Consider the following 288,358-nt stretch of genomic DNA (forward strand, 5'->3'; position numbering starts at 1 on the left):
TGCCTTTAGTGAAGCCATACTGGCTGTCACCAATCACCTCCTTATTTTCCATGTGTGTTAGCACAGTTTCCAGGAGGATCAGCTCCATTATCTTGCCAGGAGAGATTGACTGTCCTGTAGTTCCCTGGTCTTCCTTTTTTCCCCTTTTTAAAGGATTTGGTTTATGTGGCTAGTGCTTTTGCTGATAATGACTGAGGCAAGAAACTCATTGAGTACCTCAGCCTTCTCCTCTGTAGCCCAGGTAACCAGGTCTCCTATTCCCTTATGGAGAGGGCCCACAACTTCTCTAGTTTTCCTTTTATCACTGATGGACCTATAGAAGCCTTTCTCTAGAAGTTATTAATTTCAACTTTTATATTGCAAGACCATAGTTTCATATGAAATTAAGATTTATAAACTCTGAAAATAAAAGGAAGAAAAGCATTATATCCTTATCTGGACAGGAACCTGCTTTCAATAACCACAGCTTTTGATGCTAATTTACTGTTTTAAGGTATTCACAAAACCATCAAGATAAACCAGGGCAATCCTTTCCACTTGACTTTCACATCTACCTTCATTTAGGATACAAGAAGTATTTCTGCCAGAATTCTGTGCTTAGTAAGTAATGTTACTGGCTCAGGCATACAAAATGCTTACCCTGAAAAGTCTACAGTATAATTAGAAATAACAAGGTAGGTAGATAGACAGACAAACAGACAGACAGACACTTATATACACATGTATATATATGAATAATCACAGAATTATTTTTTATGCATTATATTTGGGAAAGGGAAGAGACATAGAAGGACTTAAGGTTTTAAAAAGGAATTAAAGACTTTAAATCTGAAAGTAAGAAACATTTAAAATCTGTAGGATATAGATTTTAGATATTTTAGTAATTTTTAAGTACGCTAAGTATACAGAATTACCCTGGTAGCTTTGCAGCAATTTAGCACCTGTATTAAACCCCAGTCCATGTTAGCATTTTTAAGGTTGGCTTACTCCTTTTATTTTCTGAAATAACTGGTCCAGCAGGTGCGTTTTAAAGATGGGTGTTTCTTGCCCACAAGAACATTAAAAAAAAAAAAAAGGCAAATTTTGTTGTTATTGACCCATGAAGGGGAAAATACTTGTTTTGGTTGCTCTTGGATTGTTCTTTTAAGAGCGGGGTCATAAAGATCCTTTTGTGTAAGGAGATTATTTGCTGTGAAGCAAGCAAAAGGCTCCAGACCGCAAGGTATAGCAGGCAGGCATATGAAGCAGCGAATGTCACAGCAACAAGTGGAAGCCTGAAAGATAAGAAAATCTGAGGAGAGATTAGGAGGAGGCAATAAGCACAAAGTGAAATACAGGATATTCCATTATTTATTTATTTAGGGAAAAGAAGAAAAAAAAAAAAAACAGTGTAAGTTTAGTCAAACAGGCTGCTCAGAGAGGCTGTGTAATCTCCATCCCTGAAGGGATTGAAAACACCACAGGATGTGGCCCTGGGCAACTTGATGTGCATGGCCCTGCATTAGCAGGGGGAATTGGACAAGATGATTTCCAGAGGTCCCTGCCAACCTCAGCCATTCTGTGATCCTGTGATCTGAGGTCCTACTTTTTGTTACAGCACAGCAAGAATCGCGCCAGGGAGAGGGGAGCTGTGGAGGCAGGGAGTGCCTGAGAGTGGCAGGGCAAGGCTTTGCAGCCAGGACTCATCCCACCCTGGCAGGGAAGTTGCAGGCAGCCCCTGCTTCAGCCCTGAGCATTGGACATCTTCCTGGGAATAAGCTGAGGCCAAGACATCTTGCTGGGGATACGCTGAGGCCAAGCCTGGTTGTCAGCCCACAGGTGGTTGTGGCTCAGGTGGGTCCATGGTCAAGCACATGGCTGCAGGGCAGCATAATCTGTAGATCATGCAGGGCCTCAGCTGAAAGCAAGCCCCTGAGGTTGGGGGTCAGCCAAGGCTATGACTGCCCCACAGTTTCTGGGAGCCTGTCCCCAGCATCACCATATGGAAGGGGCTGCTCACAGCTGTGCTGACTCTGAGCTGGCCCCAAGTCCAAATGACACCTCCATATGTGAGATAATGGAAGTCTCCTAGTGTACCCTGGGTTAGTATTCCAACAAATAATATATACTTGCATTTTCCCAACAGCTAAGAGCCATTAACTCTGGTATAATGCTCCTGAGTGCCCATCTCTGCAGTGTCTGAAATACCACAGATCTCAGCCAAGTCGAGTAGTGGAAATTCACAAGCAATACAACTGTGCTGTGGAAATGAGAAAAAAAAAAAAAAAAAAGAGAGAGAGATGGGCTGAAAGAGGGTGAGAGACAGTTCAAGGATATTATTTTACTGGACCAGGCAGGCTGAGACAGAGGAGTCCCTTAAGTAAAGAAACAAAACCTAAAATGTTTCCTTGCAATGATAAAGGGCATTTGAATGAATTGCTTGGAAAAGTTGAGTGGGTCTGCCCGTATACACTTTGGGAAAGGGTAACTGCTGTGAAATGAATTCAAATCACTAGGCTTTGAACCCAAAGGTCATATAAGTCAGTGCCACAACTTGGAGTGGGACTCCAGTTTCTGACCAGAGAAATAATTTCAACATGGAGCATACTCAGCTTCAAAGTGCACCTACATAATGTCAAACGTCAACTTGATATATATAATGTCAAACGGTAGCAGTGGACTAGACCTACCCATTCCAGGCCTACATTTTTTGCTTTTTGCTTTGAAGTAAGCTGGCTCCAAAAATAAGCAAACAGCAGCACTATCAGCTTTATGCACATTTGGAAGAGGTTGCATAGCAACAACTTCGTAGCTGTCTTCCTTCCACTTGGAAATTTATTAATGTCAGGGTGATGGCTGGGATTAATTACCTGGTTTGCTATCTTTTGTTGCTCATATACTTCGGAATTCATATCTGGAAAAAATGGGATTTTTCCAAAAATATTTTGCCCTACTCTAAAAATAGAAATAGACTGGTATCACACAAAATACAAAGTAAAATGTGTCTTAGATGCAGACACTACAGACATCAGTCTTCACTGATGATTGTAACAGTCTCCTGGAACACACAAGACTTAGCTCAAGTCCCTGTTTCAGGCCTCAAGTGTGACTTTTCTAAATCACACATTCATGCATTCTGTGGACTACTGAATAAGGAAAAGGTGGTAAATGGAAAATTTTTCACTGAAAAATTCTTGCCACTTATTACTGAAGATTCATTCCCAGACTATTCATAGGTAAACAGAGTTTACATGTGCCTAGCATGGAAGATAAAGAATGTACTTCTTATTTTCTGGATTGGAACACCAAACAAATGAATTCACTTTTCTGTTGCACTCTGATCATTCTGTTGCAACAACTGTTGGAGAATACTTATCACTGGAGTTTGGGGATTTCAGATGTCTGTTCATATGCTGTTCATGTTCAGCCACCAGTTGAAAATATCTTCTTTTCAGCTACATAACTGAGAGATATTGATCATGATATTAACTGAGATATTGATACATGGACTACTAATTGGGCTACTAAATACAATGGACAGCTAAGACAAAGAATATTCTTAGGAATATTCTTTCTGAGGAAGACTCAACATCATCCTCAGGCACTGAGACTTTTGAAAAACTTTGTTGTACAGTGCAGAGATTCCTGAGTTAGGCTAGGACTAAAATGATAAGTTTCTCTAGGAACTATTCTTCATGCCTTAGAAACCCTTGTGCACTGTGGACAGCAATCAGTTCACAGATAATATGACCTTTGGTGCTACACACAAATGGTTTATTCACTTTTTTTTTTGAAATTTTAAAGTACAACAGACATACGAATAAATTTTTAATCTTCATTATCTTTGTGTTCAATTATTATTTTAAAAGATTGGAAGAAATCCAATCATTATATGATACATTATATGGTAAACTATTTTTTAAAGACAGACTCACATGTAAAGAAAAGCAAAATAAAAAATGAAGGCTTAAACCTTGTTTATTAAAACATAGCATTTCAGCTCTACCCAAGTAATTTTTTGTTAGAATATTATTTTTTGTGTTCTTGCTTAAAAAAAGAGAACTTTATATGCACAGTTTGGCATGGTCCCATGAAAGTAAAATATTTCTCATGTAAAGAAACAAGAGACACTGTTAGTCTCTTGGTACTGTATTTTATGTTTTCTGCTACATGCTGTGGGTTGCTAAGTTATGAAAGACAAACCATTCTGTGTGATTTACCTGGAATAATTCTTCCTACTTTTGTAGGATCAACAACATCATCTATCCATGTCCTGGCTGGTCAGCCTCTTGATCTTTTGCCTTTTTGTCAAAAGTATATCATTTGTCTGAATCTTCTTGCTTTCCACATTTTTCAACCCAAGCTTTAACACATAGGTTTGCCTTAACAAGGTTTTCAATGTCATTTCTTACCCAAGTGTTATCTTACTGCAGACTCCATTCAATACATCTTCCAGGATATTATTCTCATCTTAAAAAGTTCCTCCCGCAGTTGCTTCACAGTTATTTTTTAGATTATTTCAGCTAAATAGTACTTTGCTCTAAATACAGCTGTGATCTATGTCCCTAAATGCACAGAAGGTAGATCCAAAACACAAATTCAGTAGATATTTTTCTAATATTTTCTAAAAAGAAAAAAAAAAAGATGAAAAGTCTTAAGTAATTCAGGAAGAACTGAAAGATCACTGAAGTATCAGAAAGATACTACATGTATCTGCAAAGAGCAGTCCACGTAAAATGGGCAAAGATAGAATAATGTTATATTCAGTTGTAAAAGTTACCATAACAAACTGATAAGACACAAATCTCTTTGAAATGGTGTCAAAAGAATGCTGACATCTTCAGAAACTAAAGTTAGATTTACAAATTCTAAATTGGTTTGCATAAAACACATTTTGTTACCCTTACATCTTATGGCTATTTGTCCTATTCTTGCAGGTCTGCAAGTTTATACAAGTTAAATAAATTGCATTCCTCTCCACAACAGCACAGAACACAGATAGGCAATGCCAAATGTAAATGCAATGACTTGCATTTATAAATTTCGGATGTGACCAATCTTTCTCAAGCATTTAGCATGTCAATGCTCAGTCTGGTGTTTTTCCTCAAACTAAAGTTTCAGAATGGAATTAGCTCTGTCATCTGCACATTCTGATAAAAAAGCTAAACAAACACTCTGTACTGTCACAACCACCCAGAAAAATGTTATTAAAAAACAAACTAGCAACAACAAAATTCCCACTAAAAATGGTCAAGTACAATAGGAACAGTTAGTGGTCAAGGAGTAAAAGGGATGACTAACTCTGAGTCTTTCAAATCTTACAGGTTTAAGTATGGACAAACTTTTTGCAGGATTGAAGTCTAAAATAATTATTTTCAAATGAGACCTTGAACTGTTCACTTTGCATTGTTTTGTTTGTTTTTGTTCGTTTGTCTTGTACTCAGAATGACCTGTGAGTTCAGGTCAATTCAGAGTTTCCTGAGAATGCAGGAAAACTTGTTAACCAAAAGACTAACTAAGCAGTAAGATACTGTGAGACATTTTAAGAAATGGGGTTCATAAATTACAACCAGATGCTTTTATCACCATTAGATCGTTCAGTTTCTACGATTTTTAATGACAATTAAGCATGACTTTGGTTAAAATAACGGATAGTTGTGACTTCAAGATCTTTTTAATGAGCATTGCAAATTTTCTCTGAATTTCAGTGGACTTTATTTTTCCTTTCCTGAAGTGTTTCCTTTTAACTCTTATTTTACAGAAATTTTTAACAATTTCTTGTTGTTTGATTTACAATCTGTTTCAAGCATTATTGTCATTGTTAAGTACTTTCATCTGAGCAGTGGTGTCTCCATCTTTCTACAACTACATGTATTTGGATGTATAATATTTAGGCTCAACCGTTAGGTGGTCAACCAGTATGAGCCACATCTACACATGGTTGTTTAGACCACATCAGATTGACATATATTGTGAATCTTATTTCTTGAGTGTGACTGTGAGTTCCATCCCAAGTTTCCTTGCAGAGCTTTCCAGCTATTAGTCTACAAAATACTTCTCTGTCTCTCCCTCCTGCTGATAGACAGGAGAAAGAAAAAGTGAGGCACAAAGGGATACTACTCAAAACAGACAAATCTGTGCTAACCAATTTTCTTTTGCTTAAAGAATATGCTCCACATAATTTCCAGCCTCCTTGGAGAGGGAAGGCTAGGGAGTAAGCAGTGAGAAGCCAGGCTTATATGCAAGAGTTCAGCAAAGCCTGCAGGCTCTGAGAAAACCGTCACTAGAGATTATGGTCAAAGTTTTAAAAGTTATACTTGAAGACAAGCCTTGTACTAAACATGATTTGTACATCCCATTGGGGGTGCATTCACAGCACTGTTTGTATAGTATTTGTTAAGAATATAGATGTAGACAAGGGTGAATCAAATCCACTAAACTGCATAGGAGGGGATCTGCACAAAACTGGTCATGTTGAAGAGGAAGACGAATATCAAGTGGATCAAGCAGTTACCAGGGAGATTACCAATAGATTTTTGGGAAAAAATAAAATAAAATAAACAAACAAAAACCAAGCAAATGCAAAACAATGGAGTCAGCTTGAAAAGAGGCTTAAAGAAATGTGAAGATTTATCAGGGGGAAGAGACCCCGGGAAGCAAACTTCAGCAGTGCGGGTCACACAGCCAGGGCCTGTGCACTGGCAGTGGCTGTGCACTGGCACCAACACTGGGCAGCAGGTGCGGGGATGGCAGGGGCAGCCCTGGAGCTGGAGCTGGAGCACCAGCACTGCCCGCAGGAGGGCAATGGTTTTCACGATCGCTGTTGTCAAAAGCATGTAACTTGCATGTAAGCATGGATGCTTGACATTTTTCGTTGATGATGAAGCACTGCTAACACAACCATAGGTTTCTTATTTGTGTCATCCCATACACAAAATGTAGAAAAGTAATTATAAACAGTTAATTCTTGGTAGTTTAAACTGTTTAAAAATATACTAGGACAGAACTCGTATTCCAAATTTATGTCAGCTGAGATCTTGCTTGACTTCATAAGGATGTGTGTCTTGCTGGATTAAGCCCAGCTAGGTACATAAAAAGGGGTTTCCTTTGGGATATTTAATTAGGTTGCATACAACTTGAATTACAATAAAAACTCAAAAAGAATGAATTTGTTTCTACTGCTCTCAGGATTCCATTCTAATCTATGGGGTCTTCATTGAAATACTCTAGGGTTTGGGACTTCTGTGTACAGATTCACTAAATTATAGGTAGAACTGTGTGTTTGAATTCATATAACACACAGCTTGCTAGAAAAAAGTTATTTCTGAAACTGTCTTTATAAACCTTGGAAGGACTCATGAGGACTATTCAGCTGCTTCAAGACAACAGCTATTTAGAATGTTTCTCTATAGCTGGAAATTTATGCACAAGCTTCAGTAAAAATGACAAGAGACACCCCTGGGATATTCTTTGGAATAGATTTTAATAGCACAGTTAAATCAAGCTTTGCATTTAGAACAACATAATATCAGAATGATTATTAAACAAGGCATTTTTCATGCATGCAACATAGCAAATCCTTTTTAGATTGAGTCATGAAAGCTAAATTTATTGATCTAAAAACTTTGGTGTTACAGTCCTGAATAAATTACATTTTCTTGTATTATTTCCTGTTATAGAGTGAAGATAAAGAAGAACTGCTTTGAATAAAAGTGATAGAGTATAAATGAAGCAAGGTTTACATTTAGGCAATAGCTATTTTGATTACACAGAAGTAAGATGTGAAATATTTCACATAATGCACAATAGATGTGACAAGCCTCTTGGAAGCTTTTCCCTCCCAAGCAGACAGGGTGGATTTGTATTAGTCAGGGGGATTTTATCCATTCACCTTATTTTAAATGCATAGGTCTGTAAAAAGCGAGTATCTACAAGTCTTCTGAGGAAAATTCCTGGAGCTTTTGTTGCCTCCTCATTCTTTAATTCTTGTGCAGCTTAAGTGAGAGGAGGGATGCTCTTATGTAAATTTCATCTAATTATATTGCAGTCTTTTAACTCTCTTTGATCATATTCAATTTGTCCAAAGAATTGATAGCCATCACCAAAAGGGGCAGGACATAATAATAGGTGTTATTTATTTGAATTGTGAAGCTGCAGTTAGTGCCTCAATTGTGCAATTGTGAGGTCTTATAATAATTTGTACGTGCACAGAAACACACAAAACATATATATATACACATATATAGCACTCAAGATTTCCCCAAACACTACGATTTCCAGTCAAATAAACAAACAAAAAATAATAAAATAAATAAAAATAAAATAAAAATAAAAACAGTCATTAGTGGCTGTTTTAAATAAATGTTCAATTATGTACTTGATATGCCTAATACATGAATACCTCACTTTGTGTAAATTACCATTTACATAAGATTCTATGAATAAAACTGTTGCTGTCATGGTATTTTCTGAAGTATTACCTCAGGCAAACGTATTTGGTAAGAAAGTGGCCCTTGTTTTCTCTTCTCATCTTCGGTTTCTTCAGTGAGATGCTATTTTCCAAACATAAATTGATGACAAGAAAAATAAACCTGTTACAGTCATTCAGGTAGTTTTCCTTGCAGTTTGATGCAAAGCTTGAAGCAATTAAAACAAAGCATTAATCTTGCTAATTATAGTGTGCAGTACACACCATGAGCTACCAGATAAATGCTTTGCCTCACATCAAAGCAGTACTCATTTTCAGATAAAAAGTAGGATAGTCTTACAGGTGCACAGACATCTTAATTCCAGTTAATCACTTTGCCCACAGTCTTACTCACTGTTAAATTACAACGTATTATACAAGATTTTTAACAGTTACATTTTGAATCCTGGTAGCTCTCCAAGTAAATGAATTTCTCTGTCAACATATCTTAATGAAGGGTGTGACTAGACTTTACATAAAATTATCAACGTTGTATTAAATACTGATCTCCTAGTGTGTTGGAGCAGATCATGTGCTCATTTAATCAATTATTAAATTAGCTCTTAATTTTAGGATTAATATTTTAGACCACTTGAATATAAACTTCAATGTAACTAAGCCATTTGCAACTTTATTTTTAAATGGAAGATCGGGCAGCAGTATTCTGTCATTAGAGTCCTAAACTATAAAACTGTTCTTTCTGTATGTTTTCACATCTGTATATTCTCAGAAGCTTACAGTACGATGATTCAAAAGTGTGACATAATACTTTGGGAAATGATTGAAGGATCCTGTGCTTAAGAATCAGGTCTAGATTCATGACAAAACCTTGCTAAGCACATTGAATGTTTGAGGAAGAAATAGAAATCATTTCCAGAAGTTTATTGACACAGTGATCAGGAAAAATACAGCCATCAGTGGTACTGTTCTTCACTGTACACATGTACTTTTCTCAATTCTTCTCAAAGAGTTATTTTTGTTTACCACTCAGGGAGGAAGAAATAAAATGGCCAGCTAAAGGCTTAAAACCATTCTGATATGGTATTGTAGCTGTAGATTTAAAGCATCTAATTGGACATCTTCTAGAAGAATGTATTAAACCAGCATTTCAGAAGCCAAAGAGCTTTACCATTTCTTATATCTTCCTGACAGTGACCTTAAAGAAAGAATGGGAATCAATGGACTCAGGGAACTAATAGACCTGCCAGTTCCCTCAACACCTCTAAGAACAATGATCTAGACAAGTGACCAAAGATAATGAAAAGAGTGAAAAACAAAGGTACAAGAGAGAAGAGCCCGAAATCACTTCTGGTATATTTAAGCATTTTTTTTCATTTCTCCTTGTCTACCGTGTTGTTTATCTGCCTTTGTCTCAACCATTTGTTGCAATTCCAGCCATTTACCACACTTAACAAAGGTTACGCTAATTAAATTGTGACAGGATCATGTATTTGTGTTTTACAAGCTCTTGCACTCAATAAGAGAACTGCATTTTTAAGTTAAAGTGCATTGTGATTAAAGTATTTGTTGTGCTTTAACCCCAGTAGGCAGCTAAGGAACACAGAGCCAATCACTCAGTTTCCTCCAGTGGGATGGGTGAAAGAATCAGAAAGGCAAAAGATTTCAAGGGTAAATTAAAGTGGTGGCTAAACCCTGATTCTTTGGTAGTATCTCCCTTTTTGAACAGCTGGTCGACTGATCAAAAAGGGAGATATTACCAAAGAAACAGATCTCTTTCATAACAGTGTGAAGAATGAGCAGAGAATAAGCTTCTTTAATCCTATGCTCCGAGATTAATTACTATCTTTGTGACACATGGAAAAATTCTGAATCCCTCTGAACATAAAATTTTTATTTAGCAGCCAGGTGACTCCAGCACTTAGGAGTGTTAGAGAGGGGAGATCTGGGTGGTAGATCCTCTTTTGCTTGAACATACAGATGTTACACAGTCTGACTGAACAAACTGGCTGTGGGATTTTCAACGGAAATGCTCTCTATCTCTTCTGTTGTAGCTAGGCCATTGTATGTCCAGCTGAAAGACTCATGGGGATAAATTGGAAGCATGCAGGAAGAACTTGACTTTTTAATTGAGAAATTCGGGGACCCAGTTGAAAGCATGAATGTCACTGGTCTGATCCTCCTCCTAGAACTGTGTATGCTTTATGTTTAGCAATGACTATATAAAAAGGAAATCAGTTCTAGAGTTGGGGTCTGCAGCCTCTGGGCTCTTCATTCAGTTTGGATGTACTCACCAAAATCTTGAGATTTGAGTATGAGGTGTAGCATTAGTCTCTGGATTGCAGTTTCATTGAGTTCTCTAAATGCTTTTGAGAGAAAGGCAAGAAGCTCAGAGTAGGTTGGGTGATATGCTCTTATAATCATATGTTGTCTCATGTTCAAGAGAATTTAGATGTCACATTCTCACAGCAGGAGAATAAGAATTTCTTAGTATGCTAAGCTGAGCATCATTATGCCTCAGCTCCTTTGCTGAATGCTAGCCTAACAATTTCTCAGTATATGTAAGTGAGATGGCACCATAACCACTCATCACCAGCCTCCACCTGGACATAGAGCTGTTGACCACAACTCTCTGGGTGTGGCCTTCAAGCTAATTCCTTATCCACTGAATGGTCCACCCTTGAAATCCATATTCCATAGTCAAATCCATATTCCATATTCAAATCAATTCTCTACAATTTAGAGATAAGAATGTTATGTGAGACCATGTCAAAGGCCTTCCAGAAGTCCAGGTAGATGACATTGGTTGGTCTTCCCTCATCACCAGATGCAGTCACTCCATCATAGAAGACCACCAGGTGGGTCTGCATGATTTGCCCTTGGAAGAAGCCATGCTAGCTGCCTCACCTCCTTGTCCTGTATGTGCCTTAGCATTGCTTCCAGGGGGCTCTGTTCCATGATCTTCCCAGGCAGAGAGGTGAGGTTTATCAGTCAGTAGTTCTCTGTGTCTTTCTTTCTACCCTTTTTAAAAATGGGAGTGATGTTTCCCTTTTTCTAGACACCAGGTACTTTACCTGACTGCCACGACTTTTCAAGTATGATGGAAAGTGGCTTCTGTCTACAGAGACATAAAAGCATGCTTGTGTTCACTTTATCTATTCACACTAGCCAGATGAAAGATCCAATGATTGCCTTAGAATTAACAAAGAAACTATAAGAAGGAAGCTTTTTGCATGAGATCTGCAGCTTATACCTTTCTGTAGATAGATGATGCAACTTTCATCACTGCCAGATCTTTTTTGCTTGTCCTAGCAAATGTTTTAGTGATGGAATTTTACCAATTGTCTTCTGTGAAAATCATTCCTTAAAGTGTACTGTACTTCAGGAGAAAAAAAAATAAAAAAATAAAAAATTCTGCACTCCAGAAAGCTGCTGAAAAAATAAAGGAACTTAAACCACAAACAGATGACTTCTATCTCAGGAAAAACAAATCAGAAAAGTAAGACCTATCCTTCCAAGATATGGAAATGCACTCTTTGTTCTTTCTTTCTTTCTTCAGTAAAGAGCCTGTCACTACAAATCTTCCTTTTTCTCTCACTTTCATTTTGATCTCCACTGTAATTATCCAATAATTATCAATGAAGTGCATCTGAGACATGTTCTTGACTAGATTTAGAAGCTGGTCTCCCAGTATTAGATCTGTTTAACACTCCATTAAGTACCAGGACACAAAGAGATCACTGTTTTTACCAGTCTGATACTCTGTATATCTTGGCATTTTTGAAAGAAAACTTCTTGTCTGTATCAGAAAGAGATCTAATCTGAGATAGACTCAAACAAAACCTCATTTCATTTAAATAACCGATCATATAATTTGACTGCATAAAACAATGTTTGAGGGCAAGAAGCATTATATTTAAAAAGTCAAACTTTGTGCACCTCTTTGCTTTAGTTGGTTTTCTTTTTGCATATCTCAGCTTTTTTAATGATGCCAGGATAATTGGATGATTTGCTTCCTTGCATCATTCAAACTCTGCCCGTACTTTAATTCCAGGATCCAGTCTATACTGCTGCACAGAACAGAGCACTGCATTTTGATCATCTCTGAATGTCTCAGCATTGCTGTCTGAATGTTTTGACTTCACTACACATATAACAGAATCCAACCAGACAGAAGATGATAGCATCAAGATTTTATTCTTACTGATAGTTGATCTGTACCTAGAGATTGCATTGATCACAAGCTAGATGAAATATTGAGAGATTAATAGTAAGGGAACTGGAAAATAGGAAGTGAACAGATGCATACAGAGCACATGTAACTGAAAGCAGGAAACTGAAATATTTTCATCCTTTCTAAAAAGGATCTGTGGCAAAACAAAACTAAGAGAAATGGAGGCAAGATATTAAATAGACTTGTCACACTAGACAGAAGCTTCACACATAGGAGAAGAGATTAGAAATAAAAAGGGAAAATATAATCACAGCACTGGCAAAGAGAGGAAGGGGAAAAAGATGGATAGAGATAAAAAGAGAACACTGTGAATAAAGGGCTAAAGAGAAGGAATAAATAGAGATCAGACTGCAGTATGCAAAAAGCAAGACCAAAAGGTGATTGGAAAATATGGGTGAAACTAAAAAGAAAATAGTGGGTAAGTAAGATTTAGTATGAAGAGTATGTTTTGGAGGACAGTTGGATAAAAACATAACAGTTTGGAAGGAAAAGTCAGAGAAGGACAGGAAAAAATAAAATATTTTTAACAAAGTGAGGTGCTAAATATTCCATGCGCTGTCCAGCTACTTTCACAACCTAATGCTGCAATACTCAGACAACAATATTTTGGGTCAAAGCAGGAGACAATCAGAGATGAACATTGATAAAAATGGTGATGAACATGAATACCCATCTTAGGAATGCAGCTCCTGGCAATTTCCTTTCCACCTCTGTCAGGCACTGATTCAATGATAGTGAATGGAAGGAAAGGGGAAACGAGTTACAGTAGTAGCTAGAAAGATATTCTTATTTCTCTTCATATATACAATTGACAGCTCTTGAGACTCCAGGGGAATTGAAAATTTTCCTTTTCATACAGACTTGGGTTATAGCAATGCATTCCATGTACAGGGCATCTGCCAGCCAAAGTCCTTTCATCTTGAGGGAAATCTGAGAATGTAGCAGTTACCCTATAGGCAGAGGGAAGACAGTGGACCAGTGCCATACCAATTATACCATTTCTCAGAGGGATCCACTACAAGCACTTAAACTCCTTCAATTTTGCTTCATAAAGACAAAGTGTCAAAGGCTGAAAGCTTCTAGTTGAATTCTGAGCTGCAGATCTTCACTCTCATGGATCTGGAGGAGCAGAATATGACTGACGCCTCCCATAGTGATGAATAACCTTCTTTGAAATGTTAACCATCATGCTGCATGTCCCATATTTCTCTCTTTGTGCACAATTCATATGTAGCTAATGATGGAAAAAATATACATGGACAAACAGCTATAGCAATGTTTTCACTTTTTTTTTTTCACAAAAAAGATAAAAGAGCAAAGTCAATGAAAAAGGTTTTTTTTATAGTTCAGTTTGGATTTAATTTGCTTTTCTGTTTTTTTTCCCTCCCTGGGTTGTGTTCATTAATAATGATGACAATCTGCTGCAAATTATATCTTAATAGCCTTTCATACACCTCCATGGCTGAACTCTTGCCAAGGTGCAATGGGGAACTTTTTTTAGGATAATATCTAGTTCCCAGAATGAGGGAGGAAGAATTTACTCTGAGGTAGGTAGCAGAGCTGCTATTTTGTCCTTAAATAATAAAATAGGAAAAGAGGTAGAATGGCCACACCAAACAGAATAATTTAGGCTGGAGGAGACCTCTGGAGGTCAGCTCATCCTTCAGCTTCAAAGTTCCATCAGGTTGCTAAGTGCTTTGTCAAGTTAATCTCTGGATATACCTAGAGACAGAGATTCCATAGCCTTGAGCAGCCTGTTCCACAGCTTAACCTTCCTTTTTGTGTATATTCTTTTTATTCATTGAGTGGGATTTTCTCATGTGATGGATTGTGTCCACTGTCTCTTGTCTTTTTACTGCACATCTCTGAGTCTGAAGCTCAGAACTGGAAACAGAACTCCAGATGTGGCGTCAACAATGCCGAATAAATGGGTGATCATTCTGTATAGTCTCTGACTACCTGCCTCACTCGCATATGAACTCTACATTTGGGTAAGAAGATCTAGATATGCACTTTTTTCCCTGCAGAAAGTTGAAAATAACAATACTAATAAAACAGAACAGTGATAATAAAACAGAACTTTGCATTAGCAAAGGAAAACATAGAGGATGACCTTCCCTAATATTTAGGCCCAGGGCCATAAAACAGGGCAAAGACCAGATCACCTCCTTTATGATTCATGGACTGTTTTTCTAGAAGTTACCTTCAAGAAAGGTTAATTTAGTGTTACCGGATATTTCCAAAACTCAACAAATTTCAAACAATGAGGAAAAAAAAAGACTATTTTCTACACAAAACAAGCATTTTAATAAGACTCATAATTACCTTCACCATTTCTCAAAATTCATAGCAGGATATATTATGCCCTTCTGATAAAGGTTTGGTCCTGAATTTGAAGTCCATATTTTAAAAAAAGGATAGAGGGAATGCAAGAGCTAAAACAGGAGAGAGCAGGGATGTCTTTGGGAGGAACGCGAGAAACTAAACGCAGAGGTGGTGAGATAGTAAGTATCACGAGGAGCTGAGGGTGATAAAACTGGTGTGTGGGGCTCAACAGGGGCAGATGAATTGTTTAGCTAAGCATCTAAGGAAGATACATCAGAATATCTTTCAGGACTAAAGGTCCAGCAGAAGATTTTCAAATATATAACTCTCACAGCAGACTACTATCATTTCTTCCCTATTTTATGATTCTTTCAAATTCTTCTGTGCAGAATGTGTTGCATTTTAAGGAAATTTTGTTTACCAGCTCAACTAAGAAAAGGCGATGAGTGGTAGTAGTAGGCAACTCTCTTCTGAGAGGTACAAAGGTGCCCATTTACCAATGCCAACCTGACCCACTCTGTACAGAGGTGTGTTGCTTACTCAGGGTTTGTGTCAGGGATGTCACCAAAAGACTACCACGCCTAGTTTAGTCCATTTGCTATTACCCGCTGCTGTTGTTTCACACGGACTCCAGTGATACAGCCAGGAGCAGCCTAAGGAGTATCAAGAGGGATTAGAGAGCCCTGGGAGCAGAAGTAAGGCACTCATGAGCAGAGGTAGGTTTTTTTGTCAGTCTTTCTGGTCAAAAGGAAGGGGGTTGAAAGAGCCAGTTGAATCTGGCAAATCAAAACTGGTTATAGAGCTGGTGCCACAGCCAGTGGTTTGGGTACTTAGACCATGGGACTCTAAGAAACCTGGTCTGCTGGGAGCTGATGGGGTTCACCTGTCAGAGAAGGGGAAGAGTATCTTCAGTAGCAGGCTAGCAAAGCTGGTGAAGAGGGCTTTAAAATAGGAAAGGTGGGAAAAGGGGAGAGCTACAGAGACCACCCAGGCAACAAAACAAGGCTCAAGTGGGAATACCTCAATCAAAAGTATGCAGTCAAGTGTCTACCAGATATGACTACAGGGGGTCCTCTTAAAATCATAGAATGGTTTGGGTTGCAAGGGACCTTACAGATCATCTAGTTCCAACCCTCGTGACATGGGCAAAAACATCTTCCACTAGACCAAGTTCCTTGAAGACCCATCCAAGCTGGACTGGAACACTTACAGGGATGGGACATTCACAACTTCTCTGGGCAACCTGTTCCAGTGCTTCACCACCCTATGAGTAAAGAATTTCCTCCTTATATCGAGTCTAAATCTACCGTCTTTTAGTTTAAAACCCTTGTTCTAGCACTACACTCTCTGATAAAGAATCCCTCTCAAGCTTTCTTGTAGGCCCCCTTTAGGTACTGGAAGGCTGCTATCAGGTCTCCCTGGAGCTTTCTCTTCTCCAGGCTGAACAACCCCAACTCCCTCTGCCTGTCTTCATAGGAGAGGTGCTTCAGCCCTTTGATCATCTTTGGGGCCCTCCTCTGGAGTCATTCAAATACTTCCATGTCCTTCTTGCGTTGGGGACCCCAGAACTGAACATTCTCTCCAGGTGGAGTCTCATCAGAGTAGAGTAGACAGGGACATTCACCTCTCTTTACCTGCTGGCCATGACTCTTTTGATGCAGCTGAGGATACAGTTGGCTTTCTGGACTGTAAGTGCACATTGCTGACTCATGTCCAGCTTCTCATCAGCCAACACCCCCACATCTTTCTCATCAGGGCTGCTCTCAATCCATTCTCCTCTCAACTTGTATTTGTGCTTGGGTTTGCCCCAGCCCAGATGCAGGACCTTGCTCTTGTTGCACTTCATGAGGTTCACCCAGGCCCACCTCTCAAGCCTCTCCAGGCCCCTCTGGATGGCATCCCTTCCCTCCAGCATGTTGACCATACCACACAACTTGGTGTCACTGGAAAACTTCTTGAGGGTGCTCTCGATCCCATTGTCCATGTCACCAATAAAGATGCTGAACAGCGCTGGTCCCAATATTAACCCCTGAGGAACACCACTTGTCACTGATCTCCACCTGGACATTGAGCTGTTGACCACGACTCTTTGACTGTGACCATCCAGCTAATTCCTTACCCACTGAATGGTCCATCCATGTCTCTCCAATTTAGAGACAAGGATATCATGTGGGACAGCGTCAAACACTTTGCACAAGTCCAGGTAGATGGTAAAGTTGCTCGGCAATATTAATAATAATAATACAAGTATACAGCAAGAGTGGAAAGACACGTAACATTCTTTTTATTCTTTTATTTATGGGGCCTGATGACATACTTCCCAGATCCTGAGGGAATTGCCTAATGTAGTAGCCAAGCCACTCTCCATCACATTTGATAAAACATGGCAGTCATGTGAAGTCCTCTGTGACTGGAAAAAAGGAATCACTCCCATTTTTAAAAAGGGCAGAAAGAGACACAGGGATCTACAAACCAGTGATCCTCATCTCTCTGTCTGGGAAGACCATGGAACAGAGCCTCCGGGAGGCAATGCTAAGGCACATACAGGACAAGGAGGTGAACTGAGACAGCTAGCATGGTTTCTTCACCAAGGGAAAATCATGCCTGAGCAATCTGGTGGCCTTCTATGGAGTGACTATGGAGTGATGGAGTGACTTCATCAGCTGACAAGGGAAAACCAACCAGTGTCATCTACCTGGACTTCTGGAAGACTTTTGACATGGTCCCACTTGACATTCTAATCGCTAAATAGGAAAAATAATGGATTTGAAGGGTGGACCATCTGGTGGATAAGGAATTGGCTTGAAGGCTGCACCCAGAAAGTAGTGGTCAACAACAGCTCTATGTCCAGGTAGAGGCTGGTGAGGAGCAGTGTCCCTTGGGGTCTGTCTTGTGACCAGCGCTTTTCAAAATCTTCATCAATGACTTAGACAATGGGATCAAGTGCACACTCAGCAGGCTTGCAGATTACACTAAGCTGAGTGGGGCAGTTGATATCAAAGAAGGAAGGGATGACATTCAGAGGGACCTGGACAGGATGGAGAAGTGGGCCCATGTGAACCGCATGAGGTTCAACAAGTCCAAGTGCAAGGTGCTACACCTGGGTCAGGGCAATCCCAGACATGTACAGACTGGGAGAAGAACTTGTTGAGATCAGCCCCATGGAGAGAGACTTGGGGGTTCTGGGGGATGAAAGGCTTGATATGAGCCAGCAGTGTGTGCTTGCAGGCCAGAAGACCAACTGCATCCTGGGCTGCATCAAAAGAGGAGTGGCCAGCAGGTCGAGGGAGGGGATTGTCCCTCTCTACTCTGCCCTTGTGAGGCCCCACCTGGAGTGCTACATCCAGGCCTGGGGCTTCCAGCACAAAGGATGTGGACCTGTTAGAGTGAGTCCAGACGAGGGCTACAAAGATGATCAGAAGGCTGGAGCACCTCTCCTATGAAGAAAGGCTGAGAGAGCGGGGCATGTTCAGCCTGGAGAAGAGATGGCTCTGGGGAGACCTCACTGCAGCCTTTCTGTCCTTAAAGGGGTCTTATAAAAAGGATGGAGAAGGACTCTTGGTTAGATAAAGCTAGGACAAGAGGGAATACTCTTAAACTAAACAAGGATAGATTCAGATTAGACATTAGGAAGAAATTCTCCACTGTAAGAGTAGTGAGGCACTGGTTGCTCAGAGAAGTTGTGGATGCCCCATCCCTGGAGGTGTTCAAGGCCAGATTGGATGAGGCCTTGGCCAACCTGATCTAGCGGGTGGCATCCCTGCCTATGGCAGGGGGATTGGAACTAGATGATCTTCTGGGTCCCTTGCAGCACCGGCCATTCTATGATTCTGTGATTCAGTCCTCATCTCAGTGACATTGTTGTCTGTGCCTAAGACACAAAGCACTGTATTCCAAAAGAATATAACTTCTTAAGGTACCATCTCATACTAACTCAAATTCTCTCAAGATCCTTGCCATTATGTTCCCTTTCTAAGAGCTACCACTGCTCAGCTGCTGTTAAACTGTGTTGTTGCCTTGAGCCTGTCAACACAGCAATGTGAAAGTCCATAAAAATCAGACATTCCTCTCTCTCCACTCAAATTTAGCTTGTGCTCACTGTGGCACCTATCCATTTTTTTCCCTTACTGTGAGACAGTTGCCTATATCAGTACATTTCTTCACTAATTACAAATGTAGATTAATGCCAAGTAATAAAATTATTTACCAGGAAAACCTGTGGGGAACTCTCCATTTTTTATGTTGTGTTTGTATTTAATGCCAGAAAGGATGGGGCCTGGTAACAGGGAAAAGAAATCAAAGAGTACCTGAGGCATCACTAAATTGAATGCAAATTGATAGAATAAGAATTAAGAGGATGCAGTCATACAAATACTAAAACAAAGCAGCATTCCTTAATCTATAAGGAACTATATTCTAAGGTGTTGCAGTTCTTATCAGATCTATGTAATTTATTAACTCTGAGCAACATAATCAATAATAATAATAATGACGACAACAGCAGCAGCAGCAGCAACAACAACAGCAACAACAACAGCAACAACAATTGTACCTCTGTTACACACAGAGAGTACTGAGTAAGGCTGCCTGGAAGAAAAATAGTTTTATTACACCACACCCACAGGAGGACAGCTTATTTTCAACTCTTTTTTTTTTTTTAAACCAACCACTGTTTAAAATTATTCTTGAGATGATTTGTTTACTTCTCTTATTCATCCAAAAACCCCAGAGGTTTACTTATCAAAAACAGTTTTCACTAAACAATTGATAACAATCACAATTAAATTTAACCTGTAATTTGAAGTAACTCAAATTATGCCCCAAAGCTCTGTGGCATGTTCACTGCTGCTCTATCAAGTCTCATTCCTCATCAAGGCTTAAAGTTTTATATTCCCTTTGGATTTTACTTTCTACCTTTTAATGCTATGAACATTTTCAACAGTACAGAAGTAAATAGTTTGCTCATTAATCAGTTTCCTCTGAATATCAACATTATTTCTTTTGTAACTTGCCAATACAGGATTTTTATTGTCTTTTCTAAAATGCATTTACCTTGCAAACATTCAAAACCAGTTTTGTTTTTGCATTTTCTTGACTCGTTGTGACATGGAGGTACTTCTTGTTGAATAATATGAATGCAATTTCCATAATGAAAATATAAAGGCAAATTAGGTGTAATTTGTTAAACATATGCAATATGGCAGCATCCTGCTGATACCACTGCACAGATGTGGAAGTAATTTAATTATCAAGGTGTTGGCTCCCTGTAAAATACTGAGAGCTGCTAAGAAGCAAGACATACAAAACACTTGAGGTTAGTTCTTTCCTATTTTGCCTTCATCAACATCACATGCCTTTAAAGATAATGAACATGGGACACACACAAAACAAGCTTACTCAATCCTTTGCTAGTATCACTCTATTCAGTCATGGTGTTAAATTTATATACTTAAAGTTTTAATGGTGTTCACACACATTATGTGAAAAATCAATCCTCTACTTTGATTCAATAGTTATAATCTGATCAAAAATTCATTCTTTTCCATGAAAGAGCACACATGAAGTTTAGCAATGATGGTCCTGTCAAAGCAATAACACATTTGTACATTAATGAAGATGGACTTTAAAGATGAGATACTAAAGATCAGATCAGAAGCCACACTTTTTCTGGCCTGTGAGTATCTTAAACTTTATGAAAAGTAGGAGGAAAGGGATGCAAAGAGGGATACCACCAAATTATTTTCACTCAGAGAGGTTTTTAATCTAACACTCACAAGTATAAAGTGTATAATAAAAAATATAAGAAAAAGATACAAGGAAATGATGTCTTATAGTACACCAAGTGTGTTTTTAGGAAAAAGACAATGTTCCTAGTTACATGATCTAACTACATGACCAGCTCCTCCAGGGAAACAACTTTTACATGACTCTGTGAGGCTAGTTTAAAACAGATTTTGCATTCCTACTCTTCTCAAAGTCCTGGGGCTAGTGACACAATCTCTACGTCATAACAAGGTACTCATAAAGTACTAGGGAGCTCTACTGATTCACTACAACCCCCTGCTCAATTCCCATTGACCTTCACTGCAAGTTAAAGCTGGCTTCTTACTGTCTGCAAAATGAGATTAATTGGAGTAATATGAATGGTGGATTAGGAATAGGAGAAATTTACTTTTTATGCATTTCAATTCCAATTTGGTTTGGTTGTACAGTAGCTACAATTAGAAGAAGATGCCACCCTCTTTCCTCAATTCCTACACAATACAACAAATGGAAAAGCAAGCAGAAAAGTGTCTGAGAAAGGCATTTCTGAGGAAGAGACTTGTAACAGCTCTACAGATTTGTGTACATTAGCTGAAGTGTTACAGAGGCAGACCTTCAGCTGGCATTTCAGCTCCATTAACTTTCAATAGCACTAGAACAAATTACACCAGCTGACGATGTGCCCCATGATGTTTAATATCTGACGACTAGAGAAAAGTGGATTAAAACAAGATCAAAGGCATACAGGCTCCTAACTCTCTCTATTTATCAGTGTGAATTTAAGTCTGAATTTCTTTGTGGGTTTCATCCTTCGCTTATTTTAGACATCATATTCAAAGCCAGGGAAACATCGTTTAGCTGAGACTGGGAATCAGTATGATCATCCAGTTATACACAGTTCATTAAATAGTTTTCTACTTGCTTTTCAAAAAAGAACTCTGTATTTGTTCAAAAACTAAAATGTTTTGTGTGTTAGTTTGTCATACTATTTATACAACACTTAGCATGTTTAGATGATATTTGAGGTCCTTTTTTTTCCCACTTGAGAATTATAGATATAAAACTTCAACTATCAATTCCATAAGCTCCTGTATATTTTTATAACAATTTCTGATGCAATATTGATCCTTGTAATGATAAGTTATACATAAAATTTGAACTACAAAATTTCACATATAGGAAAACAAACATACAGATTCACAAAAACACAGTAGAAATTTACACAGTGGAGGAAAGCAGTTACAAAGCAAACAAACCATTTTTAAAATTGGAATAATGCCTTCCATTTCAAAGTCCTTACAGAATACCAAAAACAGTATTTGGCACTGGTAAACATATCCTGATCACAGACTGAAATTATGTCCACCTTTATCTAAGATTTTTTCTACTAGGCTATTTCAGATATATATAATTTTTTTAAGTTTCTATTTGATATCAAGCAGTTTCCAGCATACTTTTATTCAAACTGTAATACAGTTGTAATATGTCTCAGCCTTCTGGAAGCCTTTTTGATGAATTTGACTACATTTTGGAAACTATATTCTTGCATATTTTCTACTCAGTAAATTGCATATAAATAAAACAAGACTTCCCTAAAATGGGCTAAAGCCTAGAGTGAGAGATTTGTTAACCAAGCTACCAAGCTATATATTAGAAGTATGGTGTACTCTTCTCATACAGTTGTCATGGACAAAGTCTGTTCATAAAACTTCTGTTTTTCAGGTCATTACTTGGAAACAGGTGTCTGAAAATTTTAATTTGCTTGAAAATGAAATACTTGAAAAAGAATTGAGATGCCTCAATGCAAATCCTTTGCTGACAGTAATTCAGTGTGCTACAGAGATTGTGTAGGTTTGTCACACTGCAAGTTTATCCTGGATTCTTCAAAATATATTAAGTAATTTTCCTTTTTTTTTCTATCCCATCTACTCTTTCCTCTGCATCAGCACATATAGCAGTCATTTACTGCTCTTCTCAGGAACAACCACTAACACAAGGAGATGGACTGTGTGTGGATAAACACTGAGCTCCTCACATTTAGGAACAAAGTCAGTGATATGAACAATGAGAAAAAATATATATTACTACATTAAATGACAAAGCTGCTGTGAAGTCATCTCATTGCTACCAACTGATAACAAAATGAAGGCCAAACAGTTTAGTAGCTCACTTACATGAAATAAGATCCTTTAAATCTATATTTCTTCAAGTACCTTCATTCTGTTTGCAACACATTAGTTACCATGTATTCTAGTTATCCAAAAGCAATTTAGAATAATGTCCTGGGACATTTTTCACTGTAGAGAAGATAACTCCTATTTTGTTTGTTTGTTTGTTTTTAGGTTTAAAAACCATTAATGTATTTCTGCTTTCCTATGCAAGTACTAGTAATACTTGTAATCACTGTTCCATGTTACACAAAGTCTGGTGGGAGAGGCTGGACCAAGGTCAAAACATAAGAACCACTGTATAGGGAAGTGCTGGAGCGCTAGCCACAGAGTAAAGAAAATGTTGGTGGCCAAAAAGAGTCAAAAATTGGTTCTAGTTTCTCCTTCTAGATTGTTCCCTCACAAAATTAGTCTTTCTCTAAACTATGCCAGCCGAAGAAATAAAAGAAAGCCAAAATGAAACTTTAGAAATGTTCATTATAAATATTTGATCAAGAAAATTCACAGAAAAGTATTCATAATCCCACAATTATAATACTACTTAATCCCATCAAGGAAAACAGGTAAATTGATTGAAACATAAAATGCAAAATTGGACCTAATTCAACCACTGTGAAGTGTGATTCTACATTCATCAAGCTGGAGAGAGGTAGAGAAACAAAAAAATGGTTGAAATATTGTTTTTCTAATTACATCTGGAATAAACTGGATTTGAATAATCTGCTTATTACAGATTTTTGAAAAGATTCCTCACTATGTGATGTTGCTAATAGTTTAAAACAGAAAGGATTAAACTCAACATCTTTCTAGGAAGCATATAGTAAAATTGAAGAAAATCAGGATTAGATGATATCAGCAAGCAGAGGGATTAGCTACAGTCGCACCATGAGAAAACATTAGTAGCTGCTTATATTTAAGAAAAAGGTGAGGGTCATTTGCCTGAAAAATGAAACTATGGCACATAATTATTTAGCAAGTCAAAACTACACATTAATCATATTTTCACTCCCTTATGAATTAAGTTACTGTGTTAATGAGGCTAGAATAATAGTTTTCAAATATATTCTGTATATATCAGCTGTACTCAACTTTCATTTGAAATGAATGCAAATTGTCCTCCATTTGAATCCTTATTTTTCAAATAAACCTGCAACAGAATTGCACACCAGTCTAAACTGTTCAGATTCATATAACCTATTATTAGCACAAAGTGTTCTACAGTATAATTCATATGTTTATATTGTGGTCAGAAAATCACTTATTGGTACATACTTTATATCAGAATGTGGCAGTTTAGTTGAAAACAGTTAAGAAAAACTATTTTCTCTTGCATAGTGCCAATAATTAAATGGAAAATGTATTGGTCTTTTCTCTTTTCCAGTTTTATTTTGGCTAATGTTTTAAGAAGCTCTGAAAATACAGTCTTTTTATTTAGATGACTTACATTTCTGCAACTATGCTTAGTGAAACTGATGGGAATGTCCTTGGCCTATTTTTTTTGGTGGTGGCGGTGGTGTTTTGCATTGTTTTTCTTTTCAACAAAAAAAAAAAAAAGGAAGCTTAATATTTCAATATATATCCCAAAAGTGTCTTTGGGAAACTGATAATTTTGATAAGTAACAAAAGAAGATTCATATGCCTTTATGCTGGAAAGTCCATTACTTAAAAATATGTAATTCAAAAAGGGCACCACTTTGTTTACAGGCTTCATCCCTACTGGATTTTTATAGGACACATGCGGTATCATAAACTAAATCTCTTTTCAACAAGATCACTTTGCACAAATGGAGACATTCAAAGATAATTGCACTTTACAAATGTATTTTAAAATACATTCTGTAATTTGATAATACATCACCCTATTTCTGAACTTCAACGAGACAGATTATGAAATGTTTGGCAACATTTTTTTGTAAAGAAATTTCTGTGCTTACAAAATTCTACCAGCTGGAAAATCAAGAACGCAAGACAGCTAACTTTTCAGACCATGTACAGTTACTACTAATGAGAAAAGTAAGTAAGACTTACATTTATTTCAGTATTTACAATGCTTTAAGCTTTGGGATAATTTGGACCTACATGTAGCTCCAGTGCACATTTCCCACTGCTGAACCTTCCTTGAAGTCCTAGTGCTGGGATTTATGCAGGAAAACCCAGAGGTACCTACCAGGGAGTCTCTCTTGTGCCACTTCCATTCCACCTTGCTGGGTGACAAAATAACTAGTAAAATTCTGAATTGTATATGCACAATCTGTGAAGGTAAAGCCAATTATATTATTTGTATTACCTAGATAGTGAAATCAGGGTCATACTGAAGTTAATCAGTGTGTGCCATCAACTTCAATTAAATACGATTCCATCCTAGCAGACAGTGTGGCCTCCAGTGAGATTAAAACATATTTCTGTACAAGCACCAGGGCAATTTATTGGCCACCCAAAAAAGATGTGGATGTTCATTTCATTTTCTGCCCTTGAACAACTCTACAAAACTTCAGGGTAGATGGTGGGGGTGGTAACCCTGTTTATGAAGTTAAGTACGTGTGCTTGCAGAATTTGTGTCCACATGCTTCACGTATTTGGCCTCTTCAAATGGTCACATCATTTAAACATTTTGCTGTTATTCAGAATAATCAAGAATAAATAATAATCATAATAAACTTACGATTTGAATAATTTCAGGGGGAGTGTTAAATATCTTCTAAAGCATAAAATGCATCTTACAAACCATTCTTGGCTCTCTCAAAATTCTGTAACTTAAATATGGCTAATTCAAAATGTTGTCCAAAACCTGTCATCTGGACTGAGAATATGAATGCCAGGTTTAAACCCAATGAGGATTAAAATGAGATTTAAAAATGGAAACACTGTCAGATCTTTAACTATAGCAGAGCTTCCAGGCACAGCAATAATACTAGCAACAGTTGTTTGCAGATGTTCTTGTCATTTTAATCATCCAGTTAACAGAATTAGCAATGATCCACAGTTGTCTTTAGTATTCTGTTTGCAAACTATTACATTGTGAAAAGATGAGGGGAGTCATGACAGTTTAATAGAAAAACATTAGTTCTTTTTAAAATTTATTACTTATGGTATTTAAATGTGAAGTGCTGGTGAAACTATCATAACTTTTTTCTCAGGAGCATTTCCTTTATATTTTTAGTGTAATTTTTATCTAAAGCAAAGTTAGACTATTTGCCTTCTGTCACTGTTACTGCCAGATAATTTTGCACTGCGATGCCCCATGTAGCACATAATATCGGGTTACATATTACATGCATTGAAGCCACTGACTTTAGTATTATCAATTATGTATCAAGCATATCTTTAAATTCCTATTGAAATATAATTTAGGAATGAAATTAGCCTCCACAGAGTTAAAGAACTGGTGAAAATATATTCTTGTAAACCCAGATTTTGTTTCTTTGGTATTTCTGCCTATTCTGCAGCTTTGTCTGCATTTATTCTACCTAGTTTTGCTCTAGATAGAATCAAGTACTAAAGGATTCAGCTGCAATAGCTATGAAAGGCACATGTAAGGTGCCAGCTGAGAGTAGAAAGCCCCAATTATCATGACTAAATTGCTGTCTGTCCCTAGGCAAGCTAGTTTTAAAACAGTGTTGGCATGTTTACACGTGGTGCAGTCAAGCCACTAGACTGAAACACAAACACATTAAGATTGTGCTGTAAGTGAACAAGAGAGATCATATAGCCTGAGAATTATAGCCATACTTTCATGCCTCAAGACTTCATGCCTAAATACTTATTATCATTAAAATAGTGCCTGTAGTCCAGCCAAGAATCAAGATTCCCTGTTGTGTTAAGCAGTGTAACCGCAGAAGAGGACTGCATGCTCCTTGAGGCAGGATTTGACAAAATCTCTGAGTCTGCAGATGCTACTAAGCTCATTTTTGTCAGATAGCAGTAAAAAGGCACTACAGAAGGAAATCACAAAAGTGAGTGGGCAACAGTGATATCAGGTGATCCTCAGTGTAGATGAACAAAAGATAATAAATACATCTAGGGAAAAGTTATCTAAACCATACCTACACAATGCTGACCTCAGAAGTGGCAGCTGCAGTTCCAGAAAGAGGAGTTGGTTTCATCAACAGTTCCCTCAAATCACCAGTTCTGTATGCAATGGCAGCCAAAAAAGCCAACAAGTTACCAGGAAGAATATTGAGAACAAGACAGCTAGTATCATATTGGTGTCATATAAAGCTGAGAAGTGCCCATATCCTGAATACTGTGCTGTTGCTCTGCATGTCAAGAAAGACATAGTAATGTTTGAGATCAGATGAAATGGTAAGCCAATAAAGCAGCTGCCTCCCAAGAAGAGACTAAAAAGGCTGGGACTCTTCAATCTGGAGAGGAGAGAGATAAGAGATACGATTAAAGTTTACAAAATTCAGGGTGGCAGCGGCTAAGACAAATACTGAACTAAACTCACTAAATTCCTCAGTACAAGAACAGGGAGTGCTTGATAAAAATAGCAGGAGATCAATTTCAAACAGATAAAAGAATGTTTCGTTACGCAGTGTGGAGTGAATTTCTGGAATATGCTGCCACAGGAAAGCAGACAGCATCAGCAGGTTCAGAAAGGGATTAAAACAATTCATAGGCCCCAAATCCATAAACAAATACTAGAAAGGAGTAGTAAAGGATATATCCTTTGCCATCTCTAACATTACAGCAGTGGGTATCAAAATGCCTACATGAAGAACAGACCACAGAAAGTGGTGAGGCTCATGTGTTCTTCCTAAACAGCTAGTCATGTTGTCACTACTATTTTTCCCCATTTCTGGAAGCACATTAATCAACAGCAGCTAATACACAGAGTATACTGAGCTAGCTCCCAGTCCATATCCCAGCCCTCCAAATCTGTCTAATATATAGGTCCCTAACCAAGGCCTATCAGATATTAAACTGGTAAGAGCTGATTGAAAACTAGATGGATCATTTTTAGTGTTCTTAAACAAGGTTGAAGCCACAGGTTCTTAATGCCTCTTAAATAAACCATTCTTGGGCTTCCAGTCTTCAGTACCATATGACATTAGAGTGCAATCATATTTTTCAGAGTATCCTTTCACCGATATACTTAGGACCTCATTCCATATTCCTTGAACCACAGTGTTGAAACTAAGGTCTTGGGAAGTTGTACCCAGACCCTTTTGTAATGGTCTTGGCTACTTTTCTTTGTAGAAAATTATCCATCATTGGTAATTGGTAATTTCTAATTCCAATAGAAATTGTGATAAAGCACCATTTTTAAATAGCTCCTGTGATGTAACATTTCATTTACTTAACATTTGTGAGTATCAATACTTCTTTGAGGGAAAAAAGGTGTAGGCTTGATCCTCAGGTGTGTATAAGTCAAGACACTGAGCTGAGAGAGATTATCCCAGTGGATAATGGTGTCCAGGAGGAGGTGTTCTGGTTTTGTTGTTTTAGTTGTTGCAGAGCAGTACTTACACTAAGTCAAGGACTTTTCAGCTTCTCATACCGCCCTGCCAGTGAGGAGGCTGGGGGTGCGCAAGGACACAGCCAGGACAGCTGGCCCAGACTGGCCAAAGGGATATTCCATACCATACAATGCCATGCTCAGCAATAAAGCTGGGGTGAAGGAGGAGGAAGGGGATCCAAAGATCCAATCTAAAGATCAATATTAGTCAGCTCCTTTTACTCCAGAAGTAACTAGCTATTTTTTACCCAGGCAGAAAGGGTATAGCATCAAAAACAAAGAAACAAAAAGTTGTGGTTTTTTTTTAAGGATTTGTGTTTAGCTTTAGAATAGAATAGAACAGCAGAACAGAAAGGAATAGTTCAGTTGGAAGGGACCTTCAAAAATCATCCAGTCCACCTGCCTGACCACTTCAGTGCCTTGAAGCCTCCCCTTCTCCAGACTGGACAACCTAGGTGTCCTCGGCCTCCCTTCACAGAACTTGCCTTCCAGCCTTTTTTCCAGATTTTTTACCTTCCTATGGACACTTTCAAGGACCTTAACATCCTTTTGTTGTGGTTTAACCCGGCTGGCAGCTAAACACCACACAGCCGTTCGCTCACCCTCCCCCCTCCCTCTCTGGGATGGGGGAGAGAAACGGGAAAGTGAAGCCTGTGAGTTGAGATAAAGACAGTTTATTAAGACAGGAAAATAATAATAACAATAATAATAATAATAGTGATAATGGTAATAGTATTAACAATAATAATGTGTAAGAAAACAAGTGATGCACAATGCAATTGCTCACCACCCGCTGACCGATGCCCAGCCTATCCCCGAGCAGCCGGCCCCCCACCCCGGCCAGCCACCCCTGTATATTGTTTAGCATGACGTCAGATGGTATGGAATACCCCTTTGGCCAGTTTGGGTCAGCTGTCCTGGGTCTGTCCCCTCCCAGCTCCTGCTGCACCCCCAGCCTGCCCGCTGGCAGGACAGAGCGAGAAGCCGAAAAGTCCTTGGCCTGGTGTAAACACTGCTTTGCAACAATTAAAACATCAGCATGTTATCAGCGCTCTTCTCATCCTAATCCAAAACATAGCACCCTACCAGCTACTATGAGCTACTTAACTCTGTCCTAACTGGAACCAGGACACCTTTTTATGTTGTGGAGCTCAGAACTGCACACAGTATTCAAGGCGAGGCCGCAACAATACTATATATAGCAGGAAGTAAGATCAAAAGTCAGACAACTCCACTCTTCCTGGTGAAACCATCCTATTCCTACTAACTTCCCTGTATAGCTAATTCAGGACCATCATCCAGAATGACAACAGTCCCTTCATTTACGGCTCCACTCCCTTTAAACTACAGCCTTATACAACAACTTTTTTTCTCAGGAAGAAATTCAACAGCAGCCACTGGAGAAGATTAGGCTTTTCATTTCCAAAATTCTCTCAGTTAACTTAATTTAGGTGATCCAAGTGGAATGTTTCAAAAAAAACCATTCATACCCCAAACTCTATTGGGAATTTAAAGGAAGCTGCAGCCATACACAAACTCAAGGTGACACAGGTATTTTGCGGAGTCTTATAAGGTCTTGCTTCCACGGTGTCCAGCAGATTCAGTGGAGCAGGCTAGCTTTGGATTTGTCTTTTACAGACCAAACAAATCCAGCTCAATAGAAATTTCCAGTAGAAACTTGAACTGGCTAATTAAGCAATATCCTGCTTATATGAAAACTAATAGATCTTAATACCTGCTGGTTGGAGACTTCACAGTAGCATTGCGCAGGGATATATTGTCCCTCCATAAAACAGTGGTGTCTAGCTTCTCACCAGATGGGGTAATAATGCTTATTTCAGGTACTGCCTGTCACTAGACTGTGTTAAAATTATCCTAGTATACATTGTTAATTGTGGAAATAAGAGTTTCATAAGTGCCTGTTTCAAATTTGTGAGGCTGCTATATTTAAATTCTGACTACACATCTTCAGTTTACCACTGGATTGCAGCTTAAGCCCTACATGGTTAAAATGTTTGACTAGATGCAGTTGCAGCTGTATAGATAAACTCTGACTTCACTGGGAGTTCTTGTGTGCTTAAAACTTTTTTTTTTTTTAAAGTGAATCTTTAGCCTATTAGAAAAGCCAACTATATGAAGCATTGAACTTTAGAAAAAAAACTCCATAATCTCTTTATGTTGTTACACACTTGATCTGATAGAGGGTTTACAAAAGAAGAGTGTAGATCCTCCATTACACCAGAACAAAAACCTGTGTTTTTTGCAATCCACCCCCAACCAAAAAGCACAGCAAGAAGAAGGACTTTCTGCAACACCTTCATGCCCTACGAGGAGAGCTACAGGCATGTGCTAAATTAGCCTGGATGAAGGCAGAAGTTGAATTACATAGACTCACTGATACACACATACTTGGACAATTATCAGAAGTACATTATGTACTCACACAAAATGTTTTTATCTCCTTTTTTTTTTCCTGTGTTACAGCATCTCAGGCAGTCTACCACTAGTCTATTACTTAAAATATATATTCTGAAGGTCACTGTGACCATCTGTTGAAACAAAACTCCAGAAGGAGAGGCATGTATTGAGAGTAATCATTAGTTTATTTATATATTAGTTAGCTTATATATGCACAATGCTAGTAGCACATTTCCTAGGCACATATAAAGATAGAGCACTGTCATGTCTTTGACAGTCCATCTGTAGCACAAAGATAACGGGCTCCTCATCAGTCAGTGTTCTTAGCATCCAGGAAATTAAGACGTGCTGAAAGAATGACCCCTGTATGGCACTAATGTTAGCCAGCACCTAACACGGGATGTAGATATACTCTTACTTCCTCAAGGAAGCTAGCATCCTATATTCTTTTCCTTCAACTTCTACGTTTTGGGCAAACACATATACAGCATATAGAGTTCTCTAAGTAGAACACTTTCATGCCTCAAAGTGGCATAAAATGTCATTGCTGCTTTTATTTCTCTCATCTGGGCAGTGTCCTCCATTCCTGAGTGCAAGTGAGCACAGAGGAGTTCTGTGGAGTGCGAGGATGCCAAAAGTTCACTACAACTGGATTTCTTCCTGAGATCTTCTTTAATTGCATTAAAAAAAAAAAAGCATAAGAAATCACTTTCTCTTATACATAAACTTTTTACTTCCTCTTGGCATACCTATAAACAATTTCACACCAACTACTTCTGGCTCTCTCTTTGCAGTTTCAGAAATGCCAATATCCTTGTTACCATTGCTGTAGCAATGCCAATACTAAGCATACTAAGAAATCAGACAATTTTTTATTATTTATTATATTCAAGGGATTTTATTTTCCGAGACTGTGCAGTTTATTATATTTTCTGAGTCCTTAGGATATACTTGAATAACATTTCCACACAGTTCTGTGGATACACAAAACTGTATTGGGGTGAGAATTTCCAGTACATTAGAAGTCACAGAAAAAACATTGAGCAACAGTAATACTGGCTCTTCTCAGTCTTCCAATGGAAAAGCACAAAAAGTCATTTCCCTTTAGGACTCGAAAACTATACTCTATAGTAAAGGTATATTGGTAATTTTGTTTCAATTCCTAGGATTCTTTGCTGTCCTAACTTCCTGAGCTGAAGCTAGTAGCACGCACTATAGATATCAGTAGTTTATTTGAAGACTAGTTTCCCTCCCAGTGACAGTATTGTTACAGTAGATCCTCTAATACTCCACTGAGATCTCAAATGTGCATTGCTGTATATATGTTTATCCTTAAGCCAAAACAATTACAATTTGAATAGACAAAAAAAAAAAAAAAACTTAAAAAATGGAAAAAGAGAATATTATGTTGAACATGAGAGGGAGCACAAGGCAATTATCAGTAAGCCAGGCTCTCACTATGACCAAAGCAGTTCATGAGAAATACCTCCATTCCATGGAGGAAATACCTCCATTCAATGGAGGAGAAATACTCCCCCATTCCACTGTAGTAAGCCCGAACCACAAATCCATCCTAAACCTTAGTTTACAGATCAAGTAGAAAGACACTACCATACAGATTATTTCTGCGTACACCAATTTACCTTATATTTGTTCCAATTCATGTAACAGCATGGATCCCTAGCTAGTTCACAGAAAAATTTACTTCAGTTCTACTACAAAAATAGACTCATGAATAGTGAGTCTCAGAGAGGTTGTCGAGTTTCCCTCCTTGAAGATCTTCAGAAGCTGCCTGGACATGGTCCTGAGAAACCTGCTCTGGGTGGCCCTGCTTGAGCAGGGTGTTGGACCAGATGGGCTCCACAGGTCCCTGCCAACCTCAACAATTCTGCAATTCTGTGAATGTTTTTACTATTATCAAAAACTTGGGTAGAATAAATCAAAAAAAAACTTTTAGCTGTAAGGAAGGTGCTTCTCTGGAAAAAAAGTGTAATTAGGTAAGGAAATGTTCAATAGTCAGTAACTGAAGCTGAAATTTTATGTACATTGAAGCTTACTACCAATGGGATATTACATTTGATTTAGCTTTTCAAAGATGTTGTATATTGATATATTACAATAATAAAGAAATTACTCTTCTCAAAAACAAAAAAAAAGTTCTAAGACATGCAGTAACTTTATTTTTAAGAGACTACATTCCCAGTGATATCTTATTTTACAGTGATCCAGAGTAACTTTCAAAAGATTTTTCAGCACTAAAAAAATACAAAGCAACAATGCTATCATTCATCAGTTATAGACAAGAAGGAAATCTTAATGGCTCAGGAGTGGTCTGTCCCCACGTGCCCAAAGACGAGTTGGCACGGAAGAAGACCGGCCTGGCTGAACAGAGAGTAGTGGCTTGAGCTTAAGAGAAAAAAGAGGGTTTATAATCTTTGGAAAAGAGGGTGGGCCACTCACGAGGACTATAAGGATGTTGCGAGGCTGTGCAGGGACAAAATTAGAAAGGCCAAAGCTCATCTGAAGCTCAATCTGGCTACTGCCGTTAAAGATAACAAAAAACATTTTTACAAATACATCAACACAAAAAGGAGGACTAAGGAGAATCTCCATCCTTTACTGGATGAGGGGGGAAACTTAGTTAAAAGGGATGAGGAAAAAGCTGAGGTGCTTAATGCCTTCTTTGCCTCAGTCTTTAGCGGCAAAAACACTTGTTCTCTGGATACCCAGTACCCTGAGCTGGTGGAAGGGGATGGGGAGCAGAATGTGGCCCTCACAATCCACGAGGAAATGGCTGGCGACCTGCTACAGCACTTGGATGTACACAAGTCGATGGGGCCGGATGGGATCCACCCAAGGGTACTGAGAGAACTGGCGGAGCAGTTGGCCAAGCAGCTGGCCAAGCCGCTTTCCATCATTTATCGACAGTCCTGGCTATCAGGGGAGGTCCCAGTCAACTGGCGGCTAGCAAACGTGATGCCCATCTACAAGAAGGGTCGGAGGGTAGACCCGGGGAACTATAGGCCTGTTAGTTTGACCTCAGTGCCAGGGAAGTTCATGGAGCAGATTATCTTGAGGGTCATCACGCGGCACTTGCAGGGCAACCAGGCGATCAGGCCCAGTCAGCATGGGTTTATGAACGGCAGGTCCTGCTTGACGAAACTGATCTCCTTCTATGACAAAGTGACGCGCTTGGTGGATGAGGGAAAGGCTGTGGATGTGGTCTACCTTGATTTCAGTAAGGCTATTGACACCATTTCCCACAACATTCTCCTCAAAAAACTGGCTGCTCGTGGCTTGGACTGGCGTACGCTTCGTTGGGTTAAAAACTGGCTGGATAGCCGGGCCCAAAGAGTTGTGGTGAATGGAGTCAAATCCAGTTGGAGGCCGGTCGCTAGTGGCGTCCCCCAGGGCTCAGTAGTGGGGCCAGTCCTCTTCAATATCTTTATCGATGATCTGGGTGAGGGGATCGAGTGCACTCTCAGTAAGTTTGCAGACGACACCAAGTTAGGTGCGTGTGTCGATCTGCTCGAGGGAAGGAAGGCTCTGCAGGAGGATCTGGATAGGCTGGACCGATGGGCTGAGGCCGACTGTATGAAGTTCAACAAGGCCAAGTGCCGGGTCCTGCACCTGGGGCAAAACAACCCCAAGCAGCGCTACAGGCTGGGAGATGAGTGGTTGGAAAGCTGCCTGGCAGAGAAGGACCTGGGAGTACTGGTTGATAGTCGGCTGAATATGAGCCAGCAGTGTGCTCAGGTGGCCAAGAAGGCCAACAGCATCCTGGCTTGCATAAGAAGCAGCATGGCCAGCAGGGCTAGGGAAGTGATTGTCCCCCTGTACTAGGCTCTGGTGAGGCCGCACCTCGAGTACTGTGTTCAGTTTTGGGCCCCTTGCTACAAGAAGGACATGGAGTTGCTCGAGAGAGTCCAGAGAAGGGCAACGAAGCTGGTGAGGGGTCTGGAGAACAAGTCTTATGAGGAGCGGCTGAGGGAGCTGGGGTTGTTTATCCTGGGGAAGAGGAGGCTCAGGGGCGACCTTATCACTCTCTATAGGTACCTTAAAGGAGGCTGTAGCGAGGTGGGGGTTGGTCTATTCTCCCACATGCCTGGTGACAGGACAAGGGGGAACAAGGCTAAAGGGGGAACAAGGCTAAAGTTGCGCCAGGGGAGGTTTAGATTGGATATTAGGAAGAACTTCTTTACGGAAAGGGTTGTTAGGCATTGGAATGGGCTGCCCAGTGAAGTGGTTGAGTCACCATCCCTGGAGGTCTTTAAGAGATGTTTAGATGTTGAGCTTAGTGATATGGTTTAGTGAAGGACTTGTTAGTGTTAGGTCAGAGGTTGGACTAGGTGATCTTGGAGGTCTCTTCCAACCTAGACGATTCTGTGATTCTGTATTCTCTAAAGTTGAAAATCCCTCGTGTTCCAAATGTAAGGATCAACAGCTGTGACCATTGTGTCCTTTTTTGGTGCATCAACCATCCATACATGGACTAATTCTTCTTCAGTGTCCTAACCACTAGGCTAAAGTAAAGATTTTGTTTATCTCTTCTTTTTCTGCTCTGTAATTTACACTTAGGGCTACACAGTACCCCTTCGTAATAGCTGTGGTGGGATGGGTTCTCCTAAACTTACTTGGCAACAGAGCTCATGGTAAAAGAGAAACAGTCAAGAAAACAGTCATATACCTAGAAGAAACACTCTGGAGCATACACAAATGACTAATGTCTAGTCAGTTTGATGCCTACTGAGTCAGACAAGTAGATTGGAGAGCTGCCTAGACTTAAAGCATTTTTAGTTGCTTATGATCAAATTTTGGCAGGATTTAGGTAGACTGGATCCCACCTGCCAAGTATTTGCTCTGAGAGTCACAACATGACTCCTACAACTTCAAGGCAAACCAAGTCACACACTAAAAACACATAAAAAACATTGTGACATTAGAATACTTCATTAGTTAACTATAAATTATAGGTAACTGAAGAGCATTTCTGTGAGGAAAGAAGATGTTCTCTTGTCACAGATGTGGGGATGAAGCACAGATAAATACAGTTGTTTGGCCATGTTCCAAAAAAATACAGTTTAATAGATGGATTAAGCAGAGCACTGATATGAGGTATAGGCTTAATTTTAAACATATAGGTATTGGCATTTAATTATTAGGGAGACTTTATTTTACCAGATAACCTTTATGTAGAATAAGATCTCCCAGGGCCTTGCCTTATATGGAAATAAAAAAAATATGCTTTCCACTCTGATTCAAATACCATCTATGGCTTACAAAACATATCACTGTTTAACAATGAATAACGTGATGGAAAAGATAAAATAGTGTTTCTTCTCTAACCAATACTAGTGAATTAGCAGATAAGGAAGCAGAGATATATGAATCCTCCTTAATCTTATAGAAAACTACAGCTTGCTAGAAAAGGATTACATGACAGAAACACATTATCAGACATTTACTGGTTTATCATAAAATATTTGTTCCTATTATACAGTAAGAGTTGAACCAATATGCTAAACAAGAAAGGAGGAAATGAAAATAGTTCCTTTACTTTCGTATTCAGCACAGACATCAAAAAGTACATCACTTAAATGGTTTAATTTAAACTTACTAGGGCATTATTACATGTTGCTCTATTAAGGATTACATTGCCCATCAACAGAGGTATAAAGTACACCCAAAATCTTTAATGGAACTTACTGAGTTTCACAGATGTAAAAGAGTAAATCAATCAAATAATTTTTAATACACTATAATACTACAGAAGACCATTACTTAAGAAAAATAAAAAATAAAAATTATATTTCAGATACCTACTCTAGGTAAGTGTTGTATCCCTCACCTTTCATTTGTAAAGATAGCTTTTCCAGGTTGATAAAAAATTATATCGCATACTTTCAATGCACTTGAACCCTGTGTAGTTTAGAATTGCTCTCTACCTTCCCCTGCTAAAGGTTTTTATAACAACTATAGTTAAAGATTCTGTTATTCTCATTATTCTGCTTGCTAGTATGAATAAGAAAATTTGGATAACGTCGCATGTAAGACAATACCTTGTTAGGTTTAATCCCCATCTTAGAACGGATGACTCCCATTCTTAGATTTAACCATTACATCCAATAACCTCATAGGGAATCAAGAAGAAAGAAATGCCTGCCCATGAGGACAAGTGTACTTTTGAATTGCCAAAAATGTCTAAACTGAGGAACACTGCACAAGCATTGTGGGAAATTACAGGAAATAAAACTACTACTTTGTGTAATTTATCAATATGTCCAAGAGAATGCTGAAGAAAGCCTCTACACTCATGCTGTCTCCATCAGGTGATTGTTTAAGTTGTGCAAAGTTGTGAATATCTACTGTTTCCAATATGGCAGCAAATAATTCACCTATAAATTGAGACAGTTTATTTTAAGAGTTCTTTTTTGAAACTATTAGCCAGATTTATAGGTAGTCAGATAACACTGATGGAGAATTTGTTCATTGATGACAACAATTCTTGCATTTTAAATCCTGTTTATTTATTTGCCCACCTTTGAACAGTTGTGCTTTTCCACAATATTTATAACTGTTGCTATTATTACTCAGACAAGCAAACACAAAGATAAAATTAAAATGTGGCATTGTGTCACTTCTAATTTGAACACATTGAAAATACATCATGGACTTAATACTGTTTCCATATTAATAAATGGATGGCAGAACTCCTGTTGATTACAGTCAACAGAATTAGACTGAAAAGCTTTAAATAGTAGATTTTTTTTTTTTTTTATGGTGGGTGAGACTTCATTCCTCCAGTCCCTGCCCTGAGATTTTGTGACTTGGGAGGTATGGTCAGAGCAATCACTGGTGAAGACTGAGGCAAAAAAATCCGACAGCATTTAATGCAACTACACAGACTGTGATTCTCTTGAATAGTAACTGGGGTTCCACTTTGAATGTGACAGCTAGTTCACAAACATGGCTTTCAGAGGAAGAATCGCAAATGACTGACACATGCTATCACAAAATGCCATCTTCCCCAAACAGGTCAGAATGCAGCCCACTGGCCCTAAAACCCTGAGCCTTTATCTGGATAACATTCAGGAGGCTCAATTAGAATAAGTGTGACTGCCTGATTCACACATATTATCAATCAAGTTAAACAAAAAGGAATATGAAATCAGACTATAAAATCAGCCCCAAGGAGTTAGACTAGAGAGGTTCCTAAAAAATGACACTTATAAAGAGATAATGGTATTGAAGATCAAAAAAACATTTGCAGTGTGTATTCATGTAAGTATGTTTATCCTTTTTTTACTACATTTTTCTGCTTTGAGCATAGAATAGTGAAATATTCACTTTTTGAACGCTTACTAGGTGCCAATATCCTTATTCACCCATGAGATACAAACCTATGTTCTAAAAGAGTTCTCATCAGCACTGAGATTTGTGGAAATAGGCCTGACTCTAGATAACTGTGGGTATCAAAATATGGTCTGCAACTTTCCTTAACGTCTTTATTTTTTCTTTTCTAATTTCCCATATAAGAGAAAAATCCATAGGCACATCCTTAATTCTAGTTATGCAAAAAGTAGCATGCTACCTCTGAAAGAGGGAGATGGGGGAGTTAAAATGGTTCCATACTGAGGAGCTTAATCAAAACAGAATTCTAAAAATCTCTTCCCAGAATAGCAAATTTAAGTAATCTTTATTTATATCATTCTGTATGAAAAAATGTATGTATCAAATTGCTTGGTGCTATGAGCTTCTTATGTGAAAATGATCAGGATGGACATCATAAGACAAAAGAAATACAGGCAGATGGGGAAGAATCTTTTTTAATAATTTTTCTCTAATGCTGATACATAGTGGACTTTAACAAGCAGCAGGTGTTTTCTTATCTTTCCAGGATAATCAGTAAATAGCTTGCATCGTGTATCCGTCAGCTTTTCCATAACTCTTTCATTGTCTGTTGCTATTTTATACGTGCCAGTTTTTAGTGTAGTTCAGTCTCCTGACAGGTATTACATCCTCTTTTCATCACCTTTACTTTAGCAGTTTTCAAAAATATGGAAGTCAGACTTTTTATTTGAACATGTTTCCCTTTAGGAGATTTATATTTTTTCTTAGGAAGATTAGAAATTTTACTGAAAAAGTCTAGTGTATCATTTGGGGATTTTTTTTTTCTTTTTTGCTATTGCAAAACTGTTGTGACATTCTAATCAAAGGTGTTAATTTCTTCTAAAAGAAGAAATGACGCAAGGCTAGGAGCATAACAATGTTCATGTGTTGGGATGTTGAAGGGTTAGGGAAGAATAACATTCCCTCACAGTGGTGAAAAGACTTCCATGTACGTTTCTATCTTTGCCACACAACAGGTTCAGGTTAGAAGTGCCCATATTCGATGCTTCCTGACCAACTTGAGCTCTGAGCAGCTTTATCTAACAAAGGCCCTTCACACTTCCCAGCCTACAGCCACATTCTTCATTCTCTTTCAGACCAAAGTATCTCTAATACTAGCATTAGCTCTTTCATTTTTACCAGACTTGGCTATTCACTTTGTGCCAAAACCCTCCCAAATCTCATACTTTCCCAAATTCAATTTTCAAGTAATTCCTTAAAACTTCAATTTAATTTTGTATTCTTCAAATTCAAAAAGGAGGTGGACCATAAAAATAAGTGTGTGTGTGTGTGTGTTCAAGGGGAAATCATGGCTTTTTTTTCTGGATGCAGAAAAAAGAAGACATCAATCAGCCTTCCTATGAGAAATGACCGACTCAGGTTTTACACAGGCCACAGTAATTATTTGCTACCCGATAACACCACTAGTAACATCAAAATAAAACCTGGGTATGCAAAGCTTTGGAAAGGAAAGAATATTTTACTATAAAACAAGGATCAGCTGACTTATAAATTGATGACAGGAGCTTGGACTGTTGCAGAGCCACTTTCTCCTACAAAGTATTCTGTGGGCTTCAATAGGATTACAAAAGAAAAAAAAAAAAAGAAAAAAAAAAGGTTTAATGAGAAATTAAGCAAATGTATGTAAGCAGTTCAATCATGTATGCATTTCCTTTTTTTGCAACAAATCTCATTATACAACTGTGGGGTTTTTTTGAAAAGTCATAAGTACCTTAAAAAGGAAAAGGTAACAGGGTTTGAAGTGTGAGGGTTCAGCAAATGTATTCTTCTAAATTTTGAATTCTGAGATAAGACATTATGCAATAGATTTTCTTTGTGTATTCCAAATTGAAACATTGTTTATTGAAAAGATATGCTATGAGGTTAATTACGATGAGATGACCGGCGTTTTCATTGAGAAAAAAATCTTGCAACATGTTTTTCCCTATTATCTTTTCCTTTCTTTTTTCACAGGAAAAAAAATAAATCGCCCATTCAGAAGACTACTTATGTTTTTTGTAAGGCATCTTTTTTTCTAAGAATTATTAAAAAATCCTACTTCTAATGACCAAGTGGTTTTATTAGACCTAGACGGTGGGCAGAATTATTAACTATTCATAACTTTTTTTTTTTTATAAAATGACTTGCCATATCATAGTGAACCAATGCAGAAAAGGAGAAATATTTCCGCAAAGCCTATCCCCTTTAAAAAATATTAATGTACAACTTTCTAGTACCTCTTTCTATTGCTTCAAATTATATCATAAGCAGAAATCTTCTAATCAACATCTAAATAACTCTGCTGTAATAAACTGAAGCACATGGGTGGCAAAGTTAGACTGAACATCCAGCTAAACATTGTTTATGATAATCATTCATCCCTATAACAGATTCTTTCTAATATTAAAGGCTACATTGTTCATGTGTGTGATTTACAGGATCTGCAGGAGCAAATGGCTGAGTGCGTATTGCTTGAGTAACCGAAGGGTTATAGCTGTTACAGCTTCTGTCAGTTTCAGCTGAAGCCATAATGTGTGCTATTAAATTAATCAATGACAAAACCTTAAAATTAAAAATAGAGGGATTATATATACATGACATCTTATTATTGTGTTACATTTTCTGGCTACAGAATATTTATGGCCATTACAAGGAAGAAGTAATAAAAGCAGCCTGCAAGAAACTAGGGAGATCTCTGTAGACATGCAGAGCTGTTCTGAAACAGGGAGAAAGCTGCAAGCTGCAATTTCAGTCCTCTTTGTTCTTTTTTTTTTTTTTTTTTTGTCAGTAGTAACAAATATCCAACAAAGCCAAGTACTATAGCTATTAAAATAGGAGACTTGCATTTTCAATCACAAGATCTGCATCTGCCTGGACATTTCACACAGTGATAGACAACACAGAGTAGGTTGCAAGGTGATAATTTCTTTTTAAAAGTGAGCACATACTCTGATAAGAATAAATGAATAACTGCTCAAGTGGAAGAAAAACAGATTTTTCTGTTCCTCCTCCAGTGCATTTTGATTTCCATCTTCTTTTTAGCTTTCACAATGAAATCCCCTTATTTCCTTTCAGCCTATCAGCTGAAAGGTACATTTTTATTTTTCAGTTGTGAACACCATTCTGACTCCACCTCCTCTTGCCACAAGGTCTGAGATGTATGCCAGCAGAACAGGTCTCTACCACTTTTGCTGCAGGAAACAGAGCAAGAATGGTTCAGTTAACAAGATATTAGCCTGTTCTACCACATGTTCTCTAAAGCTGTGTCAAGATAACAGCACAAGTACGCTCTTCTTACTGCTCTGTCATGCTGGTAGGGTGGATACCCAGATAGAAGGAGCTGTTGGAGCATATCACTCCACGCTTCCAGCCTGTATGCTGGCTTTACCTTCATATGTGGGTCAGCAGGATAAAAGAGCAATAAAATCATGGAATATGCACCTGCACCCAGGGTGCTCATAAGGGGCATTCACCATGGAAAGACACTTCTCTCTAGGTTTCTGCAGATCCTCAAACATAGACTGGGTTTTGTTCCCGACTAACCTTGAAATGCATGTTTTATTTCTAAAAGAAGAATCCCCTGGACCTTCAGTGTGAAAGGACTCTTTAAAACGTATAGAAGTGAGTTTGATTTTGTGTGTTATTCAATTTAGGTTCAGTAAGTGTGTTCTCATTCCCAACTTCAACCTTTGCAAAAGCATGTATTACTTACACAAATGATTTTCATTCACTTAATAAATTAAGATTAATTAATAAATTGAGATGGATTAACGATCAAAGTAATTTTAAAAGTATCTTCATATAATTTGGGTGAATTCTTATGAGAAAAAGATACGAGGCATTAACATGTTAGTGTATAATTCTTGTTGATAATTTATCAGAACACAATTTGAAACTAGTAACTTATTTCTATTTCTGATTCCTAAATAAATAATCAGCAAAGATATTTTTTAGATATACAGAACTTTTCATTCAAATGGCTTACCATCTTTAAAAAAAAAATGATTCTTGCATTTCATATTTTTCAAGGGGAGCATCTTCTGCAAAGCAGGAATGCACAGGATTTTCAAAGTTTTTCATCATCCTATGACATGAATCTTCTTAATAGCTCTACAGACAGCCTTTAGTATTTTTCTTAAGTAAATAAACAACACCAAGTTGGGGGGAAGTGTCGGAAGTGTAGGAAGGCCCTGCAAAGGGACCTGGACAGGTTTGGTCAATGGGCAGAGGCCAATGGGATGAGATTCAACATGGCTAAGTGCTGGGTCCTGCACTTTGGTCACAACAACCCCACACAGCTCTACAGGGGCAGACTGGCTCAAAAGCTGTGCAGAGGAAAAGGATCTGGGGTTGCTGACCGATGCTCACTTGAACATGAGCCTGCAGTGTGCCCAGGTGGCCAAGAAGGCCAACAGCATCCTGGCTTGTATCAGGAATAGTGTAGCCAGCAGGACCAGGGAGGTGATCATCCCCTTGTATTCTGCTCTGGTGAGGCTGCACCTCAAGTCCTGTGTTCAGTTTTGGGCCCCTCAGTACAAGAAGGACATCGAGGCCCTGGAGCATGTCCAGAGAAGGGCTACAAAGCTGGTGAAGGGCCTGGAACACAAGTCCTGTGAGGAGCGGCTGAGGGAACTGGGGTTGTTTAGTCTGGAGAAGAGGAGGCTCAGGGGAGACTTTACTGCTCTCTACAGCTACCTGAAAGGAAGGTGTGGGGAGCTGGGGGTCAGCCTCTTCTCGCACATAACCAGTGATAGGACTAAAGGCAATGGCCTCAAGTTGTGCCAGGGGAGGTTTAGGTTAGAAATTAGGAGACATTTCTTCTCAGAAAGAGTAGACAGGCATTGGAAAGGGATGCCCAGGGAGGTGGTGGCGTCACCGTCCCTGGGAGTGTTTAAGGAAAGGTTGGACATGGTGCTTAGGGACATGGTTTTAGTGGGTGACATTGTTAGTAGGGTTATGGTTGGACCAGATGATCTTGGAGGTCTTTTCCAACCCTAACGATTCTATGATTTTATAAAGGGACTCATTAAAGCATGCAGAGGGCTCAAATCATGGAAATATATTTCTTTGTACTTATTTCTAATTTGTGGTTCTAATAGTTCCACTGTGTTTCTCACTGAGACACTTTATAGTTTTGTGTGTCCTCAACATAGCAAAGATTTTCCTGCCACTATCAGACTTCACCAGCTTTTCAAATCTCAATCCTCATTTATGATAGAAGTTGTTTTTTTCACTAAATTCAATATGCAACAGGATAGAGACATTGTAGTCATTGTAGACATGTACTAGCATGTCAGCATTCTCTATTTTGTTTCACTAATTTAAACAAAAATTTGCACTACTACTTCAGTAAAGTTCTAAACAGAATTTTTTACACTGAAACATTTTTCACAATCTCCTGTAAATCATTTGAATATCTGACATGAGCTACTGGAAAGCTCCCTCTTCAGAAATATAAGACAGAGACATCCCAGGCTCTTGTCTGCTTTCAGGGAAATGATCAAGCGTTTCTAAGATAATAAGCAGAGATATCAATGGAAAGTAATTACAATTCACATCTTTAAAGTTATTAAAATATTTTAAACCTTATTTAAAATACCAGGTAATTATTTTTGTTTCTAAGGCAATTTTTCTTTTTCTCTTTTGCTGAAACAAAAGCTAGTTGGATCTACAATGGTCCTGTAATTTATAACCACGGCTGGATCATTAGGCAAAAAGACTGCCTTGATGAATTCTTACAGGCAGTGAAGTAGTCCCCAATTACTCCTAGAATCTGTTTTATTCCACCTAAATGAGCAGATTTTTTAAAAATGTCTACAAGTACTTTTTTTTTTTTTTTTCCCTGAACATTAAGCATCTGGTTATGGAAGCAGTTGAGACTTCAGTATGTTGCAAATGGCACAACTGGTCACCTAGAACATGTTTAGGTGAGAAGTATCTATTATATATGCTTGTGGAGGTTAAAATCTTTGTCTACAAAGGTCCAGAGTCTGCAGTTATTTTAATTACACACTTGAAGCTTGAAGACACAAATAACAGCATTTCTTAATCATAAATTGTGTATACTTTTTAAAGTTATAAAATGTTCAAACAACCAAACTAACAACCAATACTTTTTGTTTTCTTTTGTTTTTAACACAATTAATTTTGAATTAAGCTGGTCTACTAAGAAGTTATATTGAGGTGTTATACCATATGCAGTGTACATTCCCCTAATAATAATAGTTTTATTCTACTAGACACTAATTTTCAAGTGAAAAATGTGTCCAGAAACAAAAGAAGCAAAAGTCATCAGCAAAATTGTTTTTTTCATTTCATCAAAGATTCAAACCCTCCAATATAATCTGATTTTTGTTATATCATATGATACTTTTAGAGTATTGTTCTCTTGGAACAGAGTTGTTGAATTAGGTGCAGTCCATTTGTATTCTTGCAATAGCCTACTTACTGACTTTGTGCAGACATGAAATTATAAAGCCTCATAAGACATGAATAATAGGTGTGTTTTATATTTGTACACATACTTTTAGCTGAAGAAAAATTTACTTCCCTATGTGACTTGACTCAATGCAAATAAATTTTACTCTGCACTGAGCATGTGCAGTCCTGATGATTTACTCCTGCACCTGACTAACATCTTTTTTAATTTCTAATGTCTATTAAAATAACCATGACTTAATTCATTCCCACAAGAACACTATATAACAGGATGTACAGACCAGAAATAGAAAAGCCTTGGCAAGAGAAGATGGTATCTGTCTTAATTCTCCAGCTACCAATGCTGAGAACTGTAAATACATGAGAATGTGCATGGGATCAAAAAACAAATGGGCAGGCCAGGAGGTAGCCTTCAGGCATAGCAAGACTTCTTGCATCTCATTACCTATCTTACTTGGAAATAATAGTGCTTTCTTCCCATTTACACTTTAATCTCTTTTTAAACACAATTGAGACTCAGGATCTTGGATCCAGCTGCCGTCACCAAGCAAGAATAGTACTGCTGAAAATCTTCTGACAGACAGCAAAAGATGCTTAGTAGACAGAGAAAAGTGAAGGCAGAGGATCATCACAGGGATGCCCTGGCCTCCTGACAGCTTTCAGGGATCTTGGAGGCAGTCCCTGTAATGTTCTCCACCAGAACAGACCTTTTGCTTTTTGAAGGAACAAAATGGAGAACAGTTTCCCATGAGAAAATTTGCAGGGAATGTTCCCACTTCGTGTTGTTCTCTCCACTTTTTCTTCACAATAGGGAAGATCCGTTCCTATATTTCCCAAATAAAACAATCCTGAAAGAAGATAATCACTAATAATAATCATTGCCAGGTTGTTTCTCCATTATCATAATGGAGAATTCTAGCAGTGGATGGTACATTTCAAGCTATACACCTATAGCAGCAACTTTGCCTTTTGAAGCCTATTACCTCCTCCAAAGTGTTGCTTAGCTCTTCTAAGGGGAATGAGTGCATTTGGTAATTTTAGGAGCAGTAATTATGATTTGAAATCACAGAAATTGCACAATTACAGTCAATTCTATACAAGGGAAAAAAATATATTTTATAATGCTATATATATAGCTGCTTACAGAAGTCTTCTACTGTGGTGCTAATTCACTGAAATGCTGAGAAGAATGGGTATAAATGACATGGCACAGATGGAATTAATATTGCAAAACAGATGTTCAACAAGTCTCTGTCTAGCTTTGTTTTTTGCTGTAACAATTAAGAATTCACAACTGGTATGCAGATTTTTCTATAACAGAATACCACTTGTGCATAAAAATAACTCTTTAATGTACTTTTTACTTAGCAACATTGTAATATATACAAGGATAAATAAGTCATCTCACTGTTGCTCATTGTTTGGCATCAATTGTTTGGTTATAATCCAAGTCATATGTTAGATAATATATCAAGAAAATTCTCATTTTAATATTCCTGAAAAAGTTGCATTAAAAATCTAATGGATTTACCTGGGCTAGTTCCAACAACTCTTTTGGATTTGTCTGATCTTAAACTACAGCACAAGCTGGACAAGTTACTCTTTAATTTGCTTCAGATAATCACAGTCAATTCATCTGTAAATACAGGCAATTTCACAGGTGGTTTCGTAATTCTTAAGACCTCAAAGAAAGGGATAAATGGAATATAAAAGGTGCATGTAACACAACATGGAATGCTCTAGCTTATGATAAAGGAAGAAAGAATCAGAATTCTCTCTCCTACCTGCTTTAAACAAAAAATACTTTAATGTGAAGTAAGGAACATTTATACCTTGGTATATCCCCCGTAAGTCTTAATCCAACCATCAGGAGCAAATAGAAGGGAGAGAAATACAGCCCAACAACCAGACTGGTACTTTGACTCCCACTGCTGAAAAAATACAGGCTAAAATACGTGTGTTTCTATCAAGCTCTCTAAAGCAACAGTTCTTTAGCAAGTAATAATATCCTTCTGAAAACTAGCAATGTAGGATTCAGTCTCAAGATGGTTTATCAGCAATCCAACAGTGCCATCTATCCGATTTCAGTAGAATTATATTGCATATTCAGTAGAATTATAATGCAACACAAACATAAGTCATTCTCTAATGCTAAACATTAGCAAGATTTGAACTACAGCAAGTATACAAACGAGCAGTGATCACTCGTATATTAAATTGATGCAGGCAGAGTTCCAGCTAATCATAAATGTACCATACATTTTACATCCAAGACAGTGAAAAAGATATTGTTGTCTGTTCTATCAAGCAGGAAAAAAAAAAAAAAGAGGCAAGAGTAGCTTTGCTTTTAAAAAATGTTACATCTACTTATTAGAGAACATCAGTTAAATTCTTTTTCAGTAAGTGGCTTATCATCTCTTTGCATGTGATTGCCAAGTGATTGTCTGGAGTTAAACATTTGAAATCCTCTCTGAAATTTACAATCTATCAATATTACAAAATAAAGTCTGTGTCATTTAAAATAATGAAGAAAGAGCTCCTTAAAATTATATTTAAACTTAATATCTGAAAGATTCCAATTAGCAAAAAAAACCTCTTTTCTTGCCCTGCAGAGCTTAAGTCAGCAGACAGACTAAATGAAAAGTTATCTTACCATAAGACTCAGAAAACTAAGATGGAATGCAATCAGGATTTTAGAAGTAAGAGGCACCCACATCATGCTTGACTTTCAATTTAACATGTAAGTTTTAGTTTCCTTTTCCTTAAATAGAAAAAAAAAAAAAAAAACTACACTGTAAAATTAACATGATTTAAATGAAAGGAGCAGGTGATTCAGAGGACAGGCAATACTCCCACTATATAAGACTCAGTTACTGAGAAGTAAGATGTCACGTGTACACTTCAACAACAACAAAAAAGATTCTTCTTAAAATACATCAGGGAATGTTCAATGCTACTTTTTAGAAGCCAAGTGGAACTACTTTCTATTACCTGCCCCAGTGTCACTGTACAGTAGAAAGCACAAAAGAGGGTAAAAATCACCTGTTTAATGAAGGACAGAAGTTCTATGGTGCTCAAGGGAAAAGTCGGTAGATTTCACTCCTCCTGTATCTATACAAACTTGCAAGTACTGTATAAAGGCAGTCCTATCTGCAAACCAGTAAACAATATAGATCTATCACAAATAGGTATGATAGGTCTTTCTATGATAAGTGGGACCAAAAGATTAGATGTTCCTGGTTTGGGGACAAGTTTTATTCCAGCCCATAGCTATCAGTGAGCAAATCAGATTAAACACTGCTTCACAAGTTCTGTGGAATTCATTGCATAAATTATGCAGTAATACTTTTCTTTCTTTTGCCAAATTTATAGAGATGGTAGAACAATTAGTAAATTATTCAGAGATAGATGAATCTCTCTTACAGTTCATTGGCACTAAAGCACTCTATATTGTATGCAGAATATTATATTCATTAGCAAAATATCCAAAGTTATTTGTAAATTTAGCTGACATCTGAAAATTTTGACAAATCGCATGTATGCTTACATTGGCAGTATTATAAAGCAGATCCCTACAACTCAAAATGTCAGAAATATTGAAACACAAATCTTTTTTTACCATGAATAAGAAAATTAATTCTGTCATTATATCTTATATAATTAATTGCTTTTCTGTTCTTTGCTGGATGACCTTAGTAGGAAGATCTGTCTTGAATAATCCACTGTCTGGCCTTAACTTGAACACCTAATTTTTAGACCTCTAATACTGCGTGAGATGAATTTCATCAGATACTTTGGAAATTACACAAATTCATAGTTTAATCAATAGTCTTCATTATGAATAATCCAACAGCATCTTAAAAACTGATATAAAGTGAGATTTTCAGAAGCCTACAGTTTTGGCCTATCTCTGCCCCCATTAAAGTCAACGGGAGTTTCATCACAGACTTACAGGAGCAGTAAAGAAGCATAAAGGGGATGGATGATTTCAAAGCATCTTAAGTGGTAAACTTGGCAACACCAGCTCAGGACTGAGTACTTTAAAAAGCCTTACCCTTTATCATAAATCCTCTAGCTTAAATACATTCTTAGCTCTTTCTGCGTATTTCCAAGGTATGAAAGTGAGTTGCATAGGTAAAGCTACTTTGGATCCGTATATTTACTATGAATAGTTTTACAGACCTATAAGCAAAATAAGAAAGCAGAGGTTTCTGTCTGCCCCCCTACCTCCCCATCAATATTCAAGTAATTAATTTTGTTAGAACATGTCTTAAAATTTCCCTCATTGTTATATTTTGCTATTTTAACTGATATGTGACTTCAGACCTTGTATACTAAATTCAGGCTACGCAGGTATGCATTAACTTTGGTTTAACATGACTGCTAGCCTGTATTTAGAGCAAAGAAGACTATACGAATTGCCTCCTATGCAGTTTACTCCTACCAGGGCAAGACTAATGTATTTGAGATGACAGACAATGAGGTCACAGAAATTATTATTAAACTCAAACATTTTGATCAGAAACATTTTCTGCTAAAGACGGAAAAAATCATTAATTCTACCATATATTTTTGTCATTTCTATCGTATTCTATTATATGATACATTCCATAATAATAAGTATGAATTCTGTTATCTTTGGGGAAACTACAACACAGGTCATTCAAACTCTACCCTTACAATTCCTTTATTCAAACTTAGCATAATAGACATGTATCCAACTACAATATATGACCAGAGATTGACCTTCTGTGTTAGCCCATCTTCAGCAAGAAAAACTGTTCAGCTGCAGTTGATAAAGAGAGTACTCTTTTAAATGATCTAAAGGAAAAAAGTCTCTGTAAATGCAAATACAGATATGCAACTACAGTTCTAGCTCAGTGCAGCAGTCCTTTGTTTATAACCAAACACATTGACATTCAATAAACAGTGCTGCATAAAATTTCATCTCCCTGTAGGGAAAAATTTAAACTTACTTTATTATTCCTCTGGAATATTTTAAATGAGAAAAAAATGAAGATAAACTGCGGTTGACCCTAGGCATTATAAATGCCATTAAGGCTCTCGCTCTGTTAGGCCCATCTGTTGCTTTTCAGGCCAGCTATTCATTAACCTTATTAGCACTAGCCCCTATAGCCTTCAGTTGACATTTCCCTGGTTAATATGGAAAGCCCATTTCCTAGCACACATGAAGAGGCTAATTAAAGAATTTGTATGAATTGTCTAATAGATGCAGCAGGATACAGCAATAACTGGTCTGTGTTTTTCGAGATCCAACGTGAAATTCCTTTCTATGGGCTTCTACTGGACTATAGTGCTCTTATATATATGAATATGTAGCTTTGCACAGCTACTCTCCTAATCAAATCAGCAGAAAATCAGTCTTCTTGGCATCAGTAATAATCTCTGTCTGTTGCAGCAATATAAATCCAACTGGTATACTATCGGATTTGTACTAGATTTACTGATGAGCCGAAAAAACAACAGCAAATGTATTCACTCAGCAGATATACCCAGCAGCTTAAAATGATGTGAATACATAAACTGTTTATCACATTTAACCCATTGATATGAAGTCACAGGAAGGTGAATGGTTTGGTATTTAATCCCAGTCCTTCTTCATGCTGGGGATTCATGCAATTTTTTACTCCCACAAAGAATATTGTGAGCAGTTTAATTTGCAGAATGAGTTTAGAATGAAATGTTTTTTCTCTCTCCATTTTAGATTAGGTACTGCAAGCATAAACAAAATTCCATATATTTCTAAACCTGCACACAATAAACCAAATGTGTCAGAAAGCAAACAAAATGAAATCCTTCCATGTCATAGATTGGGTGGCAGCACCAGACATTCTTTCATGTATTAAAAAGGAATGATGAATACTTTTCTGTCAAGAGGTTGTTTGCAATTATTTCTGAAAAGCCAAAAAGTGAAAGTAAATGAACTAATAGGTTAAACTAGACAGTAGCCTTTCTCAGCATTCCCTTGGCATTTCTGATTCTTCTTGTATCTGTGGTAATACAAGGTAATTTTCAGATCATTTTTTCCCATAAGTGGAATTTCAGGATAATTTATAGAGGTGCCCTATTCTTTCTGACTGGTTTATTTAGTTAGAAGGAAGTCTTTTAGGATTTTAAGGCTAAAATTAAGATTGTCCTTCCTAAAAACACCCAATTCAGCAATTCAGCAACGTAATTAATTAAAAATGAGATCTGACCTACAGACACAATTACAGTTACCGTAGGTATAATGTACTAGAAGGCTGCCCAAGTCCCTTTTCTTCAAGGTGATAGTCATCAAGTATTCCACCTCTGTTAATCATTGTGCGTCACTTCTGGTGAAGTTATCTGTCTCTACCATACCTCTCCTAACCCTCTGTAAGACACAGCTTCTCTTTTCTCATTCAAATCTTTTTCAACCATCAACAGACAAGCATTAGTTGATATGAAAAAAAAAAATAGTCATAGACATTACAGATCTTATCCAAAACGGAGCAAAATCAGTGGAAAGGTTCGCAGAAAATTCACATGGCTTTGGAGTGCATTGAGTGTCTTGCATAACGGCATGTGTTACTGATAATGTTATCTCTGCACACCATGGTAGGCAGCTCAGCACCACAGATCCACTTACTCACATCTCCTTAGTGGGATGGGGAAGAGAATCTGAAAGGTGACAGTGTGAGAACCCATTGGTTGAGATAAAGACAATTTACTAGGTAAAGCAAAGGCTGTGCACGCAAGCAAAGCAAAACAAGGAATTCATTCACTTCTTCCCATCAGCAGGCAGGTGTTCAGCCACTTCCAGGAAAGCAGGGCTCATCACGGAAAATGGTTTCTTGGGAAGACAAACTCCAAATGTCCCCAATTCTTCCTTCCTCACCCCAGCTTTATTGCAGAGCATGGCATCATATGGGTATGGAATGATGTTGGACAGTCTGGGCCAGCTGTCCTGGCTGTGTCCTCTCCCAGAGCCTTGTGCACCCCCAGCCTCCTCACTCGCAGGGCAGCACGAGGAACTGAAAACTCCTTGGCTCTGCGTTAGCAATGCTCTGCAACAACTAAAACATCCATGGGTTATCAGCACTGCTTTCATCAAAAATCCAAAACGCAGCACCATACGAGCACCTACCAAGAAAACTAATTCTAACCCAGCCAAAACCAGGACACCTCGTCCTGTACACCATTATCCACTGGCATAATCTCTCTCAGCTCAGTGTCTTGTCTTATACACACCTGATGATCAAACCTTCACCTTTATTCCGTCAAAGAAGTGTTGATACTCACAAATATTAAGGAAATAAAACGTTACATCAAATGTTAAATATTAAGGAAATAAAATGTTACGTCACAGAAGCTATTTAAAAATGGTGTTTTATCACAATTTCTATTGGAATTTCTACCAATGACGGATAAATTCTAAAGATCCAGTTCAAGTTTGATAAGCACCTCAAAGCTTGGACGCCTGTCTGAAATTTCTTGACTATAAATTCTGAATGATTTACACCTGTTAATTTTCGCTGGAAACTTTAGGAGAAGAACCTGTCTCTTGAGTCACGATGCAACTGTGGAAACTCAAAGATAATCATTAAGCATAAAAAAAAATAAAATTAAAAAAAAAAAAAGGAGAAAAACAACCAAATTTCTTCAAAACTCAGAAATAGGTTTAGGTTATCTGTTTCAGATCTGATTCAGGAAATACTTTAAGAAATGGATTGTCTCTTACTTTATTTAAGCCACTGCTTTTAGTTGGTAATATTACTGTAATTGTTAATATTAAAAATACCCTACAACATATTACAAAATTTGCCTAGCACTTCAATGAGACACAGAGAGAGAGATGAAAAGAACAGAAAGTTTCTGCCTGCTCCTCTGCCTTCACTCCTCTGCAATGTGATGAGCAGTAAGCTGGAACTCTGTAATGGAAAACTCTCCCAGTACTGGTGCAACAGATGTTTTTAAAATGCTTAGACTCCCAGAGATAACTACATAAGATCCCTCATCCTAACAGAACAGCATATTACCCAGGAATCATAAAGCAGCTTTTATGTGAAATTTCACGTAAAAATAGAAGGTATCTAAAAGAAAAGTTTCACACCTAGGAAGCTACTGTCTTTTTTTCTGAATGTAATTATTTCCTTTTTTCCTGCATATCCAGCTCTTCCAGTTTATGCAGCTGTGACAGTACATTTATCAATTTGCTGGCATGAAGTTTGTGCTTTTCCTTAACTTGCATAATGCTACCTCACAATGCAGTTCCTAATTTAAATCAAGATTCTTTTACAAAGCCCTGTACCTACAGAAGAAAAATCTCTGTGCCTCATCCTTTATAACAGAACAAAGATAAAATATAGAAAGTATGAGAAAAATACACATTCATATTCCCATTTTTAGATGATATTGTCTTCTTGTTCTTCTGCAGTTCTTTGTTCTCCACCAGAGAGAGGCCAAGCACAAAATACCACCCAACTAATTCTTGTTAGTGCTGTCAAGAATTACCTAGGTAAGTATTAAAACTGAATATTGCATACTTTTTTTTTCTTTTTTTTTCCAATTAGAAGAATAAGTTATCTGCTTATTTCTACCAGCAAATGAAAGAAAAACCTGGAGTTTGTGATTCTATTTCAAAACAATTGTTCACAGAGTTTTGACTCTATTGGAATGTAAATATTTTCTTTGGGGAATTGGAAGTTCATCTTCTTTCCAGGAGAATTTAATACATATTTCTCAAATAATCTATTTGAATGCATTTTACTCAAAGACCAAAAAAGCTCCTTCCACCTAGAAAAAGAAGAAGGCATGTGTCTCAATCTTACAGGAATTGAAGAGACGGACTGTCAAGGTTTTAAATGTGCGGGGGGCAGGTGAGTTTGCACTGCTTATAGCAAAAAAGCAACCCAATAACAACCACAAAGCCTTCCTTGTGAGCTAAGTTATGTAAATTGAAGAATGCCCTTACTGTCAGCAGGTATATTATTTCAAAGAAGACAGACAACTGTGTTAATCTCCCTTCTGCTTAATCCCTGTCTCTCCACAAATCATCGTGTCGACAGTTTAAACTGATTTAGATGTGACTGAAATCAAGAAAAGGAGATAGTCTCAGGATGCTGGGGCTGATGCAGGCCTCCAAGAGGTAATTTTGTTTGTGGTAGAGAGAGAGCGCGGGAGAGAGAGTAAATCTAACAAATCTAACAAAGCAGCCCTCTGGCCCAGCCCTGAGGATCAAATCCAATTCTACCAAGATACACATTAAGCCCTGTCTATCACAGCTTTGCCCTTGAAAAGACAAATAATGATGAGATTCACCTCGTTGTGCTTGTCTCTGGAGGGAAGACACAGAAGACATTTAAGGAACCTGAACTATTGCTCATTTTGAGTACCTCATATTATTTAATTGTTATTATCTTAGAGTGGGGGTAAAAAAGCAGTTAACTCTCTTATTTTAACCACTTGCTATCCCTTAAATAAAAAGCAATAATCACTAGAGTAATAGATGCAGTCAATAATCAAGAAAGCTGTGGTTGGTAGAACAGTGGCTCATACATTATGCATCTTGACCAAATTATTTATTGCAAACTGCAGCTTTTGTACTTCTTTTAGGTGAAAAGGACCAATTTCTACTTAATGCTGTGCTGAAAATCATTGTGGAAAATGTTCTCAAAAGACTGCTGTGAACCAAAAAAAGCCCCAGTGCAACTTTGAATATTTAATTTAATCATTTTCTGATAGTATAAAAGTTAGATTCAGTCATTTTCTTTCTGTGCCTAGACTCTGTCAAAACCAGTCCTTTAGCACTATTTTTCAGTACTTAATAGTCAAGTTTTAGATGAAAGAGGTCCTTTTTCAATAAGGATTACTAGCATGCCGCTCTTGAAGTTTTTAAAACAGAAATTCCATCATTTAATCATTTCAGCTTTAACTCTTATCTGATCAAATTAGCATTTGCAAGACTGCACCTAAAATAACAAAAATTGTCTTTGGAATAATCTTCAATGCAAAGAAAATTATAATTACCTAGGTGGTCTGCATGATCACAGCTTGCAATTCTGTCTTAGTCGAAAACTGGAAAATTAATTAGTTAATGTTAGTGATACTCTTTGAAGATGAAAAGTTCTATGAAAGTGCTAAGAATTATTAGAGTTATTAGATAGCACAATTAACTGCTACTTACAATTAAAAAATTGAAGTAATTCCACTGAACTAAAGGGGATGCCATTATTTGCAATTCTTTGGGCCAGCTCCTCAGGGTCCAGCTGATGGGTAGAGGGGAAAGCAAAATAGAATCTGTGGAGATCATCAGTGTACAAGACCATGGGGCTCTTTAGGAATGCCCAAAAGGGTACAGGATTCAGCACGCAGCAGTGGCCAGAAGCTATGCTTCAACTGAGGGATGCAAAAGCACAATCCTCTCTGTTACGCTGAGAAGTACCTTCCCCCTTTCTGTGGGGTCTCTCCCACTGGAAAAGAAGAACATACAGGGAAGGGATGAGGATATCTCACAATATGGGAAATGGAGCTTTTGCTAGTAATCCCCTTGGAACCTTTTTTAGTCTCCTCTGAAATCCTCCCAGTCAACTTCAGATGAAATTATTTCTGAGAAAAACTTGGGTTTTGACAAAATAGCTTTTTAGTGTCAAAAAAAGACTTTGTCAAAATTGCTCTGACCTATTCTAGATGTAGTAGTTCAATCCCTGGACCTTGAAGGTGCCTCTTTTGGCAGGCACTGCCTCTTTGCAGACAATGACTATGCTGTATTTCAGCACTTTTATCTGTTTGTAGCTATCCATTCATTGTGTCCTGTGGAGTATGTTTTCGTGTTATTCAAACATGGCACTATGTGGTAATTGCCACCTAGAGATGTATTTTATGTGGTTGAAATTGAGTTTACAACATCTGCTGTAGATTTCATTCTCAAACAAGTTTCTTTACTTCATGAAATACATTTTTTTGTATATTTTTTCTTAAATGTTTTTAGATCACAGGAATGAAAGAGCTAAGAAAGTATGAGATGTAAAATACAAACTGCATGTAATAATATTAGCATATAATGGTGTGAGAATGAATTGACGAATTTAGGTTCCTTTTCAGTGAGCCACCTTTCCTGGAACTGTTCATAATTCAGACATATTAGAAGAGTCCTTAACTGTGCTATTTTATGGACTGTTGAATATTCATAATTCAAACTATACATTTTCTTAAGATTGCTCAAAGGAGCTGCATAGTGAAATTTCTGTTCACTGATTGCTTCATCATACACAAAGAACTGATTGTGTTTGCAGAGTCAGAAATGAGTTTTTGCCACTACTTTCTCAACAGTTTTAAAATTCACTTCATGAAAACATATTGTTCAGTGAACTACATTGCATGTATACCTGCAACAATATTCTAACATTATTGTGCAAGTGAAAAACAATTCCTGGCAGCAAGTTTAAATTAATTCTTTGTCATGGCTATCTTAAAATTTTACTGTTTTTTATGTGTGGTTTTGTTTTTGATTTTGAGAATAATTAATAGAAGGTCATAGCTTTTCAACAGAGTTTCTTTCAGAAAGTGTAGATGTTACGAACGATTGTGGGTATGTCTTCACTGGGCTAATGTTTCAGTCACTGCACACACAAAAGACACTGAAAGCCACTAAAGATACAGACTCCTGAAAACAAAAACAAACAAACAAACAAACAAAAACATCATGGCAAGAGAGTTTGTGTTTGCAGAGATCTAGGAAATGTAGTGATAATTAAACATAGTAAGAGGAAGCCTTAAAGTTAACTGCATAACTGAAACACAGAAGAAAGCCATGACAGCCTCGTTGCTGGGGTATTTCTGTGAAGGAATTATCGCTGCAGAGATATCCAGGGCTCTGTACTGCACTGGGATCTATGAGTATGGGCAATGGACACCTTAAGTTGCCTGTGGTAAATGCAACCTCTTTAGTGACTACAGAAAGGTAGATGGGATGTCTGCAGTGGCTGAGCAATCCCAAGCCTTGTAGCACCGAACAGCCATACTATAATGATGGCATTAGACAAGAATGCCCTTCTGAGGTCACTTGTTGTCTTATTTCCCCTGATGCTACATTTATAACTGGATGCTGGGTACGGAAACATTAATAATTAACCTTTCCATATGCAAGGAATAAAGGAGTTTTCTCTAGTTCATGGCTGAGGTGCAAAAGCACAGCATTATCATTAAATCTGATCAGTCAATGTTCATGCTTCCTGTTAAGCCCTGAAAACTTGTCTTCATAAGACTGAGCACAATGGCTGTGATAAGGGGAAGGTTCCCAAAGCCGTGTTACCTCACGGCACAGTCAGGTACATTCTGTAGAACAACAAGAGATTTGGGCTCTTCTGCTAGCCTTTATGCTAGGCTAATAAAATGCTGCATCTATCGAAGAAGGAAGGCTAGAAGGAAATGGCCGAAAGGTTAAAATATTTTAAAGAACAACTTGTATAAATACAGCTAACATTCACAAAGTGTGATGATAACCAAATCACCATATGTCACCATGTTCATTTCATTCCTTTGCATCATTAAACATTCCAGTGCAATTCTAGCTTAACACTAAGAATAAGAATAAGAATAAGAATAAGAATAAGAATAAGAATAAGAATAAGAATAAGAATAAGAATAAGAATAAGAATAAGAATAAGAATAAGAATAAGAATAAGAATAAGAATAAGAATAAGAATAAGAATAAGAATAAGAATAAGAATAAGAATAAGAATAAGAAAATAAGAATAAGAATAAGAAAATAAATAAATCTGTGGGCTGGATATTTCAGTATTAAGCCTTGCAATTAATCTGCTTATTAAACTGCTTACTACTACCTTTGTCTGGCAATAACTTCCTTGGAACTGCTGTGCTTTATGCACTAAGTGGAACTGAGGAAATAATCACCTTATACTGGTGATGGGAAAATTATGCCAACACGTTCCTATGCAATAGAACTCACCAGAAGAAACAGGGCCTGAGTGGAAGACAAAGAGTATGACCTGCACTGAATGCAATGCTCCAGACAGGAACTGTGAAATCCCCTTCACCTGATCCTCCCAGCAGCTCTCAGACACTACACTTGCATGCTATGGAGGTGGGAAGGGATGCTGACATCTCAAGATTATCTCATTACCCAAGCAGGTTTTCTGCTCTAACGATATGTAGCAACATCCTAGTTCTGTATCATAGAATTAACAATTCACAATAGGATTCTTTCCAATTGTGTATGATGGGAAAGAGCTAACTTAATATCTTCTTGATCACATTGTAAGTCTTAATAAAGTGATAGAAGTAATTACAGATGATTAGTAGTATTGATGTAATACTCTTAGACTTCCGTAAGGCCTTTGACTTAACACATTTTGATTACAAAATTAGAGCAACACAAAGCCAATGTGAAACCCATTAAAGGACTAAAACTGTCTGATAGTTTGTTAAAGGGGTATGAAGAGCTCCAGCTTCAAGCATCTATCTAATCTGTTGGTTCTTTGGTTCCCTCAGTTCTTTCATAAGCAACAGAGAGAAAAAAGAGGAACTTCTTCAGAGCAAATGTAACTTGTAAGCTCCAAAACAGCTTTGGGAAGAAAAAATTGGTACTGCAATTCCATGAGGAACTCTGGAGACTAAAATATGAGATAACTAAAGTTGAAGTGCACCAGAAAGAAAAGGTAAAATAAACATCATCATTTGCTTCAAGAGTGGACAGCAGTTATTTTTAAATGTATGTTGTATGATATATCTATGATTAAACATAAGTAAGTACATTACTAACAGACTTGTAGAGCACATGAAAGCGTGCATGAAAGGCAAACAATATGGACAGATCACTAATACTAAGGTTGGCTCACCTACTAAAATAAGCACCTGGGCAAGCCACTTGGTGTGGCTTTTTGCACTTCTTACTGCATTTAATATGGTCAAATGTAGCCATACTTACAGAATGGGAGAATCTGTCTCCTATTACTTATCTGAGGATATGGGCATTAAGAGACCTAACCATCTGCACACAACCTCCAAGTGAAACAGTGAGCTCAAAATCAGACACACAAACTTTGTATGAATAAAGAGGATATTTATTAGGAACAGGTATGATATCCATACTTCTGTACTTGGCAGTAGTGCAAATACCTACAGGGATATTGTGTTGCCCAATTGCAAGACCTGCAATATTATAAGGGTGTTAATAACAGAAATGTTTATTGAAGATTTACTGATTGGAAAATACTTCCCACAGCACATGTCCTTCAGTAAGTACTTAATTCTACCTGTCTAAGTAAAGGGCAGGTTAGGGGGTGGCAAGCTCAAAGTCTGTACCTACATGACAAACAGGTATTTCATAAGAGAAGATTCATGGGTCTAGTCGGTAATTCTGTAATGAGATCCAATGATCTAGATGGAGCAAGCCAAATTCAGATCGAATATAAAGCACTAAAGTTAAAGACTAATAAAACATTAAAATAATTTGCTACTGATTATGGCAGACTTATCTCTGGAAACACTTTCAACAAGATTGGTCATTGTTCTAAATGGAACACTCTAGTTCAAATGGGAATTAATTCAAAAATCTCTGATGGACTATGTTATGGAGGAGGTCACAGTAAATGATCACGATGGCTCCTCCTGGCCTTTATAATCTATAAATCTCTGAACTTGGTTCAATAAAATGAGTACAGCTGCCTAGCTGCAGGCACAACAAAAAATGGAGGAGGCTTTCTCCTGTTCCTACCATAGAAGCTCCTATCCCAAGCTCCCAGCAAACAGACCACCAAAATAAATTAATATTCATCTTGACACAGGTAGTTGGTGCGTGAATCTGAGAAATCTATCTTGGCTGTTTTATGTTTAGGTATCTTGGGCCAGAATTAAAATGAAATGTAATTACCTAAAAGAGGCAGTCCTCAGGGACAGGACATAGCTCACCAATGACTGCTAGTCCAGTCCCAAACCTATACAATGCACATAAGCCTTCTCTATAATCAGTCAAAAGATGTAAGCATTGACTGCAGATTCCATGCTCAGTGTCCAGGACAGCTGGGTTGACTCACTGCCTGATGAGGCCTTCCTCCCTCGCTGACTATGGTGTACCATAAATGCCTTGAACAAACTGAACACCCAACTTTCAGACAGCTAAACCTGAGAGTATGTTAAGTGAGAGTATGTTAAGAGTAAGTTAACCTGAGAGTAGGTTAAGTGTAAAATTCTCATTCAGACCCTCAACTGTTGCCCATCACTGGTGTTGCAACTAAAAACAGGGGTATATATACCATCTGGATGGAAACAGTTAAAAGACTGATACAGCCAGGCCAGGTTCAAACTACAAAATAACACTTAATGAGATTGCCACTCATTAACAACACACATTTCCAGTGGTTACTTCTTACTGACTGTCAATCATTATCAGTACATACTCAAAACATTTAGACCTTAACAGTCACATCCTCAATTAGCTGTGGTTACACAGTGCCACAGAGCTGATGTGGTACGTTTAGCTATATGACTGCTGTGGTCCTCGATAGCATTAGCCACCCAGACTGAAATGACGAGGCTCTTCAACAGTCCCCAAATATCTGTTAGGATTTTGATGTGCATGGGGCTAAGATCTTGAAAAAAAATAGTCTTAAATTAAAAGCACTTGACCCTGAAATTTTATTTAAATAAATAAATAAATAAAAAGGTGCTATCTGTCGTACTTGTTAAGTTTTGATTTTCAGTGCCTCCATGGGAAGGGTCTGGCAAAGCCAGGGAGTCACTGCCCAGCAAACAACGAGCCCCTGGGGGGCTGAGCCTGGGGGAGGCTGTGGGGCCACGCACACCCTGCTGGGAGCAGTAGCCTGTGGTGAGGAAACACATAAAAGTAAAGCCAAATAGACCCCACTCAGCTGCAGTAAGGCCACATGCAATGTCCTTATGACCTGTTGGGATACTGGAGGTGTGAGCACAGCACCAGTGGAAAGGGATAAATATTAGAAAGTCTTTTAAAATTTTAAAGATATAATTATCATTGATAGGTTTCCATATTAATTTGAATTGGTAGTGCTACTATTATTGTAACTGAATTAATGACAACTGGTTGCTGTATTTTGATTAGATTGCCAAAATTTGATTAAGACAGTTTATTTTTGGCTTTGCATATGGAGTGCATTCCATTTTTCCTCATAAAAAGATTTGGAATTTAAGACTTCTGTCAAAGCTCAGATTTCTTCAACTAGAAATTCATGGGGAAAATATGATTGTTCAATGACACGTTGCAATGGTGAAGATGAAAAAAGAAATTGAAAACCACCCTGTTACCATAAGAGAGCTGTCCTGCAAAACAGACATCAAATAAACAAAAGATTTCAGTTTTGTTAAATGCCTGAATAAATGCCAGATTAAAGCATCTAGGCAGCTCCAGTAAATTCATTCTTCTTTCATGCATATGTTACTTGATTTGTAGGTAACTTCATTTACAATGTAAATCTAAACTCATCTAAAGTACTAGCCTAAGATCTATTCAAATCATTTGGAGATATTTTACTGACTTCAGTTATCTTGTCCTTAACACTATGGGCAAAGGACACCAAAACCAACAGATGTTCCAGCTTTCTGCAGCTACTACGTGTTATTGCTTTATGCTGAACCAGATAAGCGAAAGCTTTCCAAATAGATGGCTTGTGTGTACCAACACAGGTGCTATCACTGATCCATTATTGCTAATCTAAAACTTCAGATCTGTTTGTGGGGATGAAATTCCTTCTAGATACAGAGTTGGTTGTCAGCAACCACAACAGCCCTTCTGCTGAACAGAAACATCTCTTATTTCTGCACTGCATATGAGAGTCAGGGAAGACAAATCTTTGAGAGCACTGAAAGTTGTTAAAGTTGTACTGAACTCTTTGAATTCAAAACCACAGAACTCAAGTCTATCTAGAAGACTCTGATGTGCAAATCCTTGCAGAAACCAAATGAGAAATCAAGAATGACTAAAGGGTATTTGAAGGCTGTAGAAAGGACAACGGTGTAGGAGATGAGATGTGTGCTCTACCTTTTCACCTGAGTTAGAAGATACTTTTTTCACTGGCATGATGAAGGAAAGGAGCAGCCAGGTGAATGAGAGGAAAGGGAGGAATCCACTCAGCAATTACTATTTCATCATCACAGTGTCAGCTGATGTTCACGAGGCTGGAGTCAAGAGACATGAGGAAGCATCTGGGCATCACAAGAAAGAAAGCGTAAAACAGGATAAGGAATGTGGTAAAAACACTAGAAAAACCCCCACAAAATTGGTATACCCTAACAAATAATCTTGAGATTCAATTTTGAGTAAAAGTAACCTGAGAAATCGCAGAAACATGTTAGCAACCAGTTGAAGAAACATCTCTGTATAGTAATTTGAAAAGTAAATGACATACTGGTTGACTTAATCCTTTCAGTTTCTGTAACTTTTCACAGAATTTGTTGAAAAAGGAGCTTTCACATTCACTTTTCTAATGATCTTGCAGCCTAGACAAGAAAAAGCTAAAAACTGTGCAAAGGCTGTGGCTTTTCCCAGTGTATATGAAACTGCTCTTAGATTGGGTGAGTTGATGGATGGAAAGAAAAAGAAAGATAATCTATGTGCGCATTAAGTACGTGCGAGCACATAGCTTTCATGTGTACAGAAGTGTGTGTGTTTATGTAGATAAATATCAAAAAGTGTATTTGCTACAGACAAAGCTTAGTTCAGACAGACAGACCCCCAAGGGAACACATTCAAGGAGGTAAAAAGAAAAAAAAAAAAAAAGGGAAGTGCTCCAATGAGAATGCTTTTGAACACCCTGAAGTTAGCTGACAAACATCCATTTCAAACAGATTCAAACAATGCGGCATGCAGGAATGGTAGACACTTGTAGAAAACAGAACAGTTTGCAGTAGTAAGATCTGCTGCAGTGCCGTAGCTAAGGTAACATTTTTGAATTTAAGAATCAAAACAAGGAGCTCAAAAAAAAAAAAAATAGATGCAGTACAGCATACACGGCTTATTAAGTCAGTCACATTTCTGTTTCATGCCACTATTTTAACCAGAGACTTCTGATTTTTAAACACAGACTTCTGATTTTTAAACAAAGCTTCTTATCTCATGTAGGGTTAGCCTGGATTTTAAATTCTCATAGAAGCAGTTTCATGTTAGAGAAAACTCAATAGATGGAAAATAGATTGTTTTTCTTCGGTGATTATTTTATTCCATAGATCACGGAGTTGCTAAAGGCAGTGGGACGCTCCCCTGTGGTGCTTTTTCCTCGGTATTTGTCAAGTGAGTTGCAGAATTGTTCATCCGGTACTAATAAACAATCTCATTAATGCTGTCTGAGCCCAGCTGCCTGCTCCAGCAAATCTGTCCAAACCTTCATAGACTAGTCACCTTTACTGCAACACGCTCTCTCTCTTGTGTGCAGGGAGAACCCCTCCTCCCTGCTGCATTCCTTCTCTCCCCGACTCCCTCTTCATAGTCCCAGCCATTAAATTAACACAAAAAGAATGATGTAGAGAAACCAACATATCAATTTCACAGGTGTATATTGCTCTCACAAATTACTTTACACTATGCAATACAAACCATATGATCCAGGGGACTGATAATTTTTCATCCCCCCATTATTCACAGACTTTGTTACTCAATGCAAACAGTTCATTAAAACTCCAGAGAAAGCTGATTTAAAAGCAGGGATTCAAATCCCCTTCAAGTGTACCTCAGATCTCAGTCCCCTATTTAGGAAAAGCAAATTAATTTGCTCCGTTAGCCCCTCCAAAAGCAAATAAAGTCTCGGGACTCATTTCTATTGTCTGATTAGTCACTCCTCAGCCTGGCAAAACCATGCCCATGTAGACAATATTTGTGTGATGGGGCCCCAGGAACTTCCATTCCAGGTAGAAGAAAGGTGAAGTAATTAATATGTTTCTGGAGAAGGTCCCAGAAGCATTTAATTATGTTTGTATCTCTAAATAGGTAGGTACGTAGATAGCCAGTTCTATTTTTCTAAGATGAAACCTTTTGCTTTGAGAGTTAAAAAGCTTTAGCTTGGCTTTTTCTTACCAGTTATTGTTTACATCTTATGTAGATTCTTTAGAGTCTTTGTGCAATAGGTTTATAGTTCAAAAAGATATTTATCTGAGTTATTCAAGCATGACAAGAGGAACCGCTAATGATAAAAATGACAAGCCAGAATACCCTTATAAGAAAAGGTCTGTAAATATAAAGGTATTGACAAAAGTGTTCAGAGCATCTATACAATGTAAATGTAGGATCTGAAGGCTTTGAAGCCTCCAAAGTGAACAAACTCAATGCAAGAAACATCAAAATAACAAGAAGCAGAAACAGAGAATGTTTCTATGCAGCCAGAAACCTCAGCTCCTCTGTTTTGAGACCTGACCTACACATAAAACATCCAGGTGACAGATTTCTTTGGGATCAGGGGCAGGCATTCATGTGTGTACATGTCACATCATCCCTTTGCTCAGCCCATTTGGGAACTGAAATTTCAGAATCCTTCTTTTACAGAATTGTGATAGTCACTCCTTTCTGACTGAGATAGAGTGAATTCACAAAAGGTGATAGTTCCTTCTAAAGGAATAGGAAAATAACTGCTTAATGAGGAGCTGGGTAGCATAGTTTTCCCTTCAAACCTTGCTCACAGCATCCAGGGCATCTGGATTTTTGCAGTCCTGCCCAGAATTATTCAAGCACATCAAGAAATCTAATTTTATTCTTTGTAAAATATGCATGGCAATTTTCTAATGCCAAAAGGGGGGAAAGAAGATGATTCTTTACCATTAGACTCAAAGGCTGCTTCAGAAATGAGAAGCAGAGATTTGAAAGTGGGCTGACTTCCATTTCATACACTTTCCTTCTACATTTTCACCTGAAACTCTGTGTCCTGCCCTGCACAGCAAACAGCTATCATATGACAGTGACGCTTAGTCGGTGCCATACCTGGATGTAAAACCAGTATGTAAAACTCAATACCAAATGTAAAACTCAAGGCATGCAAAATAGGAAAAGCTTCATGTTCTTCTATCCCTGCTTTCTTAATTCCAATTTCCTTTTCAATACAAATTTATAAAACATATTTTAAATATAGTTATGTTTTAAAGGAGTAACCAGAAGTGTAAAGGCGCAATGTTTTTCAGTAATTAGCTTTTAATAAAGATATGTTTCCTAGACATGGGAGACAAAAATGTGGAGTTCTTTAATTACTAAAATTCATCATGACATGAACTTGCGTGCATAAAAGGTCCATGAAGCACATAAAAAAGTCATGGAAAGCAATCCAATATATCCCACATTCTTAACTGAGCTAGGTACTTCTGGTATCATTGGGCGATTAGCTGACCACATTTTCTATCATCCATACACATCACCAAATCATGAAACCTCATGAAAATGGTACCCTCTGCTGCTACTACAAAACAAAGAACAAGTGTACCATAAAAAATGCACTTGTTTTACTTGTCTCTATATGCTGAAAGGAACTTTACAAAAGGGATTAATAAAACACAGGTTCACTTTTCATTTTATGGGATTATTGACCAACAGGGTGAAATAATCCCCATGCATAATTATGCTGAATAAACAGATAATCAGCTAGGCCATTTCGATAAAACCTAATCCAAAACAGTCCACCAAAAGGAGACATAAATTAAGAAACAGATTTATCATCAAATAAAACAATTTATTCCTCACATAATTTTCTTGTTATTACCATTGTCCATTTTCTTTCTCATCATTCATGTTCGTTTTGCCAAATCCAATTTCACTTTATTTGTTCTCTTCTCTTATTTCTGTGTTGTGTACTATCTAGTCATTTTAATACTTTTTATGTTGTCTCTATTCTCCATTTTTTTCCTTTATAATTCCAGTCTGAAGAATTTCCCACACTCCTCATCTCTTTCCTATACCGTGATTCACTAGGTTTCTGCAATCTCCTCTATACGTAGTCTACATTTTCTACCCAATCTTCTATCCTGAACATGTATTTCAAGTACTTTTTTTTTCATTTTTCTGCTGAATCGCATTCGACTATGCTCATGCTACATTGTTCTGCTTCCTAGTTTTTAATCCCGATAGACATTAGCAGCATATCACAAATTTCTTGTTGTCAACCATTTCACGATTAAAAAAAAGAAAAGTTCACAGATAAGGAAGTCAAATGCTTGGTATGACTAATATTAATGCTCTCAGCAACACTGAGCAACTGAGGGGAGGATCTCAAACACAACCTATTAAATATCAGCAACTTAGAAAAAGATTGCATTCTTCACTTGACATTTGTTCAACTGCTTACATTTCACACTGGTATGGATTCACACATGCATGACCCTGATGGCTTCGAACAAGGCACATCTATGCTGCACATCAGGGCCCTGGTTTTGCAGTGACTGCCACATGTCTTTCAGGCAACATTCAGGCAAAAAGCTCAGGTCTGCAAGTAGTAAAACTACATCTGGACATGCTGCATCTGACCAAATAAGCTCCATCTGCCTTGCATGATTGAACTACAGTGTAATACAGCTACGCTTCACTCCTCCTGGGCCCCTGGGTCCCCTCTGATCTGATGCTGCCCATAGGCTTACCTAAGCCAGTTCAAGTATCTCTCTCTGTACATGACGTAGTTGAGCTCTTAAAATTACGAAGGACAATCATTCTTTATTCTTCTCTTCTTTGGCAGTGTGGCTGATGGGCTTTCATTACCTGGAAAAAATCAAATGTGAATCCACATCAATAAAAATGATGTATTTATGTAATATTTAAACAATATTTAGTTAGGTGTTAAGTATATATATTCTTTTTACTATTGCTATATAGCAAGTATTTCTGAGGACCCTGAGAAATATGTGAACCCTACAAGAAGAATGTCTTTGTGACTAGGAATATATAAGAACTGCATTGAATTCCATCTGGAAAAGTATCACTGAGATGCTATGGCTTAAGAGATGTCTTAAAGAATCTGTATCTGAAGAAAAATTGCTAAGTTATCTTGATGAGCACCTTAAAAGCTTTAGTTGCCTAAGAAAGGTTATCCACAGACAAGCAGCGCATCACAGTCGTGTGAACAGGAATTTTTGGCAGCAAAACAATTCACAGTTCTGACATCATAGGTGGAGTCACCTCTAAATTGAACATGAAAGACTGTAACAAACATCACAGAAAGGCAGAAGTACCCCTCTTCTTCAGAATCCAAGTATGTAGAATTACTGTGATATCCTGTACTGTACTACTGTTTATGTTATGTATTGTCTTATCATAAAAGTGTAATTCTAATATTTTATCTGCATTTTATGTTTATTTTTAGCTATTTTGGTTATCTGCCTTTGAGGTTTAGTTGTAAAATTTTGGTGCAGAAGACTGATCCCATTCTGGGTAACACACAGATTTCTGTACCTCAACATCAAGACTCATCAGTCCTACCTTTGTAATGTTATTCAGTTTATCTCAGTAAGCTAATCTAGCACATACAAACACCAGTCTACCCCCTATGCTTGTGCTCCACAGCAGTGCTGTCACGCAGTGTCTATACAGGCACAGCACATATGATCTGCCAGCCCTGCACTGCCCCAGAGGACAGGACAATACCCCTAATTCACTACTGACTCATAGGCCAGCTGTCTCCTTATGTGCATACAAGAATCACAGAATCACAGAATGATTTGAGTTGAAAAGGACCTTAAAGATCATCTAATTCCACCCCTCCTGCCATGGACAGGGACTCCTACCACCATACCTGGGTGCTCAAAGCCCCATCCAGCCTGGCCTGGAATGAGTCACAGAACTTTTTTCTTTGTGTGGCGAACAGCACACAACCCTGATACTACTACCTACGTGGATCCACCACTCCTGTAATTACAGTACATAGTAACCTCTCTTCCATTTCTTAGTGGGTTGGCCTTGGCTGGCTGCCAGACACCCACCCAGCTGCTCTCTCATATCCTCTCCTCAACAGGACCAAGGGGTGAAAATAAAATGAAAAAACTCATGGGCCGAGAAAAAGACAGGGAGATCACTTGCCCAGTTACCATCATGGGCAAAACAAACTTGACCTAGGAGAAATGATTTTGATTTACTACTAATTAAAATAAATTTTAGTAGTGAAAAACAGACAAATCACAACAAGCCCTTCCCCTCACCCCATCCCTTTCACTCCCTCATTCCCATCTCCCTCACCTCCTCCTCCCCAAGCCACACAGGATGCTGCGGTCAGTCCATAACATGTCCTCTCTGCTGCTCCATCCTCCTCACCTTTACCCCTCCTCCAGTATGCTTCCCACGGGCTGCAGTCCTTCAGGATAAACCTGCCACAGCATGGGCTGTCCATGGGCCATGGTTTCCTCAGGAAATACCTTCCTGCTCCACCGCAGGGTCCTCCACAACCCGCAGCGTGGGTATTCTCCATGGCCTGCAGGGGGGTCTCCCCTCTGGTGCCTGCAGCACTGCCTCCCCCTTCTTCTCTGACCTTGGTGGCAGCAGGGCCCTTTCCCTCACTTTTCGCTTGTCAACACCTACGTGCCATGTTTTACTCTTTCTCAAACGCTTTTTTTTTTTTGACTGCTGGGCCCAGCTGTGCCCTGCACTGGGGCCGTTGGAGGCAGCTGGAACCAGCTGTGTCCAGTACTGGGCAGCCCCGGCCTCTCCTCACAGGGGAGTCCGCAGCCCTGCAGCAAGCACATGGGCACAGACACACAACACATTTTTTATTTATTTATTTATTTATTTACATTAGCCCTGTGGTGGAGACGCGCTGTTTGTTAGTTCCCAGATCTGAACACAAAGAGATGTTAAATGTGTCACCCCAGATCCTAACACCCCAAAGTGTGACAGAACAACCTCAATAGGTGATTATAGCTTGTTGTCAGCCAGAAATTTCCTCAGGGCCTGTCAGATTTATGTGATTTACATTGGCTAAGGCTGTGAACCATGAATAGAAGCAGCATTAGTTGAGGGTTATGCACAAACACAGCTGAGCAGAATTTGCTTGCCGTTTATTTAAGCATCTTTCTATGTTTTTGTCTTTTTGTCCATGACCACAGAGATACACGCTTATTACTTGAAATGCTGCATTTTTTTACATTTCCATTCCTTTGATTTGTTTAGCTCACGACAAGGTCAGTAGGATGTTTTAGCTCAGTCCTATTTATTAGATCAAAAATATACAAATGCACAACTACAATTCTTACAGCTTTCCTTACTGTAATATCAAAATCCTTACAGAGTGGTGACATTTACATCATTTTACATTTTAATATAGTCCATATAGCTTTATATGGTTATAACAGCGTTTTAGGGACTATATTATATGGATACCTAAGGGATCTGATCCGTAAGGTGAAGAAGTATCTTCAATGGGTCCATGCATATCAATGCACCCTTCAACAGCTCTCACTTGAGCAAATGATTTGCTTCAGTTGCTTCTGTGAAGAATAGTCAAAGATGAAAAAGATTTAAAAAAGAAAAAAAAAAGAAAAAAAAAAGAAAAGAAATAAAGTAAATTGAAGAATAGAGAAAAGAGATCAACAGAAGAAAAGTAAGACAAAATGCAAAAGACCCACTAAAGGTTTTGGGAATTAATGTAGGGCAGGAGGGGCAACTGAAATGCCCACTTACCCCCCAAAAAAATAATACTCAAGTATAACAAAATTCAGCTTTTTATACAAAAATAAGTTTCCTGATATATCTTTATATCTATTGTTCCTTGGTATATATTGTGGTTTAACCTAACAGGCAGCTAAGCATCACACAGCCATTCACTCACCCCCAGCACCCCACAGTGGGATGGAGGGGGGAACTGGGAGGAAAAAAAGGTGAAACCTTTGAGATATAAACAGTTTAATGAGACAGAAAAGGAAGGGAAATAATAATTATGATTATGGTGGTGATGATGATGATAAATAACAATAATGATAATAATAATAGAATGTACAAATGTACAAAGCAAATGATGCACAATCCAATTGCTCACCACCTGCTGACCAATGCCCACCCCATCCCTGAACAGCAGTTCCCCCCACCCCAGCCAACCACCCCATATTAACTGTTCAGCATTACGCCATATGGTATGGCATATTCCTTCGGCCAGTTTGGGTCAGCTGTCCTGGTTCTCTCCCCTCCCAGATCCTTGTGCACCCCCAGCCTGCCCACTTGCAGAACAAGCTGAAAAGTCCTTGGCTTAGTGGAAGCACTGCTCTACAACAACTAAAACGCTGGTGTGTTATCAGTATTATTCTTATCCTAAATCCAAAACACAGTACCATATCTGCTACTAGGGAGAAAATTAACTCTATCCCAGCCAAAACCAGGACAGTATATCAGGTGGAAAGGTGAATTAGGTGTACAACACATGAGCCACTAATCAGTCAACCTTTCATCGAAGTTATTCCTGGTCTTCAGGGTACACTGAACAAGATGGGACCAGGATGGCTTTAAACCTCTGCAAGACTCCTTGGCCAATGGCTGCCTTTGGGACATGGAAAAGCTCATACAACTTAAAGCAATAATACCCCTATTTTGTCCTGGGTTGTACCAGACCATCCTTTGCATTGTAGGGATATATTATTGTATATCCAAGGACTGAAAAGCAATGTACTTCTGGATATAACTTCTTTGTATTCCACCAGATCATTTCTGTGATAGCGAACTCTTAGATACCTACATAACAGAGCATTTTGTCCCTTTGAACTGCTCTGAGAAAAGATCAAAAGCTAATCTGGACTATTCAAAAATGTATATTTGCTTGCCCTCTCAAACTAGTGTTAGGCACATGAAGTCACTTAGCACAGACAGGCATTTTCACAGTACTAAAATGGTTCAGAAATTTCTTTTCTTGGTTGAAATAAGTCACAAAATCCCTGAGACTGAATATATTCAAGCATGACGTATTATATGTTCTTCAGTAGACTACACTGACGATAACGATGGTCTTGAATGTAAGAACTATAACTTTCTGCAGCTATATAACTTCCATTTCATATATTTTGGTTTATGTTTACTTCATCTAAGAGTCACAAAAAGTGTCAAAACCAACCAAACAAACAAACAAAACAGCAATAACAATAACAACAAGAATCCTTGAGTAGATTTTCCACTGCTGAAGTTCTTTGACAAAACTGAGTATTGGATAAAATGCCATTCAGTGCCAGAGGATTGCAAAAGGTCTTCTTTGAATATAGCAACCTTCAAGTGTCTGTATAATACTTAAATTGCCCTTAATTTAGTAGCTGGACTGAACTAGTTATCATGAACATCAAAAGGTTTCCAGAAATACAGTCATTAAATATTTTTCCTTTTCCTAGCATTAAAAAGCAACTCCTGGCTTTATTAGCATAAGTTTTCTCTTTAACTGGGTGCTAATGATGGTGCTTTTTCAAGATTTTTCACAGCTAGTACCTTGGGGTAAGTAAACATATAAATAGGTTTGGTAAGCTTTGGGGCTGAAGTCTCAGGTTAACAGCACCATTATAAAAAGGATATACAATTACTACACTAAGTATTTCCTTAAGTCACCTTTGGTGCTTTACATTTCAAAATGACTCATAATATGACCAGTCATTAATATATGCCCAAATATATATATATATATATATAAATAAATAAATAAATAAATAAATAATAATAAAAGGTTATTTTCTTACAGCTTCAGTCAAATTCTAAATAATGGCCATTTACTGAATTTCAGTGATGCATTATTTAACAGTATCCCTGTTCATAATTTTTGCTTTAAAGTGAACTCAAAATGGAGTAAACTCTTCTAAAAGGAAAACACAAGCAAGTGGAATCCATAGAAATAGTCTCTCAGACCAACATTTGTGGTACATATTTTATTTACATATTTAGTTAAAGACCTTTTACTCTCTGTAGCCACAACTGGTGTTTGTTGGCAACTTAAGTCCTTCTTGATTTCCCATCATCTGCTACCTTGTGCTGGAAGATTTCATGGAGGTAATAAAAATTCAGTCTTTCTTTATAACTTAAATAGGTTCAGGCTAAGTTTTTTTTCTTTTATCTTTTTGTTCTAGTAATGCAGGAGGTATGGAGGAGTGAGGGTTGTCACTGATGACATTTGAGGTATAGGTTTGTCAGTGATAGAGTACCACAAGCCCTGGTCCTAACCTGTATCAATCTAGTGGTACCACAAGTCATTATTCTTTCAGAAGCCCGTAACAGCCTCCTATCACCAACCTTCAGTCTGCAAAAGCACTATCTTCCACCAGAGAGTATCTGTATTCCTGTTCTCAAAATATAATGATTTCTGCTTTGAGTTTCAAGGAAAAGAACAAATCAAACTATTATTAATGTTTTATGCACTGATCTTAGCAGCAGTAGTTTTAACTGTAAAAATATTACTCATTTGTAAATATTCTTTCCTACAAAAATGCTTCATTCTGTGTAGCAGACTTAAACCTTCCCCAATCAGACAAGGAAGAGGAGAAGCTGGCAGAAAGAGAGCTACAATTCAGCTATTCTCCAGACTTCCTAGGTCAATTTTCTCTTTGCTTGATGTTTTTAAATGCAAAATGACTGTCACTGACATGAACTAGGAACTCTCCATTCTGCAGGAATTCTAACATATTGATCAAGATGAAAGAAAATTAGCCTATGAAGCAGGAATAGTGGAAAAAAATAAAACTGTAAAGTTAATATTGACTAAGTTCATCTTCAGATTTTGTAACTGTTTTTAGTATTTTAAAATCTATTTAAAATATTTAATATTTTCTTCATGAAATGAAAAATTTAGGATGATTCTTTTTTTAACATTTTTTTTCATTGAAAAAAAATAAGCTCCTCTGAAGTATCTAAGGGATATGACTTCTGCCTCTCAACACATCATTAGTTTTTCAGTCTGTGGAGTACTCAGTGTGTACATGGGCTGAAATAAAGGCAGCCTTCGTTAGGAAAAAACAGATTGAGACTTTCTCGACAGAGTGGTGTCTTGGCATTTCCAAAGTCACTGCAGAATATTTCCTATGCTACTGAATCACAGAAATGCAGTGTAAAATTATTCATTGTCCCTTGCAGCCTTTCTCTTTCCTTTCCTTTCCCCTCTTTTCCTTTCCTTGTCTTCCCTTGCCTCGCCTTGCCCCACCTCGCCTAGCCTCGCCTCTTTTCCTCTTCTTTTCTCTTCTTTCCTCTTTCTTTACTTTATTTTACTTTACTTTACTTTTTTTCCTCCCTTTAAGCCATACAAATTTAGCTTCTGAACATAATTTTGCAGCATTCCTGTAGAAATACCAATGGTAGTACCCACAATGCTGGAAATGTTTCCAATCTAAAGATTTTCTACAGACTAAAATAAAATAAAATAAAATAAAATAAAATAATATAAATAAAATAAAATAAAATAAAATAAAATAAATAAAATAAAATCTAAATGCTAAATAAAAAAGTATTTTTCATTTTCTTTTAGCATTGAAACAAGGCAAGATTTCCTTGTGATCAAAAAGACTACTTCAAACCAATTTCCATCTGTCTTTGAATAAGGTGCAACTATAACAATTTGATATGCCAGATTGAGATCTGGACCTTATCCTTACAACTAAGAAGTTTACTCATGCATGTCTTTGTGCTTTTAGCTGTACAAATGCATTACCTTCTTTAACAATGCCCTCTGGTCAGCTGGCTTACTGCACCAGGCATTCAGCTCCAGACAGATATGGAGAATATTAACCATGTCAATGTTTTACCTCCTACTGCCTTGACCTTCGCTGGGGAAAGCAAAGATCCCAGAAATAGAATACCTGAAGGAGTAGATTAATTTGGGATGAATCCTTTTCATTTTGGGCCAGATCCCAAGCCAGAATCAATTTAAAGAGTCTGTGTAAGCCAACAGAATTATGTTACTGAAACCAGTTGAATATCCTTTGCAACAACAGGCTCTTCACCCCTCAGGAGAATATTATTTTTCAGTTGATAATAGGCTGCCTGAAATATTAAAAACACTAAAGTAAGCATATATATATTCTAAGTAAATGGTGTCCTTTAGAATATTTAGGAGCTAAACTAAAACTATCATGATTGGCACCTTGTTAATATCTGTATAAATAATAATTAGTTTTATTTTTGCAGCTATTTCTCAGGTATCTTTGCAGGCTTTCTTCTTATAATTGCTGGATTTTTTTCAGCACTTTACTAATACAGTATTGTGAATATACCCGGTCTCAATTTCTTATTTTTAAAGAAGGTTTTAGCCTTTACAGCTACAGCAGAAAACACAAAAAATTCTCTCTAATATTTTAATGGCATAAAAAGTCTGAACAGCAAATAAAAAAAAATACATACATACATTAAAAAAAAAAAACTCAGAATATTGAAAATATTCTTGAATTGAATATTGAAAACAAGCTGGTAATATCCTGTATCACTTTTCATCATTCCAGCTTTCGAGTTTGGCAGTGCAGCTGTTAGTCCCATTTCACAAATTAAGAAGCTGAAGTAGTACTTTGAATGAAACAGTGTGAGCAGCTTTTGAAAGTGAGCCAAGTGTTAGGGTCCAGAGGCAGCAGGGAGCACTAAGGGTCCCAAAAGCCCCCGGTTAAAGCTCAGACTGTTTTCATCTAGCTATTAGACTGTAACATCATGTAATGAGCTGATGCCTCAGAGAAAACCAATCAATCCTTACCGTTTCAGGGTGATCTTAGTGACAGGCTCTGTTTTGGAAAGCCAGAGATCCTAGCTCCAAACCTGCATGCAATTCTCCAGGCTGTGCAACTTGGTGCAACATCAGAGCAACAGTTGATAAGGCAAATTAGTGTGAAAGTAACATAATTTATTCCAGTGTAAATAATGTGACAAATTCTCCCAGATTATTTAACTAAGCATGATACTGACAATTGGCAAGAAGCGTTCCTGACTGGGGAGAAAAAAAAAAAAAAAAAAAAAAGTTTTAATTGGAATAATTGCAAAGCATTTTAATGACTTCTATTTTTAACAAGGAATAAATGTTCATGAGACCTACCATGTTGATAACTCACAATTTCCTCCACAAGCATCACGTCTGGGGCAGGAGCTGAGCAAGCTGCCCCATTAATGAGCCTGAGCCTTGTTTTGAAGGAATAGCAGTGACAGGAGTTCGATAAAACTCTGACAGAAAGGACGGGAGAGGGCTGCATGACTGACCAACCATGGTCACTTCTCAAGACAGAGGAGCACCCAGCCTCTGGGGCAAACTCATACATTGGCATGAGATAACACCTGCCATCAGAGGGTCTCTGGTGTGCCAGGAGCCCACTGCCCGGGAGCTGCTCCACTATTTACGTACTGTGAACAGATGATACCAGAATTTATACTCTCTAATGTCTGCAGATTATTAGAAGCAAAAAATACCAAACTCGATTAAGGTAACTCCTCCTGTGGGGGGAGTTCAGTTCTGTGAGATGAGGTCAATTGCAGGAAAGGTTTGTAAACCAGAAGCACCGCAGCCCCACAGGGTCCGTGTGCTGCTGTGGCTGCCACCCTGGGAGCTGAAGGCTCCCCAGGGAAAGTCCCTTGCAGGATGGCACAAGCACAGGTTCCCCCCAGGCTTGGCACCAGCCCCATCTGGAAGCTGCACTGGGGCATGTACACAGCATGCCCCTCCTTTCCAGACACACCATTTCAGCAAGTCTGCAACACCGCCCCAGCAAACGAGCCATGCAACAGGGAGGCTTTCAGGTACAGCCTACGAGAATCATCACTTATCACCATTTTTTTTTGTTGTTTTACTTTTTGAAGACAAAGTCAGTAAGCTTTGAAATAAAAAAACTAAAATAAAAAATGATGACTGTTTTTTTCCCCCTTCCTCCTTGCCTAGTGAAACCTCCCACACTTTAACAGTGGGAAGTGATGCCTCATGGGGAAGAATTGCCCTGAAATGCTTTGGAGCAGCAGTGGGGTATGAACATCCAGCTGACCCAGCTCTGCTTCCATCAGAGTAAGACAAAATGGTATTATAGTTTGGGTTCAGAAGAACAAATGCTTTCCATGTTGTTTTTATACAAATCTCAGTTTGCAATACAATTTTTTTTGTTTTTGTTTGTTTGTTTGTTTGTTTGTTTTTACTCTAATTAATTTTAGAAAGGCTTTTTATTACTTTTACATTTATAATACTTTCAGTAGTAGCATTTTTTCTGCTACTTAAGACTTAAAAACTTAAGATTTTTAAGACGAGTGCATCAAACCAATAAGGACTCCAATCAGTCTTTGCTTTGTGATGAATTTTTTATACTGTAAATATTTTTGAAAACCTTTTTTACATTTATATTACTTTCAATAATAACCTTTTTGTGATAACCTGCAAATCTGAATAGTCAATTAGAAAATTCATGCCCTCTGAAGAGATTTCTCTTTTAATTTGTTTTTATTTCAAGAATAGTTTATCTTATGCTTCTTAGTGTATAAAATAAATAAAAAGACAATATTGATAATGCATGTTTACTGCAGAGAAACATTCTCCATTTAATTACTCTGCAAATAATACAGCTTCACATATAAAAAATAGACTAGCAGATGAACACAAGGTTATCATAAGTAAATGGTTAAAGAAGAGAATAAGCTCCCCTCATGTACACACATTTTAATGTTTCCTCAGGCAGTTTGGACTGAAGAAGAGCTCCTGCTGGGACATTTTAAGAATAAAAGCAATTAACACAAATAACAGTTGACTATTTACATTCTCAAGACCTGATCTCTCTCTTATTAAAAACAACTGAAAGACTCCCCATTATGTAACAAGACTGGATGAGACCTTTAATTTTTCTGTCACCTTTCTATAGTGTTATGTGGGTGTGTTGTCATTTTGTTGGCATTAGAGACGATAAAATGAAAAATTACATGGGTAGGTTTTCTTCATGTTTAGATTACCTTCTGTACAAGCTTTATACACAGTTTTGAGGATCAGGTCTAACCTTCCCACTACTGTTTCTGACTCAGCCCTTTCTTTAATAAGCACGAGATACTAAGGGAAAATTATTGTAGCATGTTCTAAATTCATTTCACAATCAGCTCTGTCTGTGAAACACTATAATTCAGCAATATTGCATTCTGGTAAGCGCCTTTTTTTTCCCAGAAATACTAGCTGAAATGTGCAACGTGATTTCTCTTATACATGCGTAATGAAAAAAAATATTGCAGGTGATGAATAGAGGTGGGATAGATTTATTAAAACAATTTGTGTAATGTCTCATAAAACTTTACTATCTCCAAAATTAACTTCAATTGGAATTGCAATAAACATAATCATACAGGGTAGAAACTATCTGGATAGCCATAAATATGCGTTAATTATAAATATCAATATTTTGATTTATGGTCAAAAGTGGTAAGGAGACTGGCAGTAGATTCCTGTTTTGTTTAAAATTTCCATGTCAAATCTGGAAAGTAGAGAAAAATATGATAGTAACAGAAGCAATCATGAGACGTAAAAGTACTTACAGAATTTAAAAATGCAATAACAAAAATTGTTACAATTTAGGAAATACCGTCTCACCTTGGAATAAGACTAATGTAGATCAAAACTTGAAAGAAGGAGAAACCAGGAAACCTGCAAAGCAATCACATCAGAGGGGGGTCAGGCTGATGGCAATTTCCTGTAGCTACGTGATAACATCAGCTCCTGCCAGGCTGCCTAGACCACTATTTTCTGGAATAATCCAAGACTTCAGCTGCCCAGACACATGGCAGATGAGCATAGGGTCAGAGAAAGACCTGAGCAAATGCAGTTCTGCATGGCTACCTTAGCTTTTGTCCTCTTTTTTTGAGCAACATTGTAAAGCAAACTGGGTTTCTTCATTTTGGTTCCTATCAACCTTAATTCTAACTATCCCTGGTAAGAAAGAAGTCATAATGATCTCCATATGCTTCAGGGAAAGGCGGTAGCACCTAATTTTAATTCTCAGAAACCTTCAGCAACTGCAAAATATAAATAAAATGCAATGCAAGAAAGAGAGACTTAATCATCTTGGTTTTGTTAGGTTTCTCCAAGATAATTTCCTTTTTATCCTTCATAGTAGGATTTTGTCATTTCCACATACCAAGCTCAAGCCTCTGCATGTTTAGATGCCCTGAACAGTAATGGGCAGGTACAGTGTGTTCCTTAAATGAATGTAAATAAATTTTATATTTATTTATTTATTTTCTATAGCCAGTAAATGAGGATGCATCATTGCATCATTTGAAGTGTTATGCATCCAACTGTGGGCAACCATGAACCTGCTAATGCTGCAGAGTTGCACCCAGTACAGAACCGTTTGAGTGACAGAGCAGTCTGCAGTATAAAAATTCCCACATTTCTCATCTGTGAAGCCTATTATATATCTAAAGTGGTTCTTCTGCCTACTCTTTGGCTATTCCCACAAGACAACAGGAGGGGCTGTCCACCTCCAGGCTGTGGCATCAGATATTGCTTCTCTTATGTCCCCTGAGAAGCACAGCTAGACAGCTGGACCAGTAGATGGTGAAAGTCTGCAAAAAAACTCTCTGTATGGACTCCTTCTGAGCCACCTGGAGAGAGGGAAAGGCCACTCATAAAAACAAACAAACAAGCAAAACCCTCAGTACTTTCAATTTCAGGATTTGCTGAGAGGATTACTTGTTTTTAAAACAATTGTTGGGGTTAAAATTGTGGTAGGAACAGGGCTGGGTAGCATCTACATCTAGCAATGTACAGTGCATTTGGGTGCATAGGGGTACCTTTGATGCTTTTGCTTGCATTAAATGTGCAGAAGGCATTAAGAGGTGTCCATGCTACTAAACAGCCTCTATACTCTTAAACAGCTTGTTTCAAAACACACTTGTATTAGAATATCTACTGAATATCACTAGAAACTGGCTAGAGCAACCTGCATCATTTCAGCTACCAATTTTGAGGGTACCAGAGCTGGTCTGAAAGCACTGCTGCTCGCTTCAGAGGTGCTTACAGTGCACCCACAGCCATGAGCAGGGCACACTGCGCTTCAGAGCTGCTCACAAAGTTGCAAACTGCAGCAAGAGTGCTATTAGCAGGACAATTTGAAGAGGCACTCACAGTCCAATAATGCCATCTTGTGGACTCTGGCTGCAGATGAAAATTTCAAAATCTAGGCTTGCCATCCAGAGATCAGCGATGAAGACAGATTTTTTTTTATCACATTTATGGCACTCGAAAAAAAATTTAATTATTTTTTAAAGACTCTTTAATGAATCTTTAAGAGCAAAGTGAGGATGTTAAGTACTCCTGAAACAATCAAAGAAACTGCAGTTTACCAAAAAATTAATATTATCTAATAATAAATATTTTACAGCTGCAATGTTTTACAGTTACAGGGAGCAGTTTTATGTGCACGAATTTTCAATTTAATTTAATGGTTTATAAATTCAGACATAAAAGTTAAATGAAATCTTTTAGAGAGTGGCTTGGTAAAGAAATTTGCTCTCCCAACAGACGTTAGCCGGTAAAGCAGCTTTAATACAGGAAAACTGCTCTCCTATTGAGTTACTCAGGTTTCTTTAAAGAGGTTAGTGGGCATTAAGCATTTTATTTACTCTATATTTTCATCTAAAATGTTTTAATATATTTACATCCTAGTTAAAGACATTTTCAAAAGCTGATTAAGAAAAAAAAAAATCAGTGTTCAAGCAAGGAGAGGTATAAGTGAAAATTCAAAACACCATTATCTGGATTTGATAGCTTGTATCCGGCATGATACAATATGATACAGAATTGCGTGTGTGATGTACTTAATTTTACTACTGTCACACTTTTTCAAACTGCCTGCTTTGTAAGCAGCCTGTCCTCCTGTAGCCTGATTGCTAAGCTTGGAAATCTCAGGCAATCAAATGCTCCCAACAGCAGGGCACATCTGGAGAATGCAAGTTCATTATGGGGAACGATGAGCCCTGCTCCCTGCTCTGTCATCTGCTATCAAGGAGACTGTTTCATCCAAAGATAAAAGCTAAGAGTATTGTTTTATGTTTTCCAAGGCCCTGCCGTATGTGCAGCTCCTTCTTTGTACTGTTAATATGCAGCTTACTATGAGACCTCTAAATGCCAAATTCATTTCAGAACCCAATGAGCATGTGATGAAAAAGTCCCTTGATCAATATTAACAATATGTTGGGGATATATGATATAGAGAATATCAAACTGGGACATTATTAAATACATTTTGTTGTTGTTGTTTAGGCATTTTGCTTTTTATTCCAGAGATGCTGTGTAAAACATTAAAAAGTTTGAAACGTAATCGCATAGTAACTAGCCAGTAATAATCAGCCATTAGTATTACCCTGAACTGCATTTCTTTTACAGGTTCATTTTCTTAAATTGAAACTTTCCTTTAATATTTTATCACACAGAATCACAGAATCATCAAGGTTGGAAGAGACCTCCAAGATCACCTAGTCCAACTTCTGACCTAACACTAACAAGTCCTCCACTAAACCATATCACTAAGCTCAACGTCCAAACATCTCTTAAAGACCTCCAGGGATGGTGACTCAACCACTTCCCTGGGCAGCCCATTCCAATGCCTAACAACCCTTTCAGTAAAGAAGTTCTTCCTAATATCCAATCTAAACCTCCCCTGGCGCAACTTTAGCCCATTCCCCCTTGTCCTGTCACCAGGCTTGTGGGAGAATAGACCAACCCCTACCTTGCTACAGCCTTCTTTAAGGTACCTGTAGAGAACGATAAGGTCACCCCTGAGCCTCCTCTTCTCCAGGCTGAACAATCCCAGCTCCCTCAGCCGCTCCTCGTAAGACTTGTTCTAATATACTGCAGTCATTTAAAATATGGGTTAAATTTATAATATCAGCTAGCTAATTGTATGAGAGTTCTGGTGTAATTTTCTATAACATTTTATACAATAAGTACTTATTTTGAGTTAAGTTTGTCTCTATGTACTATGTTATCTATGTGCTGTAATAATACACAGAGGAGCTTCTAAATTAATACACACAGCTTTTGTCCTAGAAGTTGAAAAAGAAATTGAAAAAACGCAAATATTCAACCATTTGTGTACAAAGTAATCAGATGAATTTTTTAACAGTGAACATTCATTTTCACTTTCCAAGTTGAAATTGTTCATATCTGATTTTCAGAAACACTTAACTTTGTCCAGTCTACATGAAATGAACACAAAGGTTGCTCGTCTTTTGAAAAAAAAAAAAAAAAAAAAAAAAAGGATCATGAATGTCTTGAACAGGGAGATGTAAGATCATTTTATTGGGAAACGTACACCATCATGCCTCAGTGAATATTAGTGCATATCTAAACGCCTCAGATCTATGAGGGTGTGAACATAGCACTCTCTAGAGCAAAGAGCAGGGTGGAATATTTCAGACCTTTAGAGCAAGAAGGACAAACAGACCAGGTTCCTTCCACCAAATTCCAGTGGATTTGGATAACAAAAGGCACTCCCATGCTAAAATAATCACATCTCAGAAGAACAAAAATCACAGACCTCCACTCGGCAGTTATTGAGCCTGTAACCACAGAGTAACAGATATGCCATAAGCAGAGATAACAGAAAACCAACATCCGTTTCATTGTCTGTTGTTGTAGTTAGCTTGTCAGTTTTATTATTTTACCTTTTATATAGGTATTATTTTACCTTTTATATATCTAATTCTATAACTTTACAACTTTTCATATTATCAAATTTCTCATATGAAATATGTGAGCAGAACCAGATATTTTCAGTCACAACAATAACAACCATATATCTTTTCATATGATATATTTTGACATGTTTATATTATCATCTTTCTGTTAGACCATAGTTTTGATGAAAACATAAATGTGACACCAAATATCATAAAAAGGCGAATTGTACTTACATAGAATAACAGAATATGGGTAGCTGCAGAGTACATCTAATCTATAATATCCCTAGACAGATCAGGTGACAAAAGCTGAAGTTCTGGAAGTGACTTCTGATAATAAAGACACAAGCATTTAATCTGCTCCAGCACCAATTACTATTGTATCAAAATGTTTCTTCCCACTAAATATAACATAAACAAACAAATAAAATGAATTCCTGAAACAGGGCTACTAACAGGTAGCTTGTATCTTATGTTGTAGTCCAGAGAGACACAGAAACACTGAGTGAAACTGCTGGCCCTTCCCCTAGGTGCTCCAAAGACAAACATGTGATAAATTCTATGGTGGTTCTCACCTAAAAATTCCTCAATTAAATTAATAGGAAAATGAAGGCAGAATTACTATTTGTGCAAGTGAAAAATAAACTGTAAATGTCAAAAATTTACTCTATTACTAGAGAACAATTTAGCTGGATTTTGCTCCTTTGGAAAAGACTGAACATCAGTAGAAGTGTTTTAGATATGTGTGTCCTGGTCATCAACATCATATACCTATGGTATTTTACCTTTCAAAAAAGGGCTAAGCTTCTCTAGGTTGAAGTCAATAAGGTTAATGCTAAGGCCATGCACATCAGCAGTTACAGCACTCTAGGTCTATCACACTTTATTCATGAAAACTGATTTATATGTTTATTTATTTATTTATTTATTTATTAACTTCTGATTTTAGGATATATTGTGCTCACTGGGAATCACTTTCATCTATTAAAGCAATGGGGATTTCTTGGGAATTTTTGTATGCACATATTACTCATCTACTGCTCCATATGTTTGCTGCAGCCACATGCTGAAATTCTCTTGAAATTTGGCTTTAATTACAAAAAATCACAACCATTGCTCAGAAATCTATTTTTCTGGAAAGACAAGCTTGGTCTGTTTCAAGTAGTTTAACAGAGACTTACCATTTACAGGGACAATGAATTATCATCATGCAGAAGCCAACAAAGCAAAATCTCATTTAAACCAGCTTTGAATTTTAGTGGTTTTAGAATAGGCTTGAACAGACATTTCTGTACGGGAATATAAGATTTAAAGAGCCAAAGCTGTGATGTATCCACACCTGCCTATGAGGGAATATGTGGTCAGTCTCTGTCGTGTCATGCTTAAAACTGAGTTAAACTGACATATTTGCACCTGCATTTACCAGCACAAGGAGATAATCCTGGAGAAATATGGAGGTAATTTTAAGCAATGCCACAAAATCAGCCTTGCCATTATTACTCATCGGTCTGCCATATCGATATAGGAATTCTTTGTGACTCAAAGATAAAGAGATATTAATCCTGCGTGACAATAATATTCTTTGTTGCTATACATTTTTATGACCCAGTTGCTGTATTCTTCTGCATGAACAATATTCTGGACAGCTCTCAGTTACCATACATTTTTTCATGGAGCAAAGAAGCTAAAGCAGTGGGTTCTATTTTCCATCATCCTTTGGGGCCAATAACATGAGCTAGCATATCAGAGCTCGAAGACAAGTGATTTCTTTCATAGCAATAGTATCAGCTGTGTTTCCACAGAATTAAACATCGTGAGAGACCTTGGTCTGCTCTCTCAGCCCCTATTTCTGATGAATGGAGCAGCTGAAGTTTGAGGAAGAACTATAGTATCTGTGAATGACTGCAAGAAACAACGGGGTGTGATTGCAGCATGGGACAGCAGCAAGAGACATACTGCATACTGAGCTGGAGGGATTTGCTGTCCTCTGGTTGATATCACTGCAGAAGAGAGGTTTTGCCCACATTTTGTTCACAATGAATGGATACCCACATCACACAGCGCTCAAATGGCAGCAACTTTGCAGAAACTTTCAAGCAGTGAATCAGTTGCATAAGAACCACTTCAGCAGTGCCCCAGATGTCTCCAGAAAAAGGTAGAAATGCATTGCAATGCAATGTGATTGAACGGTGCTGCTTTTGCCTTAAATAACCCAAGCTCTGTCCTCAGGACTTCATTTCTTCATGGAAAGGAAATTAATTTCAAAGTCCCAAGTAAACCATCTTTGAAAGGTGGATGGTGACTTTGTTTACACCTGAAGAACCCAGTTCCATCTTAAAATCCTGTAAATATTTCCATCAAACATATTCAGAAAGCTCTGAGAACTGACTACCTGTCAAGAATAAGTAGAAATCCCTGCAGATCTTGTTTTGGACAGGAGGTTGAGTTAACCACCTGTTCCTACATATGTCTATAGGGACATCTGGGACTAGATCAGTATGACCTCAGTGTTCTTTTAGATTTATTTTAACAGGCAATATGTTATGCTAAACAAAACTCTCCCTGTGGCATCATCCATCAAAGAGAATACCTGCAGCATATAGAGTAGGTCTTCATGGGGGAAAACACACGATTCTTTTCAAAGTTGTCAATTTTCTTGAGTTTTTGTTCAAATAATATTTGGAATTTTCTCTGGGTAGATGTTGGGTGCAATTAGAATGAGCACATTCCATAAAAGGATTAAAACGGGATTTGGATGTGAAGTTTAATCAAGAATGACATGGGAAGAAAATCATAAATTATGATATTGTTCTCATTTCTGGTACCAAACATAGGAACCTCCTGGTTTTAGGAGATTTTTATGATGATTATTATTATTATTATTTTAATTGTTTAATATCCATATCTTATGAAGAAAGAGGTTTGATAAGCTTTTGGTGACATCTAGACTAGGTTTGGAGGACATTTTGGGTCTGCTTTATCTGTAAGCCTCCACAGTGTTTCAGGCACATTTTGTATCGGATTTGTTATGAGAATTACAGCATCAGGTTAGGATAAAACAAATTGACACCTCAGACACATGCAACTTTCTTGTGCAGAGCACTTTAATGAGAGTTCAGATGCTAGCAAACCCATGCTAATGAAACAATTTTCTATTACAATTATAATCAAATGCACCACACAATGTCATTGTAGAACAAAGATGTTCTTGAAGTTTCAACTACTCTATTATTTTCAATGTTGTTAACTCTAATACTGATAATGTTATTTTAAATGTTAGTACTGATAAATATCTCATTATCCAAAGGCTAAGAAATGTGATGAGACTCATTATAAATATGTACAGCAATATTATATATGTGGATAACATCAAGCACATAGAAAAATTGTTCAAATTAAAATGTGTTCATTTTTAACAGGTCAGGTGAAGCATATTGAGAATGAGTAAGTGCAGTTTTAACATACTAATTTACTTTTGCTGTTTTCATTTGTCCAACCCACACACACACATGCACAAACCCTGCAAAAACAATAAAATTACTTATTTGTGTAACTCTCCATTGATTACATTACATAATTACATCTCCGTTGATTACATTACATAAATGTTGATGATGATTTCATCTCATAAAATGGTTTGCCTTTTTTCTGCCAACAAAAAATATTTGTGAATTCATATATATTGAAATTTCAGCCAGAAAATGACAAAAAAAAAAAAAAGTTTGAACCATTTTTAAGATGTATCATTTCAGTTTTCCACTTTGAAACACGTTACTTCAGAAACCACCTATGTTTAGTTTTAACTCTGTGCAAGTGGGAAAAACAAATATTTTTCATATCAGATGTGAAAATTTTGATCACAATGAAGTTTACAGTGAAAGGGGATTGAAGTATTATTATACAAAAAGAAAAAAGAAAAAAATCCATCTGAAATAGTTTAATTAATTTCTCAGATAAGATAGCAACTTGCAGAAAATCTTCCCATCTTGGAACTAAACACCACCAGTAGGTACCACTAGACAGAGATGAAAACATTTTTCTCTGTCAGTTGAAAATGGAATATGTCCAGTGGTCAGAAAAAAAAAAAAAAGAAAAAAAAATAGTAGCTTCACACTGCATGAAACCTCCAGGAAGATGAGTATGGCAGGACTTATCCTGCTTTGTTTTTCCTGATCTTGCTTTCCTGAGCAGGAAAAGGACAGGAAAGAAGTGAATGGATCAGTAATACCATTAGAAGAAAATAGACTTTGTACTCTTCTGGTTCCAAATGCTTCTCACCCACTTGTTACTAAAAATGTATGTGCTTAGCATATGCGATTTTCTTCTGTAAATATTATTTATCTGAGCCTGAATCCTGCAGTCAGACTTGTATAATCATACTGCAAGAGTAGGACCATGACCACCATCCAGACTACCATCATCAGAAACCTGCAAAAATTCTCAGGACTATGCCAAGCTCCTAGTAGAGCATAAAGTTATTAAGCTATTCCTTGCTAGCTTTTCTATGTAGCTTTATGTTTTAGTACACATTTTCTTACTGCACTGTATGGGGAGGAAGGGGAACGGCAGCAATAGTCTATTCTCATTTAAGGGTCTTGGGGAATGACTAGAGATTGCCTGAACCATTTCTTAGCTTTATACACTTTTGATTCTTGTGCAACATAAAACACTCAGAAGGAATGAGCAGTCACTGTATAAACTGGATTACATCATACAAGTTTACCAATATATGTATACACACATGTAAAAGCTGAATATACAGGTGGATTTATCAGAACATTTCCTGTAATTAATTAGATATTGCTTCTTATTCCTAAACCACCATGAACTGGTTTAATTCTTTGCTCCAAACTCACACCACCTGCAGGGATGCAAACAATTTCAAAAAGTTATATGGCATAGATTTGCTTGTATATGCTCTCAAGATATCTGAAATTGCTTGTTTTGTGCCCCTTGAAGTAGGAATCATTTTTATGCTACCTATTTCTGTAGCCTTGAGACTCCAATTGCATATGCAGATACAAAAGAGAATCTGTACTTTTTAAATCTTCAAGATAAAATAATCACTGCTCAGCCTTTGAGGTTTGTTGTCACTTTAAAACCTTCATTGACAGTAGAACAACTGTCTTAAAATATGTGCTTCAGCATCAGCTTCCTCCAAATTGTGCTATGTTGGTCACATATACTCCAAACTGGTGGATTTGCAGCCCATTAGCCCAGCAAATACTGATTTGATGGAAAGTTACTCAAAACTTCAGTAAATTTTAGAAGTAACTCTGCTAATGTATTCTCATATGTTGGATAGGTAGTGATGAATCAGCATATAGAAAGAACAGCTTAATGATCAAGAACCAGGGGAAGTGAGAAGTTAGTTCTGCCTCAGACTGTGGGCAAAAGGAAATAACAATGCTCTGCAAATGATCTAAATAAAAGGTATTTGGGGGAAAAAAAAAAAAAAAACTTACTAAGTGGTATCCCCAAACTATGTTAATTCTGCAACACGGGCAATCTGGCAGGAATGAAAAGTATATCATAATATTTGGTAATTGGCTGTATGTTAAAGGTATGGCACCTTAGAGAATTAAACTACTTTTATAGGCACCTAGATATAACTTCTGTTGCAGGGAAAATGACAGGAAGAAAACAACAACATTTTTAAAGTAATAAATTTAGTTATATCAAAAGTAAGAAGATTCAAATCTTTAATCTGAGATTTAAAAAAAAAAAAATCCTTGTAATTATTTACTCCAAGACTTTGGAAAACATAAGAGAAATGTAAACTATGTAAATATCTACGAAGCATGTATGATTTAAACCCAAGCTTTTCTCTTGAAGTCCTTCAAAATCTATAAAGTTAATTGCTTTCCTGAGGCCACCTTCACTCTGGAAACTCTCAGAAGACATGCAAGGAGACCTGTCCAATCTCAGCATGCTTTATGCCCTCCAGTACACAGTAGATCACATAAAAATAAGGACTGAAAGACAAAAGTGAACAGCCCTTGCTGGCTGAGCAGAGAGCCCCTCTGGGTCAGCACTGATGCCTCATTTCAAAGCAAAATCACACGGACAAGCTTAAATCATCACTGTTAATTAGTTTGCCTATAGTGAGAAAGTCTTTTCCAACTGCTGATGAAGTTATCCCACTTAAACTAAGCAACTAAATATCTATCAGGGAGGAAATTTCAATCCAAATGTCTTACATCTCACAATTGTTCCATGACCTATGGCAGAAATAGCTTAAAATTTGCTAAAGTCAAGCTATTCCACCAATAAATAAATAAATAAATAAATAAAATTTAAAAAAGGATAGCACTCTATCCATTAAGAAAGTGGTGAAGACATTTGCATTAGATGTAGCACAGCTAGGTTCCTTGGCAAACTCAAGAAGGGCACAGGGCTGATCTCACATGCCCATCCCACACAGTTACTGCTAGCCCACTTAGGCAATGAGAGTTGCTTCTTTGATGAGTTGACTAAAAAGTCCATTCTGTGCCTCAGAATACTCAGTTGCAAAAGCCAGTGTTAAAATTTCTCTCTGTCATGGAAGTTTGGGGCTCAGCAAACAGACCTTTTTTGACAAACTAAACTTTTTAATGGAAAAGTTGCTTAACAGTTATGCCATAAAGATTTATCCTTTGCCAGTATATCTTCCCTGACAAGTCAGGATTTAATTCTGTCATATCCTAGGGCTTGCCATGGTCTACTAAATAGTTAATTTTCATAATTCATTCTTAAAAAATTATCAACTTTCTCTGCCAAAGGTCTGTTGACATTGCTGTTATCTATATGATCCTTTGATATCATTAGCAGCAAGTCCACCCTGTGATTCAGTTAAGGTTGAAGGACACTGCAATCTGCCTCTCCTTTCTGGAGAGCCTGAATTAAACCATTCCAAATAGTTATAAACTGAGTGAAAAGCAAATTATTTTTATTATATTTTTTTACAGGTGTTATATAATCCAAAAAGAAGTGTTAATCTAAAATGCATTAATTTACTAATACCTGAATGTTTTCTACATGAAGAGAATATGAATCTCTTCTGCTTAGCAGAACGTAGGCATATTTACTGAATAAAAAATATTCTATTTACCCTTAAATCATTTCTATACGTTTGTTCTGTTTGAGCTTTTAGTCATAGCATGTTGTCTGAAAATCAGACAACAGTTCTGAAATTGCAGACATATTTGTCTGTAATATTTTTAAAAGTGAGTATGAGAAGTCTACTCAAAATATTACTTTGAAATTTCTTATCTGATCTATCTTTTCATGCAGTTGTAAATGTCTTAGTGTTAGTCTTAAAAATTAAGACCATTTACTTCAGCAGATATGTTGGGCTCAGTAGAGCTGGACCTGGTTAAACTGTGTCTTGTGCAACTTCTTGACCTCTCATTGCTCAAAGGTAGAATCCCCTTTCTGAAGATTTTCTCAGTTTGTTCACCTTCCTTGGAGTCAACATTTTCATTTCTTCTCTTAAAGTGCAGAAGGAGAAAGCAAATCAGCCAAAAGGAAAAATGAAAATGCTGGACAGTTAAGGACAGACCCATAACAAATCTGGAAGATCAAGGAAGACAGACAAAATAGAAGGCAAGGCCAAGTGTGCTTACATCTGTCTTTAATAGTCAGACCAGTTATCCTTGGGGTACTCAGCCTCCTGACCTGGAAAAGAATTTTCCCTGGGACAGGGAAAAGAATAAACCCCCCACAGCTCAGGTGGAAACAGTTAGAGACCTGCTGCTCCACCTGGACTGTCACAAGTCAATGGGGCCAGATGGGATCCACCCGAGGGTGCTGATGGAGCTGGCGGATCTGATTGCTGGGCTGCTTTCCATCATCTGCTAGTGGTCATGGTCATCCAGAGAGGTTCTGGATGACTGGAGACTTGCTAATGCGATGCCCATCTATAAGAAGGGTCATAAGAAGGACCCTCAGGGGGAACTACAGGCCTGTCAGCCTGACCTCAGTACCAGGTAAAGTGATGGAACCAGTCATCTTGAATGCAATCCTGCAATGTGTGTAGGACAACTGGGGATCAGGCCTAGACAGCATGGGTTTATGAAGGGCAGGTCCTGCCTGACCAACCTCCTCTCCTTCTATGACCAGGTGGCCCTCCTGGTGGGTGAGGGAAAGGTTGGAAATTAGGAGAAATTTCTTCTCAGAAAGGATGGTTAGGTATTGGAATGGGTAATCACTCCCCACCCTTCTCTTGTTCTAGAACTGTTTTCCATCCTGTTGTATATAAATTAAACAATAATTTTAATAAATTAAACATTCTGTGCTTATAGCCATACAGCCTCTGGCTTTAGCCTGTGATTGTTCTTCCTGCATGCATACATACATACACATACTATGTATATATAGTACTTTCTCAATTTTCTCAATTACAGACTACTAATATCTACCTAAAATGACAATTTTAGTATAAAAATTTTAAAAATTGAATTAATCCAATTCTCTTTAGGCTGTATTTTCTGTACAGATTTCTTGCTGTGAAATTATTTTTTATACTGTATGTAAGGGTTGGCAATGATGTGTTTTTGCAGTTAAAAATTTAAGAACAATAACGTGGGATTTAAAACTGAATTGTAAATGCCAAGTGACATTATCCATGCCTGGCTGCAACCATGACCATGGAGGAAGACGACTGCATAGTAGCATCATCATCTGCCCATACTCCAGCAGCAGGTGTCCAGTAGTCCTGCCCCTTCTCATCTCTGCAGTCTTCGATGTAAGGACAAAGCTAGATTTTGGAGAAAATTAAGCCAACAGTAAGCCAACAATAAAATAAAATAAAATAAAATAAAATAAAATAAAATAAAATAAAATAAAATAAAATAAAATAAAATAAAATAAAATAAAATAAAATAAAATAAAATAAAATAAAATAAAATAAAATAAAATAAAATAAAATAAAATAAAATAAAATAAAATAAAATAAAATAAAATAAAATGAAATGAAATGAAATGAAATGAAATGAAATGAAATAAAATGAAAAAAATAACAGTACAAAAAAATAAGACGTGAGTGAAAAAAATCAAGGAATGTTTGTAGCTTTCAAAGTAACTTAGCTGGATCCAAAAGAATCAGGTGAAAGTCTTTCAATTATTTAGATTTAGATTAAGGTTTCATAAAGGTGACTTATTTCATAACACATCCTATGAAGATCAGAAAAGATAGTGGTAACTTGATTACATGAACTTGAGAAGACTGATGTCTACTACAAAGATTTCAAATGTTCTCTTACTGAACAGAGTAGAGCTAAGCAGGCTCACCTTCAGCTCAGTAACTTTTTTGACTTTCCAGCTGTTTTTTCTTTAGCCAGTAGTTGTACACATATGGCTAACATTAAAAAGACGTTTTAATACAGGAGCTAATATGAACTTCAGGTTGTCCCCCAAACTAATTTTAGAAAGACAAGTAATAGACTTGTGTAGTTCATTAACTACACCTAACTCTTGGACTGATTGAATACATCACTGTCAGCTTTAGTAACCTTGGACACAGAAGATACTGTCACACTAACTAAGATTAATGAGAATACTGTACGTCAGATGTGAAACAAGAACAGAGTTTTCAAAGCCAAAACTTTTTATTGCTGAGGTGTTAAAATGCTAATAGTTTGGTTTTATGCAAGTAGCTTATACGAAGCATGGAAGATTTGATAGACACTTTGAGCAATTGCAATAATAAGTCAGCAGCATGAGCTGGATCTCTGGCATCAAGGCATACAAGGCTCTGGAGGAAATGTCATGCGATTACCCACTGCTGCGACTGTCTCTAACTTCGTTTATTTTTATTCCAACTTTAAATTGAGAAAACTGACCTAATTTTATACGCAGCCTCCTATTTTTTTTCCTAGAAATTAGAAATTTAATAAATAACAGCGCCACATACTTTAATGTCAAATGAAATTTTATTTGGCCTTTTTAAGTGTTAAAACACCCATGTAAACTCTGCACAATATAAAATGAGATGATCTTCATCAAGAAGATATCCTGGGCTGCATTAAGCAAAGTATGGCCAGCAGGTCAAGGGAGGTGATCCTTCCCCTTTGCTCTGCTCTGGTGAGGCCACACCTGGGATGCTGTGTCCAGCTCTGGGCTCCCCAGTACAAGAGAGACATGGACATACTGGAGACAATCCAGTGAAGGACCACAATGGTGATGAGGAGTCTGGAGCACCTCTCCTATGAGGAAAGGCTGAGAGAGCTGGGACTGTTCAGCCTGGAGAAGGCTCGGGGGGGATCTTGTCAGTGTCTATAAATACCTGAAGTGATGTTGCAAAGAAGATGGATCCAGGCTCTTTTCAGTGGTGCCCAGTGCCAGGACAGGAGGCAGTGGGCACAAACTGGAGCGCAGGAAGTTCCAGCTGAACTTCAGGCAGCACTTCTGTGCTGTGTGAGGGTGACTGAGCACTGGCACAGGTTGCCCAGAGAGATTGTGAGGTCTCCCTTCTTGGAGATCTTCAAAACCACCCTAGACATGATCCCGTGCAACCTGCTCTGTGCTTGAATGGGGTTTGGACCAGGTAGCCTCCCTTACAGCCTCAACCATCCTGTGACTCCATGACATCACAAGCACATACTGTGTTCTCTGCAGTTCAACACAATCTTCCATTCATCATACCTAAAACCCTCAGAGTCAACAACAACCCCAGCTCCACGTCCAAGAAACAGGACTGAACTTGTGCAGAATAACATGTAAAGTCCAGAATGCATGTATTCATACAACACTTAAAACTATATAAGTACATCTCTTCCAGTCAGACACTCTAAAAATCTTGCTCTTTCTTCTTTCTCTCTCTCTCTCTCTCTACTGCTGAAATTCCCATTCAGAGAGCAACATTTTCATTAAAAGTTAGGATCATTTTCTGATATAACCAACAACGCAACCAAGACGTATTGTTTCAGCTGGGAACACCTGCTGGCAAATACTGTATTAGACATTTTCAGAAGAAATAAAAATCTGTGGGAAGAAACAGACAATTGTGCAGCAAATTAGATTAGCTCACTTCAAATTATTTGATGAAATTGATCTGAAAAATTGATCTTCAAGCTTCATCAGCATCCTAACTGCATCTCATATGCGTTCTCCACATAATCATCGTCCAAAAGAAGTGCAGAGGAGTAACTTCAATTTCACTTTCTTCTAATATGTGTACATTACAGACTACTCAGTTCCACCATTGTAAATACAGCTGTCATAGAAAAAGCAGAAAATGTAGATTGTTAATTAAGCTCACATACAATCGGTCTGTAGTGTGTTTTTTTTTTTTTTTTCCCTCCTGTTTAAATTCACTTAATTACAGTCATTTTCTTTGGACAAAGATGTCTATTAAGACAGCTATTTTCATTGGGGAGGGGAGGAGTGAAGTAGTAGCAGCAGCAGCAAAGACAACTCCCTCTCTTAACACAGGTCTTAATTTTACCTTATAAAGCAAGTGCTGCCAAAATGTAGCATCTTGTCCTGGTTTGGACAAATAACATCTATTTAATTGAAAGTTCCTCCTGTGATGGTATTTAAGCATCACATTTTGAGGCTAATTCAGGGAAGTCTACATGTCAGAAAAGAAAGAAACTAATTCTAGGATGCCCCTATCATAGATAGAAAAGTCACACCAAGTATGAAGCAAAGTATAAGCCAAAGAATTACTATAGCAAAATAAAAGCTCAGTCAAAACAGAGATGCAGGTACAAATGCACACACACAAATCTGGTCTAGTATTTTAAAATTTTTACAGGAAACTAGGAAAATGCTATTGCACTATCTCAGCCCATCTCAGCTATTAGCTTTCTACCTAACCTTCAGCCACCATTGCTTCTTTCACCAAGTCCTTGCAGCAACTTCATTGCTGGTATCAGCCGCTGGTGGTCAGTTCTCAAAATTCCCCTTTTTTAACGGAAACACTGCTTTAGCACTTCAGCTGCTCTTTAGGAAGTCCAGAAGTCCTCCATGAGTTCATAATGAAAAATTGCTAGTTTTTCATATAGTCCCCCATTGTCTTATTGACAAAAGTTTTTAATGCTCTTCTTTTTCCCCGTCTACTTGAACATGACCATCAAGCTCATACAGCCTTAAAGACTATTTAGATATGGGAGATATTCTCAACTGTTTTATAAAAGACTAGGAACATTGGGGGGAAAAAAATGTGTTAATTTCAAAACAACTTTCTTTGTGAAACCATGCAAAAATCTGCAGATTAATGGGGAAACTGGGAATGCTTATGCCCACTGTTTAAAGAAAGGAAAAGACAGGACATAGAAACTACATTATCCCAGACCTTCGTGTACATCCACAAAGCTGTGGCTTGCCTGACTTGCTGACAGTGCTGCTTGTTGCTGAGGAGAGATCAAAACAGACAACCAAAAAGTGAGCTGAATTTATACCCACTCTGAGATCAAGAAGCAGAGGCAGTAGAAAAACAGTCTGGCCAGAGGATCACACCGGGATTAATTTTATTTTTATTTTTTTTAATAGATGTGTTTATATTGCTTATGCTGTCCCCTCTGCCCATGTATTATGAGCAGAAGATACAACAGGATGATCAAAGTCACTGCAAGTGTTGAATTTTTAAACCTACAAACTACTCTTGAATAACTGTAAAGTACAGATGCTGAGATCTTGCATTTTCCTCCCCTATTAGCCAAGACTTCATAGCAGTTTCTGTTGCACAAGCAATGAAAAATGAATAAAGTAGGTAGATAAAAATAAATTCAGACCTCTCCCACCAAACACTAATTTCCAAAATGTTTAAATATATATAAATTGCTTTTATATATATATTTTAAAAATATATTTATATATTGCTATTCTAAAGAATTTGCAACTTAAAAAGCTTTCATTAGCTTGAATTTGCTCTTTTTCTACCATATCAGAGAAGCCTTAGAGGAAATAGGTTTTTGAAGGAAGAACTGATAAAACAGGTGTCAGAACTGAACGATGTTATATAAAAATGTACACAAGAAAAATGAAGTGTTAAGTAGAATTTGGACAGTAAATGCTTCCTGCATTTATGTTCACTTCTATGTGTTATAGAATTACAGGATTTTTTTTTACTTTTATTTATTTTTTAAATATAGTATATTTATTTTATAAATATACCAACACAATCACCCATGAGAGCTTTTATTTAATTCCCTGTGAATATCCTTGAGACAACATTTCTCTACCGGCCTGCTGGGTAAAGCAATTGTCTCATCTCTCACCTTCACCTCCAAATTTGAATATTTTTGTCGGCAACTCCTCTCTGTTCAACTTGCACTACGTTACTAGCAGCAAGAAGCTCTGGGTAATTTTCTGTTTATAATCCTCCTGAATGAACCCATAGCAGTACACCTCTGAACAGAAATAAACAGCTAAATAAAACAGTGTGAAAAGGTAACTTGCCTGTCACTAGCACTTAGATATGAACCAAGAGAGCCAGAAAATCCAGAGTTGCTGCCCTACCTACCAGCTCTTCGGAAAAAACAAACATTCCGAGAGAGGTTCACTTGCAGCAGGACCATCAGAGAAATCCACTTTTAATGGACTACAAAAACTAGAAGCAGGAAAGACTGTTTTACAGCAAGAAGTTTTAATAGCAGCATTTTAAAAAGAAAATATTCAATATTTATTTTGGTGAATGTTGATGGTCTGTGTGTATTGCTCCCTCTAGTGTAAAAATACAAAATCACAATCAACAAACATTGCAAAAATCACTGTTTGGTAACAAATACATATATATCTTTTAAAGTCATTACCCCCATTTTTTTCCTAAATATTTAAAACATGATTTCCCACATTTTAGTACAAAAGAGACAGATTAACTTTGTTTTAGCTTCTGATCTGGGATTCTCACACTTTTTTAGCTGGGGATGATCACACCAGAATTGACAAGTGAAGATGCAAATCTGCACGCTGTATTTACTGCAGTAACACTCCTGAAGAAAATAGTAGGATATCTTTAGATAGCGTTGTTCCCTTCCTTTTCCTCCACCAGAATACTAATTTGCATTCCACAATCATTGTACAGTTATTAATAGACCATGCTCTTACATGATACTAAGTTGTACAGAAGCACATTCTCAGATACGTTACTACTCATTCAGCTACCGTATCAGGTTAAGCCCTAGAATTGGGAAATTCTAAACAGGTATTCATTTCCATAACACACACCAGTGAAGAGCAACAAGTCTGAGAAAATATTTTATATTTGAAACCAACCTGAAGAGCCACTGGAAAATACTTTACTTTGGCATAGGAGCATAGGAAAAGCTGTAGCCATTGCTGCAGCCTCCTCGCAGACAATGTCCTGGGACAGTTTTCATCACATGCACAAAAGTAACACAGCCTTCCATGCAAAGTTCATCAAAAGAATATGCAGTATCGTTTGTATAGGATGCTTAAACGGCCTCTTTGAATCGTTAATGTTCTCCAGCCCAAAATTCTCTCAAGATCAAGAAAAACAGTTACCTTCTCCAAGAACTGATGGAGCTGCCTCTGAAGATAAAACCCAGAAAATGAATCTTGAAGGCCTGAGCCAAATTCACACTAAAGCTTCCACTTAAGATTTGCTTAAACAATTTGTTACAGAACAACAGAATTAAAGCTCCACTTTTATCTGCAAAAAGGAGCTCTTTTCCCCCCTCCAATGTTCCTACCATTGGAAGCAGTTGAGAACTTGAGAAGCCTTCTGAAAAATCATTTTCAACTGCATATTTTTGTTTTTAAACTGGTACTTCGTATTTCACAGATACCAGATTTACAAGTACAAAATTATCATCATCCTACTCCAAACTGCAATTACAGTTTTTCAGGGTCTGACAGATCCAAAAAAAACCCACATTTTTCTCTGCCTGCCAATCATTATCCCGTTTCCCACACACTGATTTTAAGTATATCTGGTAGCTCAAGTCTGAAATACTATCTGATTCAGGCTACTTGATGAAGACTCTCTTAATAAGCAAACCTAACAGATCAAAAGTAGTTATGGCGTCTCAACAAAGTGTGAGCTCCATTCCCTTCAAAGGTAAGCATGGTGAAGTGGCAGATCCTCCAAGTCATTACACAAAAGTACTAATTAAAACAAACAACCAAATTTTCACTTTAGTTTTCTACCTGATGTGGCTATTGTTTCTATCAGAGCAGCACACCTGGGATGCTCCTCACAAGATACCTGCCATCACTACTTCCTGCAAAGCATGGTTTACAGTCAAGACTGAGAAAACGGTTTGCTTGCTCGTTTGCGAAATTTATCGAAGTACTCTTTGTAATTAAGAGAGTCCATTATAGGCGGTTGCTCTCAGCTAGTACAGCATAACTAGAATACCTACCAGGCAGAGGGCTCAGTAAGGATGATACTGCATGCTGTAGCACAAAAGCAATCAGATTCTTTTAACTAGCTCCTCTTTAACAACTCAGTCATGGAGTAAAGAGAATGGGCACTACAGCAAAATTTCAGGGGCTAAATTCAGGACAAAATTAACAGTTGAGAAAGAAATTTTATTTCAAGCTTCTAAGGGGGTATTACAAACAATAGAGAATAAAAACATTAAAAACTATTTAAAAAGTAATTGTCCCTTTAAAATAAAGATTCAAGCAGGTTTAACAATGAAGTATGCTATTCATGAAGTTTTAAAAAAAGATTTAAAAAGTACTGGTTTTGCTGTATTTACTAATCCTTTATAAAAAAGCTGGGCATAAATACTTCGTGCATTCATATGCATTATTTGGTGTTTCATACTATATAACTTGGTACAGTATTTAAGATATCACTGCAAAAGAGTTCAAACACAGTGCATTTATAAATAATGGAGTCATTATAAATCACATTGCAAACATACCTTGCCATTTTCATTGTTACAAATTCAGTATTCTCAGTGAAGGTAGGAATAAAGTAGCTACAACAATCAATATCTTGACTTTATTTTTTTTTTTAATATAAAAATGCAATTCTGGAAACCCACCCTCCTTCTTCCCCCTGCCCAAACATAATGCTTTACTTCTTAAAAATAAAAATAAAGTACTAATTCTATATACATCACATGTACCATACAAAAATGTATCCAAAGTTTCTATTGCTACCAAAGTGTTCTAAATTAAAAGTTACATAAATCCCCTCATTGGAAACAGAAGATTACAAGTTACAAAAAAAATCAAATTACACACAAACCATCAAGTTATTTTTATACAATTTCCAATACATTTTTCTCCCAAAGCAAGTTGTCTTCTCATGTGCCTGTATAAAAATGCATATCAATATATTTGTCAATTTTATTTTTCGTTATAAATCAAATTAATACATTTTCTACAATAAATAAAACACAGGGAGGCACATATATCAACAAAATAAAATCAATGGGAGATAAATGGGATATGGTTTTGAAAGAAATAATGTGCTTGCAGGCTTTAAGCCAGATTTGTTTAAAACAAAAACAATCTTAAGTTATTTTGGGCAACAATGGAGTGTTTTTGGTGATTTGCAAGTGATGTACATAGTATAATTTTTTTCTTGATGTCTTTCTCACAAAGTACCCTCCAAAATAATGCAACTTCCTTTCTTAAAATACATATTTGTAATTGTAAATTTACATCAGTCTTAAATATGTGGTACTTTGTGCAAAGAGCAATGATTTACACAAACATTCAGAAGTCTTTTTCAGAAGCTACAGACCAAGGAAGAAATGATACAAGCAGCACCATATTGTATATGATTCAGGCAAACATATATTTGATGCCATTTTGATATTAGGCTTTACAATTCACTAAACACCTTAAGCTGGAAGATGGTGCTTAGGTAACTTAACCTTAGAAATAAAGAAAAATAAACAGCATGGAAACAAAAACCAACTCCCTCCCCAGCAAAATTATAAAAGGAATTAAAGAACTACTTCTAAAATCAGAATAAGTTAAGTGTTGAATATACATTTATGTACAATTATGAACACTATGAACAAGACATTTTAACAGGTTTAGTGGAAAATCCTCCAAACTACAACACGATAAAACCATTAATCAATATGGCAATGGTGATTTAGAAGAATTGCTCAACAATTTCAAGTTTGCAGAACTCAGCCACTGAATCAACAATTAAGGGGTTGTATCTTCAATACATTCTTTTAGACAAAGAGGTTCATTAGTAGAGTTCAAGTCTGTGGTATTTTTCATGCCTTGGTAGAATCTCTGCTAGTCAATATCACTGAAGTCACTGACTGGTTCTCCATGTACTCTACTCAGGTGATTCATAGCACGATCAAAAGCAATCCTTACTGCTTTTCGAATGCTTGAGTTGCGGCCTTCCATCATTTTTAACTTGTCTATGGTCTCATCTATCCCAAGGGGAACCATTTTGGATTTGGGAAGCCACTGCCTATAAGAAAAGGTAAAGTAACAATGTTAAATATAGAATAACATCACAAACTTTGTCCAGAACTGTAAGGGCTGCTACACCGTGTTTCCCATTTAGTAGGTCAGATTTGCCATTTTTAAAAAGAGCAGTGGAAGGAAAGATGTAACTTGATAAAAGGAAGAAAGAGAACTAGCTGAAAAACTTCCATATCTGGCAAAAATAAAAAGATCTAGTGGAAGAGGAAGACAATGTTTGTGTGAATATTATGTGAATTCTCCCCTCAGACTCCACACAGCATATTGCTGATAATGAAAGAAACAGAAAAAGGGAAGGTTTCATGGAAAAATTAGAAAGAGTTAACTTCGAGTGCATATTAATAATACAACATTTAATTAGGAAGATTAAAAATTTAAAGAAAAGACATTTGAACAGATTGGAAGATGTGTCGTCATTTGGAAAACAATGATGAAAGCTGATACAGACAAATACTGAAGACTATCTTTAAAAAAGAAAAGAAAAATCTGTGTAGTTAATTTTTCAGGCCCATATCAAAACCAGCTTGTAGATCAAAACAAGTAAGTTTATATTACTGCCTTCCAAACTGACCATAAATAAGTATCTTCCAGTATGATACACCTTGGTCCAAGAACAGACTCAAATATTTTAACATTATAGGTGATACATCGGTATGAAAAAGTATCTATAGGTAGGAATGTCTTAGTTTTCTCTTAGACTTAAGCTACAGATGTAAAGTTTTAAGTCTCTGTATTGAGCAAAGTATTTTAATAACGTACCAACTTCTTTTGTTGTCAAAAAACAGTACTAAGAATAGCTTCTCATCTGATTTGGTCTGCATTTGTTCTCCAATTTTGAGTACATCCAGGGGTGGCACTGGTATAGTAACACCATTGTGATGGCCAGCAACACGAGGCATCTTGGGGTCAATAATCTATAAAAGAGAAGAAAGGAGAGTTCCTAATTTAAATTTTACATCTTACACATAAAAGAAAAAGAATAATAAATCCAGCCTACGTAACCTATATTATGGTATGGATATTTGTTTCTGCAAAAAGAGTCATACCTTTAAAATCTGAAGGAAAAAAGAGCTCTTAACAGAATTAAAAGAAAAAACAGGAAAAAAAGAAAAAAATAAAGTAGCTTTCAAATATCTTGCATATGCTATTTAATTATCAGAAAAGGCTACTCATTTTTCAATGAATTGTGCAGTGAGAGTCACAAACAAAACTCCTTTGGAGATACTTCACAGTATTAATAATTGCCCAGTTGTCACTAAGGGTTATATTACTCCATGGCTGTTCCATCCATCTTTTGCCCTACAAACTTCTGTTATTTTGCCAGTTTCCCCAGTGATATCCATCTTAATTCAAAATAAACTGGTTATGGGAACTAAGCCAACAGAAAGCTAGGAACTGTGGAGAGTTTGTGGAAATCACAATAACTTTCTTCTCTTGACTGAGGTTTAATTCCTCAATCACCTCATCACACAGAGAAACACTAGTTTTTACATAAAGCAGTGGACAGAAAAGGAGCTTTCTGGCACCTCCTAGTCATGATCGGCTTAAATCTAACACCAAACTGCACCATTCAACAGACAATCAAATTTTAAGCATCTGACTAAAGTGTGCTTGAGTCATCTACTCAAGAGCTTGCGCACAAACTCAAGTGCTCTGAATCTCACCTCCACTAGTTTTAACCTGATTCTATTATGACTAAACTTCTTGATCTCCCCAGTAGGCATACATCAAACCAGTCACATGATTATCCAGTTTATTATATAAATCAAGTCATAGTATATGAACTGTTTGTATAACCCCAAATGGCTGAAGACATTCAAACACTTCATAAACATTTTTTCTACAAACTCTTGATTTAAGCAGAACTGTGTTTATTTCCCCTAAAATAACATGGACACAACAGCTTTAAGTTTCCAGCATATCATTCATAACTAGAAAAAAATTAAAAGGTTTTATCCATCGAGTTTTTTTGTTTCTTTAATGAGCTGCCGAATTTGAATATTTTAAATTTTGTTTTGCAGCAGAAAGTATCTCCTAAGTTCTAACACTAGCAAGATGTCTGTCAAATGCTTATTCAGTTGATCCTTTAAACAATATTGCAGTGAAAAGACTAGTGAGACAGTTAGGGTAACAGACATCATTTGTTCGACATCGGATATTGCAATAAGCTTACAAAAAGGTTTCATGTTAAAGCTGTAAAGAGGGAAAAGCAATCCACTTTACTCAAGATAATATGTAACTTCCCCTTCAGGCTGAGTTCATGCATCAAGATTTTCAAAGCAGAAACAGTATTACTAGTGTACTGATGGAAAGCTGTGTACTCACCAGAGCTGGGTAAGAAGGATATCCACTGCATTTGGCCCATACTACTTTTAGAGGCTCAAGAACAGATGTTGCAGCATCAGTTGAAATCCACATACTGCTATGCCCAACTTCTAAGAACAAACAATAATTAAATATAAGATTAGTATTTTACAGAATAAAACCTCAGACAAATCTACAGTTGTTTTGTCACCAGTATTTCATGATCATTAGAAATCAAATGTGTACCAGTACCACCTTTATGCAAATATCAATAAAAAACAGGTAATGTTCGCAATAGCTCTTGAAATGTTACTAGTAGCTTAATCCAAGTTTGCAGATAAAGAATGAGTTTTTAGAAGCTTCCAGAAACTGCCTATCACAGAACAATTCTTAGAAAGCAAGTGCCATCAGATTCTTATAATCCCTTTTCCTTTGAAAAAACATGAAGAAAAAGTTATGGTACTCCAAAAAATGTGTTTGTTTTGAAATTATGACAAGCCTGTCAAATAGATGGTGGTACGAAAGATGTAAGTTGTGATGGCATTAAAGATGCAAGTTGCATGATCTTTCCAAAGTGTTGGATATAACGTATAACAAGATTAGCCCCTGGTCACTTACAGCACTTGTCTGATAAACATAAGAATAGAAATGTGTTTAAGTTCTAACTTGCTTTTTTGTTGTTGTTGCTCCTTTTCTTTCGATTTAAATCAGAGCTCTTTGTCTCTCTGCCTAGCCCTTTCCTGAAGCAAAGTAAAAAAGACCAATAGGATTCAAGGAAGCAGCTGCAATAGGGGTTCTTCCTTCTCAGGAGGCAGCGCAACAGAAAGCTAAGTTTAGGTTACTGCTTGCTTCTACCAGAATCCTCAGTTTTCATCTCTGTTGCTTCAATCACCACTGGACTGAAGCACGAGACAGGTTTAAGCCATTCAGTCAACTAGAACCACAACTGACTCCTGTCAAGAGACTAGGCAGAAGACCATGAGTTGCCCACTCAAGATGGAACTTGGGGCAGAGAAAGTAGGAAGATGGGAATGAAAGGTCATGAACTGTAAAAGTGAGGAAAAACTTGTATAGGGAAACCTAATACCAAAGTATAGTTCAGAGGCTGCAGTTGCACAACTTTTTAGGAGCAAGACAATACTTGGTAGAAGTAGCTCTCTACTTGCCAAAAGAAAGTACGTTCAATTCTTCCTAATTTGCTTCTATTTAAAATAGGCAGCGCTTATAATGAAATCTGACATGCAGATATACATTCTATTTGAACATCAAGAAAATGGCTTCAAATCTTGCAGGAGTAGAAAGAGTGGGGAAAAAACACTTGAGCTGACTGACCTCTTTGTTTAGTGATCATTCTCCACAACATATTCTAGGTCAATTTCCAACCAAAGGCTTTTCATTCAATTATAGCTTATTTTGAATCAATAATGGTATCAACATTCCAAGAAAACACTGTATTGAGAAGTTTAAGGCTAGAGATTCACAACCCTATGAGTTCTCAAAATGCAATAATTCATAGTAATCTGCCACTACAGCTTAACCAAGATGCTAGATGTTTTTGAAGTTAAAAAATGTTGCAGGTTCTGTTGTAGCTGTGTATATCAGAGGAGAAAGAGCACCAAATGCAATATTTTTTTTCCAGTGTTTAAGACCTTAAACAAGTGTCCCAAAGAAAACAGGGATGTTTGCCACCAATTCCAACAGACTTTACAGATGAGAACTTTAATCAGTGGATTCCATTATATAAAACCACGGAAATGATGCAGTCTTATTTCGATTTTCTTTGTTGTTGTTGTTGAAACTGAACTACATAACCTTGGAAAAACTGTTACTAAACAATTTATGGGTTTATTTATTTGTTCCTTTCTGAATATTTTTAGAGGTCTTGTTAGGATTTTCCTCACTTACTCATTGAAAGACATAATAATATTCTTCAGATGAACAAAAATATAACACAGAAATAATACATACAGGCATTCTTATACTTCTAAGAGTATAGCTAAATTCATTAAATATTGGACATTATGGAAAGACATGTCAAATCCAGATGAAACATTTTGGTATCATCTCAAAACAACTGATCAAAACAATTTCTAACACCCCGAAAAAAATAATTTAGGCAACTTCTTTATTTCTCTGCTTCTCTGTATGTTAAGTATTCAAAAGGCGGCTAGACACAGTCATGAATTTTTAGGTTAACGTGTCTTTCATACAAAAACTATTTTGAAAATGTGTACAGAACTGTACCTGGTACATAAAAACAATACAAGTCCTCTTTTTTGAGGGGGCAGCTAACAGAATAAAGAAAAACCTACATTATTCTCAGCTGTAGAGGTGATACAAAAATGAAAAAAATGGTATTTTAATGCAGAGTAGGTGGTCATAATCTCACTAGAGGAACACAGCTAGACTCCCTCAGAGACTTCTTGGCTGTATAAACTGTAGGGAAGAGTCCCAGAATATTTTCCTAGTAAGAATTTATTCCACATGGTGTTATGGGTCTAGTTTACTACCACTAGCACATATGGTTAGTTTTGTTTTATGCCATAACAACCCTTTATTTCCTCAAGCTACGAGAGACAATGCATTTAAGTTAGCAGTCATGACAATGTAGTGCTGAGGATTTTAAAATAACAGTACTCACACACTATCTGAAAACCAACACTAACAAAATACCAAGACACCAGACTAAAGATCCTACATAGTTCAGGGTAAAGACAAGGATGTCTCTAAACATTTCCTCCTCCCCTTACAGACTTCCTACTTCTCACAATGTTTTAAAAACAACTACTGTGTTGTGGGCTTATTTTCCATGAGCATTCTCATAATGAAGTTGATGAGTTTAACTTTTTGTGGGTAGATTGAGCAAAACACCCATTAGGTGCCAGCACTGCAGGCTTCAAAGCTTTAAAGACACTTTTATCTTCAAAAACAGAGTTAAGAACTTCAAAACCCCAAACTTCAAGAAATCTGCACAGCTTTCAGCAAGGACCAAGAGTTTTTTTGTAGTTCAGTAATGAACTTTGTTTTAAATCAGAAACTTCAGCCTCAAAGAAGAAAGTCTTAAAAAAAAAAAAACTGAAACATGACCAGAGTAGTAAGAGTGCACAGCATTTGTTTTTTTTTCTCTCTCAAATTACTTAAGAGACAACTTTGACTTTAACATCTAAATCTGCAGATGAAGCCACAGATACTAAACATATTTAAGCTTCAAAAATACCAAGACCTAAAAATGAACTACGATCTCTCCAGCACAGATGGATCATTCTTTTGCACAAGAATTTATACTGAGGCTTTCCTTTTGTTGTTTAACTTTCGGCTGGACAAAGTGTACTTTCTGCCATCAATGACTTACCTGTTGAAATGAAGACTGTGCACAGAAGAAAGCTATTTGAGTCAAACGGTGTGAGACCTTCCCTACAACCTGCCCCCCTCTCCATTCCCCATTCCTGCTTACCAGTCCAAAATTACTGAAGTCAAAAACAGCATTTAGACACTGCTGGAAAAGATACTGCCACTAAGCTTTACTGAGGAAAGAAAGAAGTCTGACAATTAGGTGGAAAAAGTAACTGGCAAAGATGGGGGACAAAGAATTTAAAAGTTGAGACAAAAAGAATGAGGGGGACAGACTATGAACAGGAGAGGTAGACAAGAATCTTGGATAAGGAACAGCTGAGCAAAAGGACTGGGCAAGGTTCAGGAGGAGACAGAAGAATGCACTGCCACTTTCGCCCAGCAAGTTCCCAACCCTGTAAAGGAAGTCAAGACCCACAAATCTTAGCGCATCTCTGTATACAGCAACTTTTTATGAAAACCACTCATAACATGTCTCTATTCATCTTCCAGTGCTCCTGCATACCAAGGACAACAACCTATTACAAACAGATGATTCTCTTTGAAAAACAGGAAAACCTAATTAAGCCTATAAGTCCAAGCCCCAAAAGTTACACAGAATTGTAAGCTGTTTTTGAAACCTTAATTTATCCTCTTGCACGTATTTATACCTCAACGCAGCCTTCAGGTTTCAATGTAGAGCATATTTTTCCATAATATCCTTAACTTATTCAGTACACTAAGTGGACAGCATGCTTTCCACTTAGCTTTGCAAGCTCAACAGCAGTCCTGTAAATTTTTTGTTTGAACTACCATATTTCAGTGTGCATGCACGACAATGATTATATCAATCAGTCAGTGCAGAACTGCATCCCATCATAACCGCGGTATTATAACATAATATACCAGAGGTTTTGAGTTAGCATCTTGTAAATAAAAATAAAGTATTACTTGGACAGCATGACTGTAAGCACTGTGTCCATTTCTAAAGCACATATACTGTCAAGCAGAGTTGCTTGTGACATTTTGCTAAGAATGGGCAAAATTTTGTTTTAGTTTCTTTTTAAAATCCAAGAGTTTACTAATAAAAGTAAATCATGACAAAGTTCCAGTTATGCACAGAACGTAAGCAACACATTTCACTTCAGTCCTGCCTGTTTGTTCTTTATCTGCCAGTACAGAATGCAGCCGAAAGAATTAGAAGTATATACAATATATAACAGTATATAAAATAATACCACTTCTCCTTTGAGGCAGCTTTAGAATGTATCTGAGAACAGAGACAGAATTAAGATGGATCAAGGAAAGTTTGAAAAAGCAAGTACAGGAATTCTAAGTGGATAGTGTTAAACGTAAGACTAGCCAGGACAGAATAAGGAAAGTAAATGGAAAAGACTTTCTTGTATAGTAGGTTACCATACAAATAAAGATCCTAAACCTTAGAGTAATGAAGCAATAGCTGAAAATAGATTAGCTGCAAGAAAGAACACAAAACATCTTACAAGGAGGAAAGAACAGAGTAAGGCAAACAGAGTCAGATAAAAAGCACTGGAAAGACATGAAAGAATCCTGGATAAGGGGAGAGGAGCTGTAAGGGACTAACGACAGGCCTGCTAGACATGGCAAGTTTGACCCCTAACTGCAGCATGGGAACACTGTATTCTACAAACAGATCTACTTACAGATGAGACGACCTACTTAAATTTTGCAATACAATTAAAAAATATTAAAACAAAAGAAAGACATATCACCAAAACATAATTAATTCCCTGAAATATGGTAACCTGTTATACTGAATTTTTAGAAATTCTTGCTTTATTCCTTTTTTTTTTCCTGAATCAAAATGGACTATGTCTTACCCATCTGTCAACATATTTTTGCAGACGAGTATATAAGGAGTAAACCCCAAAACAAAAAGCCCAAAGAAAAATGCTAACAGAACCACAAATAGTATTGAAGTACAAGTTCTACTTGTACTACTAGAGTAGGCTAACTCACTTTAAATACCACTTATTGATCAAAACAACACTAGATGCTATTCTTTTTCTTTAAAGTTTTAAAAAAGTTGAAAGCAGAATCTAGCATTTTCTACCATGCTATCAACACCACTTTCAGAACTCTTTCAGCAGAGAAAATAAGAATGTTAGCATTTGTTAAACTAATGGACAAAATATAGTTGCATAGTATTATTAAGAAAACAGTTATTTATAAATAGCAGTTACCAGCTGCAATTCTTGCTGCTTTGGCATAGTTTCCATTTTCAATGCATGATATCAATTCACTTCGATCTTCCAACGTGTGTCTTCGTATAAGCGCTGGTTTACCTTTACCACACTTTGGTAGGCTGAAACTGCAAAAGTACAAATATTAAAGACCATCCCTTGATAAAATAACATTGTTCCCTACAAATGAAGACTCTGAACAAGAATTTAAAATCATATATGGTAAAAATCAGAGCCACAAACTCCAATGAATTCCATATAACAGAAAAAAAGTTAACCACCACAAAATCTACAAAATTTCATGCACTTAAATGGTTTGTTATCAGCAAAAGACAAGCAGTATGCAATTGCACTTCAACTTTAGTGCAGGTTATACACATTCAGCATATGAGCAGCTGCATCGTCTCCAGTGTTAAAAAAATGAATACTGGACACATAGAAACATGTTCCCTCTGCTCCAATAGTCCCACTAAATAGAAAAATGCAATTATTTTCTCTTTCACTTTTCATTACAAGTTCGAATCTTTCACTTACGATAGTAATGTCTATACACAAAGTGAGAAAGTTGTTCTTAAGAGTCTTATTGTACACCTGAGTTCTCTTCAAGAGATCAAAGAATGTGAACAGTAATTATTCTAAGTCGTATCCTCAATATATCAAATTCACAAGAGACACAGTATTCTCTTTGCTCCTGAAAGCCTTTTTGACATGAATGCATTAACATCACTCCTTTAAGCAATTTAATACCAATCATGAACAAATGAGCTAGTCTCTTCTTTAAAAAACAACACAAAAACTCCCTCCCCATACAAACCCACAGATTTATCCTATACTCCTGTATGCCCTATCCTACTCTAACAAGCTCTGTTCTTCTATTACTTATTTTCAAACTTCTTCACATCTCTCATCACATCAACAACTGAAAGTCGTGTACCATCGCCAACCATATTTCTAGGCCAAGAGAACACATACCAGCAACTGTCATTCCATGGATCCAAACAAACCCATTCAACTCCACTGCCATGTTGCTTCCTCAACTCTCATAGCCCAGGACTGGAGATAGTTACATGAGTATGCTTTTGGAATGGTGCACCATTGGTGATACATACACTGACACGTACTTCTTCCAATACAACAAAGGAATACTAGCAATCCTAATAGGTGTTTCATGTTTAACACACCATTGAGAAAATTGAAATGTACTCTTTTTTTTCTAAAATGTATTCAATCCTGCAATGTGGGTCACAAGCAGCACAGAAAACTGACATATTCTACCTCAAATTTGTATTTGATATTCACGGTTTTACCTGGTGTTACACAAAAGACTGTTACTAGATGAAATGCTAGATTCTGATGCACAGCGACGACGAGGTTCAACTTTTCTCCCCGGAGTATCGTCTAATGCTCTCTCTTTACTTCCATCTCCAAAACCATTTGAGAGACCTACAGCATAACAGAAAAAAACTGCATCAAACTGGAAACGAACATACCATTTCATTAACAATTTTATACACACACGCATTGTATAATTATTGTTCTGTACCTCTTAAGTATTTTGATAGGACGAAAAAGAAAGAACACGAACATTAACAAAATATTTCATTTTCAAAACATAGTATTATAAATAGTAGGATCCTGTAGTCCAGTTTTTAAAGTTAGGATGGAAATTTAGGTAACACAAAAAAAGGTGAAGATTTCAATATGGGAAATGCCAAACAGAATATCAAATTAGTCTCTGTATGTAATGTTTCCAACACGTAGTACATTAAGACAGTCAGGCTGCAGAAGCTGGGTAGAAAAACCAAGGAAAAAAAATGTTACAAACCAGAGACAGATTTACCAAGTCAACAGAAAACTCATTTTAAAACAGGGTTACACGTAAATCAATGCAGAACTTCTGAAAATCCTTTTCAGTTACTAAAAGTAAAAAGTGGTAGGGATTTTCTTATGAAGTTAGCTAGCTCTTCCTGAAAGAAATTTAGTAATTTCAAATTAACATCACGTCAATTTTCTGGGATCAAAAAATCAGTAATATGCATATGATTTTTTTTTCCTAAAACAATCTTTCTCCTGATACTAGTTCAGATATATCTGAGGATACTGTATTTTTACTTCACAACTGTAATGAAAACCTAACAGAAAGCTTCTATATTACAAGCTACTAATTTGGCGGGCTGTCATCAATCCTGCCCTGGTCTGCTAATTCTCAAAAAACATAGTTCTTATAAGCAGAACATGCTGGAAAATTCATGGACTGAGTTTTTGAAACCCATTGTAAAGCCAATGTAAATTTACCCATCGTAAATTTGATTAAAACAGACCAATGAAGTGGTTTAAGCTAGCATTCTGAAGAAATTTCCCAAAGGCAAAAAAAACAGAACTTTTCTGTTTTCTGAAAATTTATTTTTTTGTTTTGTTTTGTTTTAAAAGAAAGTATCCAACACAGACTCCAGGATATCATCAAAAATGAACTGACTTAAAACAATGGGACTAGCTTCCAATAAGCTACCATAAGCTGTAGACCACAAAGAGAACAAAATTTTAACCTGAACTCCATTCTGAGCACACTTATTTCCTTACAACAAATTAAAGTTTTTAATTCTGTGTGTATGACCTACATGCTTCTCATACTGCAAGAAAGAACTATCCATCATAGCCATCCTATTATCAGTCTTAAAAGTCATCATAATCTTTGTTCATTCAGACATGGTCATTTAAGCTTACATATCTTCACATCTCTACATAGGACATTGAAATAAAAGCAAATTATGTCAGAACTCCCCTTTTTAAGTTCTAATTGTTTCAGCTTGTCTGTTGCAAAGCCCTATACAAAGAAGGAGGACAACTATGAACTTTAGCTTAGCAAGTTACTTTGTACGATCCAGGCATATTTCAAAGTGTTTCCATTCAGTGACCGCCCCCCCCCCCCCCCCCGGAAGACGCTCCCTTTCAATTAAGTTTTACTATTTTTTTTTAAGAGAAAGAGAAGAATTTATTCAGTAATCTGAAAGATTCACATATGACCATTCCCTTTCATTAGCATTTACTTTACACTGAAGATTTAAGCGTGCTTCTTAAGTCCCATATTTGCCCTTAATTTCCTACACAGGAAAAAAAAAAAAAAGATAGAAGTTTGTATTGTCTTGAGTGTTCAGGCAGCAAACTAGATGCTTTTTTAATATTAAAAAATATTAATTTTGTTCTCATTTGAAGCAAATCAGTACAGATAGCTGGGGATTAAGTAGGAGCTCTGTCCTAGACTATGTTGAATGACCTGTTGAAACAGAGCAGGCTTTATGAGAAAGCTTAAATTCCCCTGTAAAACTATCATGGTACACTTTATATAGCACATAAAATGAAAAACTAAACAATTTTTCTATAAAGATAAAAAGGTGATCTTGGGTCTCTACAAGTAACTTTTCTAATACGTGAGGCCTATTTTTCAAGTGGATTGTAAAAACTGTTTTGTTTTCACCCTGCCACAAGCAGGCACCTAGTTAATATACATCAACCACAGAAACAAGTTACATCACAGATTTCATTTTAAGTCTACAGAGAGATCAAGTAAATATTGCTACCAGAACCAGAGCAGGGTTCAGGTTCCCAGTGGACTGAGAAAGTGAAAGGAAATGCATGTTTAATCTCATAAGAAGATATATGAAGTGTTCAACCATGTGTACCCCAAATACAACTTAGCTATGTGTCTGTGTACACCTGTGCTGTATGTGTACACATACCCAGGACAAAAAACATCAGGGGCTGGCTTCCCATTTTGATTGCTTCAATAAGTTTATGATCATGCTGCCACTGAAAGGGATGGTTTAGTGCTCTCAGTCCCTTGCAATAGTTTCTTCTCATCTTCACTCCGTCACTACAGTGAAATGTGAGACCATGTGTTGAACTAGTTTTCAGCCACGCACTGGGAAAAGCAACCAAGTAACTGCACGACTGCTGATGTTGAGAAACAAGGAAAGGAACAGGAACATACAACTATAACAATGGGGACGGCTCTCTGCACTGGCAGTCCAGTTTAAACAGACTGTAAGTTTAATGACTCATTTACTTCACTAACATAGGTTTTGAAGACTACAGTAACTCCACCTGTCCTCCCCCCAACATATTTCTTTCTCGTTTGTGGAAGTATGAAAAATGAAGAAAACAAGACTATCATCAGGAACATTTTTGCTGAATATCAAGCCCTTAATTATACCAGCTTACATAGTCCAGGTGACTCAGATTGCACAGTCTATTCTTCAGAAATTGTAAGGAATATGCAGAAATTGTAAGATATATGTAGTATTTTAAGAAAGGAAGACCTCAACGCTTAGTTTAAGTGAAACACACATATCTGGTCACACAGTGGCAGTGGTTCCCAAGTGACCTCAACTTGACAGGAGAATCAGGCAATTAAATTTATGTGCTTTACGGTATCACTGATGTGCAAAATATAAACAAATATACTACATTTAAATGCTGTAACTGTAAATGTGTTTTTGAAACCATTATAAAACTCCTTCTCTCGAGAACCAAGAAATACCCAATCTCCTCTAGCTACTGGAAGAAGTGAGATTAGAGAAGATTCCTAATTCTTTTGAGGAACTTAAATTTTTTCGGCTCAAAAGATATTACTAAGACGGTAAAATAAAGAAAATCCATGACAGAAGTAACTCATCCTGCTTTTGCATATTAGTAGCCTGGGTAACTTTGCAACAAACCGGTATGAGCCACTCACTCAAATTTTCCAAGAACTCATGACTGTGTTAGATTAAATGAGCTAACACGGACTAGAACTTCATTAGGTCAGGTACTAAACTTCTTACACACACCCCCTTCACTAAAACTTGAGATTAAAAACAAACAAACAAAAATCCCCAAAATCAAACTACGACCTATCATTACTAGATGATTTCGTTTTAGTTTCTCCTCTAAAGTTTCTTCAAAAAAGCACTCAAAGCCAGAACTCATTTTTTTTCTAAAAAAGAAAAAAACCACAAATAATGAAGTTTGCTATCAATTTTAAATGCAGTTTAAAAAGAAAAGAAAAAGTCATAGATCAGCTTAATAGTTGTTCAAAGGTTTTTCTCCGCCCTGAAAATTATGTTTATCATGAAAAGTTTCAGCTTCTTAACAGTAGCAGTTTGTACTTAGTGTAGTCAAAACTTGGGCTGACTGTCTACATCGAGCAAGTTAGAATATTCTTGTCCATACCACATTAACAGAAGCAGGAAAAGATAACTCCAGAAAGGCAGCATAAGTTTGGAAAAATTAAAGACAAACAAAACCCAGGATAGTCCAAGGAGCAGCATACTCCATGAACGTACAAAACACTACCACATAATACAGATCTGTGCATTTTAGACTGCAATCTGATTTTGTAGTTCTGCTGAAACAAAAATAAAGAAGCAGAACTTGTATAAAATTATTCTAAAGCAATTAAAAACGTATTATGCATAGCCTGCTGCAAAGACAAGCATATCAAAATATAAGATGATGTGCTATATTAAAACCACAGCTGAAGAGCTGAGAAATGAAAAAAAAAACAGTTAAATAATTTCAACTACCCCAACAAAGTCACAACATTCAAAAAATGCCTTGCACAGTCACCAGCACTTATATAACACTATTTTGGTTGATTTTTACCAAGCAAGGACTAATCAAGTCCTGACTTGTGCACTTACCCAGCATGAGTAACATTAGCCTTCAGTAAATATATATATATATCTTTATGTGTGTCTATATATATATATATATAAAGAAAAAATTGTATTTTATTAAAATTACATAAATGCACAAAATAGAGCATTCCTTTGTATGCTTTAGTTCTCCAAGGAAGATCAGACTGTGTGTTTGGCCAGGGAAGAAGATGAAGATGGAGTGTTCTGAACTAATCCGCTCTCACAGAGCACGGTCGGGGAATAAGAACGCTGGGACTGGTAAAAATCTGCGACCAATTTGAGTCACATATACTACAACATGTACAACTTTATAACTTACGGAAATGGGGCAATATATTGAATGAAGAGCATAGTTTCATATATGTCAAAGACTTCCTCCAACAGTGTTCTTTTTTTTTGTTTGTTTTTGTTTTAAGGATGGCTGGTGTCTCCAACATGATCCAAAATAATTACTTCAAATGTAATTGTCTTTCTGCGTTCCAAAATGATCACTTAATTGGATTCCATTCCATGTTGAGGATAACAGAAAATAATTAGGATCCAAAGAGATAAATACCCAGCATGATATTAGTTAATATGAGAACCTGGAAGACAGTGAAAAAGCCATTAAGTCTCTCTGAAAGGAAACAGAGCTTTTAAATAAATAAGCCATCCCTACATCAGTGTCAGAGACAGTGAGAATGATACAAGTGCTCCACGTATTCTAATACTGATTCTCAGCTTAAGTTTCAAAAGGGGAAAACTATATTAAAGGTTTCACTTTGATTCAGTCCTCCTTGTTGAAAAAGAAAATATATGTAAGTCACTGAAAGCACAGAATACAATCTCCAAGTGCATGATATGCATCAAGAACATGGTTTTGAAATGCATCTAAAAATCCCTCCAATAAGAACTAAAAAGGGGATGACCCTATCTTAAGAGGATTTATGTATATAGGTATGCACAGAGAGGATAAAGGAATACTTTAAGTTAATAAATAATCAGAAGCTACTGTATTCTTAAACACATAAATCTTTAAAATGTGCGTATTATAGCAAGAGGAGGGCATCCACAAAGTTTTTAACAACTGAACTTTACAGTATATCTATAAATGCATTTTTCCAACAGGAAACTCTGGAGCGTAGTGAGAGTATTAGAAACAATTCTTCTTTTCAGAATATACAGACGAATATTTGAGCATGTCAGAGTTTACATTCCTTAACTCAGTCCTAACAGTACGCAGACAAAATAGGAGCCAGTTATTCTTAACATGAAGATGACAAATTTTGGGGTGAAGAGTCCCCTTGGAAATTAAGTTTTAAAAACTGAAGTTGTTTAAAATTTGGCTTGACAATTGTTCTAAGATAGCAAAGAAAGCTCAGTGTGAGCCATTGAAATGGCACCTACATACTGAATAAAAGCAGCTTTCAAGACCCTAAACAGAAAATTCCACTTTTGTTAGTTTAGGTAACATGTAATGAATACTGCTTAGGGGCTCACACAAGAGTCAGTTTGATATGTTTCAAAAGAATGCTTAAGAATTCATCCTGTATCTACTAATTTGCTTTGAAAACTGGGAGTAAGAAGTCTCTCTGTCTGCTAAAACAGATGAATGCGAACTGCACAATAGAAGGAAAAAACGATCAATATTTAATAACTGCAACTTTCAGAAGACAAGGATTATCTGTTGCTCTTTTCACTGCAACAATGGAATCACTGTATTGTAGGACGATTGCTCAAGACATTTTAAAATATACAATTGAGAGGTAACACTAACAGAAGAGTTTGAAAACATTCCAGAAAAGAAGAAAAAAAAAAAAGAAAACAGAGCATATAAGCAGAAACATACAAAAAATGTTTTAAAACTTCTAGAGAGCATCAGCTGTTCTGGTGATATAGAAAAGACTGATGACAACAGTAGTGGTATCACTAAAAGCCACAAAAAGCATAAGTACAAGCCAAAGGAATTTAAAATTCACCAAAAATTTTGATTAGTTAGTCAGCTCTAGTTGATACAATTTATGATGTGTAAAACACACACAGATGGTTGTAAAATACAAGGCTCGAGAGCCTGAATGACACGTCTATGATATGTCATTCAGGATATAAGAAATACAATGACCATAGAAAATCATTAATATTTGGGAACATTTACTCCTAATTATCTTGGCCAAGACTACTTATAAGGACTTAAGATCAGTTTTCTATGTTCACATCTAGCCTATGTTCACATCTAGCAAATTCTGAGATAAATCACAAAAAAGGAGAACTGAATGGGTATTGTAAAAAACTTAAAAAAAATAAATATCTTTTTGTTCTCAACTTATATCATGAAAGAGCATGAACATTGCCTGTCAATTGATCTTACATCAGAAACCTAGTGCTCAGCAGTCCTTCGGAACTGCCCTGAAGCACCTACCAAGGCAGACTATTTCATTTCCTAATAAGTTCATTTCTTACATTATTATCTTAAGAATTTTATATGCAGCTTTTACCAACACAATATTTTTCTTCCTTCTTTGAAAGTAAATGTTTTCCTTCAACTGGGGGGAACACAATTGCTAGGCATGTTATCAAAAGGAAAAGAAACAGAGCTCTCTTACATAAGCATGTCCAACAATCCTAGTCTATTAAGAAAAAAAAAAACACATGCCATTTACCATGCATTTGCCTTTTATAACTGTTTAGAAAAACTGGTTCTTAATTTCTGCTTCATTCCAGAACAGTGAACAGAAACTAGTTTCCTCTATGGACGCTGAAGGAACTATGTCTGGGTACTTCAATGGGAAACATGGAAGAGAGTTATCCATTAAAAATGCCCTAAAAAAAGAATTGGAAAAAAAAAAAAAAGGAAACAACATAATACCTATCTCCAGGACTATCTAAGGGATTCTCAACCATATGTGCCACTTGATACCATTTTTATTTGCAAAGCCTTACAAATACTACCCAGAAAAATCAATGGAAAAGCAAAGAACAAGATTCAAGAACAATATTCTGTTTCTTCCCAGTATCTTCTTGTTTTTCTGGTAAGCACGTATACTCAAATTTTTGCAGGAAGTACACTGGTCACCACCAACACTTTTGTTGCTCTCTTGTTCCATGTTCTTGCAATTACAAGACTGCATATACATTATACACGACTGGAATTGAAATCGTATTTTATGTATAGTAAAAATGGCCAGGGTATATTTACATTTCCCAGCAGTAGCCTGCACAGTGTTGTGCTTTGTGCTTGTGGCTACAAGGGTGTTGAAAATGCACCAGTGTTTTGGCTATTGCTGAGCAGTGCTGGCACAGCATCAAGGCTGGCTCTCAAGGGCAGCAGGCTCAGGGTGGGCAAGAGGTGGGGAGGGAACAGTGCTGGGACACTCTGACTCCAACTATCCCCCTAAAGGGATATTCCATACCATATGATGCCACACAGCAATAAAAGCTAGGAGAAAGAAAGAGGAGGGGGGAACATTTATTATGAATGAGTTTGTCTTCTGAAGCAACTGCTATGCGTACTGAGGCCCTGCTTCCCGAGAAGCGTCTGGGCATTGCCTGCTGATGGGAAGTAGAAAATAATTTATTTTTATTATTATTCTGCTTCTGCATATGGCCTTTGCTTTCCTTTTATTAAACTGCATTTATCTCAACCCCCAAGTCGTGTTTTTTTTTTTCCCCTCATCTTATTTTCTCCTCGTATTCTTTTAAGCAGTGGGAGTGAGGGAGCGGGTGTGCATCAAGTCAAACCCCCACAACTGACTGCATTCTCCTTGCAGAATGTTATTGTTCAAGTAGTCTACTTTAACCTCACAGAAGTTTATCATATTTTTCTGTCAACGTCTGGTGTTCAACGAGTCTTCCATCAGCATTCACATTTAAAGCACATAATGCTGCCTGCCTTCTTCAACAAACCTGTGAGTTTTACCATCTTAGGGAGTGTCCCTTATCAAACAAACAGCTGAAAAGCAGTTACATAAAAATGTGTAACGTTACACAGCTACTTAATACTGCCACATTGATCAAGTTCTGCAAGACAAGATGGTTAGGTTATAATTCCCATCTCCTTATGGTGACTGACACATAGGTCAACCTAACACTGATAAAGACTCTAGATGTTTTATAATCTTGAGCAATTACTGGAAAAAACAAAAAACACAAAACAAGCAAGTCTTTGTGATACAGTGTCCTCTCTGACATATCACTGTTTTTACTATTTTTTCCCTGAACCATTAGTGGAATCTGTTACAACAGCTCCTATTGTGATCTTGTGATCTAGCTACAAGAACTTCAAAGAATAAACTGAAGAGCAGTTTCATGTAGGAAGACAGTGAACTAATAAACCAAGAAGAGTAAATAGTTAAGTGTCTTCTGCATATATCCCCAGATTTACAGGATTAACTTAATTGTCTTTTCCTAAATCTACTGGAGATAATTGCTGCTACTTTGAAGATACCAGTGTCATTTCATCAACACTACGATTATGTGGAGGATTATGAGCATTAGAGGAAAAATAAGAAATTTTAGTTTTAAGAGACCAACGCTGTATTTACCTATAGCACGGAGCATCAAAGTGCCAGTTCCCAATCACTGTATCTGTGGAAAAGATTGTGTAGGCATTTCTATCTGAAAAGCACGCATAAGCATACACATACGATAACACACAACATCACAATTCAAGTATCTTCTCTGCTGTATCATTTCTTGCAATAACTATTTCAATCCTACTTGGCTGAAAGGATCCCTACTTCTTATCTGGCATTTCCAGTCAAAAAGGAAATCTTGCCTGAGGTCTGACTTGAAAGGGAAAAGTGAAACTCTTCCCAGGCATTTTCGATGAATCGGCTCAGAGAGGTTCTTCTTTGACAGTGTATTGTGTAACTGCCACAGATGATTTTCTAAACAAATTTTCCTTCACAGAAAGGAGCTTTCAGGATATGAATTTCATTTTACTTCCAAATTTCAGTTTTGTGTACAGTATTGCCTCAGCAAAAAATTTTATCATTCATCTTCCTTCTGACTTTGTAAAAACATTTTGAACCTCTATTTTTGCAGAGGATGTATGTCCAGCACTCTACAGTGGTAGGATCCCCTCCCTCCTCCAAGTCATTATGGGGGATCTTTAGAATCAGACAGAATACAGGCAGAGAAAGACTTTGCAATAAAGGGAATGATTGAAGGCTGACAAAACACTAAGACATTCCTGAATTTTGCTCTATCAGAGCAGAAAAAGATAGAAAAATACAACAAATGGAGGATTATCAATTTATCATTTATGGGTTTACAACTTAGTATGCTGCGTTTTCTACTTCAGGTAAGAACCATTGTACAGGAGAAGAATGAAAAGTAATGTGTAACCAACTGATGTAATTCTTATGTCTGGATCACTCCGTACATCTCAGTATGGACAGATTGTGAGAGCGTGTATGACACAGTGAGAGGGTACACAACACCATGTTCCATAACTCTTCTTTATGCAGAACATCTCTTTATGTTTGTAACCATATAATCTTTTCTCACCCGGGGAAAAAACAAACAAACCACTCTTTAAGAGTGTGTTTCATCTTGTGGGGACTGTCTCCCCCTGTCTCCACTCATATTAGAACAAGATACCTGTATTTTTTACTTCCATGTTCATTGCCTGAAGTTACCACTGGAGTCATATTCATTTTTATGATTATCCATCTCTTAAATCAGACCTGTAGGCAAATTATGTTCTAAAGAGGTCAAAAATAATGGTGATCCGTATAATGGTGATTTGATGAACTCTGGTACCATACATTCCTGGTACAAGGGACTCCATAATATCAAAGCCTGAATTTTAAGGTAGGTTATCTACACAGAGCCCCACCACCAGGGGAAGTGTGTTCTTAATTCATAAGCATAATATAGATCTCCAAACTTTTTTTTTTTTTAATACCTTCAATAAACCCCACAGTTCTCATCCCACCATCTGCGCCACACAGAAAAATGAGTTAGTGTTAAATGCCGCAGATGAAGCACAGAGGAGACTATGACATTTTATTTTTTAGAAAGCCAAACCTGGGCCAAGAATGAGCTAAGCAGTCCAAAAAAATGAAACACCAAAATATAGTGAAAGTCTCCACAATTCCTACAGCATGAAGAAAAACAGAAGGGCATCTAGAAATATTTTTTATTATTATTATTATAACAGAAGATTCAGCTATACTGATCTTAGAAAACACAGAAACTCTAAGTTGGATGCTAGTAATCGTCTTTTATGTAACCCAAAAGATAGCGCTTTGAAGAGATTAACAGGTTAAAGACCCAAGAAAAGTTTCTAGAATTGCATACTTTAGCCTATGCATGCACAGACTCCAGAGAAACAGACCACTCATCCAGCTGTTCATCAAGCCCCACTGCTCTTGACTATGCTGCTCTAAAGAAGCAGTATGCAAAAGGATTTTTAATGGTGAGGAAGTTAATATCGTTGATTGCATCTAAAGTACCAAAAGGAGTATTTATGCTTAAATGTTGATGCAGCTGTTGACTGGTTTAAAATAGTTTACATTCCTGTCCTCCTTACTTATGCACTTATTTTAGTCCACATGTATTACAAAATCCTACCCTATTTCTCAAAAATTTTCAAGAAATCCAACTAAAAAAAAAAATTAGTAGGGCTGCCAGAATTATTGTCTGAAGCTTTAGTGGGCCAAATACAAAGAAAGACAACACGAGCACTCTTCCCACATCCCCCCGTTCTCTTCTTAGCCTGCCTGCTGTTCTAGGCAATTTGTCACAGTTTTACGGTGGCCTACCACCCCATTTTAAAAAATAAAAAGGCAATTTGTCAAAAGCAAACAGAAATGCACTAACATTTCCCCCTTCACCACAAAACTGTTGGCAATATTCTAGTCAAAATTAGCTTTCTCAGCCTCCTTGGTACTTATGTGCTGCTGTGCAGTCTGGTTCTATCTTGACAACTTAGCCGTCGAGCTCCTGTAGTCCCCATGTCTGTACACTGAGAGATTTAACAAGCCATGGGACAATTCCTTTCAGGCCTTCACAATCTCCAATGCTTTGTTTGCATTTACACCTTAAAATATTTCATGCTTTGAAACTTCCTGGAGAAAGGCAGCTGCAGTTTTTGGACACCACTAAGTGCTTAAATATCTAAATTTCATGTCATATTTTACAGGAAGCAATCAGTATGCATCTAAAGAAAAAGAAAAAGAGTAGATGTAATTCAACATATCCAGACTCTGCATATGTCCACAGTTTTAGTCAAATTACTGCATTTTACTCATGAATATATAACAGATACTGCCATTCTTATCTATGATAACCAGACTTTAATAGTTCTGTTTTCTGAATTCATTTTTTTCACTCAGTTAACTCTAGCTTAGAATGTTCTTTAGAGAGAGAATATAAATTATGTTCTTAGATATGTATTTCTTACTTCCATCTCTTTCATTTAGAGAATGGTGATTGAATTTCGCACACGTCAGCTTGGTTAAAATTCAGGGTTCATTTGTGCTCCAGATTCGAAGATTTAACAGAAATCACTTTGAGGAATCCAAGAAACAACATGTTCCATTTTACCCCAGATACAATCTGTCCTTATAACACCAAATAAAATCGACTAAAAGCGTTCATTACTACAATCTGAAACATATCACATAGAAGTGGAATCCACGTACTGGTTACTTTAAAACAATTCTTAAGTGCCAAAAAATATTTTGTAGTGGCCAGGCAGAAACAAAAGTCAGGCCAACACTTATTAATAGATTTATAAAGGTATAATTATGTTTGTTGTATACTGACAACTACAAGCAAAGTAGTTATTACAAAACGATAATCTCCCCTCATCCCTCAAATCTGTCCTTTTTGCCGTGTTATTCAAATTCAGTGATCCATGTTTTAAATGCATGCTTACATCTGTTTCAGTGCCCTAAGGAAATCTGTGTAGCTGGAAGTGTGAAGAATACTGAGTAAATAGAGTTACACCAAACTATTACTGCTGCCTAGCCAAGAAATAACAGAAAACTGCACTGTAATAGTCACTGTTTGCAATTCTAAATCTGTGGTAAGTTAAAGTGTTTGCTGTAGGATGGCAAATTTTAAATACATAGCTTCTGCTTAAAATATAGAGCACAAACACTGTAAGTGTAAATTACTATCCTACATTTATGAAAAACAACTGATAAAACCAAGAACATCTTTAAAAATTTAATCGAGCCTAATTTTTAATTTTATAATAATCAAAAGGCATCTTAAAACAGTCACTTTTCCCAGGATTTCATTTGGTTGATATTGATAGAAGCAAACTTTTAAATGCTTCATAAAATCTCTCATATATATTGAGCAGCTTTGTTTTCCTCAGATGTAATAACTGCACCAATTAATTTTCTGCCATTAACCTGACCTGATGAAAAGGACTAAGGTTTATAACAAAAAGCACTCTAAGTATGTGATAGATACTTTAGGAGGTTCACTGAACTTGTAGCAGTTAACTTTTGACACACCAGAACTTCAAGAAGCATACAGCGATCTCCAATGTAACCAAAATTGCCAGAGTAAAATTTCTCTTCTTTCTGAAATTGCTAGATACTATACAAACCACCAAGATGATGTATCCAGTACATATAAAAATTTTCTAAACACATCTCCCCCAGCATTTAGTTTTCAGTTTACACATAACAACCATGGAGAAAGAGGTGCTATATATGTATGTACGTGATAATGCCCCAGTAGAAAAGTATTGCTTCACATTTTTTAAACAAGGATTCAAATATAAAGGGAGGCAAGAATATTAAAGACTGCTTTTGGTCCTCTTTGAAGGATAAATCATACTGTGTAATAATCAGTTATTTCTGGGAAAAAGCGCTAGTATTTCAATAACTACTTTGTGTACAAAACCAACAACATATGGGACACTAAAACTTAGAAAGCAGTGGACCAGCGGATCCTGTATTTGTCTTTCTTGCAACTAACTAGCGAGCACACCAGCCTCCACTGTACTCCAACAGAGAACAATAGCAGGCAGTCTATGAGAATACTGAAACGTCAGACGAAGTAGGTATGGTTTCACCTAACTAGGGAAGGTTTGGAGTCTTCTTTTGAACCTCATGTAGAAATACATCAGTGACATCAAGGGGGATACCCTGAGGACAGAATAAGGCGAGGAACAAAACAACACGGCATCTCTAAGTAATGAGGGAGAGGGGAAATAAAAAAAATGGTAAGGAGGGAAAGAGATGTGACAGCAGACAAACTCCACAGCAGTGCCTGACCAGTAACAACATGCACCCAGCAGGCTGGGTGCAGCTCTTGACCAGTTTTTCTTTCTGGAGACCAAAGTTTCAAAGTATATTTGTATATTAAGTGAAGTCCCTGTTAATGACATTCTTATATCCACTAGAAATGAGGATATTTAACATTCATACCAGTAAATCATGCAATAATCATTCTCTCTAAGTGACAGTGATCGATCACGGAGTTGCTAACTCACAAGAATGCACATAAGGAGCCTGAAGCATGCCTTATCTACCATGGCATGTCTCAGAAGGGAAAGAGTCATGTCTGATGAATTCTCCTTAAGAAAGACATTTTTACCAGCAGTATTCAATTACACTTCAGTGAAAAAAATATCCAAATAGAAATTATGTATACAGTAACTTTTTTTTTTTTTAAAATCTTATCAGAACACAGACATCTGCATGAATCTACAACAGCTTGCATAGGCAAAACTAAAATAATACAACTAATTTTATATCTTGGAAACCGTTTAAGGTTTGTGCTGGTTTCCTGCTAAATTGTAGCTCAAAATAGCTGCCAATTGCAAGTTGGCTCAAATTACTGTGGAGACACGTTCGAAAATAACGTAAGGAAGAAAATCTGCAATGTAAAAGCAAAATTTTTGTTGCAAATTGACAAAGAATCACAAGAGTAAGATTTAATAAGTTGGCACATCTGTATGAACAATATATGAAGAAAACGTGTACCATTCAAGAAAAAACAGAACACTTCCAGTAGAAAATAATTTGGCCAGAAGAGTTCAGTTCACAGACAAAGTCTCTTCTTGAACAAGCAAACAAAAACATAAACACCTCCCTAAGTAATAGTTCTGCATAGATTTTATTCCATGCATATTCCATTACTTTCAGGAAGAAGTTATAGAATTCTATTTAAAAAATAATAACAGTAATAAAAATATTTTAACCCTTTGGATTTTATTCCCATCACTGACCTACATATTATACAATAACAAAATACCTAGAAATTCTGAAATGGGAAAGTCTATTAAAATCAGAAGAAATTATTCATAATTCTTTTAATATAATCAAAAGCATATTTGCCCCACATACGTGCACTGCACAGAGAAAATGAACGACATGACACTTTTTAAGTGTATTCAACCAGTCTGATTTATTTATTTATTTAAAGAATTAAGTCGGTCTTCCTACATTAAAAAACTGATTTTAGAATGTTTAAGATAAAAGTTTCATAGTTCGGACTAATTGCCTGCATGATCTAGCATAAAGTGACTCATTATGCATGTGATAAAATGCAAACTGTATAAAGACACATGATTTTACTGTCCAGATTAAAGACCAGTAAGTTAGAATATTTAGAAACCAAATCTTTTTATGTCATTAAATAAGATTAATACACTTCTACCATCACACCACCTTAACCTGATTTCTGCTTCAGAACTAAGGTATCAGATTAGATGTATGGGCTCCTTCCAAGCTTTCATAGAAAGCAAAACAAACAGGGATTTTCCAATGAGGGAAAACAAACAAGCCAAAAAAAAAAAAAGACACCAAAAATATCTCTGCACCAAAACTTATTATTTTCTTATTTTATTTTTCTAGCCATAATTTCCCTTCTCTTTTGATCATTAAAAAAAAAAAAGCACACCTCTTAGATTAGGTTGATCTTTTAGGTCTGCTTTTAGAGTACATCTTCACAATAAATGTTTGAAATACATTTCTATGTCTTTCATTCAGAGACAGAAAAATCACATGCTCTTTTCATACCTGCATACAGGCTATCAGTGTAACAATGAAACAGAGTGCTTATTTCAGAAGGTGATTTAGAAGTCATAGCAAGTGCCATTAAGGAAATACACAAGTAATTTCCTTATGCTGCTGTTCCTCCTCATATAGGGTTTTATTCAAACTTGTCCAAACAGAACTATAGTTTGCTTATACAAATTGCATTCATTTATCTATTTAAAGTGAACAGACTTAAGAAGAGAAGCACAGGAAATGTCATCATTATTTGGGATTTTAATGCTTCCACAAAATACATGGGTAGGCAAAGCACCTCACACATAGTCATCAGTTTCACAATGTGAAAATATGCTTAGAGTAACATGGTATCAAATAAAGCTGAACATGGAACGTACATCTTCCATGCTCCTTGTAAAAATTCTAGTTTTGGCACCATATATGAAGTTTCCTTTTAATTAAGCAGGGAAATTTCCAAAAAAACAGCTGATTCGTATTTCCCATTGTATGCAACAATAGGAAGTAGGAAAACAAGTAAATAAAAATGAAAATATCACCCACCCAGACATGTAAACTTGAAAATTCCATTGCTAAAGTGAAACTGTGAAAAAGGAAAACTTGGTTCACTAAGTCCAATTGTAAAGGGCCAACACAAAAAAAAGATTCAGTAATTTTTTGAACTGTAACTACATCTGAGTACTGAACTCTGAGGAAAAACTGTTCGAGTGCTAAAACCTGAAGACAATTACAGGTATGTTAACTTTTGAGATGCATCCATTCAAATAAGTTTTGTAACATTTACCTGTATCCAAGCGCTTTACAGGGGACTCATCATCAACCTCAGAATCTCCACATGCACTCCTTGATCTTTTCCTTGGGTGCAGAAGTGTCTCCAACCTTGGAAGGACTACAGACAAAAAGGTTTTGGTCCCTAGCTGTGGAGAAGTTGGCTGGGTTTCAGTGTTCTTTGCAGACTTTTGGGGGCTTATACTTTTCGATTTGCAGAAGAGAATGGATGTACGTCTGTTTACATCAGTTGATGACTCAGCTACAGCAGAAACAGTCGACTCATTGAGATTACTGTCAAGTAAGTGTTCTGGAGTGTGTCCATTTATTTCTTTCTGAATGGAAGTGCTATATAATTCATTATCAAATTTTACTCTTTTGTAAAGCTTACTCTGCTCTGGATTGAGTTCTACTGGTTTGAGGGTTGGTGGTTCTGAATTAGTCTCCAAGTTTGAAGGAAGAGGTAATGCATCTGATGGTTCAAGTTTAGGGGGAGATTTATCTCCTGAAAAAATTATAAATAGAGTGTGATTTTTGAAAACTTGTAGTTATAAAGTCTATTATAAAACTCACTATAAATGTGCAGCCCACCAAATAAACTGTTGTTTGGAAACAAAGCATAACATTTTAAAAACAATTCTTGTCTAGCAACAGTCTGTCCTAGTTAGTAGTTCCTACTTTTATACTGGGAATGTAACATGGATAGAAAAGTAGGTGTTTATAGTTGGTGTTAACAATTTACACCTGGATCAGTACTTTTTACTTCTCATGCAATTATGTTAGTTTCATTAACTAAAAACTAAGAAAACTTCCTTTTTTTTTTTTTTAATACCAAGTTGGGGTGGTGGATGATTATCTGTTAAATGCACTTACACTGCCATTCAAGTAAAATACTTGATATAATACATTTTATAAATTTTGTATATTCCCCTTAACTGCCTAAGACAAATTTTATCAAATAGACATTTAAAAAGTGGTATTTGTAACCTGATCTTCTAGAGTAAGTTAAAACGTGATATAAAATTACAGAAAGGCAATTTCTGCAAAGCTGTTTACATTTGTGACTAGCAGTTTCATTTGCAAAACAAACAAACAAAAAAGCATCCCCTAAACCTTGCAGCTTTATTAGCTACTTGTTGACAAATACAGACTTGACAATGCAGACTTGATAGAAGAAGTCAGAAAAACCACCCTCTACCAATTTTCTTTCATCCTGTTTTTTTTCCCCCCTCATTATCCTTTCCCAGATTATTTAAATAATTCCACACTGGGAGAAGACAATGGAGATGTAAGGGTGAGCATAAACAACTAGTTTCAATTTTTCATCCCAAGTGATGGGAAAGAAAATATATATTCTACTGTTGCAGCATTCCTAAATACAAGTTACAGGACTACCTTACCCATCAACACAAAAAATTATACACCTTTGTAGCTTATTTATAGATGTTAACCTTTATAGCTTCCAAAAGAATCTTTTAAGATGTGAGTTAATAATACGATGCTTATTCTGTATGAATAACCGCATGAGACCAATAGAACATTTATGCTGTCAAATCAATTTTAAAAGTTTAGTTAATTTTCTATGTCACCTGATAAAAGATGTGAAACAGCAAGGGTTTAAACCCTGTATCTGTAGTGAATTAAATATTATCTATGTATTGTTTTGGTTTTGGCTTAGCAATCTTTACTTTGGAATCAATAACTTCTCAGTGTAGAAGAACTCTGCCCTATCATTCATGGTTTAATTGAACAGTAGCATAGTTCCTATTAAAAATAGTGCTAAAATACAGTGTGACTATGCTCACATCCTTTGAAGGCATGCAAGTATTAGAGTCGGTAAATAATATTTCAGGAAGACATTTAGAATGAAATTTAGGGTCAGATAAGGGTATTTACAGTAGCACGAATTTAAAAAAGCTTATAGTTTAGAATATCCAAGGTCACTGTTCTTTTTGAACAAATTTTATTTTTCTCACAAGGAATTAGAGAAGATTCTCAGAAAGACTGAAGCATAGAAAAACACTTAATTTAGACACTGAAAACTAAGTTTCACTGCATTATTCTGCCACCACATTTTTAACATGATCAGAAATTGAAAATAGTATTGCCAGGGGTTAATTCACAGCTCTTCTAGAGTCAGCTCCTGTGAAGATCCTGGGCACAGGATTCTCATGACTACTTTCCTCATCTCTCTTTTTTTTTTAGAGATTTGTTCTCTTTCCTCTAAATATCTTCCGTTTCAGAACTGAAACGTGAACTAATGACTACTACTCTTCGCTGTAACAGCAATGCCAATCAACTCTGGATCATGCTCTTTATAATTACAATATTTTTTAAACATATTGTAAATTTAAGAAAACAGTCACTGCTCAGTCTTTTAGAGACTAATAGTCTAATAGACTTTTAGTCTATTATTTGCACAACAGCTGCAAAAGTTAAATGCTGAGTAATAAAAATGTTAAGCTACAAGTAATAAAAAGTTAGTGTATTTTTTATCTGACAAAGCACATTGTTAAATGACTACATTCAGAGGCATCATCACTTGAAGGAGATTTAAATAAATAAATAAAACAGCATTAAAAAACTTAAGAATGTTTAACAGCTTCAGAATGAGGTAAGTCACATGCTGATCCAATTACAATTTTTCTACTGTTGTCATTCAAATCTCAAGCACATTATATGTTTGGAAACCACTCTTAGTCACAGTAAGAAACAAAAACTAAGTTGCTGTTTGAATGGCAGTTAAGGACAGTCTTTTTATTCACTTCACCTTTCAAAAATTTTGATAGCATCAAGCTGCACAGGACTGTTTTATTTATTATCATGCTTCCACTTTCCCTTCCGCTCTTTCCTCCCACAATTCAATAGTGTTATGCCAAATGAAACAAGCCTCTAACTCTCCTAGAGAAAAACAGATTAGCTTTTTAGGGAAGAGCTGATTATAAAACAAAACCTCTCAATAACTTTTTTTTTTTGAGACTGGATTTGTTTGCTTCATTTAAAAGTGAGCAATAAAGACCTCAGTAACTGAGTTAAAAACAAAAGAATCAAATACAATATATTGAACTGTAACAAAAAGTTGGGTCTTTCTATTATGTTGCTCTCACTGAAATCAATGGGAACTAGCCAACAGTTGATGTAGTTCTGAGACCAGTATTTCGAGGAGGAAGAGAGGCACAAGGGGAAGGGCTGGTTAGATTTGGCTGCCTTGGTTCTACAACATGAAGTTTGATGACTCCCAGCAACAGTAAGCTTTATTAAAACAGAAGGGAAACAAACAAACAAAGCCTACCCTCCACCCTCCCCGAAGAGCCTGCAGATCATAGAAAAGCTACAAATGACTGTACAAGAGCCAGCATTTTCAACACGGTTGACTTAGGCCCGCATGATTCCTAATACATATTTTGGCATTTAAGCGGATTTCTGAAAGTATAAACACGTTTTCCACTCAGACATTTGATTCCTTTTTGTATTACTACTGTGAAAGGAGGTTTTAGTTAAAAGGATCATTCTCATATTCTTAAAATGTTTATTGTACTGAAGTGGCTATTTGTCCATTTAAAAATGAAACATATTCATTTATTACACTGTTTAATTCACATGATTAGAGCAGCTGATTGAAGAAGTCCACAGTAGTACTAATTTAAACAAGGTATAAATCTTACCTTCTTCTTCTCCATCCTGTTCTAGTGCTGCACTTTCTTCTTCAAAACTTCCAATACCTGATTCTATTTGAGGAACTTGGTTGTGTTGCTGACTTATTTTGTTGCGAATACTGCTGATTTCTTTCTTTAACAGCTTTGCTCTTTTGCTCCTTGACCCACTGGATTTCATTGCACAGGTAAGATCAAGTTTTTCTAGCAACTCCCTCAGCTGTTCTTCCAAGGACATATGCACTCTGTTCGCAGGATTCAGTAACCTATCCACTGAAGTCAAAATACGTATAATTGAAAATGTGTTAGTGTTTCCTACATATAATTCTAACAGGAAAAAAAGTCATGTGCTGGAATTGAAAACTTATCAAGAAGCTACTTAGATTAGTCTTAGTAGCTTTCCATTACCAGTAAAGAAATGCTGGCATGAATTTCAACTGTATAATGTTACTACAATTCTTCTTAATCTGAATTTTGCTCAAGAAATCTAAGCAGCTTAGCAAGGTCAGAAGGAATACAATTAACCTTTCCCACCCTATCAGGTAATTTCCTTCTTGTCAAAGCACAGGGAATTAGTTATAAAAGTAGAGTGTTAATTATTTTCCTTAACTGTCAACAACTCAGAGAACCGATATGCATGTCTAAAGGAAGTTGTTTATTTCCCAGTATTACAAGTGTGCTTGATTTTTTTAATTCAATGGGTTATTTAAAAATGTACTGAAGTTTACACATGATGGTAGTCATTTTCCATGACTTATGACCAGATACAACATGTGAAAGAAGGTGCTCAACTTAAAACCCTTTTTCATGTATCTTCTTAAATGAGGCTTTAACCTTGTCTTCCAGATTCTGATTTTGACAATGCTTTCTAATGGCAGATCCAGTAAAAGAGAATCAACTGAAACGTTCAAATACTGTCTTTAGCGGAGAAAACAAATTCTAGTCAGTAGACTGAACAGCTACAATTTTAAACGTTTGTATGGAATTTACACACACCAAAAATGCAACTTCCAAAAACAATCCAAAAAATATCTTACCATCTTCCCAAGAGAAAGGCTGTGGTGACTCAAGTTTAGGCCGTTCAGGTAAGTGCATTCCAGTTTCATTATTATAACCGATTCCTTCAGCATCTCGTCTAGCTTGCCTGAGAACTACACCTCCTTGATCTCTTAACCGCACTGCAGCTCTATAGAATATTGTATCTTTTGCATTGTATTTCATACAGTTATCTATGATAAGATTGAAGTCTTCTTCAAACTCACTGAGGTTTTTATAGCCTTGAGCATCTAACCGTTTTCGCATGGTAGAGAAATCCATAGGATGTTTTATGTGATCCAAATAGTCTGGAACCTTTGAATAAATATTTAAAACAACAACAACAAAAAAAAAGGGTAGAACTATGGTAAAATTTTCTTATTACAGATAAGGTAATACCTGCTACTAACTGATCCGCGTGTTTTAACATATTAACACCTCCTATCAAGAACTTCAAAACGTAGCTGAGAGTTACACATCTTGATATTGTAAACATTTACACACCAGCAGAAGAGTACACATTACAAGACCCTGTATCCTAGGTCTACTAACAGATGCTGAAACTACTTATGACATGTATGTAACATACAGTTCTAAAAATATGTGTATGTATAAATACATTTGGATATGCACATGTACAATATATGCATATTGCATACACATGTATATGTAAAAACAGACTTTACATATACATCTATACACATGCATACGTGTATATGTACGTATGCATACATACACACACACATATATATAGCCTATTTTCCTGGTAAATGAAAAGGAATTTTACCTCCAAATAAGAACACAGTATCCATATTTCAATTTTTAAGACACCCTTCAAATTTTCTTTATCAATTAATCTTATAACAGAAGATTAGTATTTTGCCATCTTATTTGGCACATTTTTTGCCAAAAAATATTTTGGTATATGAACAAGCAGATTTTCATAGCAGTAAGACATAACTGAAGTTATCAGAATACAGGTTAGAAAGTAACACTACTCTGTTGCAACACTGCATTCTGTGATGCCATGAATTGCTTCTACTTATGTTTAGGTATGACTTGGTGACACATAAGGAAAACCCCTGGAAAAAATAAGCTTAAAACATACCTCTTTAAGGTTCACTGGCTGAGCAAATATACGTGCAGAATCCTTTTCCTGCAGCTGATCCAGAACTGATCGCAGAAGTACAGTAAATGGAGTAAGCTGAAGTTCCATAGCAACTTGCTCAATCTTGACCTAAAGAAGTGGTAATTATGTAATGAATTATTTTTCATTAAGATACTGTTTTAATGTAAGTTGTCTTGCAGCAATAGTACTTTAGATATGAAAAATGTTATAAAAACACTGCTTCAATGTCAGCTGAAATACCAGAGTGAGTTTTCAAAAATAATGCTTCTAGATCTTAATGCTACTTTCAGTATCATCAGTTGGCATGGGTCTGACATATGTTTTCAGCTGATAACTTTTAAAAAAAATAAATAAATAAATCACTCATCCCTTTGCTGTAGACTCAATTTCAACTCTAGCTTCTCATCCTCTCAGAACCCAAATTTTTTATCTATAATAACTGAATTTTGCTCCATTTTTAATAGTAATTTTTTCTTTGAGAAGTTGTTACATAAGAGATTCATATTTTGCCACCAAAAATAATAAGAATTTAAATGCAACTTATTTAAAATTAATCTTCATTTGTAATGCCATTTTCAAGACGCAAAAAGACAATCTGATGAACATTTACAGGCTACATAAACCCCAAACAAAGGTAATTTTAAAGACGACGTCCTATATAGATTCCAAACATCATTTAAACAACCAGAATCTACATCTTCAAATACTTGGTCGCTCTTCAAAATTGTCATTATTTTTTCACAATATTAAAACTCCTCTACAGTTTATTTTCAGGACATTTCAAGAGTTATCAACACTGAAACAGTTTTGTTAAGGCAAAAATAAATTCTTTATGACACATCAATGGTGTGGGTGCATACACATAAACAAACAAAGCACATTTTCAACTAAGAACAATTAAAGACTCCTAAGGGCAAACTTGTTGCTTCCACAGTTTCATATAAAATGTTCTCTTTCTGCAGTACAGCTTCCTCCCATCTCGTATCCTAGCTATCTTAACCCTACAATGCTGTACGATTTAGATGCAGCTTTTTGTTTTTTTTTTTATTTTATGACAAACAAATAAAAGTGTTGCTCAATAAAGGTACTTATTGGAAAAATGTGATAATCAAATTGTATATGTTTCTTCAGAAACCAATTAACTTTGCAAGTGTAACAGAATGGCTTGTTAAGTAACTTTACATATTTTAAACAGCTTATGGGAGAGTGCATGCACGAACAGCATATACTTTGTACTGCAAAAATTGTGTGAGAATACTTAAATTATCTTTCCTTCAGAAGAGTTTCACCAAATTAAAAGGTGAAATTAAAAGAAACATTTACCTGCTCTCTTTTTAACTTTTCACGCTTACGTATAAGTTCAATCAACAAACGTGCCCTTTCAAGATCATGGCGCAGCCTTTGCCAGTACTTCAATTTTTCTTTTAAGGCTTGCATTTCTTCATCATCTTCTCTCTAAGAAAAGAATCAATAGATTTTCAGGAAGTGAAAACACTAATCTCTTTCTATAAGCTAGTTTTCTGCAATTATATAAATGTATTCACTGGAAAGAAGAAACTTTTTTTTTTAAAAAACATACTCATAACCTTCATACTATAATTCTTCATTTTTTCAACTATCTAGCTGAAAGCAAAAATTGTAAAACTGAAAAGAAGGCCTATAATTAAGGTTATTTACATCAGAAAAAGCAATACAGCAAATAGAAACCCAGCAAAAAAATGGTATTTTCACAGCAAAATCCAAACCAGGAAAACTAGCCCTGAAGTGGTCAGTCACTTGATAACCCTTGTAGATCCCTTTCAGCTACTATTGTATTCTATTCTACTCTAATGATCACCAGCTTCTTCAGAAACATCACACAAGCCTGGTAGAAATGAATTCTTACTGTGCTCAACACAGTCCACCTCCCCCACCCCCAGTAGAATCAGGAAACGCTTGTAAGAGCATCAAGATCATTCTGACTTCTGAGGACAGGAAATGAAAAGCAGATTGTCAAATAAAATACTAACTTCAAATGGTACTGCAAATAGGCAATAGAGTAATACAACCTGGACGACAATGCACTTTTAGGAAGAAGCGTTTAAATACCTGTAGTACTTAGTTGGATCTGTACGCACAGAATACAGCCTTTCCTCTTTGTTTTTACCATTTTCCATAAGAAAAAGAAAGATATTGGAATACTACCTACAGATTCAAAAGAGATTCATAATTCACCCGAAACTATGGTAAAGAGTAGAAGTCCTGCTACTAGTACCAAGTGCACAAAAGAAACATGCTTTGGAGGATTATTACATTTTAAGAGAATACTTTAATAAAGAATCTCAGGAAAAGATCCACAGCTTTGTATGCTGGCCTGGAACTAGCATAACGCAATATACATCTGGTAAGGTTTTTTTTTTTTTTTTGTTTTTTTTTTTACTGAAACAAATAAGCAAATCATAAATAAATTCCAGAAATTATAAAAAACTAAGAGAGGATTACGGAAAACAGGCTAAGCAGGTGAACAGTAACCACACATTACAAACTGTGACACTCATAGCAAAAACATCCCTAATAGAAGGTAATTATAAGTCCTTTAAATAAAGCTTGTGCAATTTTTCAGCCAAAAGGTACTAAAATCGCAAAAAATTGGCTGTTTAAAAATATCTAATAGATCTGTGAGTACTGAGTAATCTACAGAATATTTTAGTGCTTTATATGCCTTGGAAAAGTAAAGATTAATACCTATGGCAACTATGAAGTTAGTTTTATTCAAATAAAACTTCTTCACTAAAGTTGAAAATCCTTTACTGTCAATTAGCTCTGTATCCTGGTAAAGCAATCTGGTAACAGCAATTTGTTCCCCTTTTCAAAATAACACAAAAAAGACTGAAAAACTGTAACTAGAACTTTCTACTTCCCCTTCCTAAGGTCTATTACCACTGACAGTTACTTTGGTTTTTATTTCTTTAAAGTAGCTATGTCTTGAGTTAGACACCTAATAACTGTTGAAGGTCAGAATATTTCTGAGTAAACTTTGATAGGAGTACAAATATTAGTACACACTTTTTAATTCCTTAAAATTTCCAGAGACTCACTGAAATAGAAAATCTGCACTGACACTAATTGCTGTTCCTGTACACCCCTTCACCTCCAAGTCCAGATCCTACCTGTGGAAAAACAACCTTTTAACTGACATATTTATACTTTTTTTTTCATGGTTTTACTGTTTTTAAGAGTCAAAATTTAGCTCTGGCTCTTGCCAAAAGTTTAAGTCTTATCCTTTTGCTTGCACTCATTCAATAGTTTGTTCTTTTGCCCAATGTAATTGCATACTTCATCAGACTGGGGAACTGATTCTGCTGAAAGCTAAGACACCAAAACCATACTAGTTTTAAGGTGGGTCAGGAAACCTAAATACAGCAAGAGGAAAAGTTACTTTGTTGGAACAGGTCTGGTGTAGTTCATCAGGCTAAATCTGAAGGTGCAGTTGCACTTAAAAATATGTATTTTTAAGATCTTTTTTTAAACTGAATCACTTGTTTCACCTGCTACAGATATATCTATCAGATAAACATAATATTTCATTACCTAAGATAACCGGGTAGGTTTAAATGTGCAGATGTGACCCAAAGCATCAACAGCACCTCGTCTGCTTTTTTGTTGGGCATACATACACTACGGTCCCTCCTTGAAAGTCACCTGGGCCTGGGGATTAATGGCATACTTCCAGTTTTGCATCACTTCTGTGCAAAGTGATGTTGGCAGTTATACTAGCTGGTACTAACTCCTTTTATACTTTATTACATAACATATACCTTAATTAAATTAAAAGATCCAGGCAAGTTGAAAAGCACTGTTGATGCACTGGCTTCCTGTATCTATCTAGTGAAAACTTGGATAAAATGAGTCCCTTTTAAAATTTTAATTTCTCAAAACCTTGCTGACAAGCACATTTTCTATTAACTTCCTGATAAAGAGTTCTTCCTCCAAACCTTTCTTTCCATAACAAAACCAGAAAAAACTTCTTGCTGACAACACAAGACAAATTTAGAACAAAACTGACGTTTTACAATGAACTTAGCTCTTACCAAACACCAAGAGATGCATTATCCAGGAAAGCTAAAACTGGTTTTTATTAACATTGAGGGATAACACTTCTAAGTCTACACACAGAACATACACCAATTGAGAACTCATCTTCAGCTCTACCTCTGACCATAAAGCACACTGTACCAGTGGCTGTATACCAGTAGGCACACTGTCACTGTACCAGCAAATCACTCCTTATGCTGGATGTGAATATACGGGAACAGCCTCACTCCTTACAGGGACTGTAATTTAGCAAGAGCCAAACAGGAATAGAATTACTGTGGTAACATTGGATCTTGATCAATACAATTAGCTTTATAAGGATTACCTGCTGTTATTCATATGTCAGCCAAAACCATTTTGTGACTGCAATTAGTGTTCTTACTGAAATCTTCACTGCAGGTATAACCTTAACCAGCAGCACTTTCTCCTTTTTTATTTTTGCTCCGAATAGCAGTTTTCAAACAACCTCACTAAAGTGTAGTAGCTGTTGCTGCAATAATTTCATGCCTTATTCTCATTCAAAAATTCTCTAAGTGCTGAAAAACCTGGAATAATGGGGCTGTAAGTTTATTATTTCCAATATCTTTCCTGATTATGTAGGTGGAGAAAGAAGTGACAGTACGAACCATTCTTTCAGAGGGTTCCTTGTTCCTTCAGCTGGTGAAGTGCTACATTAAGATCTGCTTTGTTTAGAACCATTTGTTGATATATCATCACCTTCAAAAGCATAACCTAACTGAGCTCTAACACAGTCATTAAGAAGTAATTTTTAAACCATGGAACACTTCTTCTGCCAAACCTGCTCTAGTAAACAAACATTGCGTAGGGATCACAAACACCTTCCACTTGACATCTTGAAACCGGTTTCAGGGTTTTAATTCAGGATCCTGATCTTCGCATTTCTTTTCGATTTAAACAATTAAAAACAACCAAACCAAAACAAAAAAACCCAACCATCTCTTTTGAATCTGTACTACACTGGCGCTTATGTTCCTGTGACTGACTGAAAACCAGAGTTCTTGACATTTTGACCTCAAACCTAAAATAGGGTAAAAACAACTTTCTCATCCAGATCGAAATTAACAAAGTCACACTCACTTGCCCCACCTGACTGGCACAAGTAATCTGCATCTGAAATTTCTGAGGAGTTTAATAAACAGCCATAGTTGATTTTAATATGTTTTTTAATACAGCTATGGCTGTTAATTAAAGGCTTCATTATGGTTTGGCCTACACTTGAGTAATGAAGATGACTAACGCATCTAATTCTTTGTAGTTATGACTACTGTAAAAGGTATTATAAGTACCTTTAGATGATGTTACAGAGAAGACAGTGTCACACACGCGACACTTGCTACTCACTGAACAGCATTACCTACATATTTTTCACCAAACAGGACAATTTAATACTCAGCTTTGCTTGAAAGTTGCATTTTCTTTTCAAAAGATGAAGTCCAATTCAATTGTTATTTTTAAAAATAAAGTTGAGCAAGTGCTCCAGTTTTTACTAAAGCAATAGTTTCCAATTACTTAGAAAATATTTTCATTATTTACTTAATTTAAAATAGCATAATTCTGTAATTAGAAAAGAAATGAAAGGAATAGTGTTTATACAGGAGTGTAAACATGCAAAGGCATTTTAAACAGCTCCAATCCAAGGTCTATGTTTGTATTATCTAATGTTTGATCATAATCCTTTTGTTGTGGTAGTTATTACTTAAATCTTTACAAATGTTGCAGTTCTGATGCAACAGAACATGCCATCTCAATAGCAGAAGTACTTCCCAACTACTAACTAGTAAATGCAATTTTTTCAGACAACAGTGTAAGCCTGTACTTTCACACGAGTCCTGGACTTCTGTGCTTATTTTTATTTATTTTAAGGACTCAAGTTCACTTAATATATTGTTGCTGTTGCTTTGATGTCCACTATCTGAATAATTAATTTGAGCTATTATTAGCTAACTGTCAGACATTACTTTGTTGAATAAAAGCTTCTATTACAGAATTAAAGGATTAATCAAAAGAATAAATAGTATTAAAAAAAGGGAACAGTATAGAAACACACAAAAGATAACTTTGAATGTAAATTGGCCACTTGTTTAATTCCACCTAAAAGGAATTAGGGCATCTTTTCTATGAGGAAAGGCTGAGGAAGCTGGGACTTTTCAGCCTGGAGAAAAAAATGCTGGGGGGACCTTATCAATATATATATGTATCTGAAGGGATGGTGTAAAAAGAGTGGAGCCAAGCTCTTTTCAGTGGTGCCAGGACAAGTGGCAATGAGCACACACTGGCACACAGGAGGCTCCACCCGAACATCAGGATGGAGTGCTGTGTGGGTGATGGGGCACTGGCACAGGCTGCCCAGGGAGGCTGTGGGGTCTCCCTCCTTGGAAATCTTTAGAAGCCACACAGATGTGGTCCTAGGCAGCGTGCTCTGTGTGGCCCTGCTTGAGCAGGGGGTGGCCTCCAGAGGTCCCTTCCAAACTCGGATATTCTCTTAATTGGTGATTAGTAGTTTTATGTAGAAAAAATAAAAATAAGAAAATAAATGCACACAAAAATGCACATCAGAAAGTTAGGAAGGAACGTTGAATGTTATTTTTGTGACTATACCAATTCATGATTGATCAACAAACAGCAGTGTAATACAAATGAAATTAATAGTTAAGCTACAAAAGGGGAAAAATCTCACTAATTCAAATAAATGATAGTCATATACAAAATGTTTTAAAGTCATAAATCACATTCTGAAGATCTAGGGGTTACTTTACAGTAACAATTCCAATGGAAATCAAACATCTGGAGAATGGAGAAAACTCAGCCAACTATATTATCAGTTCATTTTAAAAGGTAACTGGAATGCAGAAAGAATTTTCACATCATGTTTCACAGCGCTTCAAGGACTATTACATGGATCCAGGTACGGAATTCAGAAAAAAAGGTTTTAGTTATTTTCAAAGTTACTCAGTGTCTTGAAACCAGACAAAACCTCTAATGTTGCTAAAGTCGTTCATATTACAAAAATGAGAAGCAGAATAGTACTGCTTTATGACTGTGATACAAATCTGGATTGACTGTTTTGCTCTGCTTTTTACAAATTTCAACTGGTAAATGCATACAACTTAAAAAAAATAAAGTTGTTTAAAGATAGGTTGAATTTAACTAGAACAAAATATAAGCACGAATTTATGCTTGCCTGTAACTCCACTGAGTTTTGTCAGAAGTGAAACTAAAAGTTGCATCATCAGGCCTTTGAACTTCATCCGTATCTTGTTCTTTGTTTTGTTATTACCAAACAAGAACACAGAACTCATACTCTAACCTTTTATTCTGTAAAAGTTCCTGTTTTTTTTTTTTTTTTTTTTTTTTGTTGTTTTGTTTTGTTTTTAGTTATGTGTGTCAAAGAAGAAATCTGTTTTGCATCTGTTAATGGATGGACTAACTCATAGCACATTGATGAATGATTTCTAAACAACCACAAACCTAATCAATAAACAATGGTATTAGGATGGTTTTTGTGAAACACTTAAGCAAATAAATGATAATTCTGCACAATTATTATTTTTTTTTGGTCTCACAAGTAAAAGGAGTTAAATAAGTAATGTGACTTGAATTTGAAACTGGACATTAAAAGTAAGGTAAAGCTTTTACTCAGTGCTGAATTAAGAGAAAGTTTTTACTTGGTGCTATGTTTCCTGATTAATTTTTTACTCTTTAAAATAAGACTTTCCGATTTCTTTTTCTAAGTAAAAAATCATGTCACCTACCTGTTGTGTGTTTCTTTGTGACTGTAAACTGGACTGCAGCCTTCTCAACAGAGGAACACCATTCCTAGACAGCCTTTTAAGCAACCAGTAACTGTGCACTCGTTCAACAAACTGCTTCTTCCGCTGAATGGCCACCTGATTCATAATCTTATTTAATCTAAAATATGGAAAAACTGATATTGTATTTTTTCCAGCAAAAGATAAAACATATTTGTCTATGGAAATTAAACATCAGGCATATATATGTATATATGAATGTATACTGTACCAACAGCTATGATCACATTATTAGTTTCTTTCAATTACATCACTTTCAGCACAGTTATCTCTCAATAATATATTACAATCAAATACGTCTGCTTTACACTGTATTTCTAACAGATATGTTAAGGTACTTTAACTAATACTAACTGATCCTAAAGGACGTCAATTTTTTCATGATCATTAATTTTCTCAAGAACAATTCCAGATTAAGGCTGAGAATAAAACTTAATGTACATTTTAGAGTAAATTTCCTACTGAAAACAAGACAGAAAGCTTTAAAACCCTACTGAAGTTTTCATATCACTTGTTGCATGCTTAATATCATCTTCACACAGAATTAGTAATTTGTTTCAAAGACAATACATCTTCAAACTTTTAACATAAAAGCACGTGAATACTCTCTATACTTGTCAATAAAACTTGTATTATTGATCTACTAATATGAATCTTTTGGCAAATAAAGGGAAGAAAAAGAAACGTTAAACAACTGAACGCTTATGATTTTTACACTATGCATATGATGAAAACATCCACACAGAAAAGTTGCAACAGGGGATGATAAAAAGTTAAGCAAAATATCGTGATTAAATAAACATCATTTTCTCCAAACTCTGTTTAACACATAAATATTCTTCATATAGCACTTTCCTAGAATCTAACAAACACAACAACCTCAAATGCTATTTTTTTAAATGACAAAGTTCCCTGTTAAAACAACCCAAGTCTCGCAAAACATGACATTAACAGCTCAAAATTTACATTCAAATAAAAGTTCCTTTGAAACAGATCTTCAATGCTGTGCCTACAGCATCTTGAAATCACAGTGCAAAAGTACAAAACCTTTTAGTTGTAGAAGTTTTTGTCTTTGCTTGATATTGCAGGAATTTGTGGCCGATGGCAGCCCTTGCAAAATTAGCACCAGGTGTTTTAATATACCAACCACCTGCACTGTTAGGAGGGTTGTTCATTCAGTTGGGCAAGTCAGAGAGAGAAATGATTTCCCAGAGCTGGATGTAAGACAGAGTTACAGAAAGGATAATATGAATGAACAAAAATCTGTTTGTTCTCCAGGCAATATACTACTACCTGTAGGAAAACTCTACAATGCATAGTAGTAGATCTATCAAAGATTGTCCAATTAAATTTAATAACAAAATAGGCAAAAATAAAGTCAAGATAGGCATCTGATTTATAGAACACTACCACGAAGCATTTAAATAAAAATTCTGAACATTTACATATTGGTATCTTGTAGCTTTTTCCCTTTTAGTATTAGGAATAAAGCAGTTTCTCAGCTAAATGACAGACAAGAAGTAGTCAAATACATAAAGTGTAAAGTTATGAGTAATCCTTTAGTAAAATGATTTTTAAGAATGCTTTGGAAGCTTGAACAGTATTCTTCAAACAAACATGCATGTGAGTCTACCCTGAGCTCGCCAAACGCCATCTATCACCGGTTGATTTTTCTTGGCTACGTAGAAGGTAAGGTGCAATAGGTCTACTCAAGGTTACACTACATGGAGCTACAGAGCTTTCAATCATCACAAAGTACAGGCAGAGCAAACACCGGTCTTCAAAACAGAGTCTTCAAAACTTTGTCCTTCAGCATTCTTGATGAATTCTGGCTTAACTTGAAGGAAAGTTAGAAAATCTTTCACTGACTTACTCTTAAAAGTCTTTCACAGGCAAAACAGGCATTGGTATGACTATATTAAACTTCATATACAAGTTAATTATATAACATCACAGTTAATTATATAATTTAATCAAAAAAAATAAGATTACTGTCATCTCTGTCTTGAAAATAGCAAACCCTACCGAAGTGAGTCAAAAAAGCAATCAAATGTATACCTATTTGGAGAGATCTGAGAATCATAACTCCACATGAAGAAAGTTGCACTGGCTTCATGCCCATCAGATGTGGCAAGACTAAGCAAACATCTTTAATTACAGCTTTAAGTACATCTGCCCATTCACATAACGAAGCATTCTATTCTTAGATAATTATGATAGCAATGTGCTAGAAAAAACTTTAGGAGAGATGTTTGCAGAAGATATTTTCCAGCTTTCAAAATAAAAACAAGCAGAAGTTCACAGTGCAGAAACGACCTAACAAGTTGTAGGAACCTACTGTTCTCTCCCTACCCTCCAAATAAAACTGAACCCTGGCTCTACATATTTCATTTAGACACCAGGCATCGGTAGTAGCAATACAATGTGAATCACCTTTTCGTTTCTCAGGATGCAGAGGTCAGAGGCTCTTCACGTTGCACACATCTACAGAGCAGATGATCTCTATGACTCAAGACATTACATCTGCCATCAGCCCCTGAAAAACCTATAGTACAGTTTGTTGATCAACTTTGTTTAGTCAGATACTCCCAAGAAGACTTTTACTATCTGAAACACTTCACATTTTGACAGATGATACAATCATGTGGGAGAAATAAGACGGCATACATCTACTGCCATAAAACCCTAGAAGCAGCTCAGACCAGGTACTGATTTTGAAGCTCTTGTCCTCAACAGAGCTACCATCGTGGGAAAGTCTCACTCGGACTCAAAGATAAATTCAGCTGCGGTGAACTTGAACACACACATGAAATTAAGCACACGTACGCATCAGTCTTGAACACGTTGCTTTCTGCTACCTGAGCTAGAACTAACTTCTGAAACTTTGAAAGTAAGTTTTTCAAACAAACTTTGAAATCCTTCAATGTCCTTAGGGAGCTTGCTGCATGCTTCACCTCTCCCTCTTCCTCCCTCCAGTAAAGAGATGTAATTTTAAAGAAATTATTGAAGAGTTAAAAAAATTATTTAAGTCAGATAAGAGAGCTGTTTGAAGAGTTCATAGTTTTGCAATCCAGGATCTGACTTGCATAAGACAGGACTAACTGCTGTACTACGCTGTCAACTCCCCCAGGAAGAGGCAGAACTTACAGAAGAATTTAAATCACCTCCCAGAATGACACAAAATACATCAGTGACAAAAATTACTGCTAAAGTACCCATCCACCCTAGAATTTTTGCCAACTATAAGAACATCATGAAAGAATAATGTTCTGTAGTGTTTTTATTTTTTAACAGCAAGTGTCTACTGTAAATCTAGTATTGTGCTAAGAGAAAATAAACCAGATTTAAAACGCACAGTAAACACAGGTGTATCAATTTAACCCGTAGTGCTTTATCTTCAGAAATAATAGGCAAGCCTCATTACAATGAACTACTTTATCTCCCTCTTTTTTAATATATATATATACACATCTGCTGAGACTGCCAAAGAAGCTAAGACTACTGTTCCAGACAGCCCACAAAGAAGGGAACGTAGGATCACACACTTGAAAGGCACTACCAGCATTATTGCTTCCTCTATAAGTGACTTCAGACACGTCAGAAAATGAAAAGTCACAACTACAGTGGCTACAGAAAGCAAGCAAGAGAGATGAGAACTGTCCTTGCTGCCCACATTCCTTAGGGAAAAAGAATTTGTTAAGACAAAATTCCCAAGAAGTCTTCTGAAATGGATGACATTGCATTAAACAATTTCCTTCTAAATACTTAAACAATCAACACAACTAAGTTAAACAAGTTTTCAAGCTGTAATTCAGCGTAGCAAGAATCGATGTTCTCAAGCCTAAAGAACAGCTCAGCATGGCTCACAGCACACCGTTTTCACCCCTCAACTTCTCAGTTGATTAAAACGAAGAATACTGAAAAAAACACAGTTCATCTATAAATAAGATTTATGTATTTCTCTAAATGGTTTCTCTTTAACATTATAAATTAAGATTAACAGTCAGAAAAAACATTTTAGATTTTTCAAAATTTCTTAAAACATTGTTGTGCTCCCACGACATTTGGTACTTCTCAATATGTAACTGGTCCTGTAACAGAAGCCTTAGGTTTCGAGTTCACAAACCTAACGATACCGATGCCTGCGCCAGCATCCCAGCCCAGCCGTTTTCTCAAGCACCACCACCTGACCACTGCAGCCTTTTGATGTTTTGGCACCACCAGGCATACTCCCTGTTGATTTTTTTTTTCCTTGGGGGAATACATTCCAAGACTACACGGATATAAGAATGTTTTTCACAACTATGATATTTGTGTCACAGGCAACTGAGAAAGCCAACACTACTTCCCTCCCCCAGCCCCACTTGTCTCCTACTGTAAAACACTGACATGCACTACAAACATGATATGGAGATATCTTACAATCCCATGCTTATCTTAAAAGAGACAGTTTGCTTTTCAACTGAAGCTTTCAAACACCATCTGCAGTTCCAAGCATGAAACCATACTCTAGTTGAGAATTATGGCATTAAAAATACAAGGCATTTACAAAAGCAACAGAAGTACGAGGAGAGGAAACTGTTTTGTTTTGAAAGGGTAAGACAGACTCAAATAATTTAATTTAAAATTAAAGTTAATATACAACAGCTTTGGTAAGGAAGTTTTGTTTATCAGCTGCTCTATTCTACCCCTGACCTCACATAGAGAGGCTTGCTATCTACCCTGCCAACAGCAGTACTTTTAATGGTCAAAGCCATCCGAACTAGGTTGTGAGCAGTAACACTCAGTCCTGTATTTCTTCATTTTTTAGCTAAGTGTGTAAGATGTTTTCCCTTAACATAAAAGTTCTGCTGTTGTGATATTCGCAATCTCAGAGCTTCCTCCTTCCTACCGGTGGCTGCCTCCCTCTCCCATTTTCAGTGTAGCCGTCTCTGTGGCAACTACAGCAACTGGTTACAAGGAGTGAAAACACTACCTTTGGTGACTGTGTGCCAGTTCAACATTGGAAACCCAGCAATAGATAACCTGACGTTTTCTATTAATCATCACTGATTGCTCTGCGGACAATGCTTGCTTTATAACCCCACTGATATTGTTTTAAGAATTCTAATACCTGAAAATTTATACAGTCTCTCTCCATCCTCAAGTTTTCAAAAATACAAACCAGAAAGACAAATTCCATCCTAAGGCTAATTATGGTTTGTTTTTCTCCCTCCCTCCTGCCCCCGGATCACTCTAAGTAATTCTGGCAGAAGGAACTTCAGACAAGAATCAGCAAGATTCAATAAGAGCAAATACCCACTAAACCCAAACAACTTTTAAACATGAACTAAAACTAGTATTTTAACTTCTAAGCCTGTAGTATTGATTTGTGATTTTGTATCTTCTTTTATCCATAACAGCTGGATTAAAGCTTCATGTGAAAGACCAGCAAAGACTAAGTTACACTCCATAAAATTATATTTAGTATCACTAAAATACCCAAAGTCTCTTGAATTGTGGTAATATCCATAAACAATTGAATGAGGTTCCACTTCACTGTGCAAATAAAATACCCCTATTTTCAAATACAAAGGCTGCAGATATGTTTTTAAAAAGCTGTCAGAACAAAACACAAAATATCTAAATTGAATTAATCATTACTAAGGAAACCGAGCATCCAGGGCTTTCAAGCCTTGCTCAGCAAAGTTCCAGAGAACCTATCGAGACTCCCAGGAAGCAGGAAAAAAAAAAAAAAAAAAGGACAGAAATATTAACTACAAATGATTACAGTAATTCCACTGACACTGATTGGAAAAGAATTAACGGAAAAACAGAACAAAAAAACAAACTGGGGAAGTTCCTGCTTTGGGAATTGGAATGAGTTCTGGCACCCGGCCAAGCACTCCTCCTAGCTCTGTATATAAAGCTTCAGCTTTCAGGGAAGTATATGTTTCGTGTATGTTTTAACATTCCAGCTACTAAATTTGCCTCTCTCTTCTAGATTGAGTCTGATAATATTTTTTTTCACCGATGTATTTCCCAAAGCCTCAAAGTGTCTTCAGGTTCCTATTTGTTACTTAAAATTTTATTGGTATTTAATTTGATTTTTACCAAACACACATAGGAAACACTTGTTCGTGCTTCATAGGATCATGAAACTAAGCAAGCACCTTAGAAGTTTTCTTAGATAGGAAAGTAGAATGTTGCACTGAAGGGCTAAGAAAATGCCACATTAATTCCAGTCACTTCTCTATTAGTTATAACAGGTTACTTTGTTCCTATCCTCCCAATGAACTCTGTGACCTTCCAAACCTTTGGATAAGGTAGAGGGAAAAAAACAAACAAACAAACAACAACAAAAAACGTAGCAACAACAAAACCCAGTCACACTGGAAAACTTCCTTAGCCTTCTCAGAAAAAATCACAAGCATAGATTTCCTTCTGCCTCTTTCTATACATCTTAGGGTCATGACTTTTCTTTGAAAGCATTTGAAATATTTGTTTTTGTTGTAGTAATCATAACCATACCACCTATGATTTTGAAATACAATCTCAAAAGCTAAACTCATATCAGCAAGGTATTAACCAACTAATAAAATATTAACCCAAAAGCCTTTTGTCTATAATGGAAATTTCAACTTATTTTACAAATTTTTGTGCATTTTGTAACTTGGACTATTGAATAAAAAACCTGAATAGTTCTTCAGACAATTCATTCTGAAAATCTTACTTTTGTATAGAATTAAAAGATGCATCACCCTCTAATCACCACAAAAACAAAACAAAACTAAACACAACACATAATGGAAGTTCACACAATTGGTGAAACTCAGAAGTACCAAGGGAAAAAAAAAAATATTTCAAGTAGCTGTGGTGTTTATTACTGTTAAATTCAGGTCATGAATTTTGACCTCCCTAACTTTAAATCAAACCCTCTGAGAACGCACAGAGCACTAATGATGCACCATACCAAAATATCTAACATATTTTAATCCCAATTCTAAGCTTCTTTGCCCTGTACACATGAAATAAACAAAATACACAGACACAAAAAAAGAAGAAAACTGTATCTACAGTATTTTCCTGTATTCCTTTTGTAAAAAGGGAGTGTTTAAATATGAGGCATCATTTCCACCCTAAGGATGAGGGGGGAATCACTTCCCAGAAATCAGTCAATATTTGGTCTTTACTGCCAGATACAAGTTTGCCCCCCCCCCCCCCCCTTTTAAATGAAATTCCACTTTTTTTTTTTTTAATTAAATACATTTACTAATCCTTATCTAAAAAGGCAACCGGAGTCAAGATGAACTGGCTTGAAAATAAAGCTCAACGGTTACTGTTTTAATATTATTTTGTTTGTTTGCTTTAAATAATGCTGAGGCAAAGCTGGTGACCACTCTAGAACCTCTCTTCCTGATTTAGGCAATTATTTTTTTTTTTTAATTTAAGCAAGAAGGGTACGATGACTTCAACAGATGACTTCTACGCATATCAGAGAAGGTTTTGAAGTTGATCCAACTGACAAGAAACATCGGTGACTGACTGCTGGTGGTATCCCCTTCCACTTCACACCTAGGCGGTTCCACCACCTCATTATTAGGTGTAACCCATAAGGCCTATCTCCATCATGCTCTCCTATAATTAAAATAAGGATTCCCACATCATTGTGTGAAAGTATATATACACACGTGTATTCAAGCTAATAAGTATATGGCTAATAAGCAATGGTCTGGACTTATATGGCTTCATTGCAACACTGGTCCTAGTAGCGTTATCCAATGTTTTTTTCTGATGTTGAACTTTAAGAAATATTTATTATTATTTTCCCACACTGACAACCTTTCAGAAGGTATTAGAGACAACCAACGCACTAAAACATCAAAATAAATCCCGTAAAGAAACCCTCAAGCCACATGTACGATGAAGACGCATCATCCACGAAAGCAGACTGACAGTGTTTCAAAGGCCTTCGTATGTGTTTCTTTCTTTATATCATCCTTCACTTGCTGTTCATTTATTTTTCTGGTCCATGTTCCACTTTAGTGCAATGAAGATTCCTGTGTCTAGATATCGTAACTACAGTTAACTATTTGTTAAGAAAGTAGGGTAATTTCTACTGGATAAGTTACAAAACAAACAAACACACACCAGTTCTGCCTTGAGACACACAGCTACAGAAAGCCGGTTTTACCACCGGGAACAATATGCTTTCTAATCACAGCAAAGGTTAACATAGAAACTTCTGGTAATACAAAACATGTAAGTGTTAATTTCTAAAGACAGCTGAAAATATCTTTGTCTCAACAATTTTTCTTCTCAGTTATCTGCTTGCTGCTTACCTACTTTCATAAATATCTTTTATTCTTTTTCAATAGTATGATGTAACACAGCTGACAGATGAAAAGCAAACACAATGCCTTGTTCCTATCTATTATTAAAGTGGTGGTTCTTTCGCTTATTTTTTGTTCCCTGTACAAGTATTGCATTTCAAATGCTTTCTTAATTACAGACACTACATATATACCACGTAGAAACAGAAACTAAAAATGAAAGCAAATAGTTATATACTTTAAAATGTCTGCTTCCACTTAACAGAGCAATAGCTGCATGAATGGTGTTTTTAATGGAACAGATTACACGGTGTCTCAGTGTGTATTTCCAAAATACTGAGGATTAAGTATTTTATTTACTTTTTCCCCAAGTATATGTCCACAAAATCCTAGTTATACAAGATTTTTAGACAACACAAATACTACTATTAGCTTTGCTTTTCATATAGCAATCACACCCTAGATGCCTCTTTCAGCACACAAAATCAAGAGACTACACCAAAACATGTTATTACAAAAATGTTATTTGTACTACAGAATCAAGCACTCAAGAGAAACCAGATTAGTTGTAATGTTCTCTCTGAAAACTTTCTTTGTGCATCCATCCCATCCACTAAATAAAGTAGCTGTTATGAAGGTAAATGATAGGTAGCAACAGGGTAAAAAATTCAAAAGAAAAGTACAGAGCTAGTACAAGTTAACTCATACAGACAAGAAACAAGGTTTAGATTGTCAAGTCAACAATAAAAGCCAGAATTTCCTAACTCAGAAATTTTGGACCTGCAATCTAAAGAAAATATTTTTTGTATTTAATTCAGGAAAAAAAAAAAATGACATTTACTCATTTACTTAACTAGGCAAAATTCAACCATCACACATCAGTGAACTATGCACCTGCACCTTGGCACTGCAAAAACAATTTGCCACTGTTTCCAGACAAATTAGCTGGTGACAGCAGGAGGTCGGCATTCTGACTTTTATTGCCAAAGCGCCCAGGTACTGCCTGTCCCTGCCATACCGAGCTTTGGCTGGAGGCAACGTCCTTCTCCCCTCCCTCCTCCACACAGCGTAGCTGGCTCTGACACTTCCCAGAAGCTAAGACTAGATTAAGCTCATTTCTGTGTCTTGGAAAAAAAAAATGCCGATGAATTCAAGAGAAGCAACAATCTTCAACACTTTACATTTCAAGAAAACACGAGTGCAATTTCCTACCGAAGAGAGAACACACTTCTGTAGACAGAAAGGGCTGATGCAAGTCATATATATACATATGAGATTCCCCAGTAGTCTCATATACTATTCCAAGTGCTAAGCAACTTACTTAGGAGCCTGCACTGACAGCACCGAAAACTGAAGACACCTCAAGGCTCTAATGTGACATCCTGCACCTTTGAAAGTGGATACTTAGCTACGGACTTCCTAAAAAACGGAGGTAAGTAAGAGAGGATAGATAGCTGCCCAGAAATAAAAAGGAGGGAGGGGAAACAAGCATTCATCTCCTATTACTACCATTTAAAATTTTCTGACCCTACACTCAGTAGTTCACAGATGACAGTCTGCGGGGCCATATAACAGACAGATTACAAATGACTAAGGAATGACTCTACTTGTGTAATGTTAAGTAGATACAGAAATTTATGAGGTACAAAAAGTTGTGAAAAATTATGAAGTACATTGTTTTACACCAGAACTTTTAACATACCTTGAGTATTAAGACAGGCTTCTTATAGTACAGAATTATTGTAATAGGTGTCAGTGTAATGTCCAGTCTTCCACATACACTCACCAACATACATCCCTTCTACCTGTAACTAAACATATATGGCAAGAATGGTTTCCCTGAGCAGGTGTGCTCAATGGCTACATCCACCAAATATTTTCCTGCTCACTATATTCTTCATATTTGTGTACTACTGCAGCTATCATATTTAAAAAAAAAAAAAAAAAAAAACAGCCAAAGAAACATTATAGTGTAGATATTAATGATGAAGAAATTACACCAAACCAAACACCACCACAAGTGCCACACGTGTGCACTTCTGATACAGAATACAATATCAGGAAATTGTATTTTGTCAACTAATACAAGTATCCATGCTTGCATCCAGTAACATGAAGCTGAGCATACATGGAATAAAGCTGACTCTCCGCAGTCTTGGAAAGAAGTTTAGAAATCAATACCCTTTCAAGTCCCTTCCTCACATGTAACAACACTTAAAAAGAATGAATACAATTGTGATGATAGTATCCCTTTAGTGTTGGGGTCTGACTTTCACACAAGTTACCTATGGCAAGCATTACCAGTGCTACAACTAAGAACATGCATTCTAGTTCTCAACTCTCACATAGTCCATTGTCTTTTGTAGTGTGTCCAAAGAAGGGAAGAAAAAAATAAAATAATCAATCAGGTACGTCTTAAGTCAGTCAAAGGCAAATTCTTTTATATGAGCTCCCCTTCCCATGGACAAAAGCACCATTTCAAATAACAAGATTTGTTGCTAACTGTCAACTTAAGCCTTTCTTCAGTGCATCACCAAACAAAATCAAGCAAATCACCAAAGTGAACAGTGTAACCATCTGATGTTTGCAAACACCACACAGGAGCTAAAGGCTGTTTGTCAAAGTCAATACATAGGTAGCTACATACATTAGCAAATCTTATTGCAGGAAAGGACTGCAATCTCAAAACATTACTTATTTAGATTAATTTAACTGGTTTTAAATGTTCACTACCCGAGACTTTGGGTCCAGCTTTCAAAGAGCACGGTTTAGTTATATTATTTATATTATCCTAAGAATCTTGTACACGATTAAGCTGCACATGGGAATTGGTGCCTCTTTTGAGAAACTTTCTAAAGTGCTATTATTAACTTCAGTAAGAATTTAATTCAAGGGTTAAACAAACACACTGATGTTGTAAAAGCTGGTATCAAAACAAATACTCAATAAAGACAAACTTGGTTTTAGTCCCAAGTGAGTTATTTATCAAATGTTCAGCAAAACCACAGTTGTATCTTTCTAATCCAGAGCTTTACTTCATTGCCCAAATCCCCAAAACATATATTTCCACTGCTGAAATGCATTATAAGCGAAAGAAATCTGAAATGAGATGATACAGCTCTTTTAAACTATGCTGTAGCTAATCTAATTGGTTCCAAAACCTTTAACCCATGAAACAAAGATATACAACATTTCCATTTTGCTCCATTCTGTTACTACATATAAAAACACCACTCAAAACACCCCCACTTTCTCATGCAGGCAACACTTCTGTAGCCTCACCAGATCTAGAGCCATCTGCAAGCCCCCTGCTCATCACTGTTAAAATACAAAAATATGGCATGTTAAATGTAAAGGGCAACTTCAGCTCTGGTGTTTATATTTGCAGTAGTAACAAAAGCTTCTGCGAGAACTGCAACAGGTACACTAGTAGAAGAATCGGCTTAAACAGAACTTCTTACAAAGACTAAATTTGTAAGTGAAGACATGGTTAGGATTAAAACTTTTGCACGTTCATTAATGTTTGTTCAAACAGAAAGATTATACTACAGTTACAGAACAGGTTTGATAACAGAATTGTATGAGAGGGCACATTCGTTTTTGGTTACATGACTAAGAATGCAACTAAGTTACAATCAACTTTTCTAAAAAAAAAAAAGTATATAGGTTACCAAATTCCTCCAATTCTTCATAAATGCTACTGAATTTGCAAAAGGAAAATGCAGGTATAGGAGAAAACTCCTGAAAATTTACTCTGCTCTGCAAGGAAAGTATTTCTTGGAGGGCTTGTTGTACCCGCATAGATCTTAAGGTACAAGTTTATGCTTAAGTTATGTTAGATGAAACTAGATTCAAATCCTATATATGCCAATTTAATTTTTATTTTGGAAGTCTTAAAGTTAGGAAAAGAAGTTCAGATTCCCAAATTATAAATACAGTCAACCTTGAGCTTGGCTTTTTGAAACGAATGTCAACTACATAGGCTGTTGTGAATTCAGTGGATAATTTTCAAAAGTACAGCAGACAACTGCGCACACAATATCATTTGGTCTGACAAAAAAAGAAAAGGTTTCTGAATTCAAGAAGTCAGACCACTTACTAATTTATCTAAAGAAGTTACAGCATTTTTTATGCTATTTCACTGAAGTGTAATGTACATCATTTACATTAATCCCCTGAATATGGCCTTTAAGGAAGACATAGAAGAAACACAAAGACTTTAAGTCAGTATCTAAAAGCATTGGCTTAAGATTAAACAGATAAATACGTAAAGGTTTCTCTCACTTGGATGGTTTGCTTACCTCTGGGGGGGGATATAAGGAGCAGATACTGTTGGCATAACTGTACAGGGCTCAACCACTGTTTTCTTGGCCTTTTTTGTCTTTTTTCTGACTTTTGATGTAGACCTAGCAGTTCTGACTGATCCCTCCTTTCTACAAACACCGTTTTTGATTTCAGCTTCTCCATAAATATTTAGAGGTCTCCGTATGCAACCTGGTGGAGTATGTACATCACAATAGGCAGTCTTTTTTACAGAGAACGTTGTCCCACTGCCAGTTAGTTCTTTCACAGGTTCCATTTTCATATATAGACCGGCTTTTTGAGCACACGTCACATGGAATGCAGTATAGCAGTTTGCTTTGTGGCACTGGATGCAGGCACCAACACCTTTCTGTTTACAGAGGTAGCATGTTAACTTCCATCTGGCTGGGGGAATGTTCCTGACACCATCAATTGGCTCGATAAAAACTGTATTGGCAAATCCAACTTCTGGAATCCACAAAGCACACACAACATGTCCCCAGCGATCATCATCAGTCTTTTTAAAGGCACCTCCCTTGTTTGGGCACAGCACACAGTCTACAGGCCGAGAACGGGACTGCAGACAGTGTCTGCAGAGCCACTGACCCTCAGGTATATATGGCACCCCATAGCATTCCTGATGTACTGCTAAATTACACATATCACAAAACAGGATTACATTGCTGTTCTGACATTCACCATCCATGCATATACAACACACCGCATCTTCATCAATTAAAGACTGATGATCACCCTGTTTTTGGTTCTCACAATAAGACTCCTTTTCAAACCTATCCATAAGGAATTCAAACATGTTTTGTGAAACAACTGACACTCCATCACTTTTCCGCTTTTCATTTATTATTTCTAACCATGCATAATCTTCCTCATCCATGTCATACTCAACTTCATTATCAAGTTCTTCTGCTGACTTCTCAATGAATTTATAATAAACTGGAGGTCTCCGAGGAGCTGAAGGGGGACTGTATTCAACAATCCGTACTTTTGGTTCTGGAAGAGGAGTTGTTGTAGCAGGTATACCGTGTGAGCTCGGAAGAACTTCATTTTTCTTTTTCACTTTGTTATTTTTATGCCGTTTGCTTCTTAGACAAACTGGTGGTCTTTCACTATTTTCCTTATTGCTGTTGCATTCACTCATTTCCTGGGCTGTAAGATCATCTTCTAATATAATCTCTAAAGGATCAAAGATACTGATCCTGTGCAGGCGACCTTCAATTTCTATTTCAACCATTCTTTGAGCTTGAGCGTACGTCAAGGTTTCTCGTGTAGGGGAGTGCTTAATACTGCATGGGGAAGAAGAATGCCTTGCTGCCGATACTCGATGGCATCTTCCTTTTCTCCTCATTTGGTAATGTTTACCTAAAACGAGAGCAACAGTTAAAATTATGAACTCTGAAAAATGACTTGAAAATGTTAGTTTTATTACAGTAAGAGAAATAACTTAAGCCTTATGGCTCCCAAACCACCTATCCAATTAAAAAAAAAGAACAGCAACAACAGAAAAACACTTCTCGCCCTTAGTCTATAAGACCGCTCAGTCTTGAACAAAATAACTTAATGATAAAATGATCTCCTAAATGCTAGCTTCTCTAAGTAAACACAGCTATATAAAATCCATAACAAAAATGCTACAGATGAGCTAACGGGAACAACTCTGCATGAGGAAAAAAAGAATCAGAAATGCCACAGAAAAATAATATAGCTGTTACACTGTAAGAAAATCTTTAACACAGTAATTACAATTGCTGAGTAATTGGAATTGCAATTAAAAATGCAGTTTCAATTTTTTTTTTCCTGAGCTTCAGATTTTTTCTCTAGATCTCCCCTCTAAAAGTACTAACATAATTCTGAAAGTAAGTTTTTCCCACAACTGTATCCAATAGTTTGAAATACGTTAACAGCTCAGTTAGTACACCTATACTTACAGCTAGAAAAACATGCATACCTCCAAATTTGACAAGCATGCGGTTTGACAGCTTTTTTTTTTTTTTTAATTCTTCATAAATCTATTATTCTTTACCTTACTACACTTACCCACAGAAATGGTTCTACAAGCATTGTATCTGAGAATCACATCATTGCCATGGCCACAAAGTTCTCAGCATCAATGCACATTTTACTGTTTTACAGAACCCCCATACTAGCAGGTTGAATCCGAGTCAGTGCCAAAACTTTTGAATACAGAGAGATGCACGAAATGACAAGGACACAATTAAACTCGCAGTGACCAATATGGTGAAGTATGGGCTGCAGTTATGAAATATTCCACTTGTAATTTGACTTATGCTGAAGGCATGCTCTGTGCATCTGTGCTTGCACACATCCCTTACACCCTTGTCCCTCAACCCATTCTTCAAGAGTTCTCTTCAGCAACTGGAGTAGGTAAGTATCTCCCTGTCTTTAAATTCACACCCAAGCTCTTTATAAAATGAAAATGACATAATTTCCAAGTTTATCAGCTACTGGAACAAGATTAGCACCCATTACACACAACATGCCAAAAAAAAAGACTTTTTTTCCCCTAGCATGAAGCACCGTGACTAGGACAGGAATGCATTTTGACTACAGAAATTCTAGTTGAGAGCTTCCATGCTTACACTCTATATGACATTTATTTCCCCCCCTACAAAGGCTGAACACTACTATAGAACCAACTGATAACCTCAAGCTTAAAAGTTCTTCTACTCCCTTCTCTAATAATTCATTAATAAAGAGAACTTCAACCTCAAGTACAGAAAAAAACAACTCTTGATCTTTAATCACCTGCTTAAAGTGTTATTAGGGCCTCCTATTTTAATTCTGATCAGACAGAAATACTGCGACAATAACAAATTCATGTCAGTGTCACCTATTAGTTAAAATAACTCAGCTAGCATCAGCATGTATTGCCAAAAGTGCAGACAATTAGAGATCAGAGCACAGTTATTGTCACAGTTAGTGTCACGCTACAACAGCACTGTAGCTATTTTATCAAGAAAATAGCAAAGACTGGAACAATTAATATGCAAAACATCCCATGGAGCCTGCCTTTTGCTTTTGTTCAGTCTGTGACACCAGTTTCAAGAAATCCACCTTTGAAGTCCCGAAGGAACTCATTTTAAGGGAAGACTAGGCAATTTAGGCAACAAGTGTTAAAAGCAGCTCTTGAGAGGGTCTTATCTATCTGCTATCACAAACTGACCTTGGTTTCCCAAAGAGAAATTAAAAAGATGAATCTAAGCTACCCTTATTATTCATGTGAAGATTAAGCATATTACTCACAGATCTGACTTTTACACAGATATTCCTTAATTCTTATTACTTGTTTTTATAGCACAAGCTCAAAACCAGACAACAGTCAGTGTTTAATCATCACACACCTCTGATCTGCTCTATATAAACAACGGAAGAATAAAAAAGGATCCACCTCTTCAAACAAGTTTGGAGAAATATTTAATAATCTAGTTCTGTTAAATAACATAGGATTAAATTAGACCTACTTCCTAACTCCAGAAGAAGTTTATACCGCTAATGCTGTTACAGAAGGTCCAGTAACTAGAAATAAACATACGGATAATTTAACTGCATTTAGAAGTTAGTTCCCACAGTTTCACAACAGATTTTGTAATTCAGAGGCCAAAGATAACACAACGACCCTGATTTGTTTATTAACGTGAACAAATATGAGAGATTTTTTTAGCTAGTACACATTGATGTGTCAGTGTACAGCAACCTACTATGGATCAGTATGGTTTCATTTTATGGTATTTTTTGATACTTGTCTTGAATTTAGTCACCAATAAAAACAAACAAACAATAACAAAACCCAGATCATTTCGTTATGTTTACCTCATACAATTGCATTTTAATTTTGTCTAGATGTAAAGGTCTGTGTTTTCTTTTTAAATCTCTCTTCTTACAACTATGAACAGATACACAACCGATGCCCATGAGGATAGTGATTGTTTTAAACAAATTACTGGGGGAGACATGAGAGGTAGCCTTCAGAAATCAAAAATTTTGCTACTTGCCCACATTTAATTATCTAACCTAACCCTGTATTACAGTATTATAATAATATTTTCCAATCTCTCTACACCCATCTACCTGAAATTCTTAAGCATGGCTGCAAGCTGGCAACAAGAGGAAGAAACTATTTTAAAGCACGTGTATTCTCACTCAGGACTACTGTCGTAAATGTCAAACTGTATGAATCAATGCTAAACAGTGCCTGAGCTAATATCTAAGCATCTTCCTTGTAACACTCAACTCTACATAAAGCTCGATCATGAAGCAAATTACCATTTGCTGGGAGAATGGATACCCTACAAATATAACGCAGTGAACACAGAACTGGAATGGGTACTAATCTGGCTTAATTTTGTAAAACTTAAGTGTGAATAACCTAAACACTCCAGGAGCCAAAGCAGTGGTGGCTTTGTTTTGTTGCCCTCACATGTCTTCTATTTGCAAGTGTCCCATAAATATTCCAGAGGAAGACTGGGTTTCTACATAGCAAATTCATGACCGGCTTTTGGTTTGCTTTTCCTAGATAATTATCAGACACCTCTCTTCTCTCACCCTCTAGAGTATCCTGCAGGCCCATAGGAATGAAGACTACGTACATAACTCTGAAAAGCAATAAACTGTGCCACCAGTTTCCAGTTGATATCAACAGCGACATCACGCTTTCAGCAGAATAATTTTAATATACTTCTGTCACAACTTTTCTGCCTCTTTCAACAACTCGAAGAGTGTAGGAGATCAAACAGGAAAGTTTGCAGCTCTTCCCCCTCGGAACTACCTCAGCTGCTTGGCAAGAAAGTCGCCAGCAGCCACTTTGCCCTGCCACAACACAGGCGCACGAAGACAGCTGTCTGTGAGGGCGGCACGGTACGAGGCCCAGGATCACCAACAGGAGAAGCACCACAACGCACTCTTTACTCGCAAACTCCTTTCACAGCGTCCGTCCCAGTTACCTTCACCCAAACTGCCCAGCTCCCTGGACGCCCCGCTCAGGGGACTGGGGACTGCCGTTCCCAATGGGCCATCGGAAGCAAAACGACACCGGGGCGCCGCTCAGCCCCAGACAGCGAGGCAGGGCAAGCGAACAGTGCTGACGCGCACGCGGGGGGGGGCACCACCCACGGCCTCGGCTGCGGAGCGGGAGCGTTTCCCCTCGGGGGCGGCACGGGGAGGCTGAGAAGGACAGCGGCAGGCTGGGGAGGACGGGGGGAGGCGGCTCGGCCTCGCCAAGGCCGCTGCGGTGACCGCCGGGGCTGCCGCAACGCGCCCCCCCCTTCAGCCCCCCCCTCAAGGCCTCTCGGCCCCCGCCGCCATCTCGCCCCCCAACCCCTGAGGCCCCGCCCCCTTCCCCAGGCCCCGCCCCCGGCGGCTCCTGCGCGGACACTTCCTGCCCACGCCCAGGGAGCCTCCAGCGCGCACGCCCCCCTCCGCGCCCGATGGTTCCTGCCCGGCCCCGGCATTCCCCCCCCCACCCTGCTCCCCGCCTCCCCCCCTCCGCCCCCGGGAGGATGGTTCCTGCCCGGGCCCATCACCTCCCGGCCCTTCCCAACAGCCGCCTCCCTCCCTCCCCTCCGCGAAAATACTCGGCCCACTAAGATGGCGGCTGACAAAACAGCCCGAGCGGCGCCCTCCCCCAGACCGCCGCGCTCCGCTTCCCCCCCGCGCAGCCTCCACGGCCGCCGCCGGGCCCGGCCCTTCCCTTCCCTTCCTCCCTTCCCTCCCTGCCCACCCACCCCGACGGCCGGCGGTCGGCGGGCCCCGCCGCCGCCCTGCCCCGGCTTCACTCACGCTGTGGGAGCCGCCGAGGCGCGGCTGACAGACCTCCCGCTCCGCCTCTGCCGCCCTAATGGCGGAGCTCCCGCCGCTGCTGCTGCTGCTGCCCGCTCCCGCGGCGGCGGCGGGCGCTGAGAGGGCGGCGCTGCCCGCGGCGGCGGCGGCGGCCCGGCGCTGGCTGCGGGGCTGCTGCTGCTGCTGCTGCTGCGGCCGGTCCGGGCGCATTCGTGAGGCGCGGCGCGGGTCGCGCTCCGGCTGCGGGCTTCGGCGCTCGGCTCCCGGGGCTGAGCAGCTCCCCTCCCCCCTCGGCACAAACAATGCGGCTTCACCACAGCGCTGCGCCGACGGGGGGGAGGGAAGGAGGGAGAGAGGGAGGGAAGGAGGGAGAGGGAAGGGACGGGAGGGCGCCAGGCACCGCCCAGACCCGCTGCTGCCGCCGCCGCCGCCGCCGGGCGGAGCCTGCGCGCCGCTGCCCGCCCGCCCCTCGATGGCGGAGGCAGCGCCGGGCCGCGCCTCAGGGGACAGGGCGGGAAGGCTCCGGCCCGGCCCGGCGAGGGGGCACTGAAATGCCTCAGCGCGGGGGGATTTAAACCCGGCGAACAGTGTGTGTGGGGGGGGGGGGGGACACGGGACGGGACGGGACAGAGAAGGGCTGCTTCATTACAAAACCAAAGCTCGGAACTGCGCGTAACTGCGATTTATTATTTCTCCGGGCAAAGTCCAAGCTCGAGCTTAACAAATTTGTTTGAAAGTTCGCTCTTACGTCGTCTCCGGGTCGTGCTTCTGCTTTTGAGTAACTGATATCGGCCTTTACGTTTTGAGCGAGCAAAAACGGGTTATTTCTAGTTCCCCGCGCAAAGGACAGCCTTTGTGGAGTATTATTTTTAGACAGCCATGTTCGAGATCTGGAGGATTTTACTGTATGTTTCCGTGGGACAGCTGCACCCACATGCTTCAAAAACTTCTTTTGAGCTAGCCCTGTCTGAGGGAAACACTTGTCTTTGCCTATCACACAGAAAGAGTCCTGCGTGCAGTAAAAAACAGCAAAGAGTAGGTGTGGTGCTTTTTGCCCATCTGCAACAACCCCTCACCGAATAAAGCTTTCTTCAAAACAACTTCAACTTTTTTTTTTTTTTTAATAGCAGTACCATTTGCTTGCCTCAAACAGCAGTTTCTCCAACAATAAACTGATGGCTAGGAAATCAGATATAGATACACCTGTCATTACTTACTTGCAAAAAGCGAATTAAGGTCCAGAGAGCTCAAGTAACTTAGCTAAGGAAATCTTGTACAACAGGCAATGTAAGTACTTTTCAACTCATTCCTCCCCCCCCCCCCCCCATCAGGGACCATCCAGCAGGCTGTTCTCTAGCAAAGCAGAGGCTATTAAAACAGCTAACACTTGTGCAGTGCACTCAATGTAGAAGCAGATCTGTAGGATCACATTGGCACAGTAACTTCAATTTCTGAATTAAAAAAAAAAAAGTTTTAACTATACAGGTCATCTGGTCATTTGTGTACTGCTTATAAGGAATTACTCTGTTTATAGCACTTAGATGGTCATACCATCAGTCTCAGAAGCCTTACAACACCTTGATTTAAATTAATATAGAATTCAGCTTGTGACAGATACTAAAGAGGAAGCAGCGTACTAAATCATATATGCTAGCGTACACTCGAGTTGTAAAAATGACTAGAAATGACATATTGTCAAGAAGCTAATAATGAGTACAATAAAATCCCATTTATGATAAAACCCATGTTGTTTCATCTTTTAACTGATAATCCACATATGTATCTGTCCTGCAGCTGTACAAGTGCTTTATAACTGGAGACAAGTTTTCCACACAGAGCTTGATGGTGTCCATACTCTCCTGTGTCTGATGCACAACTAAGTCTGGCACTTTTCCATTTTTTTTTCCTGCCAGGTGGATTGCAGGACTCCATAGCTGCACATCCCTTCAATAATGTAGCGTTCCTTACACGGATTTGTACCATTTAAACCATCTTTTTGCAGTTTGAACTCATGCTTTAATCTCCGGTAAGCTCTACTTACATGACTTTGTTGAGATTCATTTTCCAGCTCTGCCTGCCCTGTGCACAAGGCACATTTGGTAAAAACACCCCATCCATAAAGTGTAATGTCTTAAACTTCACGCTGATAAAAAGAGGAAGTGGTAGTTCCAAAATAATTTCATTATAAAGACAGCGGCAGCATCACTGATTCCCACGACCTGTTGACCAAGGACTCATAGCACAGCCTGAATCAATCATGACAACGTGTTACAGTGCCAGGATCTAATCTCCCAACTGATTTGAAATGAGAGGCTTCTGATCTATTTTAGCGTAACGCAGAAAGGTCTCCATGCTCCTCAGATTCTCTGCAGAGTTTCAAAGAACTGCTGAGACTCATTTCCTGGTGCCCATACTAAAGACAGTAACTCCACTTCAAATTATTAACATACAGGCAGGGTTCATCAGGGCTCTAGATCCTTGCAATTAACCCCAGAAGAAGGTATGATTTTTTACTATAGACTGCTCAGGCTCTGGCACAGAATGCATGTAATTCCTTGATACAGTGTTTCACAGCAATGGCACAAAGATCAGAGCAGGCCTGACAAACAGTCCAGTAATAGGAGCCTTACACTTTTGAACCTCCTCTCATTGACCTTATGACAGGCTACTAGATCAGGATCTTCAATCCTCAATGTTAAATATCTGTAATGTTAGCTCACATTCTTTCAAAATGCAACAATGTACGGTATTGCCTGGTGTATTTGACCAGTCCTGAGCACACACTTTTATAATCTCAAAGATTTGTTTCCTTGCCTGCTCCATCTCACAAGTGAGATCTAGTGCCTCAAAATAGTATTCTTTCCATTTTTGGAAGAGGAGGAAACAATTTTTATGGGATGCCATACAATTTCAAGCAAAAAGATAACTGGCCCTCTGCATGATGGTTTGATGGCAACAGGACCCTCATCACCTTTTTTTTGGCACTAACTCAATGTGTGGGGGGTTTTGGTCCCGTTCCATCACAATCTTCACACTCCTGCTTAGCAGCATCAGGTTTTGGTTCAAGTTGCCACTGCTGACTCACTCTCCAAGAAAGATTTTCACAGATGGAATATCTTCTGCTTACCAGCTTTCACCTGCAGTAGTTATCAAATTCTTAAGACAAACATTTCAAGAGGAAAGAATCATGTAAACAAACTCAAATGCTATCCATCTGCTCATTTTCCCTTTCAGAATCAACCCTTGAGACATTACTACATTGCTCAAGTATATCACCTGCACAGTAACACCTTTTTTTCCAAATAGAGATCAACTCAGACTTGCTGCTGCACTTAATTTTTGGCAGTGGTACTGATTTTCCTCGGATGGAACTCTGTATCCCTTTCCTTCTTTGAACAGCCAGCTGCTAAAGGGACAAGCAAGAGCCAGATCCCATTCCACATATTCTTTAGAAGTCACAAGAACCTTTCAGTTTCCAGATAGATTTGGGACATGGGTCTTCACCCCAGCATGATGACAATTCTGCCTAACTTTGCTAAGACATGGAACACCACTATGTGATTCCTCAGACCAAACTGTCCCTATAAAATTTCCTAAGTCTCACTTCCCCACTATATGGTTCGCTTCTTCACACTCAATACATAATTATATTCCCCCAAAATACTGTCTGATAATATATGTTACTATGGTTCCTCACATCCTGCAAGGGTGATGCTTTTCCATTTCACTTACCTCATCGTTGTGGCACTGGCAAATTACTCAGGGGGCCTGACTGTGCAAGGCCAGCTGTTCTCAAAAAAAGGTTGTTCCCTAACATTGCGGAAGCCTGGACAGCATACACTGTGATTAAGATGCTGCAACCCTATCACAAGACATGTTACAGCAACATGCTGACAAAAACACAACTGTTTATTCTCAGTCTGTGTGGTGGTGTAGTGTCCCTGCACCTCTTTTGGCAGATCTCTGGGAACTGCTATATTTAAAGGCAAATCCACATATCACTGATCCACCTCCTATATAACACCAATACTTTGCCAGAAAAACGACATTCTCATATGAGACTGAGGGAGATATATGGTCCAAAGTCCTAGATGACAATTCCAGAACCTTTTAGCTTCAAATACAGAAGAAAAGCATTGAGTCTTTTCACCACTACAAGATTACTGCATATCTTCTTTGTTCTCTGGTTAGTAAGAATTATGCATTTCCTTTTTCATTTCATTCAGTCCTGAAGATTTTGACCACATTGTGACAAAGGCTGAGTTAAAATGAAATAATATAGGTGTTCACCCCTGTTCACTACCTGCTACGGAATCAAAGTATTTTGGTTCTTTTGGCCTCACTAACTCTTACTTTCTGTATGCACCATCTTTCTCATCCTCAGAAAGAAAGAGGATCTCTATTTATAAAATTGATAAGGAGACCCTTTAGATCTCCAGAAGAATTCATGGTGATCCAAAGGAACAGCCTTCTCTGAAACACGTTTTAAAACAGACTGCAGTCTCTGTCAATGCCTCCTATGGTACTGATAAAGGCAGAGCCCTTTTATCATCAGAGCTCCACCAGAACTCAAGCTACATCACTGTGCTTGCTAAGAAATACCTCTGTGACTTGCATCTGCTGAGCAGTCCTGTGGAATGTTATCTATAGATAATACTTAAAGACCATTTGACAGAATGGTCTTTAGGCTGTACAGCTGCTATGCAAAGGTCCTTACCCCATTTCCATTTAAGCATTTGTATGAACTACTGCTTGGACTCACCTGTTGCAAGAAGAGTTATATAGCCTTTGTAGTTAAACATCTCTTTGAGAGGCAGAATTGACAAGGAAACCTACTTCCTGCCTTCCTTACTCTTCCACTGTTTTGAATCCTTTAACGTCACATACCTTTGGGATTTCACATTTATAAGGCTCTCTTTGCGAAATGTGCACACAAACTTTGCACAATGGAAGGTGGGGCTTGAACTCACCCCCGGAGACACTGCAAATATGAAAAAAAAAAAGTATTAGAATATATGTTAAAGCATATCTGTGTTACACTCCACAAAAAAAAAAAATTCCAAATTAACTTCTATTTTTTTTTTAAACGCTGCACCAAGAGCACAGAGCTTACCCATCTACTCACCTGTAGGTCTTTTAAATAGCAAAACGGCACTATGCTCAATGAAGAGGATACAATGAATGCATCCTTGGTGACTCAAGATATATAGCCATAGAACTTATGTGAACCACATTGCTGAAATTTCAGAATTGTTATGAGGTAAGAAGATTCAAGAGCTCAGAAGCAGGTCAGAAAGAAAGCTATATGACTTAGTATTTCTTCTTAAGCTGATTAAAAAAAAATACCATTTGAGCAGTTATTTGGACTCATATCTAATGATATTGTTGTTTACAAAAGAGCAGACAGAGCCTTAAACAAGGAAGTATTATTCCCCTTCTCTCCTGTCATTGCCTCTTTGGCATTAATTATTCAATTCCTAGTGCTTACAGATTGGCACCTTTAATATGTTCTGTATGGTAGCTCCACCTGCAAAGGCCTTTATGGGAAGCTATCCCTGCCAAATGGTAATTGCCATCATAATAACCCTTCACTGTTTAGCCTGTTGATTTTCTGTTTAGTTCCCTGAACTGCCTCACTGCACAATCAGACAAACATGATTGCCAGGGCAAGGAAGGCAGCAGGAAAGTAAACCCAGGGTCTGAGTGCCCCTTTAGCGTTCCTAATTATTAAGCATCATTAGCTTAAGCTGACAAAAGAAGCTGCATGTTTAGAATGGGAATGTCTGACTCGATTCACATAGAATAACTAACTGAGCCAAGCTATGGGCAAAGACAAAATGTCAGCGGTAATGGGTGGGAATCAAAGAGCAAAACAATAATTGCTATGTGAAAAGTTCTAAATATATCGTACTTACATAGCAAAGAACTGCAGCCACTGTGGCTAAACAATTTACATTGTATTTTGACTTTTTTTTTTTCCAGGATGTGTTGAGGAACTCAGCAGATGAAGACTATTTATAGAAGGTTAATGAAACAAATTAAATTATTTGAACTGAAAATTTGTGTCAAAAAGCAGCCATGAAGGGGGGGTGGGAGGGGAGGGATTGCTCTCCACAAAAACACTCGTCACACAATGGATTTTTCAAATCAAACATCATTTTCAGTAGTTTCTAACTTCTTCCTGTAGTTATTCTCCTCATCAGGTTTGGGTTTCAGAAGATTTTTCTTTCAGCTTGAATTCAAGCAACTGCTTAAGCCAGCATGTAAACAATATTACTAGAAACACATTTTTATTTTCTCTGATAACCTTTTCTTGATCCCTGATCCCTTCCTGTACACTGGAAACAGCCTTCATCCAAGTAAAGAAATGTTACTCGCTGCTTCCATAAAGTTTAATAACTTACGAACTTTATGTATTAAATCACTTAGGTGTCTTCCAAGGAATTTCCAATTCCTTGCTGTCAGTATCAGAACTTGTAAATTCTAATATCTAATAAAATGCAAATTTGGAGTGAAGTGTTTTTCCTAGTTAGGCCACTCACAAAGGTGCATCTCCGAGAAAGAATCCAGTGTTTACACCGAGCTAATACTTCAGCTCTGGTATAATTAAATTAAAATTCAATCAGCGATGAAACAAATCCAGCCTTAATTACTTTACTACCTCTTCTTCATTCATTCTCGAGGACAGACCTGGTCTGCAGATGATTAAGATGGTATGTAGCCGAGGAAGCCTTACTGTTGGAATCCCCACTCATTTACTGTAGAAGTAACCCCAGAATAGATGGGCTCATTTAGAATTAAAACCTTGTCTCCCCATTTACATGAGGAAAGACAACAAAGCAAGGTGACATCACCTTGTGGAGGAAAAGTGAAAAAATAAATCAGGAGCAAGATTATGAATACATGACATCCACCAAAAAATTAACAAACAGGAAAACTAGATATAGCTCATAGCTTCAGAAAGAGTCCAGAGAAAGGACTTTCTGAGTCCTGAATTTCTGAACACAGAAACCCTACTTATATGTATCAGATAACAAGCAAGCAAAATGAGCCCTGTGTAGATTTTCTTTGCCTTATCTCAGACCCGGCTATCTTGGCTAGTGCCTGGTGCTGGATGATAGAGATCTTCCAAAATTACATTTATATAAATCAGTTCTAATATATAATATGGCCTTGTAGACCAAAACGAATCTTAAAAAAGTAGAATCTTCAACTTGATCACTCCTCATAGACATATTCCAGCATTGTCCTCATTCCACACAAAGGTTAAATATGAATAAATCCTCTGAACTTCCTGTCATATGCACAACTCCACACCAAAATTACCAATGTACACTCCTGATGTGCTATAAATCCAGGACAATGAAAAGAGATTAGCCAGTTGTTTGTGACAAATGAAGTAATTAATATAAAAGCACAAAGGCATCATGGCTTTGGCAGAGAATACTGTTTAAACTTGCTCACAACCACTGCATAATTGTTCATTCTTTCTTTTCTGAGCATCCAGCTTTACACCTTGGATATGATGAGCAGAGCCAAGTGCCTGCTGAAGTTAATGGGGTATGTATGCTAAATATATAAATACTCTCCTATGTTAAGTGTTCTTAGAAACCATACCCTTGTGATACTAAATTGGACATCCAAATTTAGTACTTCTGACCTTTATTTTAAGGTTTTGATTTTAAGTTGGCACTGTCTACATGGGGTCCTGGAAGAGGCTGGAGCCTATACAGGAAAAACAAATCATTTTATTAAATACGTTATCTCAGTGCATACAAGAGGCACCGATTCTTTATGCTTGATTTAAGAAGTATTATTTAAGACAGTTTTTGTCTTAATGATTTCATATGGAAAATGCACCACCGATACACAAGGCGTTCAAAGTGAAGCTAAAGGTTTGAGTGGTAAGTTTATTTCTGTTACTGAGTAAGAAGAGGTTTGGTAATAAATTCTACTAAAACCAAGTAATAGCAGCAAAATGGTTATTGCTCCCACCACTGGTATTACCAATATGCCATTATAACATTAACTATCTCCAGTAGCATACACATTCAGGAAGACAGAACTACATTAACTTATCATTGCACCATCACTGTTACCATTACTACCAAGAAAAAAAAATTAAATAGATAAGAAGAACAATAAATTCAAATTAAGATGAAAAGCTTAGTGGCTGGAGAGACTTTGAGACCACAGAACGCAAAGCTCTATCTGCAGCAACTGAACCTCTGCAATCTTCTCGTAACTTATAACAGCATATTGACAGAGAAACAGATACATTTAAGGAATATATATGTTCTGTCTGTCACAGTAGGAATGGACACCATGTTTTCATCTAGTTGCCTGCTGATTTTAGGCTTTTATTATAGCCTGCCCTTGTATTGAGAATGACAGAGCGCTATTTACTTACGGTTAGTGCAGTGGTATTTCCTTCTTCTCTGAGCCCATAACACCTGTTCTCCAGAGAATCTGAACAGTTTCTTTGGGACCATGCTCTCTTAGCCTTCTGATACTCCACAAAACACAACAGTGAGCTAGGTAATTTGCAGTTTGCTCCAAGGACTGATAAATGAATTTTTGACATTCATTTAGTATCAGATCACTTTTAATTCATGTCAGGTTAAGTTAAAAGTTAAGTTAAAAATACAAATAAAGGTGTTTATTCACTACACCTGAATCAGACAACAAGTTCACAAAAATATATAAATGGGGGGGAAAAAAGATACTCTTTGAGTATCTTTTTAAAAAAAAGATTAAGAAAATTTTTGGTTACTTACTGTCAAGATGCCTTGCATAAGATTTCCTAATATCCACCTTTCCAAAGCTTTATGTTCTTTCACATACTTACACCTTGGATTGCATGCTTTATGCACAATCTATATCTTTAGACTATCACTACACCCAAAACCGTGACATCCACCACAAGCTGGCAGCCTGGAGCCTTCCCTAGGTATTAGTTACTTTCTTTCCTCTTTGCAGTCACGTTATCAGATCACCCCCACCTCTTTGTTTTATTCTTCATTTTAACTGATTGTTTGAGAGAAGTCTTTCTGACCCATTTTGCTCAGATTTTTGAGACTAACTTTCTTAAGTTTCTGGTGAATTTCATAGAACAGAAAGAAGTTAGAGCTATATCACACTCAATGGGTGATATACATCTATATATTGATTGGGTAACTGAGAAGATGATTTAATGAAAGTCGATAATTTCTTTAACTGTTACTGAAGTTTTCATAATAGGATGTATGAAAAAAATGAAGACATTCAGAAAAATGTGTACAGAATAAGGAATGTGCAGTGGGAAAGTACAAAATGAATTTTCATTCTTTTTAATTTTACTGTACAATTTTCAACTACAAATTGAAAACTCTTGAAAGTGATAACTATTACAAAAAAGAAGTTGTCACATATTCTTATGTTGTTATGCCTTCCATTGTGCGGTGAGAGTAACTATAATTCCAAGTAATGTTCAACATGTTGTTACAATTTTATAGTTCTCTAAGAGATGCTTTTTGAGATGATATATTTCCATTTGTTATTATTGCATGTTAAATAATCACCATGATTGCTAGTCAAGAGACTGGTGATAGAGCCTTCTTAGCTAAGCCCCCACATGTCTGTTACAGAGTCTGACAGACCTGGCCAAGACCAAACTCTGTTTTTAGGCAGCTGTATCCATATAAATGCATTCTTATAACAGTGGAAACTGGGCAAGCTAGAGTAACTTTGTCTCAAATTACTTTGGCCTCAAAGTTACTTGGCCTCAATTTTCTATAGTAGCAGCTCAACTGCAAAAACATAAGTTAAAAAGTTATACTATGGAATGAAGAAGGACTGTCAGCACGCACTCTAATACCTACTTTATTTCAAGTCTGAGTAGCGTATGAACTTTGCAAAAGATTTCCCAAGGAAGCACTAACTATAACAGATCATTTACTTTATGCTGACCAGCAACACCCACTTAGAAGGCTGCGCAAATACTACAAAAGACATACAAAGAGTGAAGAAAAATGATCAAAAGCTCCACTATTTCAAATTGAAAAAAGATCAGCTGTTCCCCCCCATATGCAGACATATATCCACTAAGACATTATTGCCTCAATTTGTTCATTTAAAAAAAAAATAAATCAGTTAACTGATGAAGATAGTTCAGATCAAGAAAGAGATACTTGCTTAAATATGATGAAGAAAATAAATTTCTCTCTCTAAACACTGTCTCAATTTAAAACATAGCATTGCTTTAAAAAACAGAACAACAACAACAAAAAAGGATTTTACCATCAGTGGTGCTACTGCTTTTCTCCTGCCAAAGGTAAGATGCGAGTTGTCGTGATGGATGACGCTGAAGTCAAAGTAACAGATGCCTATGACTGCCACCAGGAATCTGACAACAAATGCGAAAGCCTCACCAGACCATGCCTTCACTCTGCTCTCCACACATTAAAAACCAGCACCCACCCCACTTTGCCCCCTGCCCCGAACAAAAAGCGTGGGTCACTCGGTCCACCTGGGGACCTTCACCGATCCTTCCCAGCCACGGAAGGCAGCAAGCCAGCAACAACCAGACACCAGAACCGCAGAAGCTTCATCCAGGAGAGCGCTAGGATCCCAAGCCAGCAGGAACCGACACCACAGGCACCATCGATCCTGAACGCCTCTCCCTGCGGTGGCCACACAGGAGCTCCGATCCAAACCCCCCGCCAGGCGCAGGCAGCAGACACGGCCGCGGCCCCGTCCCCGCCGCCTTCGCAGCCGCCCCGCCACCGCCGCCACCCGCGCGGGGGCGGCCATTTTGCGGCGCGGTGACATGTTGTGCGTCGTGCGTGCCGCCGCTCGGCGGGCGGGCGGGCGGCGGCGGCGGCCGCGGTGCCGCCCCTCGGAGCCCGGCGCCTGCGCAGCGCGCCCTGTGGCGGCCGAGCCGGGGCAGGCTGCTGAGCGCCGCGGCGGCGGCGGCGGCGGCTGGAGACAAAGCGCCCGGCTAATGAATGGGACGGGCCCGCCCGGCCCTTCCTTTTAACCCCTTCGGGCCCGGCCGGGCGGCGGCGGCAGCGGCGACCTCCGGCTTCCCCTGCGGCGGCCGCCCGGGGAGGTGAGTGGCCCCGTTCCGGCACCGGGAGGGGGCCGGGCTGGGCCGGCCGGGGCGGGCCGGCTCTCCCCGCCCCGCTCCCCTCCGCCGCCCGGTGCCGGTGCCTGCGCGCCGTAGCTCCGCGCCCCGGGCCCGGCGGCGGCGGCGGTGCCGGTGCCCCCCCACCCCGTCCCGGCCGGGAGCGCCCGCGGGACAGCGCCGCCAGGCCGGGCAGGGGGCGTGTGGCGGCGGCGGGGCGGCGCAGGAAGCCGGGGACTAGGCCCGCGGTGCGGGCTCCATTGTCTGCGAGGCCCTGGGAGGGGGCTCCGCCGGGCGGGGGCTGCGCCGGGGGTCGCCGCTCCCCGGGGGCTCGGCGGCTGGGGGGGGCCGGAGGCGGCCGGCTTTGTGTGCGGGCTGGGCCGGGCCGGACTGGGCCGGCGGCACCCGGTGGGGCTCGGTCCCCGCTCGCACCGGGCCGGGGCCCCGCCATGTGGCCGCCGCCGCCGTCCCCATCCCGGAGGGCGTGTGGGCTGCAGGAGGGCTCCTCCGCCAGGGCTTCGCCCGCGGGGCCCCGGGGCCGAGAAGGCCGGGCAGTCCCAGGAGATGTCCCCCCCCCGGGACCGGGGAGGCGTCCGCCGCTGGCTTCGGCGGCGGTGTAAACAGCGCATCTCTTCCTGTGAAGTTTGCAACCCCGTCCTTCCTCGGCAGAGCCGGTGTTGGCTCAGGGGAGGTGTGTGTGGAGAGGCTGCAGGGCTGAACTGCTCTGCTCCCCGCTTTTTTTTACTTTGGGGGCCGTGGTTTTGTTTAAAAATGTCTTCTGTAACTCCTAGGGCTGCACCGAGACAGCTGCTGACAGCAGGCGCCCGTTGTGTTACGGTGCTCACCGGGTGCTGGAGGGTGCCGTGCGCGCTGGAGCTGTCTGCTGCACATGCGGTCTGCTAAAAGCGTAAAAACACTTATTAATCCCAGAGAAGTTAAAACAGTCAAAGGCCTGTTTTGCTTTAATAACGATTCCGTGTATTATCGTGAAGTTTAAGCATTTGGCTTTGCAGTGTAGAAGGTCTGCTCTCCCCCTTTCTTCTCCCTGGCGCTTCTGTGTTAGAAGCGGCTGTGTGCTGTTTCTGGGGTGTATCTTTGAGAGGTTTCAGGAATTCAGCATGAGCTGTCATGCTGCAACTGTAAGCCAAGCAGAGAAAGTCTTTCAAGCCCCTGTAACATAAACATACTCCTCAGGCTTTCCTTGCGTGCTGTCTTCCGCATGGCCCATGGTGTGTGTGCATGTTTTGCTTTTAAAGAGAGGGAACATAGTTGTTTCCTTCTGAAGGTTACCTTCAGGAATGCACCATTTCCCTTCAAACACAGGCACCCTTTGGGGGGGGACATTTGTGGAGTGTGTGCTGGGGGTAGTGAAGCCTGGAAGACTTTATCAAGCATCCCCAAGATACCAACTTGCTTTTAAAAGTCCTATGCAAATGCTGGGCAGGGGCTTTCTAGTTATTATTTACTATGGAGTTTGGTTTGGGGGAGGAAAGAAATCTTCTGTCACTTTATTGTCTGTTAAAAGCAGGAGGAATCCTTTTGTGGACTCTTAGAAATGTGAGTGCTATCTGCTACAGACGGGACCAACAGTCAAGGAGCTGCAAGTTCCTCTATCTTCGGATATCTCTGTCCTTTGGGATTTACAGTGTTGCTGGTGTCTTCCTACTTTAACAGATGTTGAGGAATTCATGCTGTAGAAGTTCTCTGGATTAAGAATTGATTGAGAATATGTGAAATGAAATAACTCAACTAAGCATCTCAGAGGAAAGTGTTTCCTAAACATTTGTACTTTCTAACACCTGTCATCATTTACTGGTACTCTGTGTCAAGCAAAATTCTTGTGGATGCAGCATCCCCAATGGTAAGGTGAAAGTCCAAGCCTGCAGTGGTGGAAGGCTAGAAGGTGATCAGCTTAAGAGTAGCGCTGTGCTACTGGTACCTGGCGTGCTATGGCCTCTGTTTCTGTTTGGTTGTTCTGGCACACCTTAAACATAGACTGCAAATATCCTGAGCGAGAATTGTGTTTGCAGAACAGCCGGTATCGTGGGGTCATGGCTGGTTAGGGAAGGGGGGGAGCTACTTTAGTATGCACAGTACATCACTAAAACTTATAATTTGGGAATGTAAGAGGGCAGCTGAATTCCACAGATGTTTATTTAATATTTCTATGTCTTAACGTCTTATACGTAATGCAGAACGAATTATATCATTCTATCCATCAATTCTTAAGAACTAGATATTGCCGGAGGAAGTCCTGGCAAACTCTTGGGCCGTAAGGAATAGTTGCTATTTTATGTGGCCTTTGAGCCTGCTGTATCTTTTTACCCCTTCCCTTTTTCGTGGAAGTTGTTTGATTCAAATTTTCTACAACCCTAACTGTAGTAATTGCGTTGAGATTTGTTTGTGGCTCTGAGAAATTTTAAATTAAGGAATGCAAATGTTTTGGGCCATATCTCTGAACACTTAGCTACATTTTACCACTGTTCACCATAGAGTCTCTATAAGGGAACATTTTGTAAATCCTGTCTTTTGAGGCTTGCCTTTCATTTGCAGGAGTTCTCATCTTCGAAAGGAGCATATCGTGTTATGGGCTTGCCATTGTAATGTACAATTAAAATCTGCTTTATGCAAATAAATACGATTATACATGTATATTAACTTACTTTTAGGTAGGAAGCACTGTTATAGACAGTTTAGTTGTGGATTTCGCAGCGTAGGCCATAGTGTTTAATTCATCATTATTTGACTTTCTCTTAAATGAGGAGAGTTTAAGTATTTTTATTAGTATCATCAGAAACAAATTTGATTTGAATGATGTTTGCTGTTCTGGTGCACGCTTTCCAAATAGGCTTCACAGAAAGGTGTCCTCTTGCATGTGGCAAAAGGACATTGTTTTCTGTAGAGCTTCGGCTGCTTATTTTGTGTTTGCTACTGGCATCATCAATTTCCGTCAGCATTTCTCAACTGTGAGATTGTTTAATTTCATCCAGTTGCTGAAAAAATGCTGTAGTTTCTGTGGCCTAAAGGTACCTTTTAAGTGAAATATGGAATCTTAAGCACACAGAAGAAGGATGAAGAACAATTAAAACTTTTATAATTTTTTTCCCAAAGTGTAGAAACTGCTATCCTAAATTATGTAGTGATAAATAGTTTAAACACGGTAACAGAGTTTTGTTTCTTTTGTGATGAGGCAGAGCATAATGTGATGGTCTGTTAAAATAAAAGCAGGAAAGGACCCTGTTTTTTAAGGTCCTCATTTCTGTTCAAATGTAATCATTCAGAACAAATTGTGAATTTTTGATATTGAACAACGTGTTAGAGAGTGCAGCATCAGTCTTTCCTGTAACCTGTGTAATACTAATTTTCAGTGGATGTTGACATAAGAAGTATTACCATTATCTTTATTTAAACTTGGAAGCTGTGTGCTCTTTAGCCACTACTGCACACTTGCCTACTGTCTCTGTCCTCTTTCCCCTCCCACTTTGCTTTGTAATGACAAAGCAACAAACAATCATTCGTTGAAGGTTTAGGGGTTTGCTACTTCATTTTTATGGCTTTCTGAAAGCTTGTTGAATATTTCATTTTTTCAAGTCATGCCTGGTAGTTTGCAGTCACTATATATATAACATACCTGCCATACAGGTGTATTTTTCCTTCGGTGTGGTGGAGTCATTGAAGCTGCAAGTGCTCTGATTTTCTGTACATCTAATACAAAAGCCAGTTCTGGATTTCAGTAGTCAATAGCCTGAAGTTTATGGCTGAAAACAGGCATGTTTTGGCCCATGTGATATATTCTAGAAATACTTCTTTGCAATTCTATACAAAATGTATGGAAAAAGGTATTTGAAGTTAATAATATACTAGTAATTGTTTTGTATGACAGTGATCAAAGAATTTGTGCTGGTTTTGCCTCAACTGTCTTCATTTCATTAACATTTCAATAATTATGCTGTCTACCTGTTGCTGTGGTTCTGTGTGCGGTTTTCTAAATTTGTGTTCTGTGCACAGAAAAGATCAGATCCAGCTACAATGACTTTTTCTTTGTTATTCTTTTTGCTAGAAGAAACAATGAAGAGAACCCAAATATTAATTTGAATTTAATGAAATGTTTGACCCAGCTTGAAACTGTATTACAGGCATCTTTAACAAATGAAAGAATGAGAGGGGAAGGGGGTGTTTGTTTTTTGTTTTTTTTAAAGATATGAGGAAGGATAAAGACACGTTATTTGTACCCTTTCTTGCCTGTAGCATGATGGCAGTGGCACTTGCGAGGAATGTGGGAGAGCCAGGTTAGCTTCCCTTCTTTGCCCTGAGGAGCTGAATCCACATCTCTGGAGAGTTCCCTAACCCTGTCTGATGAGCCTTGGGAATGGGGTGGGTCCTGGTCACCTTGGCTGACACTTTCCACCTCGTGTACAGTATTTAAATGTTTGCTGTAGAAGGGACAGCTGAAGTGTCTCTTCTTAACAGTCAAATTAGCTGGCCACAGAGCTCTGGAGATGTTTTCACTTGCTTAATAGGGAGTATGGAGGTATTTTTAAATGGAAAATGTCAGTAAAAGAGGTTACGTGTAATTCATCTGCTAATGCACAGTAAGCAAGCAATCAGGACTTTCCTTCCTCTGAGAGGTCTTCTGCTTACCAAGAAATATAAATCTGTAGGCATGTGTTTCTGCCTAACGATCTGAACATGTGCAGGAAGCATTGACTGTTGGGAAAAGTGCTTTGCTGGCTTAAACCCTGTTGATGCTTGGTCCATATCATCCTTAGAAGAAAAGGACAAAGCATCTTCATGGCCATTAAACTGCAGAATCCAGCTTTTTTTTTTTTTTTTTGTGTTCAGATTTTGAGCAGAAGTTGCCGTACTGGATTTTCAAATATAGCAAAAAGATGTCCTGGTGTTTTTTAATGCACTGGGGCAGTGAAACAGCCAGGGGGGTACTCTGGCACAAAGATGCTCAGGTCTGTGTAGTCAGTGGGGCTAAAGAAGCAAAACTTAAAAAATGTGTCCTGTGTTGGACTGTTTTGGCGGGTTTTGGTTCTAAGCCAAAATATCTGACTTAATGTGCTCCACTTTTAGTCATTCCTTTCTTATACACGGGGAATGATAATCTTGTGCTCACCCCATGTTATTGCATGTTGGTTAATACACATGCTGGGTGCAGTGTGTAAGCAGCGTGTTTAGCTCACAAAAGGAAGGCATAATGAGCTGCCAGATGAATCCCGTAGTGCATTAACAGGTGCCTACAAGCTACCTTGAAATGTAGTGTAGCTCTGACCACTTCAGTGTGAAGTGAGTATATTGTCTTGGTTTCTTTCATTCCAGAGAGTGAAATGCCATACAGTCACCTCTAAGCCAAAAAATAAAAATAAAAAAATCTATGGTTCAACACCAAGACGTGTACAATAAATGACTTTTAATGTCGTCATTATTTTTTGCTTTGGTGCTCTAGAGTTGAAAATGTTTAACTTTTCTTGACAATTATGAAGACTAGGGATCTTGAAAAAAGGGGAGAGCTATTCGTATAAGTGTAGCTCCTGGAGCTATGACCTAAACTTGAAACATCCTGTGACTTGCCACTGTGACAGTTAACGTGACTAAAAAATTCTATTAAAAAGAATTACCTTCTTCTTTCCCTTAGATACAATCATCATCTTTAAGTTTGAGTAACAACTATTTAACTTGAAATGAATCCTCCTGCATGCAGTGGAACAGATGTGTAAGTTGTTTTTTTTTCCTCAGTGAACTAATTGACAGTTTGTTTGTTTAGGGTCTTGCGTGATCGTTGTTATTAGTATTAATTTAGAGTAAGCCCATGGATGAAGCGTATGAATAATCATATATAGAAATTAGCTTGTATGGAATTTAGTAATTTAGCAGGCAGCTTGTGTGAGTATCTGAGATTGAAAAAATAAGTTTAGAAGCCTGGCTATCTTTACAGTGTTACAATAATAGTAACCAGCTTATGATTTATGGTGCACCTTTTACTCTGTGGTAACAGCTGATTATATATACATCCTTACCCTCTAGACTACCACTTAAAAAAGGGGGAAGTAACTTGTATGCCCTACATCCATCCTGTACCCCAGTTATACTTGCTTTGTTCATGTTTTTGTATCTTCATAGATAGAATAAACTTTGGTATTTTCTTTACGGTTTTTGTTACAAACGTTTTTTTCTTTATATATTCAGTTTGAGCTGTGAGTAAAGATTTTTGGAAGCGTAAGATTATTTTCATGCATGAAAAAATCGTTTATATTAATGTTTATATGTAGCCTAACAATAAGTGTTGTATAGTGTTTCAGATAATGCTCTTCCCTTGATTTGAACTTTTTTTTTAACTTTTAAGCTGTCTGTATCATTGGCTAACATGCCTGTTAGCAACAGGTCGACAAAAGGTTTAAGACAGGTAGAACACTGAGCTACAAAGTCTTGGTGGGGTCATCCAAGACTCTGGCTTCCATAGGAAAAGAAAAATAAAAGTATGATTCACATTCATTTCTTGAAGGAAAGTTTTCCTAGGTGACACATACGGAAGATGTGGGGAATTTTGTTACATACTAAGTCTGCTTGTGGATCTTTCATTGTTGAAGTATAAGCAAAAATTAATTATTAGTGCTTTCCAAGCCAATAGCACAGCCAAATAACAGGAAAGTGTAGTCACCATTTGCAGCACCCTCTCGAGTCAGTTTTTGACCACTGTAAAGCAATCTGATAAAAGGGGCTATGTTGCTTTTGCCAGAATATCCAAAAGTTCACTCACGTATTTGACGATGAATCCCGATACGCTCATCGAAGGGTCATTTTATGCTTTGCACTGTTTCATTATATGATGTCAAGCACTGTAGCTTTTTATAGTTCTACCTAAAGTGTCTTTCTAATGTGGCCCTCAAGGTTAAAAGCCTCCAATGAGAATATCCCCTTCAGTACTACTTGTCAACTGAAAATTGGTATCTTGTCTTAGCATCTTCAAGCACTATTTTTTGAACTATAATCCAGTTGAAGTAAGCTGCATTGTTCTGGTAGATAATAAAATCTGTAAGTAGTTACTCTTAAAGAAGTTAAATGCCAATATGAGCTCCAATAGAAAAGCATATACATTCTATTACCTACATATTGTCATATTTGTGTAGTTCTTTGAAGTTCATATTGTGAACACTGTGGAATAGAGTGTAGGTAGTTTTAGTCGGCCTAAAAGAGCATTCATACAGCATAGTCTGAGTTTCTTGCAACAAAGTCTTTGTTTGTTTTTCTTTATTTTGTTAAGTGTTAATAGAAGGCAGTCACTTTTGCATGATTATTTTGGGGATCATAAAATATATCAAATATATAATGTGTTAAGCGGTCTCTTACTACTATTTGCTGGGGATTGCTTTTCTGCTCTACCAAATTAGCTTGCACATAAAAAGATTTCTGCTTCCTGGCATGGTAGTCATAGGCTGACTTTGCTTTTCCTTTGCATTTCAGCATATCAATATGTGATATCTGATGTGATTTACCGCTGCAGATTGCCCCATACAGCATATTGTGAACGAATTAGTTATTGCATACTAGTTCCTGGAGCTGAGTAGCATGGCCTGGAGAGCTAGCACTTCGCAAGTGTTTTTTTTTGTTGATGATGTTTTCTTCATTAGTGATTCATTAGGCACTCTTAGAAGGATGGGTACTTACACAGAGCTGAAGAGTTTCCTGAGAACAAAGATGGAAGTATTAATCTGTCCAGATGTTAAAATTTTGTTTCAGTAGGTTGGAAATATTACAGGTCTTCTGCATCCTTTAACATGCAGTATAAGAATTATAGCCTTTGAGCACATATTCAGTGCAGTAGCTTTTATGTGCAGTTTAGATCATTGAAGAAGATCTAGTTCCTGATTAAAGGGATGTCATAGATCCCTTGATGTGTCATGAGAAGGTGGAGAGGAAAAGGGCAGTTCTGAATATGCTGCCTATTTAGAGCTCCCGCCAAACGTTTGGCTCCTAGCTTCTGGCAGCCTTTCTTATTTAAGAAATTTAATTATTGACTGCAAAGACATGCTGAAATAGGTGATGGCAATCATATTGTATTTTCTTCTTACTGCTCTTATTCTCCTTTTTTCTTCTGCATTAGAGGTGGGAACATGATATGCTGATAACACTGTTGGAGGATATCCACAGGCAGAAAGAGAAAACAGAAGGCAATGGGGTAATTCTCATTACATGGAAGGTTTTCGTTTATTGTGACTTGCATCAGTAGCCACTTGAATGAAGCGTAGGCCAACTTTCAGAGAGCCGAGCAATGGGCAAACCATGCTATTGGCAGTATGTTTGCATTTGGTGCTGGGAAATCGGAGGAATTGAGGATGCTTTCTTCTCTTCCCTTCCTAGTAACGTGGAGTTGTCCTCTGTGATTTCGTGTGCTGTGGGGAGACTGTAATCTGTTTATGGCAGGAAACACAGTGATGCTCATAAAGAACAAGGAGCTTCCCCATCCTTCCCCTTTCTCTAAATGTTTTTATTAATTTCCCTTTTGCATATCTTACAAAACATTGGGTTTATTGAAATGATTATTTTGGCTTTTGTGTAATGGTAGAAATTAAGCAAATGGAAACAGCAGGGGCTGTTTTTCTTTACCTGCTCCTGTACTAAAAATGTCTTAGATTGTGCTCTGAAAAAAACACTCACGTATCTGTATTCTGTAAAACTTATTTAAATTACAGGTTGCATTACAGAAATTAAAGCTTTGCATTTGTTAGGGTAAGTTCTACAAAAAGCTTTATTTTTAATTAAAATTGTATTCTTTTCATAATTGTATTTCTCATTAGCTCCCTGAGCAAAATCCTGTTTGCTCAAATTAAAATCTGAGTCTACGGCAGCAGTATAGCTCTCCTATAAACCATTTCTTTTGGGGGAAGAAGACTAAGCTATTTGTTTGCCAGGGACAGGAGTGACTTTTTGGACTTCCTGCTAGTGCTCAATGTGGTGCTAGTGGAAACAATGCCGGCTTTCCTGGCTGGTTTGCTTGTGTCAGCTGCATCTTTGCAGCAAAGGATCACCTTGTCTGGAAGAAGGCAAAGAGAACTGCAAAGAGGCTGAGGAGGAAAAGATGCTTTGTTGCGGAGGCTAGGCACAGGCTGGTTGGCAAGCGAACGGGAGGCCTCTGCACACTTCTCTCTCCTTCTCCCCCATGTTATGAATTGGAATGCCTGCTCTAAGAGGGTCAGAGTTGAAGTTATTGGGTTTTTAAACCAGGATATCAGATGGATATGTCAGTTCCTAATGGTGTTCATACAGTTTCCTTAGAAACACTGAATGACAAAAAATACTTAAAAGTAGCTTTAAAAAGTTCACCCCAATCATGGGTATGGTCAACTATGTCCGCATGTGCTATGGGACTTATTCCTGTTCTTGTGCTCACTGGCAAAACAGTACTTCTAAACTCATCTTGTAAAATTATCTTGGATGGTATTGTGATTGTTATTTTCTGTTATACTTAGTAAAGTAGATGGGTTTTTCTTTGCATCAAGTAAAAACTAGATGTATTTCTTCAAATCGTCATTTGAGGAAGAAGAAGGTTTTTACAGAGAAGAAATGTTTCTTCAGAGAAGCATTTGCAATTTAGGGTAACTTGATTTGAAATAAAATTTTGTGACAAAAGAATGATTAAACATGGCTGTAAAAATCCTTATGAAGTATGTAAACTACTGTTTGAAAATATTTTCTGTCTTTTCAGGGACTGTGAATTGTGTCCTCTTACTAACCTGCCTTGATACACAGAAGCTAACAGTTCTAGGATACACCTGTATGTTAAAAACATAGTACTGTGTCTTATTACATGTATACAAATAGGATGTAAGTAAATAATGGAAAACCTCTCCATAGCACAAGTGAAACTATCTGAGGACGTGTAGCTAACTGGCATTAATATGTACAGAAAGTTGCATTAATGGGTAGTTATATGTTCTGTTAAAGATTGTATTTATATTTTGTGAGGCTTTATTTCTCTTAATACTTAGATAGATGTTTTCAGCAAGAGTTCCATGAAGTCTTACCCTACTCTAGGCATGGCATACATCTCCAAACTTCTCTCTCATTCTCTGCTATTCTACTTGTTCAGCTTTGTAACTGTCAGTTTTCTCCCTTTCAGATGTCTCATTTTTAACTCTTTGGAATAGTCCTTAAAGTTCTTAAGGTTTCTCTCTTGCTGGGCTTCAAGATAGACATCTTAAAATATATAACAAAAGCATATGTACCTTGCAAAATAAGAAGATAAATTCATCAGGAGGAAGAAAAAAAAAAAAGAAAAAATACTGACCTAATCCTATCTCACTTTTTTTCTCAGCCGTATACTGCACAGAAGGAAGAAGAGTAGAGTCCTATGGGCTAGACAGAGAAATTGATCACCTGGGGGGAAAGAAGTGTCAGAGGAGCTTTGCTTTGAATTTTCTGACACTTTTTTGAAAGCAGATTGCTCTTCTCTAGCAACACGGAATAAATGTTTTGTCTTTTGTCTTTAATTCTTTCAGAACTTATCTCTTTTTCCTATGTTTTTGGTTGTGCTTTGTTTCCTGTTCCACGATAATACTGAGGCATGTTCCCTACTTCTGTTCTTATTTTATCTTCTGAGTTTTACCCCCGTATTTTGTTGTTGGAACCTTCATTCGTCTTCCCTCCCCTCAGCCCAAAATTGTACAACATGAGATACTGAAAGCATCTTTGATGTCCTACACTAAAAAATACTACAGGCTAAACAGCTCATACTTCAGCTGTTTAAAAAAAAAAACAAAAAAAAACTTTTTTTCTTAATGAAACTTTCTCCTAGCATTGTTTAAGAATTACCCCATTTTATTAGCATGTAATACTTATTTGTCTAAAAATACAAATGATAATATCAAAAGAGAAGCAAAATCTGTTTTTTTCTCTTGAAGCAACATTGAACTGATGCGTAAGACTTATGAAAATTCTGTTAAAAAATTATTGAAATCAGTACTTAAAGCATCAGCATTTTAACAAGTGACAGGCAGATCTGCCATTTGGTAGGTGTGAACAATAGCATAGAAATGGATCCTGAAAGCATTGTTTCAGTAGGATCACACCAGATAATGAGAAAGAAGGTTCTTCAACTCAAGAGACAGTTTGGATCATAGACAAATATTGACATAATTTACTTACCATGACAAATCTCTTTTTTTTTAATGAGCAATGTCATAGTAAAAGCTGTGACAGAAATGATTAGCATATGTACCACCTACTTTTTTCTTATAGTGTGCAGCTATGGAAAGTTAGCAAAGGACATGTGAAGGAAGATAGCCCCATTTGAGATCCATTGGTATTTTTAGTGCACTAAGGAAAAAAAAAATAGCAACAATTATAGGCATATCAGGTGGTTGTAGGTATAAGTAGTGTTACCGTGTGTGGTGATGTGCAATATTATGTATGGTGGTACATACAACATGGTGATGATATTTATTTTTTATATATAAATTTGGAATGGGATTGTTTAGGCAGAGATGAAATTTGATGTTTTTGTTATTGTTAGTCTTAGCTGTGTGTTTTTATTTTGTTTTTGAAGTAAATGCCTTTTGAAATTGTGGAATATGGATTTCTGTGCTATGGGCTTTATAGTGTTTAAAACATGGTGTTGCTTAAAGCTAGGTGATGGAGGCTGAGTATTCAAATAGATGAATATTTAATAAATTGACAAATACGTGACGAAGACTGATGTTTTCCATAAGTCAGTTTGATTTTTGGCCTATATCTGATGCTTGTTTTATCCTGAAACATGCTGAGCAGTCAGCCTGTGCCATTGAGGTCAGATGAAATATTTGGGTACTGAGCATGTTTAACAAATCTGGCTGGGCGCTTAACAGGGATGCAAGAACTAACATCAGCTGGAAGTGAGTAATGTGCACACTAACACAAACACCCACGTTTATATCAGACTTCAAAAATAATGAATAGCAAATGTATAGTATTAGAAAAACAATATCCCTATCTTTTGTAAAGGTAGTGTGATTGAGGATATGCTGGTACAAGAAGATTAAGAACTTCTTTTTTAATTTTATTTTTGAGAATGAAACCTTACTTCATTTCTGCTTTACGTATATTTTGAAGTATTTTAAAAAATGGTTGTAACATTGGTCTGTTACCATACTCATACTGTTTGTTCTTTAGCTTTGCTGTTTTAATGAATTATTTTCACATCTTTTATGCATCAGTGTAGAGCAGGTATAGTTCTTTGAAGGGGGAGCTGGTGCTCACATCTTTCCCCTTACGCTGAGATGCAGATCATTTAGGGTTTGCGATAGAGATACATGTACAAAACTGGGGCAGGGGGAGCTGTGGCAGAAACAGAATTCCACTTCTTGAATCTTTCCCGAGGTTTCAGGGAATATCTGTAAAATGATGGGTAAACAGAGTTCCGTGGACATTCCATGAAATGTTACCTGCCTTCCGTGTGCTGGTTAGATTTTAACTTGACACTGTCCCTTTAGCAAGAGCCTGAGACAAAAAGTGTCAATTCTGAGCTGTGCTGCTGATTATTATCTTTGTGCATTACTTTGCATTTAGTAGTGGCAGGAAAAATAGAGGGGAGAGAGAAGGGAGTCCAGAAACTTCTAAACCAAGAAATGTGACTTGATGCCAGCTGGTCTATCATTAGGCTAAATGTAAAATTGCTTAATGTTTTGTGGGGTGGGAGGCAAGTAAAGGGGGAGTATTTACACGTAGCTGATAGTCTCTGTAACTTTTCAGTCTCTGTGCTTTAGGTAAATTCTTGCCTTTCTAATTAGGGTTGCGTACCCAGCTCTCATGATGATAGTTAAGACTCTCCACAACATGTTTTTTCTCTGACAGGGTGGAATGACTGATTTAGGCCTCAGCTTACACCAAGCACTGAGGATTTTATCCATGTGAAGAGGCATGAGTGATCTTTATGCACTGAGAAATCAGAGGTCTCTGTTTTGTGTCAGGACAGGAAGCACAGGAGCACTGGAGCTCACATACCTTCCTTGGAGAGCTCTCATTCTTTCTGCCTTGTATCCTGAGCCTCTGAGCATGTACCTTTGTCCCATGACTTTCTGGAGCATATTTTCGTCTCCCTCCTTGTGCACTGCTCTGGATATGTTACTTTCTCTTTGAATTGTCCTGGCTTCTCTTCTCTTCAGGCATGTGGGAGTTAAGGGCATCAGCTGCTTTGCCAGGATGCTGCCCTGTTCTGTCCAGCAGGAGCTGCCTGGTTCCTGCCTTCAAGTCTGGTACAGCTCCTATGTGTCGCATCCCGCTTGGCTGCCCACCCAGAAAATCCTCAGTCTTGGGAAGTAATTGGGAGTTAACTGCATGTTTTTTTCCCCAACACCATCCCCAGTCTGAGAGCTGAAACAGTCTTTTCTTATTTACACAAGCATATAAAACTGTCTGTGAATGTCCCGTAGGACATAATAGGATTTTTCTATACCAAAATGTTTGTCTCAATCCAAAATAGAATTTCAAAAATATCTACAAAAACTTTATTATTATTATTTGTCTTTTTTTAAAGAATTGTATCTGGAGTACTTGAGTACTTAGAGACCCTTAGTGAGAATGAGACCTTGATGGATGAGCCATGTGATAAGGTGACTTTGTAAAATTTGAAATTCATGGTGGAATAGACAGAAGAGAAAAGAAAGATGGAAGATAAAGTATTACAGGCATCCTAAGTAGAGTAGGGATATGTAGGGAAAAATTTAGACTTTTGCAAGACCAAGTAGCTTGTGGCTGAACAAGAGCTAAACCTAGATACTACTATTTCTCAGCAGGGCTGGAAGGCTGCCCAGTGGAAAGGGACCTGGGGATATTGGTCAGTAGCTGGCTGAACATGAGCCGGCAGTGTGCCCAGGTGGCCAAGAAGGCCAAACAGCATCCTGGCTTGTATCAGGAATAGTGTAGCCAGCAGGACCAGGGAGGTGATCATCCCCTTGTATTCTGCTCTGGTGAGGCTGCACCTCAAGTACTGTGTTCAGTTTTGGGCCCCTCACTACAAGGAGGACATCAAGGCCCTGGAGCATGTCCAGAGAAGGGCTGTGAAGCTGGTGAAGGGCCTGGAACACAAGTCCTGTGAGGAGAGGCTGAAGGAACTGGGGTTGTTGTGTCTGGAGAAGAGGAGGCTCAGGGCAGACCTTATTGCTCTCTACAGCTACCTGAAAGGAAGGCGTGGGGACCTGGGGGTCGGCCTCTTCTCACAGGTAACTAGTGATAGGACTAGAGGGAATGGGCTCAAGTTGTGCCAGGGGAGATTCAGGCTGGAAATCAGGAGAAATTTCTTCACTGAAAGGGTTGTGAGGCATTGGACAAGCTGCCCAAGGAGAGTAGCTGAGTCACCATCCCTGGAGGTACTCAAAAAATGTGTAGACATAGAGCTTAGCGACACAGCTTAATGGTGGACTTCTCAGTGCTAGGTTAAAGGTCAGACTAGATAAGCTTAGAGGTCTTTTCCAGATGAAATGATTCTATGAATATTCAAAAAGGTTATATTTTCACTACTTACTTCCATATATCAATCTTAAAGATAAAAGTAGAGAAAAAAGTATACGTTGTTAAAACTTCCAATAAAAATACTTTCAGTTTTGACCACAGGGTGGTTGTCTTTTCCTCCAGAAAGAGAGTGCTTTTAAGAGTAATAGCTTCCATCATTTTTTTTCTGTTTATACTTTTTTTTTTTAATTGATTTGGATACGAATTTGGTGATTGTTTCCCATTACATTAACATACACTGGATTATTTTTTACATAGTTTCTGTGAAGTACACAAATTTGAAGTAAACTTCAAATCTTTGATACGAAGTTAATAAAAATTTATAATATTATTTGTCCTAATTGTTATATTCTGTTTCAATATTAGGTTAGGGTGAAGAGTATTCCTGTCAACAAGGAACAATATGCAGCATCGATGGTGCTATTTCCACACTTTACTCTTTTGCGTCCAGATGGAGCATTTGGGGTTGCAGACATGAGAGGGTATTTTGCAAGCTGGAGAGAATACCTTCATAAAACCACAGAAGTTATGGGTTAATGTAACTTGGAGTGCAGCTCATAGACATTCTGGATTAAAGGAAGTAGCTGCAGTCTCCAGCTTTCAGGTGTCTGGAAAGGTAATGGAATAGTAAAGCTAGCTTTACTTCCTCTCTTTTTCTCTCCCAACAATCCTCTACAAATCATTAGGTCCAGAACAACTTGTTTCTTTCATTAAGTCTAACTTTCTCTACTTTGATCCTAATTATTCAGTTGCATCCGCTAGTTCATGCTTGTATGTCTGTGCAGGTGCCTGTGAACTTCAGTGAGACCTGAGCGTAGGACCCACCTCCTGGCAGAGTATAACTAACATGTTAATTTTGCAGTCTCTTCTAATACCACGTCTTGCAAACTCAGTATCTTGCAAACTGTATGTATGGGTGAGCTGTGACTGATTGTCAGAGTAAGTTGCTGTAGAAAAAAAATCTCTTGCTGTTCTTGTTTTCCTACTTCCAAGGGGTTTGTAATATGGAAGGCCAGTAAGGTTTCTCTAGGCTATACATTTATAAAGATTTGTTTGCTTATTTTTACGGGTTTTTGGTTAGTTGTTGTTTTTATTAATCAAATATTCTTTAATTAGCATAGTACCTGGCATTGAAGTGTAAGCTAATAATAATTCATTAAAGTGTCTCCTCCTCACTGCTTGTATGCTTTTAAGGATTTTCTTTTTACTTGACACTCTTAATGATGATGCCTGTCCATTTCTAAAAATAAACAAGATCAGCACCATTTATTCCAAAACTGCCATCCATTTCTTCAAATTGTTTTTAATACATTTTTATCTATTTCCGACTCCCAAAAATCTATCGCTGCTTTTGATCTTTGAAACTAGTAAATAGTTTTGCTTTCACTTTGCCTCCACTTTTTGCATCTTTCTTGAAACCTCTACCCTTGCATTTTACAGGTGCATGCGTGTCTATATTTACATTACACACTTAAGTAATAATTTGAAGTTTGTAGTTTTAAACTATTTTCTCTAGACAACTACTTTCAGTTAGTTGCATTCTGTAACGTAATCAAGTCCATGATTTAGCACCTGACTACTCAGTCTGAAATTGTTTTAAACTTGCAGGGCATGGTCTGCTTTACAAATAATCTGCTCATAGTTCAGTGTTCTTGTACATTTTTCATGCTTCTTTGTACAGTAACATGTAGACATATTAACACAATCCCAAGACACCAATGTTTTTCTTTTTTTGCCCCCCTTCCTTCAGTAGTGATTTCTTCAGGTCATGGCAGTCTGATGTGGCACTCTTTGGATCAGTGACATTCTCGTGACATTTCTTGTCAACCACTGTACACTCTAAGTAATCCAATTTTGAATGGAAAATCCTATAAAATGTTTCTGCAGGCTTCTGACCACAGCAAGCCACTGACTGTCTACTGCCGTTTAGGAACTAATAGTCTGAGAGCAAATTTAAGTAGATAATTGTTCTGTAGTTTATTTTCTTTCCATTTATTTTCTTTGAAGATTTTTGTTGCAAGGGAACTCTTAATTGAGGAGATTTCAAAGACATAAATCCATTCTAATTTTGAGCTGATTGCCTGTAGCCTTCTGTACCTTTGAAGAAATTTTCCTTCTCCTTGAATATCCTGTTTGTTTAACAGCAGTTCTTAACTTTGAGTAGTTTGTGTCCAATGACAATTAAGCTACTTAAGGTGGTAATAAGCAAATTCATACTTTATTCTAGGGTACTATAAAATTTTAAAATAGGATGGAGTGTTGTGTTTGTTTTTAAAACAGATCAATCCTTGCAAGGAATAGGCATGGGAGGCAGAGATTCTTTCTACACCTGCAAGTCTTGAGGACTATATTCTAAAGAAAATTTGGTTTGAAATACCCTCAGGGGTGTTTGAGGGGAGGGAGTTTGGCTTAATTTTACAGTCTGATGTAGTAACACTCAAAGTAACAGAGATCAGACTTAGGTGTTTGAAAGAAGATAGAAGACTTTGCATGTATTTTTTCCGAGGGGCATCCAACTTTGAGGATTTCCTGGGAAGGGATATAGCAGCCCTAATTGATCTCATCTAATAATCTTAGCTGTTCTGCAGACCTAGAAGGCAGCAATTGTGTCCAGAAAACTATGCAGAGACCTCTAACACATACATGAATTAGACTGGATATAACTAATTACTTCTTGCCTTAAACATAGATATAACTACACTACAGTAGTGTAACCAGCCACAATACACAAGTACTTTGTGACAGTGCTGATAGCCCAGCCCTCCTAACATCATGAAAGCATTTTACATCACAGATAAGCATAAGTATAGAAATAATACATAGCTGCAAACGGAGAGCCATGTTTAATTGCACAAACGGGACAGAAGAACATGTAAATCAACAATTCAAGAAGTAAAATCTTCAGATAAAACCAAAGGGTACTGAATAAGCAGTAAGGATTTCTGGTGGAACCAGAACAGTTTCTGGTACTAAAGAAAATGAAGTAAGTCATGCCAGGAGCAGATGGGATTGCTTACCACACCCTTTTTTTGGTAAAGGAGATGACAAGCATTAGAAACCACAAGCAACAGGAAGGAACATTTGAGAAGAAAGATGTCTACCACCGTGATTATGATTCCTGCTTTGAGTCTAAATAGCCGCCTTGCCTGTCCACCTCTGCTTCAGCAAATGATCAGACCATCAGGTACCATAGCCATCAGTGTTTAACTGCCTGGCATCATCTCAGTGGTATTGTGTACTCAGTGCTAATGTAGGATAAGATGATTAGGACCTAACTGTTTGAATATGTAGTGATAATGATTGCTAGTGATTAAGAACCAACCATTGCCAATGTTTATTGTTAATGTATGTCAATCTAGTAAGCTATTGTTATGAACCTTGCAGTTGGTCTCCTTTATCAGTCTTCCAAATCTTCCCATTACAGCTACCTTATGTTTAACTGTGTTAAGCAGTAAGTGGTTATCAGGACAAGTGAAGTATCTACATGGATTTATCTGTTAAAAGCCTAGAACTGTGTTTTTTGTTGTAATTTCTTTTGTATGAGGAAAAAAAAAATACAAGCTAGAGATACCAGTACCTGTTCTGAGGCAAAGAAATTGTGCTCTACTTCATCAGCATCAGCTTCTGGTGGATACTTGTTTTCTGTGAATCTAGCTAAAGATTTGTAACGTGCTTGCTGTAGCTTGGTGCTTGATGCATAATTTATGTTCTGTAAGCTCTGCACGGAGTGAATGGTTTGTGAGCCTTTCTGTTCTGTGATCCTGTGTCACAACAATTTCGTATATATTCATGATTTTGCATGTTTGCAGTACAAGTTCCAGATTCAAAAAATAGATCCAAATTCAGATGAAAAATATAAAAATCCTGTTTGATTTCTATTCAAAATGTTGAGTATCATACACTGTCTCCCTCATCCCAGATGCGCCTGCTTCCATATCATCAACATGTGTGATTGCTAGCTTCAGTTTCAGTCATTATTAAACTGAGTGATGTCAATTTAATCTCTGCTGCTGGGATTGTTCTTAAATGTAATTTTACAAACTTGTGAAGAGTACCAGGTAGTGTGATAGTGAGATAGATCTTAGAAATGTAAGACGGTTCTTCTTTAGGTCTCTTCCTTTACTTTTCCCAGAATTAGAGTTCTCTTTTGGTGTCTGAATACATGTGTTTTTTCTTTCCTCCCCCTGAGAAAGGCAGAGCAGAAACACTAAAACTTTCACAGAAAAGGCAGAGTGGCTGCTTTTCTCTTTGCGAAAGTTTTGATGGCTCCATCTCCCTTTTCTTAAGATAGTTGTAATAAGCTGATTGTTCCTCCTTTTCCCAGCCCCTTCTGCTGCATAGGAAAAGAGAGAATGTTATTACTACAATAGGTTTTACAGAAGTCTGAAATCCACGGAAAACCAGAGTTCCTAGCTGTTCTTTTTGACCTCTCATGCAAACAGACCGTAGAGAATTACAAAGCTGATATGACATTGGTCTTGACACAAAGGAAAAAACTCTGTGCGAGTACAACCTCGATCTACGTATCGTGTCTTGTAGCTGTGACTAATCTTACCTTTTGTCTGTTGAAATCCTCCTTGTGTTTGAGTAACACATGAAAATTGTGCAAGAATTTTAAAATATCCAATTTAAATGTGTGTGTTTGATCTTCAGCTAAGGTGAAAGTCCCATAAAATCCATTTTGTACAAATTGGACTGGATAGTGTAGCATCGGCTGTGTGGTGAAAAAAACATTTGCCATCATTAATAAAGATATCAATAACTATGTTAATGATGCAACAGAATAAGTGAGGGTTTGGCAAAATTTAGAATCCTGGTAAAACTGTAGTTAAAAAAAAATATCAAGAAAAGAAGGGTCTGACAACAGCAGACATCTTCGGGCTTGTGTGGGGCTGGTGGGGGTTTGTTTTTTGAGTCTTAGTGATTGATTTTTATATATATATATATATATATATATATATATATATATATATATAAATATGCATCTTCAAGACCAGCTCTTTGTACTGGAATTGTTGGTGGGGGGAATCCTTGCCCATGAGGGAAATTAGCTGTCTTGGTGTAAATGGGATTGCTCCGATTAGATACATAGGGAACTTGAGCTGGTAGTGCTGCGCTGGACAGCAACATATGTACCTGTATATATCTTTGCTTCTGAGTGATGTTGTTGCTATTGGGTGACCTCAGTGTGTATATATAGCATTTGCATAGCCTGGTTATCCTAAACTAAGCATTTCAGTTTTTAATCCTGAAAGTCAAAAAGTAGCTCATTTCTACGCTATGGTGTTGTTTGGGAGCATTATGGCGTGAATATAACCATGTGGACCATGTCAGAGGACCGGAGATGAGTATAACTAAATGCTGGACACCCTTACAAAGGTTTATTGCAAAAGATTGTATTTTCTTAGACACAGCTGTTAACAGTGAAGGGTTCACATGTACCAGAGGACACTTACATTTGTTCTTAAGTGCATATTTTGTTGCTAACATGACTAAATGCCTGCTTGTCTTTCTATATGTATCTATGGATATAGTTGGCTGTATGGATTATATGCGTGTGTACGTATGTATTACACAGCAGTTGAATTAGGATGTAGGGTGAGGTGTATGTATGTACAAGCAAACACAAAAGTGATGCTTGGACTCTAGATTTTGACAAAGTTGGCCCAGTGCTGTGTGTGTAGATGTGCATTTGCCCACCATAGATTCATTGAATAAATTGTTTTGTTTTAGGGGGGAGGGGAAGGTGAATAGAATTTGGCTGAATTCTTTTTACCTTAAAGAAAGTGTGGGGAAAAAAAATACACAGAACATCTAGTGCATGTTTTCAGCTGATGTTTACAATAGTTATTTAGAATGTGTTAGTCAACTTTGTCTTCTGACTGTTTTATTTCTAGATGGTGCAAAGGAATCAGAGTTGTCCAACCAAGATGAACAGAATGGCTTCGTTGACCAAGAAAATAGAACATTCATTCTTTAGGATTATGGCTACAACATGAAGCATTTAACAGTAGCTGTCTTTGAGAACATTCATCTATGACCTGAAATGTCCTGATCCTGGGAAAAAAAAATGAGATTCCATTAATTAAGTCTATAATTTCTTAATGCAATCTTATGACTAATCATATTTGCTTGTGTACAACACGGATACAGAATTCATAAACCAGAGATTATTTTAACACACACATTTGTGTCTGTGCACTCAGTATACAAGATATATTACTTTAATCAAAGTTTAAATAATCTTTTTAAATTATCTATATTTATTAATAAATGAAGACTTGGCAAGAAGAATTTGTCAGGCATGGAAAACAGTAATTCAGGTTGCCCCCAAATGGATGGTAATTTTGTCTTGGGTAAAATCAATAACTTAAAAGTAGAGCAAGAGGAAGACACCATTAACTGTACTCTAGAACGAATGGATATAAAGACAGAACAAGATGATTTCAAACATGCAGACAGCAGTGATGAACAAGAAGACAAAGAAAAGAACTTCATTAGTAACAACCCTAGCAAATATTTATCCACAGAAAATGAAGATGATTATGGATCTCTTTTTTCTCAGTATAGTAGTACGCTGTATGATGTAGCAATGGAAGCTGTGACACAAAGCCTTCTTTCTAGCAGAAACATAAGCTCCAGAAAAAAGTCACCTGCTTGGAACCATTTTTTTATATCTCCTAGAGATAGCACTAAAGCAATATGTATGTACTGTATGAAAGAATTTAGTCGGGGTAAAAATGAAAAGGACCTAAGTACAAGTTGTCTCATGAGGCATGTGAGGAGAGCCCATCCTACTGTACTAATCCAAGAAAATGGAAGTATGCCAGGTATATCCTCCTTTCCTTCACCTACATTGTTACTGCCTCCTCAGTCCACAGATGTTGGAGATCTGAGCTCTATGTTATCCCCTATAAAGCTGGTCAAGAAAATGGCTTCTAAAATACCATCTCCAGATCGAATAATTGAGGAATCTGTTTCTATTGTTTCTTCTGAAGAAATAGCAGATCTCTCAGTTTCTGAAAAATGCAACAAAGAAGAAGTCATGGTTGGGTCATCTCCACAGCTACCCAACAACCAGTATGATGAAACTGTGGAGAACGTAGCAGAAAAAACTGTTGTAATTCCAAAGAGCACATCGGGTTCTAGGAGGAGATCTGCTGTCTGGAAACACTTTTATTTATCACCTCTAGATAATTCTAAAGCTGTTTGCATCCACTGCATGAATGAATTCAGTAGAGGAAAAAATGGAAAAGACCTGGGAACAAGTTGTTTGATAAGACACATGTGGAGAGCCCATCGTTCCATTGTCCTGCAAGAGAATGGAGGTGGTACCAGCATACCACCTCTCTACACTGCACCACCAACTCTGTTGCCTTCTTTACTACCCTCGGATAGTGATCTGAATTCTATGTCATCCTCTCCTGGAAAACTAATGAAAGAACCAACTTCTGTTTGTTCTTCTCCAGACAGAATCTCTGAGGAGATCCATACTAATCTCTCTTCTGGAGATGCTCTAGTGGAAGACTCAATGCTGTCATCTTCTGATGATATAGGTGAAGTCTCCTTTGTTTCCTCACCTGAGAAACAGTGTGAGGGATTAGGTCCGCTAATATTTGAACCTACTGCTGTATTTCAGCAAAATAAAAGGATAATGAAAAGACTTAAATCAGAAGTCTGGCATCACTTTTCACTGTCACCTGCAGACAGTCTAAAAGCAGTATGTAGATACTGCAGTTGCATGATAAGTCGTGGTAAAAAAGGAGATGTGGGCACAAGCTGCTTGATGAGACATCTATATAGACGCCATCCCGATATAATTGGAAACCAAAAGAGCTGTCTTGATGTTAGTTTGGCAAATTCTCCTTATGCCACTCTGGCTTCTGCAGAATGTTCATCCTCAAAGTTGACTGACTTGCCCACGATGGTTACACATGATAATCAAATTATATTTCCTGTTACTAGCAAGAAGACCTCAAAACTGTGGAATCATTTTTCAATTTGTTCTGCAGATTCAACAAAAGTAATATGTATGCACTGTGGACGTACAATAAGTAGGGGGAAAAAGCCAACAAATCTAGGCACAAGTTGCCTTCTTAGACATTTGCAGCGGTTTCATAACAATGTATTAAAAACTGATGTCTCAGAGACTGTATTATCCTCATCTACGGATAATCACATGCCACTGAGCACAGAATTATTAGCATCTTCAACTTTTGATGAAACCAATGACAAATTTTGTGACTCTCACCCAGTTGCCAAAAAAATCACAAGTCTTGTAGCTGAAATGATTGCACTTGACCTTCAGCCATATTCTTTTGTAGACAATATTGGCTTTAACAGGCTGCTTGAATACTTGCAACCTCAGTATTCTTTACCTTCTCCATCTTACTTTTCTAGGACAGCAATTCCCAATATGTATGATAATGTAAAACAAATAATTATTTCACATCTTAAAGAAGCTGAAAGTGGAGTGATCCATTTTACGTCCGGAATATGGATGAGCAACCAAACACGAGAATATCTAACCCTTACAGCTCATTGGGTAACGTTTGAGTCTTCATTTCGACCACAGTGTGAGGATTACCATTGTTCAGCACTATTAAATGTATCACAGATTGATTGTGACTACAACGGAATCAGTATTCAAAAGCAGTTAGAGTATTGGTGGGAAACATGGATTACTTCCATTGGTCTTCAGATTGGGATTACTGTTACTGATAATCAGAGCATAGAAAAAACTTTAAATGAAGGTGATCATTCAAGTGTACAATGTTTTAGTCACACTGTTAATGTCATAGTAAATGAGGCTATTAAAAGCCAGAGAATGGTTCAGAATTTGCTTAGTATTGCAAGAAAGATCTGTGAACGTGTTCATCGGTCAGCAAAAGCAAAAGAGAAGTTAGCTGAGCTGCAAAAAGAGTACGAGTTGCCTCAGCATCAGCTTATACAAGATGTTCCATCCAAGTGGAATACATCATTTCATATGCTTGAACGTCTTATTGAACAGAAAAGAGCAATTGATGAAATGTCAATAGAGTGCAGCTTTCGGGAGCTAATAAGCTGTGATCAGTGGGAAGTTATGCAGTCAGTGTGTCATGCTCTCAAGCCTTTCGAAGCTGCAAGTAGGGAGATGAGTACACACATGTCTACTTTAAGCCAGGTGATTCCAATGATTCACATACTTAACAGGAAAATAGAAATGCTATTTGAGGAAACAATGGGCATAGATACCATGCTGAAGTCTTTGAAAGAGGCTATGGTGAGTAGATTGTCCTCCACACTTCATGATCCAAGGTACATTTTTGCGACGCTTCTGGATCCCCGCTATAAAACATCCTTATTTACAGAAGAGGAGGCTGAACAATATAAACAAGACTTAATCAGGGAGCTGGAAATAATGAGTTCTACCTCAGAAGATGATAAACCTGTTTCCAATGGATGTGATATAGGTTCACCATCTACAAATTCATATGGGGAAGATAATCTTTGGTCACTCATGGGTGACATGAAGAAAACGAAAGACCTGAAAGAGAGAGCGAAGTTACCAGAAGAAATGGTGCTTTCTTACTTGGAGGAAGAAGTGCTTGAGCATAACTGTGATCCTCTAACTTACTGGAACTTTAAGAAGTCATCTTGGCCAGTACTGTCAAAATTGGCTGTCAGGTTCTTGGGTTGCCCACCAAGCATTGTTCCTTCAGAGAGATTGTTCAATACATCCAATGAAAGCAACAACTTTAGTCAGTCAAGGTTAATGATTGAACACTTTGAAAAACTTATCTTTTTGAAAGTGAATCTTCCTTTAATATACTTCCAGTATTGAAAATAATGAACAAACTGCTAGACTAAATCTATTGTTGCTCACTGGATATTAACTATCTGTAACTTGGATTGTTAAATTGCTCCAATAGGGGCCATGTATGACATCTAATCAGTGACTATAATTCCAAATTTTAGTTCCTTTTTTTTTTCAGCTTTCAATATGTCTACATGTGCCTTATTCATAGTACTTCAGGCCAGATATTGTATATATGTTTTTTAAAAGTTCATACTAGAGATAGCCTGTCTTGTCAAATTATACAGTTATGTAGGTTTTAATCCATAATTGTAAATGAACTTTAAAAAAGCTCAGTCATTTGTTTTAATAGAATGGCAAAAAAAAAAAAGATGTAAACAGTTCTATTCTGTAGTTTTTTATTCAATTATTATGTAAAAACCATAAACCAGGTACTGTATTTTAGTTGAACATTGCTTTAATTGCAACAAAACAGCTTTTGTAGTTGTCGAAAGAAAGCTGTAGATGAAAGATGGGGTTCGAGCCATCTTTTTATTATGTGATGTTCTTAACTGCAAGCCCGAAAGTACTTATAAGATTAAGAAGCGTTATGGACGAAGGTGTTTTTACAGGAGACTATTTACTTAGTATCTGAAAACAAATCTTAAATTTGAGATGATATGGAACATCGGTTATCCAGCAGTCTGTAGTAAAGCTTCCCTTCCTGGCTTCTCCTGTTCAGGTTTTACATTTTAAATGAACTAAAAAAAAAAAATTCTCATTATTTATAAAAGCTCTTTGGAAGGTTTATCGAAGTTTATGAATCAATGCTTGTTATTTAATGCCATGTACAAAAAAAAAAAGCAAGGAATTTTTGATGAAGACTGTAATGTCATTCTAAAACCTCTTCTAATCTGTAGTGCATCGAAACTATAAGGTTCCTGATTGTAAAAATTGAGCCCTTATTCCTAAAGTAATTTCAGTCGTGTAGAACAGCCCATCTTAAAGCTCCTAATACAGAAATAACCGATCTTCTGATTTTCAGTAATAGCCTTATGGATACGGTGCACTGCTTAGAATTTTATGTAGTAGGGTTGGTTCTTAACTGTCACAGTCCATCAGGCAAATGGGACATAGAGCCCTCAAAACTTCAAATAAGGTGGGAAAAAGAATAGCCAGCATTTTAATTTGAAAGGAATGTTCTCCAATGTTTTTTTAACTTTAGAAAGATTAATCTCCTCATTTCAGTTTTCATTAAATACTTTTTGGGAAACAAGTCATCATTTGTCTATGACCTTTTAGAAAAGTTGTAGCTTTGTTAAAATACTGTACCTATGCCTAATCTAATTTTGCATTTACTATGTTTTAGTGTATTTATAAATGGTGAACTCAGTTTCTGAAATTAAACATTTTATTTGCAATTTTCTAGTGGTAGTCAACACTGCCTTTTTTTTTTTTTTAAAAAAAGAGGATTAAAGACAACCAGAGAATAATTTAATTGTAATCATAAATATGTAATCAGACTGTAGTATGTGAAAAGATTGGTTTTCCATGTATCTCTTTGGACATAAACACATAGATTTAAGTTCTCTTAATTTCACTCAAGGTAATCAACAAATAATTTATTGAATTCTTTCCCAGGTGACTTTTGGGTTTCCAAGATGTTCCTCTAAGCATTCTGTACTTTCAAGTATTTTAATTGTTACTCGGTCAGTTACATTTAGACCTGAACTATTTCAGTAAATTCTATAGTGCACTTAGGAAGAACTAATACTGCATTTTGTCTTCAGTATTTTAAAAGGTAATTTGTAATACTGTCAATAGCCAGCATTTTTCTATTCTTGTAGGGTTACATGAGAACAGGTACATGCTTTTTGTGCAGTAATAAAACAACTTGTTCTAGTTTATGTATAGCTTGAACTAGGTGAGTTTGAAGCAGTTTAGTGAGAAACACGTTTAAATGGCTACTGGTTAATTATTATCTCAATTTTTTCCCCCTACATTTTAACTGTGAATACAGCCTTGACCTTTGTAAGATGTTTAATCTCTCCAAACCAGGAGAGGTAGGTAGAGGGTGAAGGAACTTTTTTTTTTTTTTTTTTAAAACAAGGGATAATTTTCACTCAAGGCTTGAGTATGACTATGAATACAGCCTTAGGCTTAAAGCATTGTAGAGCCACGTCATACCAGCAGGAGCTTACCTGAAAATCCCAGTTCTCTGGAAAGGAGTATCTTGGCTCCCGTGCTTTAAAGCAGACTTTACTGCAGCTCCTGTGTTACTCTTGTGTGGAAAGCTGTAATAATAATTGCATTCTGAGATAGCCCTCAATTTGCATCTTCTCCTTCTTAGGGATACTTAATTGTATAGTCATGGGTTTTGTCAAAACTTCTGAAAGCATGAAAACTAGTGACTATTTTAAGAAGGAAAACTTAGTCTACTTCATTTGCAAGTGCAATTTACTTTTTTGAAGGGCATTAGCTCTTAAAAATGTACTGTTTCAATATCAGCTTGGTTATTAATGAATATTAAGCTTATGTTAGAACTTTTTAAAAGATAATACACAGGTGTAAAAAAAATCCAGAGATGGAATCTCTCAAATAAAAACAGGACAGACTGAAAGCACAAAGCTGCTATTTTTTGGATGTAAGTCTTGATTCTTCTATACAAGCTATTTCCATCTCCAGTTCAAGCAATGACTTTGAGAAATGAATGACTTCAAAGGCAGTGCTGAAAGCTTTCATTAAAGTATTGAGGTAAGTTGTTGTATGTGTGGGTTTTGTATTGATTTTTACTTTATAGAGATTATTTTTAATCTTAGTGATTGCTAAGCTTTCATATATTCCAACTTTTTAAATATTTGTGATGAAACTACTTTATTAGAAAACTCCCTTATTTTTACATCATACTCTCCCAGACAGCAAGAAAGTGCAAGCTCTGTTAAGTGGGAGCTTTCGTCAAGCTGAGTTTTTTGCTGGATCAATCCCTGCAGCAGCATAGTTCCCTAATGCATAATGACTTGGTGGATCTGCAACGGTGACACAAACTTTATTTAAACATTAATTTCAGTACATTAGCAACTTCAGAAATAAATTTGGAGCAGATGGTACTAGAGATGTCATTATAAGGATCTAATAGCTTCTGTGTCTTCTAAGAGTAGGCAGGTGTAACCACTAACTACATACTGCAGCAAGAAATATTTTGCAGTACTAAATGTAGGAAGGGGAAGAAGTAGATGTGTAATGGTCTTTTAAAAAAAACTCAAGTCTTGCAAAGGTGTATAATGTATTTATTGATATACATATATATATATATATGTATTATGCACAAGTAACCTGTGAATAATGCTCCTCCCATACTGCCACTTCCATTTGGCCTCTTTTCCTACCCAAGTAAAAATGAAGTAACCTGCTTGACTGCAGAATTTGGCCAGTGACTATTTACTAGGAATGTTCGTGGCTTCTCCCCACCATCCAAGAATTTATTCTCAATTTACAAAGAATAGAAATCTCAATCTAGAACAGTTTAATTGTAGCATAAGGATGTGATTAATAAAACATAGATAGAAATGACAAGCTCAAAGCAGATGTGTACAGTTGTTGAAATACCTGTCCCTTAAAATAGTATTTATTTTCATAACTATACAGAGCTGACAGTAACAAACTGCATTTAGGTATTTCCAAACCCAGGGAAAATAAACCTGTAATTAGTGAATATCACTTTCTAATTACAGATTTAGATTTTTTTTCTTAAAACCAAATATTTCAGTCCTCCCACAAGTACATTCATCCTTTGCTTTATTCTTAGCTACAAGGAAGAGTGATTCTTTACCTTCCTGGCAAAACTGACCCAAAACTGCCTTGTTTCATAAAATGAACACACCAACCAGAAATGGCAACCACAGTGATGTCCCCAGCTTAAGTATCAGCTTGGATTCCAAAAGCTAGCTATGCCTAAACAGTCCTTACCACTCCCCCCCACCCCCTCGCTTTTTTTTTTGCCCTTTTTTTTTTCCCCTCTGTATGAACCAATACCTTCTTTTAGTCTTTGGATTTAAATTGACAGTTTTAAAGGAAAAGAGGGATTCCATTTCAAAAGCATTTGTACCTTACACTTGACATAACTGGACAGAAATCAAGCCTTGCTATGGGACCAAAAGCAGTTGCAGCTGAAATAAAGCAGAATTTCTGAAAGACTGCCCATGACAGTAAGATATGGAATTTCAGGAGAAGAAGAAAAAACCTGACTGTCCTTGCTATCTTAAATGAACAACCAAAAGTAGTTGTAATGGCTCATGGTAATCTAAAGAGTTGATTTAAGTTGCATATAAAACGTTTCATTTACCTAAGCATAGGAATCATATTTGAATCAAAGAAAATCTTTGCTGTGGGGTATTCTCTGTCACCGAACCAGCAACTTTTGCAAACACCATTCTAATCTTCTGTGTTGTGTGTTAAGCAGATAGTGACAAATTTCACTTTAAGACATAGCTGAGACTAATTATGTAACCAGCTAACTGAGAAAGCTGTGGCTAAACAGTCTTGCTGACACTGGTGATACAACTCAGTCTGTGGTTTTGTTCTTTTCCTGCAAATAGAAAGTGAAGTCATTGGTAAAAGAAAGACTCTTAGAATACTAAATTACAAGGAAACTTCTCCAGGGGGGCAAATTTAAGAATGAACATAATAAAGTGAGGAAGGCAGCACTAGACTTTTGTGTAGCTTCTCTTATACCTGGAAGAGTGCTTAGATGCAAGGGAAACACACGCTCGCTCACTCCCATTGAAACAGATAAGGTAAAGGAGTCCATAAACTTTATTATCAGCTTTCAGGCTCCTTAGCATTACAGAAAGAAGTACAAGTGCTTAGGAATAGTGGTATAGTCCTAGAGCAGTGAACTATAGCACATCCTCCATCTTGTTCATCCAAACATGTAATCTGTCTCACCAAGGGGATGTGTGACAGGACCATGGATGGAGTAGAAAAAGGAGCATGATGTTTGTTTCCAAACACATTATGCACTTATGTTGCACTGATGTTGTATTCTGATGGCTTGAATGACATGGATAGTAAAGGAAAGAACTTGAGTCAGGTTCCAACCATTCTCAGTGTAAACATATAAATATATTTTATGTCTGATCCAGGACAACCATTCTCCACTTCTCCTCACCCCTGCATTCTCTCTTGAGACCCACAGCAGGTACATAGGACAGGTATACGGTAAACACAGTCTGTATTTTTCCCCAGTTATAAATACTTCAAGAGAATCTGCGAACTGGAAGTTACTCCTTGATCCTTTTTAGTTTGTAATGGAAGAGTGAGCTGTTTAATCCTGTTTTGAACTTGATTTTACTTTCATCATCCAAATAGCTTCTACCAGCAAGTCCTGCAACTTTTTGCACGCAATATGCAACTACTTTATTTAGTTTTACACAGGCTCTCCTAAACCTCATGGTACAAGACAGTGATTATCCACCATCTCTGGGCCACTCCTGGTGACACAACATTGTGACATTTGTGCCCAAATCATTTGTTAGCCTTGCTACTTAATGGAACAAATGTTGCTTGTAAGAAATTAAGTCAAGCTTCAAATGTGATGTTACACAACATTTGATGACCTTCAGGGAATTTCATAAGACATGCTAAAATCTTGTTCTCCAGCAGCATTATACATGTTCAATGCCTTTTATTTACAACTCCATTCTGTGTTTAACTGCCACAATCACAACATAACTTACAGGTGGACCATACTATTTTTTTTTTGCTTTGTTTGGGTTATTTCAACCTTCAATTATTTGAATATGCTTACTTCATTCCACCTTTTATTATTAAGAAAAGCTATAATCTAAGCCAAGACTCAATCGAGACAAAAGGAGTTTTTTGAATGGTAATGAGAAATTTATTATGTTGAAGTCTCTTTGTAAGTTCCAACTAAGGTTTCAGAGCATGTCTCTTTCCTGTACCGCACCTGTAGTAACTCAAGGCTTCTTCCAACCCTAGCCCCTAAAAGCAAACTTGGTGTTTACCTTCCTTAATGCCCTCTTATATCTGAGGGGGCTTAAACCCATGCTTTCTTCCATACAAATATCCTGACATTAATCTATATTAAAAGAGAAAAACTGTCACTTAGGGAAGCTACTCGCTTTAAAGAAAGGCAACAAGACATACAGATGAGAGCATTCATTTAAAAGAGAGGTGAGATGGTTTTATTTTATTTTTTATTTTTTTTTTGAAAGTAGCTTTTGGGGAAAAACTGCAGTAATCTTTGCTGCAGTTTGGCAGGTGCCCCCTTCTTATTCCGGGTGTGGGCTACAGTAACACTCCCAGCCTAGGTTGTAGGGGGTTACATGTACCCACTGTCACCTCAGTTATACAGCCACTGGTGCTACAGTGCTGCATGGGTCATGATCTACAATCCCAGGCAGGTTTCAGAGCGAAGAACTAAGCACTTTCCAAGAACCACATATATAGCTCAAGATGTAACAGGACCTAAATAAACTTTAGAGACTGTCCAAAACTGCACTTCAGTATCTCTTTTCTGCCTTTACATATGCACTTTTATCTTCCTTTCTCTCCCCCCAACAGATAAGTCATATATATACACACACTAAACAAGCCAATTTGAGCTCATAGCTGTTACCTTCAGCAGCACCAAGGCTGCAAGCAGTAGTACATACTGCTACCACTGCCAGATATTTCTCTACACATTGGGCACGATAAATTTCACTTCAGGTTCTCGAGTTACAGCTTACGCTGTGGGGGAGTTATATAAAGTAAATGATTAGGCTTAACATATAAGGACTTACATCCTTACTCAAAAGTTTTCCTTCACAGCGTTCCAAGTTCTCAGCTATTTGCACATTTACTTCCTTCTGTACCATGTGAATTATTTGATGTCCAAATTGGCTCTGAAGGAAGCTGAGTTTTCTTCCAAAGACAAGTCAAATAGATAATACTTCAACGATTTCAATTTCAAGAGGAGCCAGGGACTGGACTAACAAGTTCTGCAGGTCGCCTTTGCCAGATCTCAGTGTGAGGAAGCCTGCACAACAGCCACCCACAGTGGAGCAGGCTCCACCCCACCAGATCAGTTCCTTGATACATAATCTAGAGGATAAAAAGAAAACATAGTCCTAAAAACTGAAGCATAATGCAGGTAAATGTAGTTCCTGAATGAAATATGCTTGAAGAGTGGAAAAAAAGTTATTCAATAAGAATTTTTTACTGTTGAGTTCTCAGTCAGTAACAAATAGCTTTCTGCCCATGCTTATTTCACAAATACTGAATTTTTACACTAGTGGAGTCCCTGTCATATTACAACTGGTCCTAACTGAAATGTTAAGTTTTCTTCCTTAGTTTACCCCTTAACTTCTTCTATTCTGCAATCTAGGCAGACATCCCTAACAGAGACATCTAATAAAGAAGAGATTACAGAACATGCTAAGTTACAGCATTTTAATTCCAAAAGGACTATTTAATAAAGAAACAAAATAACACCTATCATCTTCAAGTCTATTTGATTACATATTTTCATAGGTAAACTTTTGTACTGCAAATTAAGATACTGCAGCAAAAGGAAAATACTATTTAAAAAAAGTTTCCTGTGAAATCCAAGTTGTACTGCTTATTTATGAAGTATTGGAATAAATATAACCATCCTTTAATGCTCAGGTCTGTTACAAGACAGTGCTTGCCAAGAGGTCCAACTGCTTTTTAGGTGAACCTTTCACTTTAATTAGTTTAGCAGCCCACAGGGCACAATTAGGTACTGTGATGAAGCTACAATGAATATGGCTTTCCTATGCTGATAACATCATTCAAGTTTCACACAGGCAATCTGACAACTAAGGGGGTTACAGTCCAGCAGATATATCAAGTAATGCATCTTTGCACATGTAGATTACATATCAAATTATTGCCATAGCACAATCCTGTTCCATAATGTATCTTATATAGGACAATTAGGACATACCTGTGCTGCATTATGAAACAGCTACCCAAACCAAGTAGACAAGTTTTATTTAATAGCACTAAACTTGGAGGTAGCCTCTCTCAAACACACCTAATAATATTTAACTTGGTATTTGAGTATATATGGACTAGGAATGCATTGTACTATTCATGTAAGAAAGAGGACGGAGCTGAATACCAATAAGTATAAAGATTTTCTGTACCTTTTCACAGAAGCTGAATTGCAGTGCTGGAACGACAATTTTCTGTTGTCATACATTATTCAGTCATCAGCAAAGTTACATCAAAAGACTTAAAATTCACAGTCAGGATGATAGAGGAAGTTTTTCCAACAGTACTAATTTTGGCTTTAAGTTTAAAGTAAAAGGAGGTAGTGCAGTAAGATTCAACCCAATTTTACTGATGCCAGGTATATTCGCCAGTGGTCTGTGGGTTGTCTTGTAATGTGATATTTGAAGAGGGTTTGTTTCCATCAGTATGTGTGTGTAAGAAAACATCAGTTGGTCTCCTGGTTTAACATCTTCTCTTTTGTCATACCTGTAAAGAATATAGAAGGCTTATTTACATTCGTACAACCGCAACATTCTCAGTTATATCCCTTTTTAAAATCAATTAGTACTGGGAAAGAAAATACTATTTTTGACGAGTTTAGGGAGCCAGTTGTTCCAGGCAAGTCTTTCCGCTGTTACTATGATCCAAATCAGGACTACTAGAAAATTTCTCAGCTAGTCCTCTGAGTTCTGTGGAAAAAGCAGCAAAACTTAAGACTGCAGAGAACCTTGGACTTATTTCTAAGTTTTGTTCTACAAGAACTCAGGTTTGAATGAGAATTTTATTATTTTTTTTTAATTTCAAAAGAGTTATGAAACACTTCAGCAGAAGCCTCTCCTGGTATAGAAACATTAAGGTAGGAGCCCCAGAAAAGAGCAGGGAAAAGGCTTTCCTGAACACTGCAGGAAAGAACAGCCCGGCAATTATAGTGTTAACCCAGCATTGTTATTTGTTCAATTTCCTCATCTACTAAGTGTTTAGGCAGGTCACTTTTGGGTCAGCTTTTGTAAACTTGTTTGAGTACCTTAACGTAGATGTTATTAAACATATACACACAAACATATAATACAATATATAACACATACATAAAAGGCAGCTAGTGCATTTCCAAACTAGCATGTCCATTGAGTTATTTATTGAAAGGGTTTATATTCAGACTAGCTGTAGAGATACTTTAAGTGATGAGAAACCAAGTGACTTAAGCATTTGGCAGGGATGTGAAAAATTTAGGTATAAGTTCAGTCACTATGTCTGATCTAAGCCCAGAACTGAACTGAAGTTTCTTTCTCACGGAGATGCATGAACCTAATTTTCTAGATTTTGAGCTTACTGTCCCATGAAGACACTGCACTATTTCGCAACAGTTATTTATTCATTCACTGAAGATACAAGAAGCAGGCGGAATTTATAGCCCAAGGGTTAGGATGCTCATATTGGACACAGCAGTCCTAATAGTCTCCTCAATCAAACAACTTCAAAAGGGGAAAGAGTAAAGTAAGTCCAGCCCACAACACTCCATAGACCACAGTTTTCTGTATTTCTTGTGCGAGACCTGTGTTCGAATCCTTGCTCTATATTCCAAAAAGATATTCTGTACTAATGATGGGAAACAGTACAGATGACAGAGGTTAAGTCGAAGGTTACTTACCTTTAGTTTATGACATGACAGTCTCAGGTATCTAACTAACTATACAGAGTGTTCATACTTTGTAAGCCAAGTGAAGAGTGGTGTAGTTCTTCACCCTTTCTGCTGCCCTTTTCTGCAAACTACTCTCCACCAGCTTTTGTAGCTCCTGTTCTTAGGCACCTGACTCCTCCCACACATTTCACAAGTAACTTATTCAAGTCTGTGGCTTTTGTTACAGCAGTGGACACCGGTACTGAAGTGGTACAATCCCAACCCTAACCACTCTTAGATGCACCTACGAGTAAATCCTGGTTGCATCTTAGACATGGCAGAACTTTTTTTTGACCTGGCTTCCCACCTGCCAGAATTCTCTATGAAAAACTGGAAACAATAACCTCACTTCATAATTTTACAGCATTCCCAGAGATAGCAAAGTCACTAACATTTAAGGTATTTAAAGCAACAAGCACTCTACAGTGAACTGGAGGATTTGCGTGGATTATTAGCTAAACACAGAACTAGATCTTGCACACTAAGTGCTTTCTTCTAAAAATCTTGTACACTAATTTCATCTGCTATTTCCAAAAAGATCGTAATGCCAGTTAGGATGGTACGTGTGTTCAAGCTGGCAAAAAGAATGATGTACTTCATAACAGCTTAACCAACTACTAATTTTGCATTTTTTTCCCCATCAGCAAATAAAAGGCCTTTCATCTGGCTGCAAGCATTTCTGAATTTTATTTTTTAATACTTTAAGCTTACATAGCATATTTATTCCTGGTTCAAAGAGACTGCACTAATTGAAGACAAGATTGTAACACCTGTTCTGTGTAAGAATCTGCACCAAGCTTCTTTCAATCACCCTTTGAAGAAAAATAATGGATCCCTTGAATTTTTCTTGAGGCATATAGATCTAATCTAAGCACACCACTGAAAGCTTTTAACTTTTAAGACACTTCTATTTGTGGATTGTAGTTATCCTGATGAATCATCAGTCTTCATAGCCACTCCATCCATAAATCTGTCTATGAAGACGGTAGGTTAGTTTTCACCCATCTGAAAGACTGTCACATACTTACATAAAGAGAAAATGGACAGCTGGTGCCACTAACCCATGCACTATTGTGCTGTCAGACAATGTGGTAGTCCCATGTATGATGCTCTGTTGAAGGTTTTGCCTGACCCTTTTTTTGTGAAACTTTATGATGAATCAGCCCTCCCTTGAGGCCTTTTTATGATGGGGAAAGATAAAACTGATAGAGACAAACTACCCTATAGCTGCAAAACTATGAACCATGCATCAGTGACAGGGATATTATTCATTTGCTTTCCAATCCCACTGCACTACAGCCTTGCAAGCAAAAAGTGAAGAAAAAAGAAAAAAAAGAAGCCATACAAACAAACACCCTTGCCATCTGAAAAAGCCCATTGAAATTACGCATTGTTTTAAGAGCAAAGTTGCATTTATAGTCACATTTAGAGTAGTATAAGTGTGTGTATATATATATATATATATATATATATTCAAAATCAGAATGTAACATTTTAGGTATCATACATGATCACTTGTACTCTAATAATTTAATATCTCCTCCTGACTGTTCATGTATTAAGACCTTCTCTAGATTGAAGATGCAAAAAAAAATTTGAAATAAACATTGGATTGGTAAATATGACAGAAATTCAGCTTTTGGCTGTCAGTACCATCATGACCTTACAAGAAAGTACGGAAAATAAGGCATAGCAAGCTAAATGATTCCTAGTTGTCCCAGAAGCACAGTTTTCCTTTCTTCTCTTTACTCCAGAATACTTTTTAATCTCAAAACATGCCAGTAAATTAACTATGTTTCTTCATTTTATCCTGAACACCTTAACTGGGAAGAAAACTCCATGTTCAGAGTACATCTTAACCAAAATCCAAAATCTGTTTGTACTGCTTTTGCTTCTCATTAACATTACATTTTAAATTAGAAACCCTGACTTCAGCTGACAAGGTAGGCCTAAGATCAGGAAGATGTCTTTTTTGGTATACATCCTGAAAAGCAAACAACGCCATTCCACAAACGTCCCCTACTATTCGTTTAAATATTCTGATTCTTAGTATGGCTTGTGTACATCACTGCTGCTCATGGTAACAAAGCACTCAACTGCTCTCCCTCAGAGCTAATGAATGTGACCACATGACATAGTCCACATGACAGCAACTTCAATACCATCTATTTGAAGGATGTTCCATATAAAAATAGACTTTGAATATTAATACACAGGTAGGCCTCACACTGCAACACATCACTTAAAAACAAATAAAATGAGATCTCCCCACAATTATATATGCTGTTCTACCAAGAACAATGTTCTTCTACTTCTGTTTTTCATAAAATCTAGTGAAATACCAAACATAGCTGTATTAAAGATATTGGGGATTTAGTAAGGTACTTTTTTGCACTGTTCTGATATCTTTAAAGATTCTGTTATTCAGATAAAAAATAACCAATACAAATCAAAAACATTACGGTGATCAGCTCCTGAAGTGGCAGCACTGCATATATCCAAATTCTTTAAAGATTCGCATTGTTCTTGACCTGGCTAAATAAATATGCTGCACAAAAAAACTAATCTTGTGATGCTTGCCCCTGTGCATATTAAAAAAAAAAAAAAGATAAAGAAAAAAAGCAGATGCTTATCTTCAGTTCAAAATACCTCGTTCATAACATACCTCCAATCTGAATTGATTTCTAGAAACCGAGAGACTCCTGTTTGTGCTGCAGCCACATCAATATGAACGGAGACCTCTACGTAAACGAAAAAACATTTTAAAATTATTGTAAGAACACTCAGATTATTAAATAAACAGAATAGCAACAGAAAAGATGCACAAAAACAGTACAAAGAAGCAATGTCCAATATATATAAAGATACACTATCAGTAAAGTTACATTTGACATTAGGTGAACATACCTCAAAACAGCTTTACATACCTGCTGTTGAAGGTACCAACTCATGAAGTTTCTGAATTGCTACTCCTCCAGGATAATTGAAATGTGAAACATATAATGATGTTCCTGAATAAGCAGCATTAACTACAAGATGCATTATAACAAAAAAAGATCCAAGTTTGTACAGCCAGGACTTCCGGTAGCTATTCAGGCTGTTGAGAGTGGAAAAAAATAAGACTAAATTGTTACTTTTGTTTCAAAGATCAGTACAAACTTAATTACAATTGTGTATAAGGAATGCATTTACTATTAATTGCTACAAGACTAGCTTCTAGTGACAAACACATTTGAATATTCTCATTAATAAAGCTATTGAAAGCTTATCAGTAAAGCTAGGTAATTGTGTTTTTTTTAACTTCTAGCTATAAATGTATTCTCCTCCTAAGAAGTTCAGAGTTCAACTTAAATTTGTTTACTCAGTATACCCAAGTTTAACTATTTAATACACACTCCATGTTTCATAAGCTCCACTTGTATATTAAACTATCTTCTGAGGAAAGTTATGTTGACACCACACTAGTACCCTGGGATGTCTTTTTCTCTGGTGGATAAAATAAACTGAATTGCAAGAGCATGACAGAAAAGTCAGAACTCTGCTCTTGACTCTGCCACAGACTTGCCAAATTATCCTTCCAAATCCTATCACTTTTCTTTCTTCATTTCCCTCACTAGTAGCATGGGTACAATGATGAAGACCTCTTTTCTAGAGCATCTCTAGATCTTAAGATAACCCAGACTCCAAGACAGAAAGAAGTGCATAAAATTAGTAGTAACAGCTTTACTTCTTTTTTACATTTTCAGAAAGAAAAAAAGTAATTTCAAACTTACATTCGTGAGCATACTTTAGCAGCCACTATGTTGAAGACTGGGAAAGTATACATGATAAAACGCAACTCTTTGTGTGGGAGAAAAGAATACAAGAAAATAAAGCCCAGTGCTGGCAAAAGTAATATCCGAGTTCTCTTTTCTGCTGCACCTAAAGGTACAAATATAATGCTGCATCCCAAAGCACGAGGCAGGGCTGAATAGAAATACCACAAGAAGGGGGAGGTCTTCACGGTGAAAAGGAGAGGGAGAGTTAAGGATACTTTCACTAAGAAGTAAAGTATATAATCTTTCCAGTAGCATACACAAACTTTGCAAATATGCAGTAGATTTTTTGTATATCACAGATATTATTTTTGGAATACCACAAATCACTTGGGATTTGGTTTACTCCCTTACTCTTTGAGAAATAAAAGCAGTTGTCTAGGTACTTTCATATCATCCAATGGAGGTATATCAAACAGCACTAATGATAAGAAACAAAAAATTACAGGGAAGAAACCTGGATTTATACTGGTAGAACATGAAAAAGCAAAAAGTCAACAGAAGTTTAAATTTAAGGAAATATCTAAGAAATAGACACTGCCTCATACACTTCAAATAAATTCAACTTTTCATTAAGTATTTCATCAACACCAAAACTGAGTCTCAGGAACAGGTCTTTGCTTTAGCTGACAGTGTTGAAGATCTTTTTCCCCTCAATGTTTCAAAGGATACTCCCCAGTTGGAACTTTTGTTTAAAACTGTATTATACCAGAGCACTTTCCCTTCAGGCCATACAAGTTGTCTCCAGAATAGAGAATCCACAGCCACTGTTAGCCCTGAAAGAATTAAATACAAATCTGGGTGAACTAAGAAACAGAGAAAACCAAACGAGCACATCCACAGTGCACACTGACTGACAAGAATAACACAAACTGGAACATGCACTGTAAGTCTCACCCAAAGCCACAGAGTAGGTTGAATATATCTGTCTTGCCATGGAAATGCAGGAGTGGGAGGCACTTCTTAATGGAAGTCTTAATAGAAGTATGTCAGATAAGAATCTGATTTGAGATTTTCCCCCACTGCAATCCCAGGTGTGAAATACAATGGTTTAATTAAAGTTTGTTTTAAAAAGAATGTTAGAGCATTAAGTATAATGAACGGTAAGAAATATGTTTTAACTTCAAATGATACTAAGTGGATTTTTATTGTAAAGCTGATAAGTTAAAAATTCTGTCACTATTTATTAGGTGGGAGGGAAGAATGATGATAAGGGATTAAAGGCAAGCAAACAGAAAGAACAGCAAATCCATCAGTCCCATCTCCTCCACTCAGCTCTGTGAGAATTGCTCTGGTATTTGCAAACTTTGCCAAGGTGAGATTGGGAGTACCAGTGAAATTCCTATTGGGCTTCTTACACTATGAGGTGCCTCCAAACGCACATGCAATGATCATTTATTGTTTCTACTGTGGAAAGCACAGCACACTACCAGAGTTCATCATCAGCCATCTAATGACAGCATTTTTTATTACGTAGGCTGGCAGAAAAGCTTACTTATGTGCACAAGCTTTCTGTGGATGGGTAGAAATAAAATTTCTCAAACTATCGTGAATAATCACCTAAGCCGTTCAAGTTAATGTAATAAAGAAACAGGGAAACAAAGGAGACTTTTCTTAAACCTTAAGCATCCACAAAGCTGAACTGTGACTCTCCCCACAACCCTCTTGCTCAGTATCCCTGTCTGTCACACTTCTATTTTATCCAGGTTTCAGCTTGTCATCACAGCAACAGATACTACAGCTGATGATGCACCTGGAACTACAGACAGGTACTAATTATACTATACTAAACACACACATCCAAGATTTTTCAAGACTAGGACTTTAGATACTATAAGCATCTAAAGGCAGAGGTCATAGTATCTTTCTACTGCTCTGTGCACAATTAGTTCCTCACTCAAAACATTCTAAGAAATAATTATGTTTGTGGTGTTACTGGCAAATGGAATCACACAAAAAAAAGCCACAAGGACCAGGTCACCAGAGAAGACAGGCAAATCTCCAGACTTTTGCTAAATTTAGTATGTGGCTTTTTTTTTTTTTTTCTCCCTTAAGCAAATACTTACCCAAACAAAAAATTCCAGCAGGAATAGCATGGGAAAGCACCTTTAAAACGGAGACTCTTTTAGTTAATAATGTCACCAGAAGCATGAGGCCTAAGAATATGGCAAGCTCTGATCTGAAGATTATAATTGCCAAAGCTGAGAACCAAACAAATGGCCTCTGCTTTTGCTGTATCCAATATGTCAATGCCAACAGCACTGTAAAAATAAAACAAAACTGTCTGAATTATTTGTTTTCTACAGGGTAATACTTTTATTAATACAGGCACCTTGTTACTCAAACTTCCCACCCCTTGCCACCTTGGTCTTTCTATTATTTCTGGTCCAGACATTCTTCCTCATCACAGAAACGTGACTTAGAAAAACAAGCAACATACTATAGCTGATGCTTACGTAAGTAGGAAAAGCATAACCAGTGAAGGAACATCTGGCAAGTCTTTCTAAATAGTACATTTAATAGCTTTTGATCCTCACCTCCTTCAAACTTAAGGGAGTACTAAAAGCCTTTCAAACTAAGGCTCATAATTATTATTGCTCAATATCTGCTGAAGAGTTAGGTTTGTCTCCCCAGGGAAGTGGTCACGGCACTGAGCCTGCTGGAGTTCAAGTGTTTGGACAATGCTCTCAGACACATGCTCTGTTTTTTTTGGGTGGACCTCTGGGGGACCCAGGAGTTGGACTCCATGATCCTTGTGGGTCCCTTCCAACTCGGCTATTCTATGATTCTTCTATTGGATGAGCATATTCTCTATTAATGAGAACTGGAACCCATTTCAAATATGAAAGACTACAAACGATCACTGAGGGAGAAGGAACTATTAGTCCATTTGCATGGTTAGCCAGAGATGCACCCTGTCTCCACAGATGAAGTTACCTCTACGTTTTTGCAGTTCAAATCACATGATAACACTGACTACACTGTAAAGCAGTCATGAACCCTAAGCAAAATACAAGAGAACGATACCTGTTGATTACTTGTGAAATAGTAACAGCACAAACACATAAATGAACTTGTATTTTCTAATATCTACAAAAATGATCTGGAAAGTCTGCTACTATACAATGGTTATTTGACAATTCAATCATTCTTTGTACTGTTTTCAGTTCTGCTCTACAAAGGTTCTTATACCAACCTCATGATTTTATTAGCTGAACAACTTCCACTGAAGCATTAAGTGACTAAGCTAGTATCTGTCATATGCGGTTAATCTTTCCTCTCGTCATCTCTGGGGAAAAACCTGTATGTGTAAGGGTAGGGTTTTGACCTTGATTTTTTTTTTCTGTCTCTTAGTGTACAAACTGCTACATTTAACTCCAGAAGAGAAAGGTGGAGAGTTTACTGTGTGAGTCTGTTACAGAGTCTCATGAGAAAGCTGTTTCCTGTGTAGATTATGTTCAGATTTTTTTTTTTGAATTGCAGGTGTACCTACTGTCTTTTTCAATGCCTGTTTTATGCAGAGATGTGTACTCAAAACTCTGACAAACTCCATGTATATTCAGATTCAATACAACTAGATTCAAGTCACTGCAAGTCATGTACAGTAAAAAAGAAAAAGCCACTATTGCTTAAGTTTTCTCACCTCATTATCACACCATTTAACCAAGTGTATATATATAAATTTATATGTAAATTTGGTCTAACCATACTTTTTTCTATATTTTAACTATCCACACATTTGAGATCTTTTTGTATTTTAAAATTCTTTCTATGCAAATACTTACCAAAAGGAAGTGCAAACACATTAGGAAGGGTTCGTGTACAGTAAAACATCAAATGAAACTGAGTAACAGTTATGAGACAGAAGACTGTTGATGTAGTTGCTCCAAACTGCTTTCTAACTTCTTTCTGCAACTTCCATAACGTGTAAATCACGCTGAGCCCCAAGCTTCCTCGGACTATTAGAAAAATAAAAGTGGGAAAATATGAGTAATATCAGATTGATCCCTGATGGACAAATATGTAACTAATGGGAAGTTATTACGAATAATACAAAAGATCTCACAATATAAGCCACTCTAAAGAAGAGGAAAAAAAACCTACCCACATCAATTTATTTATTTTAACCCACCTTTAATTTGCCTGATACTTTTCCACAGAGGTCAATACTTCTATGCCCAAGTCAAACAATATTTTCTGAAGTATTTACGCAAGTATACATGAGAATGTATTCTCTGAAGACATTTGCTTCTTCTACACTGTTAGACATCTGTTAGCAAAAACTTTCTCTGTGTTGTTAATTAGTCCAAAAGATAGAGGTGGAATTGCTGTGCTGGCTCTAAGTAACTACAGTTTCCAAAATCCCTCATTACAGAAAAGAGTTTTAACCACTGATCCAAACACTGACTGTTACAACAATGTTAAACATTAAAACAAGTTTGAATATATGTATGTTTACTACTGGACTAAGTTCTCATACCTATCAGCTGGGAGTAAAACTTGGACATTTTTAACAGAGAAAGTACGTATATAGCTGGGCTGGAAAGAGCAGCGATAAAAATTGGTCCAAGAAACGTTCTTGGGACAACTCCAGGAAATTCATGATGGTCATACTGCAAAAGGGAAAACATAAGTAAGATAGACAAACCAGAAAAAAAAAAATCAGGATAAATCATATTCATGTTGCATAAAGAAGGATGTTGCAGGCTTTAACAGCTTCCACAAAAGAACACCTTCTTTTCAACTCACCTTATCCAAGTCCAGCTGGTGGTACACAACATCGTGGATGGCCTGTAGGTTAAAGCTTTCCTCCACTTTTGTAAATGGACAGACAGTTAAATGAACAAAGGCCACAACAATCATCAGCAGCAATAGTGGGAATGACCGCCCACTCGAGTTCCTCTTCTGAGCCATCCTGGGACTGAAACTTGCATATATTCTATTATCATTGAAGATTAAAAGACCATACATTAATAAAACATCGTGAAGCAAACAAACAAACAAGATCAATAAGCTTGGTTCATACAGGAAGAAGTACTACAGTACTGTACAAGTCTAAACAAAGAATCATTTGAATCATGTATCACAATTTCTGTATGCATTCAATGAGTAAAATAGATAGTCAAAAACATAGTCTGCATTTCAGGATTCGTGCCATCTTCTGCAAGTGCAAAGACTTAATTTTCAATCTACAAGACATCAGACAACACAGACCCTACTTAAGGAGATATTTCCCTTTGTGCCCCATACTGCCACCACTGCCAAGAGCACCATCTCATTTATGTCTGTTTTGTGGGAGAGACAGCTTTGTAATTTACTCTCACTTTAATCTCACACTGGAATTACACACGATCTTTAGAACATACTATCTCTCTTGTCTGGGACTCTGAAGTTCGTGGGAGAAGAAGCTTGAGGATGATTAATTGTTCAAAACAGAGTACTTTGAACTTTTGAGTTTGCTAGCTTGCCAGTGGCTAGATCTAGAATCAGCAAGAAAAGGATGAACCCCCCTTGGCACCCACACCACAACTGTGTCAGTATCGTCCGAACCCAGTCCTTCACACTCCTACTTGGAAATAAAGGCCATCTGTCCCCTGTGCTTTGTTTCGCAACACTATGGTGACCCATACTTATGGTATTATCTGTGGTGTATTTTAGGCAACGTCAAGGGCACATAAAGCACAGGTATTTTAATGATTATGCAGCTCATCTTTACTAGTTTCAGTTTATAAAACAGAAAAAAGTTCTGTTGCATGTCCATTTTGAGCAAAAACACAGCAGTCTATTTCCTATTAATTTAAGCTTCCCGCTTTTCTGAGTTTACAGTTTAATAAGAGACAAGATTTTGTTTATTACTTGTTTCTCTGGGAACAGAACAAGAATAAACTTTTAACATAGAACCTTTAAGGTACAACTGGGATTTTGGTTAGAGATGTTTTCTTCTGTGTTTTGGTAGACCAAACAGATGTAAGATAGCTGGCAGATTTATTAGGATCGCTTAGCAACTGCCTCCTAGAGTTACCTTTTCCTCAATTGATAGGTCCTGCTCATTAGTAAAAATAATGAGATAAAGCAACGTAGATGTTCCTTCTTTCCACAGCTAAAACCAGTTAATCCAGAAACTTATGTAATCCCTGTAAATTCTGTATGTATCTACATATTATACTATATATATACATACACACACACACATATATATTCCTACATGTATCATGTAATAATTTTCTATTTCCTGTAATTCCTACTGCTAACTGAAGCTCTAATCCGAGGCTCAAAGGCAGAGTTCTGTGGTAGGTCTTCACAATTTTTGGATTGTTTTGCAATGTTAGGAGCCTAAGTAAACACCACATCCCAGGAAGTAGAAAGTCTTTTTAACCTGTGCCTAGTATTTTAAAACAAAAACAACAACAAACACTGGGATGGATAAAATTGAGTTTTGCTAAGACAGAATCATTTTTCCACAGCAGCAGTAAAAGAAGTATTGGACTACCACCAGCAGCACTTAGAGAAGTGCTTGGTAGGATTTAAGCCTCTGTGCAGTGCATCTTGTTCACATTCTTGCCTCTGGAAAGCTCTCTTGCTGAATTCTTCCATTAAATACAGAGACATCTCATATTTCTGGCCAAATCCACCCAAGAGAAAAATGGACACTGAAGGATCAGTCTAGCTCAGGCCATACAGCAAAATGGGCATTTGAACAACTTGCCTTTCATGTGAAGCAGATGTAGCACAGCAGCAAGCTGGGTTTTCCTCAATGAAAATTCTCAGCTTAACATTTCAGACATTTTGGGTCCTTTTACAAGGATTTTTGGGGTCCTAAGTGTCAAGTAACTTTATCTTTTCATTCTTAATTACAACATCTGCTTTAAAAAAAAGTTACTAGTATAGACTGCTACTGCTGTCTTTAACTGATCAGCACATAATCAACCCCTTACTTCTAAATGGCAGTAAAGCTGCATATCCCATGCACAGTTTTTCACAACGTTCCCCCATGAATCTTTTTGACTTCAGTCCTAGCATACGCCTGAAGTAAGCAAGCTTGCCAGCATACTCAGAGATTTTCAAGATAACTGTATGCATTATACATACTGAAATTCCCTGAAGGGAAACACACTAGAAGATTAGAAAACAGAGCATGAAGACAACACCTAGGTTTCTGAGATAAAGTCTAACAAATTTAGTGATCTTGTCAAGTCTCAAGATAACCAGTTCCGTCAAAAATTGATGTTGACAAAGCTTGAATTTTAAGTGAAATTTATCAGACAAGTAGACGCCGAATTTGATGTTTAGAATAAATTTCCTACATAAACACAAAATGCATGCAATTTACAGCTTTTATTTTTAAAATGCCAAAAAAATACAAAAACAGAATTTCACTTAACAAAAAACTTCAAATAATAAAGGTTAGAGGAATACAGAAAGCAAATACAAATATTTCCATATCATTAACATTCTGACAACTTTTGAAGAATCTTAATCAGAGCTACACAACACAGCAGTACTTACACCCTCCTCCCCTACGCATCCCAAAGGTCTGCCTCAAGATTGAATCTTGAAAGGCAGAGACTTTCAACACATGGAATTCACCCCTTACTGGAATTAAGTTGGGTGTAAATTTTTTTTTTCCCCATAAAAAAGCCTAGAACATTTTTTTCCCCAAACAGACTTTTTAAATACTTTTTCTGTGGAAGTGTCATTAGTTTCAAGAATGGACTTTCTAATCTTCTCATGAAAATCTATTATACTTGGCTCACTTATGTTTTTCAGACACTCTTTGGGATAATTATGTTAAGAGCTTGGCAGCCAACCTGAATGCTGAATCCATCTGCAGAGGCTGCATTTCACCCCCTCACATGCTCTGTCTGGAAGCATCCAAACAGAACCAAGAGCATCCCAACAGAAGGTCCTCCCCTTTTGGCTTGGTCTAGCTTGTATAAAATGTACGCTGTATTATCTTCCATTTTCATGTTATTGCTATACTTTAATAGCTATTCCGACTTTGCTTTAAAGCTGACCTCCTTCAGAGGTCAGCTTTAAGCCTTGTTGGGATCGCTTTTTTTTCTTTTATAAGAAGAAAGATGACAGTTGCTACTTTATATATATTTATATATGTTTCCTCATGAGTCTGGGGACTTGGTAAGAGGAAAAAAAAGCAACAGAGAAGAGAAATTTGAGCCAAGAAATGAAGACTGTGACAGTACCAGCTATGAAGGTACTGCATAGTTGTGTAGAAAGTGTTAACTTTTGAGACTGAGGAAGTGACACACGGAACGCTCCCGATTCCAAAACCGACCAACAAACAACAACCCACCGATCCCCCCCCCCAACCCGAACCGGGCCGGCCAGCCACCGGCCGTTAGGCGACCACCAAAGCTATCCACAAAGCATGCGACCCCCCTCTAGCGGCCACGAAGGGCACCAACCTACCTCTGCCGGCCGCGTCAGCCGGGCAGGAGCGGCGTGCGGAGCTGAGCTGAGCCGAGCCGAGCCACCTGCAGCCGCCCGGGTCCCGCCGGGCGCTCCGGGTCTCTTCTCTTTCCTTGAAACGTTAGCGACCGAGGTGCAGAAATGTCGCGGCTACTGAGCTGTAAGCCTAAGAAACGCCAATTTAAGAACACTGCGCGTCACGTGTAAATTATGACAGCCGTAATTAGTAATTTGCACCTTCTTTCTGTCCTGGAGGTCCTCTGCCTTGCTAAGCGGCCGTTAGCAGTCACGGGTGGACAACTGCAGCAGGTTTATGCGCCCTGTGCGTTAATCGTGAAGGTGAGAGACCGCATCCCCTGCGCCCCCAGGCCTCTCCGAGCACCCAGCTCTCTTCTCCGGGGCTTCAACTCGCCCCCGCCGCCTGCTGCGCCCCGCACAGCCGGGGAACGCCTCAGGGGCCGCTCCCCCACCCCGGCCCACCTCAGGGACCCGTTTGCAGGAGCCCTCTGCCTCTACCGCCGGGGAGCCGCCCCGGGGCCTCTCCGCCTCCTCCCGTCCCCCCGTATCGCCTCAGCCCCGTCCCCATCCCCCGCTCACCGCCGCGGCCGCCTCACAACGGGCGCCGCCGGAACGGGGCTGAGGGATGCCGCGCCCACGTGACCCGCCCTCCCGGCGGCCATGTTAGGTGAGGGCACAGCACGCCCCTCCCGCCTCTATACGGAGCTATGCAGAAGCGGCCGCCAAATAGAAATGGCGACCAGCTCTGAAGCTCTCACGGGGTGCGCGGCTGCCCTCATCCATCATGGCGGCTCGGCGCTAAGCCGCTGAGCACTACCCCCCTACACCCGGCTCTCAGTGCACGCGGGGGGCTCCGATTGGTCCGCAGCGTGGCGGGCGCCGGTTGGACCACGTCCCTCCTCTCGCCCTTCCTCCGCCAATGAGCGCCGGCGGGCCGAGCGTGCGGGCGGCTGACGCGGAAATCCGAATGGGGCTCGCGGGCCGCTGCCTCCCCGGTTGCTACGGTGGCCGGGGCGGGGCCAAGCCGCGCCGGGCGGGCCGGGCTGAGGCGATTCGCGCTCGGCGGTCGCTGAGGCGCTGAGGCGGCTGCGGGCTCCCCCCGGCCCCGCCATGGGGCCCGGCCCCGCGCCGCGCTCGGCCCGGCCGCCGGTGTGCGCTGCCCTGCTGCTGCTGGTGCTGGTGGTGGTCCTCCCGCCGCTCCCCGCCGCCGGTGAGCGGCGCCGCCTGGCGTGCTCCACCTGCCGGGGCATCGCGGACAGGTTCAACCAGGTGCGCGGCGGGGATGGGGCCGCGTCCAGGCCCGCTGGGGGCAGCCACAGCGCCCGGCCGCTGTCCCCGGCCTGCCCCGGTGCTGGGGTGCGGGCACGGGGATGGGATGGTACCGAGCTTGAGCGCCAGCGGCGGGCGTGTTTTGGTGTTTTAATGGGGAAAGAGGGGCTTGCTGTGCTGCCTGCGGGGTGTGGGGTAAGCGTTGATGGAGGGCACTGTCCCCTAAAAGTTGGGCCCCTCACTACCAGAAGGACATCGAGGCCCTGGAGCGTGCCCAGAGAAGGGCTGCGGAGCTGGTGAAGGACCTGGAGCACAAGTCCTGTGAGGAGCGGCTGAGGGAACTGGGGTTGTTGTGTCTGGAGAAGAGGAGGCTCAGGGGAGACCTTATTGCTCTCTACAGCTACCTGAAAGGAAGGTGTGGGGAGCTGGGGGTCGGCCTCTTCTCGCAGGTAGTTAGTGACAGGACTAGAGGGAATGGGCTCAAGTTGCGCCAGGGGTGGTTCAGGTTGGAAACTGGGGGACATTTCTTCTCAGAAGGAGCAGTCAGGCACTGGGACGGGTTGCCCAGGGAGGTGGTGGAGTCACCGTCCCTGGAGGTATTTAAGGAAGGGTTGGATGTGGTGCTTAGGGACATGGTTTAGTGGGTGACATTGATGGTGGGGGGATGGTTGGACCAGATGATCTTGGAGGTCTTTTCCAACGCTAACGATTCTGTGATTCTTTGTGTGTTGTCACCTGCAACAGTCTTGCATTGTGGCAGAGGCAGCAAGGGACCTCTGTGGCTTGGGACAGATACTTAATACTTACGCTTGTATTCACTGTTGTATGCTTGAACTTCTGGGATTTTTTACAAGGTATATTTAGAGGAGTACTGGCTGTAACTCAGGGAAGATGTGCTGGTCACACCGAATTATTGTGTTGCCTTTTTACATATTAAAGTTACAACATGGCAAAGATTGGGCTAGACACTACCAAAATGGAATGAAGCAGAGGGCCCATTTGACTTGTTAATAAAGTTCCTGAGAAGTTAAGACTCTCCCATAGCCTTGTCTATGTGTTATAGTGCAAGATGATTCTTTTTTTTTTATTGAACAGTTCGATCATCAGCTTCAGAGTTTTACTGAAGTTTCTGCAATGTCATAAAAGTATTTACTGCTGCCGTTCACTTTTGTTAGAAACAAACTATGTTACTTAGATTCTTTTGGTGCTTTTCGTTTGCCAGGGATTAGCAGATACGGCGAAGAAGAACTTTGGTGGTGGAAATACAGCCTGGGAAGAGAAGACATTGTCGAAGTATGAGTCCAGGTAAGCTGTCTCAGCGCTTCAGGTTCAGTAGCGTTTCATGTCTGCTGTGTGTAACTTTGCAGAACTGGTGTTAGTCTGGTACTTGAATATTGAATGTAACAGCTGAAGTTTCATATGTCCAAATCCTGAATTCTTTTTGACTAAAATGTAGCAGATTACATTATATCTGCAGTTTCTGGTAAAGACTGACATCCCTTGTTAATGCTTCTATTTGTATTGCTTCTGGAAACAACAAAAGTGAATATGATTGTTAGACCTAATATTTTTTCTTTATTTACCCACTGGAGTCCTAAAGTGACAGTTTTAAATAATGGTCCATAGTTAATTGTTTCTCTTCTAAGAGGTGGACTTCATCTTGGCGGACTGCAGTACTTGGTTTAGAATTAAAGCAGTAACTGCTCCGTATTCAATATCTTAGCACTGAATAGGGAACTAGAAGAGGCACAGATTACTGTACACCTTTGCATATATGCTTGATGACTGATCAGTGTGATCAGCCATCTTTTTTCCAAATTTCAAATTCAGTTTTTATTCTTAATTGGAACACTGAAATGCAAGGGTGGGATTTCTGAACCTCAGTTACTGTCCAGCTTCATGGGCTTTTATCAGATATTAGCAATATCTGAAATTTACTGTTGAGCTTGGTAGAAAAATCTTACCAACCTACAGTCTGCAAACATAATAAATGCAAGCAAGCTGAAGCGTTTCTTGTGGTTGTCCTAATCTTCTTAGTTACCAGAATAAAGAACTAATGAACTTCACTATATTTGCTTTGTCTTGGAACTAGTTCAGAACACACTCTAAACTGATAAAGTATCCTAGGCTGAAGTCTAGCTTCTGTAACATGTCTTGTGTGGTACCAAGTAATATTTTAAAATTAAAATAATGACTTTCCTTCTTTGCTTGTAGTGAAATTCGTCTTGTAGAGATCATAGAGAATCTGTGTGACAGTAGTAACTTTGAATGTAACAACATGGTAGAAGAGCATGAGGAACATATAGAGAAATGGTGGTTCAAACTGTAAGTATCAATTTTTCTGTGTAGATCTCTGTGCTGATAAGCATCAAAGAGGATGAAATATTAATGGTATATTCTGTGCCTGATCAATAGGAATATATTTGTTGTAGCACAGAGACAGAAAGCGTATAATTAAAAGTCCACTTTATTCTCCTGTCAGTTGTGGAGCTGTGGTAGCTGTGGAGGTTCCAAGAGTCATCATGAGGCTACTCTGAGCTGTACATTCCAAATTTAATTCAGTGCTGCTAAATGCAGCCACTTCTGAACGAAAGTAGTGCTCAGCTATACAACAGCAGAAAGTGACGAGGACATCTAAATACATTTTGGATGAAAAAGAAAGCTTGATAGGATATTTTGTTTACTCAAAGTGAGTAATACTCATTCTCCTATTCAGAGATAACAAAATCATTAAGTGGGTGTTTTTTTATTACCTTGAGTTGATAAGGTGCTAGACCAAGATTTTTTCCATTCCCTCAGTTGTTTTTATGGTATAGAAATGCTTTTGGCACGGGAAAATATGACAATCAGATAGTGATATTGAGTGGCTTGTGTTGGAGATCATACAATGTGGATGAAGGAGCTGGAAATTCATGTAGAGAGTAGCTCATCTACTGTTTCTGTGTCCCTGCAGAGGTGGACTGCATCCAGTCAGGTGTAATTCAATAGGGTGAACTATCATTATACCACTTCATCACTGGATAAGGATTTTTGATAATCCATATTTTTTTTTAATGTTTGCTTTATTGTTTCATACTTCTACCTTGCTGCGCAGCATTAAGTCTACATTTAACACTCAAACTGAAGGAAAGGGGAGCTCTGCAAGCCAGATCAAACAAGACTGCTTCAAAGAATGTGCTAAAATTTGCAGGACTGAAAGAAACTGGTCTTAAACTAGAGAATTTGACCAAGTAGACTTCCTAAAATTTAAACAAAAAACATTCATAAAAATACATTGTTTTTGGAAAGCTTCCTTATTTAAAAGATATGTTGAGTGCAGTTGATCAACTTTGCCTCCTGTCCTTTAATCTAAAAATGTCATTCGGATTCTGTGGTAGTTTCCAAAGGTGGTTTCTTTGGCTACGGATACCTTAGATCTTTTTTAACAAGGTCTCAGTAGGTTTACTTTTCAGGGTCTGGGCCTTGGAGTGAATGCAATCATATCTAATAGTTTAGAAGGAGAAGCTGTACATGCCACAGGAGTTGCTGAAGACATAACTTCTTTCAGACTTCATAATTTCTAAACCTTCCTTATGGCTTTCCTTTGTTAAAGTTTCTGGAATTTCAGTGTCTGTGTGATACCGAGATCTTTTGTTTGTTGTTTGAAACTGTAGCAGTCCTTGTGCTTGCTTGCAAAATAATACTTAGTGATTTTATTATTAATTAGGTGTATATTCTAGTGCTAGAGTATCACATAACTGTAAGTTCTTAATATAAAAATATCCTTCTGAAATATTACTTGATTCATGCTAAAAAAAAAAAAAAAAAGTAGAAGGAGGAATTTTAATGTGCACCTTACCGTGAAGTCAGGTTGGCTATAAGTTGAGCAAATGTTAATATCTGTCCTGGGTTCTCTTCTGTGTACTTGAGGTAAGCACACAACCGTTATCTTTAAGAGGAATATATAAATGTGACTGTCTAAACTGTATACAAACTTTCCCTTAAAGTAAGGTGCTTCAAAAAAAAAAGGGGGGGGGGGTGTCAAGGTGACATTGAAGTCATTTTGTTGGTCATATTTCACTTTTTCATAAATATAAAATTTGGGTAGAGTCTGATAACAAATAGTAAATTAAAAAAAAAAGAAGACCTCATGTTAAAAAGTCCTCCAGTTACTAGGAGGACTCCTAGTAGTTGATTCCTGAAATAAGGTAGTCGTCAATTCAGAAGAGAAACCATAGGTTTCTAATCTCATGTTATACACAACACATTTTTTGGATGACAGTGTGCAGGTTCATTTTTGTTAGTTGACTGTTAAAAAATTTAATTCTTTTAATTCGTAAATGAATGTCTTTCATACACAGAAAGAAGAAGTATCCTGATTTGTTTAAGTGGTTTTGCGTAGAAACAATAGAAGTTTGTTGCCCAGCTGGAACTTATGGACCAGATTGCCTTGGTAATTTTTCTTTTAAAAAATATAGTCACAGCTGTGTTCTTCTTCACTCATTTGTTTGTCTCAGTCTTTCATAACAAGGACATATGAAGTATGATATTTTGCTTGAGAGAGCAGCTGCTGTGTAGTACGTACCTGCTTGCTGCGTGGTACTTAGCTGCCTTGTGAGCTTCCTGCCTGAAGAAAGGTCTTTAAGGCATGAAGTAATGTATAAAGCTGTCATGGGTACTCGTACAGAATCCATCTGATTAGCATTTACATATACTCTTGATCTCTGCTTCAAGTTTTTCTGTGATGAAGTCTGTAGTTTAGGTGACCTTTCAGAAGGTATGCAGACAGCAGTCCTTGCCTGGTTTCAAGACTAAATCAGCCAAAACACTCTTGGGGATTAAATAAAGAAATTCACAACTGAGGATGAGTTAAAAAGAGAGTGAGAGAAATATGTGGGGGATAGTTGTGTAAAAGTAAGGTCTGTGATGCAAAAGTGATTTAAAAAAAAAAAAGGAGTTTTGGCCACTGAAGTTCGTATAATTTATAAATCTGTAAAACCTTACACCTTGTTGGAGGTCAGTTTTGTCCTCTTATATTGACAGTTATTGAAAATGAAGTGCTAATTCCTGACATTGATCTAAATGATTGCTTGCTAGTAGGTTCTCTTGACAGCAGTGCGACCATTCTTAGATATCTGAAATAAAGACACCAACTTTAGCCAACAAAAATAGATAAAATTAGAAATCACAGTCTTTAGCCATAATGAATTTTTTAACTGAACTTCCCTGGAGATTGTTTTGAGTTTCCCTGTACTTGAATATATTAGCATTTCGTGCTCCATGCGTTTTGGTTGCTCTCAAGAGAAAAAGATTTTGGAAATTGGATACTGTTACGGGTAAATACTTTTACATCGTACTGTCTATGCAGAGGGAGGCACTTAGGGTGGTTGTGGCTGAGAATATGAAGTTATTTCTTGTAAGATCTGATTTTAAAAAAGTGTTTTTCATCCTTTCAAGCTTGTCGTGGTGGATCAGAAAGACCTTGTCATGGAAATGGCCACTGTGATGGGGATGGAACCCGTGGTGGAGATGGCTCATGTAGCTGCAACAAGGAGTATACAGGAGAATTTTGTTTGGACTGTGCTAGTGGTTACTATAGCACCTTGAGAAATGACACACATTCTCTTTGTACAGGTAATAAAATCTTTGATATATGCAAAGATCCTTGTCTTCTAATTTCACTTTTTGTAAACAAAAGTAGAAAAAATTCAGACAAGTTAATAACAGAAAGTAGTTACAGGAAAGTAGTTTGATTACTCAGCTTTGTCCATAAAGGACATGCCAGTCACTTTGGTGGAATTCTAAGAATTTGGTAAGTCACCTTCCCAGACTGCCCTTGGTATTTCCCCCCTTCCCTCCAATTTCTTTCTTTAGATGAGTTCTGCTTCTTACTTTATATTGTGAGGGAGATGAAAAGGAAGAGCAAGCTTTGTGCTTTTTTTTTTTTTTTAATAAGGTACTGTACAGTCATTTCAGTTCAAGATTTCCGTATAATGGACTATTTTAAAGCTAGTTTTACCTCATGTTTCAGATACATTAACTGGAATAAGCAGGTGTGGAAACAGCACATCTGTACTGTAAACTACACAGCTTCTAGTTAAATGTATGTTACAGATTCCAGTTAAATATATCTAAGCTCAATTATGAAACAAAGTCCATCAGGCTCTAGGAATAAATTTCATCTTCTTTTCAGTTGTCCAGATCTTTCATCTGTTTGTACATTTTGAAAAAGATTCTGTAGCAACTAAATCCTGACTGTGGGATTTAATGATTTTTTTTTCAATATTATCTTGTTTTTTTTTTTAGCCTGCACTTGTAGTAATTTTTCCATATGATTTGTTTTATATTGCAATATAATAAGCATTCAGTCAGCTGGATTTCTCGTATGTTTCCTTGTTTTCTGAAGATTGGTATCACTTCACACATTTGGTAGGAAGGAGTATTGAATCCTACAGTGTTTAAGCTGTTGTCCCAACCCTGAGTGGCTGAGCAGTTTACCTTCTTGATCTCTTTTTCTCAAATATTTCAGAAACTGGACCTGCCACTTTTAGGCAGTAGAATTTCTTGGCACTCAGTTTTAAGTGGCGCAGAAATCTGTTAATTGCCAGATTTGGCTTCCTGTACTTTTGTTAGGACAGAACTGCATTTTTGTAAACGATGTCTCTGTAAAGTCAAGATTTAATCCTGTGAATGCAAGGCTCAATATACTAACAGGTGATGGTTTCTAGTGAATCCTAAATAAGATTTTCTTTGAGAATTTGTGAGCATTAACTTGTCTTGGAATCTGTCAGCTTAGCTCACAGTGTAGTTTTCTCTCATTTCAGCCTGCCATGCTGCTTGTAAAACTTGTACTGGTTCAAGTAATAAGGACTGCCAAGACTGTAAAGAAGGCTGGATCAAAAATGAAGAAGCAGCTTGTGTGGGTGAGTAATATTTGGTACACTTCAAACAGGTTTTGCAGCAACATTGGATAATAAGATTAGATTACGTCAAGTTTTATAGTATTTTATGAAAGTGTTTTATGAAAGAAATCTGCTGAGATTTCTGCAGTCTGTAGTTTCTCTTTTCCTGACTTTTCACGTTGTAGGAAAGCAGTATTTCTTCCCCATTCATCTATTCCTAGCTTCACATTTCAATTGGTTTATGAGGAGATACATATGGACGCTTAAGGAAAAGCCGTAATAATGAGTACGCTCCCAATGCAGAACTGGACTAATCTGAGAGCAACATATTCTACTTAAATTCTGTAACAGGGATCAGTAGATGCAATATCCCATATCAAACTGGTCAAATCAAACCAGCAAAAGACCCTTAACATAGTGTCTGGAAACAATATCTTAAAAGTTATGTGAACATGGCTTCTTGAGAAAAGTGTTGATGAGAACGAAGATTTGAATTACAGCTCCTGCGACACCTGCTTAGACAACTGTAAAACATAGTAAGAGGGTTTTTAGATTGTCTAGTATTGTCTTCTGTACAGCTGTTTTTTCCAAATAGTCATTGCAACTGATCAAGTATAAGTTACTTGAGGAGTTGGAAGGAGTGATAACAGCAACAACGATGACTGAAATAGCTTTTCTTTGTCCAAATATTTCAGTATGAATACTGTTGTGCCCTTTCCTTGAATTCACAAGACCAGAGTATTTTAACTTCCTAGGTAAAGCTGTTTTTCAACTTGGCTGGTCCTAACCGTAACTTGGCTTTTTTCAGTATGCTTTTTGTAGAAAACTATGCAGTTTATGTGTGTGCTCAAAGAGTGGATTTTTTGTTTGTTTGTATTATACTTTAGAAAGTTCCATAGCTTGGTAATACAGGATAGAAAATCAACAGTATCCCAGAAGAGTACTCTGTCTGTTTTGCATGCATTTATGCTTTTTATGCAAATAGCATAACACTGACTTGGAAATGACAAGAATGGCAGGTATTCTGGAAGCTTTATTTAACTCGATCTCTTCTGATACGTCTGTTATCATCATAGAACAGCTTCTGTGGATCACAGTTTTGATTTGTTAATATAACCTTATGCTGAACAAAACAGTAAATAAGTTACCATGTTACTTGTATTTGCAACATTGCATATCTGAGCATAAACTCATTGTAATGGTTACTCTGAAGGCAGTTTAAGTTTCTAGTTTTTGTGGGCCAGTTCTTACAGATTCTCCAATTATAGCATATAAATATTAATCTGTCTATTTAATCGTGACTACTATTTTAGGTAACTTGTCACTTTTTATATTTCAGATTTAGATGAGTGTGCTTCTTCTCCTTGCAAAGATGAACAGTATTGTTTGAACACAGAAGGATCTTTCTCATGCAAAGGTTTCTTTTTAATCTGCTTGTATTCTGTATCATCTAGAATCCTAATCTAATGCTAGAGATAACACTAGAGAAGGCATTTAGTAAAAAGTGGTCTGATCCTGACTGTGCTGGGGGAGGATGAGGGTTTAGACATATCGTATGAAGAAGGTGAGAGATTTCTGGCTATTTCTTGTGGGGGTAAGCTGGCTGACTTTAAGGGGTGTTATTTTAAACCTAAGGTATTCTTATTCTTATGTTTAAAATGTTTTCTTTAGCATGTCATGCTAGCTGTGTAGGTTGCACGGGGGAAGGTTCCGACAAATGTAAGACCTGCGCATCTGGGTACATGAAGGAAGATGAAAAGTGTACAGGTTGGTGGATTTAATTTTATATGGCAGAGCGCCAGTTAGCTCACTCTAAGGTAGCCACACTGAGCAGCTCTTAAAGTGCTTTCACTTTAGTCTGGTTCAGTTTTCAAGCCTGTCAAAACAATCCCTGTTGTTGTGGCATTAGCAATAAAGACTTTATAATATTTTATTTATTTTATTATGTTAATATGCATGACAAAGCTTAAAGGTGAAACACTTCAACAAAAGAATCAAAGTATTTTATAGTTGATTCATGAAACAAATATGCAAGTTGTATCGGTTACCTATCACTTCATTAGAAGTGTGCACATATATTCAGTTTGCATCAGAAAGGAAGGTATGCAGTACAGAGTCTTTCTGTTGATACATTAATCTCCAAATTCTAATGATACAAATTTGTAGTGAATTTTAACACAGTTCAAAACAACAGTAAAAGAGTGAAATCAGAGTTTCTCTGTGGGAGAGGAGAAGGTATACAATCTTAAATAGCTCTTAACTTTGACGATGTAGTATTTACAGGCTCCATTCCCATTTGTTTTACCTTGGTGGCATCAACAGAAAATGACCATGGGAAGTCTTGAGTAGGCTAAGACAAATGCTGTAGCTTAATTCACTTCCTCACATTGGACCTGCAAAACATAAAAATAACCTTCTATCTGAGCAAGTTTGATACACAATCTGAAAGATGAAGAACTGTAACAGTTTATTTTAACAGAAGTCAAATCTGTTGCAGCAGTATTCTGCTCTTCAGTGCTTTTACTAAGCAATTAATTCCTGCGTTGGAAGTGGCCTGAGGTAGAATCTCATTTGACTGAGCATAAGTAAGTTGTATAACAAAATAATAGCAGTGGACTCTTTCTTTTCCTGTCTCTAGATATAGATGAATGTAATCTTCCTGAAAAGGTATGCATTAAAGAGAATGAAGACTGTGTTAATACTTCAGGTAGTTACAAGTGTGTATGTTCAGAAGGGTTTGAAGATAAGGATGGAACGTGTGTTCAAACTGTAAAAACAGGTAAGTAGCTTTTTAATGAAGTTTTTAAATATATATATATATATATATATAAATCTACAACTTGGAGGTGTATTTCTTGGAGGTGTATTTCTGTCTAAGGGTCTAGTCACTTGTGAATTAATCTGTATAATTTCTCATCTTCCTAAAACTCTAGTCTTTCCAAAGTTTTTGTGGTTGGCCATTTCTGGTATTCTGGCATGCACGTTTTCTTGTTCAAAGATGAGTATTTGTTTTTTAAATGTCCTTGTGTTGAATTTTTTTGCTTAAGGTTGTGTAAGTCACTAGGTGTTTGGTTTCATTACATAATTAAAGTGAACTAGCAGACTACCACTATCATAAAAAGGAGGTCATCTTCCTTCCCACTTTTTTCTTTATTATTTATAAAGATTTAGGGGTTTATCCAATTGCATGCAAGCTGCTTCAACTTGCTCAAATTTCAGAAAACTAAGCAGAGTTCTTTCTTGTTGGTTGAGTGAGCCGAATTTTGTTTATTTTGTGATCACACAAGTGCCAGAACTGGCGAATGAGAAGATGACATACATCTTTCAGTAGTAGAGAGCTGTTTGGCTTGACTTAAACTGTACAATTCCAAAGTGAAAACAAGATTATTTTTCAAAAAAGAGTGTAAGAGGATATATGAGAGAGACTCATTATAACTTCACTTTCTTTATACTTCTTAGTGTTTTTTTTTTCCCTAAGCCCTGCGGTCAATTTTTTCATCTTGCATTAATAAGTTGTAACGATCTATGTAGTACTGCTCATTAAGGTTATTCAAGTCAGACCTTTACTTTCAGTATGTGGTGTTATTAGTCTATCAGAAAAAAAAAAGTACATGGTAACAGATCTGCATAACTACACAGGAAAGCTACATAACTACAGTTTCAGTGTTATCTGACACTTCATGAGAATAAAAGCAAAATTAACAATTTACAAATTGACCTAACTTATTTCTTAGATTGCTTTTTAAAGGCTCTTTTAACATCTGAAGCAAGCAGTTTGCAATATAGAAAGTAATTCTGAATACTACTTGCTTTTTGTGTTCAAATACTCTGAGTGTTTTCTGACAGGTGATGTGGAAAATAGAAAGTTCATTGTGAATAGTTGAAAACAAAAACTTAGAATAGAAATAGCTGTACTGCTTTTATCTTCCACTACCAGTATCAAACCAGTTTATTTGAATGTTTGGGTTTTTTTTTGCATCTGAGATAAATTTCATAAGCTTGGATCCTGACACTGATGCAAGTAGCTCCCCTATATGACTTCATTCTCTGTGTGGTCTTGCAAAATATGTTGATTTGGGTTTGTCTATTAAGAATTCCTAATGTATTATTAATTATATCATATAATTTTTGACATGTTCACTTTTGCATTCTAGTAATAATGATGCTTAATTTCACAGGAGAGGAAGTTGAGACTGAAACAACTGAGACTTCACATACTGGACATGAGGACTTATGATGTGCATCCAGAACCAAAAGACATTCCTATCTCAAGTTTTAAATTATTGGACTAAGTCTCTGCTGGCTGACTTACTGTGGGAATGGTATTAAATATGCAGGTTGCCATTAAGTTTTTTTAAAATGGTGATAAACTGCTCTTTAAGCTGCATTTCTTTATTCTTAAATACCACTTTTTTATAGTTCTTTAAGAACAACGGTCTAGATGGGTAAGTATAAAATTTGAATCAACATAACATTGTACCCAACAATTGTAAACAAATTGAAGATCTCTCATTCTAGTGCCTACTGGTAATAGTCATCCTTTTTAGGAAGGACTTCATTGCACTTCATAATTCAAGAAAAAATCTAAACTGAAGCTTGGTGTTTCTTGACATGAGAAATATTTCTGTAACTGAAATACAGCTTTTAGAAATTGTCAAAGGGAATATCTTTGGGGGGGGGGGGAGGAGAAAGTGTTCCCTTAAACAAAACGGAATGCCTAATACTGCATTCAATAAAAGTTTATTTTGTTGGAATGTGCCTTAAAATTTTTAAGATGTTAATACCTTGCTGTGTTGTCATGTCTATTTTTCATTTGGACAGTGGGGAAAAAAAAAAAATCCAGACACCTAAGCACTGTATTTCAGTTCAGCACTGAGCACTTCTTAAGTTGTGCTGGAATGTAGATTGTGGGGAGGGAAATACCACTTTCCTCTAAAGGAAGGTTTATGTTAAACTTAAACAGCTTTCCAAAGGCTGGCAGACAAATCTTTCTTCCAGATACTTCCCATCACTGTATAAACTAGTTTACACACTTAATGCAAGTAAATTAATATCTGCACTCAGTCACTCAGAGCTGTAATGAGTGGCCTCTGGAATTGATGAATACTTACTTTTCATTAGAATCTACTGCTACATGTAATAGTTTCTTGTCTTTTTCAACACAAGCATACTACAATCAATTTTGTTGTCTCTTGTGCTGTTTTGGAGGTAAAGCAAATAAGCTTAGCATAGATACCGCTTCCTACATGTTGTCCATAGGCTTAAAGGCAAGTGTAAGAGCTAAAATGGGTATATTCTGCAGGACCATCACAGCTGTAAAATACGGCAAAGACCATCCTGCTGCAGTATTTAAAGCTCTTACGGAAGTAAATGAAGTCTGACATAACTGAGGTGATGGATACAGGGAGCACAAAGAGCTAGTATAGAGTACAGGTGAAAAGGACATAACTTAGGCTTGACTATGAAGAAACTATAGTCTGGAAGCCATCAACAGTACCCTGAGGTAAGTGGAAATAGAAAGGATAGACTTGTTGAGCAAGGAAGTCCAAACACTTTCTGTATACTTCTGAAGACTTTTGTTTTCAAAATGTCTTCATCACAGTTTAGTCTGTGAGCAGTGCATGTAGGATTTGTATGTGCAATAGATACTTGCACAAACAAGAGGATTCTGTTGGATTCTTACTTTAAAACCTGTCTAAGCTGATTCTGTGAGATGTAGTTTAAATACCCAATGGTATTAAAATGTGACAGTTTTCTTTAAGACAAGTTATTTTCCTTCAGCTAGTATACCTAGATGTTTCTTAGTTTGACAGTCTGAGAAATAAATCTTTTATTTTAGTGCTTTACCTACTCTAAATGTCAGAGGTAGACCTGTATACTGCATATCTTTAGAGTTGTTGTGTAGGTGTTTTATTTAATAAGTGCTGAATTAGAGTAAAAAGCAGACAGTTCTGGGAACACAGGAAATACAACTTGAGGAATTTGAGTTTTTTTTTTAGTGTTGGTGTAGACAATCATGGTAAAATATCAAACCTTAAGGATCATAAAGGAGTATAGCCTGTCTTTGCTGCTCAGTCATTGTCACTTAACTCCCAGGTGTTCTAGATGATGATCTAAATGCTCCTTGTTAACAGTGAAATGAAATGTTAATTCTGTTTAGGAACTACTGTAAACTCTTACTCAATAGAATTCTCTCTCCATTATAAACTTTCATTTATGTTTAATGTTAGAATTAGTGCTCTCTCATATGAAGAGGAATTTGTTATTCTAAGTTTCCTTCAAGTCGACTTGGCATTTTAGGGGGATAACTGATCCCAGTTAAGCTCACATATGGGATGAAATAATAAAAAGGAAAAAGGAAATTGGAAAGGAAAAAAAACGATTTTTTTTTCTCTGGTGATAGAGAAGAGAAACTCTTCCTATGATGAACTGCAAAATGCATCAAACTTTGAATAATGAGAGTAGTCTGATATATTCAAATTGTTGTTTGGATTCTGGAGCATGCTTTCAGCTCTCCATTACCACAGCAAAACTGTCACTTGTGCCCTAGGAAACATAAGAACACTGTACCTGCATATTACAAGTCGCTATTATCTTTCTGCATAATCCTGTCACTCCCTCTCCCCCTACTCCAGATGATTAGCTCCTGTTGCTTTGTTAAATTATTGTGGATAAACTTGAAATGTTTAGGGACTGTAAAAGTGAATTTAAGTATTTAGAGCTTTCTCTAAGGGAACTTTACTGAGGTATGTATTTGATACATATTTAACAGTAAGTATGCTACTGCCTCAAGCCATCTGACTGCTTACGTTATAGAGTTGGTACTCTTGTTTTGTTCTGTATCCTCATTTTACTACTTCAGGCTGTGACTGTAATTGTTCTCTGTTTTAAAGGTCAAGAACTAAAAATTGTTCTGACTGAATTCGTTCCTTTTTGGCTCTCTGACATGACTAGAATGGGAATAGAATCATAGAATCATTGAGGTTGGAAGAGACCTTCAAGATCATCTGGTTCAACCATCATCCTACTACCAGTATCACCTACTAAACTATGTCCCTAAGCATCAGGTCCAACCTTTCCTTGAACACCCCCATGGACGATGACCCCACCACCTCCCTGGGCACCCCATTCCAATGCCTGACTACTCTTTCTGAGAAGAAATGTCTCCTAATAACAGGACACATTTTTTTCACCTCCTCATCAAAATGAGCATTGGATTGGGTGGGAAGGCACTGGCAATTAAGGTCAAGTGCTTTGTGTTAGCCAAGCCATTCCAGGGTATGAATGCTTCCTATTATACGTTTTTAGCACCAAACGGTTAAAATGTAAGAGGAACAGCTTACTTTTGTCCTTACATTGCAGGAAGATCTGGTTATATAGTACAAGGCATGTTCTTACAGTTGGCTGGAATTACAGGTCTCTAACTTCATATCAAACTATATGAACACGTTGATAAATACTTCAGAAGTGATCTGACATATCCAACAGACAAGATGTCCCTTAGATGTTGGTTAGGTACCTTTATCATAAATACCACAGGCTAAAGTTATTGGTGAACCTTGAACTTCAGATTCTTGCTCATTATCTTAAAAAGTTGATACTGTGTGCTATCAAACTAAAAACTATATCCCTTTTGTTAGTTTGTCTTGCTAGTTCTCTGGGGTTTCTTGGCCAAAGAGTAAGCAGTTTTTACAATGGGAGATAACCATCTTGCAGTACGGGAAAAAACCTCTGTTTAGGTTATAGTTGAACACCACAGAAGGTCCAGCTTGTGCTCAAATAGGGGTGTTTTCAAGGAACAACAACAACAAAAAAAACCAACCTACAAGCCAGTCTACTTCAATTAAAGCTCTAAGCAAGGCCAAGAAAGTCATGTAACTGTGCACCATGTATACCTCAGTACTTTTGCAGTACCTAAATGTAGGCATCTAAGCACCTGCAGTAATGTTTTCATCTGAGTATTAGAACATAATCTCACTACTGAATTTTTTCGTTGATGTGAGTTCCCACCATAACTGTTGTAGCCACTGAGTTCTCTGCAAAACATATCATCCATTCATAAATACAATAAAAGAAGCCTCTTGCTGAATAATTTAGTTAGCTCATTCAGTAAGGCAGAGATCTGAAGGATTCAAATCACTATCTTATTTCTCAGGAGAGATGCCAAAGCCCATAGGTTATAGATTAGATCAGGATACAAGTCACTGTAAAATATATAGGATAAATGGAAAAATAGTACTGGGTTTGTACAATACATTGTTGACAAGGTTTGATTATATAACATCGTAATGAGCTGGGAAGAGGTTCTCTTCAGTCAGTTGTCCTTCCAACCTTTCAACTGACATCTGCAAGTTGAAAAAGCACCAAAATTTGTGAAAACCTCCAACTCACACTTCAGTTATTAAGTGCTCAGCGTATAGATATAAGACAATTAGCCCTCACAAACACGGTGCACCCTTCCCTTGAAGTTACTTTCAGACCATTCTTAATGCAAGCTTTAAAGATGTGTACAGCTAATCTTGTGCCATATTAACAAGTGACTAATCGAAAAGAATGTGTCAAAGGACAGATTTAAAAACCCCAAGCAGTCCTGGATCAGGTATAACAATAACATGAATGACAGTGCTCTATAATGGTCCCAGCTGGCCTGTTAACACCCTTGCTGTTTCTTTCCTCCTTCTATCAGTCTGTCATGGGTTGTTTTCTGAGATTACACTGTACGTGTTCTGAAGTAAAGCTTCTAGAGTTACTCAGAGCAGCTGCCTTTTTTTTTTTTTCCTTCTTTGGATCAAAATGAAATTCTACCCATCTCTTTCAGCTACTTCACAGCACGACTAGCTTTCTGGTTTCAGTTCTAATGTTAATCCAAGTATGATCTGTGGATAGATCTCAAACGTGTCTGCAAAAATACTTTTTTTCTATGATTTCTATTAGATTTTAATAAATGCTACAGTAGTAGTCTTTCATAGTGTAAACCAGCGTACTAGATTTTCTTTCTTACTTGAAAGTAGCTTTGAAGTTGTATTAGTTGTATTAGATTTTTTTCCCTAGTCTGTCTGTTTTGCCTTGATTTGTCTTCTACACTTACCCTTGCTGCAACCAGAACTCATTCTGCCACTTGAACAGAATTGAGCTTTGCCACTGCCAAGAATAGAAGCCAAAAGGATTTCTGAGATGACAAAAGCACGGAATGGTTGAGGGTAGAATGTGCTTTTAGATGTTATCTAGTCCAACAGCCCTGCTCAAAACAATTCCGTCTCTTAGTTTCTTGTGTAATAGGTACTCCAATCCCCTACTCGTCTTTGTGGATCACAGCTGGACTTGCATGTCTCTTCTCCTGGGGAGTTCAGCCTCTCATTCTCCTGGGGAGTACAGCCCTCCTGATGTGCCTTACTGGTGCTGAGTAGGTAGGAAGGATCACCTCCCTCGGTCAGCTGGCAACACTTCAAATGCTGTTCGAGATTTGGCCTTCATTGCCTCAAGGGAATATTGCTGTCTCCTGGTCAGCTTAATGTCTGCCAGGACCCCCAGATTCTTGGCAAAACTGCTCTTTAGTCACACAGCCTGTCCTGGGTTATTTGTCTTCAGGTCCAGGATTTGATGTTTCCTTTTGTTGAACTGCAGGAGGTTCCTGTTGGCCCATTTCTTCAGCTCTCTGAATGCCCCTCTGAATGGCAGCACAACCAACTGGTGTATCAGCTACTACTCCTGTTTTTGTATCATGCAATTTTGCTGAGAGTGCATCCTATCTTATCTTCCAGGTCATTAATGAAGGTATTAAACAATATTGCCCTCAGGATTGACCTCTGGGAATACCACCATTGTGGGCCTGTAGCTGTGTGTCTTGCCTTTGATCACAGCCCTTTGAGCCAGGCAGTTTGGCCAGTTTTCAGTCCACATCACTGTCTATCTAGCCTATACTTGATGAGGTTATCAATGAAGATGTTTTGAGAGACAGTGTCAAAGGCCTTGCTAAAGTCAAGTGTGTTTTGCCCACATACATCAAGCTTGTCATTTTGTAGAAGGCTGTCAGCTTTCTCAAGTGTGCTGTAAATCTGTGTTGACCCAAGCTCAAATAATTTCATGTTGTTTATATGTCTGGAAGAGGCTTCCTGGAATATTTTTTCCATCACTTTCTTAGGGACTGAGGTGAGGATGGTTAGTTGTCCTATAGTTTCTTAGATTCTCCTCAAAACAGAAGTGAAGTTTACCTTCTGCAAGTCCTTTGGAATCTTTTTCAACCATTTTAACTTTTCAAACATTATCAAGAATGGCTTTGCAATAATATTGCCTAGCCTACACAGACCCTATGGACTAGTGTCTCACCATTTTATTTAAACATTTCCTAATCTGATCCTCCTTCAGGTAGGTCTTCCTTATACCAGATGTTGACATGGACCTGGGGATCCTGAAAGCAAATCTTATTAGTAAAGACCAAATCAAAGAAAGCATTGAATACCTTGGCCTTTTCTGTGTCTTTTGTCACCTAGTCCCCTGCCCTGTTCAGCAGCGAGCCGTTTTCTGTCATCTTCCACTTGCTGTAGAGGTACCTGTAGCAGCCCTTGTTGCTCTTCAAATCCATTGCCAAGTTCTACTCCTAAGTGGGCTTCGGCTTTCTTGACCACATCCCCTCATGCTAAGACAGTGCGTCTGTCACCTGTCCCCGTTTCCACATCTCCTGTTCCTATTTATGTTTTGAGTTTAGTCAGGAGCTCTGTATTTGTTCATGTAGGCTTCCTCCTGCTTTGCTTGATTTCCTGTACATCAGAATTAGAGAAGGCAATTGCTGAAAATCCACCAACTCTCCTGGACCTGTCTAGGACTGTCTGCCTCAGCTATCCCTTCCAAGCAGATCCTGGAGAAGGCCAATGCCTACTTTCCTGAAGCCCAGTGGTACAATCTGGCTATTTGCCTTGCTGCAAAATGCTATTTACAGAACTTGGTCTGTTTGAATTACAATTATCTTTCTTCTTAATGGTGCTCTTTTATTGTATTTGACCCTCCCAGCTTAGCTTTGCTCAGTAGGGAGACTATAGTCTCTTTGGGACAGAGGATCACATTTTTGGTCTGATTTTGTTAAATAGAATTGTGATTTATTCCCTCATTTTGCATCATAACATTTCATTTGTAGGATCTACATCCACCGCTACATTTAGTAGCGCAGAAATTTCTTGAATAGTAGCTAGAAGCTGTGCATCTAGGAGAAACATTCTTCTATTGCTAAATTCATCCGTACTCACAGGGCAGAATGTCTAGGGCAGGAACGGATTTCATACTAGCTGTAAGACAAATACTCAAGCTAAGTTTGTTAGTGTTGGGACATTTGTCTTTAAATCCATCTTGGGGCTGCTATTTCTAAGTATTACTAAGCATATTTAAGAAATATGGTGGTGATGCTTTATGTTCTGAAAATCAGTGATGTTGGTGCAGTATAATATCATTTTGGTAAAGTTTCTATACAATAACTTTAAACTTAATACTTGTGTTTTGAGAGATCATACCTGAAACTAAGCATATTTATCATGCTTGAGGAGAGAAGAAAAGGAACCTTAAATTGCTTCACATTGATTTTTCGGTATCTTCTAGGAATCCAATATGGGTCCTGTTACTCCTGCCTGCTGTTTATGCCAGTAAGAAAGAAGTTATTTCCAGTTCCAAAATTATTTACATTGTTCTCCTTCAGTATCTCTAAGTTTAATAATAATAATAATAACAAATAATAACTAATAATAATAATAGTTATTATTATTATTATTAAAGTTAATTATTGCGAGGAAGACGAACACACACCTTAAAACCAAAAAATAACAAGGCCTACATATATACTTCTAGAGTAAGAAAACCAGGCTACCCAAAGAAAGAATGTATGAATAAACAGTTTGGTCTTCTAACAGAAGGGATCTTGTGGGTCATTTTATTCATCCCTAAAATAAGCCAAGTGGGATTGTTCTTTTTAGTAACACTTGGAAATGCAATATTTAATTCCAGAATTGCTGAGGCAATGTCTTTTCCATCATTCCCTATAATTTGATCTATCAGAACATATTGTCAAGTACTTATTTGATAGTAGTTTTTTAATGAGTAGCAAAATAAGAACCCCCCTGCATGCAGCTGTGATCCTTGCTTCATTTGTTTAAGGTAGTGTGCAAACAAGGATAGTCCTCTGTAATATCTTTGCCTTGCAAAAGGTAGAAGAGCAAGTGTTTCAGAGAACTGAGGCTTATCTTTGACATCTAACAGAAATAATATGAAGTTTTTAAATTTCTATTTTTTTTTAGTTCCTGGACGGGGCAATGTCACATTACCACCTTTTCAAGCACTGAAGCAAAGGCGGCTAGAAACTACCATTTAGAAAAGCATAACAGCTGGAATTTTCATATAAAAATGTTGTTTCCTAAAGGAAAGGGCTAACCATAAGCCTTGGCAACAATGAAATGTACTGTTTCACTGCAGTGGCCCACTTCAACTTGCTCTTGGGAAATTCATTCAGAATTTTTGCTGTGCAAGTGCATCCCCTAGTGTCTTTATAACATATTTTAATAATATTGTTTCATTTCTTTATCATGTGATAGGAGGTTTAGCTTTGGCTGCTCAGGTTTGGTAAACAGATCCCGTGTCACTGGGAATACATAAGACGGCAAGTCAGAAGTTATCAGGTGTTAACAGCCTCCAAAATGGAATGGTGAGGTATCTGCCATCAATGGCAATATCTTGGAACTCTAATTCTGCAGTCCAGGAGTCTGGACTGAAGCAGCAGCTTCTCCTTAGTAATTGGTTAAGAAATACAGAATTATGTTTTGACTCCATTTTTATATTTATTTTCGAGTCTATAAATCTAACTGCTTATGTGTTTAAAGAAGTACTTTCATATGTAGGTATATACAGGTATATGCACAAATTGAGCCATATTATAGACTAATAAGCACCTTTCAATTGCAGTACTTCATGATTATCTTTTGTTATCATTAAACATTATAATATGTGTAGTTCTCTATTTTTTTCTCCAGTGAGATTAACAGAAATTCTTCCTATCTGATGTCAAAGATGCAACAAGAAATTCAATTGCAGTGCAAGCTGCAGATGGTAGAAGAATTTCCTGTTAGCTCACAAGGGCCTCCAATACCTAAAGGGGGTCTACTGGAAAGCTGGGCACAGACTCTTTGCTGAAGAGTGTAGTGATAGGACAAGGGATAATGGCTTTAAACTGAAAGAGGGTAGATTTAGGTTAGATATTAGGAGGAAATTCTTTACTCAGAGGGCGGTGAGGCACTGGACCAGGTTGCCCAGAGAAGTTGTGATTGATTCCTCATCCCTGGAAGTGTGCCTAACCAGGTTGGATGGGACTTTGAGCAGCCTGGTTTGGTGGGAGATGTCCATGCCTATGGCGGAGGAGTTGGAACTAGATGATCTTTAATGTCCCTTCCAACCCAAACAATTCTGTGATTCTAAGGGAGAAAGATGAGTCATTAGGACACAAGATGTTCTGTCTTTCGGGACATTTTTCTCCTATCAATTCATTACACACTGTTCATGTTCAAAACAAACAGTGTCTCCAGAATAAGTCTTATTTTATGTTAAAGCTCTTCACACAGATGGCGTTTGACAGGCTATTTGACAAGACAGGCATCCTAATGGGATGACAGCTCTGGAATTCCTGTTGCTTGGGAAAGAGAACTCTACATCAGGCACAGTTCAATGTTGCTTTAGGCATTCCCGTTGTAGATGATAAATGTTACTGCCCAGCTGTTTGCCCCATGCAGAGATGCACAGCTGTGCTGCACCAGGAAAGAAGTATATCTTTACAATGCTATTTCATTAGATTGTGCTACAGATTTTCACAATTTCCATGTTAAGCCAGCAGAGGGTACTCTTAAACTTCCATGATGTTACGCTGCTTCAGGGGGCCAGTGTGTCAAAATGAGTTACAGTACTGATGGGAGAAGACAGAAATGTCCTCCCTCCCTTTAATGACAATATATGGACATGATTGCATTTAAGTAAAACTGATGAATATTTCATATGCTTAGTAAATTTGCTACACCGTGTTCTTTTCAAAAGCACAAAAGCATCTTCTCAGTGATATTAAAACATGATTTTAAGAAGAGGAAACTTCAGCTTGGAAGAGACTTCAGGATGTCTCTTGTTCAACTATCTGCTGAAGTGGGGGCAGCCATGAGGTGTGACCATCAAAGAGATGCCTCATCTGCTCTTGAAAGTCTAAGGATGGAGGCTGCACAATCTCTTTTGACAACTGTTTTCACGATCAAACTGTTTTTCTATGAATTCAGTCTCAGCCTGTCTTTTTCCAGCTCATGCTGATTGTCTCTTGCCTTGCTCCCATGCACTGTTGTGAATCCTTGTACTTGATCTGCTGTCTCTGCTCCTGTTGGTACAGCCAAGGAAGCTTGGCTGGTGGCCGTCTCTGCTGCCAAGACACTGCTGGCTTATGGTTGTCTTGCTGCCCACCAGGACCCCCAGGGCCTTTTCCATGGAGCTGCTTCCCAGCTTGCAGTCCCCAGCCTGACTTGTTGCAAGGAGCTCTTCCTTATCAAGTGCAGCATTGTGATTAAAGATTTATACATAAAGCTACTACAAATAAAGCTGCAAATTAGGTTATGGGTTTCTAACCTACTCAGCAAATAAGTGAAGAATGGAGTTTTATCTTTTCTTAAAAAAAAAAAAAAATAGTCTCATATATTTCTTGTGTGATGTGATAGTCAAAATACAAGGCACAAATGCACAGTTCACTACACCTAACAAGATGGTATAGACTGCATAGTAAGTACAGTCTTCATTTTTAAAGGCTCACGATCTTTCTCTATAAAACATATATTCATATCATTACTCACCTGTACAGATACAGTTTATTCAAATAAGAGCATAACTTGCTCCCTCACTGCTTTTCAGTCTTTTCTTCTGCCAGTCAGTTATATCACCAGTTGTTCCTATTGCCTACAGCTGAATGTTTTCTGCAATTAGAAACAGAGCAATGACGTAGCCAGAAACACCTGGAACCTCTTCAGGATTTTTTTGCCACCACATCTGGAGCTCCCAGATTCATCAGAGCACTAGGAGTAATGGGACCACTTTTATGATCAATTTGCAACCTGGCACCCCCTGAACCAGATGTGCTTTAATGAAAGCTGATTACTTATTAGAAGCAGAAAAGCACTGTTTTGTAGATTCTTGACTTGACACTACAGCCAATTAAATTCTACCTCTTTCTTCCAAAAACTTTGTGGAAACATACTAGGGCAGTAAAAGTATGGCTTTGTGAAGGTCACAGTCTGGTGTATTACCCATTGTATTTCTTTTTTTTAATGATTTGATTGTTAGGAGAAAAAAAAAAAAAAAAAAGCAAGGAGGGAATTAGGTAGTGGAATATGTATAGACCAGACAGTTAGCATTCTTGTTCCTGAAGAAAGATGAAGGTGAGGTCAGTCTTTTGCACCTTAGAGCTATTTTATTTTTTCAACCATTATCACTTTAAATTTGCAATATTAATTTTTTAACTCTTCTTTGTTGCTACCATGAAGACCATTCGAATGGTATAGAAATGCCAAACATCACAATAACAGATGTAATTTCAGGTTGGCATGAGGGATATGCATTGCTTCAAGCATAAAATCCTTGTATATGTATTTTATATACCTATACATGCATATGTCTTTACATCTCACCTGGTATAAGTAATATTCATAAGAATATAAATCCAAAGAACTGTATACATCCATCCTTATCCATGAATGTGTAAAGTTTAAGTAGAAAATACTCAATGTCAAACTTATAGATAGCCCTCTTCCCATAAAACCTGTGGTATTTAAGCACAGGTTTAACCAATTTGCTGAACCAAACACATCAGCATGGATGTGTGCCTGATGCTCTACAAACAATAACATGCATCGTTATAAGGTTATGAATAATCTCACTGTCTTCAGTGTGACTAATGCAATTAAAATTTAATACGTGTCAGAGGATTTGTCATTGGCTTGAAGAGTTCAAGTACATTGCAATATTGAAGACAGAGATCTACGTGGTGGTTGAATTGCTTCACTCTATAACAAGGATCAGCAACGTATGGTATAAGTGCCAAAGAAGGGGGAGAGCTCACCTGAGTGTTACAGGAGCTATTGAGTCCTGACAAGACATTTGGTGGCTCCTCTGACTTATTTCCGAGTTCAGAGCTCGGAAGTACCAGATTTATGTAGAGGTGAAACAATCGGCTGCATCATTCTTTTCAGAAGACATATTTCCTAACTCCCACTGAGCTCCTTCCAGTGCACTTAGCTTCTTGTTTGGGAAAAAAAGTAGTCTGGCACACTGCACTTGAAAAGATGCTGACCCCTATTCTATATCTCACACTTCCATGGGAAACATCCATGGTTGTTGAATTTAGCTATATCAGAGCATGTGTTCCAAATCCTGTGAACTTATGTGTCTGTTAACAGCGATTTAAAAACCTGCCAGTTTTCATAGAATTCTATAAACAAGAAAATGTAGTACTTCTGAAGAGTTATCTGTCTGAGAGTAGTATGATATTTACCATGGAAGTCATCACCAGTTGTAGTACAAGCTCCCTATTGGCTTGCATTCTTTATTGTAATAATATTTGGGCTTCCCATAATATGAAGTAAGAACACAATGTTTACATGAGTTAGAAGCACAGTACTGGAAAGGAGCAACTATATGAGTTAATGTTCCTTGAATAGCAGTTGAATAAACTTCCATGGGAAATTTGTTTATTTCTGAACTTTAAAATGGTTCCAGGAAATATTCATGCTTTGACAAAGTTTCACTATTCTCTGGGGTAGAAGAGGGATTTTATCATGGGATTGTGGCACTCTGAGTTTTCCAGTGAAGGAATGGAAATGCTATGTTTTTTATCTTGAGTCCTTTTGTTTACAAATACAAAGAAAGAGAAAAAAAAATCATAGTTCTGCAAACTAAGCTTGGCAGTTGTATTTAAGATCCCAGGAAAGCATTAAAAACCTTACAATTCCTAGTAGCAGGTTGACGGAGGTAATGGGGATTCATAAAAATAAGCAGTTGTGGGAATCTGTCAATGCTGAGACTTGCAAATCTAATGCCGTTGTTCTCTAAAAACACAGTAAACATAAGATTTTAACTAAAACATCCAAACTATAGATGTTACACTCCAGTATTATTATTTTTAGACCAATGGGACTATAGGAAAAGACAGATACGATGACATGTAGAGCACAACATAGAATCTTATAAAAACTAGAATAATCCTGAATTTACAATGAAGACAATGTCAGTTAAGTGGAATGAGAAGACCCTTGCCATGGAAATGGTTTCAATGGCACGGCAACATTTTGCTTTTGGTCTTCTGAAGGAGGAGCTGTGGAACACATCTCCAAAGCTTTTTGTCTTGTGCTGGTATGACAGCAGCAAGGACACATGACTAATGAACTAAGATGGTGTAATGGTAGCACACCATGGCGTCAATTAGTTGCATCATGCAAGATAACAGCAATGATTGCTGTGAGTTTTTCCAGACACCTTTGAGGTACCTTCCTGAAAGCACAGGATGTTCAGATAGCATGTCCATAGACAAATCCGTGGGAAAGGACAGCCTTGCACAGTGCTGTCAGGGTGGAGATTTCTGAGTTGTAGGTCCAGTTTTGCTGTAAATTACCAGTGTGATTTTGGGCCCATTTGCTTCACTGCTGTGCACTTTATTTGTTGGGCAGGCCTGTACTTGATAGGCTCGGTAGCCTGGCTAGTTTGGGGTGTGTTATCCTAGTCTGAGGTAGGATCTTAATATATCATCTCTCTTAATACACAGGGAATATGCAGTACCTTCCTTTGAATTTGGAAGCCAAACTCAGAAATGGAAAGATTTGGCCTTAAACTGGCACAACATCAAAACTCAGTTGGCAGGGTGGCCCATAGCCAGTGTTACTGAGAGCATCCTCAGGGCTGCTCTGGAGAACCTGACAGGCCTGTGGCACCCTGGGCCTTAGATGAACACGGTGGCATCTGGTGCAAACTGAACACCCCTAGTGAACACAGGGATCAAAAAGTGTATGTGCTTCCTAGTGGTTCTGTGAAATCTGTATTACCATCAAAGTGTGATGTGCACTCAGATACTCCAATGAGAAGTGGCTAAAATGATGAAATAGCTACAAGCATTGGACTGTGGAGAGTATCTCATATCAGTTCAAACAAAACTGAGGATTAATGGAGATTTTTTAAGGACAGGCGGCTGCAATTTTTGGCAAGAACTCAAGCAAAATACAAGCATGGAGAAAAAGTTGCTTTTGATTATACAAGGTTTGGTCGTGTGTTCATAACTGGAATTTACACAGCGTCTTGTTCAGGGAATCTCCGCTTTGCTGCGTTCCCACAGCAATAATTAAATAGATTTACAGAGAAAATGACAAAATGTAACATGGTGACTGTGTATCTTCTCTCTTAGAAATGAAAACTTCTGAATTCCCCCCCCCCCCAAAAAAAAAAGTACCAGTTCTAATAAAAACAAAACTTGTTAGAAGATGGCATTAGCAGCAGGACAAATTGTTCTTCCTTCTTAGCAAAACCAACTCTCCCTTAAGAGGAGATGTGTCAAGAAATAATAAACTTCATGAAACTTCTTTAACCTCTCATACTTTTATAGCAAGTGATGGATGTCCTGGTGACAAATGATGAATGTTTTTGTCGAATGCTTGTTTCTGCTAGCAGGAGTCTGGACATACCAGAGGGGGGAAAAAAAAAGTTCTTAGATACAGCGATTCATGTTTAAAGTAGAAAGTGATTTTCAGAGTCTCTATTGTAGTGAAAATTATTGAAACTGGACAAAAGGAGTTATTATTTTCCAGCTGCAAATGCAGCTTAAGATGTTTTACTTGGATGTCCTTCTCCAGCTTCAAAGTTATGCCCAAGCATTTAACTAATTAGCAAAGTTGAACTTGCATGCAGGCGGGAGAGAAGCTGAAGAATGCTTTCCAACACCAAACTGATTCTCAAAATGACTGGTGATAGTGATTAAGCAGTGCTGGAGATCATTCTTTCTGGCTAACCTCTCCCTTCCCCAGCTGCTGCATTCCTCCCCACTCCCTCCTTGCTTTTATCTCAGCCTCCCTCCTTCCTCTCAGACCACAGCTGTCCTCTGCTTGCTGCTTACATTTTTTCCGTTCTCCATATCAGCTTACCTCACTTCTGTCGGCATCTAAAGAGACACATCAGCTGCTTTCCCTCCTCAGTAAAACCCTTGATGATTCCTGGGGATTCAACACTGCAGAAGGGAAGGGGCTAATCAGCACATAACTAGCCTGAATTGTGCAGCCAACCCCGTCATTTTAAGATATAGCTGCAAGTAAGGTCTGACGGAGGCTGTGATCAGCAGGAATTTTGCCCAGAGCTTTGAACAGGACCATGTCTGAGACCGTAGAGCATTGAAAATGAATGAGAAAAACCAGCAATCTTTCTGGTTATTTAAAGAGGTCTGTCACAAGGAGAATACCCCTGTCATTGGGGACTCCTCTGTATTGGAGTGAATGAGCTTTCAGAAATGGACAAAAACTCAAAAAAAAGAAAGGAGAGCAAAAAAAAAATTAATTAGATTTTATCTGAATACTCTGTTTGGAGTGTTACAAAATAATTGGGAATGCTTTATTTAGTCTGATCCTCTCACAAACAAAAATCTTGAGCTCCAAAGAAATGCCAGAAACAAAGAAATAGATATCAACTATTGAATAACAAAAGATTTCCCTTGCCCACGTGTAAAAAAAAAAGCACAATAGCTTTGCATACCAAACCTTCACATGGGAAGTTCTTGCAAATAAGAAGGATGAAATGTGACCAATGCCAGGAATTTGGATGATACTGGTAGCTGCATCTCGGGGCCTGCAGGTGCCAAACGCCTCTAAAAAAACATTCTTCTCCAGAAGGGCAGGGCTGGGGTGGCTGGAGATCTCTTGGGATGGTGCCAGCCCACAGTAGGTGCTCACAGAGATACGGTGAGTTGTTTGTTATGACTGCAGGCTTTCTCCACATGGGTTAAGCAGTAGTAAGGGGGGTTGGCAGTGTGTCTGTATGCCTTAACCAACAGCCTGATAGTCTGCGGAGTAAAATTGCAAATAAAAATATTTATGAAACTGTCCTCCAAGTAAAGCATAGATAATATTTTTGAACGCAAAGACTATTACCCATCAGTGAATAAAATGATGCTATCTTGATGATTAATTGCTTATTTTGGATGTGTCAGCGGTTTAATATGAAACTCAACTATTATATACTGATGAAGCTGAGAAAACAGAGTAAGTAGTGCTCGGCAGATAAAACCAGTCCCTCCCTTTTTAGAAATTTATAGTCTTTTGTCTTGTAGGGAGGCTTAATTTGGTTTGAATTAGCAGAGATGTCATTGTAATGGGTATACAGTGATGGAAATCCAGCCTGGCTGTGGAGTACTGCGCCACTTTGAATGCACGCTATCGCACACCCAAGGTGCAAACGAGGCTTGGATGCAAAAGCATTAAGACTTCAGAATCAGCATTATTTTTCAAGGTAGATCTGCATTGCAGTTTCACCAAGGAAAAGAACAGAAAGATATGTCCTTTTTTATTGGAAATATTTCTTTTGGCAGACTGAACACCCTTCGGTCAACAGATAGATGCATTTTATAGAGTGTATTTTTTCAAATTGGTAACAATTTATGCCTGCAGAAGTGTCACGGGAGAGAGCAATGATAATTAATCCTAAATCCCATTAGTTGTCTAGTAGCTTAAGTGCTACTATACGTTACCATTAAATAGCAAGCTGTTTCTCTGAGGGTGAGGCTTCTCATGCAAGGATTATATTTGCAATGTAAGACTCTACTGTTATGCTGCTTGAGTATGCTTACAAATTCAGTAAAATATATTTCTCAACCTAATTGTCCATTATCATTAATGAAATATTTTGCTATTCAGTTGTGCCTTTTAATTGGTAATAACTGCCTGTGAAAATCTGTTTTCTGTACCAATTTCACAATTTCTCCAAAATTGACAAAAGATTTAATTACATCGGACAGTTTGCGGTAAGTCATCAGATGCCTTAGGTATCATTTAGGACCAGATGCGTATGTTGCAATTAAATTATTTGGTATTTATGATAACGCATAAATTTTCTATGTGTCCAGCTTTGTGAATATTATATGGTGAACAGTAGTGGCAGCCTTTAGGGCTACTTAGGAATTCTTTGCTCCTCTGTCAAACCTCTCCCTCTCTTTTTTTTTTTCCGTTTTTTTTTTCCTAAACTATGCATGTCATATGTAGTTTATTCTATAATACCTGGGGTGCACTGTGCCATAGGATGCTGTATGGAGCTAGCTATACTGCTACAGCTGTTTAAAAGTCAAGAGATGCTGAGCATAAGGTGCTCAGGGGCTCCTTGCTGTAGATGTGTTGGCTTTGCATCCGTGTTCGTGTCCAGCACTGACCCTCCGTCACTCTGGCTGTGGGCTTGCTTCAGAGAAGCAGCATGGGGACCCTAAGTCAGCTTTGTCTGTGAGCAGCAGCTGAGTTTAAGAAATCCTCATCCAGATGTCCAAGAGTATGACAAAACTTCCAGATTCACAGGTTGTAGCCAGGGAGTTTTGTGCACGCAGCTACAGGCTCTTGTGCACTCCTGCGTTGCACAACGTGTGGTGATTTGCCCAGCTGGCCAGCCAAGGATTCCCTTTGCACAGAGGTTGCCAGAATGGATTTAAAACAACACAGCAGCAGGACAGATTTGTTTCCTAATTAGAAACATAGCTCTCAGTAGCAGATCTTAGCCTGCTAACTTTGAAGTAACCTTTGTAAACCTCTGCAGGAGCAACTTTGGCCTCTCATTGGGCTGAAGGTTATCAAATAGAAAAGTATGTCCCTATTTTACATGTGTTCCCCAGCGTGGGAAGGCTGCCCCCTCTTTAATTTGTGGCAAGATGGACTTCTCATTACAAGGCCCCTGATGCTGAACATGTCAGCCAAACTCCATAAAAGATCACTATGCACAACCTGCTTGAGCACCTTCAGTCGGAAACAGATCTCTCTTTTACAGAGCTGCTTTAGAGGTTAGGGTTAGGAATAGGTGAAGTAATGTAAACCACCTGTGAAACACTAGACACTCACTCCTTATACCCAATCAGAACAGGAAATTAATATCTTCTTAGGATATATTCATCCCTTCAACTTACAACTAAGCAAAACTATCATCTAAACACCAGGAGCACTTCTGTGCTGTGCAGGTGACTGAGTACTGGCACAGGCTGCCCAGGGAGGTGGTGGGGTCTCCTCCTTGGAGACCTTCAGAAGCCGCCTGGACGTGGTCCTGGGCAGCCTGCTCTGGGTGTCCTTGCTTGGGCAGGGGTTGGAGTAGCTGGCCCCCAGAGGGCCCTGCTGGCCTCAGCCACTGTGTGTTATAAGGTGCCCTCTCAGTGAGAGAAGAATTTGGTGAACTCTGGAAGGAGAAAAATAATTTTTTAGTTCTCTTAGACTTTAGAGGAATTAAACTATGCTGGGAAAGTGCTGTTCATGTTCTTAAAACCCAGTGTTTGCCAGGTGTATTAAAAAAAAAAAAAAAAAGATTCTTGCAGAATATAACAATTTATAAATCTTCAAACATAGGCCACAAAAATAACTGAAACCACCTGTTTCCACTTCCTCCCTAGAAAAGAGTACCACAACATATAAAGCGCAGAGCAGTGAATGTCCTGAAGAGGAATAATGGCTAAAAGACCTGCACAGAACTTATTTACCAGGGAAGTGGCATGTCCCCTTCTTTTCCACTTTAAATCCAAGCGTTTGTATTCAGTGTCTTTCGTATAGTTTCAGTTTACTTGACCAAAAACCTCACCTACTAGAAATTTGGCCCAAGATTATCCGTGCTGTTCACTTTGAGTAAGATGTAGGGATCTTTCTAGGCTTTATATTAATTGAATTGTGTTTAGTTTGGAATCTAATGATGAAAAACATTACATGTTCTCACTGCAGTGCACAAAATACATTTTATTCTCACTCCAGCTGGAGGTAGTGAAAGCTACCGTAACAATAGCTTCCATTTCTTATGGTCTCCTTCTTAGGTACAAATCTACTACTGATGTTAAGTGGTGCTTTACCCTGTGAGTGCCCTGCCAGTTCGTGTTGACTTCATCTGTATGCTCACTATGTAATTTGTAACCGTGGCCAGCAGACGACGCATTCCTTCTGTGTGGTCTCTTCTGTTGCTGGCCAATACTGAGGAAATGCTTTGGAACTTTACTCTCCTTGCATTGTTCAAAACCCCATAAAAGCATTTTTAGGGTATGGAGTAGGTAGCTCTCACTAACACTATTGCCTTTATCAGGACAGTCCAAACACTTGTTCTCAGAAATGCTAGGTGTTCTTGTTTCCCACCACATAGAGCCTTTGCTTTGTGTACTTTGTACTAGTGTGCTCCTTACAGCAACTGACTGTTGCACTAATATTTGAAGCCACTGTCTCCAAATATCAGGACCTCATTGCTTAGGCCCTTTATCTTTTATTTCTGTTATTTTACTTATTTTAATGAAATAAGTAAAACAAATCAACAAAACAAAGGAAAAAAAAAAAAAAACAAAAAGAAAATTTTCCTTAGCTGTCAAAACTGCAAAATTGCATCTGTTTATGGGGTGAGGCATTCAGACTCTTCTGAAATTGCCTCTGAGATGGCTGTATGCTATACACATTATATAATGGTTTGCTGTACAGTAGCTGCTAATTGATCATCAAAAAGCACTGTTAGTAATTCAGATATCATTAAGTATATTACACATTTGCACTTCTTGTTAGCTGCAATTATGACATTGCTGTGATTGACATTTATGTTGTCAATACTCACTCTGCAGCATGCATGGTTAAATAAGCATTAATGTTACAAAGTCTGGTTTTAATATCTGCTTGAAAAAACACAGTTATCCAGCCTGCCTCATTGTTGCAGCACTGGCCTGGAGTGAAGATGTAGGAGCTTGTTGTGCTGGGTGATGGGATGTCTTTGTGGTTCAGTTCCTCAGAGCCAATTTCCCTTCAGCCCTCCAGTGACACAAAGGTGACTCGTCGGTGCTGGGAGCCAGTGCAGCTATGCAAAGCATGTTTGTTTGGTGTCTCTTCACATTGCTGTTCAGGTTTCCCAGGGGGACAAAGTGGTTCAGGAAAAATAGTGAAATGACATATGCTTGAACTAGGAGCACATGGCATCTGTAAAACTTCCATCCTTAATGGCTTGGCAGTGGATCATTTGGGAATTAGGGATGAAAGCAACAGATGTTATGCATTCAAGCACCTGGATAAAGAAATGAAAACCCGAAACTACATATATTATTTTGACAAAGCAAAACGGTGAAACTTGTATTTGTCTGTGATGTTCCATCCTATTCAGATAAGGTGCTGTTTGTTTTTAAATGGAAATATGGCTTGGCATAACATGACAAAACCATAAAGGCCCTTGTGTCCATGTTACATCTGGGTCAGATGTATTTGATGTTCTTACTTTGATCTCCTGTGTAATCAGTGTGTTTTCAGCTTAGATCTTGAATCCACATCTCCTGTAAACAAGAACAATTCCCAGACCTTTTGATCTGCAAAATGACTCATTCTTCCACAACTCTGCTCCAGGACAGCACAGAGAGGGATTCCTGTTCCTGGGGGTTTCTTTGGCATGCTCTTCTGAGGCATGTCCAGCTCACTCCTAAAAATTTAAAGGGACAAACTAAGGGCCCTGATGGATCTCTGGGAGCCCTTTCCTTGGCATTCCTTCTATAACTTTTTTTTGGGACTTTAAAAGCTTGGATAAAGTTCCCTATGATAACTGAATGTCTTGACCACATTGCCTGAGACTTGTTAGATAAGGAAATTGGGACTCTAAAGGGAGAAAGGAAGCAGTTCATGGCGTAAAGACTGATAGATTGTGAAGGAAGCAAAGAACCTGGAGAAAAGGAACCTGTGAGATAAGGTTGGACAGAGGGAGAACAAGGAGCTTGGTGTTATCTCCCTCCTTGCAGATATTCAAATGCCATCTGGACACGATCCCCGGCAGACTGCTGTCAGTGGCCCTGCCCGAGTAGTGGTGCTGGACAAGATGGCCTCTGCCATTCTGTGATTCTGTGGTGGGAGATGCAGATCTGAGACTGCCTAGGCCAAGACAAGGAACTGAGGTGCCCGGGGCAAGGGCATTGCACTGGCTGGGGAGTTTGAAGGAGAAATTAGAAGTCTGAACTCCTGTGATCAAGACCTCAGGGTAGGGAGAAGTGACAGGATGGAGGTGAGATGGGACCCAGGCTGCATGAGTGGTCCGGGGCATGGGAAGCAGGCCTGGCATGGGGAGGAGAATAACAGCAAGCTTGAGGGGCAGGGGTGAGGAAAAGAAAAGACTGAGGCCAGTCCGAAGGGAGAGGGAGTCTTGGAAAATGGGTGAGAAGTAGTGACAAATGAAAATATACTGTTCACTGTATGACTACACTCCTGACCTTCACTGTTCATCCACACTTGATACTTTTAATGGAAAAAAAATGGCAAAATGTACCGTTCCTTTCTGAGATCGTGGAAGCCTCTCTCTCTTTTCTGTGAAATTAACTGGTTAGGTTCTATATTTAAAACAAAAAACCAAACGAACCACTGTGAAAACGATTAGCCTTAATAAAAATTTAGGGTTCAATTCAGTGCAGAAAGATAACTTTTCTTTGAAATATTACAACCATTTTGGAAAAAAAAACCAAAACTCTTTTTCCCACCGATCTCTCCCATTTGACCTGAGAGCACTACACGAGATATGGTTCTTACTAAAAATAGGAAGAAATCATGTAAGAAAAGACAATGCTGATGCTTTTACAGAAGTCTGAATCAGAATAATCCTTTATAGGAGTGCATTTTGACATTTCAAATCACCCCTAATTGTGCTCTTCTAAAACACGCTTTTCCATGACTAGATGGAAGCATTTCTACTTAATATCCTAAGATGTTACCCATGATTTCTATTTCTGTCTGTCTTCTCTATTGTGCCTCTTTTTTTGTGATATACTCAGAATGTGGGTTGTAGCTGTGAGCCTTATTTCTGTTGTGTAATGCAATAGATGTGAGCAATGGTTCCCATTACAGAGACAGAGAGGAATTCTGCAGAACATATTTCATTTGGTGATATTAAAAGTATATAACTCACAAGTAATGTGAAATGCAGCAACCTCCTAGGTTGTACAAAACGAGGCACAAAACCTGTTTAAGTGCAAGCAAACAGAAATGGAAAACACTGACACATTTTTCTCCTTGATGGGTGACGTCCACCTTCTAAACTAGTTATTTTTATGCAAATTCACGGCACAGGCACAAATCTTATTTTTGACTTCTCAGTTTCCCAGCAAAATTTCCTGCTGTTTCTTTTCTTTACTCAGCTATGCAGATAGTGAGTATCTACATGTCCTTACCTTACTCCTTTAAACCTATGTGGTTTGAGCTTTAAGACTGCTCACTGAGAGCAGTGCCAGAAAACCTGCCGTGACGTATTGTCCCCTGCATGTTTTGGTGGCTGTGTATCAGGGACCGGTGGTGTCCGCTAAGGACACAGATTCCAAGCCAATGACTTTCCCTGGCATCACTTTCACATAATGCAAAAACACATACTTAAAATACTCTCTGTGGGCCACGTCCAGCCACCCCGTGCGCCCTTTTCCTTACTAAAAGTAACACTGGCTCATCAGGTCATTTTTAGCTTTTGGCTAGAAAACTGCTCGGATTTACCGAGAGAAGCTGGGAGTTTCCCTGGTATTTTCCGTTGGAAGAAGTCTACATCCTGTTATTGGAGTGCTTTTCCTCTTCCCTTCATGAAGTGAAAAATGTCCGGGAATATGATGTTTTGTTTACGAGCAGCAAGTGCCTAAATAAAAAGAGAAAAACTATCTATCAAAGTGTTAATTTAAAATCCAACACAAAGTGAACAACACTACGAAATATGAACAAACATATATGTACATCTAAAGGTATTAAATATGGTGGGTTTGGTCCTAAAAAGCCTTTATGGCCTAAAATGTTTACATTCATAACTGAAAATGTATTGTGCACATATATCCTAACCTATTTCTGTACAATGTATATATGTGTGTTTGCCTATCTGTTGCTTTCACTGAATTGCACAGACCTATGTGGACCAGACCCTTAGTCCTATTAAAATGTTGTAGGAGTTTCCATTATGTCAGATAGCCACTAGAGGGGACTGTGACTCTCTGCTGGAGAAACCGGATTTAGGGGCTTTTGAGCACCGACTTTCTGTTCCTAATATGTTTGTTTAATGCTTCGTTGCCAGGTCTGGCCTGTGTCTGTGATAAGTCTAACACAGCAGCGAGGCAGGTTGTTCCTGGAGCTTTCCCTTTCACCCAGTTGGAAGCTGTGGGAGGAGGGATAGTGTTGTTGTCAGCCTCGCTGCGTGTGAGAGGCTGGATGGAGGGAGGCTGCTACAGTCATGCCAACATCTGACCAGGCCTTCAGGAAGGCAACGATGGCCCCAAGACCCCTATTGACCCCCGTGGACATCTTATTCTAGATATTTACATGTGCTCAAGTGATGTGTTTGGTATGAGAGTACTAGTTTCACTAGGAATTCTGGTAAGAATTCACATAAGAAAATGAAATCTGGTCAGGGAAAAAAATTAATTTCTACATATCTCTGAGCCCCAATTCAATAACCAAGGTAGATGTGTGTGCATGCTTGGCTGCACAAGAAGCCCATTCAGTAATGCTTCTGTAGATCATAAAGATATTTAGGTTTCTAATGGAAAGCAGAAAACTTAAAATATGTGTGTAGTATCTACATATACATGATATTGGGGATATAGCAATTCTTCGTACAGTTATAAGTAACTTCTGATATTTATTCAGAAATAGTCAGATGATGAAGTATGCCTGGACAGTAGACGTCCTGATAGAGTTGAGACACCTGATTCATGTCTACTGTTGTTTCTACATCCCTTATGTTCATTACATAGATGTGTTGGCTTCAGAGAAGAAACCCATGTTGGAGAAATACCTTTGTGTCCTTTGGGACAAAAAGAACACCACTGAGCTTAGTGATCCTGCAGTAATGATACTAATACCTTCTCCATTTCTATAGAGCATAAATAATAACATCTTCTTTTCTTGCATCATTCCCTGTCAAGTCTGAGTCCTGGGCCAGGTCTTCGGCACATGACCCAAAAATTCCAGAAGCCTTCTCACCTTCCTGATTCCTTCCATCTTGCTTTACTGCACTTTCATGGTATATTGTTCCCTTGAAGCTTCTCAGAACTCTAAAATGCCTTGAAAACTTTTTGGGTAGTCCAGTTTGTGCAGTCAATGGAGTCATTTAGAAATGTTTCACTAACTTCTGTTAATTTGGGTAAAGCTTCCCTCCTGCTCTAAAAATTGTGATCTTTATCTTATGCTTTTCAGTACTTGTGAGATGGAGAAGCATGTTGATTAGCCTGGAATAAGCTTCCAGCTGTGTAAGCCATCATGTGTTGTCACTAGAGTGGCTTTAATTTATGTAACCCCCTGAGCATGTGGCAGTTGACTCTCAAAGTCTCAGCTAGCCACGAGCTAGCTCCTAAAGCACCCTCCATGCTCTCAGAGCATGCTGGAGATTTCTTTACTTATAAAAATCAACCTGAAGTCTTCTTCATCAGAGCTTCTGCTGGGTTTGGTCCGTGTGATGGACGAAGTGTCAGACTGTGAAGCTTTCAAAGCATCTGGTATAACCATGGGAGGACATGGCGTAATGCAGTGCCAAGTTGGAGATTGCCAGCCTGGAGCTGGACATGCCTGGTGGCATGCAGGAGCCTCTTGGCAGGGGAAAGTAGCCCACGAGCGGTAGTACTCATTTTGCTTGATTTGTGCATCTCCATGGGACTCTGTACTCTGAGATACTCAGAGGAGCAAAGAAGAGAAATCATCAAGATTTAGTGGTTTCTCAGAAACCAGATGATATAAGAAAATGAGCTGGAAATCCTTTCTCAAAAAAAAAAAAAAAAAGGCAACTGCAGGTCAAAAGTACAGCATAATTACAGGCAGCAGTGTGTCCAGGAAGGGAAAATGAGGACAGCCTGGAAAGAGCTCTTTTAAAAGCAATGGGAGAGGGAATCCCCTGAGTTCCAATTTATAAGGAAGTGTCAGGAGGGAGGAAGCAGGCGCTGTAGTTCAGCTGCAGTGAGAAATAGGACTTTTGTGGCTTTCTGTGTTAACCGTGGGGTTCTGAGAGGTGACTTGACATCTTAAACACTGGTTGTGATTTAGGTCAATCACCCCGGGTCGGGAGAGAATGAAAACTCCACAGTCATGTAGACCATGTCCAGGGCTCTTGAAGCCAGCAGGAAATGTGTTACTCATTTCAGAGAGTCACAGATATTGCCCTTTTCTCTTCTCCAACAGTGAAAGGCATCAGGTGTGGTGCTGACTTTAAAATTATAACAACCTACACTACAAGAAGGCTTCTGAGTAACCAGGATATGTTAAAAAAGGTTTCAGCCACTGGCTTTGAACAGGTGATTAAATGCTTTATAGCCTGTGGTATACACACCAGACCCCATCTGACTCATATCAACACTAAGCAACATGTACTATTTCCCATTTTTCACTTATTTATCTTTGCAAGTTTTTATTGGTGTGTTTTCTCTGCTGCTTGGTTACAGATTTGTTCCGGACTGTGAATAATTGCTTTGAATTATTTCTTGCTTGTTTGGCCCGACTGATCTCATTGATTTAAAATAAAAATAAATAAATAAATAAATAAATAAACCCAAACGAATATAAGAAATAACCAAACTGACTGCAGAACAGGTTGTTTTTAATGTCTTCATTTTCACTTACTGCTTGACTTCGGTCTGCCACGAAGGGCCAGCCATCATGTGTATCTGCACAGAGACACATATGCACACATAAACACACAATGGACTCTTTCACAGCCAGACTCTACCAGTAAATGGAGATTGATGTTGAATGCCTGCTGCTTTCCTGCTCATACGATTAGTTTGGATTTGATTGTGCTCGCTTTTGATTGCCGCCTGTAAGGTGCTTCATGACCTTGGATGTCACACAACATTCCTCTCCCGTCTGTCAGTCAAATATCAAGCTGTAAAGCATGCCTGGCTGAAGTGGGTTTCAGACTTACTGGGAAGGATGCTTTTTATTCAAACATTCTTCATAAGTATGCTTCAGTAAATGTGCCCTTTGGTTTAGACAAGGGTATGAAAAACTTCACTTAATGGTATTACTGAGGGCATAGAATAGTGAAAAATGTAGGAGCCCAAGAATTTTTACAGCAGGGTTTTTAGCAGATTGAAAATCAAAAATGTATAAAAAATAAAAATAAAAAATAAGTGTAAATTAATTCTTCTGTATAAACATTTCATAGTGCAATGGTTCAAGAAAGATCAAATTCAACACAAATTTTATTCTTTAGATATAAATGTCAATTTCTGAGCAACATTGCAATGTTGCAGACAGATCATCTCACTGTGGAGACAAGGGATCACTTGGTTCTCAGGTCTCTCTAAATTACCTGTGATGAGTTATGCAGACATCGATAATCAAAGTCCAGATTAATAACTGTCTAGGTGAATTTCAAAGCCCTATTACTCTAACTGGTAATTGTGAAGGGCTGGGCTGGGGGATGAGGAATGAACCAGATATAAAGTTAGCTGAGAACATAAATGTCAGACAATATCATACTAGCAAAATGTGTGTATCGAATAGAGTGATTTGAATTTGCATATTTGGCACTGTTTAATTTTTAGTTCCCTAAAACATCGAGGATAGTTATATCAGCCAAAGCTGATAAAACTGGCATGCTGTAAAACATGTATTTTAAATCCTAGTAGCAGCCTCCCTTCTGGTCTGCAAGTACAATGCCAGCTGCCACTGGTCAACCTGATCCTGCGCCTTTGTGGAGTGATCACCAAGTAGGAGGAAGACCATAAAGATGGTGAGCAGCTGGGATGATCTTGTGCCCAGCCCAGAGCCCAGACAGCATTGCTGTCCATTTCTCAAAGCATAGTGGCTGATCTGAGGACTTGGACATTCACCTGCTATTCTTGTTGAAGGCATATATGGAGTGTGTGCCTGTGAATCTAATGGCTGTGATCTGGTACTCTGCCTGACCATTTGGGAACAGGATATCATTGATAGTTAAAAACAGATATGCATAATGAGTGCAAATTGATAAGAAAAGGTGGAGAAAACACATATTCATTACATGAATGAAAGTGGTAGGAACAAAGTTCATCTTACGGAGGTTGTTCTAGTTACTTAAACTGAAGAAGTCGAAGTTTAATTTTAATTCATCCTAGGTTGGAATCACATGCATCTGGTTTTTGCTACCTAAACGTAGATGTCTAAGAGTCATTTTATATGCTGTGGGACATCCCATTCGGTCTCTAACTGCTGTTCCAAAAACATTTCAAGTCTTTTGTAAATTCACTGTTATATGCTAGCCCTGTGAGGAGGCTACCTCAATGGCCTGGAGTACCTAAGTATCCAAAGTAGCACAAGACACTTAGAAATATTTATTGAATACTTTAAATATTTTGACACCAAAGCCTAGTTGTCTTAATCTGTTGCTAAATCCCACTTCTAAAACTCACTGATATCAGTTCCAACCAACAGACCTCAGAACATCAGCTTTGCAAAAGTCCAGCAGTATGCTCACATTAGTAACTAGATGATCAGTATCACACAGATTTAGTAATGATGAAGGCTTTGGAGAGGATTAACAGACTTACACTAAGATGAGAGACAGCAGATCTAATTATTATTCTTTGCAAATAGGAAGGAATCTGATCTGTCCTTCCTTGCATGGCTCAGGAACAAAAGAACGTCACAACTTATCAAATTTGGAAAGTAAAAAATATTGCTTTATGAATAATGATGAACGGAACAACACTAAGTATTCTCACACATAATAAGCTGTCATCAGTTACTGAATCCAGTCTGGAGATAGAGATGTTACTGTGGTTCTTTCTGTTTTATTTATGTAATGCAACATTTCATCCATCTATGCTGCAAGGTCTCCTTGAGCCTCAAGTTTGTTCTGAAATATAGCAATTTGCGAGTTTTAGTGAAATGAAGTTTGAAATTCCCCCCTGGGAATGAGACCATCTGCTGTTAAGATCTCATGGATAATGACCCCACAAGAAGGAATAAAGCCTTTACTGTACAAGAAGTCATCTCCTACTCTGGTATGTCAGTAAAGCACACTAGCACGGGTGTGGCATATTCTGAAAATATAGTTTACTATTCCCTTAAATGACATAAAGTAATCTGATAAAAGCTCTCTTCTCTTGTCACAGCTACACTCATGTTAGAGATTTCACCAGCACTTCAAGGATGTGAGAGTGGCATAGACTTTATAATTTCAATAAGCAGAAACTACTGTGGAAATTTACACTTTCTAGTGTCTGGTGAAGTTGGTGCAAATGGGAGTCCATTTCTTTACTTCTTGTTTGTGGACATGGGGAAAAAAATTGACAAAAATAGTCTAAACCATACCTTTAAAAATCTGCTGGGTGCTCTCATCTGGTTTGCCATGATGGGAAGATATTTGTCAAGATATTAAGCATGAAAATCACTAGGCCGAATACCAGCAGACTCTATGGAAGAAAGAAATTACAAAATCACAGAATGGCTGAGGTTGGAAGGGACCTAGGAGACTATCTGGCCCAGTCCCACTGTTCAAAACAGAATCCCCTAGAGAAAAGTGCTCAGGATCGTGTCCAGGTGGACTTTGAATATCTCCAAGGATAGAGATGCCACAATCTCTCTGGGAAACATGTTCCAGTATTTGACCACCCTCACAGCAGGTAAGTTTTTCCTTATATTCACATGGATTTTCTGTATCCCAGTTTGTTTCCATTGACTCTTGCTTCGTTGAGCACCACTCAAAAACATCTGACTCAGTCTTCTTTACTTCCCATTTAGTATTTCTATACAGTGAGTCTTCTTTTCTCCAGACACAAAAATCGCATCTCTCCCTGCCTCACCTCACATGTCAGGATTGATTCTAATCTCCTAATCATCTCAGTTGCTCTCTGCTAGGCTTGTTCCAATATGTCCCTGTCTCTTTTATAATAGGGAGCCCAAAACTGGACACAGCGTTCCTGATGTGCCTCACCAGTGCTGAGCAGAGAGGAAGGGTCACCTCCCTTCACCTGCTGGAAATGCTGTGCCTGTTAAAGCCCAGGAGGCTGTTCCTTCCCCACTGGCACACTCATGTTCATCTTGGTGTCCATTAGGACACCCAGGAAAGCTGCTTTCCGTCTGGTTGTCCCCCAGCATGTACTGGTGCATGGGCTTGTTCCTGCCCAGGTGCAGGACTTGGCATTTCCCTTTGTTGTACTTCATGAGGTTCCTATCAACCCATTTATCCATTCTGCCAAGGCCTTTCTGAATGACAATACAACCTTCTGGTGTAACAGCCACTCCTCTCAGTTTTGCGTCACCTGTGAATTTGCAAGGCTGTAACTTGTCCCATCATCCAGTTCAAAATCCAACAACATGTTGGCATGGCTCAGATAATTTTCCCTGATGCATTCTCTCACATGCACGCTTGCACACTTGCTTATCCTGATCACTGATGAAGATACTAAGTACAACTAGTTCCAGCATCCATATCAGAGGATGATCCAGGATCTCCTACATTCTGTAAAGGACACTTAAGCACTTCTTTTTCCCCTATTTTTTTCTTTCTATTTTTTTCCCCTTCTTTCTTTCCTTTAACAGATTTTCAAACAAAGAATTCTTCATCCAGAACTTTTTCACCCTGATTTTAGTAACCTTTGGTGTGGAAGAGCATTAGTTAGTTTTTCTGCACTGCTGTTTGTATTATTTCATGTTTTCTGCTTCTGACTTTAATCAAGATGGTGAGATTTTCATGGCAGACACTATTTCACGATTTTGTGTGAATGGCATACAGCACAGTTTGACACCCTGCAAGCAGCTCCAATATCCTTATTCATCTTACTGTCAGATGATCATTTCTTATTGACACATTTTTAAATGATTTGCTGTAAAATTTAGTATGTTACAGAACCACTCAGACACAGGGGTCTGGGGCAGGGACAAGGACTTGCTTCCCACCAGAAAGTAAAGAGAAAAGCACCTAAGCACCTTCTGTTCCCCAAACAGAAATACAGCTGCTGGAGTTCATTTTATTACTTTGTGATGACCATAGCAATTTTAAACTTGAGCCAAATATGATCTAAGTAATTTAATTTGTTCATAAATGTTGTGCTACTTCTCACCTGTATATCACCACTGAATGTCATAGTCTGTTTTGGGCACTGTATGGCACTGCACGTGAAATATGTATGCTTCATGGTATCAGTTAAGTCATAACTTGCTTCTACTGAATTGTTTGAACCTTAATAACTCAAAGCCTTTGACATGAGTTTTCTGTCTTTAACACTCATACCTTCTGTTGTCTTGGGTTTCACCTGGATAGTGTCAGGTAACTGCAGTGTTGGGTAAAGTGAGTGTTTTCTGGAGACGGCCCCCATCTGTGTGCACAAGCAGTCACCCAGCCTCAACGGAGCAGACTTGTCACCTGGGAGCAGCCACACTTTAATCAAGTCGTTATCAGCTAATCCACCAGATAAACTGCTGAAGGAGTATTTCACACCAGTATTTAGACTTATGTGAGAACTCTTCATAGCTTGATTTCACCATTTTAATTTAGTCTGTAGTAACTGACATAATTGGTTATATGTAATTAAACCCTTAACTTAGAGAATATGTTTCACATGTGCAAAGTAGAAGTAGCTATGAAGGATAGGATATGTATTTTTATTTTGCTTTGTGTGTTTTGTAGGAGGCAGTCTGTTTCTTCCTCTCCAATGTTCCTGATTTATTGTTGTCATGGGTAAACTACACCTCAAATTTTGTAAAAGGGAGAGAAAACAAACAAAAAAACAAACAAACAAACAAACAAACAAACAAACAAAAACAAACCAAAAAAACACCTCTTTTTGACCTTGACAGAAGCTAGGGCTGAATGGAATAACTTACTGAAACTTCTTCAAAAATATTTCGCCTTGGGACAGAAAGTAGAAAGGGAAAATCTAGTGTATTGGAAAATGAAGGGGGTTTAATTCCTCGATAACTTTATAAATATAGAGACATAGCAATCAGAAAGCAGTAGTTCCTAAAAAAATCACAGGTACATTATATGATTTTTAGCAATGCATTTAAGGTAGCTGCATGGCCCCATTAACCATGTCTGTGAGCTTCACAACACATAATGTTTTCTCTCATAACATGCCTAATAAGGAGAAAATGCCTCTGTCCTCATTTTGCAGAGAGAAAACTGGGAGGGAGTTCAAAGCATTGCTTCATAAAGGCCACTGCACTGAACTTGACCATCTGAACTTTTTCCTGAATTTATTCCAGCACGCAAGCTGTCATGGCTCAGACCTATGTGCTGTGCTCCTCAGCCCTCCCTGCTGAGGGGACAGGAAATGTCCAGGCAACAACACATCTATAGGACACTGTAAGCAGTCATACCAATAGGTATAGCTATGTAGCTGAATAGCTCTGCTAATGAAGGTATCAGTCCTGGCTAATGAGGAGCAATGCCGGTTCATCCATGCAAACTGCATGGGCTGCAGAACCTGGGACAGGTTGCTCCGGGTATGCCTGGACGCCTCCAGGTGACACTGCTGTGCTTGGCACCACCACCCTCCTTGCACATGCAGAGGTGGCCAAGGCTCTGTGGCTTGTGCCTCAAGGCATTGGAGTCACAGGTAGTGGAGCTGTTTGGTCCACTGTCCACATCTGTCTTAAACCTAGGTCAATCTGGGAGCAAATTACACCTGCCTAACATACACTGTGGGTACTGAGTTCACTGCAAAGCAAAGCAGTCATTTCCAGACCACAACTAATGAAGAAAGTGTTATATACTGCACAATATTTTGTATCAAGGCTAGAGATGTTAATAAAAAAAGGGGGAGATCTGGTCTAATATTCTGCTCATACCAAGGAGATTCAGATTATGTTTCCCAGGGGACTGTACTCTGGCAAACTACAGACAAGCCTGTGGTGATGGCCATCTACTCTACCGGCAAAATGCAAGACTGATGGGAGCACAGCAAGCAAAAAAGTCTAATTCTGTGGTCTACTATTTATAGGTAGATTCTTGACAAGGAGAGAACCTTGATTTTGTTTCCTGCTTCCATGCCTGTTTGTGTATTTCATCCAATGACTTTTAATGAGCTAAATTCAGTACAACATGGTAAGGGTTTTACGCTGTATGATGTAGTCATGGCACAGTGTAGAACAGAGCATTTTTAATTAATAGTCACCATGACTGCTAAGTTGTACCTCATGTTCAGTGTTGGAGATTGCTGCTAAAATATTACCAGTAGTCCCTGAAAGCAGGTGCAGACTGTGCAGGCAGACTGGTGGTGCTGGTGGTGGCACAGGACAAATAAGAAATGAAAGCCAGGAAGGAGCTCTGTCATGAAGGGTGTTTGCAGTAGCTGTGCCAATGTGAGGAACAGCATAATGGGGAATTGGTGTCATTTTTCCTTGTTTAAGTGAGAAATGACATTAGAGATATTTGCAGATGTCTGAACAGAAATATGCTTTTTCTTTTGTTCAGTGTATATGCCATTATAAATTACCACTGTTTGCCTCCTAGGCTGGGACTTAAAATGGTAGTACTCCGGCTCTCATCCCCTAGTGTTGGGTCATGTGAAAAGGGAAGGATCTGGGTATCATGTTGCTACCCCAGCTCTGGAGTCTTCTTGGACCTCACCACCGAGGCTGGTGCCACAGCTTCTGCTTGGCTCTGGGATCCCTTGCCCAGGCACAGCCACTTTGATTTCCGGAGTATGAGAGAAGTTTCACTCTGGTGCCAGGGACTTGGTGGTGACCACTTCTACAAGCGGGGCAGGCAGATGGGTGAGCACAACCTGAGTGATTTTCAGCAAGTAAAGCTTGATATTCTGTAGAGCTGCATGAACTCAAAGACCTTTTCACATCACTAGGAGGATTTTCCTTGGACCTGTCTGCATCCCAGCATATCTAAAACTTCTTTAAAATGGATGTCAATCCTCAAAATATTTGAAGGGATTTCAGAAATTAAGACAGACTACTTAAATGAGTTTTTTCATAAAAAATCAAACTCATGGTGCTAGTCATCTTCTACTCCGTGGGCTTTGTTAAGAAACCTGAGGGAATGCGTGATGCAGTATGAACTCACTGAGTATCCTATTCTTTCTTCTTCAGGTTTGTTTCTCTTCACTGGGACAGGAGAGGTGTTCTAGAGCTTTAGAAGTTAATTCTTTGTTCTTTTAAGTCATATTTGAAAACTACAGAAACCCAGGTCATTCTTTACAGCTCCAGGCTAGCAGAGAACAACGTTTGAGGCACAAAACTAAGCAAATCAGTCAATCAGTCAGTCAGTCAAACAGCTAGGATCCTTCTCTAGTAGCAAAATAATACGTAAAACATCTTGCCAAATATTTTAAATAAATGTTGTCCCCTTACATCAGGGAATAGTGCAGGGTGTGCTGGTGTTTCTCTTTATACAGGATAATATTGTTTGCGAGAATAGGAGACTTCAATGAAGAATTTTGGCAGTGCCTTGAGTTATAATCATCTATCATTTATTATCTATGATCACAGTGGCATGAAACGCTTTTCTTAGCATTCTAGGCACTTTCAGAGGAAAGGTATTACAAAGATATTTATGTTTGGTGAGAGGTATTTTTTTTTACAAACTACAAACATGTTGTACAAATGTGTGCAAATGAGGGTAGAGTTTTGATATCTGGGGATTAAGGGAAGGGATGGGTATGATGACTAGAAGGCTTCTATCTCCAAACTACCACTGACTGGGTAAATAAAATTTAAACCATTTTCTTCCTGGTTGGTGATCACCAAAGCCTGATCCAGCAATATGATAACGGTCTTTCTGCAAAGTGTTCAAAACTCTACTAAATAACAAACTTGAAGCTGATATGTCATGAAACATTGAGACTTGTCATTGGCCAACATTTACATAAAGATTAAAGGGGATTTTTTGTTTAAGAAGGTTATATAAACAAGACTTCCCCTTACCACCACATTTGATAATAGTTACTATACCTCTGTCAAAATGTCAGAGCAATCATTCTGAACTGCTGACTTTTAGAACAAACTTGATTTGTACACATTATATCAAGTAGCATTCAATGACTGTTTCTTTGTACATTGTTTCTTAAGTAGTTAATTATCAAAAATAATTACATTTCACAATTTGCCAATAGCTCAGTGCAAAGAAGTACTATATTTCCTTCTGGAATGTTACCTCAGTTTTCAAAGATTACTATGAAGTTGGATTTCAGTGTCTACATTTTTTCCTCTCTATAAAAAATGTGTCTAAGTGCAGAAAAAATACTGCAGAACTAAAAAAATACTGTGGTACTAAAGCAAGTAGTTGTACAGTATATCTGGTGGTGAACAGTGAGTAGATGAAGGAGTAAGTTAAACATCAACAGTCAGCATTTCATTTCTGATCTTATGTTTTAGCCTGCCACCACTGAGGCAAGGCTATATTTTGCAATGGTGCATGCTCAAGAGAGCCCTAAGCTGACTCTGAGTGAAAGATGTGTCTACAAAGGGTAACGCAACACTAGACACAAATGATGTCTCAGTCATAGGAACAGTATATTGTTGTGAGCATTGCTCTGATCCCAAACTAATTCTGCTTCTAGCTTAAACCCAGAGCTGCTCAACCATCACTGCACTACTTGGGCTCTCCTAGCCACTAGGGTCAACTCTGCACTGAGTGCACTGATAAACTACTGATGTGTCTTGGGGGCTCTGCTAGACTCAGGGCTTGCTGCTGCAGGCCTGCACAGCTCCACTTACTTCTTGGTTATGTACTGAAGAATGGACAAGAAGGAGAGATTTGCTGGGGTTTGTTTTGTTGCTGATGTTTTTTGAAGGCTTTGTAGGCAATTCAGTCTCAGCTTATACTGAACAGTGGTGAAGGACATCTTTATGTCTCACTGGATGTATGTCAGTAACGGACACTCATTAGCACACTAGCAGTTTTCCCTTTCTTTACAATTTGACTAGTCAGATATTTTTAAAAATAGATCATCTTCATAACCACAGTGCATCAGAGGAGAGTAGCTGCCTTCCTTCTTTCAACTTTGAATGAATCATGGAGATAATCGTGGATACTTCAAAAGCTGTATTCCCAAATACCAGGCAGCTATTTAAAACCTGTGATCAGCTGTCATTGTGTCCTGATGGAGGTTGGATGGCTCTGAAATGTTGACAAATGCACTATTTGAAAATAAAAGCAAGTTATAACACACCAGACTGCAAGCATCTGTACTGTGAAGGCTGGATGCAAAGCTCAGAAAAGAAAGTGGAGTGGGATTTCACACTGACAGTTCTCAGGCGTTTTTATTCAAATGTTTCATTTAGGTTGATTTAAAGCCTTCATGAGCAATGCCAATAAAATAAATAAATAAATAAATGCAGAGAGGCTACGAGCATGCAGTTATCGTGGGAGAATGACAAACAAATGCCCACATAGCATGCTGTACTGGGGTCCCAGCTTGTTGCTGCCTTGATGCGACAGGGTCTGTTGGGTTTCTGAAGTGTTATCAAAGTCACGCACTGGCTCCTGATGGTGTACAGATGTGACATCCCTAAACATGTGCAGGTATGTACCTGTGTGCACACATGCAGACGAGCATATTTCCATGGATCTATGGTTCTGTTTGTGAGGACAACACATTATTAGGGCAATAAACAGCATGGGAGTACTGGGGATAAACACCTGGTGTACTGGGGTGGCAGGGAAGGTGCAAAGCAGAAGATGTAGCCATTGCATGATGCCTTCTTCCTGGTCTCCTGCCCCAGAAACACATTTGGTCCATCCTTCTGTGCCCAGTTACCTCCCAGTGAGGTCAAGGTTAGCATTGCAGCAGTTAAGAGAACTTTGAAGACCCTCATCTTTCCTCCCTTCACAGCATAGCTCAGATGCCTGAGTGATGCTTAACTGATGATCCAAAGATGGTACTAGCTCTCTTTGCCCTAGACTGTTTAAGATCCCATGGACTATTCAGTTGATCTCTAGACACACTGATTCTTCTGTAAAAGCACTTGAATATCTTCATCTCACCTCAATAACATCCTTTCATCTCAGTATGATGTCATAGAAAAACCTAAGTATAGGAACAGGATAGTTACCCTGTGATAAATTTCAGAATATTCTTCCAGCCAGCCAGGGGCTTCTGTAGTTGGACATAGTGTCTTTGTCTTTAACAATAAATTCTTTTACATATTGTTCCATAAATTTGTCTAAATGATTTTTGATCCTATGTCAGAATTGAACATCCATTTTAACTTGAGACAAAACAAACAAACAGACCAACAAAAAATCCACCAGAAAAGAACAAGAGCAATGAAAAGGTGGTTTAACTGCACTGTCTGGAGACATAATTTCTTGTTTTCTGTTTTAGACTGCTTTTGCTAATGCTATGCTCTTCACTCATGAATCTCCATCATACAGCCTTTCTACCTGAGAGCATGACCAGTGCTCTTTGTTCCTAGGGGTGTAGTTTTGTGTATGTCTCTGTTAATACATGTTTTGAAAGGTAATAGAGGAAAGTGTTACACAGCATCTCACAGTGGTATTATAGCAGATTTGAAGGATCCTAAGCCAAGACTGTGGCTACACTGTGGTCGACACAGTACTTGTATACAAATAAATACACAGACCTTTGGTATAGAGGGTGAGTCTTAGTTATAGGAAGGGTTCTTTTCAAGGCCAGGCAAAACCACAATGTTCTAAAGCTAAGAGGACTTTTTATTTCTGTATGGAGGTTTCCTAATATTTACATCTTATAGTATGACTGAAACCTTAGGAAAAGCAGATAAAAAAAAAAAAAAGTAGAAAAAAAGGATTATTAGCCAAGTTTTACAGGTGGAGAAACAAAGCACAGACAAGTGCATGAATTTCCAGGTTGCCCAGCAAAATTTTGTGTTTCTGCTGACCTGTGTCTCTTGATGAGATGAATGTTTGCTGGAGCACTTTCAGCCTGGGCAATTCCTGAAAAAGTGTCAGGATGCCAGAGAACATGGGAGAGCAGGCATTCACCACAGGGAACAAGCACCCACTGCTTTTGTCTGGTCTAGCAGTGCTCATCTCTCAAGAGACAACACGAGGGGAGGGAGCTTGCGAGTTGTTGCAGAGCTAGAGAAAATATCTGAAGCTTAAAGCTGATAAGTACAGTGTGACAAAATCAAGAGAGAGTGGGCAGATGAGCATATCAGTAGAAGGTGCTTTAAGGTGCTCATGACACCTCCCCTTTCTTCCTTTTGGAGACCAATGACATTCCTTTTCCTTCTTCCAATTTAAACCAAATTTCTGTTTCATGACATTAAGAACTTTGCAGATTTCTTCAATGTGGCTGCAAAAATCCAGCACTGGATAAACTGGTTTCTTTGTCTCAATCTTTGTCTCAGTTATTGTGTTGAAAGTGCTGCACAATTCATTAAAAAGAGGGAAAAAAAGGTTAGAAAAAGTCAGAGGTCTAACCCTATGGCCAGATGGGTGAGACACTGTACAGGTAAGAAATTTCTTCTGGTCCTTCCTCTGAGAAGTATGTAAATACATTATACCACAGAAATAACTAAGAGAGGCCCATGACTTTATGCTGAAGGAAAAATCTCCTGGATGATGGGGATTTAAAGAACAGACTGGAACCTTCCATGTCCTATGGATGTCACTGTTGAGTATTATCTTTTAGCTTAACCCACCATCATCTTTGTATTCATCTCTCTCTCTCTCTCTTTTTTTTTTTTTTTCCCATCTGAAAGTAATAAGCAATTCAATAGAATCTGCAATAGCTTCTGCAATGTAGCAGCAAAACTACTGCCATAGGATGCCATGCAGCACCAGTGTAAGGGGACAAACACGAGCAGGCTGGTAATTTAAAGGACAGGCCTTTGGGCTTTACATTTCTTTAACTTTCTTCCTTGTCATTATAATATCCACTTAACTGGTATTAATGTACACAATAACACTTGAACCAAACTAAGCAGTAGTCTTTTATAATGCAAGCTCCTTCAGTGCTCAGTCCCTTTGAAATAAGTTACATGAAAACATGAAAACATGACCCCTGCTGGGGTTTATTAACTCATCTGATCCTACAGATGAGTTAAAAACTCCAACAGCCTACATTGTTGGTTCTAATCTTTGATTGATTGATTGGTTGGTTGGTTGATTGATTTTTGATGTTGTTATAATGAAGCTGAGATTGAAGTGTTTCTGTGTGACGTATTCCTCTAGAATTTTAGCCTTTCTGCTTTGGCTTCTTATTGTGTCATCCCACTGATCTAAAATCTAAAACCATCCTGAAACTTGCTGGGACAGGAAGCACATTTTCCTTTTGGTATGTAGCGTAGTGGTGTCTATGAGACAAACATTAAAAAATATAACTGTAAAAATAGTTGACATCCCAGAAACTCAGCAGAAGTCAAACATATTTATTTTCCAGACATTTCCGTCCTCTTCCCTTTCTTCCTGTTTTGGCCTTTTGAAGTGAGATAATCCCTGACATGATGGATACATAATCTTCTCACTTGGTAAGAAAAACAATTTATTGATTTGTAAGAAGGCTGTGCAGTAATTTCTAGGAAAACTTTTAGTAAAGATCTCACCATACTAGTTCTTTTTGGCATTGTGAACATAGAAGCTGTTTAATTTCTCTACAGTAATCAGGGTTACATGACTGTAATCATTTAAGTCAATATAGCTATAAGAAAAAAAAAAAGACAACATTTGTCATTCTCACTCCCAGTGTGAAAATAGAGAGGTTTTCAATCAACTTGTAAATTGATTTATATAAACTGGGACTCGCTCCCATTTGTAAGAACTCATCAATCTGTCTCTGTGCCTAAAATTAATATACATCCAACCAAATACATTTATTTCTTAAAGAAGCAGGTAGGGGTTATGTTGATTTTAACTAAATCAGTTCAAAAAGTTTTAGTTAAATTGGCATTATCTCTGCATATAGCTGCCCCTTGTGGCCCCCATCACAGAGCTAATCTAGACAACTTTCATAGGAACTTTGTTTCAACATTTATCTTTCTACTGTGGTTTTATCTTTCTAGTGGTTGCATCGTGAGATGATTCAACGAAAATAAAACAGCCTTAATCAGTGGGACACATCTTCATTTGCATAAATGTAGACAAGTTTCCTGAAATAAAGCTAATATAACACACAAATTCACTAGGCTGTTGCTCCCATATCAACAGGTCATGGCACCCAGCCTTCTCACAGAAGTGACAGTCTTCCCGCTGTCTTTTCATACATCCTCATCTCCTCATCTCAGCTTCCTTCAAGAACATGCATAAGAAAGCAAAAAGAAGGTATTAGCACATAGCCATAAGCAAACTGGCAAGTATCTGTGTCCCTGATGGGGACATGGGGAAATTAGTGCTTTACCAGATGGTGACTGCCCAGGTTAGTGTGCTTGCTGCAGCAGCATGGCTGAGTTAACTACCTGGGGCACCCCGTGGCATTACACAAATACTCTCTGGTGTTCAGGAGACTGGTGACAGGTCTCTGATCTCAGGATGCCCGATCCCAGTGTAAGTTGCAGTGGGAGTTTTAATGGGCGTTTGTCGAAGAAAATTTTCCGTGGGAAATGGGAAGCAACAGAGATCTACTGTGATGTGTTACCTCCCTTTTGACATGCTTCAGATCCTAACTCCCAAAACATCCCCTGTCAAAGGCCGAGCAGTAGAAGGCAGGCAGGCAGTAAGGACAGGTCTAATGCAGTTGTGGGAAGGTACATGACAATGGAGAATTTTCCACAGCCAATCAGCATCTTTTCATGACTGCTTTCTTCTGAAGATCACTCGCATGCCCTACCCTAAAGAGAGGTATGTATTTTAGGTGACAGAGACAATAGAAAGACCAAACGCTATTATTGGTGGAAGTTCTTCTATCAACTTCAGGGTGTTCCGTGAGAATGTGCTGAGTCCTGGGATAAAAGGGTCTTCTATTTATATTTGAGTTTGTAGTGGAAGTCACTATTGATTACACAGGAAATGCAGAAAATAGTATTAAGATTGGCAGTATAAATCATTTCATCATTATTGTCATACAGGGCCTTGGACACTGTTGAGACTTTGCTTTCCCCTGTTGTAAAGAGTATAATTGAGAAAGATTCAGAATATTTTGGTCTAAGTAATTCAGAGATGAGCTCAGGTTTGGATTTAGTTGCTGTGTTTGAAGGTGGTATTACATCCAGCTGTGTGTTCCTATCTCCCTCCTTGTTTAAAGGTGGAGCAACAGGGTGCAGGCTGCAAAAATTATCCTGTTGTCTGGCTACAAGAGCAGCAGCTTTTGGGATAAGGAAAGAGTAGAAAAATTCATGTGATACACAGCTTAATTCAACTCAGACCACTTGAACTTTGCTTTCAGAGTGCTAAAATTAGATATTTAGGTTTTTAAGAAGATATGCGGATAAAATGTAATGTGTGAGAATACGGATCTAGCCTTTTCTATGGAACCATAGAAGTTACAAATCCTGAATATACAGTAATCACTACTGTTATCATTTTGAGTGAATGGTTTAAATTTGTTCCACTCACTGCTTCTGATTCCCAAAAATGCATGTCTCTTTGGTAGAGGAGTGATGTAGTAGGGTTTGGATTGTGTGCAGCTGGAGAGTAGATCTTATGCTTATAAAGTACAGCTGGGATGCAGAATTTTCATATATTTCATAAATGAGTCAGCCAAGTAGAAATAAGGAATCAGACAAAATAAAATACATGTGGTGTTTTTTTCTTTTTTTTTTTTTTCCCCAAGAATCTGCTAGAGTTAACATAAGTTTTTCTGAACACTAAAATCTCATGTACTTTTAAATTTAATTTGTAAAATATAATTTGTTAGAAATTAAAATTACCAATAGCCATAAATATATTTAAAAACTGATAAGAGATAAAGGGAGACAATCTAAAGCAAGAGACTTACAGAAACAGTTTGGGCTCAGAGAAGCCAAAGACTTGCATGTGAGATCCCTGAGCTGCTTCTGCAAAGCCAAGAAACTGCCCAGAGGAAATGTCTTCGAAGAACTCCACCACTGGGGCTGGCTGCTGAAAGCAATGCAAGTTATGTCCAGCACTTGCACTTTATCTCCACAGAGGTCTTCTTCTTGGGGCTTGTTCACAATGGGGGAGGAGATACATATCTTGTGTGTTGTGTGGAGCAAACTAGTCTGGTGTGAATAGAGACCATCCATAACCCTGCAGAAGCAAGGCAATAAAATGCTAGCCTGCCTGGCAGGTTCTGCTCTCTTGCAGGAACCAGGCTAAACCTTGAAGGACCAGCCCTGTATCAGGACAGATAAACCCAGAGAGAACTGTATCAGCTTTATATGTGTCTACCGGAGCATCTCTGTAAAGTGCATGGCAACATGAGGTGCTTGAGCAGATGTCCTGCAGAAAAAACTGAAGTTCACTGTGGCTTCCTAACTATCATTCCTTGCCACCTAAAGCCAATTGTGGGCAGAGCTCCTCTTGTGTGCACAGAGCCAGCCTAGTGCTGTGCTATGATGGTGGGATTGGCACAGGTGGTTGTGCAACCCATGGGCACAATTCATCTGCCACATTTTCTGATTAAAAATTGAAGAGACAAAACTGTCATATTGAGTTTCATTCCACAAAACCATTGATGAAATTCTCCACCAGACCTTCCTTGTGGATGACCTGCAAAGGCATGTTGAGATTGATATTTAACTGAATGAGATTTAAAGACTACTTTAAAGGGATGCTTTCCTTATCTGCCCCTAAAGTGGAAGCAGTAGTGTGGCTTCATACACATATGCTGAGAAGTGGTGAAGAGCATCAAATATATTACAGAAAAAAATAAAATAAAATCCTTCCCATAACTAGAGACAGACTGCAAAATACTCCCTCACATGAATAAAACAGCTGCTAAATGAAACTATTATCAGGTTTAACAATTTATTACCTATTATTTTATGTATATTCTGCACATATTTAAAAATGATTGAAGAAGCTACTTACAAAAATATTGGTGATTAAATGGCATAGATGCAGTGCTTCTTTGTTGCCAAATCACGTGGATTCCTTTTTGATAGTTTGTCTGTCTGGATTTCATCCCTATCTGTTTTTGTTTTTATAGATATCCTTGTATTTCAGCTGGCAAAAATGCAGACCTCAGTGTAAATGCAGACACAGAGGAGTGCTTTAGAAAGGTTGTTTTGTTTTGTTTAACAAGATTTAAGTAATGTATTTTAGGCCATTTTAATCTTTTGAATCTTCTGCTTGATTTAGTATTTTTCATTCTTTTCAATATTTAAATAACCCTTCATTTTATTTGTCCCTATTACCCAAACATTCACTTGATGATTTTTTTTTTTCTGTGTGCAAGCTGCTAGGTGCAAAATCATAGCTCTTCTAAAATCAATGTTTATCCAAAATTTAAATGAAAATGTATATTTCTGAAACTCTTGGGAAACAATCTTGTCTTGCAAAGGACTGACATAATTTAACTTGTGATAGTGAATGCCAGTTTCCATGTTGCCTGAGAAGCAGTTTAATGCTCTTTTGATATTACTGTTTACTATTAAAAATATAAAGTCTATCACTTCTTTCAGTGTGAAGCCACAATAAAGCAGGCCAGACTCATTTATCCTTTCTTAGACTGCTGTTTCGAACTTTTGGCTTGCTGTGCTGAAGAAAAAGGGTACAGTTTTCTTTTAAACACAAAGCTTAAACTGATCTTTGATCTTTACACTTCAAAAAGTTTTTGCCTGGAACAGCCTTCCAGAGATGAGTTATAAATCCCTGAAAACAGAAATTTATAATGGAAAAGCTGTCACTACATTAATTATGGTAGCATAAATGTGGTGCTGCTTCTATACTTAATCACTGCTTAAAAATAAAAACAAGGAAAATAAGATATTTTCACACAGAGTCTATCTTGACAGTACTCCATGTCACATGGTCAATATTCAGTCAACTGTGTCTTAAAAAAGGGATAGCTATTGTTCATTCTCTTGGATTTAGATCTTTCATTTGTTGGTATGAGAAAGATTATAGAGTGAAGATTACATGTATAAAAAGCTTCATTGCATCCAATATCTTGAATGTTTACTTAGAAAAGCTATTAACCAGTTTACATGTGTTTGTTTATTTATTTTATTATTTTTTTTCTGCCATCTTTGTCAGCAGTTTAGATTCAAAGACTCTAAATTTGAAATTTCCTGTTGATCTCCTGTAGGTCTTGGTTTCCTTCTGATTTCTTCTGGACTGATGCTGTCTTTTTAGGCTTCAAGTGAATTTAGAGGAGAGGAGTCACTTAAACATAATGTAAATGATCTAATATGTTAAGCTTTGTAGGCATTTAATAGATTATGTGTTTGTGTTTGGTTTAAACACTATGCTGAGAGCATATGTTGTAGTATATTAGTATGTATCTATTTGGCAAAGGGAAAAAGCATAAATCATAAAACAGTACAAATTTCACAATAACAGTCTTCCAAAGAATATCCAAAGAAAATTCTAAAGGAAAAATTGTCTGGAGATGTAGCATGCTGTGCTGAAAGGTTTTCTGGACTTCAAAAGACATATAAAACGCATGACAAATAAAAAATGCTTATGAAATGGAAATAGATACCTTTTGTGCTACAAAGTACTATTGCAAAGCTGACACTGCAATCCAAAGATTATGGCTTCGGTTGCAATATTTGTGATTCACTGAATTTTAACTGTTCACAGCATATATACTTAACCCTTTACATGAGTCAGAATGTGACAGAAGGATCTTTTAATATGACTGAAGTTAAAGAGAAATAGAGTGGTTAAGTGTAGTCACTCCATAGAGAAATCTACTAAAATTCTGGATGCTGGACATAACAGAACAAAAACCTTTTTTTTTTTTTTTTTTTTTTCCCCTCTTGGTTTAAGTTCTCCCAGACTACTCTCTGTGAAATTTTCTGTGCTGTTCCTTAAACTGGAGTTCTTTTTCTGCATAAGTGCATCATGATCATTTTTTCTATTTCCTAATCTGTTTTAAAAAACATTTCTTCCTCAAAGACTACCAAATGTTAAACCTTGAGTGGAAGGACGTAATTGTAGGGATTGTTGGAGAGAGCAGTCCTCAGTTCTGGTCCTGGGCAGTGTTATGGGATCTGGCAGTATTGCAAAACATGTTCATCTTGTTCCAAGCATTTCTGGGCTCAGAAAAACTGTTAAGTACATGTTGAAATTAAAGTGTTTTTGTCATTATCATCTCATTTACGCTACATTTTGACTGGTCTTCATTTTCCCTTCTTTGTGTCATGATACACAGACCAGCCAAAAATAACAGTGTGAAAAAATGCTGTTACTACTGGTAAAACCAGCATAGGCAAAGCAAGGTGCTTTCCCATCGTTGCATGCCAAAGAGTGAAATACCAGCATCTTCTGCAGAAGCCCTTCTATCTCTGCCAGGGTGCAGGAGGTCCGATTGATATCTGTCATCCTGAGATCCTGCCTCTGACAGTGAGCAGTGTGCTGGCAGCTCAACCAAATGGTAAGTGAATTGATATTCAGTACTTTAATATTAGTATTTGTTCTGGAGGGTAGAACTAGGCCTTGCTGGGTACTTGGGTATTTTCCTCACTAAAGAAAAAATCTGTCAATAGCTCAAATTATAATAATTCTCTATTGAAGACTAGGCTATTCATAGGTTTCAGATAAATTAAACACTGAGCTGAAGACCAGGGCAGAACCAAATGATAACTGTGAGTTTCTTTGCCTTTGCTAGGATTTTACTTTGTTAACTAATAATAAAAAGAACATTTTTTTTCTTTCCTTTTCTTTTTTTTTTTTTTTTTTTTTTTTTCCCCCTTGACTTAGTGAAGGCAAGACCTTGCATCTGACATACCAAAGCAAAAGAACATTTAATTCAGGATCCAGATTTTGCAGTTTGGGTCCATCTGTGATAAGAACAGAGTGTGAATTCATGGAAATGCTTCTGTGAATTTTTAATAAATTATCACTAGCCCATTATGATACAGGCTAGAAAACTTCACATAAACGTAGCAAGGAAATACCATACAGAAAAGAGGTGCTTCCCTCACACAGAGGGGTCCAGCCCCCTCCGGCAAGGTGCTGGGAGTGCTCTGTCTGTGTTCCTCAAAAACACCTCCCTGCAGCAGCATTTGACTCCATCTCCCAGAACTGCTACAATGTTAATAGGGCTATGGGCAGAAGCACTAAGTTTCTTAAGGACAGGACACAGAATAACAAACACTGGATGAAGCTTTTCTCTTTAATCTGGTAACCTGATTAAAATTAGTTGTCTTATTTTAACAAAAAATATTTCATGCTAACAAATGCAAACATTTGAAGTAGGTTAAACATGTTAAAAAAGCCATACATTCTAAGGAAAGATATTTCATCACTTTTTGATCCTCACATTTTTTACACTGATTTGTATGTTTTTCCAAGGAAATGAGAAAAGTTCATTTTGGGTCAAAGGGATTTATTTATTTATTTATTTCATTATTTGCTCATTTTTTGGCAACCAAACCATACAAACAGATCTTCACATAGCTCTAGTTTGTAGTCCTGGTGATGGCAGTTTTCCAGGAAGTGTTTGGGAATCAGACTCCCACAAGTCCACTTATTAGGAAGGGAAGTATATTAGCAATCTTGTAATTCTTTGTTACATTACAATTGTATTCAGTTTTCAGGATTGCAAGGAAGGAAAAAATGAATCTCTTTAAGGTGAAGCACATAAATTTGAACTTCATACACAATATGAGGAATGAAAATTTCTTTTTTTGGGAAGAGCTTGATGACTCCTTGAGTAAATTCTGTGGAAGTACAGTAATAATCTGAATTATGTTAAGATACGCAAATAGTTTTCTATGGAAACTAGAAAAAGCTGCAAACTTTCAATCCCAGATGGAGTTCTTATTAAGGAAACCTCGTACTTTTGAAAACCCTGTTTCTCCATCTGCTTATAATATCTTTCAAGTGCCTCTCTGTGTAATTGTAATAGTGGCTTCTTCAGGTCATATGCATTGTTTATTACATAATGGGTGAGCAATTGGCTAACGGGCAGGGCCCAAAGGGTTATGGTAAATGGGGCTGCGTCAGGCTGGCGGGCGGTCACCAGTGGTGTCCCTCAAGGCTCCATTTTAGGGCCGGTACTTTTCAATATTTTTATAAACGATCTGGATGTAGGAATAGAAGGTATTTTGAGCAAGTTTGCTGATGACACCAAACTTGGAGGAGTTGTGGACTCGAATGAGGGTGGAAAGGCCTTGCAGAGGGATCTGGATAGGTTAGAGAGCTGGGCGATCACCAACCGCATGAAGTTCAATAAGAGCAAGTGCCGGGTCCTGCACCTGGGACGGGGAAACCCTGGCTGCACGTACAGACTGGGCGATGAGACGCTAGAGAGCAGCCTAGAAGAGAGGGATCTGGGGGTCGTGGTTGACAGCAAGTTGAATATGAGCCAGCAGTGTGCCCTGGCGGCCAGGAGGGCCAACCGTATCCTGGGATGCATCAAGCACGGCATCGCTAGTAGGTCAAGGGAGGTGATTGTCCCGCTCTACTCTGCGCTGGTGCGGCCTCACCTCGAGTACTGTGTGCAGTTCTGGGCACCACAGTATAAAAAGGACATGAAACTGTTGGAGTGTGTACAGAGGAGGGCTACGAAGATGGTGAAAGGCCTGGAGGGGAAGACGTACGAGGAACGGCTGAGGTCACTGGGCCTGTTCAGCCTGGAGAAGAGGAGGCTGAGGGGAGACCTCATCACAGTCTACAACTTCCTCGTAAGGGGGTGTCGGGAGGCAGGAGACCTTTTCTCCATTAACACCAGTGACAGGACCCGCGGGAACGGGGTTAAGCTGAGGCAGGGGAAATTTAGGCTCGACATCAGGAGGGGGTTCTTCACAGAGAGGGTGGTTGCACACTGGAACAGGCTCCCCAGGGAAGTGGTCACTGCACCGAGCCTGTCTGAATTTAAGAAGAGATTGGACTGTGCACTTAGTCACATGGTCTGAACTTTTGGGTAGACCTGTGCGGTATCAAGAGTTGGACTTGATGATCCTTAAGGGTCCCTTCCAACTCAGGATATTCTATGATTCTATGATTCTATGAATTCCATTCCTTCCATCAGAATGCAAATACCCACCTTGTCAGGCTGCAAGGACTAAATTCAATTTCTATGCTGATCCAGGCAGGGGAGAACAGCATAGTTACGATGTGTTAGCAAAGGGAGTGTACAGCATGTAACTCATCCTCCTCAAACCCTCCTCAGAGAGAAATTTTTTGCCCCTCTTCTGTCCTTGTGGTCTGACTCATTCTGACTCACTTTGGCTGAGAAAGCATTGAGCTTTACTCTTTTCTGGGAAAGTGCAAAAAGGAGCAATCCTGCTCCCAATAAATGTAAATAACTAAGTTGTAAGCATCTGGGAGAAAGCAGTTAGAGAAGTGAGAAATTATTTACTGTCATACAGCATTCAACTGCAGTGTAATTTTTATTATCTTATTTTTATTCTGACTGAGGGAATGAAGTTCTTAGGTTGTGAATCCAAGCTCAGTAAATGCTTCAGGTAAATAATAGAATATATTTGGTTAAATTTCTATTTCAGACCGTTGTTCAGAGGTGCTTATCCAGTCACTTCAGTTTAAGAAAGCAAGCAATTTCATTGACTTCAGTACATTGTTCAAGTGCATTAGCTTAAGCCTTTATTGATTTACTTGAAGAAACGTTAAGGTTCCCTCAAGAGCATTCTTGACACTACCCTTATCTGTTTGGACATTCCTGCAAAGATAACGGTAGCGGTTCACCATGGTAATATAAAAATCCAAATTGGTATTTACTAGAAATGGCTTATGACAATTTTTAGTTGGGAACATCAAAGTGCTGTTGTAATAAAATAACAGCACCTGCCCTGAGAGCAGCAGTGAGAGGAGGGTGCAGGTGCCAAGGAGCCTTCGGTTCTGCAGCTGCTGCAGGGTGCACCCTGGAGCAGCCAGCTGCTCACTGAGGATCCCCCTCCTGGAACCAGGGGTTGAAATGCTCTATTTTTCCAGTGGTGGAAGCAGTATTTCACAGAAACCTGCAAACTCTGTAGTAGCCAGATGGTGTCAGTCTTGTATTGAAGCTTTATAATTATTCTCCCTATGGTGCTCAATAGAATATAATAAATTCTGCTGCACACATCTTTTTTTTTTTTTCACCTGCACTTGCCTAACAAAAAAAAATAAAATAAATAAACAGTGCCTGCAAGAATTTAAATGGACTAAACCTGCCCAGAACTGGGAAAATAAAATCAAAAACAACAGAGAATGACAGGCCATTTGAAGACAGGCAACATTAACAATAAAAACTCTCATTATATGCGGAGCTGCAAGAGACCTTTAAAAAGGTAATTATTATATAATCCATTAGTTAATGCAAACATTATGGGCTTTTGGATGAGCTGTAAAACTGAGTTCTTGGCCACTCTCAACCTTCAGAAGTACCTTGGCACTCTGACCAAAAGCTGGGGTGTTAACACAAGGGCTCCGTCCAAATTCCATTTGGGTAACAATATTTTGCCTGATATTTGCATATAATTTAGTTAGATACATTATTATTCTCTGCTTGTCTCATACTGTAGTACAAAGCTGCTGTATTAAGAGCTGCTGCTCCTTTGCCAGAGGTTTTAATAATCCAGTAAAGGGATTCCTGTCAGTACCAGAACAGGGTTTGTGGTCAGTGTTTTGGGAGTGCTCTAAAAATAAATGTCCATAACCAAAGCTCTGTTTCAAATATCACAGATACTTTGGAAGCTATGGTATTTGCTAGTGATGCTGGACCCCTGAGACTGCTGGCAATGTTAAGGAAATTGGTTAACATCCCTGCCAGGCCCTGAATGAATAAAAAGGAAAACTGTTAAGAGGGCTCAAGAAATACATAGTGTGTCTTTTTCTGAACTGAATTTAAACTATTTATTAAAGAAAAAAACATCAGTTTGACAGTCTGTCCATAGTCTGTGTACTGCTTCAAATCTGCACATCTTCTGTCCCCAGAAGCAGACTTGACAGGGTCACTTTGCCATTGTTTGGGACTGGGTAGGGGTTTGTGTTGTGACTACATTGTTATTTCTTAAACAGGGTATTTTGGAAGGTGTCTTTAGGGAAATTTCCCCATCTCCTCTGGAAGTTTACTCCCTTAGCTGGATTCTCTGGAATAGGAGTGGTTTGTTTTCTATTTTTCATGTACATCATCACAAATATTGTGCCTGGCACTGCTTCAGGGAAAGGCCACGATGTCTGTTGTGGCTGGTCCACAAAGCAGCGCTACGGTGAAGAATGAAAACTGGAGATGAAGCTAGGCTGTGAATACCAAACTGTTGTGGTTGTAACCCATAGCTCAGGGTTGTTCTTACTTCCACTTATGATACTACCTCAGCTACTTCAGGCCTGGAAAACCAAGACAAGTTCTCCAGTTCTCCCTCTTGTATCCTGCTGCAGTGAAACACGTTTCTCTCTTCCAGCAGCAGTGATTTCCATTCCCCCGCTTCTCTCCCATCCTTCCACCCTTACAATCATTATACCAGGCTTGGCATTCAGTTATTTAGTCTTCTGTCTCACTAAAAATATCACGAAAAACAAACAAACAAACAAAAACAAACGGTGAAAACTGGTGCTGTGTTTTATGAGGAGAAAAAGTGATACTTTGTGATTGCGATGATTCGCTTTCATTCGGTAGCTCTCAGTTCATCATGTGTGTTGCAATACAAAACCAGAGAAAACCCTGGCCCTCACACAAATGAGTTCATGATGTATTTACATGTTATAAACTCAAAAGCACAACTTGTTTCCAAGTGGAAATAAATACAAAGAAAATCTATTATGCAGAATGGTGACTAGATGATTCTGATTTTCCCTTTTGCTGTGTTGGAGCTTGATTTCTTCTCCCAGGAGTGCTACTTTCAGAGCTATAATCATGCAGTACCCTGTTTGTGGTTTTGGTGGCTACATAGAAGCCCTAAGAAACCTTTGTCTTTCAGTGTTATTTTTCCATTGAGTTCATAAGTCTAAAAAAAGCCTCTTCCCAATTCATTTGCACACTTGAAAATGTGAGGAATTTAAACAAAGGGGTATATTCTTTTCTTGATTTACAGTGACACAATTCCACAATTAGTGCCTTCACTTTCATGTAATTTATCTGGACCTACATGAGTGTAAATTGGAGAAGAATTTGGCTGCTAAATATGCAGCTGATTTAGATGTTGATTTAGCATAGTTGGCATTAACGATCTCACTGTATTTTGAAATACAGCCAGTTCTCTTTCAATTTAATTTCCTTTTATTTTGTTTTATATCCCCTGGTGGTAATATGGGTTGGGATGAGGGGTTACCTTAGCTAGCAATGCAATATGTAGAATGACAGAAACCATTGAAACAGTGGGGGAGTGTTGGCTAACACTGAGGGTAGCAGTGCCATCCACACCCTGTGAGTGCCTGAATCAATGAAGACATAAGACATTTTCCAAAAACACAGTACAAATTAGAAAAAAGGCCTTTTTTACCCTTGTTATTGCCAGTACTGTAGAGAAAGGAAAATAACAAATTGAAACCAAGGGCCTTTCCCAGATCAAGCTTTTCTTATCACAGGACACTTAGCCCTTGTTACATCTCAATTCACTTTTAGCTTTCATTAGTCAGAAGTAACTTATCTGCGATATTTTCATGTTTACTCAAGCTTTCAGCTTGATAGTGATACACAACTAGTACTTGGGCTGTGTCATGTTCCAGGAGATTTGTAAAGTAAATGAGAAAGGGAGAGAGAGTGACTTTTAATTATATAAAGTTAGTTTTGGAACTTCATTTTACACAGCCATTTCTATAAAATCTGCAGGCAGTAACATCAGCCCCGCTCCGAGCCCTTGGTGCTCTGTTTGCAACCCAGAAGTTGCCAGAAGCTGCCATGAGTAGATATGTGAGGATTTTTTTCTGGCTGCAGGTTGCTGTCTGGCTTGATCCTTTGATGGACAGAGGAAGGAGACAGCAGATTCGCCTATATGTCCTGGGATGGTTTTTATGGGGAGCATAGTGGGGAACACTGGCCAGTCAGCATGGGTTGGGCAGCCCTGAGACTCATCCAGATTACAGCTGGGGATGGGGTCAATATTGAACAACCTCTTTAACAAGAAAGTCACAAAAATTTCCCCTCCTTTGTTACTACGTGGCTCCATTCAGTGCTTGTTGGAAACAGTCAAGGAAGGAGCCTCACATCTACTATTAGCAGTTTTTGAAGTACTTCCAAGAAAATGTAATATGATTTTCCTACCTAATGACCTTGAATGACCATATGTTTTAGTTCATTTGTTAGGTTTTAAAGTAAGACATCTGACTGTAATTAATTGCTTCTTTAGAAACATGGATCCCTGATGTCTTTTGCTTTTATAAAAAAATCCTTTTGTTACAGTGTAATTCTGAGAGCCTTGGAATTTCCAGGTGAACCTTGGGTTCCAGTTTGGCTGGACATTTATGGAGATGGATTTACTCTGAAAAAACTGAGACATTTTCATTTATTTATTTATTTATTTATTTACAGTACCTTTTAAAAGGTAATGGACATGAATTTTGCTTGGTACTTACACAAAGAGTGAAAAATAAGAGTATCCTTGCTTTTATTAAGTATTTCTTTGCAGTAGTGGTAAAAACTGTTATAGAGTTATTTTCAGTTGTTTCTTCATATCTCCCCTGACAAGTGTGTTTTCCCACCTTCTAGGCATGGTTGAGCAATGACAACACAAACCAACAGGCTCACTATTTTATTTTTCATGAGATCTGAAAAGGACAGAATAAATCAGATTAAATCAAAGAGGCCTCCTTTCCCATTCGCAAGATGGGGCAGTTGTGCAAAGTAATTCTCTTCACATGGTATGACTAAGAAATCTTCCTTTGGCTTGTCCTACCACAGTGTTTCCAGTGGCATACTAGGCACAAATTCTTTAATATGGAGTCTTCACAGAGGGTAACCTCTGGAGTTTCCTCTCATTGCCTTGGGATATATCAGCTGGTGTATCAAATGATCCAATCCCTGTGAACCTCCACCTGACAGCACCATATAGGGTTACTCACAGGCAGAGTGGATTACCAAATTTTTAGCGTAGTCGCTGTGATGCTCCTATTAACAATCATTGGATCATTAAAATTTTCCTAAGAAATTCTTTACTCAGAGGGTGGTGAGGCACTGGAACAAGTTGCCCAGAGAAGCTGTGGCTGTTCCATCCCTGGAAGTGTTCAAGGCCAGGTTGGATTGGGCTTTGAGCAACCTGGTCTAGTGGGAGGTGTCCCTGCCCATGGCAGGGGGCTTGGAATTAGATGATCCTTAAGGTCCCTTCTTATCCAAGCCATTCTAAGATTCTATGATTCTATGAAAATTAGAATGGTGAAAGAAATCAATGTGTTACTCTTCACCTTGACCATGGAGCTGCTGCCTTCAAACCAAACAGTTTGTCCTAACAGACCATTTGATATATGTAGAAAGCAGCCATGGAAACATTTACAGAACTCTTAATGGATCTGTGAACAGTGGGAGGAAGCCTGATTATGAGTAAGAGCATAGAAGTTAATAAGGGAGAAAAAAAGGAAAAGGGAACAATGCAGAAATACGAATGTAAAAAGGGTATTTGGTACAAATTTAATGTTTCAGTACAAATCACTGGGACTATAATGAAAGTTGTCAAACCTTCTAAATTATGAACCAGAGTATTTAAGGTAAATTTTCTAATTATTTCCAGCAGTGCCAAAGAAATACTGAAGTGATTTTGTGCTGAAATGGAAGGTGGATAGACTGGTAAATTTGGATACTTTTTAAATAAAAGTTATTTATTTGGAAATTTGTTAAGCTATTTCTGATTTCTACTTGTGTGTTGTTAACTACAACTAAAAAAGTCTCCTATTTTAAAAACATATTAACCCAAACTGATTTTAAATTATGCAGACACTAATTTTGTCATTTGAGTTAATATAACAAAGCTGATTTTTAATTTTTGGTGGAACCCCAGAAAGAATTACTTGAGATTTAAATACAAACTTTTCTTATCTGTCTTATCTGATGTTCACAAATACTAGTGGAAATTTAATACTTTTCTAAGAAATAGTGTTATAGAATATTCTACAACATTACAAAAGCTGTTGGAGTTGATTTCATGTTTTTGTTTGTTTTGTGTGTGTGTGTTTTTAATAAAATAAAATAAAATAAAATAAAATAAAATAAAGGATGGTCTAAAGACCATATTTGAGTCTGTCTTCAGTAAAAAATAATTTAAAAAAAGTTGTCAGCTTGGTTCAGAAGAGCTGTCAAAAAGTATGAGCAACACTTTTCAAGTGGTTACTTAGTTTGCAATTTCAGTAGCTATTGAGGGTTCTGATTAAGATCCAAACTTGGTGATGAAAAATCATCTTTGCCATAAATTCAAATATATCAGGGTCCAAGAGGTTTGTGGTGCTAAATCCAAATATCAGAATGAGGACTCATCTTTAAATCTGAATAAAGCTTCTAAGGTCTGGTTGATATCTCATAGTACTGTCAATAGGGAGTGACTTCATAATGCACTAATATAAAAGGTAAACTGAATGTGCTAAAGTAAAATCAGTGTAATGTCAAGAGAATTGGGTGGTTTTCTACATGAAGGCTTAAATAATTCATTTTCTTTTTCTATTTTTGACATCTCAGTCCAACTCAGGCAAAAATGTAGGCTGAGAAGACAGCTACACTAGGTAGGCAGCCAATTAAAACAGACTTTCATAAAAGAGCAGGATGATTTTTCAGGACAGGCAATGTTATTTTGTGAACACTAATATAACTTCCTAAATGTCTCACAGATGCAGTCTGAAAGAAATTGCAACCCCCTCCTAGTAAAAATATCTTAGCCACCTCAAAGAAGAGACCATCTGGAGGCTTACTCACTTTGGGAGATGCTGAGTTAATTGAGTGAAAGTCCAAATAACTCTTCAGGAAAGACATACTGAAGACTAGCACTAGACTCTAAAGTGATTTAAAGTAATGTATCTCCAAGTGAATTTGTTTCAGTATTGCTATTACTTAATTACCACATTATCACCATACTGGGAATCCTAGCCATAGATCAGAGCTCATTTTGTAAGGAATTTGCTAAGTACTGTTATGTGGATAAAAGTCAGTCAAATACAGTAATATTTCAATAATAAAATCAATACCATTAGGTAAAATTATTTTCTAGTAGATGGATTTCCCCTGACAACTCTGTTTTCAGACTTGAGCAGGTAAGGTAGTTTAAGAAAATAATATTCATAAAGTCTCTGAAATTATGTCTGAATTAAGACATATGACTCCCATTAAAATCAACAAAAAGTTTCCAGCCCAGTGTCTACATGCTGCTTTGAAAATCAAAGAGCAGTGGCTGAAGCATCAGAGTATTAGAGAGTTTAATTTACACGATTTTCATTAGATTTGATATAAATCATATAGATCAACAAAATGTTCCTAAGAGGGGCCAGGAGATGAAATGTATATCAGGTCAACTATTGGTCAATCATAGAATCATGGAATGGCTTGGGTTGGAAGAGACCTTAAAGATAATCTAGTTTCAACCCCCCTGCCATCAGCAGGGATACCACCCACTAGATTAGCTTGTTCAGGGCTAACCTGAGTCTTGAGTCTAACCTGGTCTTGAAAACCTCCAGGGATGGGACATCCACAACCTCTCTGGGCAACCTGTTCCAGTGCCTCACCACCCTCTGAATGAAGAATTTCCTCCTAACCTCTAGTCTAAATCTCCCTTCTTTTAGTTTAAAGCCATTCCCCTTTGTCCTGTTATTATCTGATTGAGAAAGGAGTAGCTCTCCATCTTTTTTGTAGGTCCCCGTTAAGTACTGAAAGGCTGCAATGAGGTCACCCTGCAGCCTTCTCTTTATGCTGAGCAACCTTAGCTCTCTCAGCCTTTCTTTGTAGGAGAGGTGCTACAATACAGTGGTCAATACTTTTTAGTCTCTTCCCTAAATGTCAGGATGATGGGGCAGAGTGCAACCTCAATAAATTTGCATATAATACATAATTGGGAGGAGAGGTTGATGGACTAAGTATGTGTTCCACCACCCAGAGAGACCTCATCAGGCTGAACAAATGGGCCAAGAGGATCCTAATGAAGTTCAAGAAAAGGGAAATGTCAACTCCTGCACCTGGGAGGGAATAATCCCATATACTAATACAGTCTGGGGGCTCTCCTGCCTCTCCTGGCTGCTTTCCTTAGGGTTTGCTAATTGTGTTTGGGAACTGTTTTTTGTTTCCAGACCTGTCTGCATATTCAGAACTACCATTTGTCTGAAATGGTTGGAGAGCTTTTGGACTTCAAAGTGGCGATATGGTGTTGAGGGGATGTTGAGATCTTTCAGTTGAGACTTCTCTAGTGTCATTTAGACAATAAGCATATAGTCTGGATATTGTCCTATCTATTTTACAAATCACTCCTCAGGCTGCTGTAATCTCTGGCCTGGAACCTCATCAGCCCTGAGCGTTGTACATCCCTTGTGTTTGCAACCTCTACCATAGGATTTAGAAAACAGTCTTCAGATTAACTGCTAGTGCAGAATCCATAGCTTCAATATTTCTTTCTGCCTAGCTCCTTATTTTACCACCTTGGCTTGTCATGGGGTATGGAAGAAGTAAGTTCTGCCATGCCACTTACATATTGCTCTTTTCTAATCTGAGATCTCTCTTTGTTCTTTTTTCTTTTCTTTACATAGCAATTCCTCTTTCATTGGTTTTACCTTGAATAAGTTGAATTGATCTTGTCCTAGTGACTGAAAATTTTTACATCTCAAACCTTAGCCTCATCTCTTGAGCATGCACTGCCTTCTCCAGTACTGTAGTGGTATTTCTTGTCTACATTCATTTACTCTTTGACTCTAGTGGAGCTGAGATTGTTAAGAACTGAGTAGATTATGCCCTTTCCAATTCTTGTGAAGTTCATATCAAAATAAATAGGAGTTAGGAACATAAGTATATTTAAAAATATATGTCTTATTGCTTCTGGGTGATATCTAGAAACTGGCTTAGGAAAAGAGTTTCAAAATTATATTCTGTTTCCAAACTGTAATTCAGAAAATTCAGTTTCATCCTGTATATTTTAATAGCCTAACTGTTAACATAAGAATAGAAATTAAGAGAACAAAGTACAGTTGTCTTTGCTGCCTGGCAATGTTGAAACCAATGACAGCTATTAGCTCTAAAAGACTACTGTGCATGCTTTGCTGCTCACATTCAGGATGGCTGTTCCATAGAAGATCAAGAATATTTTCTCCAGTGAGTGAAGACTGACTATAAAATGGATAGAGCAGTTAGAGCTTTCAGCTAGAGGAGGAGGGTGGCCCTACTTGCTGAAAAGCCTCTGTTACTTCATTGTTTTCTACAGCAGTCTGAATGTGAAGCAAATTCTGTTTTTTTTTTCTTTTTTTTTCTTTTTTTTTTTCTTTTTTTTTTCAGTTTTAGCAATATTCCAGGCTTTCTAGAATTGAAAGTGTTGCTTCTTAACTCATTTGGCTCATTCAAAAGGGGAAAATGCACAATTGGTACACTTATGGTACCTTTCTCTTGTCCCTTTCCCATTCTTCAGATAACCTATTTGTTTTTTTTTACCACTTGAATATTTTCAAGCAAGAACTGTGATGTCTTCTGTGTCCTGTACACTGCGTAGTACATATTTAGTACAGTGAGAAACAAGCAGAATTAACAACACAATTCATTCAAAGGAAATCAAGACAACCTACCTGGGGTCCACAAGTGCAACCTCCTTTCCCCCAGCTCAGTTGTCTTCACGAGCTGGAAAGTGCTTCTGTGTTCATGTGTTCTGCTGAATGGCTGCAGTCTTAGTCTGTTGCCAAGACAAAAAAAAAGACCATTTGGAATGCAATAAATTTTGCTTCTAAAGAAAACTTGGACACAAAAGTAGAAGATTAAATAGATAGGTCTTATATTGACTTGAGATCAGAAGAAAGGAAGTTTCTCTCTGCCACTTAAACTCAAAATTTTATTTTAGTGATAACCCAGTGAAGCCAGTGAAGAGCTGTGATACCTATCAAGATAAACATTCATAAAGTTCAAGGACTTTGAAAGATTTCATGTTAAAGGACTTGTATTTTGCTTCTTTGGACTCACGCAGACTGTGTAAATACAATAAAAGTGGACAATAATTTATAGAATGGTGAAATGAAAGGAAATGAAAAGAAGCCATTATAAAATCCCAACCCAACCTAAACCAAACCAAATACAAACAAACAAAACAAACAAACAAAAACAAACAAGCAAAGCCAAGAGGAAGAGAAAGAAGACTTAGAAATGGTAAGAGACCTGGTGACTTAGAAGGGGCAGGCTGGAAGAATGAGAGTTGTGAGGGTGAAAAGACATCAGAGAGGAAAAATAATATAGAGTAGAACAGTCAGGGGTGGAGGAAGGAGGAAACAAGAAGGACAGTTTTTCAGAGAAGGAGAAAGTAAAGGCCAGAAAAAGTAGGAGATGGAAAAGAATAGAGAGGGATAGCAGGGGGACAAGGAGGAGTAGAGGAGGGAGAAAGTAGAGGAGGAAGATGACCAAAAAGAAAGAAAGAAGAACTGTGTGTGGTAACAGAAAAAAGGGACTGAGAGATCTTGAAACAACAGAACTAATGGGAAAAAAAAAAAGGAATGAATTATAGGAAAAGTAGGAATACTAAGTGAGAAAATAATCAATAGAAAAATGAAGAAGGAAAGAAAACAGGTATCAAGAAAGAGGTCCTCTACCTTCAAGTAATGGAATTTTAGATTCCAAAATTAAGGTAGGTAAACCTCACTTTACTATATGAAAAGATTTTTTTTTTTTTTTTTGGTGGGGGGGAGTTTTGGGGTTATAGAAGAAACACAAGTATTTGTAGGAAATATAAAATATCATGACTTTCACAAGTGTTGAGCCATGCTACATATTGCATTATAAAAATGCCAAAGTGGAAGAAATTACATTGAGCTATTGTGTAGAAATTAGAAAAAGAAAACACAAAACTGGTATTTTATGACACAGACGGGAAAGAATATTTTATGTATGCTATGACTCCCATATCTGTGAAAGCTATTGTGACTGGTGTCCAGCCCTCACTTTATACATTACTCACTGTAAAGGATGATGTCACAGAAGGATTAGTTCTAATCCTGCATGAGAAAGCCTGGTGATGAGTCAACAAGGAGTAGAAAAGAAGGAGCTAAATCAGCTTAAAGTCAGGCTTGATATGTTTGGATGGAATCAGCATTTTATGTATGTGGTGATGCTCTGCACAGAACAACTCACACAGCTCCTGATGAATCTCAGTCTATGACTTTCCTATTCCTGACTCATGTTTTATCACGCTGCTGGCCCAGTTGTTGGCTGCCACTAGCAGAAAATAGGAGACCATGCTCCATGATCAATACAAGGAAAAATTCAATTAACAACAGAGCTCTGATAGTGCATAGTCTCATAGTGCAAAGATCAGTGCAAAGAGCTAATCTATATACCTAGGGCAGATCTTCAGTTGTCACGTAGTAAGAAATGTAGGTGCTAGATAAAACAGCTTGAATTCCCAAGTTCCTTTGGTAGCCTTTAAGTCTTCCATCTAGCAGAGACACATGCATAGTATTAAGTCACCAAATTTGCTTACCTGCTGAATGATTGGCATGGATTCCCCTACTGGTTCTGTCTGGTTGTTTCAGTCACAGTGCTCTGCTCAGTCAAGCTGAATGACGGCAAGAGAATAAGTCTTACTGGAAAGGTTAGGTTTGCTATTTGTGTAGAAGCTATCTATGAGCCTTGGAGCATCTTTGCAACAAGTCTTTTAGCCAGGCCTCACTTACATGGGAACAAGATGGGCAGTAAAGTGCTCAGGGTACCATTGTTTCAGTGGCATCTGAATCAAAAGCAAAAGGTGAGTGATTTGAGTGTTAAGTGGTCAATTCAAAGCACGTCTATCTATAATGACTAGTTTAGTACCGAAAAAATCTTTCTTGTACTGAAATGAAAGCAAACCATTTGCAGAGATTTATAGACCATTCAATTTAACATTTATTGGAAAAGAACCAGAATCCTGCTTGGGGAGGAAGCAAATGGAAAAATTACTTTGCAGCTCATCATGGCTCTGACAGATATTTCCTTATTTATTTATTTTGAAAAGTATTACAGAAATGAGTGATAATTATTGTAGAAATTAGTTTCTGTTTCAGGGAGGCACCATTTAAAATCATTCTTTAGGTCTGAAACAGATTAAGAAACTGGGACTGATATATCTCATTGCAAAGTTTCTTTATTCACACTGTTGTTTTTAGTCTCAGAAACAATTGCCACCTGCAAGGTGTTGTTTAGGCAGAATGGACTTTTAAAAGACTTGCAGGTTTATTTCCAAAGCTTGCTAAATAGTGGGGGCTGCAATGAAACCTCTGTTTTGAAACTCCCAATTTAAAACTTTAAAAAGGAGGGCCAAATCTGCCTCAGATGCAAGTCCCCTAACATGGATGTAACAGTTGGGATTAATTTTGTCCATAATTTTCAGTGCTAGTTACTCAGCTTTTAAATGACTATTGCAAAGCTTGAAGGTGTAAGAAAAGAGTAAAGAAGGGATACTCTGGAAAAAAATGTGAATGAGAAAAATAACATTTTTCCCACTTATGAAGTGTGCATATATAATATTTCACATTTGAAATATTGTATAAACTGGAAAAAAGATATATACATAAATCAATGACAGTGGTTATATGACAGTTCTTTGTCATCCTTTACATAACAGCTTTGACATCTCAGTCACTTCCCAGCAGACAGTTGTCAATCCAACCGGGAAAACCACATCCCAACTAGAACAGTTTTGCGTAGAGCAGCTACAGGTCTCAGCCTGAGGACAATAGGGAATCCCAGAACCCTGGGCACATGGAGAGGAAGTCAAGCTCTCCTCACATGCCCCCTTGACAGAAGATAACAGGCAAAGTCAGTCTGGTGACTGATGATCCTTTTTTCATTACAAAAAATTGTTCTGGCAGGGGGCTTCTCTTCCCTCTTCCCTCTTCCCTCTTCCCTCTTCCCTCTTCCCTCTTCCCTCTTCCCTCTTCCCTCTTCCCTCTTCCCTCTTCCCTCTTCCCTCTTCCCTCTTCCCTCTTCCCTCTTCCCTCTTCCCTCTTCCCTCTTCCCTCTTCCCTCTTCCCTCTTCCCTCTTCCCTCTTCCCTCTTCCCTCTTCCCTCTTCCCTCTTCCCTCTTCCCTCTTTCTTCTCTGTTCAGTTGTAAAGTTTCTTTTCTTTTCTCATCATGAGTTTCTGGCATTTGGGAGGAGATATCATGAATATTCATCAGGAACATGCAAATTTCTGTGACAGAATCTCATAATCCTTCCTATAAAGCTTTCTTAGATTACTGAACCACTGTCGCTTGTCAAAGTGTGGAGGAAAAAAGAAGAAAAACACTTCAAAATAATAGGTTTCTACAAGTGGTCTGAAAGTGATTTTGGAGCACTGACACTGCAAAAAAAAAAAAAATCAAACCAAGAGCAGATCCAAAAAAAAAAAAAATTGCAGTTGATCTAATACAGACCTGAGGAAATTTTGGAAAAACTTGGTGTATTTAAGTATAATGATGATTCCCAAACCAACTACTCAGCTGCAGTTAAGACAATATAGTTACCTAAGTTCACCAGGGGCCTTTTTCTTTGATGTTAAACATTACTATTATGAGAATCAGTTCTGCGCAGCCCATCTCACAATGCCCTAGTATGAGAAGCTCAGCAGCTGGTTCAACACCTGATCAAGTTTCAGAAATAGGATTTTTTCCTTTAACTCTCTCTTTAACTTGTAAAGCATCCTCAGAGTATTCCTAACACACACTGAGAACAATGCACTGCTTGCAAAATGCAGTTAGGCGTATTTTTTAAAGGAACCAGAAGGGAACTTGTGCATCTCTTCATAATATGGTAAGTGTAGCATTTCTAATACAAAAACTGAAATTTGGTTGCTAGACCTTCCTCAGGTAGACTGAGAAAGTTCAAAGTCACATCTTTCACCTTTCATTCAAGCATTTTAACTACTCGGATTCAGGTTATTCTGTAGGGTTTTTTTTCTCTCTTTTTTTTTTTTTTTCATCTTCTGTTGAAACTGGAATATGTTACAAAAAAAAAAAAAGAAAAAAGACTAATGAAATCAAAAAGAGGGTACAATAGGAAGTTCAATTCTGAAACTTAGGGGTTATAAAATAAACATCACAGGGAGGGAAAAAGAGTTCTTGGTTCTGTTTGCCAGTTCCAAGAATGTTTGTTCACCTTATCCATGACTACTTATTATCAAAACAGGAAGAGAAATGGATTTGAAATGCCATTGGAAGAGGAAAATGAAGCTGTATCTCATACTTTGAAAATTTTTCTTTCTTTGGTTAATAGAATTTTCATAGAATCATAGAATGGTTTGGATTGAAAGGAACCTTAAAGATCATCTAGTTCCAACCCCCCTTGCATGGGAAGGGACACTTCCCTCCAGGTCATATTGCCCAAAGCCCCATCCAACTTGCCTGTGAACACTTCCAGAGAATGAGACGTCCACAGCTTCTTTAGGCAACCTGTTCCAGTGCTTCACCACCCTCAGAGTAAAGAATTTTTTCTGAATATCTAATCTATATCTACCCTTTTTTAGTGTAAAACCATTCCTCCTTGTCTCATCACTACACTCCCTGATAAAGTGTCCATACCCAGCTTTCCTGTAGGTCTCCTTTAGGTACTGGAAGGCCGTTATAAGGTTTTCCTGGAACCTTCTCTTCTCCAGGCTGAACAACCCTAACTCCCTCAGCCTGTCTTCATATGAGAGGTTCTCCAGCCCTCTGAACATCTTTGTGACCCTACTCGGCACTCATTCTAATATGTCCATGTCCTTCTTGTGCTGGGGGCCCCAGAGCTGAACACAGTATTACAGGTGGGGTCTCATGAGAGCAGAGTAAAAGGGGAGAATCACCTCCCTTGACCTGCTCATCATGCTTTTTTTTGATGCAGCCCAGGATATGGTTGGCTTTCTGGGCTGAAAATGCACATTGCCAGTTCACATTAAGTTTTTCATCCACCAAGATCCCCGGGTCCTTCTCATCAGGGCTGTTCTCAATCCACTCATCTCCTCATCTGTACTCATGCTTGGGATTGCCCTGATCCAGGTGCAGGACCTGGCACCTGTTAAACCTCATGAGGTTTGCATAGTCCTACCTCTCAAGCCTGTCCAGGTCCCTTTGGATGGCATCCCTTCCCCCCAGCATGTCAACTGCACCACACAGCTTGGTGTCATCAGCAAACTTGCTGAGGGTGCACTTGATCCCACTGTCCATGTCACTGACAAAGATATCAAACAACACCAGGCTCAATACCGAACCCTGAGGAACACCATTTGTTTTTGATCTCTACCTGGACACTGAGCCATTGACCACAAATCTTTGAGTGTGACCATCCAGCCAATTCCTTACCCACTGAGTTGCCCATCCATCAGATCCATGCCTCTCCAATTTAGAGACAAGGATGTCATGCAGGAAATGAAAAATGTAAGTAAAAGTGGAATTTTAACTGTCCTGTAATTATTCTGACAATAGTGCAATAGTAAGAAACTAATTACAAGATAATTACTCTTATGTAAACTAGAAATAAGTACATTGTAAGGTTTTGTTTTGTTTGAGTTTAAAATGAATCTGTCCTGAGTGAGATATATTTCAGAAATCATGAATTAATATGTAATTAAATAGTATGTTGGAAAAGTGTAGGTGTTTTTTTTTTTTTTTTAAGGCTCATTTCAGAGTCCCATCTGGACTGACATCTGATAAATCAGGTTTCTCTCAGGACAATCTAAGGAAGGGAAGGGCTCTGCCAGAGGCAGAGGTTGATGAGAAGATAGGTACTGACTCATGACACTCAAAAGGGGGCAAAAAAGGACA

At 38.0% G+C, this 288,358-nt stretch overlaps 5 protein-coding genes and 4 long non-coding RNA genes across 22 annotated transcripts in view; 4 read left to right on the forward strand and 5 right to left on the reverse strand.

Annotated features, from left to right (window-relative positions):
- Positions 1 to 39,951: 39,951 nt before the first annotated feature.
- LOC106040476 (uncharacterized) lies at positions 39,952 to 66,763 on the reverse strand. Its single transcript, XR_001209910.3, has 4 exons — positions 66,595 to 66,763; positions 66,180 to 66,297; positions 54,609 to 54,656; positions 39,952 to 41,350 (listed from the first exon to the last, which is right to left on the reverse strand). It is a non-coding gene; the product is annotated as an uncharacterized lncRNA (long non-coding RNA).
- Positions 66,673 to 76,222, forward strand: LOC106040475 (uncharacterized). The gene is made up of 3 exons (XR_001209909.3): positions 66,673 to 66,787; positions 75,383 to 75,502; positions 76,160 to 76,222. It is a non-coding gene; the product is annotated as an uncharacterized lncRNA (long non-coding RNA).
- Positions 76,223 to 96,603: 20,381 nt separating this feature from the next.
- Positions 96,604 to 156,052, reverse strand: BRD1 (bromodomain containing 1). 6 transcript variants are annotated; one of them, XM_066990207.1, is made up of 13 exons: positions 155,915 to 156,052; positions 150,100 to 151,480; positions 137,430 to 137,586; positions 130,906 to 131,037; positions 129,562 to 129,690; positions 128,456 to 128,768; positions 127,431 to 127,691; positions 123,782 to 123,886; positions 107,669 to 107,804; positions 106,362 to 106,489; positions 100,831 to 100,940; positions 99,265 to 99,419; positions 96,604 to 98,491 (listed from the first exon to the last, which is right to left on the reverse strand). In XM_066990207.1, the coding sequence occupies exons 2-13, from the start codon at positions 151,464 to 151,466 to the stop codon at positions 98,308 to 98,310; spliced, it is 3,177 nt and encodes a 1,058-aa protein (XP_066846308.1). In that variant the 5' UTR covers positions 151,467 to 151,480; positions 155,915 to 156,052; the 3' UTR covers positions 96,604 to 98,307. The 6 variants fall into 6 exon arrangements, with proteins under 6 accessions (XP_066846308.1, XP_066846300.1, XP_013043812.2 ...); XM_066990199.1 differs by having other exon boundaries at positions 123,782 to 124,270; XM_013188358.3 differs by lacking the exon at positions 155,915 to 156,052 and adding an exon at positions 155,080 to 155,424 and having other exon boundaries at positions 123,782 to 124,270.
- Positions 155,414 to 169,071, reverse strand: LOC136789762 (collagen alpha-1(I) chain-like). Its single transcript, XM_066990572.1, has 6 exons — positions 168,958 to 169,071; positions 167,764 to 167,917; positions 166,436 to 167,699; positions 160,802 to 160,895; positions 156,663 to 156,923; positions 155,414 to 156,460 (listed from the first exon to the last, which is right to left on the reverse strand). Exons 1-6 carry the CDS (start codon positions 169,069 to 169,071, stop codon positions 155,414 to 155,416), a joined length of 2,934 nt encoding a protein of 977 aa, XP_066846673.1.
- On the forward strand, positions 166,796 to 192,706 carry ZBED4 (zinc finger BED-type containing 4). 6 transcript variants are annotated; one of them, XM_066990265.1, is made up of 5 exons: positions 166,802 to 167,003; positions 172,660 to 172,737; positions 181,872 to 182,121; positions 184,544 to 184,689; positions 187,403 to 192,706. In XM_066990265.1, exon 5 carries the CDS (start codon positions 187,810 to 187,812, stop codon positions 191,326 to 191,328), a length of 3,519 nt encoding a protein of 1,172 aa, XP_066846366.1. In that variant the 5' UTR covers positions 166,802 to 167,003; positions 172,660 to 172,737; positions 181,872 to 182,121; positions 184,544 to 184,689; positions 187,403 to 187,809; the 3' UTR covers positions 191,329 to 192,706. The 6 variants fall into 6 exon arrangements, with proteins under 6 accessions (XP_066846338.1, XP_066846366.1, XP_066846344.1 ...); XM_066990243.1 differs by lacking the exon at positions 184,544 to 184,689; XM_066990275.1 differs by lacking the exons at positions 181,872 to 182,121; positions 184,544 to 184,689.
- Positions 192,707 to 194,546: 1,840 nt separating this feature from the next.
- ALG12 (ALG12 alpha-1,6-mannosyltransferase) lies at positions 194,547 to 213,362 on the reverse strand. 2 transcript variants are annotated; one of them, XR_007158264.2, is made up of 11 exons: positions 213,220 to 213,362; positions 209,542 to 209,731; positions 209,273 to 209,405; positions 208,578 to 208,751; positions 206,859 to 207,053; positions 205,465 to 205,568; positions 204,751 to 204,974; positions 203,905 to 204,074; positions 203,643 to 203,718; positions 199,452 to 199,785; positions 194,547 to 198,384 (listed from the first exon to the last, which is right to left on the reverse strand). XR_007158264.2 is itself a non-coding variant. In XM_048047957.2 (10 exons), exons 2-10 carry the CDS (start codon positions 209,704 to 209,706, stop codon positions 199,554 to 199,556), a joined length of 1,473 nt encoding a protein of 490 aa, XP_047903914.1. In that variant the 5' UTR covers positions 209,707 to 209,731; positions 213,220 to 213,362; the 3' UTR covers positions 194,547 to 199,553. The 2 variants fall into 2 exon arrangements, 1 of the variants encoding a protein (XP_047903914.1); XM_048047957.2 differs by having other exon boundaries at positions 194,547 to 199,785.
- A 21-nt stretch (positions 213,363 to 213,383) lies between these two features.
- Positions 213,384 to 228,309, forward strand: CRELD2 (cysteine rich with EGF like domains 2). 2 transcript variants are annotated; one of them, XM_048047959.2, is made up of 10 exons: positions 213,384 to 213,558; positions 215,729 to 215,811; positions 216,721 to 216,831; positions 218,847 to 218,938; positions 219,943 to 220,119; positions 221,310 to 221,408; positions 222,727 to 222,804; positions 223,059 to 223,154; positions 224,026 to 224,166; positions 225,566 to 228,309. In XM_048047959.2, exons 1-10 carry the CDS (start codon positions 213,430 to 213,432, stop codon positions 225,622 to 225,624), a joined length of 1,065 nt encoding a protein of 354 aa, XP_047903916.2. In that variant the 5' UTR covers positions 213,384 to 213,429; the 3' UTR covers positions 225,625 to 228,309. The 2 variants fall into 2 exon arrangements, with proteins under 2 accessions (XP_047903916.2, XP_047903915.2); XM_048047958.2 differs by lacking the exon at positions 213,384 to 213,558 and adding an exon at positions 214,192 to 214,506.
- A 48,688-nt stretch (positions 228,310 to 276,997) lies between these two features.
- On the reverse strand, positions 276,998 to 283,328 carry LOC106040473 (uncharacterized). Its single transcript, XR_001209907.3, has 3 exons — positions 283,200 to 283,328; positions 282,192 to 282,295; positions 276,998 to 277,226 (listed from the first exon to the last, which is right to left on the reverse strand). It is a non-coding gene; the product is annotated as an uncharacterized lncRNA (long non-coding RNA).
- Positions 282,510 to 288,358, forward strand: part of LOC106040474 (uncharacterized) — a 7,467-nt gene continuing 1,618 nt past the window's right edge. The window contains exons 1-2 of one of the 2 annotated variants that reach the window (XR_010828587.1): positions 283,616 to 283,704; positions 284,139 to 284,350. This is a non-coding gene — a long non-coding RNA (uncharacterized lncRNA). Of the gene's footprint in view, positions 284,351 to 288,358 lie in introns of both variants that reach the window. The other variant, XR_007158267.2, reaches the window with a different exon arrangement.

The sequence above is a fragment of the Anser cygnoides genome, chromosome 1 (assembly GCF_040182565.1).
Source record: "Anser cygnoides isolate HZ-2024a breed goose chromosome 1, Taihu_goose_T2T_genome, whole genome shotgun sequence".
NCBI classification, from domain to species: Eukaryota; Metazoa; Chordata; class Aves; order Anseriformes; family Anatidae; genus Anser; species Anser cygnoides.

What these genes read in the sequence shown, in the direction of transcription:
- ALG12 (XM_048047957.2), bottom strand. Translation starts at nt 209,706, where the DNA reads ATGGCTCAGAAGAGGAACTCGAGTGGGCGGTCATTCCCACTATTGCTG. An exon ending in ACCAGCTGGACTTGGATAAG is followed by an intron (nt 209,406 to 209,541) that starts GTGAGTTGAAAA and finishes TCCCTTTTGCAG; the next exon opens with TATGACCATCATGAATTTCC. An exon ending in GTTGGTACCTTCAACAGCAG is followed by an intron (nt 203,719 to 203,904) that starts GTATGTAAAGCT and finishes TCGTTTACGTAG; the next exon opens with AGGTCTCCGTTCATATTGAT.
- BRD1 (XM_066990199.1), bottom strand. Translation starts at nt 151,466, where the DNA reads ATGAGGAGAAAAGGAAGATGCCATCGAGTATCGGCAGCAAGGCATTCT. An exon ending in GCCTTTCTCTTGGGAAGATG is followed by an intron (nt 127,692 to 128,455) that starts GTAAGATATTTT and finishes TTTTGACTTCAG; the next exon opens with TGGATAGGTTACTGAATCCT. An exon ending in TTTGACAACAAAAGAAGTTG is followed by an intron (nt 98,492 to 99,264) that starts GTACGTTATTAA and finishes CTTTTCTTATAG; the next exon opens with GCAGTGGCTTCCCAAATCCA.
- LOC136789762 (XM_066990572.1), bottom strand. Translation starts at nt 169,071, where the DNA reads ATGACCCCACGATACCGGCTGTTCTGCAAACACAATTCTCGCTCAGGA. An exon ending in ACAAAACCACGGCCCCCAAA is followed by an intron (nt 167,700 to 167,763) that starts GTAAAAAAAAGC and finishes ACCTCCCCTGAG; the next exon opens with CCAACACCGGCTCTGCCGAG. An exon ending in AAGCACGACCCGGAGACGAC is followed by an intron (nt 156,461 to 156,662) that starts GTAAGAGCGAAC and finishes GAGGCATTTCAG; the next exon opens with TGCCCCCTCGCCGGGCCGGG.
- CRELD2 (XM_048047958.2), top strand. Translation starts at nt 214,348, where the DNA reads ATGGGGCCCGGCCCCGCGCCGCGCTCGGCCCGGCCGCCGGTGTGCGCT. An exon ending in TCGCGGACAGGTTCAACCAG is followed by an intron (nt 214,507 to 215,728) that starts GTGCGCGGCGGG and finishes TTCGTTTGCCAG; the next exon opens with GGATTAGCAGATACGGCGAA. An exon ending in TTATGGACCAGATTGCCTTG is followed by an intron (nt 218,939 to 219,942) that starts GTAATTTTTCTT and finishes CATCCTTTCAAG; the next exon opens with CTTGTCGTGGTGGATCAGAA.
- ZBED4 (XM_066990237.1), top strand. Translation starts at nt 187,810, where the DNA reads ATGGAAAACAGTAATTCAGGTTGCCCCCAAATGGATGGTAATTTTGTC.